The following is a 243,793-nucleotide window of genomic DNA, read 5'->3' as shown; positions in this document are numbered from 1 at the left end:
GCCATTGAATACTTGTGCGAAGCAGGCAGTAAGAGGAGCAGATCGCTGATGAGGTCAGGATGAGCATGAATGTGACTCACCAGGCAGAAGAAATGTGCGTCATCATCTGAAATACCGTGGATATCCAGTAGGTGATTCTCTAACGCGAACCAAGTGTTTGGGTTATTTTTTTGCGAAGCAGGCAGCTTAGGAAACCTGCCGGGTAACACATGTTGATGGAGCACTGGCAGATGTAGATCCGTGTGTGCTGCGCAGGAAGCCCCTGACACCAAAAGTGCAGTAGCAGTGGACGGTGCATTGCCCAAGATCTACGTCGATGGGTGGCTGCATGTAACAAACGATGTGGAGGGCACAGGTACAAAAGTTGGCACGGTGTGTCCCAACTGCGCGCTCTACGTCAGAGGCGCCACAAGTTTACCACTGTTATTTCCTCAGTTCCGATACTATAGTCTGAATTTTTGTATCCGGCAAGTTAACTCATAACTTCATTTTCACCTTTCGGTAGTGGGCAGTGATCTCTAAGCTATAGAGGTCACTGATACTGGGTTAAATGAATCGTTGTGACGTGGCGTTGCGCTACTGTCGTTTGAAGTGACGACCACTGTTAGCTGGGCTTAAAGTCTTCTCCACTGATGACAGTACGGTAACTTACGTGCTAGTGTACTTAGGTTTCCTCTAAAGTTTTCGGCTACATCTGAGATTATCAGTGGTCGTTAGAGTTGACATTCTATTCCGTTAAAGGTCTGTTTGAATGTCGCTATTTTCAGTGTAACGCAGTGTAACGTTGAATGTTTTGAAGTACCGTTCACGTCGAGTGTGAATCGACCTAAATACTCCACCTCCTAGAATAGTCCTTCACTGTATAGTCTTCACTAATGCTGAAGATCTTTGTATTGAGGCAAAGTGCCCTCATATGGTTCAAAATGTAAATATGGGTGTTGACGTGCGAAAATAGTTGCAAATAATAACTTATAAAATGTAACAAAAACAAATTAATAACTTCTTCCGTCGCGTGCTGCTTGGCGTGTTAAAAAATAACAGTGCAGAATCATATGGAAACTGACTAATTCTCATTCTAAAAACTGAATTATAGTGCTGTAAATATGACTTCAGTTTTTCGGAAACTCGCTGCTGTTAAGATAAAAAATGGGACATTTAATAAAGTTGGCGTCCAGAAAGTCAGCACGTGGTCACCGCTTGCTACAGCTTTCAACAGTAGACCAGCAAGAAAATTAAACTTCAGCATTTCACAAGATGATGTGGTGAGTGCTATGCTTTCTGTTTACCTCTCTGTTTATAGCTATGCCCTTTGTTGAAGATGGCATGTCACACCGAAATATGGATCTCGAGAACAAGATTAGACTAATTACAGCGCTCACAGAGACGTATAAACAATCATTTTTCCCGCTCATCGTACGTGAATGGAAGCTTTTAATAGCTGATGCAATGGGAGCACCGTCTGCCATGCAGTTCGCAGTGTTTTACACAGTATGGATGTAGAAGTAACTGTATATTGTGCAACCATGTGTTGACTAATACACAGCACACTTTTGGTTAAATCGGCTTGTTCATACATCGAATATCTCCTTTTTACCAAAGTGCCAATACACGGCTTCCAAGTCTCGTTTTTCGAACCAGCTGTTTTCACTTGGTGGTCGCATAGTAATGCCACATTAACGAATCGTTGTAAAAACTGCTATGATGTCGGTAAGTTTGTAAACAACGTCAGATTTAGTAGCACAGAACTATTTTATTTGCTACCACACACACATTCGTTAGCTTCGATAACTCGCAGCCAAATTGTTAGCTTTCAACGTAAACTAGACCCAATCAAGATTTCAGAACGCAGGGTGGGGATGTTATTCCAGTTCCATACTCCAACCTCGTCCTGTGTGTATTTGACGCCAGTATTAAACGCTTCTTCGAATATACCTCTTGCCATTCGTAAACATATGATTAAAAATTCACCCAACTCATTTCTTAATTTTTGATAACATAAATGAATTGGGTTGTTTTGTCAGTATAATAGGATGTCGAGTCGTAAACTTTTCATTTCCAAGGTATGTCTTTTTTGTAAGACTTGTAACTATGGAGTTCTTCAGAATCGGTTATTTTATTTTTAAGTTATTATTTATGAAGCAGATTCTACCAGACACCTTCCTTACTCCAAGATTCTGTAGAATAGAAGACCCATTCCGACCGAAATGTTGGTAGGTCCTCTATTTACTGTAACTTCTCAAGTCCAGTGACGAATAGTTTGATGTTATCTAGTTCCGTTTTCTCTGTGTTTTCCTGCTTGTGCCGACTTGATGTAGCCTGACACAGAAGGATCGGGCATGTCATCATGCTCCATAATATTTTACTCTTATAGAATTTAATACAGGTGTTGAAGTAGCTAGGAAAGCTTTTCGTTTCAGACATACTGATCAAGTTTAGCTGCCAGAATGCTTTCAGTAAGGCTGATATATTGACAGCCCACTACCTCTCACATCACAGTCGGGCACCTGACTAACTAAAAGTTTGGTATACTAACCTACCAATGAATGTATAGCTAGTACTAAATCTTGGCAAGCAGTGCTCAGTGCTCAAACATGTCACAGGGCCTTCTCTGACTGTTTCAGTGTGACAGAGCTCAGTGCCTACACAGACAATTGACTTGCGGAATATATACCAGAATGATATCGTGTGATTATGATTAGTGACTATCAGTTTTCACGTGTAGAGCATCTGCACAGTTAATTGACATGTTGAATAGCTACCAGAATGAGATTGTGCGATTATATATAGTGAATATGCCAATGTTCAATTCTATAAGGTAACACGCTCTTCCCAGAAGATTTCAGATGTTTGACTTTGTACTATCTCCAATTCTTTAAAGAGAGTGCCTCTTTCATATTGAAAGGATAATGGATTGACCTGGTAATGACATGGTTGCATAGGTAATCTGTAATTTGATACCAGAGATGACAAAGAATGCAATCAAATGGAGCTAATCACAAATCCAGTTTTATTGAATAAGGTAATTTTAGCATAAAGTAAAACTAATAAACAAAAATATGAAAGATGACATTATAAGTTCATTACATGGCAAGTGATGAAGAGAAAGATAGATATAATGGTACTCAATAACAGAAGAATTATTAAATAGGCTGTTGGTGAAAAGAAGAACAACAACCACAACTTAAAAAGTAAAAATCGAAATTTTATGCTGTATAATGATTTCAGTTGATCAGCTAAGATCTTGGATTGAACCATCAAGACCAGCTATTTGTCATAAAAACTGCCTAAAATATTTCTTGTAAGTTCTTAATAGATACAGAAAGAAAATGGAAAGGCAACTGAGGGCAAGAATAGACGCAGCCATGAAATACATACATCCATTTAACATGTACAGAAAGGAAATACACCTGTAATTGATGTGTTACCAATAAATAATTGAGGTGATAAAAAGTGACCGCTAACCATATAATTGAGGTGCTGAATAATCGAGAGGCAGGCAAATGAGACTGAGAATGTTGGTAATGTTTTGTATGGATACTTTCTCACAGCTAATAGAAAACCTCCACCTTCTCGGAACAGTATACTCATGTGTATGCTGGCATGGATTTAATTGGGCAAGTGTGCTTGTTCGAATTACCTCTGAAGAAGGGTAGGTCTGAAAGCTTAGGATCATTCCGTATTACAAAATTGTTGAGGCTTTTGTGACTGACTGTTGACTTATTGCCAGTTGGCTTTTGTCTTGTGATCTTCAACTGTCATTTATTTAATGATATTTCTGGTGTTTTGTTACTGTGACAGCTAGAGATTACATGTACCTGTTGTGCTAGTGTCTTGAGAGCTTTCCCCTGGTCGTTACCATTGTGGTTCTCCTCTTTGTCATCTGCAACATGTGGAAAAGTGTATGTTGGAATGACCGGACACTCCATCGGTATAACTGAACATAAATGTTAGTAGACAGCTGGGGAAATTAGCCATTGTGGAACACGCACTGTGTTCGGGTGGCTATTTTATAAAATTCACTGACATGCAGCTTCTCACCATGGAGAAGAGCTATCTTGGCTGTTTGTTCAGGGAGGCTATTGAAATTCGTAAACAATACCACAGTTTTAAAAAGAAAGAAGAAAGACTCAACCCAAACGGGTCCTGGATTCTCGTGCGGCAATGAGTGAGTGTTACAGGTAACAAGGGGAGAGCCAAAATGTCCAGGGGAAGGCACCCAGATGTGGTGTGGCACATCCATAACCTCCAACTGTATGCTCACCCCTAGTCTGTTACCAGCGATGTGGTGCCAAACATCAGTCAAAGATCATGAGATGAAAGCCAACAGCCAATATGAGAGGGTGCCCAAAAGAAACCAAACTTTTTTTTATATTATATTATTTATTAAGATTTTAAACACAAACCTTCAGTCCCTGTCAAGTACTCTCCACTTGCAATTTTTTACTATTTTTTTAAACATTGTTTAAATTCATCTTTTGTGATGCTTAACAGTGCCTCCACAATTTTTTTCTTCACCTCAGTAATATCAGCAAAATGCTTTTCCATTATGTGTCTCTATCATTCTTGGAAACAAAAAAAAGTTGGACAGGGCAAGATCGGGTGAGTATGGGGGGTGAGGAACAGAGGTCATACCATTTTTGGTGAATAATTGTATAGACAGAGCTATGGGAGTGGGGACATTGCCATGTTAGAAAAATCAGTCACCTGACTGCTACAAATCAGGCCACTTCCGCCGCACATTGTTGCACAATCTTTACAAACCTTCAAAGTAGAAGACCTGGTTATCTGTCAGACCCTTTAGTAGAAACTCTTGATAGCCTTTGCACATTGAAAAAACGAATAAGCACTTTTAATGTTTGATTTCGCCTTTTGAGCATTCTTGGGGCGAGGGGAACTTGATGTCTTCCACTGGCTTGACTGTTGCCTTGATTGAGGATTGTAAGAATAGCATCAGTTTTATCATCTGTGATAATTTTTGGATCATTTCAGAGCACAGAGAGCTTCCATGTTTTTTATTGCCAGTCGTGGCACAGATTTGCATCCAGCCTTTTCATTCCCAAAGGGTGTGTCACAATTTGCTTCACTGAACTGCATGTCACTACTGACAGCTCCATAATTACAGTGGTCCATCTTCAATCTTTGTTGGTGAATGCATGAATGTTTCCAACATTTCCGAACACTTGACCTGTCCCCACATCATTGTCCTTATATGCCGTTTTTAAAATTCCAAGAGTTTCTGTTCCACTTTTTCCAAGCAAAAAGCAAAAGTTCACTGCCACACACTGTTAACGAAAATCAGCCGTTACAAAAACAGTTGTCACTATAAACTCTGTCGAAACTAATCCTGACCTCTTTCAGTGATGGCACTTGGCTTACTGACTCTGAAATGTTTGCTGTATGTGCTCCTAGTGGCCAATCAAGGTACTACAAAAACTCTGCCCACCAAAATTTAGTTCAGTTCCTTTTGGATACCCCCCACATATGTTCTCAATCTTGTTGATATTCCAATCACTGATTGCATCTTGTGTACTGGGACTTGGTATCTTCACTCGACTTCCATTATTTATAATCCACCAAGAATTTTAGTTAACGGTAATAACAGTGGAGATGAATGATGAAATTGAAACTTTCAGAATTATTCACAGGTTTCCTACATATGAAATCATAGCTGAATAATTCCTGCAAGGTAATAATAATTTTGATTTAAAAGTTAGAGGACAAAGAAAATTTAAGGAACTGTAAAAGCCCATTCCCCATGAATGTTAATGCGATGGGGTGGTTTGCATGCCTCAACTATACAAATAGCCATTCTGTAGGTGCAGGCACATTGGAAAGGTACCTGTGAGAGGTCAGACTAAGAGGAGGCAACAACCTAATGAGTAGGTACAGTGGTAATTGACTGATGTGGTCTTGGAACTTAAGTCTGTTGGTCTTGTTGTGCTGGTACTGTGAATAACTGAGAAGAATGGGAAACTACAGCTGTTATTTTCCCAAGGGCATGCAGCTATACTGCATGGCTTGATGATGGTGGTGATGGCGTCCTCTTGGATATAATACTGCAAGGGTTTTGTGGAGGGGGCAGGGGAAAAAGAATTGGCATTCTATGAGTTAGAATGTGCAATGCTAGGCCTCTTAATTGGGTCAGGCAGTTACAGAATTTAAAAAGAAATGTATGTAAGTTGAAGAAGTTATAGTGGGGATTAATGAAGTGCAGTGGCAGAATGTGAAGCAGACAAATGTAAACAGAAGTCTAAAAAAAGTGAGGCTGACAAAAAGAGATGGGAAAGCAGAAATAGTTATAGGAGAAATACAAAGCTGTAGAAGCAGACATGGCCATGGGAAAGGGGAAAGATAAAATAGATACCACCTATACAAAAATTAAAGAACCCTTTGGAGAAAAGAAGTATCTATATGAATGTTAAGACTTCAGGTGGCAAGCCAATGCCAAGCGAAGGAGGAAAGGTCAAAAGACAGAAGGAACATATATAAAGGCACTACAAGGAAAAATAAATTGGAGACAGTATTATAGACTAGCAAGATGGAGTAATTAAGATGACATGGACAATGTACTGTGCAAAGAATTTGACAGATGACTGCAAGACTTAATCCAACATAAGGCCTGTGGACTGGATAGCATTCTCTTAGAACTATTGTGGTTCTTGGGAGAGCTAGTCTTGACAAAACTATTCCACCTGATGTAAGAGACAGAAAAAATAATACCGCCTGTCTTCAAGCAGGATTTAATAATTCCAGCCCCCACCCCAAAAGAGGTCCTGACAGTTAGGAGTATTAGTGAACCACAATGTTAATAAGTCATTGCAAAGTACTAACATGAATTATTTATAGATGAATGGGAAGACTAGGAGTTGCTGACCTTGGGGAAGGTCAGTCTGGGTTTTGGAGAAATGTAGGAACACATGATGCAATGTTGACCATGTGGCTTATGTTAGAATCAGGAAGAAGGAAGGCCAACCTATGTTACATCATTTATGGATTTAGAGAGAGCTTTGGGCAATGTTGACTCGAATACACTCTTTGAAATCCTGAAAGTAGCAGGAATAAAATACAGGTAGCAAAATGTTATCTACAGCTTGTAACCAGATGGTAGTTGTAGGAGTCAAAGTACGTGAAAGGGGGGCAGTAGTTGAGAATGGAATGGCACAGAGTTGTACCCTATTTGTTGTGTACATTGAGAAAACTTTGAAAGAAGCAAAGAAGAAATTAGGAAAGGGAATTAACGTTCATGGAGGAGATGTTACAATTTTGAGGCTTGCTAATGACATTGGAATTCTGTCAAAGATGGTAAAAGATGTAGAACAGCAGTTAGATGGAATGAACAGTGTCTTGAAATAGGTTTTAAGATGAATGTTATCATAAGTAAAACAAGGGTAACAGAATAAAGTCAAATCAGATAGGTCAATTCCAAGAGTCATGCGAAAACTGCCAAGCAAAACAGATGGTACTGTTTTCAGGAGAATGACTCAGAATATGACATTTGTGGACAACATACACTGTGTGATCAAAAGTATCCGAACACCCCCAAAAACATAAGTTTTTCATATTAGGTGCATTGTGCATCACCTACTGCCAGGTACTCCATATCAGTGACCTCGGTACGCATTACACTTTGTGAGAGAGCAGAATGGGGCACTCCGCGGAACTCACAGACTTCGAACGTGGTCAGGTGATTGGGTGTCACTTGTGTCATACGCCTATATGTGAGATTTCTGCACTCCTAAAAATTCCTAGGTTCACTGTTTTCGATGTGATAGTGAAGTGGAAACGTGAAGGGACACATACAGCACAAATATGTACAGACTGATCACATCTGTTGATTGACAGAGACCGCCGACAGTTGAAGAGGGCCGTTATGTGTAATAGGCAGACATTTATTCACACCATCACACAGGAATTCCAAACTGCATCAGGATCCACTGCAACTACTGTGACAGTTAGGCGGGAGGTGAGAAAACTTGAATTTCATGGTCGAGCAGCTGCTCATAAGCCATACATCACGCTGGTAAATGCCAAATGACACCTCGCTGGGTGTAAGGAACGTAAACATTGGATGATTGAACAGTAGAAAAATGTTGTGTGGAGTGACGAATCGTGGTACACAATGTGGTGACCTGATGCCAGGGTGTGGGTATGGCGAATGCCCGGTGAATGTTATCTGCCAGTGTGTGTACTGACAATAGTAAAATTCAGAGGTGGTGGTGTTCTGGCATGATCGTGTTTTTCATGGAGGGGGCTTGCACCCCTTGTTGTTTTGCATGGATCTATCACAGCACAGGCCTAAATTGATGTTTTAAGCACCTTCTTACTTCCCACTGCTGAAGAGCAATTCGGGGATGGCGACTGCATCTTTCAACACTATTGGACACCTGTTCATAATCACGGCCTGTGGCGGAGTGGTTACATGACAATAACATCCCTGTAATGGACTGGCTTGTGCAGAGTCCTGATCTGAATCTTATAGAACACCTTTGGGATATTTTGGAATGCCGACTTCATGCCAGGTCTCACCGACCAACATCGTTACCTCTCCTCAGTGCAGCAGTCCTTGACGAATGGGATGACATTCCCCAAGAAACCTTCCAGTGCCTGATTGAATGTATGCCTGCGAGAGTGGAAGCTGTCATCAAGGCTAACGGTGGGCCAACACTGTAATGAATTCCAGCATTACTGATGGAGGTCTTCATGAACTTGTAAGTCATTTTCAGCCAGGTGTCAGATTGCTTTTTATCACGTAGTGTAACATGCTTGGATGAAGTAGAGAGTATTTGCTGGAAAACTATGTAGTTTTTGAATGTGAAGTAGCAGTACTTGGCCTGGTCATACCTAAGGAAAAAAATGCAAAATATGTTATCAATACCAGAAAAAAACAAGGTGGAGAGGTGCTGACCAGTTTGAAGAGTCTTAAAGAGTCGACCACTTCAAGCATTTGAGAGGAATAGTTATTGAAGATAATATGGTACCATCAGAGATAAAGGCAAGAAGCTGCAGGTAACAGGTGCTGTTACAGCTTCTTTAAGTCATTGAACTTATTGGAGTCCTCTAAAATTTCAAGACAGTTGAAGATGCCAGTTTACAAAACAATTATTAAACCAGTTGTAATGTATGTGTCCTAAATGTGGACAATAACACAGCAGGTCAGAAATGCCTTGGATGGGTGGGGACAGAAAGTACTGTGCAATGAGACAGTATTTGAAACTGGTGTCTGGAGAATTATTACCTATGCAGAACTGTACGAAATCTAAAAAAATCCACTGTCACCATAGATGTAAAGGCACGAAAATTACTGTGACTTGGGCACATGCAAAGAATGGAAGAACAGCAAGTGCCAAAGAAGGTGCTAATGGCAAAGCCAGAGGGTAGCCACTCAATGGGGAGACCTAGATTGTGATGGCTGGATGATATAGAAACGAATGTGAGAAAGTTGGGAATACATAACAGGAGAAGCCTGCTGAAGTATAGAGAAGACTGGAGGAGACTGGTGGTTGACAAAGCATCGGCCCTTCATGGACAGTAGTGCCTGGAAAAGGAGGAGGATGTTCTGAAGGTATGACATTAGGAAAAGAAGAATTAAAACTAGTAATTGAACTGGGCAGCAAAATAATTGATGATGGTTGAAGTATAGACTATGTAAAATGTGGACTGGCAAGAAAAGAAATTATGAAAAACAGGAATTTGTTAACATTGTACATCAGTGGTTCCCAACCTTTCTTAGACCATTAGCCCTGAGTGCAATCTGACATTAGCTAGTACCCCAGGCCCCCTCCCCCGCATTATCACCTAACTAAACTGTAGATTGAAAGACTTTTCTGGGAACACTTTTATTTTTAAAATAATTAAAGATGAATGATATTTAATTTGTGTGTGTGTTTTTTTAGAATGAATGATGGAGGAATTCATGGTGCATCGAAACTGCTGCCCACAACTCCTCCTCAGAAAAGAAAGCTAACAGTGCATAGTAAGGGTAAACAAGTTCAAATGTGTGCACTGCACTTACCGTTTGTAGATCACTTCTTTGCCATACTCCTTACTTCTGGACTGGCAGAAACTGGACGACTTCATGCTGTTAACGCTTTGTGCCTAACCACTCATATAATAATAATAAAACTGTGTACAGCACTATAGTAGCCCTTATGTAGATAGTGCTGTGTTGTACTGCTAATTAATTCATTTATCTGAATCAATTTCTGGACTATTGTAGGTACTATCTACAGCTTCGAAAAGACATTTTCTGGAAATATTTAGCATTTGTTATGTATATGTCTCACTTTTATTATCAGCAATGAATGGGACAAAGCTCAACATATGTGTGTACTGGGTGAACTATGTGAGGAATCTATAACCTCCGCCTCATTAATGTTACTAATTGAGAAAAAGTAGTTATTTATAATTTATATAATCAATATTAGAGTCTTACAGAATTGTTGTCAGATAGATTATATAATGGTAAGACAGAGATTTAGGAACCAGGTTTTAAATTGTAAGACATTTCCAGGGGCGGATGTGGACTCTGACCACAATCTATTGGTTATGACCTGTAGATTAAAACTGAAGAAACTGCAAAAAGGTGGGAATTTAAGGAGATGGGACCTGGATAAACTAAAAGAACCAGAGGTTGTACAGAGATTCAGGGAGAGCATAAGGGAGCAATTGACAGGGATGGGGGAAATAAATACAGTAGAAGAAGAATGGGTAGCTTTGAGGGATGAAGTAGTGAAGGCAGCAGAGGATCAAGTAGGTAAAAAGATGAGGGCTAGTAGAAATCCTTGGGTAACAGAAGAAATATTGAATTTACTTGATGAAAGGAGAAAATATAAAAATGCAGTAAGTGAAACAGGCAAAAAGGAATACAGTATTGAATAGGATTGGGGAGAAGAGAAGTTTGTGGCACAACTTGACCAGAAGAAGGGATCGGTTGGTAGGACATGTTCTGAGGCATCAAGGGATCACCAATTTAGTATTGGAGGGCAGCGTGGAGGGTAAAAATCGTAGAGGGAGACCAAGAGATGAATACACTAAGCAGATTCAGAAGGACGTAGGTTGCAGTAGGTACTGGGAGATGAAAAAGCTTGCACAGGATAGAGTAGCATGGAGAGCTGCATCAAACCAGTCTCAGGACTGAAGACCACAACAACAACAACAGAATTGTGAAAATCAGGGGGTAATTACCCCCAGGTTGGGAACCACCATTGTACATGAATATAAGTAATGGAATATTTTGGATAGAATGACAACATAATGGAAAGAATAGGACACCTAAAGTAGTATATGAATTATAATAACTGATGATGGTAGAATTAGAGATGATATGAAATGCACACTAGCTATAGCAAGAAAAGCATTTCTGAAAAAGAGGATTTTTTAACAACAGTACTATGAAAAGTGTAGATTGCTAATCACCAAGTAGAGGAGATGTTGAGTCGTGGACAGGCACAACAAAAAGATTGCTGTACATGTGAGCTTTTGGCCAAACGACCTACTTCTAACATAGAGAACACACATGCACATTCACGTCAGCACAACTCACCCACACATGACCAATGTTTCTGCCCACAGAGGCCTAAATTAAGAATCAGATGAAGATTAAGATTAAAGTATAATATTACAGCTCTGCTGATGGCAATAATCAAAATGTTGTAATAAATGAAAATATATTAGGCTAAGTGATGGCTTTGTTCTCAAAAGTCCACAAATGTTGTAGACTCTTTTAAGGAATTTATTTGTTTTATTAATAATTGCTGCATATTGACATTAAAAATATGCACTTCCTGAATGAGGGGCTTGGTGGCCTTTGAATAGTACAGCAAGGCTGCATAAGATATGATAAGGGGCAGGAGGGTATAGTCCAATATAGCAAAGACAAGCTTGATCCTTACAAAAAATTTATACAAATAGGGAAACACAAGGATTGCAGAGATCAGCTTTCAGTTCCAATAAGCCACAGCTTGTGTTTCAACTTTTTAATTTTGTGATAGTTTGTTTCCAAGTTATACAAACAGTATTTACTGCTGATCTTATTTATAGCTAGTACACTTTGCTTAAAACAACACTGTGATTGGCATTTCAGTGAGTCAGGTGAAAGAGGTCTGGTGCCAGTCAACTCCAGCTCTATTGCAGGCTGTATGATGCACTAGCTATTTTTTTTTAAAAGCAATGAGCCTTGCCAAGTTAGGCAGTTACATGGGGTGGATGGGAAGACCCAATTATACTGTAATTTGTATCAGTTGTAGAGCACATGGTTTGCTGCTACTGCTGGCAAACACTGCCACCTACTACTGACATCTACCAGTTACAAAGTTATTTTATTTAAGCTATACTGCTGCTTCTTTAACAGCATGCAGCTGCACAGGATGTGACACTCCTTTAGAGCTTTATGATTGAGATAGTTCCATATGAAACAAATGTGTAGCAAACAGAACATATTCTATGTAATTTTATCTGTATTGCCATGTTGCTTTTCTATGACATTGTGCCACTGCTTTCAACTAAATGTTTTTATCTGAATGCTTGCTTTCCTTTTCTGAAAGGGTCTGTTTGGACTGCCAGAACTACGAACCTATGACGGGTTTTATTCCATGAAAGAGAATGCTGTTTTGGAAACAGACAAACTAATAGCTGAGTCATGTGATCCAAACAGGTAAATATATTTTGAAGTACAGTATGTAGGTGCGGAGAATAATTTTTATGAATGTATACAGGGTGTCAGGAAGAGAGGTACTTGCTTTGAGGGATGATAATCTTGGTGGTTCTGAACAAAAAACATAATATAGACATGTGCCCTCTTCTGAATGGTTTCTGAGATAGAACACCTTTAATGTCAGTTTTGTATGTTTATCTAACTTAAAAACTGCAACCTGCAGTGAGAACCTGTCACAGCACAAATTTAAAGTACCATAAATTTTGTATAAAAAAGGCCCCTTCATTTTTTCTCTAGGGTTAATAGTTTGAGGTAGTTTCCTGACTTGATAGACCACAAGTGTCCTATATCAAATTGTTCATTTTGAATTTGTTCACACTGCTGTGGTACATTGTAAACAGTGATAATGTACTGAATAATGTAAAAAGTAAATAACAATGTCCATTAAACTAGTTCTATCTTGGAAACAATTCAGAACAGGGCATATGTCCATATGAATTTTTTGTGTTCAGAATCACCGATACTGTCATCCCTGAAAGTATGTAGCCTTCCTTCTGACTCATTGTGTATGAAACTGCTCAGCATTTTTTATCGGAAATTTAAAATTTAAGTTATAATTCCATACTGAAATTAGTAATTCAGAAGAATTGTATGAACCAAGGACACCTGTAAATGACCATTTGGGGAGGGGTCGGGGAGGCAAGACCTAGGGTTACGGGGCATTTTTAATATTTTGGGAGACAAATGGTGACTTGTAAGTACACATAAGAAGGTCCCCTTTCTGACTCTATTAAAAACCTGCATAATATCAACTTTTAAATCATTTTCTTGACTTAATAACACTTGACTGTACCATATTTCTTTCCTTTCCGTGAGATGTATGGCGGGGGTGGGGTGTATGGACTCCCTTGCCCCTCTGGTATGGGCACCTATGATATCTACATTTTTTTGTATGAAATGTAGTTTATGAATTGGTTAGTTCTGTAAGTAAAACAAAAGTTTTTTGTTTTAGAGTTTCTGTGTCTAATTAAAGGGATGTTATGTCATTAACTGCAGTAGTAACTGTACATTCGTTTAAATTATGGGCATTCTTTAAAATAGTAAGAGGGTTGTTTATTCAAACATCAATGCCACATAAAATGAGCGCGAAATGCACAACCATAAAACTGTGGGTACATAGTAAGGATGTATAGACTCAATCAGTTTAAGTTTTTAGTAATTTCCCTGAATTACATCCTGTAAATGCTGAATTGGTTTCTCCACTGAGGTAACATCTTAAGTTATTGGTGCACCTTAAGTGACGTGACTATTGACAGGATGTTGGTAACACTGCAGTAGAATCTTATTTTGTGTAGAAATTTTTTAAGCCAAATTTTTGCCTATATCACAAAATGATAATTCTTATGGGCTTACTATTTAAACATACAACAAACATCTTTGGTGTGAAATGTGGCTTGACTATGCATGGGGAAAATGCTAGCGAATTTATATAGACTCACTTTCCTTGTATAAACTACTACATTATTGATTTGTAGAGCATGGCTATCTGGGAGTCAAAGACAAGGAGCATATTATGAATCAAGCTGCCATAGTCACTTGTCACATTTCAAGCCGGAGCAAATGATATTTATAGCAAATGACTTGTTGGGAGCTTGAGGGTATTGAACATTAATTTTCAATGGACATCTCAGAAATGTCTGTAACCTTAAATTATTGTTTGGAGAGCGCTATTATTTCTTATGTTTATAACTTAATATCACAGTATTAAAACATAAAAGAAACTGTTGTCCCAGAATGAAGCAAGAAAAGTGGTTCATCATTTTGTAACAGTAAGTGACAATAGTATTCTCCTGACGTAATAAGTCTTGAATACAGTAAAATCTACCTTAATCAGATTATGTAATTTTCTCAAATCCAAAACATGAATATGGTTTCTAACATTGAGCAGTAAGTAATAAAAGTACTAAAACACCTGGGTGAGATGGAAATGCAGTAAATGGACAAAAATATGGAAATGCCAAGAATACAACACATTACCTAATATGGTATAGGAAAACTATTGGCATTCAAAACAGGTTTCAGTTCTCTTGAAATGGGTAACTACAAGTCCTGTATGCTTTTCAATGGAATCTTATACATTCTTCCTGAAAAATAGTGGCAAGTTCTGGTAATAATGATGATGGAGGTGGATAACAATCACACACTCTTCTCTCCAAAGTAGACTGCAGAGACTCAATAATATTGAGATCTTGTGACTGTAGTGACAAGGGAAGGTGGCACAATTCATCTTTGTCCTCGCAAAACCAGTTTTGGACGATGCATGCTATGTGAAGAGGGGCCTGTTGCCTTGGAACACAGTATCACTATTGGGGAACAAACATGTCACCATGGGGTGGATTTGATCAGTCAAAATAGTCACATAATTTTTGGTTGTAATGTGACCTTTCAGAGTAGCCATGGGGCCCATGGAATACCATGATATGACTGCCTGAATCATAAGTAAATCACCAAATCTCCACAGTAGTTCACTCTGGGGGTGTATACTCAGCTAGATGTTGATTACAGTGACTTTCTTCAATTGTACCATAGGTTTTGTGGTTTCAGCACCACATTTTCCTGTTCAGGCATTTGCATCACTGATGAGTAGTTTTGGAATCTAGCTTGCCTGTAGTTCCCAGTTTGCAGAGCCCCCTTTGTTTTGTTTTGGTGCTGATAACACCCACAAGTGTGACACTCAGTTCTGCAGTGACTTTCACAGCTTTTGTCCTGTTATTTCTTGTCACAATCCTTTTCAGTGACCACCTGTCATAATCACTCAACACACACTTTTGTCCATGATGTGACTTAGAAGCTAATGTATTTCTGCTTTCTCTGTATGTGGTGAAAAGCTTTGATATGCTGGTTCTTGAAACACCAAACACTTCTGCTACCTTGGTAGAAAGACCGAGAGTGCCAAGCACCGGCTAGTGAGGTACGACTCAGGAGACTTGGTATGAATTTTTACACCTGTGCAGAACGTGGTAGTACTGGTTGGAAAAGTTACCAAAGTGCTACTGTGGGCTGTATTGTATCCTTTTTCACTTGTTGATCAGCATATGCAAAGTCAAGGCATATGACAATTCACAAAGAAGAAAAATGAACATTCCACATATGAAGCCCTACTACAATCCTGAGATGCCAATTGACTATGTGGGCTTATTGTTCCACGAAACTGAAACCTGCTCAATGCGAGAGGCTACCTTCGATAGTCGTCATAATGAAGAGGATGTGACTAACACAGCCAGAATGTCAGGACCCACCTGTACTGCCATGAAGTCTGCCATTGACAAGATTTGGATCAGAGATGACTAAGAATTTTGCATGTGTGCGGAGTTCTGTCTCCTGGCTGTACACTTCCCCTGATTTCATGCCGTGCTGTCTGTGTGGGCACAGGGCTAAACTGTGAATGTGGCTCATTTAGATGGCAGTGCAACTGCACAAGAAATACTGAATGTCTCGCAAGGTGCTTGATTTCGTATTTCATAATAATGTGTATCACAAACACTAAATTTTCAGTATTATGTAATTATTTTTAGCGTACTGAATACATAAAATTTATATCTCGTACAAACTGTCTTCATACTGGCAGTTTATCACTAAGGTTGCCATGTAATTGTGACTCAATTAGTTTCATAATTAAAAATAGCCTTCTGCATACATTCGTTGATCAAAACATTGTATCATGTTTGCAACCTCATTATGGAAATGATGGAAATGTGGACGCTCCTTCTGAGGAAAACAATGTAGAACTCCTAGACAGTTTTATTGAAAAAGAATAAATGTTTTAAACAGCAATTGCATTGCAGATCGATCGGTTCCATCTGTGCTTGTATAGGTCCACTTTCAACTAAAACACTACCTAAAACAGCTGGGAAGTAGATATGAGGCAGCAGCCAGCTGAGACAGATGCAGCAACAGGGAGGTAACCGATTTTGTGAATTTTACGAGTTCCTAACAAGGAGCAAATTTTATAATATCATCAATGTGCTTTAATAGTTTAGTTTCTCTAGTTTCTGCATGTTAATTTAATGTCTAATAGCCACAGTTTTCACATTTTCTTTTGAATCAGAAAAGTAAACTGATTTTGTGACATATTGCAAGTTCGTAATCTTTTGAATCTCTCCGTATTAATCTTGTTGTGACTTGGCAAGACAGCCAAGTCACTATGAGGTGAAGCCAAAAGGCACGCGCTTAAGCTCACGCAGGCTGGCGCAAGGTCTGGAACAGTTAAGGGAATTAATAGTAGCAAATAAAGTACGTAGTTGATGTAATACTTAACTTTAATCCATAATTGGTGTACATCGCTCTTGTTGATACATCAATAATAATCTCAATACAAACTGGTAATGGCGCCTTGCTAGGTCGTAGCAAATGACGTAGCTGAAGGCTATGCTAACTATCGTCTCGGCAAATGAGAGTGTATTTGTCAGTTAACCTTTTCTAGCAAAGTCGGCTGTACAACTGGGGCGAGTGCTAGTAAGTCTCTCTAGACCTGCCATGTGGCGGCGCTCGGTCTGCAATCACTGACAGTGGTGACACGCGGGTCCGACGTATACTAACGGACCACGGCCGATTTAAAGGCTACCACCTAGCAAGTGTGGTGTCTGGCGGTGACACAACAAATCTAATTTATTAGACACAGCTCCTGGGTTTGCGTCAGTGTCTAGAGTTCCGCAGCAGGTGCAGATAGTCCGCTTATCTGGATAGTTTAGTTTTCCAAGTCATTTAGTATGGGCAGGGACTGTGATTGTTGTGTGCAGATGCGAGCCGAGTTGGTGAAACTTTGCTCTCAACTCCAGGCTGCGATGGCATTGGTTACACAGCTTGAGGCTGCAGTGGGTTGGCACCACTGTTGTGGGCCGGCCGTGGGCATCCAATGGATGTCCAACACGTCCGAGTCCGCCGATCGGTCCTCACTGGTGGCCAGCCCAGTTACTACTCCCATTGAGATTGACCCCTCACCTGTGTTCGAGTGGGAGGTTGCCCTGGGGCACAGCAGGCAGCGAAAGACATCCAGGCGGCCATACGTAAGGTCTCCCCGGTTTGTCTTAGAAACAGGTTCCAGGTGCTGTCTGTGGCCGACATTGTCGCTGAGCCAGATGCTGTCCCCTATCCTGGTTCAGAGGAAACCTCTCAGCCTGCAAGATCCGGACAGTCACAGAGGGTGGGATTATTGGTAGTTGGGAGCCCCAACTTTAGGCGCCTAATGGGGCACCTTAGGGACATGGCTGCCAAAAGGGGAAATGAAACCAATGTACACTCTGTGTGCATACCGATGGAATCATTCCATGAAGAACACAGGATACAGCATAGTCGACAGGACTGATTGCGGACCTCTGGTACAGAGCAGAGTGGAGAGTCTGAATCAGAGGCTCAGACGGTTCTATGACCGTGTAGGCTGCAGATTCCTCGACATGCGCCAAAGGGTGGCTGGGTTTTGGGTTCTGCTGAGTAGGTCAGGTGTCCACTATATGCAAGAGGCAGCTACACAGGTAGCAGAGGCTGTGTGGCATGGACTGGGCGGTTTATTAGGTTATCGGGTCTCGGGGAAAACACAAGAAGGGCTTCAGTCACAAAGGGTGCAGGCCGAATACAGAAAGAACGTAGATACAGGAACCATTGGTATAACAGTTGTAAATTGTCGTAGCTGTGTTGGGAATGTACCAGAGCTTCAAGTGCTAATAGAAAGCACTGATGCTCATATTGTTATAGGCACTGAAAGCTGGCTAAAGCCAGAGATAAGCTCAGCTGAAATTTTTGTGAAGAACCTAACGGTGTTTCGAAAGGATGGCCTAAATGGACATACCAACATGGCGGCGAGTGAGTGCCATGCGTTAGCCTGGCTCGCAAGTTTACGTGAAATCTGGAGGTGTTTTAAGCAGTTAGGCTAGTCTACATATACTAAAGCCGTATATCTACTGCCGAGTGTCGTATTTTACATCACATACTGAGCACCAATTACACGGAATCGCACTAAAAATGGAAAACCGCCGAACAACGCGGAGTGCAGCCAACGGCCAGGCCGGCGACAGCGCAGGCGTGGAGTCTACACCGGGAGCTGCGACCGCTCCGCCCGGGATCGCTGACATCGCCGCACTCGTGAAGGCTGAGGTGAGTGCCGCGCTGCAGGCTAAGGAGACGCTCGGGCTTGGGCTCGTTGTTCAAACCATCACTGGTGCTGTCACTGCAGCAGTGACGGACAAAATACAGAAAACTCTGGAGGCGAATGCGAGCAAGATCCGTGCACTGGACGCATTGTTAAAAGTAAGTGAGGAGAAATCACGACTGCTCGAACAGAAATTGATCGAGAAGACGGACGAGCTCGAACAATATCAGAGACGCAATAATCTCAGACTGTTCGGCATTCCAGAGAGCAGCAGAGAGAACACAGATGAACTTGTGATAAACCTTGTCCAAGAAAAGCTAGGCGTGCAGGTGACTCTGGGTGACATTGACAGAAGTCATAGAGTGGGTCGTAAGTCGCCAGGTTCTACAAAACCAAGACCTATAATAGTGAAATTTATGTCGTATAGGAAGAGATCTGAAATCTTCAGAGCAAAGAAGAATCTCGCGAAGTCGGGTCTGACAGTACGCGAGGATCTGACCTCTGAAAGACTAAACATTTTGAAGAGCGCGATTTCGATATTTGGGCTACATAACGTATGGACAAATGACGGCAGGATAATGGTTAAGACCGAAAACGGAAAGAAAACAATTTGCAGTGTTAATGAACTCGAAAGCCTGTGCTTTAGAAGCTAAATCATGTCTAATCTTGCTGCCACTAACCTGTATGTTTATATTGTTTACACTGTCAACCATATCATAACTAATGTATTATCAAATTGTTCGTTTCTCTAAATAACTATTTTTTATATCTCTAATTATTTTTTCTCGTGTAATATTTGTTATTATTTGTATTATCAACTTTCCGTTTCTCCACATAACTATTTTCATTTTTAATTGTTTTTCTCATGTAATTTTGCTAATTATTGCATAAGGTAGTCTCACTTCCATCCTTAATTAGCAACCCACCATCATACTTTAGCTGTTATCCTCATAAGTGCAATTAATATCACACTCTGTCATAACGTGCAGATTACTCCCGTTGTATTTAGCGAAATTCCTTCCCCTACCAGCCCACGGCTACTTCCATAACCGTTGCAGACCTCGCTGACCTTGGCCGCAGATCCCGTTGTCTCCCCGGGGACCTACCCCCTCCCCCTCCCGGCCGCTTTCACTGCACAGAACTGGGAGGACACTCCCTCACCCGCCTCTCCTTCACACGCCTTCCGCATTCCTCATGCCAGACCCTCTTGTCACCGCCAACCACGACCCGCAAACATCGGTCGGCAGCCTCCTCGGGCAATCAACACCCGAACACACCAAGCTGCATATTGCACATGCAAATGTCCAGTCTCTGCCAGCTCACTTCGACGAGTTCAAATATATATTTCAAACTGCTGATATACACGTAATACTTTTGTCAGAGACTTGGCTCAAACCAAGTATTCCTACAACTTCCGTAAACCTAGATGGCTATATCTTTCTCAGGCACGACAGATGCAACAGACGAGGGGGCGGAGTGGGGGCGTACATACGCTCTGATTTGTCACCTACAGTACTACACACATCCGACAACAATGTAGATAAACAAGTGGAATATATGTTCATAGAGATCAAATCACTTAACAGAAAGTGCTTAATATGTGTCCTTTACAAACCTCCTAAAGTAGGTGGGTTCGCCTGCTTCGAAACTGCCCTCTCTAGTCTCGAATCGTCATATGAACATGTAATTATAGCTGGTGACACTAACATTAATTTTCTGTGCAATAGTCCTTCCACTGGGAAATTTAAGAGGATGCTTTCTTCCTCAAATATGACACTACTTCAGCTGGCACCTACTCATCACACGACTACCAGTCACACTTTCATAGATATATTCGCAACGAAATCTCCGAACAGAATAATCCGCACCTCTCAAATATCTGCGCCTGGCATGTCTGCCCATGACATCATTTCCATGACGTATTCCCTAGAATGCCCTAGATAGAAACAAAAACTGTCTACATACCGAGACCTCAAACGCATAAATTTACCTGAACTCGAAACTGAGGCACAAGAAATAGTTTGGGGGATGACCTCTACTCCCCTCATGGACATAAACGACAAACTCCACGATTTCACTAACAAAATTACTCAACTATATGACAAATATGCTCCAATAAAGACCAGAAAAGTAAAAAGGCAACCTGCACCTTGGCTGACTGATGAACTAAAACAACTCATGAATCTCAGAGATGCTGCACATCGAGCATACAAGATACACCCTACACCTGAAAATCACACTGTATACGAGCAGAAACGAAACAAAGTCAGTCAAGCGGTGAGAAACGCTGAGCTCAGACATGCCCGTACATTAGCTGACAATAGATGTAGACCAGCTATCCTTTGGAAAAATCTCCGTAGTCTTGGTTTAGGCAAAATAAAAGTTGCAGAAAATCCCATGGTCCCAGCTGAAGAACTAAACCGATTCTTCACATTACCTGCAACCAAAATTGATCCGCAAAAAAAAAACAGAGAATCATTGATTACTTCATTGGGATGAACGACTGTAGAAAAGAAAAATTCTATCTACAGCACGTCACTTGCAGTACTGTCAAGAAAGCCATAATGCGGATTAGATCAGCATCTACTGGACATGATGGTATCACTATCCAGATGGTAAAACTTATTATTGACCAACTACTGCCCTCTATAACAGACATTTTCAACGATTCATTAATCACAAGTGTTTTCCCTGAGGCCTGGAAACTGGGACAAATTAAGCCACTGCCTAAAAAGGCCATCGCCACAGCAGCCTCTGACTACCGCCCCATCTGCCTTCTTCCTGCACTATCAAAGGCCTTAGAATATATAGTTCATGACCAGCTCACCAACTACCTAACTACTAACAACCTACTAGACGAATACCAATTAGGTTTCCGTAAACATCGAAGCACAACATCCGCTCTGATAAAGGTGACAGATGACCTGAAACTTGCCATGGACAGACAAGAAGCGACTATCATTTGCTTCTTAGATTTCAGCAAAGCATTTGATACTGTCGACTTCGACATCTTACTAGCCAAACTTAGCGGTCTAAATTTCTCACCAAGCGCAGTGCAATGGTTTCGCTCATACATGACGTCTCGTCAGCAGCGCGTCCTGTCTGGGGATATAAAATCACAATGGCGGCAGGTAGTGTCAGGCGTTCCCCAAGGCTCAGTATTAGGTCCTATACTCTTATCTCTTTATGTCAATGATGTGTCATCGGTCCTGACCTATTGCAAATACCATATGTATGCTGATGACCTTCAGTTGTATCTAAGTGCGAAACCAAGCAATCTCAAGAAAGCTATTGAAAATTTCAATACTGACCTCGATGCACTGTCAAAATGGGCACAGGACATAGGTCTAAAACTAAACCCATCTAAAAACCAAGCGGTACTAGTTGGTCACTCTAAGCTCATTAGCCCAAAACATCGGGAATCCGTACCACCTCTTATCCTAAATGGAACAAATATTAACTTCTCGCCCTCAGCAAAGAGTTTGGGAGTAATAATAGATGAAAATCTAAATTGGACAGAGCACGTAACTGCAGTGTGCAAAAAAGCATCAGCATCCCTTCATGTCCTACAAAAATATAAAAAACTCTTCCCTTTCGATCTGAAAAAGAAATTAGTACAAACGCTTATACTCCCAATCATTGACTACAGCGATATTATCCTACAAGGCCTCTCTCAGGAAAATTCCCGACGTCTAGAACTGGTCACGAATGCCTGCGTCTGATATATCTGTGACGTTCAACTTTTTGATCACATTTCACCAGCATATGCAAAATTGTCCTGGCTGCGTGCAGACAAACGCAGAGATTTCCATACACTCTGTCTCATCTACTGCCTTATAAATGTACACTGTCCCTCATATCTCTCCTCGTCCCTAACACTCATGTCGGAACAACATGACAGAAACACATGTTCCCATCATAATAAAATCCTCTCCGTTCCACTGCATCGCTCAGTCACCTTCTCCAAGTCCTTTACAGTAGCGGGAACCCGACTCTGGAATAACCTCCCTCGTTATGTTAGAGAACTTAAAAACATGACCGGCTTCAAAAAACAGTTAATGACGTATCTACTTAAGCAACAGTAATGCTTTCCTCTGTACATGAGTGCACTTCACCTCATTACTTCCCTCTCTCCCCCTCCTTAAACCTCCCTTATCCAAAACTCGCTATACTAGTAAACATCTACTTTACACACCAAAATATTAATGTACATCTGCACAATCCTTCATTACTATTGCCAATCTTTCTCATGTTTGTCATTATTATTTGATTTTTTTTTACTGTTATTATTATTGCTTTCACCATAATCTGTATGTATAGCATCTGATGTAAAAACACTGCCAGCATTTACTTTATTAGGTCTTGGTCATGTTTATCATTATTATCTGATTTTTTGTTTTACTGTTATTATTATTGCTTTTATCATAATCTGTATGTATAGCAACTGTTGTAAAAATACTTCCGCATTTACTTTATTAGGTCTTAGTCACTACTCTTTATTCATATTATCACTAGAGTAAGCTAATTTTCTCATTTAAACTATGTTCATGATGTAACTCTGATGTGTGAAATGCTGCATGTGTGGAACACTGGTCCGATGTAAGAGAGGGCCTGATGGCCCTAATCTGATCAGGTTAAATAAATAAATAAATAAATAAATAAATAAACACAGTTGGTAGTGATGTGTTTCTTGCTGTTAGGAGTAGTTTATCTTGTCGCAAAATTGAAGCAGATAGTTCCTGTGAGTTAGTATGGGCAGAGGTCATTGTTGGCAACCAGAATAAAATAATAATTGGATCCTTTTACAGGCCTCCCAATTCAGATGATACAATTGCTGAAAGGTTCAAAGAACAATGAGTTTGATTTCAAACACATACCCGACTCATACGCTTATAGTTGGTGGTGACTTTAATTTACCCTCGATACGTTGGTGAAAATACATGTTTAATTCTGGAGGTATTCATAAAACGTCATCCAAAATTGTGCTAAGCGTATTCTCTGAAAATTATTTCGAGCAGTTAGTTCATGAGCCCATGTGAATAGTAAATGGTTGTGAAAACGTGCTTGATCTCTTAGTAATAAATCATCCTGAGTTAATAACTAGCATCAATATGAATACAGGGATTAGTGAACACGGAGTTGTTGTAGCGAGATTGAATATTATAACCCCCAAATCCTCCAAAAATAAACGAAAAATATACCTATTCGAAATAGCAGATAAAAATCCACTTCGTGCCTTCCTGAGAGACAATCTCCACCCCTTCCAAATTAATAATTTAAGTGTGGACCAGCTGTGGTTTGAATTTAAAGAAATAGTGTCGGCAGCAATTGAGAGATTTGTATCAAATAAATTAACAAACGACAGAGCTGATCCTCCTCGGTACACAAAATGGGTGAGAATACTGTTGCAGTGACAACGAAACAAATGTGCCAAATTTAAACAGACGCAAAATCCCTGAGATTGGCCACCTTTTGCAGAAGCTCAAAATTTAGTGCGGACTTCAATGTGAGATGCTTATAATAGTTTCCACAGCGAAACTTTGTCTCAAAACTGGCAGAAAATCCAGAGAGATTATGGTCGTATGTGAAGTATGTCAGTAGCAAGAAACAATCAATGCCTTCTCTGCGTGATAGCAATGGAGATACTATTGAAGACAGTGCTGCCAAAGCAGTGTTTCTAAACACAGCCTTCCGAAATGCCTTCACAAAAGAAGACAAAGAATTTGATTCAACATGAGGAACATAGAAGTAAATATCCTCGGAGTAGTGAAGCAACTTAAATCACTTGATAAAGGCAATCTCCTGGTCCAGACTGTATACGAATTAGGTTCCTTTCAGAGTATGCTGATGCATTAACTCCATAATTAACAATCATATATAACTGTTTGCTTGATGAAAGATCCATACCCAAAGACTGGAAAGTTGCACAGGTCACACCAATATTCAAGAAAGATAGTAGGAGTAATCCACTAAATTACAGGCCCGTATCATTATCGTCGATATGCATTGATATTGTGTTTGAACATTATGAATTACCTCAAGGAAAATGGTCTATTGACACACAGTCAACATGGATTTAGAAAACATTGTTCTTGCAAGACACAGCTAGCTCTTTATTTGTATGAAGTGTTGAGTGCTATTGACAAGGGATTTCAGATTGATTCCGTATTTCTGGATTTCCGGAAGGCTTTTGACACTGTACCACACAAGTTGCTTGTAGTGAAATTGCATGCTTATGGAATATTGTCTCAGTTATGTGACTGGATTTGGATTTCCTGATAGAAAGGTCACAGTTTGTAATAATGGATGGAAAGTCATTGAGTAAAACAGAAGAGATTTCTGATGTTCCCCAAGGTAGTGTTATTGGCCCTTTGCTGTTCCTTATTTATATAAACGATTTCGTTGACAATCTGAGCAGCTGTCTTAGGTTGTTTGCAGATGATGCTGTTGTTTATCGACTAATAAAGTCATCAGAAGATCAAAACAAATTGCAGAACGATTTAGAAAAGATGTCTGAATGGTGCGAAAATTGGCAGTTGACCCTAAAAACAGTAAGTGTCAGGTCATTCACATGAGTGCTAAAAGGAATATGTTAAACTTCAGTTACACAATAAATCAGTCAACTCTAAAGGCCGTAATTTCAACTAAATACCTAGGAACTACAATTATGAACAAATTAAATTGGAAGGAACACACAAAAAATGTTGTGGGGAAGGCTAACCAAAGGCTGCGTTTTATTGGCAGGACACTAAGAAAATGTAACAGATCTACTAAGGAGACTGCCTAGACTACGCTTGTCCATCCTCTTCTTAGAATATTGCTGCACGATGTGGGATCCGTACCAGATAGGATTGACGGAGAACGCCGAAAAAGTTCAAAGACTGGCAGCATGTTTTGTATTATTGCGAAATTTGGAAGAGGGTGTCACTGAAATGATACAGGATTTGGGCTGGGCATCATTAAAGCAAAGGCGTTTTTCGTTGCAACAGAATCTTCTTACGAAATTCCAATCACCAACTTCCTCCTCTGAATGTGAAAATATTTTGTTGACACCAGCCTACATAGGGAGAAACGATCACCACGATAAAATAAGGGAAATCAGAGCTCGTACGGAAAGATATAGGTGTTCGTTCTTTCCAAGCGCTATAAGAGATTGTATAATTGTGAAGGTAGTTCGAGGAACCCTCTGCCAGGCACTTAAATGTGATTTGCATAGTATCCATGTATATGTAGATGAGATTGTCAGTGTCCTCAAAACATTTAGAAAATTATTCCTCTAATTTTTTCAACATGACAACGAATTCAATATTTGTGTTTCATTCAATGCCAGTGAGCACAGAGAAATGAATGGTTTGTTTGTCAGTAGTTGCCCCTTCCACAATGTGATTGTGTTAATGCATCCCCACCAAATAAGAAATGAGATCTTTCTCAGCTTGCATGGTCTTACTGTGGATCATGTGCACTCAAGTACACTTGAAGTGAGATGTCTGCAATCCATTCTGGATGTTCTAATTTCCATTCCTGCCTTCCTCTTTCCTTTAGAAACTCATCAGTAGAGGATCTTAAATCGAAAAATCATTCCAGGCATTCCCCTTGATTTAACCAGCATTCTTTACAGTAGTATAAAATATCACCATACTCTTCACTCATTTCCATCAAAAACTGTTGCAACTGACTATGTAATAGTGCTAGTGACTTCAGAAAATTTACTATTTGCACCACCAGTTTCATCACTCTCTCTGTATCTGCTAATTTAGTATGAAATGCTTATTGATGTACAGACGAATGAATCTCATACAAATCATCTGTTGATTGTTGTAATGTTTTGCTCTTTTATTGTCTACTAAATCTTTAAATTCTTTCTGCATAGTGTTGTAATGCGCTGCATAGTGAATTTGTGGCATCCGTCGATTGTGTGACTGCGTAATAGATATTGAGAATTCTCATTCTTCCCTTCTGTGATTTCCGTTCATATTAAAAATTGGGATGATGATTTACTAGAATGCCTATTTTGTGCAAAAAACCACTGGACCTGTGAATGTCCTTTACATCACAAATAAATAGCCAAGGATAAACAGTGCTGACACCATGATTCTGCAGAAGTGAAGAAAGTCATGCCAACTGCAAAATGCCACACCAAATGCTGGAAGAAACAAGTGCTGCATTGCCCTGCTAAATGAAATATTGTGCTGTACTGAGTAGTTCAGAGAAGGACTGAGCTAGATGTGATGTGTGGATGTGTGGTGTAGCAGTTAACGTCGCTAGCTGGCATGCTTAGAGTTACCAGTTCAAATCCAACCAACAGCAATTATTTGTTATTTCGTATTTATTGTCTCTGGAATATTTTGAAACATATTATATTGGTAATGTTTGATTGTTCTCAAACATTCGATGTTTTGTGTAAATAGCAGCACTCTCCATTCAGGAGGTCTGTTCTGTTCTGGCCGTTAGCTGGTGATCGTAATAAACATGCTTTCAGTGTTAAGTGTTGTAATTAATTGTAAACCATGCCATTTGATTTTCACTACTATATGACACTGTCATAAGCCTTTTGGAAATTTGCACTGAATTCCCACACTTTCTCAGTAATGTATCTGAAGGGGGACAAATGATCTAATGTGTCACTGTGTCTGTGGAAATTGCATTGGTAGTCCTCATGTAGTTCTTGAGGTATGGAGATCAGCCTGTTTAATAGGCACATTGATACCATTCCTCAGATGTCTTCATCCAGAATTTGATCTTCATATAACTTTTGGATAAAGCACAATAATTCAAGCAAAGATTTGCTTTTCTTCATGAGTCTCCATGTGCTTTCTACACCTATTTGTTCTTTTGAACTAGTCAGGTTTTGTCAGGTTACTTTCCATTTATTTGTAATTTTTTCTTTTACTTCTTCCAACAGATTTCCTAAGTTGTATCTAGTAATTTCAGCCTCTTTTCTGTTTAATTTCCATTTGAATTTTCTTTTTATTTTTGGTATTGTTAAGAAATGAAATAAGTACTTATGGCTGTAATCAATAACTGTTTATTTATGCTTGTGATGGTCTATGGATGCTCTCTGTATTTTACTTTAACATTTATTTCCTTTATTTATATGGAGTTGACATATAGTTTATAATTAATTTATGTTTCTTTTTTTTGTGAAATGCATGTGGTCATTCAACTGAACCACCTGTTCTTACCATATTCAGACACACAGGAATGATTCATGTGAAGTACTGCATCTATCATGTGTAGAAGCATTCATGAGGCAGTATGTCCTAATTGTTGTGAGAAACAAATTTAGGTAGTTGTAATTGGCACAGACAGTAAATGCACTGTTCTGATAAGATGTTATGAAATATGACATGTACTATAATAATAACACAAAAGATTAACAGGCATATATTTAGAAAGGGGGAATGGACTCCTAGCAGCAAATAGTATTTTGTTTTTCCTTTCAGAAGGCTGGTGAAAGTTCAGTGCCAAAATGCTCAGTAACTCTTATTATTTTAATCTAACTAGCTGTGTGTGGTGTTATTAGATGCTTATTGAGGATGTATTTAAGGACTGTGATCTTCATGTAATTTGTGAAAAAGCACAATAATACATACAAAGAAAGAGAAAATTTCCATTCCGGGAAGCTTTCAGTCCAAAAATTTTACTATCAGTTTGGCTGCCAATAGAAACCATTGAATTCTTCACTTGGAATTGAAGGTGAAACTTAACTTGGTGAAACAGTTTTTCAAAACACAAAGTGCAAATCATGAAAATATGCCTTTGCATTCCTAAATTGCAAAAGACTAGATATTTTCTTTAAGTTCATAATGTACTGCCTTATGTTTTTTTGTGTGTTTCAGAGGACTGTTGACTATAATTATTACTCAGATTTATCCAGCATTGTTGTCTCATATGTTTTTCTTTTTTGTATGAAGGTCACGAAAGATGGTTGAAGTTTTTGACGAACTGTCAGATACGTTATGCAAAGTCGCAGATCTGGCTGAGTTCATTAGAATTGCTCATCCAAAAGCAGCATACTCACAAGCAGCAGAAGATGCATGTGTTAGCATCAGTGGAATAGTTGAAAAGTAAGTTTGGATGGCTGTTATCTTTGTTAGGAACTGCACGATCATAATGTTGTTGTCATGTGTAGAGAATTTGAATACTATTTAGACCTAGAATTTGTTTCTGGCACTTGAAGTAACTTTTCTCTCCGTGCTGTGTTCTGTGTTTGTAGATAATGCCAGTGTTTCACTGTAATTTGGATTCCACATTAAACGCAACTACTTCTTGATTAATGACTGAATGTGCAGGTTCACAAGCATCGTGCAATGTTGTTGCAGGTTTTGGTATATCACTGTAGGTATACCATTGAGGTCCCCTCCCACCATAAACTTCTTTTACTCACTACATATCTATTCAGTGCTTGCACAACTATTTTTCTAAACTTGACCCACAGTACCTTTATGTGCTCTTACATGTTTCGAATTCCTCATTTCTCTTTGTCTAGTTTACTGAACATATGAATATTTCTACTTTTTTAGTTGCTGTTTGTACTTTGGTAATCATTGTATGACTACACAAACCAGAGTGGGAGATGCAAGTCAGAGATACTGAATGACTACTGCTCTGTAAGTTCCGACTCTACCATAAGCCAGCACAACTGAAGAGGGTGCGAATGAATTAATCTGCATTGTCCAGGGTTATATGCACACCATTATAATTACCTGTCTCTAAAATAGCAGCAATGAGGTGAAAGGTTAAGCGAATATATGGACCAGATTATGTAATTGAATGAAATTGGATAGATAAAATATCCATTCACCAAGTGGCGCCAGAACATGCACATAAAAAGAGGTTATAATTAAGCAAGCTTTTGGAGCTAGTGTCTCCTTCTTCGGGCACAAAGATTGAAGGGGAAGGAAGAGGGGCAAAGGAAAAGTCACCCAGAAGGTCTGGGAAGACTGTGTGGTAAGTCTCCCTGGCACATAGTTCTGGATGACTTTTCCAGAATCCATCCCGTCACCTAGCTCTCTCCAGTAATTTTCCTTCACCCCTCTTCATTCCTCTGCAATCCTTGTGCCGGAAGGAGAAGGCACTGGCTCCGAAAGCTTGCATAATTATAACCACCTTTTTTATACGTGTTCTGCTGCCACTTGATGAATAGATTTTTTTATCTATCCAATTACATTATATTGTCAAAAATGATTGTTTTCATTGTTAGACTATATAATTTAGGTGATAGATGCATTGGTGTAAATTTTAATTAGAGTTTATTCTTTTAAACCTGAATCAGTGTGACCTTTCAAAGCCAGGGAACATAGACTTCTTGTTCATGCAACCAGGAGCGTGATAAAATGCAATGGTCAATTCTGCTGAATATTAAAGTTCACTTAATACAGTTGCACCATTACTCTATGGAAATTCTAATAAAGTTTCATTATTGTTCATAGTAGTAATTCAGTATTCAGCATAACTTGCAATTTTTATGAAGTCCCACATGAAACTAAACCGAAAAATTTATAAGTATAAAAAAATTTAGAATATAAATGATTGATTGGTTGCCTGATTTATGCAGGGAGACAAAACAACAATGGTCTTAGCCCACTGTTACCCATACTGAAGCTGAGTTTACTGTATGGTTTCTTTCCCTGTAAGTCCAGTAGCAGGAGGCCTTTTACACAGGGACAGTTCCTTCAGGAATTAATGAGCAAATATTCTGTTTCATTTGGCCTCCAATTCTTCACATTGGAAGGTAAAATGTGGCACAGTTTTAAACCCCTCATAACACAGTTTGCACTTAGGGACTTCTTTCTCTATGCCCATCATTTGTAAGTGTTTCTCAAAGTTTCCATGGCTGGTCATCAGTCCTACCATGAGTTTAATCTGTCTCTTGTTCAAACTCAGGATTTCAGAACTTCTCTAGAAACATTACTTTGGCATCATTAGTTTGCTGTGTTTCTGTTTTTGGGATCTTAGTCCAGTTTTTTGTGTGCTGCCTCCTAATCCAGCTACATAGTTTTCATCTTACCACCACCTTACTGATGGTTAGAACAGGTTCTGCTCCAACAAATGGAGTCAATGTACCTGTCTTAGGTAGCTTATCAGCTTGTTCATTGTCACTGATTCCTAAGTGACCAGGGGCCCACAGCATATTTACCCTGTTGCTTTATCCTTGGTTCACTTGGGTTTCATGGCATTTGGCAACAATATTTGGTCTTGTTGCAGTGGCTCATAGAGATTTTGGAGCTGCTTGTTAATAAATGTAGATGGCATGATTCTTGTCACACCTATGCAGATTATCTTCCATGCATACTCTGGTAGTAGATATTTCCACCTGGAATATTGTGGTCAGCTACCCTAAAGAGATTACTCTCTCTAGTGTAGGCTGCATCCCATAAACCCCAGACCCAGCACTTTAATATGTTTTTGATCCTTCAGTAAACTAGGCTACAGCAGTATTGAGGTTTGTTCTTCCACCGCTCACTACTTCAAGTTGTTATCTTGAAAGGTTTATTGAAGCAGCTGGAAGTTATTCTACAGCTGACAGACATATCCCTGACCACTCTTTTACTCACCACACACACTGTTTGTTGTGGGATTCTGGCTTTCCTAAAGCTTTTAGTTATTTCCAGTTGTTAATCTGCCACCTCGGTTGTAACCCAAAGGTGCAATGGGGGATGCCCAGCATGGTTTCCATCCCAACAGTGGCCGTGCTGCTAATTCCATCTGTTACGGTTAAGCAGGTCAATCTTTGTACCTTTCCAGGCTCTTTAGTAGCCACCTTCCATTGTTCTTTGTTCCACCATATGATAGCCCCATAACTTATCGTTCCATGTCAACGAACAACCCTTACTAAGGTGGCGATCTGTCTTGGCGTGTAGGTCAGAATGCATTTTACTTGAACATTGCATGAGAACGTTGAAATGAAAAATTAGAAATAACATAAAGATTTGAAATACCAATTAGACTGACTGAGTAACCTACACAATTTCTCCTCCTTTCATTTGTAGTGGGGCTGACCTGTTTTGAGGGCTTACCTGTGTAGCTGGGGATAACAAAGTCCTGACCTGCTATATTTGCCAGTTGGCTTTATTTACTGGCATACACAATGGTCAGACGGTGCAGTGCTGGTGGCTGAACAGTGGCCGAACATTTAACAGCACAACAACAGATATAGTTAATCATATGCGACAGTTGTGACTAACATTAGAGGTGGCCCTGAGGAAAATGTTGCAGATTAATATGGCTTGTGGATACTGGGGCTGAACATTGTAAGCAATAGTTTCTTTTAATTCTTTCAGTTAACGTTGATCAAAATTCCAAGTATTAAAGGTGACACAAAACAGAATCAAAAAGTGAATATCAACACTTCAAAAAATTAGAAGGTGGCTGAATTTTCAAGAGTAGTTCCCATTGTTTAATCCACAATACTTTTATGTAAGAAAAAGACTTTTTAGTAAAACTTGCCCACCTGTTGCCAAGATTGTTTTGACTATACTGCAGAAGTTTCGCCCAGAAACCCTTAAACCATCCTCAGTGCAGTCTCAATCTCTCCCCATGCAATTTCCGTAGTTTTGGAGCCCTGAAGAAAGACATATGTAACGACTGGGTAGCTTTGAACGAACAGGTGCGTGTGTGGGTACAATCATGAATGCTTTTGCTACAATTTCTGTTGTCGATTCAGCGATTGGGAACAAGATGAGGAAACATGAGAACTGATGAATGATCAATAATATGTACTTATTTTCCTGCTTTGTTTGTGGAAGTGTTTGTTGGATATCCAGATTAATATTTCCAAGGGCATTGAAGCTTCGGGCAGTGTTTGCAGCAGAATTTCAGGCTTAGTCTGTTGTGCACACTATGCACAAGAAATACATGTGTGTGTATAATATTCTATATCTATCATGCCATTGACCTTTCCCCCAATATTTAGCTTCCACATCGGCATTTTTTGCACACTATAGCAAGCTAGAGCGTGTAATGTTTCTACAATTTCCGCGTAAATTATAGAACCATTTGCCCTTCCACTGTCTCAAACACATGATATTTTAGATTGGAGTGGGAGAGAGGAACCCTATCTACTGCGCGCCATGTGCCTGTGTGTGCAGGTGTGAAGTCAGTTGCGAGCAAAAGGTCGACGCAGCAGTTGAACAGCACCGGCAAGTACTTGTCGGGTGATCCATGGAAGTTGTAGTGAAAGCACACGGAAGAAGCACGTAAATTCTGTGTTATTCTGTGCTGTTTGTAATTGTGACTATTGTTAGCGAAAAAAGAACAATTGAGATTCGGAATTGTGAATAAACTCTTATCTTGGGCTTGCTGGAGGCAAGACGTATTTTACGATTTGTTTGTAATAGAGTCATGGTTGTTAAGCCAACTATTTGCTAAATTGACTTAAATCTGTCTCTAATGTGAGATGATATGATTGACTCACAAGAAGTCTGATATTTATGTGTGAAGTGTGAATTTGGTTCTTTATGAAGCTCAAATATACCAATAGTTGTTGAAAAGTATTCTTCGAGTACCTAATTATTTTGCAAGTAGAGAGAGTCTTTAAGGATCCTGAAACTAGCATCATTCTTTGGAGAAGAAATTTATAGAGAAGAAGTTTTTAGAGATTCCAGAAGCCAGCTATCCAGAGAATAAGATCGGCTGTGTATACCAAGTAAGTTGACTCGTATAAGAGAAGTGGGAAGTTTGCACATACACTTCACACACTCTTAGTCGTCAAAATTTTAGAACGTGGCAACTGTGGCAGGATTGAAGAAAACAGGTATTTTGAGACGAAAAAGATAGAAAAAACTGTCAAGTGTTGCCATAGCAATTAAGCATAATACGACAAGAGAACCATTAAGAGTAACTGGATTATGCTGGAGTATCTGTGGAGAAAATTTGTAAAGGCAAATAAGGGAGAAGACGTAAGAAAGTCACAACTTGAAAAACCGGAGAGAAGATCTCAATGTATTAGACTAAGAAGAGATATGCCTAGAAAGATACGACTAAGAAGGTCTGGTGTAGGGAGTATACAGCTCTCACATGCATCATGGGGATGCAGACATGGAAACCAGCCTACATCCAACACCGCCAGCACCAGCTGCTGTTCACCGGTGCTGACCTGCCGTCATATCCGCTCACCTATGCTGCAAGAATTCTACACCGGGTGAGCACAAAACAGAACTTTAGTACCTTAGCAAGAAGTGATACAAACCATTTAATGAACTTTATTAATGTAGTTATTATACTTAAAGTTAATTTTTAATGCTCACAAGGTCTAAAGCTTGTAAAATTATGGATCACGTTCAGCAAATTGGAGGTACGTCAGGACCAGCCATGGCTATGAGAATTACTAAAGAAGGGCCTGACTGGTCTGAGTTAGTAAATCTAATCAAAACTCAAAATGCTGCTCTAAGTAAGGAACTAAGAGTAGTACATTCTCGTTTAAATGCTCAGAATGAAACTTTAGGATTGTTAAATGCCATAGTCAACTTGCAGAGCAAAGAATTTGCTAATCTGTGTGAAAGCGTGAATGCTTTAAAGATTGAATTTGACATCTTGTGTGGCAAAGTAGAGGATTTGAAATTAGACTTAAAGAAAGAATGAACCAATTCCTTGGACATTCACGTAAATCAACTGTTCACTGACTTTAGTCAGAAACAGAATGATCAATTACAAGATTTAGCAAAAAAGTTATAATTTGATATTGAGGAAAAATGTAATACTGTAGAATCAGAAATCAATGAAAAGTTAGGACTATTTGAAAATGTATGCAATGTTAAGTTTGATGCTGTAAAGCAGGGATTGTATACTTTAAAAGAGAGTGTTGAAAAGCAAGATAAGTTAATGCCAATAATCCAATCGCAAATTACTGGTGTAAGTATACGAGTGGATAATGTAGAAAGAAGGTTCCAAGAGAAGATAGCAAACTCTGACATAGTAAATATAAGTAGTTTGGAGAACAATTTGGAGGGCTTATAGATCAAAAAGTCACGGAGAGAATGACATCTGGGAATGTGTCGCCTATTGTTTCTTCTGAACTTTCAGATACCCGAAAGGTTATAGATGACTTGTGGAAAGAATTCAAAATTATCCAGGACAAAGTGGAAAAACAGACAACTTCACCCAATGTTGTGTTAACTAGTGAAGTAGTTACTGATTTACGATGGCGAGCAAATTCGGGGTTATCGAGACAATCCCCTAAGTTTAAGCCAGATGGAGATGTCCATCCAACTCATTTTTTGAAAAGATTCAACCAAGCTATGCCAAAGAACTGGGAGGATTCTAAAAAGATTGAATTTGCTGTGGGTTACCTTCTAGGAGAAGCCTCTGAATGGGGCACAGTAAATATTGATAACATTTCCTCTTGGGAAGATTTTCAAAAGAAATTTAAGGAGAAGTATTGGTCCTCAAGTGCCCAGGAGAACTTAATATCAGATTTGCTATTACAGTAATACTTGGGGTACAATGAGAAATTATTTTGATTGACATCTAACATGTGCAAAGTACTTAGATAAGCCAATGGAGGAAAAAGATTAGTGCGGATTTTAATTAGACGATTACCCATATATGTGAGGAAAGGTATCTTAGGTAACAGGTGGGAAGTGGTAGAAGAGCTGTTGTCCTTTGTAGATGCACTTTATGCCTTAAATAAGGACCACAATAAAAACTTGTACCAAAGTGAAAATCCAAACTACAAAAGGAATAATTTAAAAAAAACTTTAGGCTAACTTAGCTAGAGTATACAGGAAAAATGGCAATGACAGTTACCAGAAAAAGCACCCACCTTCGAGTTTAGGTCCAGTAACTTCGCCGGAATTTGTACCAAGTAATGATAGAATACAAAGTGGTAACGTAGTATCTCACTTTGGTAACCAACCTGTGATGACTGATAATGAGAAAAACGTAGTGCGATCTTGATCCAGGGCCAGGGCGCATGTCATGGAAATACACTAGGAGGCCTTAGTCCAGACAAGTATGATAATTTTACCCATAAAATACCTACAAAGGAATGGTTGCTACCGGAAGAACCAAGCTTGATTACAAACAATCCACAACCTAAAGTAACAGAGACTGTAGAAAATTCCGAGGTTAACATATTTATAGATTCAGAGAGTGGGGTATCACTCATTTACAACACATCCTTTAGTTCATTACAGACTAAACAACACTTACCGTTTTTTCCAGTGACCGTAGTTTACATAGTTTGAGTAACAGGAACAAAAAGTAAGGTTGTAAAGTACGAACCTCAAGAGAACTGCAGCATTGGAAATATATTTTTTGTCAGATGATGTTAATAGTAGAGAATATCAGTAGAGATGTATTGTTTGGTTTAGATTGGCTATTAGAGTCTAAAGTTATCTTGAACTTTGACAAAAATCTTCTATGTTTTGGTAAAGGGGACAGTAGATATTGGGTACCCTTTGTGACAGGTAACTACATTGGAAAACAAACAACTGAGTGTCATTGCTTTTGATTAACAGCTACAGCACAATTGTCACCAAAGATCAATAATGTAGATCCAGGAACACATCAAATTGAAATACAAGAGAAAGTCAATGAATCCCAATATTAACCAAACAAGAAAGATGAGATTTATATAAAATTGTAAGGGAATATGAAATAGTGTTTTCCGATTGTCCAGGTAATACAGCGACTACATATGTAAGTTCAAAATCAAAGATGACACACCATTTTTTTGTAAGCCAAATCCAATACCTGTAAGTTTGAAAGAAGCTGTTAGGGATGAAATCAACAAAATAATTGACAGTAATATTATAGAGCAGAGTTATAGTTTAATGAATAATCCTTTGCTTGTGGTAAAGAAAGCTACAGGCAGAGTACGATTAGTATTAGACGCTCATACATTGAATATACGTATAGAGACAGAAAGAGAAAGACCAATTAACATCGATGAATTTTTGTCAAAATTTGAAAAGGTGAGTTTCTTTAGCATGATGGATTTGACTGTGGGATATTGGGAAATAAAATTACACTTGGTATCCAAAAAATATACAGTATTTTTGTTTGATGGTAAATTATATCATTTTAATGTATTACTGTTTGGACTAAATATCTCAATGTCCGTATTTATACGTGCGCTAGATGAAGCACTAGGGAGAGGTCTGCTAAAAGATTTGATAATATATGCAGATAATATCCTTATAATATCAGCTACTTGGGAAGAACATTGTCGAACCTTGAGTAAGACATTGAAAAGATTTAAAGAAAACGTATTATGATAAAGCTATCTAAATCGTATTTTGTGCGCCAAGAGTGTAAGTTTTTAGGTCATTTTGTAGGGGTGCAGGGAATTAGACCAGAACCTGAATGCATTAAAGCTATTAAAGAATGTCCACACCCTAGAAATGTAAGACAGTTAAACGGATAGGTATGGCCGGGTATTACAGACGGTACGTACGAGGGCAAGAACTAAACGACCCAAGAATTTTACGTTTATTAAGAAAGGGAATACCATGGGTTTGGGATCAAGAGGCAAATGATGTGTTTGAAAACGTCAAAAAAGCGCTTATTGAATCACCCGTATTACACCATCCAGTTACGGGCAAACCATTTAAATTGTCAACAGATGCATCTGACTATGGTATTACTTTGTCAACAGATGCATCTGATTATGGTATTACTGCAGAACTATTCCAAGGAGAGTGGGCTCTAAATAATGTAGAACACTGAGCCATAGCTTTTGCTAGCAGTAGTCTAAATAAGCATGAATTAAATTATACAGCTACCAAAAAAGAACTATTGGCAATTGTATGGAGTATTCAGAAATTTCAAACACTGGTATGGGGATCAGAAGTCCATGTTTAAACTGATCATCAAGCTCTTTCCTTTCTAATGAGTAGACGATTGTTGCACAGTAGGTTAATGCAATGCATGCTATTCCTACAGGAATATGATATTCGAATACAATATCTAAAAGGTTCCGAGAAAATTGTACCGGATGCTTTCTCTAGGCTACCAATAGGAATGGAAGAAGTAAAACGTACGGAAGGACCCAGCATTATTTTTGTAATTAATTTTATGTCAGCAGAATATCCAAACATCAGGGTACAAGAGATGGCTCAAAGAACAACAGAAAATATCCATCATGATCCCTTTTTTACAGAAATGTTTTCTATGTGTAATTGGAATTCCTTACCTGCTAATCAAGTAGGAAAATGGAAAATTATAGGTCATAATTTGCTTTGGAGAGACAGCGTAACATCGCAACGTTGGTGCTTATGCATTCCAAAGGTAATGGAAGACGCACTTGTGTGGTGTGTTCATACAGGATATGGACACTTTGGAATAAAAAAGTGTATTGTTGTTGTTGTGGTCTTCAGTCCTGAGACTGGTTTGATGCAGCTCTCCATGCCACTCTATCCTGTGCAAGCTTTTTCATCTCCCAGTACCTACTGCAACCTACATCCTTCTGAATCTGCTTAGTGTATTCATCTCTTGGTCTCCCTCTACGATTTTTACCCTCCACGCTGCCCTCCAATACTAAATTGGTGATCCCTTGATGCCTCAGAGCATGTCCCACCAACCGATCCCTTCTTCTGGTCAAGTTGTGCCACAAACTTCTCTTCTCCCCAATCCTATTCAATACTTCCTCATTAGTTATGTGATCTACCCATCTAATCTTCAGCATTCTTCTGTAGCACCACATTTCGAAAGCTTCTATTCTCTTCTTGTCCAAACTATTTATCGTCCATGTTTCACTTCCATACATGGCTACATTCCATACGAATACTTTCAGAAATGACTTCCTGACACTTAAATCAATACTGGATGTTAACAAATTTCTCTTCTTCAGAAACGCTTTCCTTGCCATTGCCAGCCTACATTTTATATCCTCTCTACTTCGACCATCATCAGTTATTTTGCTCCCCAAAGAGCAAAACTCCTTTACTACTTTAAGTGCCTCATTTCCTAATCTAATTCCCTCAGCATCACCCGACTTAATTAGACTACATTCCATTATCCTTGTTTTGCTTTTGTTGATGTTCATCTTATACCCTCCTTTCAAGACACTGTCCATTCCATTCAACTGCTCTTCCAAGTCCTTTGCTGTCTCTGACAGAATTACAATGTCATCGGCGAACCTCAAAGTTTTTATTTCTTCTCCATGAATTTTAATACCTACTCCGAATTTTTCTTTTGTTTCCTTTACTGCTTGCTCAATATACAGATTGAACAACATCAGGGAGAGGCAACAACCCTGTCTTACTCCCTTCCCAACCACTGCTTCCCTTTCATGTCCCTCGACTCTTATAACTGCCATCTGGTTTCTGTACAAATTGTAAATAGCCTTTCGCTCCCTGTATTTTACCCCTGCCACCTTTAGAATTTGAAAGAGAGTATTCCAGTCAACATTGTCAAAAGCTTTCTCTAAGTCTACAAATGCTAGAAACGTAGGTTTGCCTTTCCTTAATCTTTCTTCTAAGATAAGTCGTAAGGTCAGTATTGCCTCACGTGTTCCAGTGTTTTTACGGAATCCAAACTGATCTTCCCCGAGGTTGGCTTCTACTAGTTTTTCCATTCGTCTGTAAAGAATTCGTGTTAGTATTTTGCAGCTGTGACTTATTAAGCTGATAGTTCGGTAATTTTCACATCTGTCAACACTTGCTTTCTTTGGGATTGGAATTATTATATTCTTCTTGAAGTCTGAGGGTATTTCGCCTGTCTCATACATCTTGCTCACCAGATGGTAGAGTTTTGTCAGGACTGGCTCTCCCACGGCCGTCAGTAGTTCCAATGGAATATTGTCTACTCCGGGGGCCTTGTTTCGACTCAGGTCTTTCAGTGCTCTGTCAAACTCTTCACGCAGTATCATATCTCCCATTTCATCTTCATCTACATCCTCTTCCATTTCCATAATATTGTCCTCAAGTACATCGCCCTTGTATAGACCCTCTATATACTCCTTCCACCTTTCTGCTTTCCCTTCTTTGCTTAGAACTGGGTTTCCATCTGAGCTCTTGATATTCATACAAGTCGTTCTCTTATCTCCAAAGGTCTCTTTAATTTTCCTGTAGGCGGTATCTATCTTACCCCTCATGAGATAAGCCTCTACATCCTTACATTTGTCCTCTAGCCATCCCTGCTTAGCCATTTTGCACTTCCTGTCCATCTCATTTTTGAGACGTTTGTATTCCTTTTTGCCTGCTTCACTTACTGCATTTTTGTATTTTCTCCTTTCATCAATTAAATTCAGTTTCTCTTCTTTTACCCAAGGATTTCTACTAGCCCTCGTCTTTTTACCTACTTGATCCTCTGCTGCCTTCACTATTTCATCCCTCAAAGCTACCCATTCTTCTTCTACTGTATTTATTTCCCCCATTCCTGTCAATTGCTCCCTTATGCTCTCCCTGAATCTCTGTACAACCTCTGGTTCTTTTAGTTTATCCAGGTCCCATCTCCTTAAATTCCCACCTTTTTGCAGTTTCTTCAGTTTTAATCTACAAAAAAGTGTATAGCCCATATGAATAAGTTTTATTATTTTAAGAAGCTAGGGCATAAAGTAGCATCTTTGATAAGAACTTGTGAAATTTGCCAGAAAGTGAAAGAGAATAATACTCATATGAAGTACAAAATGCATCCGATTATTCCTAAGTTGTTGCACGATCTCACAGCAGCAGATTTTTTTGGACCAGTTCCAAAAGGAAAGGGAGGAGTGTCATACATTTTGGTCATCATAGAGTGTTGGTCAAAATATGTTAAACTATATCCAGTCAAATGAGCCAATACGCAGACAGCTATACACTGTTTACAATACTGTCTGGAAGTGGGTAAACCAAAATGGTTTATTACGGATAATGGCTCACAATTCATGAGTAATGAATTTAAAGAATTTCTAGTGTGGGAAGGTATTTGTCAAGTGCTAATATCCAACTATAACCTGTCCTCGAATCCGTGTGAACGAGTAATGAAGGAATTTGGAAAACTATGCCGTACCTACTGCCATGAGAAACATACTTTATGGGCAATGAAAATTAAAGATTTTGAACTTATTCTTAATGAATACCACATGTATTGATTGGGTTGACACCATTAGAAGTAATAGGCAAACCCTTTGTAGGAAAACCTATGATTAAATTGTTTTAATTGGCCCGAACAACCTGTTGTAGGTTACGAACTGAAACAGGAAATAGTTTCTAAGAACTTAGTTGAAAAGGCACAACAAAGTGTGTGGAACTTCAATACCAAGTTGGTGACCTAGTTCTCATAAAACATCATCTTCAAAGCTCGACACTAGGGAAAGAGATTCATAAGTTTTCCAAAAATATGAAGGACCATACTGAGTACAAACAGTTATCCATCCCAAGGCATTATTTTTAGTGGATCCTACAACTGGATGAGAAAAGGGAAACTATAATGTAAAGGACGTAAAGTTATATATCCCCCAGGGATGTTAACATTCCGAGTTAATGGGCGGAGTGACAACTGTCGGATCCCGAGTTGTTTTCGGTGTTTTTTCCATAATTGTTTTGCTGCACCAAATTCCTATCACACTATTCTGTTATATATCCCCTAGGGACGTTAACGTTCAGAGTTAATGGGCGGAGTGACGACCATCGATCCCAAGTTGTTTTCAGTGTTCCTTCCGTAATAGTTTTGCTGCAGAGAATTCCTATCAAAATATTCTGTTATATATCCTCCAGGGGCGTTAACGTTCTGAGTTAATGGGCAGAGTGACGACATCGGATCCCGAGTTGTTTTTGGTGTCTCTTCTAGAATAGTTTTCATGCACTGAATTCCTTCAAAATCTTAAACTATTCCACTATCCCACATTCAGAGATACTATTTAAAAAAAAATCATACTAAATAACATTTGTGATTACATCATCCCCAATGGTTCCTGGTGGGGGATTTCCTTGTTCCATTCCATCAGACCACTAACAACGTCTGGCTCCCTATATAATATCTCAGGGGACTAAAGAAGCTTCTGCATATGTGCCTCTGGTACCACTATTATGTATCCTGCAAGAGCATGTTTGAGGTAGGGATCTGCACAGTGCATTCGCATTTATCTGTCCCCAGTCTGGACTTACCCGACTTTGCTCGGCTGCAGCATGAGGTTTAAATTTGCACATATATTGTCTCTGATCCCCGTCATTTGGCACAGCTCTGGGACAAGATATATCAAGTCCACATGGTCAGCACTTCTCTCCTTCGGTTTTGATTAGCATATTCTCCATGTATAATTAGGTCATATTTTTGCTTGAAATGGTTTTGGTATGTAATCTCTTCACCAGTTTCATTGCAAAGCTGTGTAGAGGTCTTGATAAAAGCAACGTCATCAATTTTGTATGTTCTATTTATATAAGGTGTCATTACGATGACTCCAACACTGGTTTTCATGAAAGATGCCTGGTAATGCCTTTATTCGTCACATATTTATGGGTAAATACGGAGAATCGTGTCATAGCGCATAACTTTCAAAATAATTTCTGAATTCATGAGGATACTATTCTCATATTGAATGTAATATAATCGGACCGGAATTCCACTTTATACTTCTTGACGCATATTTTTCTTAGTCAACTGAAGGAAATATTAAGTCAGCAGAAAATATAATATTGGATGACTAATTAAACAACTGTGATAACATAGTATATAGATTTTCTACTTTGTATAGAATATTATGAGATGTGATGTAGATGGGAGGGCTTATATCAGTTCTGAAAGGGGTGGGTATTGCGGATAAAAGCATGATTTACGAGAACACACAAATCATGACTAACACAAAGCACACATCACACCTTTCAAACAACCCTCACAAACAAGTGTGCTTGATTCTTCATCACTTGCTGTTTCCATAGGATTGCTAAGATTTCCTTCGGGTACCTCAAGGGTGAAGGTGGGAATGTCCGCTCTGTAGGAGACGATTTAACACCAAATCTCCTGTGGCGCCTCACTCAAGTACCTGTGAGGTAGGGATCACGGGGATGGGAAGGGTTTCCTGTCTTTGGGGCTATCTTCTCTCTCTTCTTCAATCCTAGCAACCATTTCTATTTATTTCCTTTCTTACTTCTCATTTGAGGATCTTCCTATTTTTTCCCTTTTTCCATATTCACATACTTCTGTCACAGAAGTCCTTCCTACTTTCCGTGGTTTCTAATAACCTACATCTTATCTTTCAATAAAAAGGCCGAAGAATCAGACTACTTGCAAACTAATTGACGGAGTTGTCTCATTTTTGGTGAAAGCGTAGCTTAAAGTCCAACTTAAAGATATCACTGTAGGTGTTCGAAATGGTCACCGTTAACATGCACACACAAACGATGCTGCCAAACTGCAGCACGAACTGACTGCAACGTGTTCAGTTGGATATTTGCACATGAATGTACAATGGATTCTCAAAGTTCATCTAATGTGCGTGGCTTTTGTCAATAAATGACGTCCTTTAGTGTTCCCCACAGGTAAAAGTCCAGAGGAGTTAGGTCTGGGGAACATGGTGGATACTCCACAGCACCTCTACGGCCTATCCATCTTCCTGGTAGATTTTCGTCGAGATACGCCCTAACACGATTTTGGTAGTGGGCTGGGGCACCACCTTGTTGAAAGTAAACTCTTTCATCTCCATACAAGTCTCGGATGGCAGGTAAAATGGATGTCTGGAGCTTCTGAAGGTACACCTCACCAGTAACTGTGCCGTCAAAGAAGAATGGCCCAATCAAGCCCCGGTAAGACAACCCACACCACACATTTACTTCTGGCAAATTCACGGCTTTCTCTACATGGACGTTTGGATGCTGTAGTTGCAATTGTGGTGATTTACTGTACCATTTAGTTTGAACTGTGCCTCATCAGACCACACAATCATCGCTGCAAACTCTTCATCGTTGCGCACCATGTTAGTAAACCACTCACAGTACTCCATTCTGTGATCTGGGTCTTCCTTGTTCATTGCGTGTAGCAATTGTGGAATGGAGCACTTCCACTTTGCTGTCTTCAAAATTCACCGAACACTTGAGCGACTCACTCCAGTTTCACGGGCACACTGACTCACAGACTTCTGTGGTGAGTGAGTGAATTGTTGTAACACACGACAGGAGTTAGCTGGACTTTTTACTGTTACAGGTTGTCCAGATCGTTGTTTGTGTACATCTTTAACACAGCCTTCGTCTTGAATGCGACGAATCGTTAAATGTGTTGGTGGCTCTGTTTGATACTCATTTCGCCATTGCTGTTGAACCTCATTAATGTTTTCGTACTTAAAATACCATTTCAAAACTGACTTCCTTTCATCGAATGTAAGCCTTGCGCCAGCCATGTTTACACGTGCAACTAAGAACAAAACACTAATGGTAGTCATCCAAGAAAAGTCAGTGTAATAAATACTCGGATCAAGTGAGGAATTGTAGGATAGTGGGACTCGAATAGCCTAAGTAAGCATATTATCTATTGAATAGTGTATATAGACCCAGTATCTACTGGAAGTATAGAAGTTGATATGTAGAGGAGGACTCTAGGGATTAGATGAAGTATTAAGAAGTATATGCGAAGTGTAGAGTAGATTTGTAACTTTACCAGAAAATAATTATAGTGTGCGTAGGAACGTATACTGGGGTAATGAACCGTGAGGCCTACTCAGACAGGGTAAGGGCAGCGTACCCGGCATTTGCTAAGTATATGGGGGCAGGCGTACCTGCTTGGAGATAGGATGACCTGTGCCCTGAAAAAATAGGAGTGTTTTATAAAGGGGCATACCTACCAAAAAATGGAAAGAGGAAGTGCTCTCATATGGTCAACCCACAGACAAGGTAGAGGCACTGAGCCTAGGGGGAAGGGATAGTATTGTGACAAAAGTCACGACATTTTGTAGGGATTATTCTGGAAAGTTTGAATTCTAGGCACAACGAGCATTATTACGTTTTATGTAAGTTCACGAGTGTCAAAAAGAACACTTTCATTTTGCCTTGAGTTCTTCCAAACTACAACAGATAATCAAGCTATTACATACTAAAGAAAAGGTAGTACAAAGGCAAGAAATAATAGAATACTAGAGTGTCATGAACACCTGCAGTTTACGACTGGAAATAAGGAGAGTGTCCTCACAGTTCTTAAATATTATAAAAGAAGACTAAAAAGACGAAAAAATGTTCAGGTCTTGATGTCAAGGTGAAATAAGAACAGAATAAAGGAAGTATCAGTTAAAGATTGTTCTGGAGAGAAAAAAGATTGTTGTTAAAGTGAAAGATGTATGTAGAAACAAGTATGAGAAAAGTATATTTTTATGATATGAAATGAAATGTTGTTCTGAGTGATGTTATGTGCATAATGATTATGTATAAAATATTGTGTGTCCGATCTGAGGGGGGGAGGGGGGGGGGATATGCACTGTTTTGAGAATTTCCGCATAAATTCTAGAACCACTCGGCCTTCCATCATCTTGAACACACGATATTTTAGATGTGAGCAGGAGAACTCTATCTACTATGCGTAACGTGCCTGTGTGTGCAGGTGTGAAATCAGTTGCGAGCAAAAGGTCGACGCAGCAGTTGAAAGGCACCGGCAAGTATTGGTCGGGTGATACATGGAAGTCGTGGTGAAAGTACATGGAAGAACCAAGTAACTTCTGTGTTATTCTGTGCTGTTTGTAATTGTGGCTATTGTTATTGAAAAAAGAACAATCGGGGATTCGGAATTGTGAATAAACTCTTATCTTGGGCTTGCTGGAGCAAGACGTATTTTACCATATGTTTGTAATAGAGTTATGGTTGTTAAGTCAACCCTTTGCTAAATGATCTTAAATCTGTTTCTAATGTGGGATGATATGAGTGACTTACAAGAAGTGCAAAGTGTGAATTTGGTTCTTTATGTAGCTCAAATATACTGATAGTTGTTGAAAAGTATTCTTCGAGTATCTAATTCTTTTGCAAGTAGAGAAAGAGTCTTTAAGGTTCCTGTAACTAGCATCATTCTTTGGAGAAGAAGTTTATAGAAATTCCAGAAGCCAGCTATCCAGAGAAGAAGATCGGTTGTGTACACCAAGTAAGTCGACTCATATAAGAGAAGTGGGAAGTTCGCACATACACTTCACACACTCTTAGTCATCAAAACGCTTGAAATGCTGTCATGACAATGCACAATTATATATTGCTGTATTACTTTTGGTATCACAAGTCGGATTCCTTGCAAGGCTTTACCATATGAAATGCCTCTTCAGACACAAACTCTGGCAGGGCAGCAAGTTGCTAGCATTGCTCATCTTTACCCTGTGGCTCTTCGAATTCACCTGCTAGCATTTTATCTGCTTGCAACACACTGACTTTCCTGCTTAGCACATTGACATTTTAATGAAGTTTTCCTGGACTTAACGTCGGACTTCATAACCATACTCACTAAGTTTTAGAGCCCCTATGTGATTCAGCTACAGTATAACCCCCCTTTAACATTCCCAGAATTATCGTTTCCCTGCTGTTTACATTTTGTATTGGTCCTGTCAAATTTCCTGTGGCCACAATGTTAATTTGCACCTGATTTTGCATCAATATATTTATAATTTTCCCGCGATTTACGCAATACGAAAAAATGTTTGTGGAGAAAAAATGATGTTGGCTGTGCAGTAGTGTTTACAAATATTACGTGGTTAAGTTTCTTGACACCAGGGCACATTTTTTGTTTAAACACAGTATTGGTTATGTACTTTATTCATGCTGAGCAAAATGTGTTTCGATAATTTATTCTCATTGTCAAGTGCAATAATTGCATATGTATTTTTTGTGATGTTACACAAACAATGTGAGTGATGTTCGCGTGCGTGCGCTTGTGTGTGTGTGTGTGTGTGTGTGTGTGTGTGTGTGTGTGTGTGTGTTCTACATTACTGATGAGGCACAGTACCTGATAACCTCAAAAAGATGACTACAGTGCAAGAGATGCATAATAACACATATTCAAACACCACACAAAGTACTTATTTACATATTTACACTTGACAACAAGAAAAAATTCTCAAAACGCTTTGTGCTAAGCGTGAAAAAGTACGTAACTAGTGAAGTATTTCGTTATTTAAATAATGAATGACAGCTACAGGCTTTCAAAAACATTGATTATGACATATGAAATTGAGTCAAATGTTTCTACTTTCCAGACAGTTGTCAGTTCCAGTTACATCAGCAGTTTTTATTGGATAGTAAATAGGTCCCTGACAAGTCTTTTGATGCCTGTTATGTACATATATCGTACATAAAATGCAAGTGGTTATCCTATATGCAACTTTTACAGCTTAAAACATTATTTCCCACATTTTACATTTTCCCGCATTTTACACTGTTTTTTTGAAGTCCCTTGAAAAGTGTAAAAGTGGGGTTTCACTGTATTTGTAAATTTTGAAGCCATAATAGTGCGGTACGGTCACTGATTACTGTAAAACATCTGTCCTTAAAGATAGCACTTAAAATAATTTACAATGGATACCAGAGTTCAGCTCCTTTTGGTAGTACTGTACTTAACTTATTAACCTGTGAGGTTACATGTCTAATTCATTTCTTGATACCGTCTTGTTCCTGACATAGAACAGAGTAAGCAGCATAATCATCGGTGTCTCATGACAGAATAAATGGTTTTTCAAGGTCTGAATAAGCTTATAGAGGGGTTTTATCAAAACATATTTAATTTGCTACATTACCACATCACATTCTGTGGTTCAGTGGAGAGGTACTACCTTTTTCAGTAATTTAGTAAAAGACTTCATGACCATGGTGTAAACTTGCATGAATCTGCAATAACAGTTTGCATGACCTAGAAATGATTACTGTTCTTTTACATTTTTTAGTGCAGGAAAGTCATGTGTATTAGGTTTAATACGTGCAAAATTTATAATGATGTGGCCAAGGTGTTGCATTTGAGACTTTGCAAAAGAACACTTCTCTAGTTTTAAGATCGGGTTTGCATGCAATAGTATGCTCCTTAGTAGTGCCTCTATTGACAGAGAAAAAGACAGTGATATTGTTGATGTACACCAAACGAAGAGTGGGCTTCAGTCCACATAACAGGAAATTTCCAAACTGCTAAAAAGTAGCTGGCACATTTCTTAAGTCTGAAAAGTATTCTGAGGAATTCATATAGCTCAGTAGGGATGACAAATGCCATCTAGGGTCTATTGTGAGGGTCTGTGACTATCTGATGTAACTTGACTTCATATCTGGTTGGTAAAATGCTTGCAATTTCCCAAGTGGTTGAGTGTTTTGTTGACTGGGAGGACTGGATAAGTGTCAGGTGTCGTAACTCAGTTTACTGCTCATGTATCGACACAGAGGTGTAAGTTTATTCTCCGTTGAAGCTCTTTTTAGGTACTTTGACAATGGGCAATGCTCAAGGACTGGAGGAAGGCTGAGTTATACTCACATCAACTGTGGTTTAATGCTTTTTCTGTGACATAATGCAAATGATAGAGCATTTGGTAAGGCTTCTGAACTATTGATTGTGCATCCTCAGTTGGAACTTTGATCTTTGTTAAATCCATTGCTGGTAAATACTGTCTTTCATCGAACAGCTTTGTGAATTCCTCTAACACGGGGTACTACATGTTTCTGTCTTGCTGTGATAAATGCTTTAATTTACCTCTCAAGTGATTTTTGATGGTTGACATTGTTGCATATACTTCTCTGTTCAGCAATGTTTTCTGATTCTTCATGGATCATTTTTTTACGTAATGGTGGGTCCTCGAAGTTTCCCAAGAACATATTTTTTCTATCTGAAAATGTTCAACATTTACTGCTTCTATTTCTGGTCCATTGGCCAATAATGTTCCATGTGGATTTATATATATTGTTTTACAAATTTGTCTAAGCAGGTAGGAACACATGTTTCTCTGGTAATAATTTTGGTTCTGCAAATGCATGTACTTGGAGATGGTCTAGAACTTTGTGGTGAGCAGATTGACCAGAAAGATAGTTCCTGCGGGGTCTTGCATCTCGGCTGTTATTCAGATAACTCTTACCATTCCACTATTAATGAGTTCAGGGCTGTGCTCCCTCAACATTAGGATACATGGTTTATTGTGACCTTGAGGATTAGACCTTTTCCTGGATTACTCTGACCTTTCCAATGCTTTTGCTGCCAAATCTATGCACCATCACTGAGTTGGACAATTTGCGAAAGTGGTGTTGGAAATTATTCCCAAGAATAACATCAAAGTCCTATCTTCTTTTCCTAAGGTCTTCCTTATCAAATTTATATTTCTCTTCATCAATCTCCACCTCAACTCTCATGTCCCCAACGGACTAATAGTTTCTGTCCCCAGTTCACTGATGGAGCAGCCTAGAAACTTTAATGGTGTTTATCACTAGGGGCTAAAAGTAATATGGTCACCTGATTACCCATGTCTATTAAAGTTCTTAACAGTATGTTACCTTTTATATACATGTTTGTCACCTTGGTTACTCCTCAAAACTAATAGAAATAAAAGATTGTAACGGAAGCTCAGGGTGATAGCTACACTATCTCCTATTCCATTCCCATATCCTCTGTTGCCTCTATACCCTTGGAATCCTCTGCAGTTTCTGTTTCAGTTATTCCATGAATGGTCACAGTTGGCACTTAAGTGATCAATCTCTCCACAGTTAACACAGCATGGGGCACAATACATTTCAGCTGGGTGCAACAACACCTACAGTATGTCTCCATAATGAATACATGACAAGAATCATTACCAACAGAGGAAGATAATGCAAAACATTTAGCTTCTTCTGTAATTGCTGTAAGGTGCACAGCTTCTTGTAAAGACAAAAGTGATCCTACAATAATTTCTCCATTTGCAGATTTATCCCCTTGATATACACATTCATGGCTCTCACCTTTGCCTCTTCAAGGAGCACATCACTTTTCCCTCTGTCCAACCACAGAATAGTACAACTTTAAACTGATCAGATTTAGTCGACAAAATCCTCAAAATCTTCCCTGATGTGCTGGCAGTGGGTGGAGAGCTTGTCATGATAAAAACTTACTCCCTTTTTGCCATTGTATCGGTCAGATATCCTCTTGGTCAAAGCTACACTTACACCTTTTGTGTCAATGAATTGGACAGATAACCTCTTGATCAAAGCTACAGGCATTCCATAATGATTCAACAAAGTCTTCATAGCAGTTTGCGTCTTCGACCCTCTTTAGACACACTATACAAGTATTAACACGAAACTCGTCAGGCCAAGGATGTATTCTGAAAGTATCGTGCAGACTTTGGCAGAATGCAGTGATGTTTTCTGACATTTTCTCCAAGATCAGAGGTATGAAATTAACAGTAGGAAAACTGCCTTGAGGGGGGGGGGGGGGGACTATGATACAAGAGAAGGAATTTCAGAGTGTGTAATGGATTTCTCATGAGTTGCCTGATTGTTTATATCTACTTTTTGATAAAAAGGTGACTCTAGTTTTTCTTGCAGCTTTTCCTGCAATTACAGATTCCTAAGGACAAGGGCCACTATCTGATCTTGCAAAGCTTTAAGCGGATCACTAAAACCCGTCTGTGCAGCATGTTCCATTTGTGAGTGAGTAGTAGATATTTCATCCACTAAAGCTAGTGCCAATTGAGAGGGTATGAGATTTTCACTATATAGTTGGTAAGACAAGGAAACCATGTGTTTAAAAGGAAAATTCTGTACTAGCTTGATATATAGATGAACAAGCGTACATAGTTGTGCATTGTGGTACATTTGAGTAAAAAAAATAATTTTGGGAGTTAGTATCTTTATTATGTATGGAGATTTACTATGGAGGACATTCCCTTGTAGTTGTATTTATTTGCATGGACATTGTGTAGTGATGAGAATTGGAGCACTTTGGTTGACGTCATAGTGATCAATCACTGAAATGTTGCTACCCAAATCTAAAATTAGTCCTACTTTTACATTTCCTACTATATCTTTAAATTTTGGTTTTATATATTCTTTTATTGGTTGTGCATTCTCTTGTAATAATTCTTCTGTTACTGTATTGTCATGGTCATACTTGATCTGCCTTGCGGCAAATTCTTGCGGCTCATTTTGCATTGCGTCAGAGAACTGACCCCTCCCTCCCCCCAGAATTTTATCAGTTTTCCATTTCTGTTTTCCGTGTTCACGCATTTGCCGAATGCACTATTCTCATATTTTCTGTTGTTTTTGCCATTTCTGTATCTACTTCTAGATCAAATATGATCCTGACCACTGTGTCCTCCGTTTCCCACTTCTTTGGTGTCTTGTCTTTTCCCCCATTCCATTCAGTACCTCATCAATAATTATGTGATCTACCCATCTAATCTTTAGCATTTTTCTGTAGCACCACATTTCAAAAGCTTCTATTCTCTTCTTGTCTAAACTATTTATCGTCCATGTTTCACTTCCGTACATGGCTACACTCCATACAAATACTTTCAGAAAAGACTTCCTGGCACTTAAATCTACACCCAGTGTTAACAATTTTTTTTCCTTCAGAAATGCTTTCCTTGCCATCGTGAGTCTACATTTTATATTCTCACTACATCGACCATCGTCAGTTATTTTGCTTCCCAAATAGCAAAACTCATTTACTACTTTAAGTGTCTCATTACAATGTCATCAGCAAACCTCAAAGTTTTTGTTTCTTCTCCATGGATTTTAATAATTCCTACTCCAAATTTTTCTTTTGTTTCCTTTAGTGCTTGCTCAGTATACAGATTGAATAATATTGGGGATAGGCTACAACCCTGTCTCACTTCCTTCCCAAACAACTGCTTCCCTTTCATGCCCCTTGACTCTTACAACTGCCATCTGATTTCTATACAAATTGTAAATAGCCTTTTCCTCCCTGTATTTTACCCCTGCCACCATCAGAATTTGAAAGAGAGTATTCCAGACAACATTGTCAAAATCTTTCTCTAAGTCTACAAATGCTAGAAACGTAGGTTTGCCTTTCCTTAACCTATCTTCTAAGGTAATTCAAAGGGTCAGTATTGCCTCACGTGTTCCACCATTTCTACAGAATCCAAACTGATATTCCCTGAGGTAGACTTCTACCAGTTTTTCCATTTGTCTGTAAAGAACTCATGTTAGTATTTTGCAGCCGTGACTTATTAAACTGACAGTTTGGTAATTTGCACACCTGTCAACACCTGCTTTCTTTGGGATTTGAATTATCATATTCTTCTTGAAGTCTGAGGGTATTTCACCTGTCTCATACATCTTGCTCACCAGATGGTAGAGTTTTGTCAGTGCTGCCTCTCCCAAGGCTATCAGTAGATCTAATGGAATGTTGTCTACTCCCGGGGCCTTGTTTCGACTTAGGCCTCTCAGTGCCCCGTCAAATTCTTCACGCAGTATCATATCTCCCTTTTCATCTTCATCCACTTCCTCTTCCATTTCCATAGTATTGTCCTCAAGTACATCACCCTTGTATAGATCCTGTATATATTCCTTCCACCTTTCTGCTTTCCCTTCTTTGCTTAGAACTGATTTTCCTTCTGAGCTCTTGATATTCATATAAGTGGTTCTTTTTTCTCCAAATGTGTCTTTAATTTTCCTGTAAGCAGCATCTATCTTACCCCTAGTGATATATGCCTCTACATCCTTAAATTTGTCCTCTATTCATCCCTGTTTAGCCATTTTGCACTTGCTATCAATCTCATTTTTGAGTTGTTTGTATTCCTTTTTGCCTGCTTCATTTACTGCATTTTTATATTTTCTCCCTCCATCAATTAAATTCAATATCTCTTCTGTTACCCAAAGATTTGTACTAGCCCTCATCTTTTTATCTACTTGATCTCCCAAAGCTATCCATTCCTCTTCTGCTGTATTTCTTTCCCCTGTTCTTGTGAATCATTCCTTAATGTTCTCTCTGAAACTCTCTACAACCTTTGGTTCTTTCTGTTTATCCAGGTCCCATCTCCTTAAATTCCCACCTTTTTGCAGTTTCTTCAATTTTAATCTACAGTTCACAACCAATAGATTGTGATCAGAGTCCACATCTGCCCCTGGAAAAGTCTTACAATTTAAAACCTAGTTCCTAAATCTATTTCTAACCATTATATAATCTGTCTGAAACTTTCCGGTGTCTCCAGGCATCTTCCATGTATACAACCGTCTTTCATGATTCCTATGTGTTCGCTATGATTAAGTTATGCTCTGTGCGAAATTCTACCAGGCGGCTTCCTCTTTCATTCCTTACTCCCGTTCCATATTCATGTACAACTTTTCCTTCTCTTCATTTCCCTACTACCAAATTCCAGTCCCCCATGACTATTAAATTTTCCTCTCCCTTCAGTATCTTCATAATTTCTTTTACCTCATCATAGATTTCTTCAATCTCTTCATCTGCAGAGGTAGATGGCATATAAACTTGTACTACTGTGATAGGTGTGAGCTTCGTATCTATCTTGGCTACAATAATGTGTTCACTATGCTGTTTGTAGTAGCTTACCCATGCTCCTGCTTTTTTATTCATTATTAAAGCTACTTCTGTGTTACGCTTATTTGATTTTGTATTTGTAACCCTATATTCACCTGACCAGAAGTCTTGTTCCTCCTGCCACTGAACTTCACCAATTACCACTATATCTAGCTTTAACCTATCCATTTCCCCTTTTTAAATTTTCTAACCTACCTTCCCAATTAAGGGATCTGACATTTCACACTCTGATCCGATAGAGTGCCAATTTTCTTTCTCCTGATGAAGACGTCCTCCCGAGTAGGCCCCACCTGGAGATTCGAATGGGGGACCATTTTACCTTTGGAATATTTTACGCAAGAGGATGCCATCATCATTTGGCCATACAGTAGAGCTGCATGCCCTCGGGAAAAATTACGGCTTTAGTTTCCCCTTGTTTTTAGCCGTTCACAATACTAGCACAGCAGGGAAGTTTTGGTTAATGTTACAAGGCCAGATCAGTTAATCATTCAGACTGTTGCCCCTGCAACTACTGAAAAGGCTGCTGCCCCTCTTCAGGAACCACACCTTTGTCTGGCCTCTCAACAGATACCCCTCTGTTGTGGTTTCACCTATGGTACGGCTATCTGTATCGCTGAGACACGCAAGCCTCCCCACAAACGGCAAGGTCCATGGTTCACAGGGTGCATGATACTGTATGTATAATTTTTTTTGAATAAATTGCATGAATGAGATAAAACTTTTAATACTTTTTCTGCGTGGAACACATTATTGTATTTTACATTAATCTATGTGGGCTAAATTGTTTCGCTTAATGAGTGTTTTGCACTACGAGTAAGATTCTGGAACAAATTATGTTCACTAAGCAAGGTTCTGCTGTACAAGTAAGAGACAAGAAATAGATTTATGTAGTTTCTAAAGGTTAAAATGGTAATCATATAGTAGCTAAGAATAGCTACTCTAGTAGTATTGTCTTGTTTTACAGATTAAGGGTGATAGTAATTTTGGTACAGAACCAGTCCAGAGCAAGGCCCAAGGGACTGAGTCTTCTCTGTGGAGGGGGTGGGGTGGGTAGTGTAGTGACGCTACCCAGTCTTTTAGCAAAGATAATAAGAAGTAGTAAGAAAGCCATGAGGAAATATTGAATTAATAGATGCAGTGTAGCAACATGTGGGTCAGAATAATGTGCACGTAAGGGGATTGCGAGACGAGACTAACTGCACTCAGTGCAAAACCACACTGCAAAGTGGTAACAATCATAGCAGGTGGGTCGATGTCAACACATTAGGACAAGTCTTTTGTTATTGGTACGTGTCTAGGTGCCAGGTTTTAGTGAGAAAAATTCTCCTTGAAGTGATATAAATGGGTCTGAATTTTGAGGCAGAAGCATTCTGGTCACCAGAGCCCAGCAGCAACACTGTGATGCCAGGGTCATGCCAGACAGTGAGATGATAGGGCATTGCCAGCAGCATCCTTGTGTTTGGGGTTGGGCTGCACCTGTCACTGCTGGAACTAAATTCCTCAGTGCCACACCACTGTCAGCCTGCCATCAGCACATGCTGCTACCAGCACTGAGTTCCGTCCTGGGACAGAGCTCCAGCCACTGTCCGACTTTTGCCAGAGAGCAGTGGGTCGAATCCTGCATTCAGAAGTCTCCGTGCTGCCACAATGAACACTTGCAGAGAAATGAACCATTTGACATCAAGCAATTATGCAGAGATTTTGTTAAAAGCAAATGGATTGCGTATATTTTGACCCTTACACCTCCTCCTTGAAGTGCTTTGTTCACACTTTATGTACATATAAGGAACACAATACTACATATTAGTGCTTTACTGTGATTGAAATATGAAAAATTGACAAGTTGGTGGTGACATATTCTGTTTACAAGAACGATGTTATAGGCTCCCACATTTTCTTGGGATTATCTTACAATTACTGCCTGTGATTAGGCATCGTCATGAAGAGTAGGAAATTCACTGTGACAATTGAAATGAAGGACACACAGACGAAGAGGATTGTAGTAATCATATACAATACAGTATTCATATCCTGTAGGTTATTTTCTAGGTAACCTCAAGGTGGTAGCTCCATGCAGATGAGGTCCATGTTTCCTTGTGGCAACAGATGCAAATGCAAAACCTACACTGTGATGCTGTAGGCAAACTGATGAGTGAGGTGATATACTAGAGGATGCTATATAAGAACTAGACTTCATTGTTTTATATCTAGAGAATCATCTGAGTACATTCAAGGAACGAGCAGTGTTGCTAGTCACGTAGATGTCACTTTAGGAAAACAGGTACCAGCATCTAAGGTTAATAGCTGACAAAAGCTGCAATACTTGACGTCCGGTGATTTTAAAGCAATTGTCAGGAACTCAGTTAGTAGCTGTACACCATGTCTACAAGAAGCAATTACGTTGGGAATGCTGCAGTTTAGACAGTTAAGCCATCCCAATCTGTTTTCCTGATTTCCAAGACAATCACAGTTTCCTCTATCTGCAATAACAGAGATAGAGGAAACTATTATTGTCTTGGAAATCAGGAAAACAGATTCGGATGGCTTAATTGTCTAAACTGCAACATTTCCAATGCAATTGCTTCTGGCAGACATAGTGCACGGCTACTAACTGAGTTCTTGCAAAGAATAAAGGACATTTATATCCATAATAAAAAGAGAAATTATCAGGCCAGAATATTCCATGTTGAGGCGAAGGTAAAAATCAAGAAGCAGCTTTAGGCTGACCAGAGCATGCTGGAAGGCTCCATGAATACAGGGCAGTTAAGATGTACTATAAAACACTGGTTTAGTAAATCGAAAGAATACACTGAGAGAAGTATCTTCGAAGGCAATTGTAATTTGACATTTGGGGAAGACCATATACACTGAGGTGGCGAAAGTCTAGGATTCCTCCTAATAACATGTTGGACCTTCTTTCGTCTGGCACAGTGTAGCAGCTCAGTGTGGCATGGACTCGACAAGTTGTTGGAAGCTTCCTACACAAGTACAGAGCCATGCTGCCATTATAGCCATCCATAATTGCAAAGGTGTTGCTGGTGCAAGATATTTTTGCGTGAACTGACTCTTAAATATGATGCATAAGTACTTGATGAGTGGCCAAGCCAGATCATTTGCTCGAACTGTCCATAATGTTCTTCAAACCAATTCGCGAACAGCTGTGGCCAGGTGACATGGCGCATTGTCATCCATAAAAATTCCATTATTATTTGGAAACATGAAGTCCATGAATAGCTGCAAACTGTCTCAAAGTAGCTGAATGTAACCATTTCCAGTCACTGATCAGTTCAGTTGGATCAGACAGAGGGCATAGTCCATTCCATTTAAACACAGCCCACACCATTATGGAGCCACCATCAGCGTGCACAATGCGTTGTTGACTACTTGGCTACTTGGGTCCATTACTTCGTGGGGTCTGTGCCACAATGTAACCTATCATCAGCTTTTTCTTTCTCCCCGTCTAGGGTGCACTCCGTATGGTGATAAGTCCAGGAGAGGTGCTGCAGGTGATGTCGTTCTCTTAGGGAGGGTACTCACAGCAGTTGTCTGCTGCCATAGCCTATTAATGCCACATTTTGCCACAGTCGCCTAATCGATACATTTATCATATGTTCCACATTGATTTCTGTGATTATTTTATGCTGTATTGCTTGTCTGTTAGTACTGACAAGCAAATGATGCTGCTCTCGGTCATTAAGTAAAAGCCATCGGCGAGTGCGTTGTCCTTGGTGAGAGATAATACCAAAAATTTGGTATTCTCGACACACTATTGACACTGTGGATCTCAGAATATTGCATCCCTAATGATATCCAAAACAGAGCATCCCATGTGTCTAGCTCCAACTACCATTCCTTGTTCAAAGTCTTAATTTCTGTCGTGTGGCCATTATCAAATCGCGAACCTTTTCACATGAATCACCTTAGTACAAATGACAGCTCTGCCAATGCACTGTCCTTTTATACCTTGCGTATGTGATACCATCACCATTTGTACACAATGTGACCAAAAGTATCCGGACACCTGGCTGAAAATGATTTAAAAGTTTGTGGCACCATCCATCGATAATGCTGGAATTCAGTATGGTGTTGGCTCACTCTTAGCCTCGATGACAGCTTCCACTCTCGCAGGCATACATTCAATCAGGTGCTGGAAGGTTTCTTTGGGAATGGCAGACTACTCCTCACGGAGTGGTGCACTGAGGAGAGTTATCGATGTCAGTAGGTGAGGCCTGGCACGAAGTCGGCATTCCAAATCATCCCAAAGGTGTTCTATACGATTCAGGTCAGGACTCTGTGCAGACCAGTCCATTCCAGGGATGTTATTGTTGTGTAACCACTCCGCCACAGGCCGTGGATTACGAACAGGTGCTCGATTGTGTTGAAAATTGCAATCGCCATCCCCATATTGGTCTTCAATACTGGGAAGCAAAAAGGTGCTTAAAACATCAATGTAGGCGTGTGCAGTGATAGTGCCACACAAAACAACAAGGGGTGCAAGCTGCCTCCATGAAAAATTCGACCACACCATAACACTACTGCCTCCAAATTTTGCTGTTGGCACGACACACACTGGTAGATGATGTTCAGCGGGCATTCGCCATACCCACACCCTGCCATCGGATCGCCACATTGTGTACCGTGATTAATCACTCCACACAACCGTTTTTCGCTGTTCAATCGTCCAATGTTTATGCTCCTTACATCAAGTGAGGCGTTGTTTGGAATTTACCGGCGTGATGTGTGGCTTATGAGCAGCCGTTCGGCCATGAAATCAAAGTTTTCTCACCTCCCGCCTAACTGTCATAGTACTTGCAGTGGATCCTGATGCAGTTTGGAATTCCTGTGTGATGGTGTGGATAGATGTCTACCTATTACACATTACGACCCTCTTCAACTGTCGGCGGTCTCTGACAGTATCAGACGAGATCGGCCTGTACGCTTTTGTGCTGTGTATGTGTCCCTTCACGCTTCCACTTCACTATCACATTGGAAACAATGGACCTAGGAATGTTTAGGAGCATAGAAATCCCGCGTGCGGACGTATGACACAAGTGACACCCAATCATCTGACTACATTTGAACTCCATGAGTTCTGCGGAGTGCTCCATTCTGCTCTCTCACAATGTCTAATGACTACTGAGATCGCTGATACGGAATACCTGGCAGTAGGTGGCAGCACAGTGTACCTAATATGAAGCACGTACGTTTTTGTTGGTGTCCGGATGCTTTTGATCACATAGTGTATGTGTACATACCACTATTCCATGATTTTTTATGAGTCTAGTGTAAATTGTTGACTGGAAAGGTTAGAGGACCTACAGTCAAGTTCGCAGTTTGTGGAGGAGATGGCTGAATGATGGTTAGGTGGAGGGAGTCAACTGAACACCTGCTAACTGCCATAATTCCTGATGATAACACAAACAAAGATTCTGAAATACATGCACATCTTCGAAGAAAACTAGGTAATGAATACAACCACCAGATGTTGGAGTTACCTCATGCTCAGGAAGGAGCTGCTTTTTCAATTTCCAAATTCAAAACTGGAAAGGCACCGGTTCTGGGTGGCGTTACACCTGAGGTAATACAGATGACAGGTCCACCGGCACTGCCTTATTTGACACTATTACTGAACTAGGCATTGCAAGTAAAATTGGTTGGATACTGACAATTTATAAAACATCTCAGGCACTAGTGATTAAAAAGAGAAAGGATAAAAAAAAACCAGCATCACTCTAAAGTTACAAGTCCCTTTACTTATTAAATGTCTGTGCCTAGGATCAGGAACTCTTGCTTCGTGACTCTTTGCAGGTGCACATAAAGCTCTTGGGTTTGAATCAGTGCCAGTATAGATTCCGAAAAGAGACGTAAATAGATTATGCAGTAATAGAGCTATTCTGACTGTAGAAAATGTGAGTCCGAAATATGCAAATGCACTTACGATTGAAATTGTAGAATCATTGAATAATCTGTGGTAGTTTGCAGTGTTCACAAGCCCAAGAGATCTTGGGGTGCCGAAATTTCTGTACAAGAATTGTATCGATTGTTATAGTGGACATAGCATCCAGTGGCTCTCAGGGCAGGGTAGGGTAATCAAAAAGATTACCAAATGCTGCCCTCAAAAAGGTTTCCAAGAGCTGTCCTCAAGGCTCCATAAATGGTCCACTGCTGGGATCCTAGTACTGAACCCCTGTTACTTCTGTTATGTGAGGCAGATATGTTGAAGGTGGTGTTGCGGCGGATGACTTCCTAGTAGTTACGTTGGGAGACTCAAAGATGAGACTTGAGGAAAAGATGAATGTTGTGCTTGTTCAGGTGCAACGGTAATGCATCTGTAAAGAACTGGCTATAGCTGTCCATAAAACCACTTACATACTACGGAAGAGAAGGCTTTCTCTTCCCAGGAATTCTTAAATGAGGCTCGATATAATCCCTGTAAAATGCAGCACCGTTTGCATGTATCTAGAAATTCTGTTTGATGAGAAAAAGAACTTTCTTGAACCTGTAAAATCCACTACTCAGAAGGCGGTCAAAAATTATTCACAAGATTGCCTGTGCTGACACTGTCAGCTATAAATTACCGTTGCATATTGTTTGGTCATTTCATGAAGTTATCTTCAACATCATTATGGGCTTCACTACCACCGTCAGGGCACATTGCCTTTGACTAGAGAGCTACAGAACAATACATCTACATCTACATCCATACTCCGCAAGCCACCTGACGGTGTGTGGTGGAGGGTACCCTGAGTACCTCTATCGGTTCTCCCTTCTATTCCAGTCTCGTATTGTTTGTGGAAAGAAGGATTGTCGGTATGCTTCTGTGTGGGCTCTAATCTCTCTGAATCATGGTCTCTTCGCAAGATATACGTAGGAGGGAGCAATATACTGCTCGCCTCTTCGGTGAAGGTATGTTCTCGAAACTTTTACAAAAGCCCTTACCGAGCTACTGAGCGTCTCTCCTGCAGAGTCTTCCACTGGAGTTTATCTATCATCTCCGTAACGCTTTCGTGATTACTAAATGATCCTGTAACGAAGCACGCTGCTCTCCGTTGGATCTTCTCTATCTCTTCTATCAACCCTATCTGGTACGGATCCCACACTGCTGAGCAGTATTCAAGCAGTGGGCGAACAAGCGTACTGTAACCTACTTCCTTAATTTTCGGATTGCATTTCCTTAGGATTCTTCCAATGAATCTCAGTCTGGCATCTGCTTTACCGACCATCAACTTTATATGATCATTCCATTTTAAATCACTCCTAATGCGTACTCCCAGATAATTTATGGAATTAACTGCTTCCAGTTGCTGACCTGCTATTTTGTAGCTAAATGATAAGGGATCTATCTTTCTATGTATTTGCAGCACATTACATTTGTCTACATTGAGATTCAATTGCCATTCCCTGCACCATGCGTCAATTTGCTGCAGATCCTCCTGCATTTCAGTACAATTTTCCATTGTTACAACCTCTCGATACACCACAGCATCATCTGCAAAAAGCCTCAGTGAACTTCCGATGTCATCCACAAGTTCATTTATGTATATTGTGAATAGCAACGGTCCTATGACACTCCCCTGCGGCACACCTGAAATCACTCTTACTTCGGAAGACTTCTCTCTATTGAGAATTACATGCTGCGTTCTGTTATCTAGGAACTCTTCAATCCAATCACACAATTGGTCTAATAGTCCATATGCTCTTACTTTGTTCATTAAACGACTGTGGGGAACTGTATCGAACTCCTTGTGGAAGTCAAAAAACACGGCATCTACCTGTGAACCCGTGTCTATGGCCCTCTGAGTCTCGTGGACGAATAGCGCGAGCTGTGTTTCACACGATCGTCTTTTTCGAAACCTATGCTGATTCCTACAGAGTAGATTTCTAGTCTCCAGAAAAGTCATTATACTCGAACATAATACGTGTTCCAAAATTCTACAACTGATCGACGTTAGAGATATAGGTCTATAGTTCTGCACATCTGTTCGACGTCCCTTCTTGAAAACGGGGATGACCTGTGCCCTTTTCCAATCCTTTGGAACGCTACGCTCTTCTAGAGACCTACGGTACACCGCTGCAAGAAGGGGGGCAAGTTCCTTCGTGTACTCTGTGTAAAATCCCATCAGGTCCACCGGCCTTTCCTCTTTTGAGCGATTTTAATTGTTTCTCTATCCCTTTGTCGTCTATTTCGATACCTACCATTTTGTCATCTGTGCGACAATCTAGAGAAGGAACTACATTGCAGTCTTCCTCTGTGAAACAGCTTTGGAAAAAGACATTTAGTATTTTGGCCTTTAGTCTGTCATCCTCTGTTTCAGTACCATTTTGGTCACAGAGTGTCTGGACATTTTGTTTTGATTCACCTACCGCTTTGACATAAGACCAAAATATCTTAGGATTTTCTGCCAAGTCAGTACATAGAACTTTACTTTCGAATTCATTGAACGCCTCTCGCATAGCCCTCCTCACACTACATTTCGCTTCGCGTAATTTTTGTTTGTCTGCAAGGCTTTGGCTATGTTTATGTTTGCTGTGAAGTTCCCTTTGCTTCCGCAGCAGTTTTCTAACTCGGTTGTTGTACCATGGTGGCTCTTTTCCATCTCTTACGATCTTGCTTGGCACATACTCATCTAACGCATATTGTACGGTGGTTTTGAACTTTGTCCACTGATCCTCAACACTATCTGTACTTGAGACAAAACTTTTGTGTTGAGCCATCAGATACTCTGTAATCTGCTTTTTGTCACTTTTGCTAAACAGAAAAATCTTCCTACCTTTTTTAATATTTCTATTTACGGCTGAAATCATCGATGCCGTAACCGCTTTATGATCGCTGATTCCCTGTTCTGCGTTAATTGTTTCAAATAGTTTGGGTCTGTTTGTCACCAGAAGGTCTAATATGTTATCGCCAAAAGTCGGTTCTCTGTTTAACTGCTCAAGGTAGTTTTCAGATAAAGCACTTAAAAAAATTTCGCTGGATTCTTTGTACCTACCACCCGTTATGAACGTTTGAGTCTCCCAGTCTATATCCGGCAAATTAAAATCTCCACCCAGAACTATAACATGGTGGGGAAGTCTACTCGAAATATTTTCCAAATTATCCTTCAGGTGCTCAGCCACAACAGCTGCTGAGCCAGGGAGCCTATAGAGACATCCAATTACCATGTCTGAGCCTGCTTTAACTGTACCTTCACCCAAATCATTTCATATTTCGGATCTCCGTCAATTTCCTTCGATACTCTTGCACTTCTTATCACTATAAACACGCCTCCCCCTTCACTGTCCAGCCTGTCTCTGTGGTATACATTCCAATCTGAGTTTAGGATTTCATTACGTTTACGTCTGGTTTGAGCCAACTTTCTGTCCCTAGTACTATATGGGCGTTGTGACCTGTAATGGATACAGCAGTGTGTTCGCCTCAAGCTCACTGGTAGCTATCACAGCGCACCTGTTGAGGGTACTGGTGATTCTCATATTATATCCAATGGAGATCGTAGTATGTTACAGGGAAACATTGTATTGGTTGGGGCATGAACTGTGTCAGAGTGTACAGGACTGCAGGAGCTCATATTTCTAACGAAAGACACTTACAGTTCTGGAAGTTAGATGGATGGCAAGCTGATTGGGACACAAGTATATACTGCACATTCACAAGCATTAAGAATGGGTTCGCCTGAGGTACGATGCACCTATTAACAGATTGTGGTCCACATCCCAAACATCTATATCGAGTGGGATTTACGAACACAACACTCTGTGAATGTAGATAGGATGGTTTCCTCTTGTCATGTCATTTTCACTTGCCCCCATTCTTAGGTAGGGAGTTCATAAAGGCAACTGAATGTTGATTTGCAAACAATTGTAAATGACCAAAATTCAGGTACAAAAGTTAATATTATTGCACATCAAATACCAAAAAAAAATGAACGTCTCAACTTTAAGTCTTCAGGATTAAGTGGGTACTCTAAATATCAAAATAAAGTCAACAGATCAGAGGAACAAAGCAGAAGACTAACAAAAATTGCTGCCTCTATAACAGAGAATGATAGACACGAATAAAATGTAATTAAGAGAAACTAAAAAGTAATAAAATGTGCAGTGGCTACCCACATGGTTGTGCATAGACTCGAGTATTGCGGAGGCATGCAGATTCCCGGAGAGGGGGGCAAGCCAGTGTAGAAGCAGCAATAGTTATAAGGGTAAGTACAGTTGTAATTAGTTGGCAAATGTCAAGTTTTTCCAAAGCTGCCAGAACCTGATGTAATAATATAAGCTGGAAGTTATTCATGTAATTAAATTTCTTTTATTTATTGTTTTTAATTAATTATGTTTTCAGTGGTGTTTTATTTCTACATTAATTAACAGCAACAGCATTAACAGCACAGTAGTTGCTCCCCTTGTAACTCCCCATTGTAACTACACTGCTCAAGACAATTAGAGGGACAAGCATTTGATTGAATGTACCATGTACAAAATCCCTTATTAAGATATATACTGTTGCTTTTAGTCTTCAGATGTGTTGTAATAATGAGAGCAGTCCTCCACAATACATTTGAAAGCCATGACTAAGTGGCAGTATTCAAATTTATCATGCTACGCATAAGAGTGAAATGGATGAGCAATTTTTCACTCTGCCACCTACTGAGTGTAAGTAAAAGTGTGTCTCTATACTCTTTGTGTACATTTCAGCAGTCAACCTGAGGCATCTGACAGAGGCAGGACATGTTCGCAGTGACATTACTGCAGGAAGGTTGGACTATTCGTGCATTATCTGCACGACAGGGGAGAAAACAGAATACATCGGTCAGAGGTGACTGATATTTGGTTAATTGTTCTCTCCACTGATGCACTGCAACTGCTCAGGACCAGTGACCAAACAATATGCAACAGAGTCTGAGATGCTGGTTTAAGACTGACAAGACCTCATCACATCCCCTTGATTAACTGCTCAGCACATGAAAGATCAACTTTGGTTCATTGAGGAACGTAGGCAGTGGTAGCTGTGTCACTGGTACAGTGTATTAGTTACGGAGGAGTCCTACTTTCATGCAACATGGAGCGATGGATGTATACCTGTATGTTGTTGTTGTGGTGAACGCTATGATGTCGGCTGTGGCTTGGACATGGTGAGGAGTGGCATCATAGTTGATGGCTGGTCGGGCTTTCAGATGCTCAGAGGCCAACTTAATGCTCAAAAGTACATCAGTGAGGTAGTAGTGGGTGATGTTATACCCATTACGGTGTAATGGGTCCCCAGTGCATCCTGCAACAAGACAATGAGAGAGTGCCTTGAGCAGCAGCCACCATGGAAATGTTACAGAATCTTGGTATTCAAACATTAGGATGCCCTGATCTGAGTCCTGGCCTCAATCCTATTGAGCACTTATTGGCTATGCTAGACAGACAACTTTGGGTCTATCCTGTAGCACCTCAGACTCTTGACCAACTTGTAGAGGTCCTTATTGAGAAAGGGAAAAAATTTCACAAGCAAATGTTCGCAGACTTGTCAGGAGCGTGCCTTGAAGATGGTGCATGGAGGGCCTACATACTTTGGCTTATGACACTGTATTATATTTCTGGTCAAAGCACCAACATATGTTGTAAGAAGAGAACAGGATATATATGTTTCTGTTAAATAAAGGTTTCATTTTTCAGAACAAAATTCTGACACCAAACAATCATGAAAAAATAAAGCAGATGTTTAAAATCCCTCTGACTTTTTAAACTGCATATATATGTAATACAAAGCACTGTGTATAGTGTTTATTGAGCGTGTACAACCTGCTGGGAGTTTCCAGGTAATGGGTCTAAAGTTTATCACTAAGAATTGAATTGACTTTGACTGCATTGCATTGAATTGAATGTGTACATATAAGTATTTTATGCTCAGTCCATAGTGCGCTGCATTCAGTCATTGTCTCTGGTCCGTTACGCCAGTGTCCCCCTCTAACACGATGTTTTTAAGATGCATCTTGTAAGTTGTTCAGTGCAGTTTCCACTAGTGTTCATTAACAGCCTGTGGTGTGGTACTAAAGAGAATAGTGAATCAAGTTGTAATGACATTCATTTTTCTGTTGTGTGAAGTTACTTAGGCTGACTGAAATGAATCATTCTCTGTGTGTTCAAATGGTACAAAAAATTGAGAAGTGTACTTACCTAGAATTATAACCTTGAGTATATTAGTAAATAATGTAACAGAGTTCACTGTAAATGTGGTCATGTCTACTAGGATTGAGATGAAGTGATTCACATTTTCTGCATTAGTCGCACTACTTGTAAAGGACAGAGTGATAAATGTCCAATTCATTTTGAGAATTGTTTTCTTTCCAATTTGCTGTATGTCAGTAACATGTTGTGAAATGTCATTTTTCATGTTCATTCCATTATTTTTACTTCAAGGATTATAATATATTTTTTTTGTTTACTTGTGTATGTAAAACGTAACTGTAACTTGTTTATTTATTAGGTTAAACACCCACCGAGAATTGTATTCAGCTCTAAGAAATGTTGCAGAAAACAAGGATAAATTTGAAACTACACCAGTGGATGAACATGTAGCACAACTGTTCCTCTTTGACTTTGAGCAGTGTGGTATACACCTTCCAGAAAGTGACCGTTGTCGTGTTGTGGAGCTCAATGACTATATTCTGCAACTTGGCCAGAGATTTATGGCCGGTGCTGTAAGCCCTCGTGCTATTCCGAAAGAAGTTCTGCCAAAGAACATCAGGCATTTGTGAGTAACTTCTTTGTATTTATATTGTGTCAGTGGAAACATGTGTTTTATTTGTGTACAGCAGAGAATAATTATTATGATAGAAATAGGAAGAAATGTTCTTGCCAGATTGATATGTGGCAACAGGCAGTGAATGCAGGTAAATCAGTGCAACACATTTATATTGTGTACTGTCTAATTTTTTTGGTGTCTTGTTCATCTTCAGATTCACTATTGATGGTGACCAGGTGCTAGTGACTGGTCTTTATGCTGACTCTCCAAATGCAGCTGCACGTGAGGCAGCATACCGGATATTTCTTTATCCAGATGGACACCAAGAATATTTACTGGAAGAAATGCTGAAGGCTCGACATGAACTTGCCAAACTTTGTGGATTTCCAACATACAGCCATAGGTATTGTGTAACTGTAGCAAGAGAAAATGTATTACATTGATCATAACATAATTTTTTAAAATTTTTGGGTCTGATGTAGATATTCCGACTGAACTGTGTATGTAGTCAAACTGGTTTCTGCTTTACAAAGAAACCTGTAGTGCAGAGATTTATGGAATTATTTTTCTCTCGATAAAATGAGTAGTGCATCATAATAGTCACTTATGACACTGAAGATTCTTTGTATACAGTTTGATAAGTAGCCCACCTTTACACACTCAAAACATGTACCTTTGTAGAATCTTAATCAGGAGAATGAAGAATTCAAGTGTACTAATTGATGTGGAGCAGTGGTGAAGAAAATGGACTTATCTTAAGGAGGAGTGGATCTAAAATCTTTGATCATCCAGATTAATTTCCCACAGCCACAAGTACAAATGGCAGGATTCTTATTTCTACAAGGCTGCAACCACTTTTCTTCCCTGCCCTCATCAGCAGCGCCAATGCTCCATTGTTAATGATTTTTTTATGTTTGTATTAAATTAAGCTTTCTTCCTTGCTTGTAGTTTAGTATGGAACATGACTGTGATGTCAGGTAGGTATATTGGCATCGATGAGAATTTGGTTGGTTTGACTGAGGTGACATCTACTAAGCAGCCACATAGGGCCGCGACTTGGGTGTTAGCTGGGATTTTGTTGAGTAACTTGGCATTGAGCAGCAGATAGGTGAAATACAGTGCAAAAAATTGCTCATAAATAAATAAATAAATAAATAAAATCATGTGATGAGTTCAATTACACTAGTCAACAATGGACATGATAAATAAATAATTTCAGTTGATTCATATTTATTTTCATCTGCTAAATCTGAAAATGAAGTCAGAAGTGTTCTATCAGCCACCAGCTTTTTGTAATATGTAAAAAAGAACTGTTATCATGTTTATTAGTATAGAGCGCTAAACACAGTTAGTAAAATAATATGATTTTATTTAGCTCAGTCATCAATTGACATATTTGTTTTGGGTGATTATTGTCTGTGACTTCAGCAAAGCCAACAATGTTCACAGATGGATTTCCCACTCAGGTGAAGATTTGCAGCAACAACAGATAAGGAAGAAGACTTGGTAAAGAAAGAAAGTGTCCTTTTTGGTTGCCAGAGCCGTAAAAGCTTTATTTAAAGAAAGAAGCTAATCTTGTGTGTTCTTCAGCTGTGAACTGACAAATGTAGTGTTGCATAATAGTGTGATTTCTTAAGCATTGCGTTTTAGAGTGAGGAACATGTCTCAAAAAGTGTAAATGATAAAAACAATACTTGTTGCGTTTGTGTCGATTTCACGTTAAAAGCACAGAGGCAAAATTTGTCTCCCCAAATTGAAAGAGCTTACACATGTTATTTTGACAATAAAATAGACTAGATTAAGTTTTCTACTCCAGAAACATGTTTCAGCAAATGAGTAACATTATTAACTGGCCAGTTAAAAGGATCTTGACATATGCCTTTTGCAGTTTCTATAATGTGGCAGAACTTTTAACAGACTGCTACTTCTGCTTGTCAAATATATTTGCAATTAATTCAAAGACCAAACATACTATTAATTATACAGCAATTCGACCAATGCCCCATGGATCATTTCATGCAGATGACCAAAAATGTGACTGAAGATTTTGAAAGTTTGGATGACTGAATTACAACAGAATGCTCCAGATTTTGTGGAAGGAATTATTACCAATGCACCTCACTTTCTAACACTGGGGGATTTAAATGATCTGATTTGTTATCTTGGGTTACCTAAAAGTAAAGCAGAATTATTTGCTAGGCTGAAAAGCTGATACCTTCTGCAGGATTGCATGAAAGTAAGTTCTTTTTGTGAATACCAAAAGCAATTTGAACATTTATCTTCTAAACAGGAGAACCTATTTTTCTACAACAATGTTGATTCTTTGATAGAGTCACTGTGTGTTGATCTGAAAGCTGAAGATGGGTGTGTGTTCATTGGCTCCTCGAAAACTAGGCTGAAAGGAATTTTGCTATATAATGGAAACACGTTTCCATCCATGACTTTAGCTCATGCAGTTGGTATGACAGAAAGTTACATAAACATGCATCTTTTGCTATTTATTATCTGATATGATGATTATTCATGGCAGATTATGAAGGGAGAGCTTTTCTACTGGGAATAGTGTGTGTGTGAGAGAGAGATAGCAGAGAGAGAGAGCCATCATTGTATTACAAACGGCTGCCCAGATTATTATTCTGTGCAGGACAGGCAGATATTTCTGACCAGCTACTTGTAAGTGGTACAAAATCTGGTGGCTGGTGGATTGAGGATGCAGGGGGATGTCGTACGATACCATTCAAACAATCAGAAGTTCCTAAATTGCTTTATTATGGCTCCCTGCCATGGTTTGATAGAGGAAGCAGCTTTGTGGCTGAGGCATCCAGCAGCCTCCTGTGTGTTGCCCCCTAGTAATGCTGACAAAGTGCAACGTTGACTGAGCAGCAGCGTGTGACGCAGCTGCCTCTCTCAGGGGCCACTTTGGTCCTGGTGGCCTCAGCTAACTACAGCTGTGAGTGTGGTGATGTGACTCCTGCCCCAGCACTGTCCAGCAGGTGGCAAGCAGGTGACATAACAGCAGTGACCCACTACCCTGCGTAGATGGCCGGCATACTGCTTCCCAGGGCCAGTGCTGGTCCAGTGTGATGGCAGATCCAGCTTTCATGGTTTCAAGGCGAACTGCCCTGTCACAGAACCGAACTGTGGTTTCGCCTTCTGCTTAGGTACTGCTGTGTAAACTGTTTCCACATCTCACTGGGCTGTCTTGCCTCGCAATGTTGTAACAACGATGATATATTTTATAAAGCGCAACATCTGCACTCGCCAGCTGCTGGCATTGCTGCAATCTACTCCCTGCTCGGTGCATTTTTGATCAGATATGGTTGGTGCACTAAATTGCCCTCCACTTTAATAAGACCTGGTCCCAAGGATCAGCTTAAGCTAGATTATCCTTATGCAAAACTAGAGTGACAAATTCAATGGCAGCTGGTAGAGTTGGCTCTGGTCCAGTTCTTGCTCATGATTACTTTTGTCACTATGTTCTCTTATGCACTGCTTGTTCAAGTTCTGTCAGTTCCTTTCTAGTTTAACTTAGTTAAAGTTTCATCCCTTCAGCTCATTGAGTTTGTCTATGGATTGAATTAACAAGGGTGCTAAAGTATGATTCAATGGAGTCAGATTCACAACTGATAACACTTCTGTAGCTCCCTCTGGCTAATACAGTTGAGGCTGTGTGGTACTCAGATGTGTTATTCCCAAAATTGTGGCAGGTAGACAGAAAGTAGGTCCCACTATTTCCACCGTGTCCCATTTATTAGTAATCCAATTCCATCTAGCTCTATCCTTTTTGCTGTTGTGAGCTTTCCCTTTGTGAAACAACTGCCTACTATTATCACTTTATTGAAGTTAGAGGTACAAGCAGTGCCTCTACCAGCCTTAAGTACAACTCGGGCCTGATCACCTCTTTCTTGCAGTCCTTTTCTGTTTTCCAACCCATCAGTAACTTCACTGTGCAGGAGTTCTGACCTCCTTTCTTTACCTTGTTCAGACAAACTGTAACATCACCACATACTCTTTGCCTTCCTAATAACATTTTTAAGCATTTTACAATTCTGTTTGTAATGGGCTACTGCAGCTTGATTGTGACTACTTCCAACATTTTGATATAATTCCTGCTTTGTTCTACGTGATACCCTTATCCCCCTAGTCCACCACCCAGGGTGCCTTGTACTGCTAGTACCCGGTTTAGAACGTTCTAATAAAAAGCAGCTCTCAAAGAACATGAGAGATATGTTAAGGGAAGCATTATATTTGTCATCTATGTTATCAGCACTATAAACATCCTGCCACTTCTGTTCCTTGACGAGCTTTAAAAAATTCTCTATTACCGAAGGTTTAGCTTTCCTACATAATTTGTAATTATATGTGACATTTGTTTGAGTACAAAAGCCTTTTAGTGTTAAAATTTGTGCATCATATTCTGAAAGGCCATTTGCCCTTTTACTAACAGAATGCCCGTCTAGTAATGAACAATGAATAAAAATATTGTCATGGCTGTGATACTGTTCCCCTGCACCGTAGTTGGAAAAAACATAGTCTGCGCCACATCATATGAATTCAGGAAATCTACCAACTTCCTTTTTCTTGCACATGAAGCGACAAAGGTTTCGACATCGTGCCCTCCCCTCCCCGCTGGAGGAGCGCTGCCCTTCTTCAGCAGCCGCTGGTACTGGAACTCCCTCCTGGGACTCCTTCCTCTTCCTGGCACCCCCCCTGAAAGACCATCTGCAGCTCAACATCGACCACATGATCCGTGGCCAGTGGGCGCCAGGATTACCAGGTGTAATTTCGTGCCCGACCTCGCTTCAGTCTGCCAAGAACAAGGGCAAGGCCCCTCCGGTACCCCCTGTGGTGCTGCCTTCCCCTCCTTCAGCCAATGAACCAACAGAGTCTGACCCCATCTATATGGACATTACCCCATCCTTATCAGTGACGTGATTTGGCTGCATGACCAGCTCCGGTCCGTTCGCTTCCCATTTGGACTCCAGCTTGAGAATCCTCCAGTGGAATTGTAATGGTTATTTGCATCTCCTCCCTGAGTTGCAACCCCTTCTTTCCTACTACTCTGCTGCTTGCATTGCTCTCCAGGAGACCCATTTTGTCAATTCTTACTCACCCATCCTTTGTGGGTTCCACACTTTGTTGAAACCGAATTGGCCTCTTCTTGCTTCTGGTGGTGTTTGCACCTTGGTCCACGAGGACATCGTTAGTAAATGGGTTCCCCTCCATACCACTCTGGAAGCAATTGCTGTCAGGGTCCATCTGGCCACTCCAATCACAATCTGTAATCTCTACCTCTCGCCTGACAGGCCGCCTACATCCTTTGCCCTAACCACTCTTCTTCAACAACTCCCTTCTCCCTTCGTGCTTCTAGGGGACTTTAATGCCCACAACCCTCTCTGAGGTAGTCACACAACTACTGCCCTGGACAGGACAGCTGAAGCTGTTCTGGCAGGGTTAGACCTCTGTCTCCTAAACACTGGTGTTCCCACACACTTTAGTGTGGCACACGGCATTTTCTCTGCCATTGACCTCTCCATCTGCAGTTCCGGATTTCTTCCCTCCATTCAGTGGGGTGTCCACGATGACTTATGTGACAGTGGTCATTACCCGATTGTTTTGTCCTTCCTTCGCTATATCTCGTTCCGCCACCCTCACAGGTGCGCCTTCTCTAAAGCTGATTGGGGTGCTTTCTCCTCTGCTACCATCCCTCCTGTACTACCACTCAGTAGTATTGATGAGTCTACACAGACTCTGACTGCCACCATTCTTTCTGCAGCTGTTTCAGCCATTCATCCTTGCCATTCCTCCTTGCCATTCCTCCTTGGTGGACTCCAGAAATTGCTGCAGCCATAAAAGACCACCGCCGTGTTCTTCAATGCTTCAAGTGGCACCCTACTACTGCTCTCCTTCTGGTCTTTAAACGATTCCACACCCGGGCCTGTTACCTAATCATATTTCAGAAATGGATTTGCTGGGAATGATATGTGGCTGCCATAGGACCGCACACCCCCTCTTCACAAGTCTGGGCGAAACTCAGTCGAATTTTTGGCCATCTTTCCCCCTGCACTAGGCTTCACAATGCTGCTGACCTGGTACTCACTCCCCAGCACTTCCTGCAACTGTTGACCCACACCTCTACTGCGTGAATTACGTGACAGCAGAACCTTCTTCTTTCTGTTTGACTTTGCAACTGACTTAGGCCTCCTAACTGCTGAGGTTTCCTACACTGACAGCTACAAGAGGCTCCTCTCCACTCAACACTGACAGTTGGTCAAATCTATTGCGTATACCCAAAGTACGACTGTCTGAATACCTCCTCCTCCTCCTAGCTGCCTTCTTACCGACTGCCAGTTCCCATTACCCAACTTTGTCATAGTTCATATAGTCTACAGAACTCACTTTTCCTCAGTAATATACAGCTTACATATATCAAGGGCATTTAGATAAGTATGAGTTTCATTTATATTTTTTCATTTTCGTCATGTTTTGACATGCATTACCATTTTTACAAAGCTGGTCATTTTATTTCTCGTCAGGTAAATGGAACTGTACTTGAAAAAATAGAAAAAACATCAATAAATATTACAAACATCATTATTTTTGACTGTGTCCCACCTATCATTGTTGGAAATACTGCAACTAGGAAACTCAAAGAAAAGGGAAGGAAAGTTTCCTGGACTAATGAATCATTTTTGATACTAGTGTATAAGGTGGAGAATACTTCAGCCAGTATGATGCTGTTTAGGAAATTGGAATATGGCAATATTAACATGGATTAAATGGGACTATAGTCATGTCTACCATTGCCCCTTACAGATGTAGTGTACAGTGTCTCAGTTGTAGGGTTGTTATATCATGGAAGCATGATATCCACAAATTGTCTGGTAGCCGTGTGGTGAACAAAGCGACAGAACAGACACATTGTAATATATTGCAACACTGGGAGAATTTTTCCAAAATTTGTTCAATGCACTACTCCATCCCTCTTTCCCCTCCTCAACAAACACACACACACACACACACACACACACACACACACACACACACACCTCTTCACAAACTAGTGACTAAATATGATAAAACTCACAATGTAGGTTTGTAGAGTGACCTAAACAAACGAATTTTAAATTTAGGAATACCCGCAGCTATATGTTTTAAGCCTGTAATATTTTCTCTCTTTCAGTAATCTCAAAGAAACCAATATCTTCTGCAGGGAAAATGATGTACAAGAACAATCTTCAAAACAATCAAAATACGCTATCCGATCAAAAATATCTGGACACCTATTAGTGGACATTAATATGGGATGTGTCCACCCTTCACCTGTATAGTGACATGAACTCTGCTGAGGACACTTTCTGAATGTCTCTAGAGGAATGGTTGACAATAGAGAATTAGTGATGTTGGGAACTGGGACACGGAGCGAAGTCAATGTTCTAACACATCCCAAAGGTCTTTCATTTGGTTTAGGTTGTTGGTATTCTGGGCAGGCCAGTCTGTTTCAGGAATGTTATCATCTGCTAACCATTTCTTCAAAGATACTACTTCATTACAGGGTGTCATTTTCATGCTGATATAGTCAGTCATCTCCAAACTGTTTCTGTACTGTACTGTACTGTAAGCAACACACAATGCTGTAGAATGTGAGCATATCCTTCCAAATTCTGCATCATCTTAAGGCAATAAGGGGACAACACCCTAACCAAGAAAAACACCATCTCCTTCATACTTCATTGTTGGCATTAGACATGGCACCAGGTAACATTCTCCAGGCGCTCGCCAATCCCAAACTCTTCCATCGTATTGCTACAGGCTACAGTGTAATTCATCAGTGCAAATGACTCATTTCCAGTTATCCACTCTTCAGTGGCCTCACTTTCCACACCATCTCAAGTGTTACTTAGCATTGACTACAGAAACTTGTGGCTTATGGAGAGCTGCTTGCCTGTTGTACCAGATTCTTGTTAAATCCCAATGCTCAATCGTCGAGCTAGCTGAACTGCCAGTAGCACTTTTGAACTCACGAGTGGTCCCTTCCACTGATTGTATGTGACTTCTTACAACCACCCTCCACACTGATACTCCATGGTCACTGTCTGTCAGTATGTGAAGTCTACCTGATTTTGGTGTAGTTATGGTTATTCTTTGGCATTTACACTTCACAATCACATCACCAGCAGTTGAGTTGGCAACTTTAGAAGGGTTGGAATGTCTCTCATGGTTTTACTACTCAACTGGCATCTAGTGCCTAGCCCATGTTCAAAGTCACCAAACTATCTTGACTGGCTGATTCTGCTTTCACAGCTTCTCTACTGACCACACAATATCCCCCCTTCCTTTTATATTGACAGGTCCACCTGTAGCGACATCTAGTGGTGAATTCTTCATTACTTTAGTATGTCTGGATACTTTTGATCAAATAATATTATATTTACAACCAGCAAAGCAACTTGCAAGTCAAATAACAGTCAAATGAATATGGAAGCTATCGGGTAGGATCATTATCCTATGAATTTTCACCTAGAAAGATGGCACGGTACTTAAAGACACTGGACTGGTTTTGGGAGGTGGCAGGTCAGATTTAGGACGTCTGTTCTTTTCATAATGTGCTTAAGGCTAATGATAGGATGGTTCCTTTGTAAAGGGTGTGGTTGTTTTTCTTCCCATCCTTAACACAGTCTGAATTTGAGTTCTCTCATTTGTCACGTCATTGATAACTCCAGGTTAAACCCTAATCTTCCTTCTTTCCTTTTTATGATCTTCCAGGTATACACTTGTACTAAATGAAATACTGTAGAATAAAATATTGCAAACTCCAGTATTACCTGCCTCCACGGCTGAGGTCAGTAATGGACACTTGTGCAGTGGTGCTTGATCTGGTGGTAAGGCATTCCAAACACTGGTGATGGCAAAAATTTTCACTACTAATATTTGGCCAGCAAGACACACACACACACACACACACACACACACACACACACACACACACACAAAATACATACATTGAGTATTACAAATAGCGTGTAATGGAGCATGTTGTAAATAAACAAGCAAAGTAAGTGCAAAAATTCACAGTTTTTCAATTACAGTTTATTACATGAAGAAAAAATTGAATTTTGTACTAAACAAAAATAACCAATTAACATCTATGAAGTCAGATGGTAATAATGAAAGGTTATATATTTAAAAAGCTATAAAGAAATCATTAGATGTAGTAGTAGGGAAAGTTGCCAATGAATTAAGAAACAAAGTTTTAACATTTGGTCACAAAGAAGTGAAGGTGTAATCTTAGTTTAAAAAATCCTCATATCAAGTGTCTCTTGAATAACATCATTTCAACCAACCATGCAGTTTTTAATGGGAAAAAGAAAAAAAAAAAACTATGGGAAACATAGAAAATAATATTCATGGACATCAAAAGAAAGTCCATGAACATCAAAAGGAAGTTCATTATTCTCTAAAACCCTGAGGAGAACTAAAAAGGACATACACTGAATAGTGGTACAGAGTACAATTGGAAAAGGGATTCAGAATTTTTTGTGCTATTAAAATATTCATGAAAGCAGAAGAATTCAAATGCAGAAAAAAATGAATGCTATTAATATGGAAAAACCGGCAACAGCGTCAAAAGCCTTAAAATGTGATAAGGGCTTTGGAAGCTACAGTGTCAGACATGATGATCCTACATGTCTCTTTCCAAGAATGATAAAAACTTTGATAGAATTAGCAAATGCCAAAGTAGGAAATACCAAAGAGGGCTATCACAAAGAAACAAAGAGTTAATATTACTCAGACTGATGGCTTAACTCTGAAACTATCCTAGACATGCTTTTTCTTCAGTCTCATCATTGCATAAATAGAAAATCAGCAGCTGAGTGGAAATCCTCACTTGCAATTCTCCTGTTGATTACCAACCATTAACACATTGGAGGAATGGCAGCATTGATTAAAGAAGAAGAAGAAGAAGAAGAAGAAGAAGAAAAGCCTTTGAACACTTCCTTCCATTGCACACCATTGTTGTATAACCAGATTCTTCAGAATTGGTTATGCTGGAATGACATATGTGTGGAAGAAACTTCATTCTGAATACAATATTGCCAATTGCCCCAATAACTGTTGTCACTTGATGACAGTTGGAGAAGTCTTTAATTTTTTTTTCCAAAACTGTATTCAGTTGTCAGCTGAAATATTTGATTGTGCATAACAGGTTTCAACAGATTAATCTGTCTTCTTGACAAGTCTTCTAAAACTTAGGAAAATATAAATCATTAGAACATGGCCATACATGTATATAAAACATGAGAAGTGTGTCAAAAGAAAAAAAAATTACTCAACAGACATCAATACCTTTGCAGTGAAAGGGAAACATTCCACGTGGGAAAAACATATATAAAAAGCAAAGATGCTGTAACTTACCGAACGAGAAAGCGCTGGTAGATAGATACAATAAAAAACACAGAAATACACACACAAATTTCAATCTTTCGCAACCCAAGGTTGCTTCATCAGGAAAGAGGGAAGGAGAAGGAAAGACGAAAGGATGTGGGTTTTATGGGAGAGGATAAGGAGTCATTCCAGCCCCGGGAGCAGAAAGACTTACCTTAGGGGGGAAAAAAGGACAGGTATACTCTCTCTCGCGCTTGCGCGTGCACGCACACGCACATTTCCATTCGCACCTGTACAGACACAGGCAGACATATCTGCCTGTGTCTGTATATGTGCGGATGGGTATGTGTGTGTGTGTGTGTGTGCACGAGTGTATACCTGTCCTTTTTTCCCCCTAAGGTAAGTCTTTCTGCTCCCAGGACTGGAATGACTCCTTACCCTCTCCCTTAAAACCCACATCCTTTCGTCTTTCCCTCTCCTTCTCTCTTTCCTGATGAAGCGACCTTGGGTTGCGAAAGCTTGAAATTTGTGTGTGTGTTTGTATGTTTTTTATTGTGTCTATCTGCCAGCCGTTCCTCGTTTGGTAAGTTACTATATGTATATATATAAACTTTTACATGTTTTGTGATGCATTTAGATGAAAAGTAATCATTTTATTTAATTGATTTTTAAAAACCACTGTTGTTTTGTGTTCTAGGGCCCTTAAAGCTAGCATTGTTGAAATGCCCAGTGTTGTAAATGAGTTTTTGGACATTTTAACTGAACAGTTGTGGGATAGAGCAGCAGCTGATTTCCATACTATGATGAGAATGAAATGTGAAGAAGATCCTCTGTCACAAGTAAGTTTAATAACTGCATATAATCTTATGTATTTTGATGAGTGAAGACAGTAAACAAGTTTTGTTTTATGTCTGGAATGTGTACTACCTAAATGTGTTCCCCTGTTTTGTAATATACATTGAGTGCATTAACATTTTCTACTTCCAAAATGAGGTTTTAAATTAGTTTACTCGGTTCATTGCTTGTAAACAATGATTAAGTAGCTTTTCCATAGTATGCCAAACTGTTATTTGGCACTGTGTGCTGATTATTGAAAGGAGGTAGCAACAGGAGGATTTAACAACAAATAACAGTTGTTTGTTGGTGCCCAGTAGAAGAGTATGACACACTAAATGTAAACCATTTAAGCTCTTCTTCTACTTCTTCTTCTTCTTCTTCTTCTTCTACTTCTTCTTTATCGCTCCCCTTCTTTTTTTAAACAAGAACAAGGATGGGGGTGCTCCATAAATTCTTCTGATAATTGTCAGGCATATTGGTCTAGTGGTAAAGACCGTGTCTGAAAACTGAAAGGTCATGGGCTCAGATTCTGGGTGGGGTATGGAATATTTCAGTTTGCCTTTAACTGAGCCTTCACCTTTCAGTGAGGTTTGCTCCTAATGAAAGCTACACATTTTTCAGATTCCACTTTTAAACTGCAAGTTTTCTTTCTTCTACAGGATCAATGGAGTAGGTTAGTTGCCAAAGTGGTGTTCAGTTCAAAGACTTGCACAAGGCCTTTGAGCAACACGGCATTATTATTATTATTATTGTTATTTATTATTATTATTATAGTTGAAAGTTGGTACCAACTATTAAGACTATAAAACTCGTCATCATATTTCATTTATTAATTTTGCGTCTGTTGGATTCGAATATGGGGACTTTACGGAGGGAGTATGCTTCAATACTAAATGAACTTAACTGTCTCTCTTATACTTTGTGAGTATCAAAGTTTCTTAGTTATAAAATGGAAAAATGTCACTTTAAAATAACAACTGTACAGATCATATTACTTTGTTTCGTTGACCTTTAGGCATGTAACACATTCCATAACAGTGGCTAGACTCGTCCACACTTTTCTTAACATTCAGTATTGCCAAAGATAATTTCTGATATTGTTAAGGAGTATGAATTATAACTACTTTGAACATATTTCCAAAACTAAACAATTACTGTGCTTCAATTGTGCCCTATACATAAGCATTGGTCAGGATATCCAAACAGAATCTATACTTTCATGACAATTATGTAGGTGCCTCCGTAAGAGTGAGCAAAAATTTAACATGATGTAGAGAATTTGATGTAGGGAAACTGGGGTCGGCAAAGCCAGTTTAAGGAACTAATAGGAATAAAATCACATTACTGTGTACTTTTAATTTACATTAGTTACATTTAACTGCAGTTACTATCATTGACACAATGAGCATACCGTTTGTACTGTATCGTACAAAATGTGATGAAACTGATAGACATCAACCTCAAAGGAAGCATGACATCAGTGAACAAGATTCTGATGCTCCCTGACAAATATCCCTGGTGTGTTTTGAATCACATCACAGGCAGCTACAATTCTGGCAACTAATTCCATCTCCATATTCACTGGGATCTCATACTCAAGTGTCATTAGATATCCCCATGAAAATAATCAAGAGGATTCGGGTCAGATGACCTCACAGGCTGTGGAATAGAACCTCCCCTCCAATCCAGCAACCAAGAAATACAGCATTGAGATTGTTGCAGACTTCACACTGAAGTGAGGCAGTGCTCCATTGTATTGTATCCACAGCCTCTCACGAACAGCCAAGGGTACGTTCTGCTACAACTCAAGTAGATCTCTTTGCACGAACCTCAAGTACAGGTGGCCATTTAGACAGCCAAGTAGAAAATTTGGCCCAATGAGATTGTCACCTACAATGCTGGCCCAGATATTCACAGCAAAACGTACTTTATGGTGTGATTCTATTACAGTGTAAGGGTTTTCCTCATCCCACACGTGGCTGTTCTTGCTGCTCGAAATACCATCATGATCAAATCAGGCGTCATCATAAAACAGCATGAGTTGCAGGAAAATTGTCAATCAATCCCTTCTTAGAGCAACCACTGACACAGTGTGAACCTTGGTGCAAAGTCAGTCACAAGCGTTGCATTGAGTCGCCTTGGGTGGTATAGGTGTAATTGTTGTTTGTGGAGTACTTGCCACACGCTAGTATGTGCAGCTCCCATTTCATGTGCAAAATGATGAGTACTTGTAGTGGGGTCTGCTGCAACACATTCCAGCACCTCATTTTGAGAATCGGATCTGCAAGTGGTCCTCGTGTTGTGAGGTCCTTCGTTTCTTCTTTCCAATGAACCAGTCTTTTGCATTCGTCGATCAAGAGAAATAAACACTCATCGTGACGGATGATGCCTGTTAGGAAATTGTTCACTGTACAGACTCGTTCCACATCATTACGAAATATCGTATTCATGATCCATGGAACTAGTATTAATCTAATCTAATCTAATCTGAGAGCATTGTAATATACTTCCCCATAGACAAGGTGCATGTTAGTGAGTTCTGCGAAACTGTAGTGGTACTGCTCTATTGTATTGTACTGTATGTCTCTGAGTAGCACTGAGTAATGAATGGGTCTGTCATTGATTCACAGCACATTCTGTCATGGGAGAACATACATATGATACAATGGATCCACCTTATGGACGGCGTTCTACATTGAAGCAAGCAGAGGAAACATACATTTTCATCAAACTTGAAAGCTAATTAGTTAGCAACTGTTTGCTTAAGGTTGTCAAACACCGTAAGCCTATATAAAAAATAGATCATAAATTTTCAGGTGGAAAATGAGATCAGTTTACCATGGTTATACCAATATAGGAAAACTAGAAAAACAAAACAGAAAAATACTTTACTATCTGCCATGCTTCTAACCATGGAGAAGAACGTTTTACTTTGTTTCACTGACCTTTTGCGTACACACACACACACACACACACACACACACACACACTCACACAGTGTGCTCCCTGCCGCCGTTGGATAAGTAGCTGCCAGCAGAAAGTCGTATACTCCTAGCTGACTCATTTGTTACATAGTTTAATTCTTAATTTCTTTGCGTGTTATTGGTACTTGCATTGTTTAATTCATAAATTTCGGGCGTAGTATAGTATTTGAGAGTTGTAGCATCGCGTTTTAGTACCTGAATAGTGTAAATTCGCATAGTCGTCTGTCTTCTGTTTTTGTTTTGAACGGCCAGTGTCGGTTGGTCACAGCCAGTGTGCTCCCTGCCGCCGTTGGATAAGCAGCTGCCAGCAGAAAGTCATATACTCCTAGCTCACTCATTTGTTACATAGTTTAATTCTTAATTTCTTTGCGTGTTTTTGGTACTTGCATTGTTTAATTCATAAATTTCGGGCGTATTATAGTATTTGAGAGTTGTAGCATCGCGTTTTAGTACCTGAATAGTGTAAAATCGCGTAGTCTCCTTCCGCCGCCAAGCAGTGTGTCAGCAGTGCACAAGTAGCAGCATTACTGCATTTACTAGGCAATCTTGTATTTTAATAACCGTTTAAATTTTGTGTCGATTTGTTTGTGCTCTCTGTAGATTAATTCAGACGTTCTTTGCACAACAGTTTTTAGCATGGATAGGGACTGCAACTGCTGTGTTCGGATGCAGGCTGAGTTGGCATCCCTTCGCTCCCAGCTTCAGGCAGTGTCGGCTTCAGTCACGCAGCTTGAGGCTGTTGCCAATGGGCATCACTGTGGGGGTCCGGATGGGGGTTTGTCGGGCACGGCCAGTTCGTCCCACGCATCCCCCGATCATACTATGACTGTGGCTGCCAGGGATACTGCCCACATTGAGGCTGATCCCTCACCTGTGGAAGAGTGGGAGGTCATCTCGAGGTGTGGCAGGGGGCGAAAGACATTACGGAGGGCTGAACGGAAGGCCTCTCCAGTTTGTCTGACGAACCGGTTTCAGGCTCTGTCTCCGGCTGATACTGATCTTCGGCCAGAGATGGCTGCTTGTCCTGTTCCAGAGGTTGCCCTTCAGTCTGCAAGATCCGGGCAGTCGCAGAGGATGGGCTTACTGGTAGTTGGGAGCTCCAACATCAGGCGCGTAGTGGGGCCCCTTAGGAATATGGCAGCAAGAGAGGGGAAGAAAACCAATGTGCACTCCGTGTGCATACCGGGGGGAGTCATTCCAGATGTGGAAAGGGTCCTTCCGGATGCCATGAGGGGTACAGGGTGCACCCACCTGCAGGTGGTCGCTCATGTCGGCACCAGTGATGTGTGTCCTATGGATCGGAGGAAATCCTCTCTGGCTTCTGGTGGCTATCTGATTTGGTGAAGACTGCTAGTCTTGCTAGCGGGATGAAAGCATCGTCGACAGGACTGACTGCGGACCTTTGGTACAGAGCCGAGTGGAGGGTCTGAATCAGAGGCTTTGACGGTTCTGCGACCATGTGGGCTGCAGATTCCTCGACTTGCGCCATAGGGTGGTGGGGTTTTGGGTTCTGCTGGATAGGTCAGGAGTCCACTACACGCAGCAATCGGCTACACGGGTAGCAGGGGTTGTGTGGCATGGACTGGGCGGTTTTTTAGGTTAGATGGCCTCGGGCAAGTACAGAAAGGGCAACAGCCTCAAAGGGTGCGGGGCAAAGTCAGGACATGCGGGGACCAAGCAGTAATCGGTATTGTAATTGTAAACTGTCGAAGCTGCATTGGTAAAGTACCAGAACTTCAAGTGCTGATAGAAAGCACCGAAGCTGAAATCGTTGTAGGTACAGAAAGCTGGCTGAAGCCAGAGATAAATTCAGCCGAAATTTTTACGAAGGCACAGACGGTGTTTAGAAAGGATAGAGTGCGTGCAACCAGCGGTGGCGTGTTTGTCGCTGTTAGTAGTAGTTTATCCTGTAGTGAAATAGAAGTGGATAGTTCCTGTGAATTATTATAGGTGGAGGTTACACTCAACAACTGAGCTAGGTTAATAGTTGGCTCCTTTTACCGACCTCGCGACTCAGCAGCATTAATGGCAGAACAACTGAGAGAAAATTTGGAATACATTTCACATAAATTTTCTCAGCGTATTATAGTCTTAGGTGATGGTTTCAATTTACCAGATATAGACTGGGACACTCAGATGTTTAGGACGGATGGTAGGGACAGAGCATCAAGTGACATTATACTGAGTACACTATCCGAAAATTACCTCGAGCAATTAAACAGAGAACTGACTCGTGGAGATAACATCTTGGACCTACTGATAACAAACAGACCCGAACTTTTCGACTCTGTAAGCACAGAACAGGGAAACAGTGATCATAAGGCCAATGCAGCATCCCTGAATATGGAAATAAATAGGATTATAAAAAAAAAAGGGAGGAAGGTTGATCTGTTTAGGAAGAGTAATAGGAGGCAGATTTCAGACTACCTAACAGATCAAAATGAAAATTTCTGTTCCGACACTGACAATGTTGAGTGTTTATGGAAAAAGTTTAAGGCAATTGTAAAATGCGTTTTAGACAGGTACGTGCCGAGTAAAACTGTGAGGGATGGGAAAAACCCACCGTGGTTCAACAACAAAGTTAGGAAACTATTGCGAAAGCAGAGAGAGCTTCACTCCAAGTTTCAACGCAACCAAAACCTCTCAGACAAACAGAAGCTAAACAATGTCAAAGTTAACGTAAGGAGGGCTATGCGTGAAGCGTTCAGTGAATTCAAAAGTAAAATTCTATGTACCGACTTGACAGAAAATCCTAGTAAGTTCTGGTCTTACTTGAAATCAGTAAGTGGCTCGAAACAGCACATCCAGACACTCCGGGATGATGATGGCATTGAAACAGAGGATGACACGCGCAAAGCTGAAATACTAAACACCTTTTTCCAAAGCTGCTTCACAGAGGAAGACTGCACTGCCGTTCCTTCTCTAAATCCTCGCGCAAATGAAAAAATGGCTGACACCGAAATAAGTGTCCAAAGAATAGAAAAGCAACTGAAATCACTCAACAGAGGAATGTCCACTGGACCTGTTGAGATACCAATTCGATTCTACACAGAGTATGTAAAAGAACTTGCCCCCCTTCTAACAACCGTGTACCTCAAGTCTCTAGAGGAATGCAAGGTTTCAAATGATTGGAAAAGAGCACAGGTAGTCCCAGTCAGTCTTCAAGAAGGGTCGTCGAGCAGATGTGCAAAACTATAGACCTATATCTCTGACGTCGATCTGTTGTAGAACATTAGAACATGTTTTTTGCTCGTGTATCATGTCTTTTTGGAAACCCAGAATCTACTCTGTAGGAATCAACATGGATTCTGGAAACAGCGATCGTGTGAGACCCAACTCGCTTTATCTGTTCATGAGACCCAGAAAATATTAGATACAGGCTCCCAGGTAGATGCTATTTTCCTTGACTTCCAGAAGACGTTCGATACAGGTCTGCACTGTCACCTGGTAAACAAAGTAAGAGCCTATGGAATATCAGACCAGCTGTGTGGCTGGATTGAAGAGTTTTTAGCAAAGAGAACACAGCCTGTTGTTATCAATGGAGAGACGTCTACAGACGTTAAGGTAACCTCTGGCGTGCCACAGGGAAGTGTTATGGGATCATTGCTTTTCACAATATATATAAATGACGTAGTAGATAGTGTTGGAAGTTCCATACAGCTTTTCGCGGATGATGCTGTAGTATACAGAGAAGTTGCAGCATTAGAAAATTGTAGCGAAATGCAGGAAGATTTGCAGCGGATAAGCCCTTGGTGCAGGGAGGGGCAACTGACCCTTAACATAGACAAATGTAATGTATTGCGAATACATAGAAAGCAGGATCCTTTATTGTATGATTATATGATAGCGGAAGAAACACTGGTAGCAGTTACTTCTGTAAAATATCTGGGAGTATGCGTGCGGAACGATTTGAAGTGGAATGATCATGTAAAATTAATTGTTGATAAGGTGGGTACCAGGTTGGGATTCATTGGGCGAGTCCTTAGAAAATGTAGTCCATCAACAAAGGAGGTGGCTTACAAAACACTCGTTCGACCTATACTTGAGTATTGCTCATCAGTGTGGGATCCGTACCATATCGGGTTGACGGAGGAGATAGAGAAGATCCAAAGAAGAGGGGCGCGTTTTGTCACAGGGTTATTTGGTAACCGTGATAGCGTTATGGAGATGTTTAGCAAACTCAAGTGGCAGACTCTGCAAGAGAGGCGCTCTGCATCGCGGTGTAGCTTGCTCGCCAGGTTTTGATAGGGTGTGTTTCTGGATGAGGTATCGAATATATTGCTTCCACCTACTTATACCTCCCGAGGAGATCACGAATGTAAAATTAGAGAGATTCGAGCGTGCACGGAGGCTTTCAGACAGTCGTTCTTCTCGCGAACCATACGCGACTCGAACAGAAAAGGGAGGTAATGACAGTGGCATGTAAAGTGGCCTCCGCCACACACTGTTGGGTGGCTTGCGGAGTATAAATGTAGATGTAGATGTAGACACACACACACACACACACACACACACACACACACACACGCGCGCGCGCGCAAAAGCGAAAAGTGAAAATAATTATACCTCAAGGGTAAACAGTGTCGTAAATGTATACAGTGTGACCTTAGTTCAAATAAATTAGCTAGTGTAAAGTATTTGTAGCAGAAAAAGTTGAAAAACATAAGAACTAAAAAAAAAAAAAAAAAAACCCCTCACAAACACACGCATAATCAACATCTTAACTTTGCCACACATCTTGTAGCTGATTTTTGTTGTTTACTACTGCTGAGAATGCCTGGGATGGTGTGCCTGTTTGCATGTTGAAGCACCGATTATCTCATTGTGGCAGCAAGCTGCTGGCGTGCTCGGTCTGCCAGCTGCTTGGGTGGTCAGTGACCTCCTAACTCCCAGGAGAGAGGGACCGTAAACAGAGCTGGTGCACAGCTCCCCTCCTTTGCAGCCTCCACTTCTTTGGCTGTCCTTGGCAGTGAACGAGGTGAGGGGTAGCACAGGACTGTGGTGCCAGATCTCTGTTCTGTGACATATAAACAATAGTGTGGCTCAGCATCTATACTCGTAACCGTAAATCAAAATGTGCACAGTGTGTAAAACGCCTGCATTTTTGGTTGGTGTTGTACTAGTTCCACTGTTTGCAAAAGTGGCTGTCTACATTGCTGCTCACGTACAGTGTACTACATAAACCGTATGGAACACTAGGGGGATAGTGGCACGCCATTTCGGCTCTGCCTGTTCCGCTTCGTGCAGGTCTGCATGCATACGATTGACCTTAACTGCATACTGCCCTGTCATTCGATTCCTCCTGTGTCACTGTCTGTAATTAAGTGAGCAGTAATCATTTAATCATCTCACTCACTCACTCACTCACTCACATTCGTGGTGGTAATCATGTCTGCTTTTGCTTCCTTCACCAGTGTTTCCTCTCACCTCTCATCTCTTCCAGTTGGTGGAGATACTTGACATATCTGCTCTTCAGTTTCAATTTTTGTGCCAAACAGATGCCTACAAACTTCACATGGCAGCCATTGCACCACCCAGCACACCATGTGACATTCCCCATATGGTGCTTCCAAATACTGATCTCTCTCTGATCCCTTTTCCAAAAATTCAGAGTATGTTCAGTCATACCTCTGGTTGTATGGGTGGTTGCAAATTGAATTTAAAATCTTGTCTTCTTTGCTTTGAGATCCATATTTTGCCAGGAACATTGTCTCGAACACCGCGAACCACAATTTTTTTTTTTTTTTTCTAAGCATGTTCCCGAATTATAAGCCTTGTCTTCATCTCATTTACAATGCAAGCAGTTTTGGCCATCTACTTTTCAATTTCTGACAGTAAACTGCAGAAATTGCATGTATGAGGTCTGTCCAAAAAATTCTGGAACGTTGTGATTTTGCGCCATTGGTGTGTTGGAGCAAAATTTAGTTTGCATACCTGCACAGGTTTGTGTTTAATGTGTAACTGCCAGAAGTTTCATTGTTGTATGTCTGTTAGTTATTGTTGAGTGCTGTATCGAGTAGAACGTTCTATCACACAGTTTATGAATTTTGAGATGGCATTGTTAGAGGAGAAATGTGCCTGCATTAAATTTTGTGTGATACTCAAGAAAATCTTTGCAGAGAAACATCAAATGTTGCAGGAAGACTACAGTGATGAGTGCTTAGTGTTTTGAATGGTTCACATAGTTGAAAAATGGCCAGATGGAAGTTAAAGATGACACTTGTTCAGGAAGCCCTTTGACGACTACCGACAATGCTCATGTAAGGAGTGGAAACCGAATTGTGTGTGCCAATTGAAGACTGAATGTCTGAAAGATTGCAAAAGAATGTATCATTTCAGTTGGATCAAGTCATGAAATCTGTACACAGCATCTTGGAATGCATCATGTTGCCATCAAGTTTGTCCCTTGGCTCAGAAGTCAAGCCCAGAAAGACCTTCGCCTCAAATCTGTGAAGAACTTTTGGATTGCACAAATGAGAACAAGATGTTCCTTAAGAGAATCATAACTGTTGATGATACATGGTCTATGATTGTGATGTTGAGTCCAAGGCTCAGTCATCACAATGGGCCGGGAAAAGTTCTCAAAGACCAAAAAAAGCTTGTCAGGTCAGGTCAGATGTCAAAGCCATGCTGATAGTTTTCTTTGACTTTGAAGGATTAGTTCACTGTGAATGCGTCTCACAGGAACAAACTGTTATGGTATAATTGGGATGTGTTGCGATGCCTGTTAGAAAATGTGAGAAGGAAACAGCCTGAAATGTGGCAGGAAAATTCATGACTCTTGTTTCATGATAATGCACCCACACATTCAACTCTGTTTGTGCATGACTATTGCAGTAGAAACAAAATCACTATGCTTTATCGTCTTCTTATTCTTCAGATCTGATCTCTGTGGACATTTTTTTATTTCCAAAGTTGAAAACCCTGTTGTAAGGACTAAGATTTGCAAAGATAGACGAGATAAAAGAAAATTCACAGACGGTGCTATGCATGATCCAGCGAGAGATGTACCAAGACTACTTCCAGAAGAGGAAACAGTATTGGAAATGGTGTATCAGTTGTGGAGAGGAGTATTTCGAAGGTAAGCATAGAAAAATTTTGTGGACAAAGTTCTGGAATTTTTTGAACAGACCTTGTATGCACAATTGAATGTAGTTTGCCTCTTGGATTAATTTTACTGGATTTGCAGCTAGTTACCAGATTCCACTTGTGGGTCTCCTTTCACCCTGATTTTTGATATGACTTGCAACACACTGCAATTCATTCCTCATCCTCTTGTTAATTGTTTGCTTAGCACGACAGTCAGTATTCTGTTTTATATTTTTTACTACTATGTGTAGGGTATCTACTCTTTTTGTCATCTTTTAACTGTATAACTACTTCTTCCTGCCCTTTCAAATGTACTTCCATTACTTCTCTCTGTACAAACCTTTCGGCATGCTTTTTCCATGTCTTTTTCTACCATACTTAAATCCTTATTACGTGTCTTTTTCACATCAGTGACCTTTCCCCGTTTGGCAGTGTATTGCACTTCTGCTTCCATAAGTTCCACAATTACCTTGTCCTGCTTATCTCAAAAATCTACAATTAACTTCTCTTGACTTTTTTTAAACAGTTAACTTTCTAGCTTGGCTGTTTCCTGTCAGTCATTTACTTCCGTTGCAGTTTCCTCTTGACTTTCCTTTTGTGCTTTCTCGATTTTCCTTAGATTCTTTTGTTCTTTCTTTTATAGCATTGAAACGTGCTGCTGTATCCAACTGACTGACACTTGGAGGTTGCTGATGCTCTGTTTTGCTACTAAGTGAGGTCTTCTGTAGCTCTTCTTGCTTTTGTATTTGTGGCATTGAAGTTTTACTTGCACTAGATTTCACCATTAGTTTCATATAACAGATTCTTTAAATCCTCAACTGTCATTGTCTTCCTCGTTACTGAGCTGAGCTTTCACAACACTATTTACTGGTGTTTATTATTTTACTGACAACATTCTTATACTTGGACATCAAAAGTCTAAAACACAAAACACAAGCCTAACTGATTTCCTTTTCATTTATGTACAAATGTCAGTATGTTCTGTCTATGAAAATTACAACCAAAAACCATGTTGTTTCACCCACAAATTTCATAAATGATTCTACCCACCACTCTGCAAATAAACCGTGTCATAAAATACTTTCTACAAACCATCTTAATTCATTCAACTTGTAATCAAATCTTAGCAAATTCTTCAGACAGTTTATGCATGGTAAGGCAGCATTTGACTGTTCCTTATAAACTACTAGACACACACACACACACACACACACACACACACACACACACACACACACACACACTTGCCTCTGACCACCAGAAGGATTTGGACAGTGGTGACTATAAATAGCAAGACAATGCCCCTGCCAGAGCAAAGACATTTCTGAACTTTAAAAGTTCTAGAAACCTGTGGTTTGTAAGGAGCAAAATATACTCTGTTGTAACATCATAGATACCAGTACTACTTACAAGGCGAATAGTATGTGGGGACTGTTTCATACATTTATGGAAGACAGTGTATAACAGTTAGCATACTATTTTTTGTTTTGATTTAATAACTAAATAGTAAATGCAGTATTTTAGCATCATGGCAATCTATTATTATTTTGCAAATACCCAATATCTTTTTTTATTTATTTTTTAATTACCGCAGAGAAGTGTTACTTTATGACAGTATGATCTTTACAATGTAGCATGCAATGTATGGACTACATCTGGAAGCTTGCTGTGCATCATTGTTTGGGATAATATCATAATTGTTGAGAACGGTATTTTTGATTTTGTTCTGTGGTATAAACTGTGGAAACTTTGAGTCGTGGAACATACTGTGTATATTTAGCAGTGTTCTCCAACTGATACAGGTACCGTTCTTTATCACGTTAATGCACCCGCACATTCAACCCTGTTGGTGCATGATTACTGCACAAAAAACAAAATCACTAGGCTTTATCCTTCAGACCTAATCCCTATGGATTTTTTTTTTACTTCCAAAGTTGAAAACCTTGAGAGTTGCAATGATAGATGAGATAAAAGAAAATTTGGAGATGGCGCTTCGCGTGATCCAGCAAGAAGTGTACCGAGACTGCTTTTAGATGTGGAAATGGCATTGGAAGTGGTGATTTCGATGTGCAGTTTTCACAGAGTGGATTTGTAGTCAGGGGCTTATGTTGTTAGCCAATAAACTGATTGTAATAATAATACTTAGAAAGTGTATTTTTTTAACAATGCAGGAAAAGCTGACACGCTCTTGGGATATGGAGAGTGTACGAAAAATGCAGTTCATTCTTGTACAGTGTGTGTGGCAAGATGTCCCAATAGACATCTATCATCCCAGTAATTATTTATCAACCTCTTCAACTAGTTACATGAACATGGTAGTGTACCGAGCGGGGCGGCGCAGTGGCTAGACACTGGACTCGCATTCGGGAGGACGACGGTTCAATCCCATGTCCGGCCATCCTGATTTAGGTTTTCCGTGATTTCCCTAAATTACTGCAGGCAAATGCCGGGATGTTTCCTCTGAAAGGGCACAGCCGCCTTCCTTCCCCATCCTTCCCTAATCCGATGAGACCGATGACCACGCTGTCTGGTCTCCTTCCCCAAACCAACCAACCAACCATGGTAGTGTCATATGTAGACAGTGTAACAGGAGACTGCGGCAACGCGTTTCCTTCCGTCCCTTGAACGACGAACCTGCACCTACCTGTGAACATTGTCCCAGCAGATCATCAGTAGGGAAGCCGAGCGAAACCTACTGTACTTTGACGTGAACCAGGCTGCAATTAAAGTCACTAATCTACATTTCGGGAGAAAGTTTTCACACGAAATGAAAGGTTGGAAATTTTGTCCTTAATTAAAATATTCTGAAACTTAGGTGAACAAGTATCACTGCCAAGCCCGTGCTAGTCTTAACACGGTCACTCACAATCCCTTTCACTCACATTAGCAAGTTTATAGTGTTGCATTTCCCGAAAACGTAATAGCTACAAAAATATGGATTGTTTTTGATTGAGAATGCTCAACAAATATGAAGTCTGTTGGTACATAATGCAGTCACAGTTTTTAGCCACCGACCTGCTCGATACGCCAAGTGGTATTTATGTCTTTTTCTCATCACAAAATTCACTTAAAAATTACAAAATTTCTACACACCCATCGGAATAATTATGCCGTCACTTTACAACACTTTCGATGTATGAAACACTGCTAGATCCGGCAACTTATCATTTCCATTGGAACTACTGCTACACACGTCCAAACTGTTTCATGGCTAGGCTACGACTCTTTTCTAGAATACTCTCAGTCTTCTCTACCAGCAGAGAAAGGCGCGCGAAGAATATTGCTTTACCATTGGTCAGTTTACTCAACAGCCAATAGCAAAACAATATTCTCCCGCGTCAGTCCGCACTTTTCATCAATAACCAATCGCAAAATAGTAAACCTAAAGACTGCACTTTTTACCGACGTAATTATTTAATATGCTGAAGTTTTGTTTATGCATAAAGTTATTTACTATTGTTATTTATACCTGAATTAACTTTCCCTTTACCATAAACTTACTTTACAAATCTATACCACTAAAATCCCCTTTGTCCACATCCATACCTCTTCGAAATGCTCCCACACAAAATCCCACTACATAACTTGTTAAACAATTATCTTTATATTAACCTTAAACTTCACTCACGCATCATTCATACTGCTAAAACACATTTATAACATTTAACATACCAAAAAGACATTATAACACTTTATGAAAATACTAGAACAGTTTATGAAAAACATTCTATTACTTTAGTGCACTCTAGTGGGCCAATCGAAACTAAATCAGTCCCCTATTCAATATTGTCCTCTATCAACTGATACATAAACTACGTGCGCGTCCAGTCTCGCGTCACCATCTGTCACTATCCAGCTCTGAGACACATCTCCCACTTAACCGCCTCCAAGGCAGGATCGGTATACGGCACTATGCTTCAAGACAATTGATGACAGAAGAGGGGGAAATTAATGTTCTTGCTACCATTGCAGTTGATCCACTTGTTAGCTCCCATGCAATCACATGAGGATGAAACAGGCAAATGTCCTACGCATTTTTCATCAACGTAGGTAACATCCCCATCAAATGTCTCTTCATCAAGAGCTGCATGGGAACAGTTGTGAGGATTGTGTTAACTTCTGTACATGGGCATTAATATAGGATACTCCAGATACATCATGTGTCCTGTTTAGTGATGAAGCCACTTGTGCCAATCATGGTCTGTTATACTGCTGAAACATGTATTATTTGTCTATTGACAATCCCCATTGGCTTTACCAGATGGATCATCAGCATGTATGGAGTGCAAACGCGTGCTGTGGAACACGGTTGGTCTGTTGACAATGCCATCAGCATCCATGGAGTGTAAACGTTTAGTGTGGGATGGTGAAGAATCAGCTCATAGGCCCGTATTTCACAGATGGAGCACTGAACACATGCAAGTATCGCAGCCTCCTAATAGACCATCTTCCATAAATGCTAGAAGACATTCCTCTCCTGACTGAAGGGACGTGTGGTACCAACATGATAGCTGTCCAGCACAAAGTACTACAGCATATCTTCACGAATTGTTTCCAAATTGTTGGACTGGACACTGAGGACCTGTAACTTGGCTGGCCCTTTCCCCAGAATTGATGCCTGTAGACTTTTTTTCTATAGGGAAAGCTGAAAGATGCTTTCTACAAGATGTATCAATCACACTCGATGATATGCAACGAAGTATTGTGCAGCCTGCTCGGACATCTCTGCTGAAATACTAGCAAATATGCATCAGTCATTCCATACCAGACTGGAAGCGTGCATTGCGTTTGCCGATGGTCAGTTTGAACTGATCGGAATACACATTACTAGTGTATGCACTTGTGTTTTCCTTTAGTGTGTGCTGCCACAGGTAGTGTATTAAGTTTTGGTGTGGGAACTTTTCAAAATATGGTATAATTCAAAATACAATGTCTTGTAATTGACTAGCACTAGAATCCTGCAACAAACACCACTAACATTCTAATTTGCCCTACTTTGTTTCTTAATGACAATAGGAATTGTTCCATTAAAAAAATTGTATGTTTGAACAAAAAAATACACTTTCTTAGCATTATTACAATCTGTTTATTGGCTAGCAATATGAGCCTCTGACTACGAGACCATTTTGTGAAAACCGCACATCAGTAGCGCTTTCTGTTTCTGCAATATTTGCAGTGAAAGTTTGAAAAAATAGAAATGCAGTCCCATGTCTCTTGACAGAGTGTAAGGGAATGATGTGGGAGACCCACACCACCATACTAGGCAAGGTCCTAGTGGAGATGGTTTGCCATTACCTCCCTCCAACTGTAATGCGGATAAAAAATGTAAATGTTGTGTGACTAGGGCCTCCTGTCGGGTAGACTGTTCGGCTGGGGCAAGTCTTTCAATTTGACGCCACTTTGGTGACTTGGGCATTGATGGGGATGAAATGATGATGATTAGGACAGCACAACACCCAGTCCCTGAGTGGAGAAATCTCCAACCCAGCCGGGAGTTGAACCAGGGCCCTTAGGATTGACGTTCTGTCGGGCTGACCACTCAGCTACCGGGGGCGGACTTTAATGGGGATGAATGATGATGAAGAAGAAGAAGATGACACAACACTAATCAGTCATCTCGGGGCAGGTGAAAATCCCTGACCCTGCTGGGAATCGAAGTTGGGACCCCATGCTCGAGAAGCGAGAAGGCTACCGCGAGACCACGAGCTGCGGACGAAGTAAAAGTTAGAGGACAAAAATATGTTAGCAAAGTTAAAATCTACAAAAGTGCCACTCCTCTTCAACGTTTTTTTTTATCTCACATACAACATACTAGTATTGAGACAATTAAAAGAAAAATTAACAGTTTCTCATTCAGTCATAAATCAAGAAAATGAACTGCACATTTGGGAATCATAAAATACTGTCAGCTGCTTTCTTCTCAAAGAAGTAGTAAGCTTTGCAGAAATAGTTTGGTGTATTCAGACACTGATAACTCACAAGTCTATGCACTCAGCTGGAAAAGAAATTTAATTATTTAAAAAATCTTTGACAGTAGTGAAATGGCTAGAAGGATGGAACTGCAGTGAACTAAAATTGTGCATTCAATTCATTATGGGACTGCTCCTTATTACAAAGATAGACTGAGGGAATCTGTTACTTCTTGTAATCATTTTGCTATAGGATTTGGTGAATCACTCAATAAAGTTCGTCAGGAAACTCAAATGCATGTAAATATATGATTTTGGATCAATGAAAAAATCGAAGTTTGTGCAAAATTCTTAACATATACTCTCCTTCGCCGTAAGTGGGCTTCTGATCTTCTTCTGTCATTCAAGGAAATCCTTCTTCCTTTTATATGCCTTAATAAAATTTCAAAAATCTCACTAGCTGTACCAAATGTTAATCATAAATTTTTCAGAGATCTGAAATCAAAACTGCAGACTGCTAAAGCAGTCGGTGATCCAATGTATCTTGATATGAGCAGTTGCAGTTTTCGTATCATGCATGGTGCCTTTAAACATGGAATTGAAGCCACTAATTGGAACATTGTTCAGTTTTTAAGGCCAGTTTACTGCCTGTTTAAAGACATACCAACTTATCGCCTTCAATTAACAGAGTATTCAGGATCAAATGTTTATCCTAAAAAAATCTGAGAGTCCATTGGGTAAAAAACGAAAGTGTTACTGCTCGTGCTGTTGGAATTATTTGGAATCCTTAAAAAATGGTGGAGGATTTATAGTGTGACAAAAAAGACTAGCTACAAAATTGTAAGAGGAGCTCTTTCAGATCCTTTTCTGCCAGTGAAATTGGCATTCTTTCAGTCATTAGCAAGAATCATAACCATTCCTACAAGAATATCAAACTAATAATCCTGTGGCACTATTTCCGAATAACTCATTAGTGACTCATATTCAAAATATAATGTGAAGGTATATCAAAGCAGTTGTATTGGAGTTTGCTGATTTCTTATCAAGTATACACTTGATTGATAAAAGCAATTTGCTTCTGTACAGTCAAATACACTTCAGATTTGTTGTTAAAAAGCTATCAAAGAATTAATAAAATAACAAAAAAGTCACCAATCTTATGACCTTAAAATTTAGAAAAGATGCCGAACTGATTTCATAATACCCTTACTTTGTATGATTACTGAAGCAGTCTCTTGTTTTGAGCCAGGTCTTGTACATTTTCCTAAAGTCATAAGTGAGAGACTGAAAAGTCCACTCACTATTTTGAATGTAGATAATTGGGGATCAGTGTTATTGCAGCTGATGAATTTATTCAAGATTTCATTGATTTATGCTCTCAGACTTCAGCTAGATGATTCTTAGAATGAATTAATTGTTGTGCACACAAGTCCACAATCATTAGTGAAACTGTTAAAGATAGTTATTATTTTATCTCTTGGCAATCCTAATATTGGTCTTTCCTTCTCATCCCATTTGGTAAGTCTACTTTGAACTCTGGGTTCCATGCAATGTTTCTGAATGCTACCTCTTTTTCGTAAACCCCGCCAGTCCTTATCCTTCATCGCTCTTCCTTCTGCTTCAACCTTTCTGCCAGAAGAAAGAGCCACTGGGTCCAAAAGCTTGCAGATCTCCCACTGCCAATTGGTGAGTAGATTTTTTATCTATGCAATTGCATTATATTTTCAGAAATTGATTATTTTCATTGATATATTAGCTTGTGTAGCCATCGTTCCTTCTTATGTATCCCTACTGTCAGTCTTTGTTGTCATCTGTCTTGTTCAAACTGTCATCTCTTTTCTACCTTATGTGTCAGTCCACTCATTTATTTATCTGTACCACCTAGATTAACCAACATTTTGCCTCTTCTGACCACCAGCGCCCTGTTCTTGCCCAAACTTGAGTCATTCATTTTTGAAGTAAATTACTGATTTGGGTGGCTGGTCACATTTTCAGTGCTTGCTACACTGAGACACCGATACACTGCAGTGAGAGATAATGCCGATTGAATTTAAATAACTAGTTTTATTAATAATATCCATCTTTTTTGTTACTTTTCTTTGTTGTGAGTTGAAGGCTCATTATCCATTTCCTTTCTTTGGTTTAATTTTTTATGATCGTTTAGAGATGATTGGGTTGCTTCAAATGAAATCATGTAAGCACTGGTGGACTTTCTGGTTAATAACACATATATTTTCAGTCATTTCACTTTACAATACAATTCAGTATAACGCACACAACTTGTACTCCATCCTCACACTTTTAACACGTACAACCTACTACACAAAAAACAAAGATTTACCTCTAACAACATGTAGCAAAGAAATTATCATATATCGATCTATTTATGCAGAATCATATTATGGGACATACATTTCATAATAAAATATAACTAATTGTTTATCTTTTTTGAGAAGTCCATAATGTTGTTGTAATTACATTAAGTGTGTAGAAATGTTGCATTTAAACATTTTCGCTTAGCTAGGTAGTAGTGGGTATTTGATTTTTATGTTTCCAATATGGTATCAGTCGTTTCATATGATACAAGATCTATTAGTACATTTATCTCACCATAACCAGTTTTATTACACTCTGCATCTTTTCTAGTACTGATTTACGTGCACATGGATGAGTCCATTGTTATTTACAAATTTGCATATAACAATTCCATTGTTATTTACAAATTTGCATATAATGATTTATTTATGATTCACTACTCTGCAGGACCTTCTCCCGATTCTCTCTCACCAATTTATTTGCAAATTTGACAGCTGTTTTCTTTCCCACTCTCCATTTACCTTGCTTACATGGAATTCTTTCATGTTTTTGGCCTTAGTTTTTTTTCCAAACCACTCTGATCGACTTTTACTCGTTTCCTACATTACTTTATTTGCCAGACACAATAGATTGTATTTTCTCCAATGAATTCCTCTTTCTTTTTGCCAGATTTTAAAATTTTGTCTGTTTTCACAACTTTCATTAACAATTTTTTTCTTTTCCAATCATTTATTCATATCCTATAGGCCACTTTTCTGATGAGAAATTCTCGCCCACTCGTTACCTCTTGTTAACCGTTGTAAATTCTCATGATTTCTTGTATGAATTTTTCTGACTTTCCTAGTCATTTTCCCTGTTTTTTTTTTCAGTTTTTCTATCTTTTTCCACCTTCTAATTCTCTTTTTTGCCACTCCCATAGTCCCTAACATTCCAAACCCTCCTCCGTTGCCGTGATGAATTCTGTCACATATTACATCGATTCCTTTCAAAAACATGCTTTTGCACTGTCGAAACTAAAGTCCTGCATTCTGTTTCTTGAAACTTGCTTTTCCCTTGGAGTTACTCCCAAAGGCCTAACATTGAAAGGTGCTGTTTCTGGATGTAATCCTGCTCTACACCAGCCGGTTTTACAGTTTCAAATACAACAACCTTTTCCACTTCCCTGCTAATATATGATGTATTTGCCTCATCTGCCAATTTCCACTCCACCAGAACTCTCTCCTTCTACAAAATCCTGCAGTTATCTGTCCCTCTTGTTTCCCTGAATGGTATCATCCAACAAGCCAACTTCAAACTGCAACAGCATGCCAAACTTTACCTCAGGAAGCTATCACACTGTCTTGTAAACTACCCCAACAGTGGTGTTTCCCTTCCAGCCCCTCTGCAGCTCTCTAAACAGCCACACCACCAACCTTCGCTCCCCTACAAACCGAGCTTGGCACACCTCCTTAACGTCCCCCAGCTTTCACCACCGCATCTCAGACCAATAACAACTCAATCACAAGGATCAGTCACAACAGTACAATGTTCTCAACCTCTCTTCTAAAGCACTCCCCTCCTGATTTATATGTGTTATCCAACGGTCTCACTATCAGCCCTAAACCTGCATTTAATCATGGTGCTTTGGTGAAGGACCTACTTTCCTTCACATGTAATGTCAACTGAAAATATCTCTCTGCAACCTAGTCCCAAAAACTTTCCTACATCAAACCTGACACTGAACCCAGGTCTTTCCCTCTCATCCCATCTGGTAATTCTCCTCTGACTGGGGGCTCTGGGCAACTTTTCTGAACTCTGCCTTTTTTTCTAAACCTCGCCAGTACTTTTCTTTCACGCCTTCAGTGCTTCTGCCAGAAGAAGGAGCCACTGGCTCCAGAAGCTTGCAACTGTAATAGCTTTTATGTGTGTTTCTCGTGTCACCACTTGCCGAGTAGATTTTTAATCCATCCAATTACATTGTATTTTCAAAAATTCATTATTTTCCCTAATATTGAAAGAGGTTTTCCAGTCAATTCTGAAAGGTTTGTTGAGAACTTGAAAAATTAAATTTTAATTGTTCACTGATTAATATATGACTATATCCTAAATGAAACAAATGGAGATGTTTCAACTCTTAATGTTTAAAAATCTTTAGTTCAGCGTCATTGGAAATCGCTTTGAAAATTGTCGGAAGAAATTGAACATCAGAAAAAAGAAGCTACAATAACTGATTCCAAAAGAAAATGTATTGCAAATAAAAAGATTTGGTGTCAAGAAAAGCTAAACTTATAGATGAGTCAGTACTATTGATGAGCATGTAAAAATCTTCTATAATTTGATCTATCAAATATTAGAATTTTAATTTGTGTACTAGTTCATACAACAAGTTATTAGCTTATTTTTGTGTTACTCATTTTAAATTTATTCATTTTATAGGACTGTCAAATTACCTATAAAATACCAACTACAGAAATTTACTAAAAAGAATAAAATAAAAACTAACTATTTAAATGAACATAAAACATGTCATCTTAATTTTGGTGAGTTTTGTACCAGATTTAATTACCAACAGAAAACAATCACACATTTAATTGTGTAATGAAAATAAAATTTGAAAATCGTGGAAAATATTACTGGAAAACCTAGAAGTATCAGTGAATTTTTGAATCATTCCTTTGTGTCCATCCTGTCTGATTTCTCCCCTTTTGATCACACTTTCCCTCCATATTGTGCTACCCATCACATACTTCTAGCAATTTATCCCTACTGCTTGCTGTATATACTCTGCCATTCTCCTAATGCATACACACACTTTACACTTTTAAAAATTTACAGACATGGAAGTAATCTATTATTGTATGTGAGACATACAGAAAATAAAATTGAATGAAATTGTACACCATGCGAATAGCAGATTCCTGGAACTAATGAATTTGAAGAATGTTGTATGGTAGGCTTTGTTGTCAATTTGAGAAGTTCATATAGAAATTGAAAGTGTTGAAATGTATGTGCTGCATAAAGTACCAAAATTGGTGTTAGTATTTGAAACTAGGCAATAAATCTGTGAAACAATCAAAAATCTAGGATGGCCTGTAACAATATTATGAAACAAACACAACTCACTCACACATGTCCACAGTCTGAGGCAGCTGAAGCCACACTACGAGTAGTAGCAGCATTGCGTGATAGGAGAGGCAACTGGATGGAGGTAAGGAGGAGGCTGGGGCAGGCAGGGGGACAAATAGCAGGGTAGGTATGGGGGATGGTTAAGAGCTGCTAGGCAGCTTGCATGGACGAGGTGGAGAGAGGGTAGGGCAGCTAGGTGCAGTTGGGAGGTTAAACGGAAGGTGGGGGAAAAGTGGGAGGGTGTGGGGGTGGGGTTAGTTGAAAAGGAGAGAAGTAAAGAGATTCAGTGGATTGATGGAATAGAGGGCTGTGTAGTGCTGGAAAGGGAACAGATGATGGGACTACATGGGTGAGGACAATGACTTATGAAAGTTGAGGCCAGGAGGGTTACAGGACAGCTGACACACACATCCACGCATGCACGCATGCACACACATACGCAAATGCAACTCACGCACACATGACCACAGTCTGTGGCAGCTGAAGCCACACTACGAGTAGTAGCAGCAGTAAATATACAAAACCATTAGTATCCCTTGCTGTATTTCATTTTAAGGTAGAACATGGTACAGAAGAATTAAATGTTCATCAGTTACTCCTGTGCCATCAATAAACACTTTAGACATAATCTGTGGTTCTTATTCTGCGACAGTGAAGAAAAATCTCAGTGTATTATAGTTTAATATTTGTAGTATGTTTCTGAATGGAACAATGCATACAAATGTGGTGAAATCTATATGGACCCAAAATGAACTGAAAGAAAATTTGAAAGAGAACACTATGTTTGGTGAGAGTTGTCTATCACATCTTAGTGCTGTAAATGTAAAAACAAAAATTCAAAAATAATAGCATAATTTTTTATGTAAAAATGATATTGTTGTAATATTTGTCTGTTTTTTTCCTTTATCCACTTCTAGTAAAGACACTCTTGTGAAAGGAAATAGATGTCTTGTGCAATATTTTGAAAGATAGCAAGGAGAAAAATATTATTTTGTAGTATGGAAAACGTGACTTAAAATTTTTAAATGGTTTCACTCCATTTGCATCTGCCAACTTTTTGTTTATTTGTTGCACTATCATACAGTTCTGTCCTTCGACCTTTCCCAACACTGATGTTGGTCATCAAGATGGTAATGTCAACAAATAAGTGTAGAACGGTAAATCCCAATTCTTTAAAGAACTGAACTCCCATTTATAAAACAGCTTTAGAGTTCTGATTACTTTAGGAGAGAGTTAGTGTGTTAGTTATTTGACATTAAGCATATAAGAATAAGAAGTTTAGAAAAGAGTTGGGTACTTGGTGCTCTGTTTTAATCAGAAACTAGTTTTTTACATATCTCAATATTTGACATTGTATCTCTTGGACTTTGCAGGTACTTTGAGTGGTATATGTGGATACTGTCTCCAAATTGTGTTGCAAATAAAGTCAACAGTAAGGAAGTAATTAATTACAATATCATTTCTAATGCTCAAGTTTTACTGCATGAACAGCAAAAATGTAATAAGTGACAAAATTTTTTCCTCTCATCATCTTGTGTGTCCATGTAGGGTGGGCGGGGGGAGGGGGGGGGGGTGGGGGGCTGTCAATGAGGAAAACGGTTCGTAGAGGTCTGAAAGTATGTATAAAGTTTGTTGCAAGTCAGTAAGTCCCTCATTCTCAAATAGTGAATCTATATAGTCTGGGTATCTGCACGTGATGAGTTATGCTGCCTCAAGACATGTACACAGTTTCTAATTGTAATACTCAGCTTATTGTTTTAAAGCTGTAACATAAGATTATACTTCTTAATGAGTATATTATGAAAGTATATTTAAATTTCATCACTCATGTGAAAAACTGAAAGTAAAACTTTTGTTTCCCTTGGAAGCTGTTAGCGAGGCAACCTAGAACTGGAATTGTGAACTAGGAACTGGGATAGCCTTTTATTAATATAGATATTTGAAATTGACCGAAGGCCGAAATTGTGCAGTATTACAGAAAATAAATGAAAAACAGACAGTTGCAGGCAAAATGGAATCATTTAAAATTTTTATTGGAACCATGGACCCACATTCAAAGAAAATCATGACAATTGAAGTTAATGTACTCCAGCACTCTATTTCTCCAATTGGATCCCATTGATGTATATTACTTTGAAATGCATATAGATATAGTGGAACACATAGGTATAGTGGAAGTACTAAGAATGCCATAGTAATAGCAAAGGGCACTGCTGATTGAGTCAACAACAAGTAAATAAATTAATTTGGGAATAGTGCATCAAATTCATGAGAACTGCAGTTCATATCTACCATATAACTGAATTATATCTAAAAACAAAGATGATGTAACTTACCAAACAAAAGTGTTGGTATGTTGATAGAGACACTAATAAACACAAACACACACACAAAATTCAAGCTTTTGCAACCCACGGTTGCTTCATCAGGAAAGGGGGAAGGAGAGGGAAAGACAAAAGGATGTGGGTTTTAAGGGAGAGGGTAAGGAGTCATTCCAATCCCGGGAGCAGAAAGACTTACCTTAGGGGGGGAAAAGGGACAGGTACACACACACACACACACACACACACACACACACACACACACACACACACACACACACACACACACATATATCCATCCACACATATACCGACACAAGCAGACATGTGTAAAGGTCCAACTGAATTAATTTGACAATTCTCTTACAGCAAAATTTAGCTCCATGGGACACTCCATATTTTACCCAGAAAGTGAAACGTGATTGGCTCCAGGTTGGAAGCTCAGAATTTTCACCATATCTTTCCCTTGGAGCATGTATGGAGGGTCTGAATACATTGACGAATAGTCTTTATAACATTAGCTTAGTGAATGATGAAGTACGTCCAGGAGAAGTTTGGTCTCCTGATGTCTACAAGCTTGCAGGTAAAGTAATGCCAATAAATTGTAGTCTTGTGTGTGTTATTAGAACAACTGAGGCAATAAAAATATAATAACAGAAAGCTCTAGTTGAAGTGTAAATAATTGGAGTAAAGGTAACAACTCACTCAGTAGATGAGGCCCTAAATTGTGGATAGACATAAACAAGTCTGAGAACTTTACTAGCTTTTGAACAGACCCTGTGTGTGTGTGACTCAGTACTTCAAACAGTTGGTGAGTTGATACCTGCCCTTAAGCTATTTAGTACCACTGATGTCATTATAGTTCTTAATTGAGATTTCTTTCTGTAAAACATATGTAATTACAAATGCTGAAAAACTCTCGATGGAATACGAACAATGGAAGAAGTTAAGATGATAACTCACCAAATAGTAGAGGTGCTGAACTGTTGATAGCTACATAAACAAGAATTTTACACATTCTTTGGCTTTTCTATATCGATTTGAGTGACACTAGAGTATTATCTTTACCCCTTCTTGCACCTGAAGAACTTTACTTGAATTTGTGAGTATTTTGTTTTATTTTCAGTACAAAGAAGGGATATTGTCTATATTTTCTCAAATTTAATGATAAGTCTTTTACATTACGGCACTTTTATGTACACCAGAAAATGTTTTCGGCAGAGTTACATTGACTGCCCTTACAGGTATAAAACTTACACGTGTTTTTTTTTATTTGTTTCATAGTGGTACACAAAGATGAAGGACTTCTGGGCCATATATATTGTGACTTTTATGAAAGACCAGGAAAACCAAATCAGGACTGCCATTTCACTATTCGAGGTGGAAAGGAGTTACCTGATGGATCTTACCAGGTAAATATAGATACCTGTGGCTAAGAACAGTTTAATGTAGACATTTGGTTACTTCATATTTCATACTGAAGATAACATGAGTGAGTAATTAATTGTTGTTATGTATCTAATGCTGTGCTCACCTCTGCTTACCTTATATATTGAGTCACTCTCATCTTGTAATCAGATGTTGGTAATCATATTTTGATGTGTCCAGCTATGCTGGCAATCTCAATATGGAACTGATAGATGTATTAGTTAAGCAAATGTGCCATTCCATGAATTCCGAGTAATGCTCAGTAGGTTTAGTTTGTTAGCCAATTTGTGAACAGTGCATGCTGCTTCAGCTCTGTGTTGTGGCCCATCATGATCTTGTCCAGCAGAAAAGAAAACATTGCTGACTGCAGGGTATCGGGATAAAATGTGTGTCACTCGCAGTATGTGAATTCACCTAGCTATCATCGTTACAGTGGGAACTTGTTGCACTTGCAAAAACATGGAATTGAAGTATTAAATTTTACAAAATGGGAGCATTAAAGTTGAATTAAATTGTTTGTGTTAGTTATAATCATAATTTGTAAGAATTGAATACTACAAATATTATAAACACAAGTCTCCTTTGATGGCTGATCACAGGTTAGGCAGCTGCACACACACGTGCCGATGATTGGTGCTGCCACTGGCGTAGTTTGCCCAGCTTCAGATACTAATTTTTCGGAGTTGCCGCAAGTTCTGGAAATCGGGGAAATCAAGGAATATCAGGGAATTTCAAACATGTCAGGAAATTTCAGGGAAATTTGAAAAAAAAATGAAAAAACACTGGGAAAATCTCATTTTTGTCTCAGTAGATGAAATGATTTGTTTATGAGATGTCATGCAGTGTCACTTGCTGGGCACTGCTTCCCTACCTCCTCATTCTTACTGTTTCTCCCCTTCCTACCAATCCTCTCAGCTTGCAGTCAGTGCTGCCACCACTTCTTGCCGCTAGCCTAGCAGCTGCCAAAGAGAGGCAGGGAGGCATGAGGAGTGGTTTGTTTGAATCCAGTTCTCAGAGTGTGTTGATGCAGCAGCCAGAGACAGTGGTCAAATATTCAGGAGTTGTGTCTGGGAGATTGTGTGATTGTGTATGTGCTCTCATTTTCTTATAAAGGTTATAGCCAAAAATTTACTTGTGAGATTGTGGTATCTTTTCTACATGCCTGTTTGTGGCTCAACGGTCATCTTTATGGTGAATTGCTACCTATCCTCATTAGTGTTGATTCCCAGAGTATTTGCACAAGTGATCTGTTGCATGGATTGATCACTGCAGTCTCATTTCATCAACATCGTTTTCTGTGACACGTGAATAGCTAGCCACAAGAGTAGACTTCACAATAGGCCAAAACTGCAGTTTGTCTATGGACAAGAACACGCTTTTTGTAGAACATAATCGGAACACAAAAGTACAAATATAAAAATTTGTTATATTCATTGGGGTTGAGAACCAGAACATCTTCAGTATGCACAATGCATAAAAATCAAAGAAATAGTGTATTTGGGTGAATGAATAAAGCAGTACATACTGCATTATGAAAGTGAAGTGAGAAGCTGCAAGGTAAAAAGAAATATAAACTGCACCAATCATGGAGGCATGCTGGTTGCAGCAAGGTAATAGCCTGTTATACTTTTAATGTAGTGTATAAGAACCTTTGTTTCATTATAATATTATGCAGACAATAAATAGTATGCTAAGAATGTTTTTCTATTATGCTACTGTATCCTTCTGCAAACAGCAGTGTGAAAATTATAGTGCTGATAGGCAGGCAGAAGATCACAATTGTGTACATTTTTCAGTGAAGGTTGAAAAAGTGTATATTTGTAGTAATCTACAGGGAGTGTACGACATGTTGCGAGGAGAATTGCAGGCAAGTTTGTCACATTTTGTAAGAGTACCAGTTATTATCACATGTTGAATTACAGGTGGATAGCAATGATTTCCATATATTTAATGACAGATGAAAGAGCCAATCATTGTAACAAACGTATATTTAGCTGCTCCGTGACTCGTGCAGTATGAAAGTTGTGTTGTGTGTGTGTGTGTGTGTGTGTGTGTGTGTGTGTGTGTGTGTGTGTTTTGACTGTTGTTGTGGTCTTCAGTCCTGAGACTGGTTTGATGCAGTTCTCCATGCTACTCTATCCTGTGCAAGCTTCTTCATCTCCCAGTACTTACTGCAACCTACATCCTTCTGAATCTGCTTAGTGTATTGATCTCTTGGTTTCCCTCTACGATTTTTACCCTCCACGCTGCCCTCCAATGCTAAATTTGTGATCCCTTGATGCCTCAAAACATGTCCCACCAACCGATCCCTTCTTCTAGTCAAGTTGTGCCACAAACTTCTCTTCTCCCCAATCCTATTCAATACCTCCTCATTAGTTACGTGATCTACCCACCTTATCTTCAGCATTCTTCTGTAGCACCACATTTCGAAAGCTTCTATTCTCTTCTTGTCCAAACTGGTTATCGTCCATGTTTCACTTCCATACATGGCTACACTCCATACAAATACTTTCAGAAACGACTTCCCGACACTTAAATCTATACTCGATGTTAACAAATTTCTCTTCTTCAGAAACGATTTCCTTGCCATTGCCAGTCTACATTTTATATCCTCTCTACTTTGACCATCATCAGTTATTTTACTCCCTAAATAGCAAAACTCCTTTGCTACTTTAAGTGTCTCATTTCCTAATCTAATCCCCTCAGCATCACCCGATTTAATTTGACTACATTCCATTATCCTCGTTTTGCTTTTGTTGATGTTCATCTTATATCCTCCTTTCAAGACACTGTCCATTCTGTTCAACTGCTCTTCCAAGTCCTTTGCTGTCTCTGACAGAATTACCATGTCATCGGCAAACCTCAAAGTTTTTATTTCTTCTCCATGGATTTTAATACCTACTCCGAATTTTTCTTTTGTTTCCTTCACTGCTTGCTCAATATACAGATTGAATAACATCGGGGAGAGGCTACAACCCTGTCTCACTCCTTTCCCAACCACTGCTTCCCTTTCATGCCCCTCGACTCTTATAACTGCCATCTGGTTTCTGTACAAATTGTAAATAGCCTTTTGCTCCCTGTATTTTACCCCTGCCACCTTCAGAATTTGAAAGAGAGTGTTCCAGTTAACGTTGTCAAAAGCTTTCTCTAAGTCTACAAATGCTAGAAACGTAGGTTTGCCTTTTCTTAATCTTTCTTCTAATATAAGTCGTAAGGTTAGGTGTAAAGCACCACTTACTGTAGAAAATTCATTAAATAATTGAAGTTTGGGGGTGTAATTGTAATATCTCCTTCAGAGATATATATTTATAAGTCATTGTTTGTGTTTTTATTATTTCTCCCAACTAAATTTGTCACCTTAAGGGATACGTTTATGTTATTGTTAGTGGGATGTACTTGACTCTTCACATAATTGGACTGTTTTCTTTAACTATATCCTTTTATTACACCCCAGCGATATTAATTACTATTATTTATCTTCATCATAGCATTTTAATCTACTGTGTGTCCCACATAAAGCAGGTACGCTGCACACCCGAGATTCAAGTAACAATGAATTAACTAAAAAGAGTAGATAATACTAATGTTAAAAAGACATGTAGCTACCATTTTGTAACAGATGTTAAAAGTGGCGGCCATTGTCATCCAGGTTTCAATGACTTCGTATGATGTCATTACCAGCAACACGCTGTAATTCTGTATGTTTGATGTTGATGTTTGTTGATGTTTGATGTTGTTTGCTTCTCTAGTAATGTTCCACTTAAGACAGTCTATTGTAAGTGGATTGCCAGCATACACTCTGCTTTTTAGAGTGCCTCGTAAATAAAAATCACACAATGTTAAATCGGGATTTTGGAGCCCAGAGACGTGTACTGATAAGTCTGCCTTCAGAGAACACATTGGTGATGTGGATCATATATAGGTTGGATGTATGAGGACTTGCTTCATCTCGTTGGAATACTGCATTGGCACTGTTTAAGGTTTAATGGAAAAATATGGGCCAATAATGTGAATGCCAGACAACTGAATGGAGAGGTTCTTCATGCAGAATATGTGGGTTGTCCTACAGTCAGTAGCTGCACTTCTTAGAATTTACATAACAGGCCACATCTGACACAATGTAAAGCAAGGGGTCCAAGTAATCACAAGCAATTGATGTTAACAGCCAGTTAGAATAATGAACTTTTTTTTTCCAGCAAATTTCAACTCTGGAACGCACTCACAAGACAGGCTTTTAATTTCATATCTTTTAGTATACGATGACATGATGTATGAGATACGCCAGCCTGCTGCAGTAACCTTCTCACTGACTTGTGAGGACTTTTCGTAATGTTTGTGCGAATTCTGTCTGTAGTTCCAAGGGTACTCACTGTCAGTCGCCTATGCCTCTGCACTTTCTGGACAGTTCCTATGGCCCTCCATTCCTTGTACAAATCTTGAATAATGCAGGTTGTGGGGAGTTTCCTACAGGATACTTCAGTTGAAATATTTCTTTACATTTTTCAATGGAGCCTGTCTGTATGTAAAACTTCACAATATCTGTCCCATGAGGTACTCTGTATCTGTTCATCAATAAAATGTCCAACAATAATCCTCTAAGTACCATAAGTGTACTAAAACTTAGCACTGTATGTTTCCCCAAATGCTTTGTATGTGCTTTAGCACATTAACCTGCCTTACCCACAGTGCTGTAGATGTGCCGTTGCTCAGATACCTGTGTACTGTGGATGTATTAACACTCGCAGATGTATTTTTGTTCTGACCTTCAAGTAGTTGTTTAAAATTCAGGTTGTGTTGTTGAAGTATTTGGTATGAAACACACTGGAAGATTAAGACTGTTTGCTGGACTGCGACTAAAACTTGGGACCTTTTCCTTTTGTGAGCAAGTGATCTACTGAACGATCTACCCAAGCACGATTCATGACCCACCCTCACAGCTTTACTTTTGCCAGTACCTTGTCTACTACCTTACAAACTTCACAAAGTTCTCCTGTGAAACTTGCAAAACTAGCACTCCTAGAAGAAAGGATATTGCGGAGACATGACTTGGCCACAACTTGCGGATGACCCCAGAATGAATTAAGCTGTCAGGATAGGTTGTGAGTCATGCTTGGGCACCCAGTGAGTAGAGCACTTGCTCATGAAGGTCCCATGTTTGAATCTCAGCCTGGTACACTGTTTTAATCTGCCAAGAAGTTTCTTACCAGTGCACACAGTGCTGCAGAATTAAAATGTCATTCTGAACATTTGCTAGTCTGAACCATGACTGACATTACTTGAATAGTTGTACTGTCTCATAATAACTGAACTTGATGTTACAAGCAATTACAGCTGTCCATGTGCCATCAGTTGTACTTCAGATGTTTGATAAGCTATTAAATAGGGTGAGAGAATGTGTGTCATTGTGACTTGTTTTACATGTTGAATACATTACAGATAATTAATATGCTCACTTTGCTACAGTCTAAGGAACAAATAGTCACTAAACTCTACCAAACAGGTCTTTTTCAGCAAAGTGAAAAATTGTTGTTACTGTTTGCAATAATTGCTGGTGTGATAGAACTCTAATGCTCTTGATTAACTCCTTTATTGTGCAGTATGGAAGACATTACTTAAACACTGACACAATCAAAATAATAGCCCGACTGTGACAAGCAAGGTCATCAAATGATCAACTTTAACAAGTCCACAAGGAAGATTCATCTATGCCCGTAATACAAAACTGAGAATCGTCATTGAAATCTTTGTGCACATATTCAAGAAAGAAACCAAAATCAGTCCAATAATGAAAGCCAGTCTGACATATGATATGACACAAACATAAACAGAGCAGTGTTATAGAGCTATGACATTGACCCATATATGCTAGCTATGGATTAAAGTGTTTGCCAGTGAGACCTATTTCCTGGAGCATGGTATCACCAGCAGTCATTTGTGATTTCTCTAGCTGTAGTAGTGGCTGTGCTGTCATCACTGGCTTTATTGAGCCAATCTTGGCATGTTGCAGCAGGCAGTCTATGGACCATTCTACATGGGATATGAGAAGAGCAGTATTACAGATGGTTAGTGTATCATAAAAGTAGAATGTTAAATGATGCTGTACACAACAAAACATCTTGAAGTAAACTTTGTTACGGATTATTCCCAGTCCCAGCAAACATAACAAATTGTAAAATTTGCACCTTATCAAACACTGGCCTCAGATGATAAATCTAAAATTATCTGCTTAATTATTAATAGATTTATTCATTATTAGAGTTAGTACCATGAGGAATGCCTGTGAAATATCAGGTAATATGTTTGGGTTGCAAAGAAGTGACAGATAACAGATTAATTGAAGTGAAAGTAGTACTTCATTTTTGTTACAAGCTTGAAAAATAATTTCAAAACCTGCCAGTAAGTGCATTATTATGAATCTCGAAAACAATTTTTACACTTCTGTGAGTTATGCAATACAATAACTTGTTTATTATGAACTTCAAAGTCAGAAATTAACTATTTGAGTAATGTTTATGGTCACAGTACTTATTTTGCCTTGAACAACAGGACTTGCTAGCTCTTCAGACATATTCAACACCGACCAAAGCAGGCTGCTCAAGTAGCTTTGCAGCAGGTAGAAGCCCAAATTCAAGTCATTCAGAGCATGTGAGCAGATTAGACCATAGTTGCTTAGCACTTCATACAGTATGCAATAAGTTTGTCTGCAGCAATTAAAGGATTAAGTGTATTTCCTTTCCTGACATAGGTGCTTCACCAACAATTCTAAAGCCTGTCTGCTTTTGACATATTTGACCCTGCATTAACATCTAGTTGCATAAATTGCGATTTCAATTCATTATACAATTTTACTGGGTCAGTTTCTAGTTCTCACAAATCCATTTTTGTTTAATTTTTGCTATATGCTGTGATGACTACTTGTTGATTGTTCTGCCTCATCTTAGCAGTTTCCTTCGATATTGTTTCTTGTAATACCTTTGTGGGCTCTTTTTTCTCGTTTGATTGCAAATAGCAACATGGTTAAGTTAAAAATGTAATCAAATTAATTGAACGTTTAACGTATCTTGATCGTAAGAGCTATCAGTTAATTGCTTTAGTGGCCACACTTTCGGCAAGCTGCAGTGCCACTACAACTTATTTGGCTGGGACAGTAGCTGTGCAGGTGTATGTGTGTTCTGTACTATTTATCACTGAATAAGGACATCATTTGAAAACTTAGCTATGTTTTTAGTCTTTACGTCGCTATCAAACACTTACTTCAACTGTATAGCTCATTGTTACCTTTACTTCTTCCATTGTAGAATTATTGGTGGGTTGGTTTGTGGGATTGAAGGGACCATAGAATTATTGTTCATTAACATATGAAATAACTCAGTATCCATGAAATGTATTTAGGCAACGATCAGTGGTATAATTGAATGATGACAATGAAAATTTGAGCTGGATGGGACTCAAACCAGGATTTTCCACTTATTGCAATTAGTCGCCTTACCATTACGCTATCATTGCACGCTTCATCACCAGACCTAAACTTCCATATGTCATCAACTGTGTGTCTGTATCCTGTACCTGTACATCTATTACGTATATTCATGTACAGGCAAGACATTTTTATTAAAAGTCACTTGCCTGGTGTTGGCAGATAGATATGATATTGCAGGGCCTGTGTTGTTCAGAAGTATGATGCAATGCTACTTTGGAAATGCATGCACGTCGGAAGGAACAGGCACTGCAGTGACTACAGTTGTTTTGACACACATGAAATGTATTCACTGTTGCGAATATGGACAATAACCAGCTGTGTAACGGAACAATGACAATGGAAAAGTTGCCGCCGACTGGGACTCGAACCTTGATTTCCCACTTATTCTTTCATATTTTGTTAACCATGTGTCTATAACCTGTACTTGTACATCCATTATGTTTATTTCTGTACAGGGGGAACATTTTAATTGAAAGTTGCTGACCTGGTGTTACCAAATAAATACGATATTGCAGTGCCTGTGTTGTTTAGGAGTATGATGCGATGTTCCTTTGGATATGCATGCATAACGAGTATTTATGCGGACTTGGCCCTACATTGTTTTGCCACAGCAGTGGTTTCTGTTGAATAAGTCACAACAAAACCATAGTTTGAATGTGAAGTAAACAGGTCATTGATGCTGCAGTGGCCCCACCTTTCTGCTACGTTTCTGGTATTCCAACTCTGGTTCCTCAGGTGTCCATTAATGTGGTTCTTGCCTGGTGATGTAGCAGCAGTTCTTGTCATATCAGCTGGTATTACCTGATGTAACAATGTCCATCAACTCTGGTCTGACCTCGTCCATGGCTTGTCATGTGAGCCATAGCAGCACTCAGTTGTGCCCAGTACATTGTTTTGCCATGCAACAATATTTTGTTTTTAAAAATTAATATGTTCTCAAATTTATCAACTTTACAGAATCCTGTTGTTGTACTGATGCTGAACTTACCTACTCCACGATGGTCAAGCCCCAGCTTGTTGACACCTAGCATGGTTGATAATTTGTTCCATGAGATGGGACATGCCATGCACTCAATGCTTGCTCGTACAAAGTATCAGCATGTTACTGGAACTCGCTGCAGTACTGACTTTGCTGAAGTTCCTTCTGTATTGATGGAATATTTTGCTGCAGATCCTAGGGTTTGTACATTTTCGGTTTATTATGATTTCCACTCTGTGAGTACTATAATTTTTCTCAATGTACTGTTGGTATGTGTGATGTATTCTGCTGCTGAAAACTTGTAATTTTACTTTGTTATGAGCTTATGTATTAGAGTAAACTATGTTTGGGTAGTGGCTGCAACTAACAATGTGTAAACAGGCAGATACTGCAGGGATGATATGTGCTGTTTGCTCATTGTTTGAATTGTAATGAATAAGATCAAACATTAGACAGACATCTACATATAACATCTTTCTGATAATTTCTGAGAATTGTCTCATTGGACAAAATGCACATTGGACATAGAGCAAAAAAAAAACATTGTTCTACAAGTACAGGATGGTGTGCACTGAGTTTGGCAGCCTAAGATTTTTTCATACTACTAATATTGTTTTCAGGCATATGCTGTGATGTGTTTTTATTGAGTATCCATTTAAACACTTTTACACTGGAATATATTTACACATTCTCATAATACAAGTCGTAGTCAAATTATTTACTGCTGATTTGTTATTTTAGATAGCATCGAAGTACAGAAAACCTTTTATTCTTTAGCATTGGTTTACAGTACAGTTCATAAGTGTTCTGTCACAGAAATGTTATTTCATTGTTTAGAACAGAGCTTTGTTTTAAACGCCATATATTGGGTTTATAGGAAATTAAACTATTACCTGAAGTAGTGACTTATGCTTAATGACAAAGTCCTGTTATGTAAGGAGCCTATATGCAGAGAGAGAGAGGGAGAGGGGGGGGGGGGGGCAATGATCCATGGACACAGATAATGTTGTCAAGTGGCCACCATGTTTTTTCCAGAATTCATGTGGAATTACTGTACCTGTTGACTATCACAAGACATGTATCTGACATGTGGTAGGTCAGTGGAACTTGTAGCTTTGTGTTTAGTGTATGGCTACTAAATGTTCAATGTTGGGTAAATTAAAGTGTGGTGCGATGCAGTGTACAAGCCATTTCTTACAAGGTTCTGAAAAAATAGGAATCAACCAACAAAAAATGAGTTTCATTTGTATTATTTCAGAAACTCTGAAGTGATGTCATATTTTCTTGCTTGGATATTCATTTTTGACATTAGTAGCCTTTAAGCTTTATGTATATTTTTCCCCTCTCAGCATATTTGCAGTTTCGATGAGATCATCGTAGATGTTCTATGAGATCATTGTCGATAAAAATTATGATTCAGTATTTGTTAATTGACATTTCCCACTGCTAAAATAACTGTATAAAGGCTATTTGGTAGTAAAAATGTCACTTTTCTTTTTGTTTCTCTGCTAGCAGCATACAAATTTTACGTCCCAAACATCGACAGTGCTTTGAAGAACAATTGATACTACAAAATATTGACATCAGAGCACCAAGTACATACTTCACACAGAAAAGAATAAATCGTCGTTTTCCACAACTTGCCTTTAGGATTCACCTCTTCCTGCTTAACATTCAGTGACCACTGTTTCTGTCTTGTAAATACCAGCGTCATGAAGCCAAGTTCACTTCGGATTTTGCAATCATAGTGGCATGACATGGCATTGCTCTTGATTGTCCGTCATAAAGAGGTAAATAAGTTTAGTTATATTTAGTAAATTCCCCTCAATCAACATTTTATCTACAAAAACTGGCGTGTAAAGCCAACTTGATACTTATTGCTGCAGATATGTCTTACAGTTTGCCTTTTTTTTAAATCAATATTAAATTACATTAACTGAACTGACAAAGCACATGCAGAAGTGTACCAATACTTACCGTATTTCTGTCTGCAAATCTTGGGAACATTATAATTTAGTTCAGAATAGCACCGCACACACTAAGACAACAAAAGTAATCACAAGACAGCAAAAAACCATGATGTTGTGAGCTCTCAGCCAATCTGTGTTGCATTGACCTCTCTCCCTCTTTCTCCACCCTCCCTCTCGTCCCTCCCCTCCCCTCCCTCTTGCCCCTCCCTTCCCTTCTCCCTCTCCCCCCTCCCTCCCCCTCTGTCCTCCCTCCCCCTCTGTCCTCCCTCCCCCTCTGTCCTCCCTCCCCCTCTGTCCTCCCTCCCCCTCTGTCCTCCCTCCCCCTCTGTCCTCCCTCCCCCTCTGTCCTCCCTCCCCCTCTGTCCTCCCTCCCCCTCTGTCCTCCCTCCCCCTCTGTCCTCCCTCCCCCTCTGTCCTCCCTCCCCCTCTGTCCTCCCTCCCCCTCTGTCCTCACCCTCTGTCCTCTCCCTCTGTCCTCTCTCTCTACCCTCTCTCTCCCTTTCCCCCTCTCCCCCTCCCTCTCCCCCTCACCCCCTCCCTCTCCTACTCACCCCCTCCCTCTCCCCCTCCCCCTCTCCCTCCCTCTCCCCCTCTCCCACTCTCCCTCCCTCTCCCTCCCTCTCCCTCTACCCCCTCCCTCTCTCTGTGCAGGTCCGGGGGTTAGAATAGGCCCGAGGTATTCCTGCCTCCTCTGTAGTGTTTGATGGCCATTTCTCAAAATTTTACCAAAGAGCAAGCCAGTTGGGGAAAGGTGCCTTCCATGGCGCATAGTGTCCACCATGTGCTGAGACCTCTTGCCTCCTTTGTTGACATGGATCTGCACTTCCGCTCATTCTCCAGCTGCTGGGTGGGGCCACCCTCCTGCGATGTAAAGCCATAGATCCCTCCCCTGATGCGGTGATTTAAGTGCTGGAAGTTCTGCCATATGTCTTCATGCTGTACTTCCAGCATCACCTGTCGGGATTGGGGACGTCCTTCACATCCCAATACTCCCTGCGTCTCACCTCTCACATCTGTCAAGTTCAGAGAGCACCATTTGTCTTGCCGGACTGCAGGATTCTCCAGAAAGAAAGAAAAATAATGGAATACAAGACCCTGGACCGACTGGCCTACACTGAGGCTAAGAGAAAGTATGAGAGGTTACATCCTGTGCATATGATGTCAACCTACACTGCTGCTACGGCAACAGTTCTGCCATCTTCCATTCCACCACGTACAGTTGTCTCTCAGAGCCACAGACTCCACCTACTTCCGTAGCAACCCCTATCGTCCCCACTTCTCAGCTGGAGAAGCGTAAGTCTTCTTTGGCTTCTCTCGCCAGGAAGGGATCCCTTGGGTCACTCCCTTCCCAGGTTCCTACCAGTGGCAAAGCTGACACTTGCCAGTGTCTAAAGCAATGACAGGTAGCTTGTTGTCAGGCTTCACGGTCATCCTCAGTCCCTGAGACTGAATCAGTGAAGCCCTCCCAGCCAGACAAACCTAAGGAGCAGAGAGAGAAACCTAAAAAGAAAAAGACCCCCGAGAACCAAGGCACTGTGGTGGCACACACCCCACCACTACCTACATGCTCTGTGTCTGAGGATGAGGTGGAGATTCTGGCATCCGCTGAGGACCTAGATCTCACTGGGCCCTGAGGCACAATGGATGTCGATTGCACAGGTACTCATCTGGTGGCAGCAGGTGACCCTGAGGCGCAGACTGCCTCATTGAGTGTTTCATGCCTTCCCAGTCTCATGATCACGTAATCCTCCAGTGGAATTGCGGCAGTTTTTTCCATAACCTGGCTGAGCTACGGCAGCTGTGAAGCTTTACACCTGCTTTTTGCATTGCCCTCCAGGAAACATGGTTCCCGCGGCTATAAGGGATATTACAGGAGCCATAGCGACTATAATAGTGTCAGGTGGAGTTTGCGTCGAAGTCCTGAACTCAGTATGTAGTGAACCTGTGCCCCTTCAAATCCCTCTTGAAGCTGTGGCTGTCAGGATGAGGATGACGCAGGAAATAACTGTCTTCCTCCAGATGGTTTGGTGCAATACCCCTGAATGTATGGGCTGCACTGATTGATCAACTCCCTAAACCGTTCCTACTTTTTGGAGATTTTAACGCTCGTAACCCCTTGTTGGGTGGCACCATGCTTAGTGGCTGAGGTAGGGAGGTTGAAAATTTACTGTCACAATTTGACCTCTACCTCTTAAATACAGGTGCCCCCAAATATTTCAGTGTGACCAATGGCACACATTCGGCCATTGATCTCTCTGTTTGCAGTCGTGGTCTTCTCCCATCTATCCACTGGAGAGCACATGATGACGTGTGGTAGTGACCACTTGCTCATCTTCCTGTCACTCCCCCGGCGTCATGCCCTCTGATGCCTGCCCAGATGGGTTTTAAACAAGGCAGACTGGGAAGCCTTCACCTCTGCCTTCACTGCTGAATCTCCCCAACATGATGCCATCGATATTGTCATTGAGCAGGTCAGTACAACGATCGTTTCTATGGCGGAAAACACAATCCCTTGTTCTTTAGGGTGCCCCTGGCAAAAGACAGTCCCTTGGTGGTCACCGGAAGTCACTGAGGTAATTAAAGAGCGTCAGTGAGCTCTACAGCGACGTAAGTGGCACCCTTCCCTATAGCACCTCGGCTCCACACCCACATTCGCCAGCTTATAAAACGACACAAACAGGAGTGTTGAGAGAGGTACGTGTCGACCATTGGGTGCCATACATCACCTTCCCAAGCCTGGACGAAGATCAGAGATCTTTTTGGGTACCAGACCCCAATAGGTGTCCGTGGCGTTAACATCAATGAAGTGTTATCTACCGGCACAAACGCGATTGCCGAGCACTTTGCTGAGCATTATGCTCGAGCCTCTGAGTTGGAGAATTACCCCCCAGCCTTTCGCACCCTCAAACGGCGGATGGAAAGGAAAGTCCTCTCATTCATTACATGCCACAGCGAACCCTATAACGGCCCATTTACAGGGTGGGAGCTCCTCAGCACCTTTGCAGGTTGCCCTGACATTGCTATTGGGCCGGATCGGATCCACAGTCAGATGATTAAACATCTCTCATCTGACTACAAGTGACATCTCCTTGTCATCTTCTACCAGATCTGGTGCGATGGCATCTTTTCATCGCAGTGGCGGGAGAGCACCATCATTCTGGTGCTCAAACCCGGTCAAAACCCACTTGGTATGGATAGCTACCAGCTCATCAGCCTCACCAACTTCCTTTATAAGCTGCTGGAACGTATCGTGTGTCATTGGTTGGGTTGGGTCCTGGAGTCACGTGGCCTACTGGCTCCATGTCAGGGCGGCTACCACCAGGGTTGCTCTACCACTGATAATCTTGTGTCCCTTGTGTCTGCCATCCAAACAGCCTTTTACAGACGCCAACATCTGGTTGCCATCTTTTTTTCACTAGCATAAAGCATACGACACAACCTGGCGACATCATATCCTTGCCACATTGTATGAGTGGGGTCTCCAGGGCCTGCTCCCAATTTTTAGCCAAAACTTCCTGTCGCCCCGTACTTTCCATGTCCAAGTCGGTGCCTCCCATTGTTGCCCCTGTATTCAGGAGAATGGCGTTCAGCAGGGCTACGTATTGAGTTTCTCTCTATTTTTAGTGGTTATTAACGGTCTAGATGCAGTTGTAGGATCGAGGGTATCACCTTCTCTGTATTTGGATGACATCTGAATTTCGTACTGCTCCTCCAGCACTGGTGTTACTGAGTGGTACCCAGGTGCACAAGGTGCAGTCATGGGCTCTAGTCCACGGCTTCCAGTTTTCAGCCGCAAAGTTGTGTGTCATACATTTCTGTTGGCGTCGCACTGTTCATCCAGAACCAGAACTTAACCGTAATGACGATCCACTCACTGTAGTGGAGACATATCGATCCTTAGGACTGGTTTTTGATGCCCAATTGACTTCGCTACCTCACCTTCATCAGCTTAAGCGGAAGTGCTGGCAGCACCTCGATGCCCTTTGCTGCCTAAGGAACCCCAACTGGGTTGCAGATCTCTCTATGGTGCTGCAGCTCTACAGAGCCCTTGTTCAATCCTGCATTGACTACGGGAGTCTCGTTTATGGTTCGGTGGCACCCTCAGCATTGAATTTACTTGACCCAGTGTACCACTTTGGTGTTCGCCTAGTGACGGGAGCATTTAGAATGAGTCCGGTGTGTCCATTCAGGAGTCCATCTATGCCCTGGAACGGTCCCATATTTCAGTGGTGTTTGTGTGGACCCCAGGACATGTCGGAATCCCAGGCAACAAACTTGCCGACAAGCTGGCCAAACAGGCTACGTGGAAACTGCTTCTGGAGATGGGCATCTCTGAAACTGACCTGCGTTCTGTCTTACACTTAAGGGTTTTTCGGCTTTGGGAGACGGAATGGCATAACAGTATGCACAACAAACTGCATGTCATTAAGGAGACTACGAATGTGTGGAAGTCTTCCATGCAGTACTCTTGCAGGGAATCAGTTGTCCTCAGCCGGCTCTGCATTGGCCTTATGTGGCTAACACATGGTTACCTCCTCTGTCGCGAGGACCCACCTTAGTGGTGCTGTGGCTCACAAATGACAGTCGTCCACCTCTTGCTGGACTGCCCACTTTTAGCTGCTCTGCAGCAGACTTTTAACTTTCTCAGCACCCTACCTTTGGGCAACAAGGCCTCAGCAGCAGCTTTATTTTTATGTTTTATTTGTGAGGGTGTGTTTTATCATTTGATCTAAGTTTTAGCCCATGTCCTTTTTCTGTCTGTGTCCTCCACACTAGTGCTTTTAGGGTGGAGGTTTTAATGTGTTGCAGAATGGTTGTCTTCTCCCTTTTATTCCCATGGTGAGCCAGCCACGGTAATCTGCTCTCTTGTTTTGATCTCTTGTACATGTTTCTTGGGTCTCTCTGTGGTTTTCTTGTCTGATTTGTCCATTTTATTGTTTGTTTGCTCTTCTGTCATTCTTGTGGTTTGCTCCTATCTTCCAGCTGTGTTTTGTATGTCTCAGTTATTTTACACCTACCGTTATGGAATTATTTTAATCAGAACAAGGGACCGATGATCTAGCAGTTTGGTCCCTCCACCCTCTTTTAACCCAACCAACCAATCCTCCCTCTCTCCCCCCTTCCGTCTCTCCCCTCTTCCCTCTCCCTTGCCTTCCCTGTCCCTCCCCTTCCCTATCCCTCCCATCCCCTTCCCCTCCTCTCCCCTCCCTCCCTCTCTCCTCCTCCCTCCATCTCTCCCCCTCTCTCCCGCCCTCCCTCTCTCCTCCTCCCTCCATCTCTCCCCCTCTCTCCCGCCCTCCCTCCCTCCTCCTTCACACTCTCCCCCCTCTTTCACACTCTCCCCCCTCCCTCACTCTCTCCCCCTCCCTCCCTCTCCCCCCTCTCTCTCTTTGTCTGTAATTGGTTCTCTAATGTGCTGTACATGGAAATATTGCATATTGGGTTTAAAGCAAATGACTGCAAGAAGTGCTGCTATTGAATTGATACCAAAATTGACTGCATATAAGTGATAAACAAGCATGAATCTTTGAACTTCTGCAACTGTTGAAAGCTCCATAGGCAGTGTGGACATGAACTACTGTAATAGTCCATCATGTATGGAGCATAGAGATCTTCAAATTCTCTGAAAGAGCTCTGCAATCAAAGTGTTAATTATTACAGTTCAGTTAAGTGGATTACTTCCAGGTAGGAGATTTATTCAGGAATTATCAGTATCTTTTCTTTCACAGTCTCTTTGGCTTGGATGCATATTTGTTTACATAATTTCACATCCTTTTAATATGGATAATTGTTCACAGTAACATTTGCCTTGGGCACGAACTTCTGTAAGAAACTGCAGTGAGGTGTTGAAGTTTCAGTAGTTATCTGGGTACATTGTTAATCAGAGAATACTTTTTAAATAACTTGTCAGTTTGAATGGGAGTTTGATTTTGGTGGAAATTGAAAGTATTTGAATTTAATTGTTATATATTCTCCACTTCAATAGTTCCAGTGCATGCATAAGTTACCAGTAGAAAAACTAAGTAAATAAAAGACGAGGAGGATCATTCACAGGATAACCCTGTCTCTGATGATCTAATAGGAGAGAAGTATATTGCTGATTGTGGTGTAATTTAATTGGATAAATAAAAAATCTACTCACCAAGCAGCTGCAGAACACCCACATAAAAGAAGGTTGTAATTAGGCAAGCTTTCATAGCCAGTGGCTCTGTCTGCAGGCAGTAGGGTTGAAGGGCAAGGAAGAGTGGCGAAGAAAAAGCAGTTGAGAGGTCTAAGAAAAGGGGTAGATTTTGGGAAAGTCACCCAGAACTGTGGGTCAGGGGAGACAGGCTGCACGGGGTGAGAAGGAAAAACTGGTTATTGGAGATTGCATTGGACAAGATTTGAAAACCTGAGAGCTTAGAGGTGGGAGACAGGACAGAGATTACTGTTTAAATGGCATGCATGAGCTAATAAGAGTGAAAAGCTAAGTGCATCGTACATAACAGGGGGGGGGGGGGGGGGCAGTGAAATATAGACAGGTAAGACAATCAAAGCTGTAGAAAACTAAAATAGAGTGAAGAAAAGAGTAGTTACTGTGAAGAAATGCCGAGACGGAAGAAATTAATGTAAATTAAGGCCAGGTGGGTGGCAAGAATCAAGGTGATGGTGTAGCACTGGTATATGACATATGACGTGTCGTTTCACAGGAGGCTCCCCCTCCTCCGTGAAATGACACATGTTATGTAAACACTGTTCGGCCTTTTACATTGGCATGACTACCACCAAATTATCAATTAGGATGAATGGGCAAATGCAGAGGGTGTACAGTGGCAACACGCAATATCCTGTTGCGGAGCACGTTCTACAACATGTCAATCACGGCCTCGGTGCCTGTTTCACCACATGCACCATCTAGATTTTTCCCACAGACACCAGTTTCTCAGAACTCTGAAGTTGGGAACTAGCGCTACAACATTACCTTCCACCCATCTGGCCTTCATTTACATTAATTTCTTCAGTTTCATCATTTCTTCACAGTAACTATTCTTTTCTTCACTCCATTTTAGTTTTCTACAGCTTTCATTGTCTTATCCATCTATTTTTCACTGCCCCCTCCCACCTCTGTTACATACAATGCCCTTGGCTTTTCACTCTTATTAACTCATGCATGTTGTTTAGGCAGTAATCTCTGTCCTGCATATTACCCAGTCTTCCACCTTTAAGCTCTAAGGTTTTCAAATCTCATCTGATGCAGCCTCCAACAATCAGTCTTTCCTTCTCATCCCGTGCGGTAAGTCTCCTCTGACACACGGTTCTTGGTGACTTTCCTGAAATCTAACGTTTTTCCTAAACCTCTCCAGTCCTTTTCCTTCACCCCTCTTCCTTCCCCTTCTACCTTTCTGCCTGAAGAAGGAGCCACTTGCTTCAAGAGCTTGCCTAATTACAACCTTCTTTTATGTGTGTGTTCTGCTGCTGATTAGTGAGTAGATTTTTTATCCATGCAGTTAAATAATTCTGTCAAAAATTGATTGTTTTCATTGTTTAGACACTCATGTGTAAGAAACACATGAGTGTCTAAAATACAGAAGGGTCTTTGTAAGTGGAGAATGTGAAAAAAGTAGTGAACCTTTAATATCTAGATCGAGAGACAGTCCATTTGCAATTTTCACTTTTTCTGAGGATCTTAGGCGGGTCATGCAGGTACATGCAACATTAGTTGAATGTGGGCATGGGAACTGGGTTAGGACCATGAATTAGAGAAAAATAGAGTGCTTTTAATTTTCTGCAATATAATTGTGCAGCAGTCCAGACACAAGCACAGAATGTGAGTAGTCCATTTCAGACTTTCTACAGTGCTGTATGATATTTATGAGTTACTAGATGCAGTTTTCTACCACATTCTCATGATATTAATGACCTGTGCATTGAAAATTCAAATTTTGTGCCAATATTCTTCATCAATTTATCTTTATTATGCTTTATTTCTGATCACAGGTTGTACAGACATTTGCCAGACATTTTCAGACTCAAGAGAAAATGCCAGAAGACATGCTCATTCGTTTATGTGCATCAAAGCATTTGTTTGCTGCATCAGAAATGCAATTACAAGTGTTTTATTCAGCACTTGACCAATGCTATCACAGTCACCACCCATTACAGGGCTCAACAACAGATGTTCTAGCACAGCTTCAAAATAAATACTATGGAATACCATGTGTTGCCAATACAGTAAGTAATTCCTTTGTTCTAAGTACATTTGCTCTTACAACTGTAGTGTGGAATCAAAGGTTGTAATTAATATTGATTAATAAAAAAGAAACAGTAATTGGATATAAATTTTGATACTGTAATTGTGTGGTAATGGGGAAAACCAACATTTTATATAAGTGTAAATGGTGGTAATTAAAAATTGGAAGTAAAATTTTATGTCTAATACAACTATATTTCTGGAAGAGAACCATTCTTTCATGAATACAATTTGAAATGCAATGAGAACTTCTGTACTATGGTAGAGATTGATGGTGGCATGAGTTAGAGCTATGAACAAGCTTAAAAAATTCTAGCAGTTTATGAATAGGTGTTATCTTGTTGGAATGTAGTAGTAGCACTTAACTGAAATAAAGCCATGTTTTTCTGTATAAAACTCTTCTGAGATGACTGCAGGCTCGCAGCAGCAGCGACAGCAACACTACTTCTTAACAGTGGAACCCAGGCTTACGCATTTCGTATTTTGTGACACTTCAGAATATATGCTAGAACATATTATCTTCATCGAGACACAGTTAGTAAGTGAGTGGGTAGAGGACTATGTAGAATAGAAGCAAGTTGTGACGTCAGATGCAGCCCACTGTAACTTGGGTTAATACAGTGGTCGTCTTGCTGGTGACAGACGTGTCTGACGAGATGAGCTGCCAGCTTATGCCATTGTCAGCCTTAGCTGGTATCAGTTACTGGTACTCTCAACAGTACCCCAACCACAAGCAAACTGTGGGTGGTGAATTCATATGCGCACTCAAAAAGAAACAAAATAGAGAACCCTGTATCATATCTACTTTCTGTAGTCTCATTCTGGAAAATCTAAGAATGTTTTACTAAAACCTTAAACATGTGTTGCCGAGAATCTTGAGGAATCATTCACAATATCTTGACACACACACTGTTTCTTCCTTTTGCCTCCTGAGTTGTAAGGTTATGTCCATGGTTGAGCATATGTAATAGTTGTCACTTGGTGTGATCCATCATTCTTTATCAGAGGACTGCTAACCTGCCTCTACAGCCGGATCACCAGTCTTCACCAATACCCTGCACTACGTTCCAAACACTTCTGCAGTGCGTAGTGAAGTGAGGGGATGTGTCAGTATTGTTGCTGATATGTCCGTCTGAAGGGGACGTTAAGTATGTGAGCAGCCCCCTCCTCTCTCTAGCCCCCCCACACACAAATTCCAGGCATTTACACATATGCACGCAGGCAAGTCTCTTACTTTGCAAAGGAAAGATGCCTGCAGGCACAAAGGACAGTGAAAACCTTTCCAGTTAGGTGGCTAAACCTTCCTTTCAGGATCTCCCAGCCATTCATGCCATACACTTGAGTACTTGACCATTGTGTCCTGTAAAAGTAACACTTGTCCGTTGCTAGACTCATCAATCATTTTGAGTCCATAAAACGATGAGTAGAAGATTAAATATCAGTGCCTGAAGGCATTAAAAGAAAACAGATTTTGTTCTGGCATTTGCCAGTAATAGACTGAAACTTTAATTTATTTACCTGTATCACCATTTTTGGTATAAAGATTTTGCCTTTGCTAACTGAAGGGTGATCTGTGCATCAAAGCTGAAATTAAATTGATGAGTATTTGATTTACAATATTTCATTTCCCTTTTCTAGACTTTCAGTACCACAACCATGTTATATATTTTAGTGACTATGGTGTTAATAATGTAAATGTGAAATGTAGGAACGGGAGGAAAAGGAAAGGAATGTGGTGGAAATGTGATGGCTAGTCACACAGGGCATTACAATAAGGCAATAGTGAAAGTTGAAAATTAGTGCTGGATTGGTATTCAAACCTGGATTTACCACTTCTTACGAGTCATGGCCTAACTGCTTTGGCCAGCCGGGCATGGTCCATGACCGACTCAAATTTCCAACTTACTGCACAATGCATTGTAGTGTCTCTCATCCATTAAACTCAGTACTCACAAATCCTGATTCCTGCAGATATTTGGACAATATTTGTGCATTCGCACTGAAACAAATGTCAAGGAGCTGTCCCCTTCTTTTTTCAGAAATGTATGTATCTGAGTGGTACCTGTTCTGTCAGACATGTCCGACAGTACAGACGTCCTTGATGACACAACTGCTACATACATATAAACATGAAATGTAGGACTAGCTGCATCGTCACGAGTGAGGCCTGTTCTGTCGGACACAGATATATACATTTATGTTAAAAATGTTTAAAGTTCAAATCACGAAGCACTAGGCAACTTCTAGATGCATCAATTAAGTGTTGGTCCGACTTCCAATCAGTGCTGATTCCCTATCATTGTAAACCTAACACGCGACTCACAGACCACTGAATCACAGCACTCCCATGTCTCATTTAAAAAATCCATCAACTCACTTTACAAATTATATTTTCCTGGAGACATATTGAGTCTCAACTTTATCTTCAATAATGTGAGAAGCTGAAGTAATAAATTAAAATTTGTGCCAAAGCTGGACTAGGACGCAGGTGACCTGCTTACTAGGCAGATGTGTAATCCACTTCAATCACTCTGGCATTGTGGCTGACACAGCTTCATGGGCTACCCTTGTCCAGTGCCCTCCCTAACACAAACGTCAGTTCACACCTCAGCCCATCTTGATTTTCTCCTTCTTAAACCGTCAGTATTGCCTATGTGAAGTAGTGAAAACACATCTGCCTAGTAAGCAGGGACCCGAGTTCAAATCCAGGTCTTGGCATAAATTTTAATTCCTTACTTCAGCTTCTGTCCTTACTGAAGATAAAGTTGAGACTCAATGTCTGCAGGAAAATTAATTACATCTGATCAGTAGCTCACCTATATCTGAGGTACAGGCAGGGTTTCCCCATTACATACAAAGCTGTGGTGTTATTCCTATATCGGAGGGCCTCGGCAGTACTTACTATTTAAGGAAAATTAAGATAAGCTGAGGTGTGAATTCAAGTTTGTGTTAGCGAGGGCGCTGGACTAGGGTAGTCTGAGCAGTTGTATCAGCTACAATGCCAGGGTGGTGTCATGGATTACACATCTGCTTAGTAAGCAGGAGATCCAGTTCCAAGTCCCAGTCTTGGTTCCAATTTTAATTTGTTACTTCAGATTCTATCCTTATCACTTTAGAAAGTAAGCTGTTGGTCCAATCTTCAGCTTTATAATGAAATTCAAAATGATCCCGAGAGCCTTCAGTTCTTTTTATGTTATGAAGTTGCTTAGCCTTAAACATTGTACCATAATGTTTCCATGTGTAATGATGTAGTTTGAATTAGGAAACTTCTCACCGATTCAGTCTTCTTCACTTAGTCGCCGTGTGAAATGTGATTCTGAACATTAGAGTCAGAATTAAAATGATGAGTATTTGCTTTTCAGTATTTCTCTTCATCTTTCCTAATTTTCAATACCAGCACTCATGTAATATCCATCTGTCTCCCCCTCCCCTCATCCCCAATTGCTACAGCTTCACTTTTCAGCCTTGCCAATATAAAATCCGCCATAATAGTGATTTAGTGTTTCTTTATATTTCTGACTTTTATTGAATAAAATAATTCTGTTTTGGAATGTCGATAAACATTTATTACAGATATGTGGCTACAAACATTTCATGTGAACAGTATCTAGGCTCATACTAACTAATGCCTTTACATAAATTCTTATCTTTTTCTTTACTAGCATTATTGTGTCTTATTTCCATGGAAGTGCATAGGAATACTCTTGAGATCCTCCGTGGCACTCGGTACGGCTTTGGTAACTCCATGCAACATCTGCTGTGATGTAGGAATTCCTGCTGTCTAATTTCACCCACCACTGAAGGAGAACCTCAAAGAAATAATAAAAATACAAAACAAATATCTGAACAGATATAATGGTGTGTTTATAAGGGCAATAAAAATTACATATTGCTGACAATATATCGTAGGGATGTTGACGGACTTCATTGACAACCACTTCAGCTAAATGTTCAGCAACATTACCTACCATTTTTCTCCAACAGTGTTTGCAGCAATACATCTGAGGTTTGAAGAGTTTACACAGGCCACACTATGACTGTGAAATGAATGAAAGCTGGCTAGTAGACGTGGGTGTGGCTTTCCTGCTTATGCATTCCACAAAGAAAAAATCGAACAGTGGAAACTCCAGGTAGAAATCTCAACAATGTAGGAAAAGATAGATTGCTAATTACTGTAAAGAAGACATGTCAATTTGCAGACAGGCATGATTAAAAGACATTCACGTATAACTTTTAGCCATAGATTTTGTCAGTAAAACACACACACACACACACACACACACACACACACACACACACACACAAGCAAGCACACTTCATGCTCACAAGACCGCCAACTCCAGCATCTTGGGCCGGAAATCAACATCATGTGGGAAGCAAGCAGCAAACTGGAGGGGATGGGGAAGGGATAGTAGTGTGCATGTGGGGAGTGAGACGGACACTATCTGGTGGAGTGTGCAGGAATTAGACTGCCAACGGGTGCAGCGTCAGGAAGTTGTGGGCAGAGAGGTGAGGAAGAAAGGAACAAAAAAGGAGAGGAGTGGGAAAGATGGACCGATGCGTTGGCAGAGGGCTACAAATAAACAGGGCAGGAGATGAGAATGGAAAACATGTGATAGGACAGAGGGCGTGAAACTGTTGGGTGAACAGTGTGGGGACAAGATATTACCCTAGGTTGATGCCAGGATGATTATGGGAGTGGAGGACATGTTGTAAGGATAACTCCATCTGTGCAGTTCGTAAAAGTTGGTGATGGAGGAAAAGAGCCAGATGGCTCAGGTAGTGAAGCAGCCATTGAAATTAAGCGTGTTATGTTCAGCTGTGTGTTGTGCCACAGGGTGGCCTACTTTGCTCTTGGCTAGCCGGTCGGAGTGGCCGAGCGGTTCTAGGTGCTACAGTCTGGAACTGTGCGACTGCTACGGTCGCAGGTTGGAATCCTGCCTCGGGCATGGATGTGTGTGATGTCCTTAGGTTGGTTAGGTTTAACTAGTTCTAAGTTCTAGGGGACTGATGACCACAGCAGTTAAGTCCCATAGTGCTCAGAGTCATTTGAGCCATTTTTTTGCTCTTGGCTACAGTTTGATGGTGGCTTTTCATCCTGGTGGACAGCTGGTTGGTAGTCATATCAATATAAAAAGTTGTGGAGCGGTTGCAGCAGAGCTGGTAAATGGCTTTCACAGGTAGCTCAGCCTCTGATGGGGTAGGACAAATCTGTGAAAGGACTGGAATAGGAAATGTTGCTGGGTGGATTGGGCAAGTTTTGCACCTGGGTCTTCCACAGGGATATGATCCTTGTGGCAATGGGTTGGGATTGGGAGTGGCATAGGGATGGACTAAGATCTTGTGGAGGTTGGGTGAGTGACAGAACACCACTTTAGGAGGGGTGGGTAGTGTCTCGGGCAGGATGTCCCTCATTTCAGAGCGCGTTGATAAGTAATCATTACCTGTCATTACGCATCATTGATTACCTATCATCTTGCAGCATTGTGTGAAAAAGTGCAGAAATAAATGTGGGACATACAACAAACGTATCTCTTGGGACAGTGTGGCAAAATTTGGTGTTAATGGGCTGTGGCGGCATATGACTGATGCACGTGCCTTTGCTAACAACATGACATCATGTGCAGTGCTTATCCTGTGCTTGTGACCATATTGGTTGTACCCTAGATGACTGGAAAAATGTGCCTCATCAGACGAGTCCCAATTTCATTTGGTAAGAGCTGATGGTAGAGTTCAACTGTGGCACAGACCCCACACAGGCAGCGGCCTGTGTTTTCAACAAAGCCCAACGTGAATACCATCGAACATTTATGGGACACAATCAAGAGGTCAGTTCGTGCATAGAATTCTTCACCGGCAACACTTTCACAATTTTGGATGGCCATAGAGGCAGCATGGCTCAATATTTTTGCAGAGGACTTCCAGTGATATGATGAGTCCATGCCACATCAAATTGCTGCAGTAGACTGGGCACAAGGAGGTCTGACATATCATTAGGAGTTATCCCATGGCTTGTGTTGCCTCAGTGTAGAATGCTGTACAATAATTGCAGCACAGCACTGCTGTTGTAATAGAAGTATTGTTAGTGTGTTTGATATGAATAGGGAATACTGTCATCTGGATAATCATGACATTTCCACATAATTGTTTGTGGATTTAACCTTTAGCAATGAAATGTCAGAATGTAATTGATCATAAGGAGTAGGGAGTAGGTAGTAGGTCTGGTATCTAGAGGATACTGGACAAATATGATCTGAGCATTGGGGATGTTGATGTACAGCAATGTGGATTCCACAGTGGCAAATAAGGAGTCTGAGGGTAATGGAGAGAACTGTGGATGTGTGGTGGTGGAAGCAGTTAGTGTGTTGGATGTGTGAATGGAAATTCCAGATAGTTGGTTGGAGGTGCTGGTTTATGAAGATAGAGAATCTTTTTATGGGAGCATTTTAACAAGTTACAATGGCACCATTCAGTGCTAACTTTTTTATCTACATCTATACTCTGCAAATCACCGTGAGTGTGTATGGCAGAAGGCATGTCCCATCTTGCTAGATATTAGGGTTTCTTCCTGTTCCATTCACGTATGGAGTGCCGGAAGAATGATTAATCAAATGCCTGTGTGTGTGTGTGTGTGTGTGTGTGTGTGTGTGTGTGTGTGCAGTAATTATCCTAATCTTATCCTCACAGTCTCTATGTGATCAATATGTAGGAGGTTGTAGAATATCCCTAGACTAATCATTTAAAGCCGATTCTCGAAACTTTGTTAGATTTTCTTGGGATAATTTACGTCTGTCTTTAAGAGTCTTCCAGTTCAGTTCCTTCAGTATCTCTACAACACTCTCCCATGTATTAAACAAACCTGTGACCATTTGTGTTGTACTACTCTGTATACGCTCAATATCCCGTATTAGTCCTATCTGGCATGGGTCCCACACACCCTTAGCAATATTTTAGAACCATTTGCATGAGTGATTTTTAAGCAGTCTCGTTTGTAGAAAGATTGCAGTTCTCCAGTATTCCACCAATAAACCGAAGCCTACCACCTGCTGCTTTACCCACACTGAACCTATGTGATCATTCTATTTCATATCCCTGAAAAGTATTACTCCCAGGTATTTGCATGAGTCGGCCAATTCCACCAGTGCCTCATTGACTTTTTTTGTTTTGTGAACATTTAGAGTGAGTTGCCAATCTCTGCACCACATTGAAATCTTAACAAGATCTGATTGAATATTTATGCAGCCTCTCTGAGATAGTACTTCATTAAAGCCTGATTTTACTATTAATATGTCTGCAACGTGAAAAGGAAAGGTCCCAACACACTTCCCTGGGGCACGCCCGAAATTACAAGGGTTGTTGATAAATTAATGTCTACATCGCTTTTTCACATAGTAAACATCATTTTATTGCAAATCCAATTACAGTTATATAGCTATTTTTTATTATAGTCCCTGTCGTGATTGATGTGTTTTTGAAGATGCTCTGGAAACTTTTTCATACCTATCTTGTTCCACTCTCCCGCCGACTTGTGAAGGAAGGAATGGACAGCTGCCTTCAGCTCTTCATCACTTGACAATTTTGTTCCCCCCAAACGTTGTTTCAAGTTGGGGAACAAATAGTAAATAGTAGTCACTGGGCGACAAGTCAGGGCTGTATGGAGGATGGTCAACTGATTTCCCACTCGAACTTGATGATGAGATCCGTCGTGGTTTTGGTGACGTTAGGGCAGTCGTTGTCATGGTGCAAACGAACTCCCTCTGTCAGCCAAACCCTCCTTTTGTTCTGTATAGTCCAGTGTAGCTTTGTCAGTGCCTCACAATACCTTGCCACATTGATTTTTGTGCCTCTTTCCAGGTAGTTGACCAGGAGAACACCGTTCCTATCCCAGAATACCAAAGTCATCACCTTCCCAACTGATGGCATTTGCTTGAACTTCTTGACATTTGAAGAACTGGAATGATGCCATTGTTTTGATTGTTCCGTAGTCTCTGGCATGAAGTAGTGGACCCAGGTCTCGTCCCCAGTTGCAATTGAATCCAGAAATTCCTCATCTTTCTCCCAGTGATGGCACAGAAACATCCAGGCACTTTTGATGCACTTCCTTTTGTGTTCATCAGTGAGCATCCGGTGCACTTAACTGGCATACTTCAAAATGTCCATAAAAATCTTTTCCATGGTAGTCTTAGCGTTCAACAATCTCTCACACGATCACTTGCTGGTCTATAAGCAAAACTTCTTTGACTTTCGTCACTGTCTTGTCCGAAACTGATGGACGCCCACTGCCAGCTTCGTCTTGCTCTTTTGTACGGTCGTCCGCAAACTCCCTACACCAGTTATGCACATTTTTTTACATCCACACACTTTCCTCCGTACACATTGGTGAACTGGTGATGGATTTCAATTGGGTTTGACCCCTTATGTCATTAACAGCTGATACCCTAAGAATGTGCAGAGAGGTGGGGAATGGCAAGAATAGTGGTGCGTGAAGCAAGGAACCCGCGCTGTTGTCTGATTTAGACTACCTCATTCCGTCTTGATGAGAGCTTGTTGGAGACCTTACTTTAAGGACGAACCTCATACTTGTACATCTGATGATTATTCTCCATCCAAGAAAACATGCCATGTCCTCCCTACAAAAAGTTCTCATTCCAGTCACAAATTTCACTTGATAGCCCATATGATCATACTTTTGACAATAAGTGTACTTGCAGTATTGAATCGTATGCATTTTGGAAATCAAGAAACATTGCTTCTACGTGGTTGCCTTGATACTAAGCTTTCAATAAGTAATGTGAGAAAAGTGCGAGTTGTGTTTCACGTGATTGATGTTTTCGAAATCCATGTTGGTTGGCTTAGTGGAGGTTGTTTTGTTCTTAAGATACCTCATTATGTTTGAGCTCAGAATATGTTCTGAGATTTTACAAGAAGTCGACATCACTTAGTGGAATTCATCCTACATGCTCAATATCTAAAACCCATTTTTTGGTTTGAATTCATTGACATCATAATATGATCTGACCCATTATAAGGAAAATGCTCTTCCTTCCATAACTCAACATCTGTTCTCAAATTCATTTGACCTTGTCCCTCTAAACTCAAGGGGTATCTGCCATCTGTGGGTGCCACATCTCTTTTACAAAGCAGGAGTTAATCAAATAAACTGTTACCCTTGTCAGATCGTTCCCAGACAAATGATATTGTGCACAGCTAGCATAGAAACAAATTTCACATGTCACCTCTTCCAATGGCATTAACACAAATATTCACTGTAAATCAATGACTGGGCAGTATTCCCATCACCATGTCACAAAGGAATTAAAAAGTAAACACATCAATTGCCAGGGGTTCAGCTATTGTTGTGCTCTGATATGAAGGATGTCCTACCCAAACTCCTACGCTCATCAGTTAGTTTAGTGTTGTATTAAAATTATTGTGAGGTAGAGTAGTTGGCCAGTACTTACCTTCGGGCAACAAAATTTCTAGTAATGCTGATAAAAAACACCTAAATAGAAAAATAATAATCAAAGCTTTTGGAACTATATGGTAATTCTTCATGGAGGAAAAATAACTTGGTTGGTAAGTGATGATAAGTTATATGTGTGCGCAGGCACATTATATTCCATCTGTGCTCTATGAGGTGTTTCGTGTGAGAATGATAAATCAAATGTACACATGACTGAATGGCCACTGCCAAAATGTGGCTAACTGCAGCCTTGACCAGCCAACTGCTGAAAATTCAGCTCTCATCATCATCATCATTGATGTCAATAAATGCTTCCGTACCTTTTCCATTTACATGTTCACTCCCATTCAGAGAAAGAAGAGCACCAGCTCCTCTGAACTTTTTGGAATTTTCACTCTATTCTTGACCAGTCCTGCACGAGTCCCCTTCCCATTATTTTACTCAAAATTTCCCTTCACATCAACCCCTTCTCTCAGTCTCTCTCTCTCTCTCTCTCTCTCAACAGTATGTGAATGTTGCCATTTCAGTCAGATTAGATTAATACTAGTTCCATGGATCATGAATACGATATTTCGTAATGATGTGGAACGATTCATCAGTCAACTACTTCTATTGCGAGAAATAGGTCTTCCCCTCTATGAAGTCTCCCTTTACCTCCCTGCTACCTCTCCCCCTAAATTATACCCATCACAGCTGCCAAATCTTTCTTCCTCTCTGACTTCTGTTAGCCTAACCAACCACTGATCAACAGTAACTGTTGTCATAATCACCAGTAGGGGTATTTGGGTGTCTGGTTGTGTGTGAGAAAAAATGTGTGCTCCACCAGGAAAAGAGCAGCCTCTTTGAAAACATCTGTAATGAGAGGTATGTATATCATGACAAATCAGTCAGCTAAAGATGAGTGGTAGCCTTTTTTCATTTTTGTTTATTGTTTCAATTCTGATGTGTCTGCTAATTTACTTGATTTTCTCTTTTCTTAGGCATGGCAGTTACGATTTTCTCACCTGGTTGGCTACGGTGCTAAGTATTACTCGTATCTACTTTCAAGAGCATTGGCCTCCTGGATATGGCAGGAATACTTTGAGGCAAATCCTTTAAGTTCATCTGCAGGTGAAAAATATAGGCGTGAATGCTTGGCACACGGAGGAGGAAAGCCAGCAAAAGAGCTTGTATCCCAGTTTCTGCAAAGAGATGTGACACCAGTGAACCTTGCACACAGTCTTATTACTGAAATAGACAATAAGAGAGAGCATATAAATAATGTAAAAAGAACATCTTCCTGTCAAGCTTAAAGTGTTAGATTGTACAGAACTGTAAATTTATAAATATTGCGATTGTTTATTTATTTAAATATAATTTTCTTGTTAATTTGGTTTCTTTTTAATCAATTTCCTGTATTATTTGAGGAAAATGAAGCCGTCATTACATTTGGTTGCACTATGTCAAGACAACTTGGCAGCTAAATCCTATTTCATAAATTTGGGAATTTACATTAATAGAATGTCACAAAATTTCAGTGTCAGTTATGTAAGAGTATCATTGAAAGTACAAATTAACGTTTTATTGACGGTTGAAGAAGTAGTGTAAAGGAATTGTGTAATAGTCATCTATATTACAAAGATTTAACAGACAGATCCTTTTTAACCAGGAAATTTTGGTTTATGATAGTTTCGGAGGAATGCTCAGAATGCTTTGATAGAGGTAATTTTCTAAACCATCACTTCTACAGCAATATGTTCTAGGTCTTATTTACTGTTGGATTCTAAACTTAATGTTTTGTTACTCAGACTTACATAAAATATAGTAAGATGTGGAGTATTCTTCTAGCAATTGGAAGATATTGTATATCACCAAATGAAGTTGCCTCTTTTCCCAAAAGCTTTAATGTCCAGTTTTCATATATTCTCTGTCTGATAGTTTGTGTTGAGTGAAGTGGACTTCCAATTCATATTAAATTCTTCACTGCAGGTAGGTGCCATTTTGTTGTTGGATTATAGAAACATAGACTCACTTTCACCATGAGGGCCATTATGGCTTTGATGAATCGCATGATATTTCCTAGTTGGATTGTTAACATCAGGGTATTACAACTAAGTGATAGTGTTAATGATAGGTGTTAGTAGAGACAGTTTAATAATAGTGTAAAAACAGAAAGACATTGTAGTGCAGCATGTAAAGAATACAGGCTCTTATCCTAACAGAGATTTCTAGGTATATGACTACAACTACGTGAAAAGAAAATAATTACAGTTTCATAACTCGAACATTACAAAAAAAACTTAAATAAAAAGTCTGCAGTTTGCATCTCTGGAGATTTATCCTCACGATGTTTTTTGTGTGCATCTTTTCACATATAATTTGATACTTCAAACAGAATGTGAAATATATGTTTCCGTGCATGCATCTTGTGTCAAAGACAGAGATGTGTGTCAAGGCACGTAGGCTCCCATCATGGGTGAAATTCCAGAGTGCTACCTGACCATCTATTTCTTCATTTGTATTTTGTATGTTATTCCCTAGGACCAAATGAGGAGCATGTCTCCATGGTCATGAACGAGTCATTATATGACATTATAACAGAAGAGAAATACAGGATGTATACGCTCTCGGAAAAAACCCAGGAATTTTTTCATCCGGGAGAAAACTGGGGGAAAACCCAGGATTTTTTTTAGAAGTCTGTGAATTTTTCATTGTTTCAGTCTTCAGTTAAATTTTTGTAATGTTGACTGGTAAGAACTGATAGTCTAACAAAGAATTTTACTGTATCTCACTACTGCAGAATAATACTGCAGCAGTAAAACGTAAATGAGAGAATAAAACCAAAATAAATTTTAAGTTGCAAAGAAAATGCACCATTTACAACAACAAAGCACAGTGCACGTCAAGCACTTGCCAAATGCAAGATGTGTCAAAAGCTTTAGGACAAAGGCTTTGGAATACTTCATAATAGCAAACCACTTGCGATGGGCATGATGTCACAACTGTTTACATTAAGTTCATTTTGAACAGTTGCCAGTGGGCTCAGGCACTTGCGCAGTTGAGTTGCTTATGAGCAGTACCTTCTCCCGCTTCTGGCTACCTGAAGTGTGGGTGCAGCAGTAGCAAGAAGCAGTCATGCTACCCACAAAAATTTTCTGGCGTGCCCAAGCTGCCAGATTCGCGCGTGTGCAGAGCAGTCTGGGTTGTAGTGGTAAGGGGGATAGTGGCCCAAGTTTACGTTTAGTGATTTTGCTGTTTCCTCTTAGTTCACACATCAAACGAAAACAAAATGGATTTCTGTGGCTAGGAGCTATCAAGTGAATTAAAATACATTCACATAATTACGGAAGGCTAAAATATGTTATTAGTTTCAGTTTTCTGATTTTATTTTATTTCCACATTTTTGGCAGTCAAGCAGTAATTGCCTTGCACAATAATGAAGTTATTTTTGTGATTTGCTAAATAAATGTTTCTTTTATCAACCTTTTCTGTAGATGCAGTCAGTTTATAAGAAATGAAGTGTTTCATTCCACACTATTGGCTAGTATTGATTGTACACTGAATTTCTAGTGCACATTTTCATCTTCTAGCACATATAGCGTCATGCCATAATAAAGAACCAAACATGAGACAATACAGTACTGGTACTCCAAGAAGGATCAAACCTGAACCAAAGGCTGAGCAGTCTTGTGCATTACCATCTGTGCTATGAGAATAACTGCCACTAATTTTACCTGGCTGGCTGCTTGAATCTGCATGTGTAATGGCCTTCAGTGTTAATAAACTTGGAACTGGCGCAATTTATTGAACTTTTCTCTTAACAATGACACTTCTCAACACAACATACCCTGTAACACCCTTACAAGCTTTTCAGATTGTTTCTGACCACCCCGTGCTTTCATCCAGCTATTCTTGTTTTCTGATGTAATATGTTATGTTGAGACTATCATAATTTTATTTAACTGTGATGACGTATATTTTAGCGTGCATGGTGAAATGCACAGTGTCATTCATACTTTTACGATATTGCAGTGTGTGTGTTGTTATCATTTCCTTTGGAAAAGCAGTCATATACAAAGTAGCAGGCACTGCAGTGCCTACAGCCATTATGAAATACATTAAACGTATTCGCAATTGCGATGTGAACAACCGTCAACTGTATAATGGAATGATGATAGTGAAAATTTGTGCTGCATTGGGACTTGGGACTCATCATGTATCACTTAATATAAAATGGTTTTTGCTTCTTCTTCTTCTTCTTCTTCTGCTGCTGCTGCTGCTGCTGCTGCTGCTGTTGCTGTGTTTGTCATCTCGATTCATCATCTGCAAGGCGGCTGCAAATTATAATTCTCTCGGTGAGGCATCTTGTTTACAGCAGTCGTCTGTGATGGTTGGCTGCTCCTGCACTCAATGGCTGCTTCCGTAGAACCCGGTCACTGATTGGCTGCTGTCATACTGTAGCCATGAAACACAAGTGCTGATTTGTTCTTGAGTTCACTATTCAAAGTTTGCAAGTTCTAGTTTATTGTGCCCACATGCAATATTTCTCACCCGGGGCACCATATGTGACGTTTGCCTCTTTTATTTCTTCATTGATTGTCCTTGGTATCGACATCTTGCATTGCTGTATTGGCTGAAAAATAGAGGGTGGGTGTGTGTGGGGGGAGGGGGAGGGGGGGGGTTGGAAGTTCAACACTGACTACTGTAAATGATATAGCCGATAGGTGCACAGTTGTGTTTCATAGTTCTTTACTTTCACTGTTCACGATCCCCCAATATTACACAATTATATGGCCAGTGCAGTTGTTTAACTTCTGATAAGTCTCATTAATAGGTTGCAAGCAAACATCAACATATTTGTATTTATATTTTTTTATTGGTCCTGTAAATCGTGTTCAGGTACATATTTTGCACAAACGTTGTAGGACAAGTCAGGTTGGTACAGTATATACAACATCACACACATCGTTATTTTGGAAAGATGAATAATTTTTAATTATTTAATACATGTTGAATATTAATGACAAAATTAATATAATGAAACAAAATGATAGATTGGTTAAGAATATTTGAGCAGTCACACTATACTTTTCTGGTACTCTAAAAACTCGGAAACAGAATAGAAGCAGTGCTCAAGCAAGTACTCTTTCAGTTTCACTTTAAACTTTTGTAAATTTTGCATCTGTTTCAAATAGGATGGCATGTGATTGTACAGCATTGTGCCAGTATGATACACTCCTCTCTTACAAATGTTTGTACTTACTGTATTGACATGAAAATAATGCTTCTGCCTAGTATCCTGAGGGTGGAAATCACAGTTATACTTGAGGATATTTCCATCTTTTAAAATACTTTCTTTTGTGAAATTTAGTATTTCTTACATATATAAGCAAGGAAGAGGCAGTATATTGATATTTTTAAATATTGGTCTACAGGAGTCTCTGTACTTAGCATGGTTTATTATTCTAACAATCTTTTTCTGTAGCCTAAATGTTTTGTTTGTACCTACGGAGTTCTCCCAAAAGATAATTGTGTACATCAGCAGTGACTGAATACAACCATGGTACATTGTGATCACTGACTGCACGCGTTGTATTTTGTGAGAGGATTCTTACTGCATATGTAAGTGTGTTTAACTTTTTATTTACATGATTAAGATGTGTCTCCCATTTTAGGTTTTGCTGAATATGTATACCAAAAAATTTTGTGTGGCTCACAAATGAGACAGTTTTTCCATCAATTTTGAAAATCGGTCTTGCAGGATGTAGTTTCTGTGATTTGTGGAAATTGACTGTCACTGTGTTTTCATTATTTATTATTAGCTTGCTTGTTCTGAACCATTGTGTTAAATTTTGTATTATACCTGTAGCTGTTTTTTTTAGGCTTTCCTCATCACATGATTTGATTAGGATATTTGTGTCACCTGCAAAAAGTACTGTTGTCCCTTTAGTTATTTTTTCTGAAAAATCATTAACATAAAGAATGAAAAGAATTGGCCCAAGGACTGACCCTTGAGGAATTCCAAATGTAATGTTTTGTGCATTACTGTAAAAATTACAAATTTTTTGTGTTTTTGTCTTTGTATTTTATTTGAGTGATCTGCTGATGGTCATGAAGGCAGGAATGTATCCACTTGTTTGGCAGGCCTCGTATTCCATAATTACGTAGCTTCTGCAACAGAGTGTTATGATCAGTTACATCAAAGGCTTTACTAAAGTCAAGAAATATGCCAGACACATGTTGCTTATTATCTACTGCAGTTAGAATTTCATTTAAGAAGGTGTAAATAGCTGAATATGTTGATCTGCCTGCTCTGAATCTGTGTTGCGCATCACTAATTATGTTTTCTTTAGTTAGAAAGGCTGTCAGCCTTGTAAGAAATAGTTTTTCAAGAATTTTGCCAAAGCCTGACAATACTGATACAGGTCTATAGTTTGCAGCTTCATGTTTGTCCCCTTTCTTCTACAGTGGTGTCACTTTTGCCATTTTCAGATTTTTCGGGAATATACCACTCATGAATGATGAATTGTGCTTTGATGATAGTATCTGGTATTTCATCAGTACCTGCTGAATACATATTGGGTAAGCTTTTTATAATGACAAATAATTCCTCAGGTGTTGTAGGAGACGTAAATGGGCTCTTGTAAGAATTTTTGTATCAGACTGGAGTGTATTGCTGTCTGGTTGTGAGTTGTAATGTTTGGTAATCAGCTGGTGTGCTATGTTAGAAAAGTAATTGGTAAATTTATTAGCCACTACTGTGCAGTTGATTATTTTATTGTTGTTTTCATGGAGTTCTGTATTTTTGTGGGCTAATGATGTAGTACCTGTTTCTCTTTTTATGATACTCCAGGTTGCTTTAGTCTTATTCCTGGAATTTTTTATTTGTTTGTCATTTTCCACATTTTTTGCTTTTTTATAACTTGTCTAAGTATTTATTTATATTTGGTGTCTGTGTATGTGTGGTTGGATATGGGTCATTTTCCACATTCTTTGCTTTTTTATAACTTGTCTAAGTATTTATTTATATTTGGTGTCTGTGTATGTGCGGTTGGATATGGGTGTGTGTGCGAGTGTATACCTGTCCTTTTTTCCCCCAAGGTAAGTCTTTCCGCTCCCGGGATTGGAATGACTCCTTGCCCTCTCCCTTAAAACCCACATCCTTTCATCTTTCCCTCTCCTTCCCCCTTTCCTGACGAAGCAACCGTGGGTTGCGAAAGCTTGAATTTTGTGTGTATGTTTGTGTTTGTTTGTGTGTCTATTGACCTGCCAGCGCTTTCGTTTGGTAAGTCACATCATCTTTGTTTTTAGATATATTTTTCCCATGTGGAATGTTTCCCTCTATTATATCCATATTTATTTATATTGTTTAAAGTAGTTGATAAATCCAGGATTTGTGGTTTGTTTTGAGTATTATTCATATAAGTTTCTTTAATTCTGGCATGATATTTTTATTCCTGTTGTGATCCATTTATTTGGTTTGTGTACAGAATTTATAAGTGACATTTGTTTAGGAAAGGCTATTTAAAAAAAAAAGTTTGTATTTGGCCATAAATTTATAAAACCTGTCATCTGTGTTGTTTTAACTGTAAACATCAGTCCAAATTTCTCTTCTCAAGAGAGAACAAAAGTAATCTATGTTTTCATTATTAAACTTCCTGACAATAGCTCTAGTTTTCTGGGCTTTTGTGTTTCCTGGAATAGTGATTGTTAGTATTTGGGCATTGTGATCACCAAAACCAGTGTTGGCAGTCTGTGTGATGCAGGTATATTTATCTGCATTTACAAACACCTGATCTATGGTTGTTGCAGAAGTAGTGATTATACGAGTTGGGTTAGTTATAGTTGGTTGTAGGTTAAAGGACTTCAGTAAATCTTTGATTTCACCTTTAAATTTACTGCGTTTGGAGAAATCAACATTGAAATTTCCACATATTATCATTTTTTTTTTTTTTTTTTGAGGTTGTTGAAATCCTCTAACAGCTCTTTCATATGATTATAAAAAAACTTTATCTCCACCTGGTGACGTATATACACAGATGATTACAGAATTCCTAGTTGGCAGTTCTACTATTGAGAGTTCTATGTCTCTTTCTTTAGATAAGCTGCTACGATAGTTTACTATTGAACATCTACGAGCAGTAAAAACCTAAGCACACAGTTCTTGTTGCATAATATGGTACATATTGAACAGATACTGTCATTGTTTCAGCATACAGCCTATTACACTTATTTCACAGTTAATGCATTGTTGTTGTTCTAACCAATACAGGTTCCTCACCTGAAACTTGGACATAGACTGACTATCTTGGGACCAAAAATCGGGCCCTTATATATCATCACAATAACAGGCACTGAAACTACATATTGTGTGATGTTTAATTTACAGAAATTACAATTAAAACTTAACTCATTAAATTAACTGTGAATACATTGAAAAATTCCATCTTTTTAACAGTTTCTTCTACTACAAGAGTTGGACCGAATTATTTGTTTAAATGATGAAATTAACAGATATAATGACACAAACAATACTTTGGACAAATATGGTAATTGCTTTGGAATTAATTAAGGGCTGTCTTTGCTAACGTGTTTTTGGTTAGAGCCAAATAAATACTTTAAGAATCCTATTAGTTGTTCTTCCAAATGTTTATAATTAGTACAGAACTTATAAACAGATATAAGTCAACAATAGAATTTAAGTTGCCAGACAATTACTGATTTCAACCTGTAACAAAAGTATTTACCAGGAATAGTAGAAATAAATTACAAAATCAATTACATTCATAATACTAAGCACAAAATTAGATCTGATGTTATATTTTTTAAAACTGAGGGCCAGCCTTTCTCTTTTATGGAAATGCAGATTATACTCACGTATGTTAATGGTAATAAGTTAAAAGTGAAAAAATGAATCTAAGGTGGCAAATGGCAAAACAAGAGGGGAAGTAAAAATATGTGGCGTCGATAGGTCACATCGACCATGTAAGGCATGGTCCTTGAACTCTTAACTGCTCTGCCGAGCCGCTGTGTTAATGTTCCAGTCAGCATTTGTACCTTGTACAGTGTACACATGTATCTTTCGTAGTGCTGAAATATAAGTATGTATAGACATTTATGGGAACAGTTTGGTGGATATACAGTTATCCATATTCCAGTTTCCCATATTGGTGACCCCGAAGTTTCTACGTCTTCTGTGACTTCCGTGCCAGCTGTGTGGAATCAACAGGTTGTACATTCGACACCATGGCTGCCTCACCCAATGTTCTATATGAGGATCTGGAGGCTCAGCTACCATTACCTGGCCGCTCCAATCCCCTGCCAACAGTTGTTTCTCCGCTAACGGACAGTGATTCGTGATCTCCAACGAAGTTAACCTCAAACTTTGCAGCTATACAATGTCGTTACCTCAAACAATGGACTCAGGTTTTGTGTCACCGGACTGTGCATGCCAACATGTGAAAAATGAAGTGGACAATTTCCAGAATCGTGTAATGATGGATCGCTCGTGTAGTGTTAAAAGGGACCCATATTTGCACACGTGCTTTGATCCTCTACGCGCAGCAATGTTGGTAACAGTAGTGCCATGTGCAATGCCACCATTCGTGCAAAACGCACACATGGTCAACTGATATCAAGCTATGCCAGTTTTGCCTTCCTCACAATTTAATAACGGACATTTTTATACATCAAGTTCTCCAGACTCAACCACCAGATCTGTCGCCCAGTTTCTCGACCATATGGGTTCGAGCACACCTGTTGGTGCTTCGCCATCCAGGAACATTGTACCACGTACCACGACAATGTGACCATCAGCAGGTTTCACCAGTGATTTATGGTCCTACCACATGGGATGCATTTCCGATGTGCACAGAAAACTCTCGCTGTTGCCACACCAAGTACCAAACAACCCCATCTACCCCCCTCCTTCCGTAGTACCGTCTGTACCTGCCGCACTGGCCTCCTGTGTCATTTCCGAGGTGGACTATTTAAGTGTCGTGCCTTTAACCTCTGGTCCAGTTTACGGGCCTACCTCACACGCCGCTCATCTGTTTGTTCCCATGGTACCGACCATGCCTGCTGCATCATGCTTCCGTGACTCATCAGGGACATTGCAATTGGCTGTTGTTCGGGATGTGTTTGCTAGTAATATGCCCACACCAGTAGTGCCAGTTTACAGAACAGCCTATGCTACCACGAGACAGCAGGCCTTCCAAGATATGCTGAAGCAACCACTCCCCCCCCCCCTCCCCCCCCAGCCGTCTGCCGAAGCTACCTCCTTTACACGAGGACAACCCCGTTACATGGTTTGCACATGTGGAGCACCTTTTCGAGTTACATCAGGTGACCGACGACTGCTCTAAATTTCTATGTCTCGTCACGCACCTCCATGACCACTCAAATTTAATTTGTGACCTCCTCCTTTCACCACCATCGCCGCTGCTAAAATAAGAGTTCGCAAAGAAGCCAATATTGGACCAACTCGCCTGCTCGCCACAGGGATTAATAATCAAAATCCTGTATGAGGAACTCCTGGGGGACAGCACTCCGTCACAAGTCTGGCGCCGCCTTCGGCTACTTGTAAGTGAACACACGATTCTGGACGTTACCCTGTGGACGGTACTGTCTGCCAAGTTACCTATCGACCTGCAGATACACCTGCTATCGCACTCCGAATCTATCGGCTCTCGCCTTCGCATCACAGATCAGCTGTATGCACTATTGCGACAAAAACAACCGGCACACCTCTCACTGCTGGTTGGCACTACACTGCCTGTTTACTGGCTGTCTGCAGGCAGAGGCAGGGCTCGTTCCGCCTCCACGCCATCTAAACCACTGGGCAGTACTCGTTCGCTCTCTCCTCTTTCTGAGCACTCAAGAATTGCACACACACCATATGTCCTGGTTTACATTCCGGAACAGATCAATGAGGACCAACCTCCTCCACTGTCACAATCACCACCACCGCCACATCTGGCTGATCCGTACTGTTGGTACCACAAGATTTTTGAGGATGAGGCCAAGAAGTGCAGATTACCTTGCCAGCACCCAAACACTGACCGCAGGATCTAAAAGATGCCGAGTCCTGTAGGGAACTTCACAGGTGTCCTCAAACATTGCACTCCATCCGCTCGTCCTCTTGGCCGAGCGGTTGTTTATATGTGACCGACATTTCGTCGTGGTTTGTTTTCCTATTCGACACAGGCGCTGATGTGCCCATCATACCTACATCGTTGGCTCCTCCCGTTTTTTCACCAACGAAGTCGCTTGTACTCAGTGTCAACGAATCAACATTACAAACTGTCAGCTCTGTTATAGTTATGGTGCATCTATCTCCTTCTCCACATTTTCCGTGGACTTTTTACATCGTCGACATTGACGAACAAATTCTCGGTATGGATTTCTTGTCCCATTACAAACACTCGCCGCACATAATCCCAGGTTCAGTGCTACACCATCCTTCTGATACTCGGATATTGTGCTCAGGCACTTATGCTCGTCGTTCCGTTTTTGTTGCGACATGTGATTTGGTTCGCGAGTTCTCCAGGCTCGTGGACAAAATTGTGACCTGCGTCAGTAATCTACTGTCAGAGTACGATGCAGCAGCGCAACTCCATTCGCAAAACGACGAGTTGAAACAATGCATTGCTCACACATTCGACAAGTTCATCGCAGCTCATACCTCGCTGCTGCAACTGCAATCCACAGTTCCTTTACCTGATCGACCTTCATCAGCAGACACCAGCATGGACACTCATCAGGTTAGTTCAAAAACATTCATTGCGTGTGATAATTCGCGTTCAGTGATCTCTGCACTCACCACATGCCTGCTGTGTGCTGTGCCACGTGTTTCAAAAAGTGCTTCTAATGACAGTCATGCGCGCGATGCAAACATGCCCACTGTTTAGGCAGCCCGCCCCGCATGTTGGTAAACATTCTCCCTCTCTCACACGCCAACCATGTGTTCAGTGGCCATCACCATTCCTCGTGCGATGCCAACGCCTCTCTCGCCTGCGCTGGTTACTCAAGGCAAAGCTGACAACAGACAGTCGCTGCACACACTGTTCCGCTCTGTGCTGTGCGCGCAGCTGACCTCTCCAAACAAGTACATGCCGCGCTCACATAATAGGCACGTGACTTTCGTGCTGCCTTTTCCCACTCGTGCTAACAGCTATGCCTCATCGTGCCTCACTCGTCCCAGAACTTCACGTCAGGATTTTACTCAGCCTGGTGTGCAGTTCGCAGTCTCTTCCGTCACTGATGGAACAACACACAAGATAATTACCACTGCCGGCTCCCCTATTACGACAGTTCAATTTCTAATTTCTGCTTTGCATACCTGGGTGATATCCTCATTTTCAGCAAGTTGACTGAGGACCACGATGATCATTTATTCCAAGTCCTCCAGACCTTGAACTCCAACAGTGTCGAGGTCAGCAAAGATAAAATCCAATTGCACCAGTCTTCTGTGACATTTTTGGGTTATGCCATCTCCGCAGACAGAATACAGCCCCCCAAATCCCGTGTGCAAGCTATCACGTCATTGCTACCCCTGGATACGTACAAAGAATTCCGACGTTTCCTGGGTACTAAAAATTACTAATGCCGACATCTACCTTCTGCCGCCACCGTGCAGGCCCCTGTGACGGACTCGCTGTCCGGCAAACAGACTTCAGGCCTTAAGCCAGTCCATTGGACTGAACATATGCTAGAGGCTTCAGGGCTCTAAAGACAGCGTTAGAGAGAACTTCTGGCAGTCTATGAAGCTGTCAGCCATTTCCACCCTGACATCCTCACTGACCACACACCACTGGCAGACACTTTCTGCAACCCTCCCGAGGACCCACCCCCTCGGCATTTCCACCACTTAGACCTGGTCTCTCAATTTACTCTGGACGTACACTACATCGAAGGCATGGAAAACATTCCTGCCGATTTCTTTTCGCAGATCAATACCGTCTCACGCATCGTTGATTTATCTGACCTCGCCGCTCTCCAAGCCTCTGATGAGGATTCTCAAGCTCTCCTCACAGATCCTCAGACATCACTTGTGTTTACCAAAGCCAAGTTCACCGGCGGTTCGGACGAAGTGTGATGCGACTCTTCTACTGGCACTCTGTGGCTGTTGCTCCCACCCACGTTGCGCCGACAAACCTTTGAGGCCTTGCATAACCTCGCCCACCCTGGCGTCCGCACCACCACACGCCTTGTCATCGAGTGTTTAGTTTGGAAAAATGTTAAGCAGGGCTGTCAAACCTGGGCACGCAACTGCATTTCCTGCCAATGCAACAAAATCGGACGCCACACCTTTCCCCCCCTTGGCAAGTTTGACATTCCGCAAGGACGTTTTCGCCATGTACATATCGACCTTATGGGCCCTCTGCCACTGTCACAGGGCCACAGATATATCCTCTACACAATTGACCATATCTCTCGTTGGGTGGAAGCTGTTCCTTTACTCAACATCACAGCAGAAACTGTAGCCAAGGGATTCGTCTCATCATGCATCGCTAGGTTCCGCTGCCCGTCCACCATCACCACTGACCAGGGTCGACAATTCGAGTCTGCACTTTTCTCAATTCCATGTAACCTTCGCGGTATTAAAAAAATTCATACAACAGCCTACCACCTGCAAAGCAACGGTTTAGTGAAACAATGGCACCGCACCCTTAAAACAGCACTCAGGTGCCATGACTGCCTCTGGTCTGAGGCGCTTCCTTGGGTGTTACTCGGTCTCCATTCGACCTTTAAACCTTACTTAGAGGGAACCATCTCCGTATTCGTGTTCGGCGAGAACCCGGTTCTACTTGGGGAACTTATCCTGCCTCAAGCACTCCAGGATTTCCCCGCCTCCCCAGACTTTATTAGGGAATGTACACCCACTTTAGACATGCACGGCTACACCCACCTGTCAGTCATTCATTGCCTGACACTTAGGTGCTCCCACGTTGTGCTCAGGGACGATTCCGTTAGACAACCCCTGCAACCCCCATACCTCGGCCCCTTGGAAGTACTCTGGAGTGGCGAGACGACGTTCGACATTATGGTTAAAGATCGACCACAGACTATTTTGCTACACAGGCTCATACCTGCTTTCGTAGACTCCGACGCCCCTCTGCCGTCCCAGTCAGACCATCCGGTCGAATTTTCCATTGCCGAGTCTGATAACGAGTTAGCTCATCCCCTGGTAGGGTCTTCTCCTTCTGATGATTCATCACCGCAGTTAGCGGGTTTCCCAAGCATGTCATCATCAACCCTATGCGCAGGTTTTGATGACGTTTTATCTACTGGAGAGACTTGCTCCCCGACTTTCAACTTGCGCTGCAATGTACCATATAACCAAGTCGATGACATGTTGATTGTCGCTTTTGACGACAATGTGCTCGTGCTCCTTACAGACACTGCAGACTCGACACTCAACGAGGAACTAGATGTCAAGATAGTGCATATCCTGTCTCTTCCCCAAGAGTGTGATCCATCAAGAGTTCGTGTGTTCATCTCCTCGGATGGCTCCATCTGCATTAGGGGCACCCCTCCCCACACCTCTACTCCCGGGCCGACCGAAGCATCGTCCGCTCGCGCTGTCTGTCTGTCTGATTACGATGTGGACCTGCAACCCGTCACCGCGCCTTCACACGCCGCCCTGACTGAGATGGAGCTTCCAGTCGTGCGCCGACGCCCACACGACCTCCCCTCAGGCTGTACTCCGTACCGCTGACGGGGGGGGGGGGGGGGGGGGGGGGGGGGGGGGGCTGTGTGGCGTCGTTACGTTACATCGACCACATAAAGCTCTCTCTTCGAACTCTAAATGCTCTGTTAATGTTCCAGTCAGCCTTCGTACCTTGTACAGTGTACAAATGTATCTTTCTTTGTGCTGAAATACATGTATGCATAGACATTTATAGGAACAGTTTGTTGTGTATACAGTTATCCGTATTCCCGTTTCTTATAAATATCCCAGCTTGCTTCGTCACAAACTGTCGCTGGTACTTGCTGTAGGACTTATGACAGTTTGTGGATAAATACTGCCAGGTTGTGGTTTGTTCATTGTAGCTTGTGTATTATTTACATGCATATTTCGAGATCCGGTAATATTTTCTTCTAAAAGACTGCGGATCCTACCTTCCGCGGCTTGTAGGTTAATGTTTACCTTGTTTACTATTTCATTTTCTTTTTTATGAATAGCTTTTTCTGCTGCATCTGTGTATAACATACAATCGGTTACTAACTTCTCTCCAATGGTACATACCTGCTTCGGCTTGGCTAATGATATCACTTAGGTTTCCATTGATCTTCTCTCTCTCCTTCTTAGCACACACTGAGTCAACATCTAATGTTGATACCCTTAAAGTAAGCTCTTCTACAGCAAGAGGTACACCTTCATAGTCTTTGTTTAGTTTATTAACGACAGTGCTTACCTTTTTTATTTTCGAACACAACTGGTTCTGCGAAGCTTCAGTGTTTGTGTTTGGGACTGAGATTTTCTTTACCTGTTGCTCTACTAGATCATGATGGTCGTTAAAAGAATCTACCTTCTGTTTTAACTCCATAATGTTAAACTTCAGAAAGTACTTCATGCTTTACTTGTTTTTTCATATCATTCAATTTTTCGTCAATTTCAGTGCACAAATTTTTGGCTAAGTCACTGAATTTCTGTGAGACCATGTCTTGCAAATCCTTGAATACTTGTTTTTGTTCTTCTTTTGTCGTATTTAGATATTGTCTGACGGTGTTCTGTTCCTATTTTACGGTGTTCATATCTTGTGTGACGGTGTTCAGATTCTGTGTCAAATTATCAATTTTGGTATTAATATCTTGTTTCATATCACTGAAATTGGTGTTCATATTATCTACTTTCGTGTTTATGTTAGATAAACTGTCACAGCAGTGCATCAGTTGTATTACTGTGGTTGCTCTCAGCTTTACTTTCCAAGTTAATGTTTGTTTTGTGAACAAGTGGTGTTAGTAAAGTGTTGTCAAGATTCATATTTGTACCGCTCTCCAATGTTTCACTCATGAGTCGTATATCGCTCTGGGCGATGCGTGACATTGTGTCATCAATTGTAAACTTCGTGTTTTCAAAATTATTCTGCTGTGGAGCGTCGTTGTCATTTGTCTCAACTGCGACATTCATCTCTGACCTACTTAAACTTTCTGCTGTAGGCATACATGGCGCCTGAAGTTAATATTGTTCGAGCGCGCAACTCTACGCCTTCTTGGCCGATTGCGTTTTTGCTATTTCTATCAACAATGGACATATATTTTTCTGCCATGTTGTATGTATTTGAGAAAATAAAAATTTAACAAATAATGGAAAAATTTCGTATGCTAATTAATACACTTGATTACCGTTATTTATGCGATGTCAAAGCCCGTTTTATGTCTACTATGCAAACTATTGTGTTGAAATTATTTATGTTTTACTGACAATGCGTATCACACTGAAATATTCCTGTAGATTTTGCACAATAAAATTCAAGGAAGGAATAATGAGGAAAATGTACATTCAAAGAGGCACTACCAAATGTAACTAAGCAAGCAACTTGCATAGCCGTCCTATCTTTGCTGTGCCAAACAAAACTGTTACTATGGAAAATTTTTCGTAACCTGGACCAATTCTTACATCCTTCCAAAAATTTCTCCTCAGTTTTTGGCTTTTTGCTTTACTTGCCCCCCGTTGATTCATGCAAACAGAAAATACAGACAATTAGTTTTTATGACTCATAACATCATAGAAATTTCTTATTATAACAATAATTAACAAACCCTACTTGCAACAGGTGTCCTGAAGTCGTGGCAATTAGGTCGCCAGTTGTATAATAATAATAATAATAATAATAATAACAAAATCGATGGATATATAGATAATTAGAATGGAAAAATTAAAGGATAGTACAACTGCATTATTATTAAATGTTCTGCATGTACGAAATTGTGCTATTGTTCATTCACTTTACCTTGTGTAGTTTCTCTTTTTTCTGTGTTCCTCATATATTTTTTAATTCTATTTTTCGATTTTTAGTCTTCTGAAAGCTTCTTCTTGTTAATCTTGCTAAAATATGACCGTGGGCTTCCTTTGCTACATTTCAATTGCAGCCGACTCGGGGGAACACCAGTGCCTCTCAAGATGATATAAAACATGAAGGAATTCCTCTCAACTTGGCTCCACTCCACTTCAATAAAAACTTAATATTATTATTAAGCCTTCTCTTATTCAGAATCACATATAATACAAAACACTCATAGTACATCATATTCCGAGCAATACATCTTAACAATCCTTCAACATATGAGAGAGGGTGAAACAAAATCATGTACAAAAAAGTGAATGATGTTTTTTGTTCATTTGTGTGCGCCTTACTGTGCATTCATATTTAATATCTTTGCCAACACTTATGGTCGGTCTTTGATTCTGTCACTATCGCTGTTTCATTTTTTAATAAATTTTAACCCTACCATATACCTGGGTCTTTCACCATGTACCTACAGAATGTGCATACAGGGGTCTTTCACCATGTACCTACAAAATGTGCAGTGGAAAACAGGATTTGTCAAAATATATCGATAACCTTACCATAGCCTTTACTGACAGACAGTATCCTACCCATCTCGTCCATAAACAAATCTCTCATGCGGTCTGCTCCTCGGATACCAGTGAGTCTGTTAATCAGCCACTGACTAGCACTCCTCTGATCACCAGTATCACCCTGGCCTTGGAAGCTCAACCATGTCCTATGCTATTCCAATCCTACACACAATTCTGCGCCTGATTGGTCATTCCCTTGTGGTCCTCCCTGGTGCAAGAATTGTTCCATACACCCACCAATTATCTCCTACCACAATCCATTCACAGGCATTTCATATCTAGTAGAAGATAGGGCCATGTTTGAAAGCAGCCATTTTATATATCAGCAATGCTGCAATTACTCTATAGCATTCAATGGAGACATAACATGTAAACATGTCACCAACTGTCTACTTGTATGAAGGGACACTGCAAAACCAGAGCAAACTGCAGATCTAACCATCCATACAATGAATTTTCTGCACACCACAACACAAATGATTTCAACAGCTGCGTCGCCAGTGGTCGATTTGGTTGCTCGTTTCCGGCAGAAGTTTCTCTGAACTATGCAGATGGGAGTTATGCCCCCAACACGTCCTACACTCTCACAATCGGACTGGCCTAAAGCTCCGCTAACCTGTTCCTGCTTACATTTTCGCTTCTCGCATCTGTTCACACCACTACTTCACCATCTAGATTGTGCACTGCCTTCTCTCATCAGTATTTTTCCCTCTCCTCATCTTCAGTCTCTCTCTCTTGTGCACTCCCTCCCTCTCTCCTCTCCTTTTCTCTCCCTCTCCCCCTTCCCTCCCTCTTCTGCAGCTCCTCTTCCTTCTCTTTCCTCTCCATTTTCCCCTCTTCAAATGGTTCAAATGGCTCTGAGCACTATGGGACTTAATATCTGTGGTCATCAGTCCCCTAGAACTTAGAACTACTTAAACCTAACTAACCTAAGTACATCACACACATCCATGCCCGAGGCAGGATTTGAACCTGCGACCTTAGCAGTCATGCGGTTCCAGACTGAAGCGCCTAGAACCGCACGGCCACACGGGCTGGCCCTTGATAGTAGTAGCAAGTTGTTTTGAACAGGGAGCATTTGCAGAAGCGAAACGTATAGAGCTCGAGGGGAACGGAATTTTTATCAGTGGAATTAAGTGTAATATAATAGGACCAACCTTCCATCTGCCAGTGTCATTTTCAGCAGTCACACAATCGAATGTTACACAGCCACAGCTGTAGTGGCCAGAAGCAACTTTAGAGCTTTTGCTAAGGCAGAATCTGACCTTGTTAAATTAAACTCTCGAATCAGGTCTGTTGAGATCCGTAAACCAGTCCATTTTAGAGCAAGAGGGGCATATATCAGCCGAACAGCTTGTGCAACATGTCGCTCAGTATAGGAAACGGCAGCGGCAAATAACAATCATTTTGAGCACCTCTGTGCCAAGTGTCTTCGCAGCCTTAACTTTGTTATGTGTTGTTTTCATACTGATCAGGCAGAGAGCCAATTCCAGGAGGGAACCAAGGGTAGTCAAAGTCTCAGAGGATTCAATACTGTGGGCGTGAGATGAGTAGGTAAGGGGTTGATCGAGCAGTGGTCGTCCAGTAAGGAATTTTTGCGTTTTGTTTCGTGTCGTGTTTTAAGGGGCACAAGACCACATTTCAGTTTTCTAGAAATAAGGAAATATGTCATAGGTGCCGACCCAAACAAGTTAAGAGTTAGTTAAAGATCTACCTGGGGACCAGGTCTTTCCAAAGGGGGGAATGATGTAGCAGCATCACCGTTTAAGATAGGAAAATGTTAGTTTCAGTGCAATATTCTGGAGTGCGCAAGTTGTAGCCGGGTGTGGACCTGTTTACAGTGAGTTATGCCCACAGCAGTTGCAAAGTAAAATAGAGGCCACAGGCACGTAGAACTGCTGGAAAAAGTACACGCAGCAGTTTGCATGGTGCAAGTCACAGGTGGAAGGGCCCACTGGCCAACCTAAGTGTTATGAGTACATGACACAGAGCGGTGCGTTTAGCAAAACAGAGGTGCACAGCCGCCTATAAATAGTTGCTGGTTCACTAACAAAGCATTCAAGTGTGGCAACTCTCGTGGACGGTGGGTCGTGTCACACCAGTGGCTACACACAGCAGCAGATGGGGTGCCAGCGTTCCAGTCCACGGTAGGTAGCTGCTTCTACCCTCTGAGGCTAACACAGGATCTGCAGCCCGCCAGCTGTGGGCCACGCCACAACTCGCAACCGTGGGCAGACTTGTTGGCTCCTAACACACGCTGGAGGCATCCTGAGGCGAGGGCCACAGATTCGGACATCAGATCGCAGGTGCTTGTTGTTGCCCATGATCTGAACCACGATGGTGAAGAAGCATGCAACGGGCCGTCTGCAGCTCCCAGTGAGTGGCACTGAGGTGGCAGGGGTGAAGACTGCTGAGTCAGCTGCGGGCTCATCCTGAGACCGATGCAACTCTGCGACTGTACAAGGCCAACACACAGTGGGGTGTTGCGTGGGTCACTGAGGCAGCCATTATGCGCCAAGCCATTTCGCAGTGAAGTGGTGACCTCAGCATTGTGGGATGCGGTGATGCAGACCAAGTGAAATGGGGGCACTGTAGCTGGAAATAATAAATCACTTGGGAAACTCAGACGAGTCTTAATATGGTGCCTTCTACCTCTTCCCTCTACATTTGGTGTTGGAGTTACATTTGGTGACTGAAGTTGCCACTACAGATGCTTTTTTGGCCTCTGGACAGTTTAAAACTGATTTTTCCCATCCGACCTGTTATGACCTTGCCATGGTGGATTGGCTTACTTAACTAACAGTATCACACCTGTACACCCATGCTCACAGAGTAGTACAGTATATTTGAAATCAAATGTACACATTAGGCATTGTTGTATGATTCATTTGTCATTGGTAGTCAACCACTATTAAATCATGATGCTTATAACGCCATCAATTGCTACAATTGATAACTATTTGGTTTTCTTTTGCTACACATATCCCCCCCTCCCCCTTCTCAGATGATATTATGTTGCAATTTCACGTCATTCCTGACCAGTGGTGTTATTTCTACAGTGGTTTGAAAGTTTAATTATACTCACCCTGTATATCAAACACAAATGTGACAGTAAAATTTTAAGTAATACCATAAATGGTTGGTCTCTCTGGCCCAAAATTTTTCATAATGGCTGATTCTTAGCGTTAAGTTTTGAATGAGAGTCTAACGTTTCAATATTTAAGAAATTCATAGCACAGTGTCACGTGTAACATAATTAATCCTGCATAAAAGGAAATTAACTTCGAAAGTAATGCTTCTCAAACCACCACTCCCAGTATATTCCCCTGACCTGTTAGAAATGTAAAAAGTTGTGACGTCACGCTCATCAAAACGAGACCTACGAGAGAGACATACTGAAAGCAGTTTGTTGTTACGAAGTACTGCATGGTCTTTGACACATTTTGCTGTCGTCAGACGATTATGTGTGCACTGTGTTTTGTCTTGTAAATGGCGCATTTTGTTTGCAACTGGTTTTATTTTGGTGGTATTAACAAGAAATTCTAGTTCAGTCCCTTACAATTTACTCCTGCGTAAGCTAAATTATTGACAGTAGCCTCCCTGGATAGTGCAGAGGATGATTGCCGAGGACGAGTGGTTCAGACTAGTGGAGCTGTAGGAGTATTGTCATATCACTGGTTTTAGTTGCAGAGTATCTTCGAGGGCGGCAGAAACTGCAGAGTTGAGTGCAGGAGACGGGGCTATTATGTTGTGCTGTATGTAGCACTACAAGTGAAAGGCAAGTTCAAGTGTTGCTACAAGTGCTATTTTTTGTATCCCGCCTGGGAGGCGGCGCTTGGGTAGGAACGGGAAAAGGAAAATTACGTCGGTACTGCCAATACAGTTAAAGCACCTTTACTAGTGGATAAACATATGCAAACATATTACATAACTTGCAAGGTGGCGCGAAGTTGAAGCGAAGTGTTCTGGCTGTCTGCACCTGATGAAATGGGCTGAAGCAGTCGCAGAGCTCGTACACCTCGACAGCACCGGCTAGAGGGCGCTGTCGTCTGTGTCACTCCTAGTCCCAACTTGAGAAACTATTGCATGGCATCGTTGCTTTCGATCCACACTATTACAGTGAAGTAATGAGATATGCAAGTGGATTCAGAGAAACGTGCGTAAAGAAGTAATTAAATATGAGCAATGCCGCCGATAACGTGTTTCAGTATCCACCCGTTGAATGTTGTACCATACAACATCAATTATCTGTGTTGAGTTCGGCCTCCCAGAACGATCTAATGTGAATCAGTAAAAATAGTTACCACAAAAGAGAGCATTCAAGTGCCAATGTCTTGTAGTGAGCGTGAGAACGTGTGTTCGGCCATAGTGTTCCGCATCATCAACAATCAGCCGCTCTGCGACGGTTGCGCGCACACTCGTACAAGTGAGAACTGAGAACTATAAATTAACTTTAGGAACAGTGTTATATTATTACAAGTGTCAAGGAGGACTGGTACGAGATATCTGTGTATGCATGCCGAGCACAGGAACTTTCATTCGATCATTCAGCTTCCACATCATCAACAATCACCCGCGTCATGTCGGTTACGTGTACGCTCTTCCAAGTGATATTGTGGACAGATAATCATCGTGAATGTTAACTGGCATTAACAGTAATGAGAGTGTAAATAGTGTAACCTGCGATTTTCTTATCGCCTCATTCGGGAGGACGACGGTTCAATCCCGTCTCCAGCCATCCTGATTTAGGTTTTCCGTGATTTCCCTAAATAGTTTCAGGCAAATGCCGGGATGGTTCCTTTGAAAGGGCACGGCCGATTTCCTTCCCTAACCCGAGCTTGCGCTCCGTCTCTAATGACCTCGTTGTCGACGGGACGTTAAACACTAACCTAACCTAACCTAACCTTATCGCCTCAGAATATAGTTGTTCATACCAGATGTAGGACAGTGTTGTGTTAAATATTGAGTGGCTCGTCTAAACCCGCTGGCATATTTAGATACATAATTTCAGGCAAGCCAGCAGCAAAACAATATGACCGCTGTGCGAGTATCAGGTACGTGGTGTGGACAGGGCACACGGTCGAAGCAAAACCAGTTTAAGGGATCCCCACCATTTGTCCCCCTGGGCGTGTTACATGGCGAACATGACAGGACCTGCAGTTTTGGGTAAGAAGTGCTGTATAATTAACTAGTAGAGTGAACTATTTGTGTATAAACAGTGGCTGATAATTTGGTTTGTTGAGTGAGCTGTGGGAGTGTACGCCAAAGAATTTGTGACACAGTAAATGCAGTCCTCCGATTCGTGTCAGTCCAAAGAACTTGTGGTATGTAGTAAATGTACTCCACAGTGGTACACTTATGACGACGCTAGTAGCACCTATGTGCAAAAGTGTACACTTATTTGGCAGCCAGTATGGTAGATGACACTAGCGGCACCTATGGGCAAAAGTGAAACATTTTTGGCAGCTATCACCGTATGCGACTTGAGCGGCGGCTAGGAACAATGCTGCAAACATTACCACGCTTTACAGAGAGGGTGCAGTGCTGATACTGGTACGGCGTCAACTGAGTCGGCGCTACGGAATAGCCAGGACTAAAAGGGCGAGAAGACAACGTAAAGTAAGTTACCTCACACAGCTGAAGCAACGAGAGTAATTAACTGGTAGTGCAGATTGCGTTCTATAATTACATAATTACAAACAGTGATAGATAAAATTCTTTTGCATCACTAAATTAGGAGACTTTACTTATTTTTTAGCCCATCATACAGTAAAGTAAATATCACTGCCAGACTCTGCTTACTTGGTCGTCTACATTTTTTAACAACAGTTGATACAATTGCAGAACTGTATTTACCTTAGCTTATATTTCATCCTTTTCCCTTCTATTAAGTGATCTTGTATGTTATGTATGCTTCTGAGCACGAATTACAGCATTTGAATACATACAGCGTTGTAGTTTGGTTATGGGTATTGCCTTCCATTCTGTGCTACAAATGTTATTGTGATTTGTCTGTTTCTTGCCGGGGTGACTTATTTGTGGTTCAGTAAACCAAATCATGAGGTTGGTGCAACTGCAGTAGACAGGGAGATGAAAGCAGACTCTTTACATGAAAGAAATCAGGTGGAGACGAAAACAGAAGCACGTAGTAGTGAAATGTCGAAGCATTCCGGCATACGGGACAGTAGTTTATCAATAGAAACGGGAAGTTCGAATGTGGTGTCGTCACCAATCATGGAGACGCTCAAACGAGACGAATGTATTCTTAGGTCTGAACCGTCCATCGTTGACATGTAGTAAACATTACTGCATGATAACAAACAATTAAAGGAAGATATTATGCACCAGAAGTAAGATATTAAGCAATTGGTAGAGCGTGAGAACAAACAATTAAGGGAAGATATTATTTGCCAGAAGGAAGATGTTAAGAGATCGGTAGTGGAGATAAACGAACGACTCAGTAAAAAGATCGACGAGACTAATGAATTTCTAAAGAAGCTGGCTGGGTCAAGTCATCAAAGGATAGATGAACTTACCGTTCGGTTTGAGGAGGGCGTTGCAGTCAATACTAAACGTTTTGAAAAGGTAGAATTGGATGTCAAAGAAGTGAAGGAAGAACTTACTAAAAAGGTTGAGGTTTACGGTGAACATTTCGAACAATTGGATGAGGAAGTGAAACACTGTAAACACAGGCTATCAGCTGTTGCGCTAAAACAGGATGCTTATGCATGGCAAGTAGAAGAGGTGTACAGTGAGGCAGGCAAGACTAAGGAACAGATTGTTCAGCAGCTGAAGAGCAAAGTGAAATCACTGTTATGTGATGGAAGCATTGCGAGAGTTAGCTTAATTGGTATACAACATGATGAGGTCTTTCTTGGTATAGGGAATTTTAAGAACTTCGAACCAAATGGAAGATGGCATTCCAGAGATTTCCTAGATCAATTTAAGGGCGTGTTACCTGAATTATGGGGCGAGCAGAGAAAGGTACACTTTGATGCAGCAAGATTGGAAGTTGAGGCTGGTACCTGGTGTATGAGAATAGGACGTTAGTGTAAAATCTTTGCTGATTCTGAAAAGGAATTTTTGAAGCAATATTGGTCGCAACGGAAGCAAAATGAAGTACATAACAGTCTATACCAAGGTAAAAGGTCTGAGAGAGGGCGTGAGCAGAACTTAAAAGATATTTTTTCAAGATTTTTATGAGAGGAACTTGTATTTAGATGAACCAATGACGACAGAAGCAATAGTGTCCCAGATCATAAGTAAACCACCAACTGGAGATTAGCATAAATTGCTAGCAATTCCTAGAGATGACGTAGAGGCAATGAAGTCAGGTTCAGGTCAATTAGACACGTTGTCTGAGTCACGAGGAACAGGAGGAGGAGAAGATGAGAGAAGAATATCAGGGAACAACGAATCCAATACAGATACCCATTGAAACCATAACAATAGACCAAATGATGACACTGGAATAATAATAATGGCAGGTGACATGACTGTGGTTTCCATGGCCATGTGGTCACGGAGGACAACATGGAAGCTAAGGATATCAGGGTACATGAACAAGGCGTTTGCTAGATAACTGCGAACTTTGGTTACTAGCCCCATAGATTTCAGTATAAATTATTGTCCTGTAGTTGAGATGGTGAAAGAGGCCACCTCACAGATCATAACTGGGAGGGCAGCCTTCGTTCTGCCCCACTCTCCTTTGTTGCCAGATGCATCCAAGACGTCGGTGATGATGTCATTCAAGATGGCGCAACAGCACATCACATCAACCAAGATGGCGGTCGTGACGTCATTCATGATGGCGGATTTTGGCGGGAAGATAGGTCAATTGGGCTACCTCCATTAACCTAACTCTCCCTCCCCTCCCTTCCCCAGAAAATAGCGGGAAGTACATTTCCATTAGGACAATGCAACACACCTCTACTAACCTATGAAAATGGCAGGAAAAAAATCATTTGGGCTACCTCCACTAGCCTAAGAAATCCGACCGCCACCTCTTCCTAGGAACTGGTGGGAAGTTTGAATTTTGGAGGGAAGATCCGTCAATTGGGCTATCTCTACTAACCTAAGAAAATGGCAGGAAAGAAAGGGCAGTTGGGCTACCTCCACTAACCTAAGTCATCTGGCCGCCACTTCTTCCTAGGGATTGGTGGGAAGAGGACTCGACATGTGCTGGAACAAGTCTTTATTTTGCATGCACTATTTATTTAAACAATTAGAGGTAGTACAACCATCAAGTGTAGTCGCCATGGGGTCCAGAGTGCAATGGACCTAGTACACAGTACTGCCACCAGAGCGCGCTGTCATCCATTCCATGACATAATCCAAGATGCCAGGGAAAATGGTGGGAAACAGTGTGGTCGCCATGGGGACTGGAGTCCAAATGACCTAGTACACAGTATTGCCACTAGAGGGCGCTGTCGCCCATTCTGTGACGTAATCCAAGATATCGGGGGAAATAGAGGGAAACAGTGTGGTCACCATGGGGTCTGGAGTCCAACTGACCTAGTACACAGTACCGCCACCAGAGGGCGCTGTCATCCATTCCGTGACATAACCTAAGACGGATGTCTGGAGGGGAAAATGACTGAGCCTGGGCTGGGCTGCTGGAGATAGGAAGGAGTGTACTTTATTTATTTTGGAACAATTTATTTAGGGATGGATTTTAGATAGTATATTTATCACAATGACACAAAACACGCGCTCTGACATGCTTGGGGTCACGCCACACAGCCTACGGACTTGTAAACTACTCCTAAATAATGCTCTGCAGACATGCAAACAACAACTAAATTACTGAAATAATTTCAGTACACAGACATGCAAACTACTCCTAAATAATGCAGTACACTGATGTGCAGACACGAAATCAACTCGTAAACTGTCAAAATAACGCATAGCACAGCCTGCAGACCTGCTCACAAATTAATTCAACAGACATGTAAACAACTTGTGCATGCATTGCCCACCACTCCCACTCCACTGGACCACACAGGAGACTACCACACATGCTCCCAGAAGTCGTGATGCAACGACAGCTCCCATGAAGTGATGTGGCTGTCAGCTGCCAAGACACACACAGGTGTCCATTCAGGCCCTTCAGGCATGAGGCGGCGGCATCCCTTTCATACTTGACACCTGAGACATTCATCTCGAAACATGTGATCACCTAGGCACCTTCGCTGACGCAACCGGACAGGACCGAAGACCGATTTGCAGAACACAGATGCTCCAAAGTCACGCATGTGTCGGTGCCACCGTGACCTGCCGTCGGACGCAACCCAGAGTGAGCCATTGCTCTCATGCAGCTGCTGCCTACAGCGAGAAGGTGAAAGTTGGCTCTATTTTCAGGTATACAGTTAGAGTTCTTGGAGTGTTGTACTGATGTCACAGAACTTGAAGCGCACTCATGCTGCTCCCATATGAGAGATGCCTCTGGGCAGCACATGGGTTTACCGTTATTGACGCGATACCTATGGATACCGATGTCACAGAATAGCACAGGGTGCATTGTTCCTAACGATCCTGACAGAACATGCGAGCTGCATCTATCTGTGCACGCATACCCAGCATCGCTGACACATTGCATGAAATGTTCATCCTGCTATCAATATACATCTGAAGAACGTTAAACGATCTCACTGCTAAAAGCCTGTGCACGCTCTCGAAAACACTGTTAATCATAAAAGCATTCTCTTTGTTTGGAAAGAGAGCACTCTCTAAGCACAGATGGGGGGGAAATCAGAACAATTATGCTAACAGAATTCGAAGCACTGTCTTACAGAAGAGAAAAAAAAAGCTATCCAACACATACTAAGTATTAGTTTGCTATTCGGTTGTCTAGAGGACAATACGGTTAAGTCATCTACATTCCTACACTCCAACAGGCCTCTCCTTTCTGACAGCTCCTACAGTTAATGGGAAACGTGAATAATCCCCACACAGGTCACTGCTGAGCATGCACAGGTAGAATCATCATCCTAAGAAATCGGTCACATGTATATTTTCGCATTCAGGAGGACGACGGTTCAATCCCGCGTCCGGCCATCCTGATTTAGGTTTTCCGTGATTTCCCTAATCACTCAAGGCAAATGCCGGGATGGTTCCTCTGAAAGGGCACGGCCGACTTCCTTCCCCATCCTTCCCTAATCCGATGAGACCGATGACCACGCTGTCTGGTCTCCTTCCCCAAGCCAACCAACATGTATATTTTATCCCTCTACTTACAACTAAATGCTATGATTGCGGTCTCAGTTGAAAGACATTCGACAATGAGCGAAGTATCCCATGCATGGCATATTGTGGATCCACATCCCAACATAACTCCGGATGTAAAGCACTGCGGATGCACACTCGAACGCTAACTCGGGTCTACTGCAGTTCCTGGGAGCCTTCTGCGACACATGGATATACACAGACATACAGAAAACAGTGCAAACTCTCTCCAAATGTGGATGTGACTGGATAAAATCGAGTACAGTTATATACTACACCTCCAAATAAGTGCATTTGGGATAGGTGGTGGCAGATGTACTACATTTACAAGCAATTCTAGAACACGGAACAAGAGGCTATTTCATGATCGCATGGATGGAACTGAAATAAAAAAAAATGATAGAATTGCGAAAAATGATGGGGGGGATAGGTATAAATTGACTGAATATTCACCGAAATGCAGGGAAATTGAAGAAGTACTTGCGTATCCTCTGATTTGCACAGAACAATTTGTACATAGGAATAAGTATGCGGCAGCAAGAGGAATCCGAAAAAACGTCGACATGGATGTGGAGGGAATCAGGGAAGCAGTCAGTTTTTTTTCCCTCGAGGCAACATTATACTGTATGTCTACTGAGGTACCAGTGATACATGTGAGTTGATTACTGTATTTGACACTTTTCAGGAAGGCAGAGAACCATCCGCTTCTAAACTTACATGCATCTGCGTTAACGGATGACAGAGAGTGTACTGGGTGATCGATTGAGATAGAGCTGTAGCTAGGTACGATTTAATGGTAGACTGTTGTTGCATTCTAGAGAGGGCGGGGGGGGGGGGGGAGGGAGAGTAGTTGCTGTAGGTCAATTTTTCCGCTGCTCTGTCTGGATGCATCAGTCGCGTGACATAGCCTGCGTTCGACTCGTATACAGCCACGTGTTCTGTATGTGATTTAAAGCACTGTCTACTTGCGATCGTTAACGGTAAACCTGTCGGTCATCAGAGGACTTCCATCTCATGTGTGATGAAACGTTGACACATTCCTCTAAACGAACTATGATTTTTGCTATGTACTCCATCCCCCTGTCGCATGTTAAGTGCAAAATCGGTACTTCAGTTTCATAACTAAGTTAGCCATAGGTGTTTGTGAGACACTGCAATCCCCTGTGTATACATCTGCTTGACAGATGCGCTGTTTACAGAGTTAGTGGCGGAATGACTTGTAATTTTCACCTGTCGGACGCTGCTGCTATGCGTTTATCTGTTTCCTTGTAAGATGTATTCCCCGTTACTAACCATAATTTTATATAGGGCTGATGCAGGCATAATATAATTTCTGAAGCGTGTTCGGATGTGAACAGTGGACGCTATATATCTCTGGAAAGGTATATTGTGCTTAATGTCTTAAGGAAGTAGTTTTTTGCCGGCTGGTTTGGCCGAGCGGTTCTACGCGCTTCAGTCTGGAAGTCCCATAGTGCTCAGAGCCATTTGAACCATTCTGAACTACTCGCACAAGCCAAATAGAAATATTTTTCTACGTTCTTTAACATTTCTTTTAATACCAGTAGTCACTAACAGAGTAACAGTCCTATAGATGCTAATTTACGTCAACTGAATCCAAAAGTTCATGTTTGCCTGACATCGGTAGAACATTCCATTAGAACTACTGACGGCCTTGGGAGAGCCAGTCCTGACAAAACTCTACCAACTGGTGAGGAAGATGTATGAGACAGGCGAAGTACCCTCAGACTTCAAGAAGAATATAATTCCAATCCCAAAGAAAGCAGGTGTTGACAGATGTGAAAATTACCGAACTATCAGTTTAATAAGTCACAGCTGCAAAATACTAACGCGAATTCTGTACAGACGAATGGGAAAACTGGTAGAAGCCGACCTCGGGGAAGATCAGTTTGGATTCCGTAGAAATATTGGAACAGTGAGACATTACTGACCTTACGACTTATCTTAGAAGAAAGATTAAGGAAAGGCAAACGTACGTTTCTAGCATTTGTAGACTTAGAGAAAGCTTTTGACAATGTTGTCTGGAATACTCTCTTCCAAATTCTAAAGGTGGCAGGTGTAAAATACAGGGAGCGAAAGGCTATTTACAATTTGTACAGAAACCAGATGGCAGTTATAAGAGTCGAGGGACATGAAAGGGAAGCAGTGATTGGGAAAGGAGTGAGACAGGGTTGTAGCCTCTCCCCAATGTTATTCAATCTGTATATTGAGCAAGCAGTAAAGGAAACAAAAGAAAAATTCGGAGTAGGTATTAAAATCCATGGAGAAGAAACAAAAACTTTGAGGTTCGCCGATGACATTGTAATTCTGTCAGAGACAGCAAAGGACTTGGAAGAGTAGTTGAACGGAATGGACATTGTCTTGAAAGGAGGATATAAGATGAACATCAACGAAAGCAAAACGAGGATAATGGAATGTAGTCGAATTAAGTCGCGTGATGCTGAGGGAATCAGATTAGGAAATAAGGCACTAAAAGTAGTAAAGGAGTTTTGCTATCTGGGGAGCAAAATAACTGATGATGGTCGAAGTAGAAAGGATATAAAATGTAGACTGACAATGGCAAGGAAAGCGTTTCTGAAGAAGAGAAATTTGTTAACATCGAGTATAGATTGAAGTGTCAGGAAGTCGTTTCTGAAAGTATTTGTATGGAGTGTAGCCATCTTTGGAAGTGAAACATGGACGATAAATAGTTTGGACAGGAAGAGAATAGAAGCTTTCGAAATGTGGTGCTACAGAAGAATGCTGAAGATTAGATGGGCAGATCACATAACAAATGAGGAGGTATTGAATAGAATTGGGGAGGAGTTTGTGGCACAACTTGACGAGAAGAAGGGACCGGTTGGTAGGACATGTTCTGAGGCATCAAGGGATCACAAATTTAGCATTGGAGGGCAGCGTGGAGGGTAAAAATCGTAGAGGGAGACCAAGAGATGAATACAATAAGCAGATTCAGAAGGATGTAGGTTGCAGTAGGTACTGGGAGATGAAGAAACTTGCACAGGATAGGGTAGCATGGAGAGCTGCATCAAACCAGTCTCAGGACTGAAGACCACAACAACAACAACAACAACAACAACAACAAGCAGTGTGTAGGCTTAGCCGGCCGAAGTGGCCATACGGTTCTAGGCGCTGCAATCTGGAACCGCGAAACAGCTACAATCGCAGGTTCGAATCCTGCCTCGGGCGTGTATGTGTGTGATGTCCTTAGGTTAGTTAGGTTTAACTAGTTCTAAGTTCTAGGGGACTAATAACCTCAGAAGTTGAGTCCCATAGTGCTCAGAGCCGTTTGTGTAGGCTTAGGGACCGATGACCTAAGTAGTTTGGTCCCATAAGACCTTCCCACGAATTTCCATTTTTCACAGCTCCACTTCCGCAAGCACCTCCTACCATCTAACTTCACAGAAGTCGTTCTCATATCTATGCAGGACTAGAACTCACGGGAGAGAGGATAATTCGGAATAATGGCTTAGGCCGGATTGCACTAAAAATTTTTGTTTGAGAAAATTGTTTTGTCAAATATATTTGACGTTTGTCAGTGTTGCCTTTCGTAAAATTTATTTGATCAAATCCAATGCCTCGCCATAAATTTGATCGAAGAAAGCGATCGTCTTCTGTTTAATGAAAGCGGTTGGCTTGTGTAAAACACTGCGAAACTATTGTGTGTATGGAACCGATAAGCACATTAAAAATGCAAAGGAGGTCGTATTTTGGGGCTTATTGTGTCGCTATAAATACAGAAATATGTTTTTTAATTTGGGATGAAATAAAACGTTTTTCCTTTTTATGTAGGCATGGAGATGGAAATTCAGTTTCTTTCTTCAATGCAAAATTTAAATAGTCTGCACTGACATTTGTATAAGAAGGCTAAATTAGGAAAGATGTAAGGCAAGTTTATTGTCATCAATGATGTTTATTTGTTCACTGAAAACGGAATTAAAGATCTGTTGTTGTTTGTTAAACACAGAAAATTAGCACAGCACGACACACTGATGATGTAGCAGTGGTAGCTGAAAGTGAATAGGAAATGAGTTTTGTGGTAAATGTAATGGAACATGTGCTAGCTGTAGGTTAAAATATGTGCATAAAGAAGAAATCTTCATAGGTGGACATGCTGGAGGACTACATGTTACAGTTAGGAAAGAGAAACATGAGAGGTGCATAGAAGGCGTAGAAACAAGGACAAGATCAAAAGGTGTTTTATAAGGGTAAACGGCAGTTAATGTGCAAGAACGTAAATATCGTGCCTAGATTTGAATGTACTAAAATGAGTCCGAAATCAGTTAAGAATTTCGCGACACGTTCTATAATGGGCGTAAAGCACCAGAAAATACTTGGAAAGCAGTTGGGTATATTCATAATCAGTTGTTCCTTTTGAACTTGAACACAAAAGGTCACAATTCATTTCTTATGTTAAAGGATTTTCGATGATACGCTTACGATTCGGCTACTGTGAACTGCACACGTTACACTGCAATAAGATTTTTATACGTTATCATTAGCAGGAGGTGTGATATCAGTTTAATTACATTTCGTATTCGTGTTGCAAAAAATCACTGCCCTGCTTCGTGACTGGGAATTATGAAACTAAAAGTATTAAAAACAGCAATTTCTCAGTTCTTCTGTTATTACATGCCTACCATTATGAACTGTGACGAAATATTTGATGACAGTCTAATACCCCTTTTTGAGCCACGTCAAAGATGTTTTCAAAGACGTATGACGAATATTTAATCAAATTTTTCGTTGAAGAAATTTGATAGTGTGCACTGAGATGGCGTAAGTCATCGCATAGTGATGGCACAAATACAAATTGCGTTAGTATCGCGTACATGAGGCAGAAAAGGACAATGCATTGGCGGAGCGCTCATCTGTACTCAGGTGATTCATGTGGACAGGCCGTAACACATATATCAATTAGAAGTAGGTTTATACAATGTCACTGTGTATCTGTGATTGTGAAGTGTTCGTTCTTTGTTACTTAAGGTCATTGATTTGTGACAGGAAATTTAAAGCTTTAATGGAAACAACAAAATAATGTTTAACATAATGAAATTTTATAATATATGTATGTTTATAAAGAAAGATTGCTTATTGGAAGCTGGTTCATGCTTAGGACACTTGTATTGTATAACGTAAAAGATGTAGGGAAGTCCCTCCGTAACGGAAGTGGCTTGGAGCGATGTAAAAGGTGGTTTTGGCGGTCGACCTGCCGCGCGGGATTAGCCGAACGGTCTAGGGCGCTGCAGTCATGGACTGCGCGGCTGGTCCCGGCGGAGGTTCGAGTCCTCCCTCGGGCATGGGTGTGTGTGTTCGTCCTTAGGACAATTTAGGTTAAGTAGTGTGTAAGCTTAGGGACTGATGACCTTAGCAGTTAAGTCCCATAAGATTTCACACACATTTGAAAATTTTTTGCGGTCGAACTAGGCGGCTCCTTGGTGGGAACGGTAGGCAGTCAGTGGCTAGCCGTTGCACAGTACACATCGAGGATGCCAAGGGAGGCAATTGGAAGCCGTTTTGCAAGGAATTTTGCCTCGGGTGTGGATTTGGCTGTTGCATAGTACTCTAGGAATTGCTCTAACACGTTAAAAATACGCCGCCAAGAAGAAATTGTAAAGAGCATTCAAATATCAAGAGCCGTGAGTACAGTTAGCCGCCACGTCGCTTTGCCACCGCTACGTCGCCACTGCTCCACCAACTTCATGCATACAGATATGAATCAGAGCATGGACCAGTTAATTTGTGTGAGTGATTTAATAATAATCCAAGTGCTTTAAACCTGTGTTGGGAACAGTATCTTTTATCCTAATCATGAATCTATGGAGGATCCCCTCCTAAGTGTTCAGAAAACCGAGTATCCTGTTTCAAATAAACTAGTAATGTATTTCAGTGTATTAAATGTGTAAAAATTCAGTGACAGACAGTGTAAATGTTGCTGTCTAAAATACCTGCTTCAAAGGTGATGAAAAAGGCACGTAAGTTAAACTTATTTGAAACATAATTTAGCCTCGATTGCTATCATGAACGATTATTTGAGTCACTAGAACTCAGAGTTGGGTAATTTTTTCTTGACAAGAGTAAGACCATAAATTATTCCAAGTGAAGTTAAGAATTAAATTTAGATGAATTGAATTTTGCTGCTGAAATAATCATAGAGTTTAGCTAGTGACAATATCAGTTTATGGGTCTCCACAGTATTCTTCTCATATTAGAAAGATAATTGGAATGTTATTGCTACTAAGGAAATCTGATATATTTCTATAAAGGGGAGTATAAACAGTGTGATTGTGGTATTATTTATTTCAACTGTGGTATTTATATGTCAGTGAGGTCAGAACTCTCTCCTGGCCAATTTTACTTCTGCACTACTTGCGGAAATAATTCAGTAATGATCCAAGTAACAATCTTGAGTGTAGTCCTTTTTCGTGTGAGTTTGGTACAGTTTTGATTTCTCTGATTATTAGTATGTGCATAACTGGTAACTACTGCTACACACAGCTCATAGTGCCCTGTTTCCGTTTGTATCCTGTGTACTATTCAAAGGGGAATATTAATGAAAGTAACTTCATTACCTAATATTTTATTTTCTTAAACATATATTTCCAAATTCATGTGCCTAATTGGGCTGCCGACCGTTCATTTTTTTATACGTATACGAAATTTGCTACTTTCATTAAACCCCAAAGTTTAGAGCCTGTTTAGTTTCTTTCTATTAAATTGAAATATATTCAAAATTACAATCCGATACGCTTATCCATTAGACAAACACGCGGTCAAAATTCCAAAATCCTTTCAGAAGGTAACATTAGCTTATGTCATGGTAGGCTAGTGTTATACGTGGCTTTTCTCGTGACAGGACTTGAGATTAGGTTGTTATAGAAGAGTGACATATAACGAAGCTAGTGTTATAAGGCTTCCGACATTATGATTATGGCCGCACGACAGGGGTTAGCAGACTTTGAACGCGGAACTGTAGTTGAAGCTAGACACATGGGACATATGTGTTTAGGAAATCGTTAGTGAATTCAGTATTCCAAGATCTATAGCGTCAAGAATGACACAGAATACGAAATTTCAGACATGGACAACGCAGTGGCCGACGGCCTTCACTTAATGACCGAGAGCAGCGGCATTTGCGTAGAGGTGTCAGTGCTAACAGACAAGCAGCACTGCGTGCGGCGAAATCTGGCGTTAATGGACTACGGTAGCTGACGACCAACGCAAGTGCCTTTCCTAACAGCACGACATCGTCTGCAGCGCCTTTCCTGGGCTCGAAACCATATCGGTTGGATCCTAGATGAATGGAAAACCGTGACCTGTTCAGGTGAGTCCCGATTTCAGCTGGTAAGAGCTGATGGTAGGTTTCGAGTGTGGCACAGACCTCACGAAGCCATGGACAACAAGAAACTGTGCAGGCTGGTGGTGGCTCAGTAATGGTGTGGGCTGCGTTTACATGGAATCTACTGGGGTCTCTGGTCCAACTGAACCGATCGTTGAATGGAAATCGTTAAGTTCGGCTACTTGGAGACCATTTGCAGCTATTCATGGATTTCATGTTCCAGAACAACGATGGAATTTTTATGGATGACTATAAGCTATGACACCAGGCCTCAGTTCTTCGCGACTGATTTGAAGAACGTTCTGGACAATTCGAGCAAATGATTTTGGCCCCCAGATCGCCTGACAAGAATGCCATCGAACATTTATGGGACGTAATCGAGAGGTCAGTTCGTGCACAAAATCCTGCATGGCAACATTTTCACATTTATTGACGGCTATAGAGGCAGAATGGCTCAATATTTCTGCAGGGGACTTCCAGCGACTTGTTGGATCTATTTCACGTCGAGATGCTGCACGCTTTGTCACCTCAGTGTAATACTGGCTTAGCCACAGGATAGGGGATTGTTTCCAGAACTCTGCAGCGAGTTTGCGCCGTTTTGGAAAGTCCTGGCGGAATAAAACTCCGTCGGAACCGATAAGAACATTTCCGGTGAAGACGAGGTCTGGGTTTGAGTCCCCTTGGGCGCACAGTTTTAATCCACCAGGAAGTTTCAAAACAGTACACACTCCGATGTAGAGTGAGAGATATATTCGGGAAATCTGCACATGTTCTTGAAAATATATGGCTAATTTCATTTTTTTATTAACTAAAAAAAGATTAGACAGGCTGATACTTAACGGATTAGCTCTCATCTCGTTTGTGGCTAACATTGCCTTAAACAACAGAGGTGAACGCTCTGAAGGGGGCACGTTCGTCAGACATTCCGTACATGCTACGTGTGTTCGGTTCACTTAATTGTTTCCTTGTTAAGATAGTTCCGTTAAATGTCAATTGGACTCTCGGAAGTGCTGGTCCAGGAACCGGTTCCGCAGAGCGCTGGGCTACCCCGGAAACCGGCGTCGCGACCGTTCACGGACTTATCTTTGTTTTGTTCACATCCACACCGTCTACGTGTGGTACAGAACGACACATCACATCGCGAGCCTGCCTCAGACTCTGTTACACCGTCTTAAGGCTCTTAGCCACCTCGAATTTTTCGTACAGTTCCTGTGTTTAATATAATGCTCTCCTTGTCCCTTATTTTCGTCTTTTCCGTTAACTAATCATCTGTCTCGTCAGCGATCTGACTTCCAAACTGATGGAACAGTTTCCCCGAAGTTGCTAAAAAGGTTTCTTGAATTTGAGTAATATTGAAATTATGCTTAGTTGTATAGAAAAACTTAATCATTTCGTTTAAAATACTATAAATAGTCAGGCCTGCCGGTGTGGCCGAGCGGTTCTAGGCGCTTCAGTCTGGAACCGCGCGATCGCCACGGTCGCAGGTTCGAATCCTGCCTCGGGCATGGATGTGTGTGATGTTCTTAGGTTAGTTAGGTTTAAGTAGTTCTAAGTTCTAGGGGACTGATAGCCTCGGATGTTAAGTCCCATAGTGCTCAGAGCCATTTGAACTATAAATAGTCACTCAAAATCTGTGCCTTTCCTTGAATACGACTGGGGATTAAAAAGTAACAAAAAAAAATGGCTCTAAGCACTATGGGACTTAACATCTGAGGTCATCCGTCCCCTACACTTACAACTTCTTTAACCTAACTAGCCTAAGGACATCACACACATCCATGACCGAGGCAGGATTCGAACCTGCGACCGTAGCAGCAGAGCGGTTCCGGACTGAAGCGCCTAGAACCGCTCGGCCACATCGACCGGCCAAAAAGTAACAATTTAATGATATTTCAGTAGAAACAGCCATGTTAGCTATTTGACACACTAAATTGATTTTACGTTTCAAGTACAGAGATGCCACTTTTTCTGTCCTTTTTTCACGTCCACGCAGTTACACGGAAAAAAATTAAGTCGGTTCTTGTTTGCTGGATGTTTTTCGCAATCGAAACTACACTGAAGGAAAAAAATCGCATCACCAACAAGGAATTGTGTGAAATAAGTGAAACTTGGTAGGCTTGTTTCCACAACTCACAGACGACGTCTATTCCAATCTCGCACAGTCGCATTAGAGTGGCGGTAGTAGCGCCACTACGAGGTACAAATCAGGTTTGCTTTGAATACACGCTGTAAGAGTCATGAGCGTTAGTTGGCTTTGAGATTGAACGTATTGAGTTGATACCTTTAAAGCGGCAAACTCACTGAGTTTGAACGATTTCGTGTAAAAAGACTACAGGAAGGTCGGAGTTCCGCCTGCGATACTGCAGAAAGACCAATCAGGAATGTAGCCAATGTAGATGATTACTCGCAGCGATGGTCACGAGACCACTGTTGCACGAAGACTTGGCTCCGGATAGCCACGTGGCAGTGCCGAGAGGGGAGATCATCCTGTTCGGCGTATGGTGGTGCATGGTACTGCGTCTGCAGCAGCTTAGCAGCAATTGCACCACGGTGACACAACTGTTACAAACTGGTTACTATGAGGACAACTCCGGGCTAGATGTGCTATAGCGTGCATTCCACTGATCCCAAACTACCACCTTCATTTGCGACTTCAGTGCTTGCAAGCAAGAGCTCATTGGAGGGCAGGGCAGAAGCCCATTGTGTTTTCTGATGAAAGCTGGTTTTGCCTCGGTGCCATTGATGGCCGTATGTTGGCTAAGAGGAGGGTCTGCAACCAACCTGTCTATGTGGTAGACGCACTGGACCTGCACCTAGAGCTCTGATCTGTTGTCCGATTTCGCATACCACTCTGACTGTAAATTTGTACATCAGTTTGATGATTCGGCCTATTGTGCTGCCATTCATGAACAGCAATCCCAGGTGTTTTCCAACAGGATAACGTCGTCCAATAACCTCTGTTGTAATCCAACATTCATTGCAGTATATCGAAATGTTGCCTTGGCCTGCTCGATCACCAGATCTACATGTACATGTATTCTCTGATAACTACTGTGAGGCGTATGGGAGAGGGTCCGTCCCATTATTCTAGTTATTATGGTTTCTTCCCATTCCATTCACGTATGGCGCGCGGGAAGAATGATTGTTTGGATTGCTCTGTGCATGCAGTAATTATCCTCACGATCCCTATTTCGGTGATATGTAGGGGACTGTAGCATATTGCTGGAGTCATCATTTAAAGCCTGTTCTTGAAACTTTGTTAATAGACTTTCTCAGGGTAGTTTATGTCTATCTTTAAGAGTCTTCCAGTTCCTTCAGTATCTCAGTGACACTCTCATACAAATCAAACAAACCTGTGACCACCCGTGCTGCACTTCTCCGTGTACATTGAGTATCGCCTGTTACTCTTATTTGTTATGGGTCCCACAGATTTGAGCAGTATTCCTGAACTGGTCGCACAGGTGATTTGCAAGCAATCTCTTTTGTAGCCTGATTGGACTTTCCCAGTATTCTACCAATAAACCAAAGTCTACCATCTGCTTTTCCCATGACTGAGCCTATGTGATCATTCCATTTCACATCCCTACAAAGTGTTGCATCCACATATTTGTATGAGTCGTCGATTTCAACAGTGACTCATTGATATTATAGTCATGGGATACTACGTTTTTACTTTTTGTGAAGTGCACAACTTTAAATTTCTGAACATTTAAAGCAAGTTGCCAATCTCTGCACTACTTTGAAATTTTATCAAGAGCTGACGGAATATTTATGTAGCTTCTTTTAGATAGTACTTCATCATAGATAACTGCATCTGCAAAAAACCTTATGTTACCATTAATATTCTCTGCAAGGTCATTAATATACAACATGAACAACAAGGGTCCCAACACAGTTCCCTGGGGAACACTTTTGCATCTGATGGTGGCTCCTCATTCAAGATAGCACGCTGCGTCCTCCCTACCAACAAGTCCTCAGTCCAGTTACAAATTTCACTTGATACCCCAAATGATCATAGTTTTCACAAAAGCATAGGTGTGGTACTGAGTCAAACGCTTTTCGAAAATAAAAAAATACATGACTGCTTTGATCCAAAGCTCCCAGTATCTCATGTGGGAAAAGCCCAAGTTGGGTTTCATATGATCAACGCTTTCGGAATCCGTGCTGGTTGCCATTGATGGCATTCAAGATATCTCATTATGTTTGAGATTAGAATGTGTTCTAAGATTCTATAACAAATCGATGTCGAGAGTATTGGACGATAGTTTTGTGAATCACTTCTATTAGCCTTCTTGTAGATGGGTGTGACCTGTGCTTTTTTCCAAAAACTGGGAATGTTCCTTTGTTCGAGGGATCGAAGACAGATTATAGTTATAAGAGAGTCCAACTCAGCCGCAAATTCAGTACAGAATCTGACACGGATTCCATCTGGCCCTGGAAGTTTGTTCAGTCTTAAGATTTCAGCTGTTTCTTACCACCACTGACAATAACTTATTTCTTTCATCTTTTCAGTGGTACTAGGATTAAATTGGGGCAATGCTTCTGGGTTTTCCTATGTAAAGGAACATTTGAAAACGGAGTTAAGCATTTCAGCTTTTGCTGTGCTGCCCTCAATTTCAGTTCCTGTCTCATTCACTAGGGACTGGACACTAGCTTTGGTGCCACTAACAGCCCTTACGTACAACCAGAATTTCTTTGGGTTCTGTGAAAGATGAGTTGATAATATTGTGCTATGGTAGTCATTGAAGGCATCAGGCATTGCTCTCTTGACAACCAAACGCGTTTCATTCACCATCTATCTATAGTCCTACGCTTTTTTTACACCATTTATGCAGTAGTGTCCGTTTCTTTATAAGTTTCTTTACAGTGACTGTAAAGCATGGAGGTCCCCTCCCAATATGAACTGTTCTACTGGGTACTGGGTACATATCTATCCAGTGCATGGTCATTTTTCTTTTTTCTTTTTTTTTTTTACTTGAGACATAATTCGCCAACATGCTCTTGCCCTGCGCTGAAAGTTTCAGAGCCGCGAGCGATTAGCCGAGCGGTCTCGGGCGCTGCAGTCATGGACTGCGCGGCTGGTCCCGGCGGAGGTTCGAGTCCTCCCTCGGGCATGGGTGTGTGTGTTTGTCCTTAGGATAATTGAGGTTAAGTCGTGTGAAAGCTTAGGGACTGATGACCTTAGCAGTTAAGTCCCATAAGATTTCACACACATTGGAACAAAGTTTCAGAGTCCTCACTGAGATAAGACACTATTGATTTTTTATCTAGGTTACTGAACATAGATGTCTTTTTGCTTTGCTACGGTCGCAGGTTCGAATCCTGCCTCGGGCATGGATGTGTGTGATGTCGTTAGGTTAGTTAGGTTTGAGTAGTTCTAAGTTCTAGGGGACTGATGACCACAGCTGTTGAGTCCCATAGTGCTCAGAGCCATTTGAACCATTTTTTTTTCTTTTTGCTTGTTTTAGTTGTCCTCTGTATTTTGGTAATTATTGTTACCACAAACATGTCATGGCTACTGACACCAGTATCGATGTGGACATCCTCAAAGGGGTCAGGTCTATTTATTATCATTAGATCCAATACATTTCCATCATGAGTGGGGTTCTGAACGATCTGTTCTAAATAGGCTTCAGAGAAGGGATTTAGCAATGTTTCACAGGATGTCTTATCACGTCCACCACTAACAAAACTTTAATTTTCTCAATTAAGTGTTGGATGATTAAAGTGTCTGCTGATGATTACAGTATGATGGGGAACTTACATACAAGTGAATTGAGATTTCCTCCAAGGTTTTCAGTTACATCAGGAGATGAATCTGCTGGGCGATAGAAGGATCCAGTTACCATTTTATGCCCATCCCTGATACTGAGTCTTGCACAGGGAGTTTCACATGCAGCTTCAATTCCTATCTCGATGGATTTGAGTTGCTTGCCTGTTGCGACAAATACACCACATTAAATTTCCATTTGCCTGTCCTTTCGATGAACACTTAAATCTTTCTTAATGTCGTATTATGTGAGATTCACTGCTTTTCATGAGTGCTTCCAACTCTGGCACTTTGTTACGAATGTTTTGGCACTTTACCATTAAGATTTTAATATTCTCACCTATGGGTGACACTTCTTTCGATGTTACACTGACACTTCCGGGTTTCCTACAGTTATCGTTATCTGAATTGGACGTCGCCTAATCTAAAAAAACAAAAAAAACCTTATGTGCATTTCACACCCTGCACCCTGTCAGCTACCTCACTAGCAGCGTGTGATGTGTAGTGCACTCCTAACCCATTTAGGAGGACCCTACAGTTCGCTACCCTATCCCGCAAGTCCAGGAAATAGCATCCTAGCTTGTCACAGAAGCTTCGAAGTCCCTGGTTCATTCCTTCCACTCGACTCAGAACCAAGGGGGACAATGCTGCAAACTGTCAGGATCAGTTCTGGGGACAATGCTGCAAATTGTGAGCTTCGTTGAAACTCCATGCACAAGATTAGTCTTGTCAACTTTCTCTGACGGTCGCTGGAATGATCAAGTATGACCTCGGAGCCCAGACGACAGGCACCATTTACTCCAACGTGCGCCACAATGTGCAGTTGGTTCCAACCTGTTGTCTCAATGGCTACTGGAATGACGTCTTCAACATGATGACTGGGGCCTCCAGGCATACACACTGAGCGCACTTGGTACCCTTTCCTATCCCTTGCTGCCATTTTCCTGAGGGGTACCATCACGCCATATGTTTGAACTGCCGAAGATTAATAGACGCCTACCCTTTTGCGTTTGCCGCCTCCTGATACCGGACAAAACAGGTTTCGCCATTTTAGGTGACTGACTCAGTTTCAGTTTTAGAGAAAAACAGCACCTCATATTTGTTGGTTAGGGGGATCGGTACAAAAACCTGAACCCTCCCTGCTCCCCATCCACCCCATACAGGACTGACACACCACTCGCAGTCAAGTGGACGAGTAATGACAGATCCCGTGCTTTCTGCAGAGGAGGCAGGACCCACAGGAGAGGTACACAACTCTAGGGAGCTCTTCCAACACACGAATTCGCAGCAGCTGCCAATCGTTTGACAGTATTGGCCGGATCAAGTGAAGCAGGCGGGGGACTCCATACCACAAAACGACATGTGACACCTCTAACAGACAGTACATGCAACTTTGCATGTTTGCATGCAACAAAATGGCTCTGAGCACTATGGGACTCAACTGCTGTGGTCATCAGTCCCCTATAACTTAGAACTACTTAAACCTAACTAACCTAAGGACATCACACACATCCATGCCGAGGCAGGATTCGAACCTGCGACCGCATGCATGCAACATGCTGGTGGTTACACTAGTTATTAATGTACCAGCATTTCACATTTGCAATGGCTTATCTTGCAATTACATTAACCAGGAATATTGCAGTGTTATTCACGTAAATATGATAATTGTATTCAAAAAAATTTATCACTCTAGATTAATAATTTTTTAGTGACGCGATTTTTTTCCGTCAGTGTATTTTATGATCTCTGACAGGAATCAGCTGCACGGGTAAAACGTAATAGAGTTACATAATCGGTTAAAACAGCAACACAGCAAAAAAGTGCAGACCTCACTGATGAGAAGATAAGCTGATTGCTTTATGACCCCCATTGGGTTTCCCGAATTCGATGTATGGTACCAATTTCTTCTTTTCGTCAGCAGTTCTGTGTATTCAGTGTTCGTCGGAGTTCAGCAGCTTGTATTGATAATATTATTGCTTGTTGACGGCATAGTATGTGGCACGTAACATGGCACCAAACACTGAGGATGCGATATTGCAGTGCCTGTGTTATTCTGTATACAATGCAGAGATACTTTGGACACGTGCAGGGACAGCGGCGACTAGATCCGTTATAAAAACATTAAATGAATTCGCAACAGCGAATATGCACAATCTTCAGCTACAGAATGAAAATTGAGGCCGAATTGGGACTAGAACCCGGATTTCCCGGTTATCGCGAGCGGTAGCCTTACCTTTTGGGTATCCGTGCACGACTCATGTCCACACCCAAACATCCACGTGTTGTCAACCAGGCGTCTACAAACTGTACTCATACATCCATTATGTATACTCCTGTAAAGGTAAAAATTTTACTTGAAAATCGCTTGTCCGCTGTCGGCAGATAAATACGATATTGCATGCATGACCTAAGGAACAGGCACTGCGGTCACTACAGCCATACTGAAACTCATTAAACGCATTCGCAGTTGTCAATATGCACAACCATCAGCTGCAGTATGGAATGGCGACAGGAAAAATTTGTGCCCGACGGGGCTCGCATCTGGATTTCCCGCTTATCGCTAGCGGTCGCTTTCCCATTTGATTTCCGTGCACAAATTTTCATTGATGTAATTCCATTTCACAATTGATGGTTGCGCATATTCGCAGCTGAGAATACATTTAATGTATCGTCATTTTCATGTTTTCCGTCTTTCCCCTAGCTGCTTTAAATTCCTGGAGGTATATTCTGTTTACGCAACTAACGGAAGGCAGTTTGTTTATTGCCATACGCGTTTCGCTTCTTTTAATTGGGAAGCATCATCAGTGGCGATTTCCAGCGCTGTTAACTCATGTGTGTGGTCCTGGAGATGTATTAGTTAGTTTTCATACTCCAGCTGGCCGATTTCCGGCGTTCTTTCACCCACATTTGTCACATCGCGAATGTGGGTGAAAGAACGCCAGAAATCGGCCAGCTGGAGTATGGAAACTAACTAATACATCTCCAGGACCACACCGCCACTGATGATGCTTCCCAGATGAAAGAAGTGAAACGCGTATGGCAATAAACAAACTGTCTTCAATTAGTTGCATAGACGGTACATACCTCCACGACATTTAATGTATTTCACAACGGCTAAAGTCGCCGCCGTGCCTGTTCTTTTCGGCATGCATGCACGTCCAAAGGATCTGTGCATCGTATTCAGAATAATACAGCCACTGCAATATCGTGTTTATCTGGCGACACGGCGCAAGCGATTTTCAATAAAATGTCTCACCCGTATAGGAATATATATAATGGATTTTGATTTTTCTCGCCGTTGCATCTCCTGTCTGGTTTTTGAATATCAGACAACAGATAAATGATAATAATTATTAATAACAGTATGTGATCACTTTATACAAACTTTACGCGCTTGACAATGGCTTTCTGCGTAAGGTCTGTTCATTGTAAGTTTGACCAAGTGTGATTCTTTATCGGACTTCATACATTGACTAATTCCCAAACTTCGGTTCGTACTGGACCTTTGATATAATTTGTAACACGGAACCTTTAGCCTTGCCAAGACGCCGTTTAAATGGAACAATAGCTTGCAACATAAATGAAACATAAGATTAAATAATATCACTGTATTCACAAAATATAGTAAACTGAATAACACAGACACTTACATTAATTCTGTTGCTGTGTGCCTAGCGAGATTGCTTCTCAATATCTATAATAACGATGGTGTGTCAAATAATTATCTGCAGCAATGGCAGATTTGCGTCTGATCAGGACGGCTTCCAGAACAAAAAAAAGGTGCCGTCTTCTCGGCAAGACAACTGAACTGCGTAATAATTTTAATGTTTCAGCGGTTGCACGCCACAATCGATACGACCGCTTATAATAATTGATCCTATATACTAATACTTATATACTAATGCTAATTACATACCTTATGTAATTATTTATTTATACTCTTAACTTATATCTACGTTTTTTCTATATATCCACGCTCATCCTTCAGATGTGCCTTTAAAGGATGTACGAGTACAGGTTGTAGGCCAGTTTTTCCCAACCTTTCTTCGACCGTTACACCTGAGTGCAATTAGACATTAACTAGTACCCCAACCCTCTCCCCTACCCTGTCGTTTATTCCCCCCTCCCCACCCCCCACATTATCACCAATTTTAGCACCTAAATAATCTGTAGGACGAAAGACTTCCCTTGGAACACTTTTATTTTTAAAATGATGTAATCGAAGTGATATTTAGTTAGTTAGTTTGTGTGTGTGTGTGTGTGTGTGTGTGTGTGTGTGTGTGTGTGTGATAGAGAGAGAGAGAGAGAGAGAGAGAGAGAGAGAGAGAGAGAGAGAATTTGAATGAGGAAGGAATTGGCGGTGCATCACAAGTGCTAGCACAATTCCTTCTCAGATAGGAGAGCTAACTATCCACAATGCAGGTAAACACTCCAGAATGAGATTTTCATTCTGCAGCGGAGTGTGCGCTGATACGAAACTTCCTGGAAGATTAAAACTGTGTGCAGGGCCAAGCTTGGATAGCTCAGATGGTAGAGCACTTGCCCGCAAAAGGCAAAGTTCCCGAGTTCGAGTCTCGGTGCGGCACACAGTTTTAATCTGCCAGGAAGTTTCAGGGTAAACACTTGTTACAAAACATACTTCCCCAGCATTAATCCTCTCCTCTGCTACACATACTTGACCTCCACACCGCAACCTCATTTAAAAGCAACCAAGTTAAAATGTGTACACTATACATACTGTTCGTAAATTACTTGATTGCTGCATTCTTTACTTCAGAACAGACAGGAACTGGAAGACTTCAGGCCAATATGCTTTGTGTCTGGCCACAGTAATAATAATAATAATAATAATAATAATAATAATAATAATAATAATGTGTACAGCATTATAGCAGCCCTCATGTAGTTATTGCTGCGCTGTGCTCTCAATTAATTCATTTATCTATTTCGAAGCGAGTAATGAAGTGATTTCTGGACTACTGCAATTTCTGTCTACGATTTGGAGAAGACATTTTCTTGAGATAGTTAGCATGTGTTACGTATATGTCTCACTTTTATCATCAGTGACGTACAAGGCAAAGCACAACGTATGTGTGTAGTGGGTGGACTATATGAGGGATCTGTAAGCTCCACTGCATTAGTGCTACTAATAGAGTAAAGGTAATTATTGATAACTTATATAACCAATTAGCCTCACAACTTCTGAATTGCTCACAAATAAATAAGAGATTTCCCAGGTCACAACCAGAACACAGAAATGAAACTTTACTACCGCCAGCTCAAGAAGAAATTTAGTCACAGTAGAAAGCTCAAAAATAACAAGTCATCCGTAGAGGATGGAATTGTAGTTGAGTAACTAAAGAACCGTGATCCAAATTCCTTAAGAGAGATCACTCAAATCATCCAAGAAATTTGGCTGACAGAAAATATTCCAGTGGACTGAAAATGTGCACTAATTCATCGGTTGCACAAAAAGGGAGACAGATCAGATGCAAACAACCACAGAGGTATTTCACTTTTTCCGGTTATTTACAAAATTTTATCCGCGTGTCTCCTAGAGGGCTCAAGAATAACTAGAACATATAATATCAGATTACCAATCAGCCTTTCGACCTAATAGATCGGCCGGAACAGAACTTTAATCTTAAAACTAGTCTGCGCATTCGTTGATTTTTAAAAAGCATACGATTCTATAGATAGACAATCTCTATGTAGTATTCTAGAAGAACGCGGACTAAACACCAAAACCCGAAAACTGATAGAACCGGAAAGGACAGACATCAAAAATTAAATTCGTGGATGAAATTTCGGAATCAATCTTAGTTAAAACGGGAGTAAGAGAAGGAGATGGAATCTCGCCACTATTATTCAACATAACAAAAGAAAAATTCGGAGTAGGTATTAAAATCCATGGAGAAGAAATATAAACTTTGAGGTTCGTCGATGACATTGTAATTCTGTCAGAGATAGCAAAGGACTTAGAAGAGCAGCTGAACGGAATGGATAGTGTCTTGAAAGGAGGATATAAGATGAACATCAACTAAAGCGAAACGAGGATAATGGAATGTAGTCGAATTAAGTCGGGTGATGCTGAGGGAATCAGATTAGGAAATGAGGCACTTAAAGTAGTAAAGGAGTTTTGCTATTTGGGAAGCAAAATAACTGATGATGGTCGAAGTAGAGAGGATATCAAATGTAGACTGGCAATGGCAAGGAAAGCGTTACTGAAGAAGAGAAATTTGTTAACATCGAGTATAGATTTAAGGGTCAGGAAGTCGTTCCTGAAAGTATTTCTATGGAGTGTAGCCATGTATGGAAGTGAAATATGGACGATAACTAGTTTGGACAAGAAGAGAATAGAAGCTTTCGATATGTGGTGCTACAGAAGAATGCTGAAGATTAGATGGGTAGATCATATAACTAATGAGGAGGTATTGAATAGGATTGGGGAGAAGACAAGTTTGTGGCACAATTTGACTGGGAGAAGGGATCGGTTGATAGGACATGTTCTGAGGCATCAAGGGATCACCAATTTAGTATTGGAGGGCAGCGTGGAGGGTAAAAATCGTAGAGGGGGACCAAGAGATGAATACACTAAGCAGATTCAGAAGGATGTAGGTTGCAGTAGGTACTGGGAGATGAAGAAACTTGCACAGGATAGAGTAGCACGGAGATCTGCATCAAACCAGTCCCAGGACTGAAGACCACAACAACAACAATGTTAGACAAAGTCATGAAAGAATGGAAAATGGAACTAAGAATACAAAACTTCTGAAACCAGTCGACTAGGAAGAGGTCAAGGAAAATTGAACGTTCCATATTTAGCGTTCGCAGATGACTTAGTAACCTATCCAACAGTGAAGAAACTGCAGTAAAACAAAATCGAGACCCTCAAAGAATGTGCAGAGAAGTTTGGCCTGCAGGTCTCCTTTGGGAAGATTGTATTCATCTGTTCCAAATGAGATATTCCGAAACTTAAAATAAATTATGGTGAAATCAACATAGTCAAACACTTTAAGTATCTCGATGAAATCACTGAATCAACAGTACTTGAAAAAGTAGCAAAAAAAAAAAAAATAGATTGTAGAGAATCAAGAAGGTATCCGGACTTGTTCAAAATTTGTATTACAAAAAATGCCTGTCAAAAGGCACTAAAGTCGGATACTACAACACAGCAAACAAACCGACAGTCACATACGCAAGTAAAACACTCTCATTGAATCGAAAACTAGATTCACAAGAAATTAAAAAAGTGAAGAGAAAATTTATTAGAAAAATTCTGGGACCGCGATACACACAAGATGGATACAAACTGCAAACCACCGAGGCAACAGAAAAAGTATCAAACATCGAAACTGACATCAGAAAGAGATGAATGAATTTCTATGGACACCTAGACAGATCACCTGGAAACTGACTAAATAAACGTCTATAGGACTATGTGATGTCACTCAAAGTACCCATAGCCAGCGTAACTGAAGTTAAAAAGGATTTGGCAAAAGCAAAAAATTGACGTAACAAACACACCAGACAGGGATACATTCAGAAGCAAAATTGATAGGCGGAAGTTTAGTGCAGAGAGGGAACCAGAACCATACCGACAAAAGTGGGCCGAAGAAACAAAGAAGGTCTTCGTGGAGAAAATGAAGAAATGTTGGGAAAATAAGGAGAACCTTAATACAGATTGAAAATCACTTGGTTATCTTTCTCCAGTAGGGACATTCGCTGATAATAACAATAATAATAATAATATGTAATCATTATTAGAGTCTTACAAAATTGTGATAATAGTAATAATCTTTTGAAAATAATTTAGTTTAGTGATGAAACAGAATCGGATCGTTTAGTTTTTACCCCTCAGAAAATTTCATTTTGCCCCTCAGGATGTAATTACCCTCCAGGTTTGGGAGCCACTGTTGTAGACACATGGTTGATGACATGTGGAAATTTGGATCTGGCCATGAGTCGTACACGGATAGCCAAGCCGACCGCTCACGGTATATAAGAAATCCGTTTTCGAGTCCGGTCCGGCACAAATTTTCACTGTCGTCATTCCATTCTACAGCTGAAGGCCGTGCATACTCTCAATTGCGAATACAGTTAATGTATTTCATAACGGCTGCAGTCGCCGCAGTGCCTGTTCCTCTAGACATGCATCGGCGTGTGACGAGAGCCTCCCATCGGGTAGACCGCTCGCCTGGTGCAAGTCTTTCGATTTGACGCCACTTCGGCGACTTGCGCGTCGATGGGGATGAAATGATGATGATTAGGACAACACAACAGCCAGTCCCTGAGCAGAGAAAATCTCCGACTCTGCCGGGAATCGAACCCGGGCCCTTAGGATTGACAGTCTGTCGCGCTGACCACGCAGCTACCGGGGGCGGAGTACATTCTGTCAAAAAAGCAGATAGTTGACCCTACTGAAAATAATGGAAATCGACAAACACATGTCACAGAATGCCAGCGCGCTATTAGATGATCACACTCAGTTTCCATTTGCTCCCTTGTTAAATTAAATTTTCATTACAAATACTAGATTCAAACTGTAAATTCATTTTATCTCTCATCATTTGTTCTATGAATTTCCACATACAAATTTTGTTTAACATTTTCTAGTTAATGTAATTATTGTAATATTTTTCTTATGTGTCCTATATAAACACTTTCTCACCTTTGCATTTTCTGTAGAGTTATTATCTGTGTAAGTCGCACGTCACGTTTATCTGTGTTTGCGACATTCATTTGTCATCTGGAATGGTCTGAGAATCCGAAAAGCGGTTAGTGACGAAAAAATATAATTTTGCAGAACATTAGGAAGCGTTTTCCCTTTTTAATATTATTATCATTATTTTCTGCCAAACACCTAGAGAAAACTCGATAAATGTTATTCTTATTTTGTATGTTTCTCTCAGAATTATCGTTTTATTTTGTCGCATCCTTTCCACCACAGTTTCAAACAGCTTTTCGTAATTCAGCATATTATACACGTTCATATTACACTTTACTTCAAACTGTCGCCTTCCTTTTAATAGATACCTTGTTCAGTTTGAGTTTCTTTGCTTTTTCTCTGAATTTCGACTTTCCTAGTAGGTACTGCTTACGAAATCTTCTCGGGCTTGAATTCGAATGACTGCGTTGGAATACCGCGACGTTTCGAAGAACGTCACTCTCGTCATCTCCTGGCGAAGATGGTGGCCAGAAGATGATGAGAGTGACGTTGTTTGCTTTTGCTTAACTGTAATATCTTTCACCATTAGCATTAGTAGTTTTTTTTAAATAATCGCCCCTTTTGTCTATGTAGAATCTCCATCTTGTAAGCTGCAAAGTAGTTGCTTATTTTAGTTTTCGATACGTCGATACGTTGCTATTCCCCCCATGAACCATGGACCTTTCCGTTGGTGGGGAGGCTTGCGTGCCTCAGCGATACAGATAGCCGTACCGTAGGTGCAACCACAACGGAGGGGTATCTGTTGAGAGGCCAGACAAACGTGTGGTTCCTGAAGAGGGGCAGCAGCCTTTTCAGTAGTTGCAAGGGCAACAGTCTGGATGATTGACTGATCTGGCCTTGTAACAATAACCAAAACGGCCTTGCTGTGCTGGTACTGCGAACGGCTGAAAGCAAGGGGAAACTACAGCCGTAATTTTTCCCGAGGGCATGCAGCTTTACTGTATGATTACATGATGATGACGTCCTCTTGGGTAAAATATTCCGGAGGTAAAATAGTCCCCCATTCGGATCTCCGGGCGGGGACTACTCAAGAGGATGTCGTTATCAGGAGAAAGAAAACTGGCGTTCTACGGATCGGAGCATGGAATGTCAGATCCCTTAATCGGGCAGGTAGGTTAGAAAATTTAAAAAGGGAAATGGATAGGTTGAAGTTAGATATAGTGGGAATTAGTGAAGTTCGGTGGCAGGAGGAACAAGACTTCTGGTCAGGTGACTACAGGGTTATAAACACAAAATCATATAGGGGTAATGCAGGAGTAGGTTTAATAATGAATAGGAAAATAGGAATGCGGGTAAGCTACTACAAACAGCATAGTGAACGCATTATTGTGGCCAAGATAGATACGAAGCCCGCACCTACTACAGTAGTACAAGTTTATATGCCAACTAGCTCTGCAGATGACGAAGAAATTGAAGAAATGTATGATGAAATAAAAGAAATTATTCAGATTGTGAAGGGAGACGAAAATTTAATAGTCATGGGTGACTGGAATTCGAGTGTAGGAAAAGGGAGAGAAGGAAACATAGTAGGTGAATATGGATTGGGGGACAGAAATGAAAGAGGAAGCCGCCTGGTAGAATTTTGCACAGAGCACAACATAATCATAACTAACACTTGGTTTAAGAATCATGAAAGAAGGTTGTATACATGGAAGAACCCTGGAGATACTAAAAGGCATCAGATAGATTATATAATGGTAAGACAGAGATTTAGGAACCAGGTTTTAAATTGTAAGACATTTCCAGGGGCAGATGTGGACTCTGACCACAATCTATTGGTTATGACCTGTAGATTAAAACTGAAGAAATTGCAAAAAGGTGGGAATTTAAGGAGATGGGACCTGGATAAACTAAAAGAACCAGAGGTTGTACAGAGATTCAGGGAGAGCATAAGGGAGCAATTGACAGGAATGGGGGAAATAAATACAGTAGAAGAAGAATGGGTAGCTTTGAGGGATCAAGTAGTGAAGGCAGCAGAGGATCAAGTAGGTAAAAAGACGAGGGCTAGTAGAAATCCTTGGGTAACAGAAGAAATATTGAATTTAATTGATGAAAGGAGAAAATATAAAAATGCAGTAAGTGAAACAGGCAAAAAGGAATACCAACGTCTCAAAAATGAGATCGACAGGAAGTGCAAAATGGCTAAGCAGGGATGGCTAGAGGACAAATGTAAGGATGTAGAGGCCTATCTCACTAGGGGTAAGATAGATACCGCCTACAGGAAAATTAAAGAGACCTTTGGAGATAAGAGAACGACTTGTATGAATATCAAGAGCTCAGATGGAAACCCAGTTCTAAGCAAAGAAGGGAAAGCAGAAAGGTGGAAGGAGTATATAGAGGGTCTATACAAGGGCGATGTACTTGAGGACAATATTATGGAAATGGAAGAGGATGTAGATGAAGATGAAATGGGAGATACGATACTGCGTGAAGAGTTTGACAGAGCACTGAAAGACCTGAGTCGAAACAAGGCCCCCGGAGTAGACAATATTCCATTGGAACTACTGACGGCCGTGGGAGAGCCAGTCCTGACAAAACTCTACCATCTGGTGAGCAAGATGTATGAAACAGGCGAAATACCCTCAGACTTCAAGAAGAATATAATAATTCCAATCCCAAAGAAAGCAGGTGTTGACAGATGTGAAAATTACCGAACTATCAGCTTAATAAGTCACAGCTGCAAAATACTAACACGAATTCTTTACAGACGAATGGAAAAACTAGTAGAAGCCAACCTCGGGGAAGATCAGTTTGGATTCCGTAGAAACACTGGAACACGTGAGGCAATACTGACCTTACGACTTATCTTAGAAGAAAGATTAAGGAAAGGCAAACCTACGTTTCTAGCATTTGTAGACTTAGAGAAAGCTTTTGACAATGTTGACTGGAATACTCTCTTTCAAATTCTAAAGGTGGCAGGGGTAAAATACAGGGAGCGAAAGGCTATTTACAATTTGTACAGAAACCAGATGGCAGTTATAAGAGTCGAGGGACATGAAAGGGAAGCAGTGGTTGGGAAGGGAGTAAGACAGGGTTGTAGCCTCTCCCCGATGTTGTTCAATCTGTATATTGAGCAAGCAGTAAAGGAAACAAAAGAAAAATTCGGAGTAGGTATTAAAATTCATGGAGAAGTAATAAAAACATTGAGGTTCGCCGATGACATTGTAATTCTGTCAGAGACAGCAAAGGACTTGGAAGAGCAGTTGAATGGAATGGACAGTGTCTTGAAAGGAGGATATAAGATGAACATCAACAAAAGCAAAACAAGGATAATGGAATGTAGTCTAATTAAGTCAGGTGATGCTGAGGGAATTAGATTAGGAAATGAGACACTTAAAGTAGTAAAGGAGTTTTGCTATTTGGGGAGCAAAATAACTGATGATGGTCGAAGTAGAGAGGATATAAAATGTAGGCTGGCAATGGCAAGGAAAGCGTTTCTGAAGAAGAAAAATTTGTTAACATCCAGTATTGATTTAAGTGTCAGGAAGTCATTTCTGAAAGTATTTGTATGGAGTGTAGCCATGTATGGAAGTGAAACATGGACGATAAATAGTTTGGACAAGAAGAGAATAGAAGCTTTCGAAATGTGGTGCTACAGAAGAATGCTGAAGATTAGATGGGTAGATCACATAACTAATGAGGAAGTATTGAATAGGATTGGGGAGAAGAGAAGTTTGTGGCACAACTTGACCAGAAGAAGGGATCGGTTGGTAGGACATGTTCTGAGGCATCAAGGGATCACCAATTTAGTATTGGAGGGCAGCGTGGAGGGTAAAAATCGTAGGGGGAGACCAAGAGATGAATACACTAAGCAGATTCAGAAGGATGTAGGTTGCAGTAGGTACTGGGAGATGAAAAAGCTTGCACAGGATAGAGTAGCATGGAGAGCTGCATCAAACCAGTCTCAGGACTTAAGACCACAACAACAACAAACGTTGCTATTCTTATATAAATACTCATTATCTACATTTCTAACTTCTTGCTCTCTGAGTGTTTCTTTTCAGCCTTGTATCTAGTTTTACTCTGTATATTGTGAATCAATGTGTTCTAAAATAGTTTAGGACTATCACGTCCCATACATATTAATGTGACCACCACCTACGTTCGACGTCAAGGTGCAATAACCACTCACAGACGGCATAGGTGGCAGTACTAGCTGCAGAGGGTATAAAAAATGGATCGGCGAACGAGAAAAACGCTGCATTCGTTGTCATAATGTGGAAACGGACCGATTTATCTGACATCCAAAAGGGCACGAACATCGGCTTTCGGGTCAAGGGTGGAAGCATTTCCGAAACGACCAAATCTGTAAACTGTTCACTTGCCACAGTGGTCAAAGTATACCGTACATGGCAAAATGGAGTTATCCAAATCGGTGCCGACGCCGCTGTGGTGCACCACGGGCCATAGAAGGTAGGGGTGAGCGACGGCTGTGGAGATGTGTACGGACGAGTACATGGGCACCTGTTGAGCAGCTGACCGCCCACATGAACCCAGAGGCTACCAACAGCGTCCCCTCAAGGACCGCTTAGAGAGCATTGTTGTGTATGTGCCTTCACCGCAGGCGCCTGGTTCGTGCACCCATGCTGACTGTTGTTCATCGGCGACGAAGGCTGGAATGTACAGTCCAGTACCGAAACTGGACGTCCAAAGCGTGGTGACAGGTGGCGTTTTCAGATGTACCACGTTTTATGCTCCATCGGACAGATGGAGTGAACGGCTCTGAAAGAACCGCTGGAAGGGTCCAGGTCCGGAGTAGAGAACGTTATGGCCTTGGGAATGTTTTTGTGGTATCCCTTGGATCAACTCGTCCTACTGGAAGACACAATGGATCAACATAAGTATGCATCTATCTTGGGACTATGTCCACTCATACCTACAGTTTGTCTTTCCTCGGCACAATGGCATCTACCAGCTGGACAATCCAATGTGTATCTCACAGCTCGCAGCGTACGCGCGTGCGTAGGAGTTTACCGTACTTCCCTGGCCATCTAACTCCCCGGATTTAAACCCAATCGAGAATCTGTGGGGCCATCTCGATCGGGCTGTACGTGTAGTGGATCCTCAACCGAGAAACCTAGGGCAACCGGCCACGGCCTTGGAGTCGGCATGGCTACACATTCCTGTCGGTAGTTCCAGAATCTAACTGACTCTCTTCCTGCATGGCGCACAAAGGTCTGCGCTGCAATAGGTTATTATTAAGGCTTTTGACAAGTGGTCATATTAACGTGACTGGACAGTGTACTAATGTAAGATCTGTGCAAGGTTTTCCACTCAAGATTAATATATCATTGTCCTACCTCTGCAATAATATAGCACATTGTCATCATCTTGCAGTGGGACGTGCTGTCATTAGTGTCGTAGACATTGTCTGACTCATCATAAAATGAGCACATTGGTGCCAAGGCTGGAATTATTTCCATAGAGTCCATGTATAACATACATATTATATAGCATTGTGTACTGTATACAATAGAGTGGAGATGATGACTGTTTCTATCGGCTTAACAATGGACCACGTAATAAAGCAGCATCTGTTAGGCAATGGTTTGTGGAACATAACAGCTCCGAAATGGATTGGCCTGCCCAGAGCCCCTAGTGAAACCCAATGGAACGTATTTTGGATAAATTAGGACGTAGACTTTGCTCCGGACCCGAGCGTACAACATCACTACCTCCTCTGATTTCGGCGCTTGGAGAAGACATTCAGACACCTCACTGAGAGTGACCCCAGCAGAGCTCAAGTCATCAAAAAGGCGAAGGATAGGCAGTGTGCATATGTAGGATGGACGGTTAGGGAGGATGTAATTAGGCGAATGTAACTGAATGGAAGCAAACTTCAGTAGAATTTAAATAAGATACGAGAGTGCCATATACAGTACAGCGGTTACTCAGTGTCAAGTGATAGAAAAACAGAATCTCGATGCTTGCTAAGTTATTTCCATATAAATTGGAATCAGTGTATAAATTAATAGTTTGACTAAAATTTGGGACAGAAGCCACCCTGACGGCAAGTACCACAACCCGATTTCCCAGTAACTTGGCTCAGTGAAAGAAGGGTCGTAATGAGCGAGTTCTTGTGTGGGCTTGTCCGTAGATATTCGACCGTTTCTGAGAAAACGACGGTCAAAGTTTTCGAGGTGCTTTATGTGCCTCTTAGCGAGTAAACAATTCAGCAGAAGCTGTGGCACAGTGACTACATCGCGGTTTCACACTTCTGCTCCCCGTGTTCGAAACCTGATTATTGTTATCATTTTTGCTTTTGTTTACCAATCTATGCCGTGGAGGATTAGTGCACGAATGTTTACCAACGTATATTTAAATAACGTTGGGAAACTTTTTGAAATTTTTTTTGAGGAATTTCTGTTGTGTATCTTGGTTTATAATGAATCGCAAGCGCCAGTTTTCTACGTATAAAGTGGTCCATAATACGTGGTTTGCCGCCAAATTATTACAGCGCGTGAAATCTTCATCAGTGATAACGATATTTATTTTCCGAATGAGATTCATACGAAGAAATTTCTCTGTGGCAAACGTGCCTTCTCGTGATGCTCGTGGTGTCGGTAATTTCAAATTTCGAATGTTTCTACAATCGGTATCCTCCAAGGAAATGTACCAAGAAGAATAAATATTAGAATTAATATAAGAATTGATGAAAGAATAAAATATGATAATTTAAAAATATTGTAACCTCCTAAAATATCACATACACATTCTTGTATTTTATATAATAAATATGACACTTCCAGAAAGAGATTTTCACTCTGCAGTGGAGTGTGCGCTGATATGAAACTTCCTGGAAGATTAAAACTGTGTGCCGGACCAAGACTCGAACTTGGGACCTTTGCCTTTCGCGGACAAGTGCTCTACCAACTTCTTCTTCTTATTTTTTTTTAATCTCATTTTGTTCGTTTTTGTTCGATGTATCTCCTCTGGGCGGACGTCGCAAGACACCCGATTCAGTTCGTCGTTGATCCATTAACTCAGTTCTTTTATTACAGAGGGCAGCGAACCCCCTGAGCGAACACGCTGAGTTACCGTGCCGGCACCAACTGAGCTACCCAAGCACGACTCACACCCCGTCCTCACAGCTTTACTTCCGCCAAAACCTCGGGGTGTGAGTCGTGCTTGGGTAGCTCAGTTGGTGCCGGCACGGTAACTCAGTTGATAGAGCACTTGCCCACGAAAGGCAAAGGTCCCGAGTTCCAGTCTCGGTCTGGCACACAGTTTTAATCTGCCAGGAAGTTTCATATCGGCGCACACTCCGCTGCAGAGAGAAAATCTCATTCTGGAAACATCCCCCAGGCTGTGGCTAAGCCATGTCTCCGCAATATCCAGCCGACACCATTATAGAACCACCACCAACTTGCACAGCACCTTGATAACAACTTGCGTCCATGGCTTCGTAGGGTCTGCGACACACTCGAACCCTACCATACATCTTAACAACTGAAAGCGGGACTCATCTGGCCAGGCCACACTTTTCCAATCGTGTAGGGCCCAACTGTAATGGTCACGAACCCAGGAGAGGTGCTGCAGGCGATGTCGTCTATTAAGGAAGGCACTGGCGTCGGTCGTCTGCTGCCATAGCCCATTAAAGCCACATTTCGCCGCACTGTCGTAACGGATACGTTCGTCTTATGTCCCACATTGATTTGTCCGGATATTTCACGCAGTGTTGATTGTCTGTTAGCACTGACAACCCTACGCAAACGCCGACGCTCTCGGTCGTTAAGTGAAGGCCGTCGGCTACTACTTTATTTTTGGTGAGAGGTACTGCCTGAAATTTTATATTGTCGGCTCCCTCTTGACGAAATGGCTCTCAGAATATTGAATTCCCTAACGATTTCGTAAATGGAGTGTCCCCTGCGTCTAGCTCCGCCATTCCGCGTTCAAAGTATATTAATTCCCGTCGTGCGACCATAATCACGTTGAAAACCTTTTCACATAAATCACTTGAGTACGAATAACTGATCCGCCAACGCACTGTCCTTCTATGCTTTGTGTACACGATCTTACTGCAATTTGTACACTACTGGCCATTAAAATTGCTACACCAAGAAGAAATGCAGATGATAGACGGGTATTCATTGGACAAATATATTATACTAGAACTGACATGTGATTACATTTTCACGCAATTTGGATGCATAGATCCTGAGAAATCAGTACCCAAAACAACCACCTTTGGCCGTAGTAACGGCATTGACACGCCTGCGAATTGAGCCAAACAGAGCTTGGATGGCGTGTACAGGTACAGCTGCCCATGCACCTTCAACACGATACCACAGTTCATCAAGAGTAGTGACTGCCGTATTGTGACGAGCCAGTTGCTCGGCCACCATTGACCAGACGTTTTCAATTGGTGAGAGATTTGGAGAATGTGCTGGCCAGGAAAGCAGTCGAACATTTTCTATATCCAGAAAGGCCCGTACAGGAACTGCAACATGCAGTCGTGCATTATCCCGCTGAAATGTTGGGTTTCGCAGGGATCGAATGAAGGGTAGAGCCACGGGTCGTAACACGATGGCGATGACGAATACACGCTTCCAATATGCGCTCACCGCGATGTCGCCAAACACGGATGCGACCATCATGATGCTGTAAACAGAACCTGGATTCATCCGAAAAAATGACGTTTTGCCATTCGTGCACCTAGGTTCATCGTTGAGTACACCATCGCAGGCGCTCCTGTCTGTGATGCAGCGTCAAGGGTAACCGCAGCCATGGTCTCCGAGCTGATAGTCCATGCTGCTGCAAACGTCGTCGAACTGTTCGTGCAGATGGTTGTTGTCTTGCAAACGTCCCCATCTATTGACTCAGAGATCGAGACGTGGCTGCACGATCCGTTACAGCCTGTCATTCGACTGCTAGTGATACGAGGCCGTTGAGATCCAGCACGGCATTCCGTATTACCCTCCTGAAACCACCGATTCCATATTCTGCTAACAGTCATTGGATCTCAACCAACGCGATAGATAAACCGCAATCGCGATAGGCTACAATCCGACCTTTATCAAAGTCGGAAACGTGATGGTACGCATTTCTCCTCCTTACACGAGGCATCACAACAACGTTTCACCAGGCAACGACGGTCAACTGCTGATTGTGTACGAGAAATCGGTTGGAAACTTTCCTCATGTGAGTACGTTATAGGTGTCGCCACCGGCGCCAGCCTTGTGTGAATGCTCTGAAAAGCAGATCATTTGCATATCGCAGCATCTTCTTCCTGTTGGTTAAATTTAGAGTCTGTAGCATATCATCTTCGTGGTATGGCAATTTTAATGGCCAGTAGTGTATGTGCGCATATCGCTATCTCTTGACTTTTGTCGCCTCAGTATGTATTCTCTGTATGATAACTGCATCAGCTATCGCGATGAACAGAACGGGTGGACCGGGGAATAGGTGTGGCTGAGGCACAGGAGGGTCGCAGTGTCGGCGGTAGGTCTTTGTCGCGTCCCGGCAGCGGCTGCAGGGCCACAAACAGGTTTCGCCGCGGCTCCTGCTGCTGTTTAATTACTGGCCTGCTCGGCCGCCCGCCCTGTCTGTACGGCCGTTGCACCTCTAAACGGCGCTCATTCCCACGAGCTGCATTTCCTCGCACCGTCAATTGCTCGGAAGATTAATTGCTGTACACTGCAGTTTTCACTCGAGCGACGTCTATTTTGATAGACACGGCTTTTATTCTCCCACATTTGACTGGGTGTTTGCGGTACCTATTCGTCCATTACACATCGTCGGTCGCCTGTAGCGCATAGGTACCATTCTGTGTAATCCTTTAGGCCTATTCGCTTTTTAAATACCGTCCTTGGTGCTTTCTGTTCTTTTGAAAGGGGAGCAATGTACTGGGTGAGTACGGAACCTTTCGTACGGCACTATTGTGCAGGGTGTCTCTCATTAAACCGGAACGCCTCACACCCGACGTTCAAGTAACAATGATCTAGCTAAAAAAGAATAGATAACAGTAACGTTAAAAAAAGTATAGTTACCAGTTTATAAGGCATGCTAGAAGTGTTGGCCGTGAGCTTCCAGACATCGTTGACTTCGTGTGATGACTTTACCAGCAACACGCTGTAATATTGTTGTTAATTTCGCTAGTAATGATCTATTTAAAATTGTCTTTTGTGCGAGGATTGTCAGCGTACACTTTGCTTTTTAGTGTGACCCATAAATAAAAATCACACGACGTTAAGGCATGGCGGCCCTGGGGGGCCAGAGGCCTCTAATGACAAGTATAGTGGTGGAAATATTTATTGCATCACCTCTTACAATTAACAATTTTTGTTACAATGATTGAATAACTGAGCTAAATTTGCCTGATTTCTCTTGATTTCTATCAGAAATGAATATACACAATAATTTTTGTCAAATTGTTTTTATTCTTAATTTTTGTTTATATAAAAATGTTTGTTTTTTATAATTTAACACTTTCTTGAAAAATGAGTGTAAGTGGATATGTCAGCTATCCTGAAATATGAATACTAATGTTGAAAGAGACACTGCATATCAATGTTGTAACATAACACTGACGGATTTTAGTTTTTGTAATGCCTTATATGAACACACTGTTGCATTTACTATTTTGTTGCTCCACCACGCGCCTTAATCACCGCTTGGCGTCGTGAAGGCATTGAAAGAATTAACTTTTTAATGTACTCCTCACTCAGTTCATGAAACCACCCACGCACAAGGGTCTCCAACAGTTCCCGTTTATTCCGTGCCTTCTTTTTGGTAATAGCATTTCCCATAACCTTCCAACAGTTCTCAATAGGACTGAGATCAGGGCTGTTGCTGGGCCACTCTAATACTCAAACCCTATTTTGTCGAAGAAAAGAATTTACCTGAAATGTAGAAGTACGTGATAATTAACCAAGAAAGTAATTTGCTTCGTGTTTGGTACAAATATTCGTCATAGGACTCACCTTCAAAGCTCTATGGCAAGGAGTGGAGGTATCTTGAAAAATGCAATTGGAAACATCTCCAAACTGTTCTCTAATGGTTGGCATAAGCTTCCTTTCAAGGATGCTTATGTAGGCATGTGCGTTGACAGTGCCATTGATGAAGTCCAGACGACATACTCCGTGGCTGGAAATGCACCCCCAGACCATCTGTCCTTGTGGGTGTTTGACTGTATGTGTTATGCATGATGGCAAAAATTCTTCATTTTTTCTTCGACGCACGAACACTTTTCCATCTGAGCCATGCAGATTAAATTTGGACTCGTCTGAAAAGATTACTTTGTTCCACATCTCTCGTGAACATGTCGCATGTGACTTTTCCCACTGTAGTCGCTGTTGACGCGTTATCTTGGTCAATAAAGGCTTCCTTCTAGGACGACGGACTGAGAGTCCAGCCTCCAGTAGTCTATTTCTTACCGTTCTACTGGTTACTGAGATGTCGCACATTTCTTCTCAGTCTCGCTTTAGTTCAGTTGATGACAGGCGACGATCGTTGAGCGAAAGCCTTTTCAATGCCCTGTCCTGTTTGGCAGTAGACGCCCTTTTCCGACCTCTTCCTTTCTCACGATCAACATTTGCTTTTTCCCTGTGTTTTGTCAGTAACGTCGAAATCGTAGGCTGGTTAAATCCTGCCTTAGAGGCTATCTCTCTGGTGATGAGACCAACAGACGAATAAGCAAGTGTAGCAGCTTTCTTTTCTGGCGTTAATTCAACTGCCCTGCCTATCTTCTCACTGCAAAGTCTCAACTCAAAATGGCAGTATAAACACTAGTTTCATTGTAAAACCAAACGACAAAAACAAAGAGTTCTGTATTGTTGGAAAATATGTGTGAAGAAGTCAGATTATTAAGGCAAGAATATGTCAACAGAGTTTAGCAACAATGGGACTGGTATAACCTGAAGCAAACTGCTGCAAACGACAAAAAGACGAAGTAATTCATGGTGATGCAATAAATATTTCCACCACTGTATGTGTTCAGATAACACATTGGTGGTGTGGGCCATACTTTGATTGGACGTGTGAGCGGTCGCTCCATCCTGCTGGAATACTGCATACAGCTTCTCTGCATCTGTTAATCTAGCATAGAAAGGGTCAGTGATCTCTAAGCATCTGGCACTGTTTAAGACGTAATTGAAAAATGTGAGGCCAATAATGCGCATGTCGGACAACGCTCACCAAACACCTAACTTCTCTGAGTGGAGAGATTCTTAGGGCAGAATAAGTGGGTTGTCCTGCGACCAGTATCTGCTGTTCTGGGAGTTAATATGAAGAGCTTATTTCAGTAGTGGTAAAAGTCCGTTACCTCCACTTTTCTGCCTATAATGCTTCTGAAATTAATGATCCAAACAAACAAAAAGAAAGGTTCATTTCTAGCAAGAAGCCATATGCTTGAATATCTCTTGCATCTCAGCTGCAGATATTTCACCGCTCATTTAACTTTAGGACTCTGTGTCTCACAATGAACAAAAATGGACTTGTACCACTATTGAAATAAGCCCTTCATATAACCTGATAAATGAAAGCAGGCCCCATCTGACTTGAATTAATGCAAGGCGTCCGCGTAACTGTTAGCAATTGATGTTAACAACCAGTTACAATAATGAATTCTTTTTTCCACAACCTCAAATTTAAATCCACACGATAAGCTTTTAATTTCATATTTTTTTAGTACACAATGTACGAGATACGCCATCCTGCTGTGATAGCCTCCTTACCGACATGCGGGGACTTCTGTCTATAGTTTCAGGTGTCCTCACTGTCGGTCACCTATTTCTCCGCACATTCTGAATGGATCCTTCAGCTCTCCATTTCTTGTACAGATCTCGCTGGTCGTGGGGAGTTTCCTACGAAGATACTTCGCCTGAAATATTTCTCTACATTTCTTGACGGAGGCTCTCTTTATGTAACACTCCACAATAGCAGTTCGCTGTTCTAATGCAAACGGTCGTATTTCTGTAACAACTCACAATAAGAGCTTCTCACAACTGACGCACGAGCACACAGCGACAGTGAACTTTCGGATAAAATGCAGTGCAGCCAACTTTCGAGGTAGTGTTGCCACTTCGCACGCATTTCGACTACAGATAATTGACCGGTTCGTGAGTCATACTGGTTTTATGTGGGAGACCCTATATAAAACAACTTGCACCTTTCCGCGTTATTTCAGGGTAGAACCTCGAGCTTTCGACGCTTACCTCCATCGTCTTCTGGAGTCTAGAAACGGTCCCACTATTTACAAGAGTTCCAGCGGAGGACAAATTGAAACTGTTGGCAGAGCATTAGCCTGAACAAATTCTTTTGTTTCGGCATGTTATGGTGGAAAATTTTATTAAATAATGGACGGAATGGCTAAGCGTTCTCCGTTGTCTCCAGCAGTGGCCAACTTTTTTATGGAACATTTTGAGGAACGTTCGTTAATGTTGCCTGCCCCCCCCCCCCCTTTCCTGCTTCGTCCATCTTCATTCTATCACTATACTGACGACACGCTAATTGTCTGGCCACACGGTGTATAAGCTTTTGAGCAGTTCCTTGAACACACGAAGAGCGTGCACCCAAACATCCAATTCACTGCCGAGACAGACAATGAAGGAAGGCTGCCATTTTTAGAGGTTTTGTACAACGTGAGTCGGATGGGTGTGTACGGCAAGCCGAGCACACTGATTTATACCTTAACTCCCAGAGTTTTCATCATCCAGTTCAGAAGAGAGCAGTTTTAAGTACATTGGTACATGGAGCAACAAATGTCTCTGGCGAGGACCACTTGGATTTCGAAATCAATCATCTGAAGTACGAGTCCCGAAAAACGGCTTCAGTTCGCGTGATATGAAGTCAGCGTCCTCCAAGAAAAAGGAAACGTGAAAATGTTTAACATTCACGTTATGCGCCACAGACAGTATTCCTTCATTTCCAGAGAATAGATAGAGTTCTGGGAAGAGGAGGTGTAAGACCTATTTTCCAACCTTCTAAGAAGATAAAGGAGATGCTACGCCCTGTTAAGGACAGTCTGGGGCTCAGGATGCCTGGGGTTTATAACCTCCCTCATGAGTGCGGAAGCAGTTACATACGTTAGTCCATACGTACCGTTCCCGACCGCTGTGCGGAAGATCAACATAATATTAAAAATCAAGAACTGAAGAAATCTGATATTGTTGAGTTCAGTCTTACACACAAACACAAAATATTGTTTGACGAAACTAAAGTTTGGTCCCAGGCTCCTGTAGGCTGAGATTCTGTAATTAAAGATGCTGCAGAAATAAGACAGCGTGAGAGAAACGTCAATCGTGACACCGGATATAATCTTAGCGGAACATGGAAGCGAGCTCTCGATGCAGAGTTGAGCCAGAGATATTCGTCCAAACGTTTACGATACGGCGGGAGCGGTGTTGCCACCGTGCAGACGTTGCACCATCTGTGACAGCATGACGTGATTGCCGATCAATCACAAGCCATGTATCGCCTTAATAACGCCGCCACGGCAGCAGTTTTGAGAGTCAATTGCTCCTGACGAATACGATGGAGATAATCGTCGACAGCTCCACGTTTGCCATGAATTGATGCGACAAGAAGCCCGACAATATTTTATACAATGAATAGGGTATCCCATATAAGGAGAAGTCTTCGTACACAACGTAAAATATTCAATACACCGAAGCAAATTTTTCGAGAAGTGGTGTACACGAAAGGAGTAGCAGTTTGAGGTGTGGTTCGAGGTGGCGCACTGGTTAACACACTGGACTCGTATTCAGGAAGACGACGGTTCAAACCCGTGTCCGGACATCCAGACGTAGGTTTTCGGTGATTTCCTAAATCGCTCCAGGCAAATGCCGAGATGGTTCCTTTGAAAGGGCACGATCGTTTTCCTTCCCCGTCCTTGACACTCTCTGATGACCTCGACGTCGACGGGACTTTAAACCTAATTTACCTTCCTTAATACCAAGCCGAATAACTGTTGCATAAGGGCCAGAGGTGGAGAAATGCGTTATTGACTTGCTCAGTTTGTGAAGATCTTTCTGTTGAGCAAATCATCCATTTTTTCTGAAATTACACTCATTTGTTTGCCTGTATATGTACATCACACCTGGTCATTTCTGTCCCGTTTGGATAACTCCTTCTCGGTACCTTCCTTTTTCTTCTTTTGAATTTATGCTGATAATACCCAACCTTCCTATGAACTTACCTATCCTACAACCAACGAATGTCTCCATGCGTTAACACATTAATATTTAGAAAACTAATCAAGAATGTCTAGCTCCTTCCCATTGGACAGAATCTGCGATACAGGAGAAAACAATTTTACCTTCAAAGTTCTATAATTATTCAAAACTATACACCAATAATGGACATGAACGGAAACTACACCAGTTTTAAGTTCACACATTGGTTAAGTGCCTCTTTATCTCAGGAGAAAACCAGAAGTATTAGCGTCACCGCCTCAGTACAATCAGAACACTACATTATATGAGTAGGCTATCGATATATGACACGTCTTCTCAGCAGTTTGGCATTTACCGCGGAGTTAGCCGTAGCAAGTTCTTCCTGCACTTAGCGATGGCAGCGGATGCAGGTAGTCTTAATTTAAGAACCTTAAAACTGACGCCCAGTCGAAAGGTTCGATTAGCACTATGAGTAATGTCGTGCAATAATTCTGAAGACTTGTACCACCAGGTGCGGATCGAGGATTCGGTTTCGGTGAAGGGTGACATTTTGTTGAATATTTTGGATGATTTTCAAAATATGTTTAACTTTCGGCGTTTCCTTTGGGGGAAAGAGACTCAGAGAGACGCCAAAACGCCTTCCAGGGATTTCTGTTGTCCAATATGAAGGCTACTTTTGTTGTAACCACAACCAACAGCGGGAACGCCTTGGGCCGCGGTTCGGAGCCGCCAGGCGGGGAAGCCGCCGGCGGTGGAGCACGCACCACGGGGTAAACACAGGACGAGTCGGACGACAGACCAACGACAACTGACAACAACCGACCACGACCGACTATGAGCGACACAACAAGGAAGAGATAAACAACGGAGGCTTGTGGAAACCACAACACCAAACACCTAACGTAAATCCACTCGGAACCAGAGCCAGGCAAATGTCAGCAACGAGCAACGACCAGAACGCAGTACTGCCGAGATAGAAACGAACTCCAGAACACAGTACCGCAGAGATAGAAACGAACTCCAGAGCGAGTAACAGACTGGCTTGACTAGGGCAGAGCGGATCCCTATATACGAAACCGGAGGGAGCGGCTATTGGCCGCTGTCTGCACGTGGCTTAGCGGTGGCGCCCTCGCTGCGCGAGAGCCGCTGCGCGGAATAGCCGCCTTCCCCCCCCGAAAGTGGTGCATAGGGGCGGAAATGCCCCGGACGATGCCGAGGCGGGCGGAACAAGGGCACGGGTTGTGAGACGTCCGGAGGGACCATTGGGGGAGGGGAGGGCAGACTGTCTGTGGCATCCATCAAGGTGTCACCAGAGGGGAGGGGGTCAGTGGGCGTCGCTATACCCCGGCGAGGCGGAAGGGGTGCCTGCAGAGCCGGCGAGGAGATGGAGGTTGAAGGGAAGGGCTCCACCTCGAGGGATGTGTCCGCACCAGGAAGCAGGGAAGGCAGTGAGGGAGGAATAAAGGCAGGGGCCCGAGGGCAGAGTTGGTTATGGTGGCGACGCTTGAGCCCCCTGTGTGTCTGTACGGTCGTCACTCGCCGCCCATGTGCCACTGTCACCGTAGTGGGCGTCCATGCAGGTGTGCTGCCATAGGAGCGGGCCCACATGGCCATGCCTGGGGCATAGCGCCGGGTGGGGCGAGAGCGGGGCCCAGAAGGGGATGGTGTCAGCAGGTGGAGGAGGGTCCGAGGTTGTCGCCCGTGAAGGAGTTATGCAGGACTATGACCGGCCACCAGCATAGTGCGGTAGGTGCTTAGAAACAAGGTCAGGGCGGAGGTGGTGGCCGACGGCTCTGCCGCGCCATTGAATTGTGGATGGAAGGGGGGAGAGTGAATGTGTTTGATACCGTTAGTGGAGCAGAAGGCCTGGAGCGAGGACACCGTGAATTGGGGCCCATTATCTGTGACCAACGTCCGAGGAAGGCCTTCAATGGCCAACACCTGGGTCAAGGCGGTGAGGGTGGCGTCAGTGGTGGTGGACACCATGCAAACCACATATGGATATTTGGAATAGGCATCAATGATGAGGAGCCACATGGAGCCTAAGAAGGGGCCTGCAAAATCGAGATGGATCCTGTCCCAGGGTTGGCTGGGTGTTGGCCAGGGCATGAAAGATTTTGGAGGACTAGCCTGACGACGCGCACACACTGTGCAACCACGGACCAGGTGCTCAACGTCTCCATTGATTCCTGGCCAATAGACATGTCGTCGAGCCAATGCCTTCATGCAAGACGTCCCCCAGTGTCCACGGTGGAATAAGTGCAGGACGCGGTGGCGTGTTTCGTAAGTCCGGAGGGATGATCACCCGATGGGCGTCCGAGCCCGTGGACAACAGGAGGACGTCCTCCATCACCGAAAGTCTGTGTGAGACGTGACGCCACGGGGTTTCAAATGTCGGGTAAGGTAGGGAGGCCAACCATGGGTCACATAGCGGAGGACTTGCCTCAGAATGGGGTCCCTGCACGTGGAAGCGGCGATTTGCGTGGCTGTCAGAGGAAATCCATCGAGAGTCTCCTGGCGGGCAGAGTCGATGTGGAAGCGCAGGACTTCCTGCTGGTCGAACGCCGGATCAGGTCCTGCTGCGAGACGTGACAAGGCATCTGCATTAATGTGTTGACTGGTGGGCTTATAGCGGATGGTGTAAGTGTAATTACGCAAGAACAATGCCCAGCACTGAAGACGCTGAGCCGTCCGTTCTGGGAGGTGCGAATGGGGCCCAAAAAGCGACACTAAGGGCTTGTGATCCGTGAGGAGGTTGAACCGCGCCCCAAACAGGTAAATGTGAAATTTCTGAACTGCAAAAATAATGGCAAGAGCCTCCTTTTCGATCTGAGAGTAATTCCTTTGCGCAGGGGTTAATGTCTTGGATGCATATGCCACAGGTTGTTCCGACGCATCCTCATTCCTGTGCGCCAGGACTGCCCCAATCCCGTACGCTGAGGCATCAGCCGCCACCACCAAGGGACGATCCGGAGAGAAAGGCGTCAGGCAAGGGGCAGATTCAGCGTCTTCAGGCGGGTGAATGCCTGACCACAGGCACAAGTCCACATGTAAGATACCCCTTTGCGATGCAGGCGATTCAGGGGATGCGCGACGTGGGCGGCTTGGGGTAAGAACTTTAAGTAATAATTGACTTTCCCCCAAAAAGTACCTGGAGTTCGATAACTTTTGTGGACGGGGAAGGGCATCGATGGCTGCGACATTGCGGTCTGAAGGGCGAATGCCATCTTTACTGAGCCAATGTCCTAAGTATTCCACTTCCGGTTGAAAAAAACTGCACTTCTCCAGTCGACAACGTAAACACGCAGCCTGCAGGGCGTGAAATAAAGTACTGAGGTTGCCCAGACGTTCCTGGCGCATGGGCCCCATGACTAAGATATCATCGAGGTAATTGACACAAGCCAGTATTGGTTGTGTAAGTTGCTCGAAATACCGCTGGAAAATCGCAGGGGCAGAGGAAATGCCAAACGGAAGACGCTTGTATTTATAGAGACCGAAAGGTGTGTTGATGACGACGATGACCTGCGATTCCTCATCCAACGGCAATTGGTGATAGGCTTCTGCCAGATCAATCTTAGAAAAGTATTCGCCACCTGCTAGTTTAGCGATAAGGTCTTCCTGTCGTGGAATGGGATAAGTTTCGACCAAAGACTAAGCGTTGACCATAGCCCCAAACTCCCCACAAAGACGAAGCGATCCATTGGGTTTCTTGATGACCACTAAGGGCGTTGCCCAGGCACTCGATTGTACTGGCTCGATAGCCCCCGCAGCCTGGTGCCAATCGAGTTCCTGCTTGACGGCCGCACGCAAAGCTACCGGAATAGGCCGAGCCCGACAAAAGTGAGGCCGAGCGTTCGGCAGTAAAGTGATGTGTGTGCCTGGAAATCGGAAGCGCAGCCCAGGTCTGCCGAAAACAGGGAGGAGAAGGACGCGCACAGATCGTCTAGGTCCTGAAATGGAACCGTAGTGGAAACGAACTGCACTTTGTCTTGAATGGAAAAGCCAAACCGTGTAAACGCATCTAGTCCAAAAATATCCGAAGCCGACGGGTGGTCCACCACAAATAGGGTAAGGGGCCGGGGAACGTATTTGTATATGGCCATAACAGAAAACTGCCCACGGAGAGGGATGGAACCGTCGCCGTAGGCGACCAACCTCCGGGAGGGTGGGGACAATTCAGGAAACCAGAGACGTGCATACGTCGTCAGATTGACCAAAGGAACTGTGGCCCCCGTATCGACCTGGAAACGGACGTCCTCGTTAAAGATGCGTAGGGTGAGGAATAACTTTTGATCCAATGTGTCGGTCCGAGGGGCGACTGCGTGTAAAGCATGGACGGCTTCCTGTTGGCCCGCAGGGGCGGAACGGGGGCGGGACGAGCGGCTACGACAGACAGATCGAAGGTGGCCCTCTTTCTCACAGAGCGAACAGGTCTTCCAACGATGGGGACAGTCAGCTCGAGTGTGGGCCGAGAAGCACTGGGGGCACGACGGGAGGGGGCCACGCGACCGCCGTCGAGGGGCGACCGGCGGTTCGGACGCCATAGAGACGTCAGACAGCGAGAAATCTCGACGGCGGTGCCCTCTGGAGACTGCGCCCCGTCGACGGCGATAAGGAGTGGAGCGGGAAGTGGACTCGACTGCTGCCACCTGGGCCGCGTCATGAGACGTTCGTTCGCCGCTTGAGCAATTTCGAAGGAATGGGCAATACGCAGAATGTCTTCCAACGAGGGGTTGTCCAACTTTAACGCCGCAGTGCGGACCTCTGGATCGGGCGCCAGTTGAACGACCACATCCCGAATTAACGAATCTGCATATGACACCTTGCACTGCTGATTGGTGCACGTGAAGTTGCATTTGCGGCTGAGGCCTTGCAAATCCGTCACCGAGGAACGGTAGGATTGACCCGGCTGCTTGTGGTATTGATGGAATTCCAAGCGAGACGCAACCACGTGGTATCGCTGGGAATAATAGTTAGTTAGCAACACACAGATCTCGTGAAAGGAGAGAGCCACGGGGTCGACCAATGGTGCCAACTTGCGGAGCAAGAAAAACGTGTCTGGTGAGGCCCAAGACAAGAACAACGACCGCTGCAGAGAATCATCCGACACCTGAAAGGCCGTGAAATGTTGCTTCAGACGATGCAGGTACGTTTCCCAATCCTCTTTTGCGCCGTTGAACGGTGGGAACGACGGCGGACGTGGGAACGTGTCTGAAAGCGGGGCACCTGGGGAAAGAGGTGGGAGGGAATCCCGCTTATTGATCCTGTCCGAGAGCAACTGCAGTGAGGTCTGTAAGACCTCCAACTGCTGCTGCTGCTGTGACATGAGCTGCCACTGTTGCCCTAAGAGAGTGAGTAATTTCTCTTCCATACTCCTATGTTCCGTTTACCTTGTCGCCAAATGTAGTAACCACAACCAACAGCGGGAACGCCTTGGGCCGCGGATCGGAGCCGCCAGGCGGGGAAGCTGCCGGCGGTGGAGCACGCACCACCGGGTAAACACAGGACGAGTCGGACGACAGACCAACGACAACTGACAACAACCGACCACGACCGACTGTGAGCGACACAACAAGGAAGAGATAAACAACGGAGGCTTGTGGAAACCACAACACCAAACACCAAACGTAAATCCACTCAGAACCAGAGCCAGGCAAATGTCAGCAACGAGCAACGACGAGAACGCAGTACCGCTGAGATAGAAACGAACTCCAGAGCGAGTACCAGACTGGCTTGACTAGGTTTTTTTTTTTTCTTTATTGTATTTCAATTCCCCATTGGGGCGGGCTGGCAGCAGCATATGCGCTGCTCTTCAGCCGAAAGACGTAGAACAAACAATAGAAGACATTTTTAAAAATAACAAAGGAGAGAATATGGTGAACATAGATATAAAAAAGGGGGGAACATCATGGAAGGCAATAGACAAAAGACGAGGTGACCGTAAAATGGAGATAAAAAACTGTGAAAACTGTTTAAAAGTAGCACACACAAAAAGCCACACACTGCGACAATTAAAAGAACACAAGGCACAGTATGACTGGAGCATAAAAGGTATTGACAGATGGCGTAGCACATAACAAACACTGACAGCGAACCTCAAGGCAGTACACAATTAAAATCACACCTCTTGACGCACAGGAGAAACAGCACTAAACACATCACTGATGTGGCAAACTGACAATGATCAAAACAGAGGATCTGCCAGGCGCAAAGGAGATGAGGGAGACTGGAAGAAGGGAGGGAGGGGAAGAGATGGGGGAGATGAGCAGGGGGCGCGCTGAAGAGGGCCAGGTAGGGAGGGATGTGGGAAGGAAAGAGGCAAGTATGGGGTGCAGTGTCTCAGGGGCGGGGGAGGGGGGGAAGGAGGAAAATCCGTTCTTGGAGAAGGAGGGAAGAGGAAAAAAGGTGGCCCTGGGGAGGGGGGGAGAACAATGCCAGGTTATAGTTGGAAGGAAGGGTAGATGTCATGGCGAAGTTCGTCATCCAGGAGGGGGAGGCGTTGGAAATTGCCCTGATGAAGGAGATGGAGGGTGTGGAGGTGGAGAGAGGGAGGGATCCAGCGATAGAGGCGCGGCAACAGGCGGGGGGTGGAGAGGAAGGAGGAAACCAGAGGGTTGGGGGGGATCAAGCCTGCGGACAATGTAAATGATGAGGAGATGTTGGAGGAAGAGGAGGAGGTGGGGGAAGGGGATCAGGTCATACAGGAGTCATGTGAGGGAAGGAAGGCCGATACGGAAGGCAAGGAGGAGCGCATGGCGTTCAAGGATTTGGAGGGCCTTGTAAAAGCGGGTGGGGGCGGAGATCCAGGCAACGCTGGCATAACAGAGGATAGGATGGATGAGGGGTTTGTAGGTGTGGAGGATGGTAGAAGGATCCCCATGTCCGGCCAGACAGGAGTTTCAGAAGGCGGAGGCGGGAATGGGCTTTCTGCTGGACGGTCTGAAGATGAGGGGTCCAGGTGAGATGTCGGTCGAGGGTGAGGCCAAGGTATTTCAGGGTGGGGATGAGCTGGATGGGACGACCATAAAGGGTGAGGTAGAAATCATGCTTGACTAGGGCAGAGCGGGTCCCTATATACGAAACCGGAGGGAGCGGCTATTGGCCGCTGTCTGCACGTGGCTTAGCGGTGGCGCCCTCGCTGCGCGGAATAGCCGCCGCGGAGGGGGAGCCCTCTATGGGCTGACCACGTCCATTTGTTCTGCCGCGTGTTCGACTTCCGCGGCGGAAGGTACTAGAACTTTCACTGTAGATTATCCATGTGCACATACCCCTTGTTTTTAATTTCAGCATGCCATATACGATATAAAATCGAAACTTACGCTCACAGTTATCAGTACAGTATCTCCTTTACCATTACGTTTCTGAAGACAGGTCTTACAGCTGTAGCTATGCAAGCGTGTAAATGGGAAGAATGCTGCTTGTTTCAGTTGCTTCCGTCTGCGTTTGGGCACGCCAGTCAATCTGTTACATGATTTCGTAGTTGAAGATCTTCCCGTTCCTTCTTGCCGTACTCAACTTCCTCGGACTCACGAACATGTCGTATTTGTTATTGACAGCAGTTCATTTAATTATCTGGGCTGTTTTCTGCATCCAGGATGGTCGAAAGCCCATCCACGTGAGCTAGCCGTCAGGCAAGTAACTAAAAATGGGAATTCTTCCCTGTTATCGAGGCTCTTAGGTTTTATTCTATACTTCTTTCATCATAAGAACAAAACCCGATGTAAACAAACACAAACGCGATGATTGGCCAGCAGCTGTAGCGCAAGTACACTTGTGTTATCACGCACTTAGAAGTAGGTCCAACTTATAAATTAGATATCTTGCTATTACGTAACTGTAAAAGAAAATTTAAGATATTCCAATGAATCAACAGCCATCAACGTTTTTCTTAATCATGTTTTAACTATGTAATTTTTATTTGAAATATCGTGTACAGTCGCAGTCTCTGTAAACGCTACTTGTGCTCTGATTGTGTAAATGGATGACACTGCTCCTTGCTTCGGAGTGAAGCATGTGCGCGGAATGCCGATAAAAATGACGAGAAACACATTGCCTTAACGATTTTCACTAGATTACGAAGAAGATCGGCTTTGAAGTTGTTCGAGAAACACTATTTATTAAATATAAGGACACCCTGCGAAGGCAATGCGTGGCGCAAACGTAGCATTGCTGTCTGTAATCGAGCAATCTGCAGGATGGCGGTTCGTAACTAGCACTGGTCATTAACTTTTTTCGTTCAGTTTGAATACCGAAAATTTAATAGTCATGGGTGACTGGAATTCGTCAGTAGGAAAAGGGACAGAAGGAAACATAGTAGGTGAATATGGATTGGGAGGAAGAAATGAAAGAGGAAGCCGCCTTGTAGAATTTTGCACAGAGCATAACTTAATCATAGCTAACACTTGGTTCAAGAATCATGAAAGAAGGTTGTATACCTGGAAGAATCCTGGAGATACTAAAAGGTATCAGATAGATTACATAATGGTAAGACAGAGATTTAGGAACCAGGTTTTAAATTGTAAGACATTTCCAGGGGCACATGTGGATTCTGACCACAATCTATTGGTTATGAACTGCAGATTGAAACTGAAGAAACTGCAAAAAGGCGGGAATTTAAGGAGATGGGACTTGGATAAACTGAAAGAACCAGAGGTTGTAGAGAGTTTCAGGGAGAGCATAAGGGAACAATTGACAGGAATGGGGGAAAGAAATACAGTAGAAGAAGAATGGGTAGCTCTGAGGGATGAAGTAGTGAAGGCAGCAGAGGATCAAGTAGGTAAAAAGACGAGGGCTAATAGAAATCCTTGGGTAACAGAAGAAATATTGAATTTAATTGATGAAAGGAGAAAATATAAAAATGCAGTAAATGAAGCAGGCAAAAAGGAATACAAACGTCCCAAAAATGAGATTGACAGGAAGTGCAAAATGGCTAAGCAGGGATGGCTAGAGTACAAATGTAAGGATGTAGAGGCTTGTCTCACTAGGGGTAAGATAGATACTGCCTACAGGAAAATTAAAGAAGCCTTTGGAGAGAAGAGAACCACTTGTATGAATATCAAGAGCTCAGATGGCAACCCAGTTCTAAGCAAAGAAAGGAAGGCAGAAAGGTGGAAGGAGTATATAGAGGGTTTATACAAGGGCGATGTACTTGAGGACAATATTATGGAAATGGAAGAGGATGTAGATGAAGATGAAATGGGAGATAAGATACTGCGTGAAGAGTTTGATAGAGCACTGAAAGACCTGAGTCGAAACAAGGCCCCGGGAGTAGACAACATTCCATTAGAACTACTGATGGCCTTGGGAGAGCCAGTCATGACAAAACTCTACCATCTGGTGAGCAAGATGTATGACACAGGCGAAATACCCACAGACTTCAAGAAGAATATAATAATTCCAATCCCAAAGAAAGCAGGTGTTGACAGATGTGAAAATTACAGAACTATCAGTTTAATAAGTCACAGGTGCAAAATACTAACGCGAATTCTTTACAGACGAATGGAAAAACTGGTAGAAGCGGACCTCGGGGAGGATCAGTTTGGATTCCGTAGAAATGTTGGAACACGTGAGGCAATACTAACCTTACGACTTATCTTAGAAGAAAGATTAAGAAAAGGCAAACCTACGTTTCTAGCATTTGTAGACTTAGAGAAAGCTTTTGACAACGTTAACTGGAATACTCTCTTTCAAATTCTGAAGGTGGCAGGGGTAAAATACAGGGAGCGAAAGGCTATTTACAATTTGTACAGAAACCAGATGACAGTTATAAGAGTCGAGGGGCATGAAAGGGAAGCAGTGGTTGGGAAAGGAGTGAGACAGGGTTGTAGCCTCTCCCCGATGTTATTCAATCTGTATATTGAGCAAGCAGTAAAGGAAACAAAAGAAAAATTCGGAGTAGGTATTAAAATTGATGGAGAAGAAGTAAAAAGTTTGATGTTTGCCGATGACATTGTAATTCTGTCAGAGACAGCAAAGGACTTGGAAGAGCAGTTGAACGGAATGGACAGTGTCTTGAAAGGAGGATATAAGATGAACATCAACAAAAGCAAATCGAGGATAATGGAATGTAGTCAAATTAAATCGGGTGATGCTGAGGGGATTAGATTAGGAAATGAGACACTTAAAGTAGTAAAGGAGTTTTGCTATTTAGGGAGTAAAATAACTGATGATGGTCGAAGTAGAGAGGATATAAAATGTAGACTGGCAATGGCAAGAAAATCGTTTCTTAAGAAGAGAAATTTGTTAACATCGAGTATAGATTTAAGTGTCAGGAAGTCGTTTCTGAAAGTATTTGTATGGAGTGTAGCCATGTATGGAAGTGAAACATGGACGATAACCAGTTTGGACAAGAAGAGAATAGAAGCTTTCGAAATGTGGTGCTATAGAAGAATGCTGAAGATAAGGTGGGTAGATCACGTAACTAATGAGGAGCTATTGAATAGGATTGGGGAGAAGAGAAGTTTGTGGCACAACTTGACTAGAAGAAGGGATCGGTTGGTAGGACATGTTTTGAGGCATCAAGGGATCCCAAATTTAGTATTGGAGGGCAGCGTGGAGGGTAAAAATCGTAGAGGGAGACCAAGAGATCAATACACTAAGCAGATTCAGATGGATGTAGGTTGCAGTAGGTACTGGGAGATGAAGAAGCTTGCACAGGATAGAGTAGCATGGAGAGCAGTCTCAGGACTGAAGACCACAACAACAACAACATTGAATACCTAAATCATTTAAATATGAAATTCATCAGATATATGCTGATAAACACATAATTAACCACCATCTTTCATGAAAAATGTACATCTTCTTGTTTCTAATTATACACACATTAAAAAAAGTTTTGCATCACCTCGGTTCCCAGAACTCCTGAAGATAGACGTTGACTGTGGATGCTGTATCACAGACACACTCCCTTTGACTGTTCAAAGATGTCACTAAACCCGCCCAAAGATGTAAACAAACATGCATGAGTTGCGCCTATTAGACGGAGATGGTCCGACAGCCGATCAGTTCCAGTCATTCCACCAGGAAGGAGGTACACGGCTCGTGTTGTCTGTAGTTCAACCATGCCTAGACGGTCAATACCGCGGTTCGATAGCGTACGCATTGTTACTTTGTGCCAGGAAGGGCTCTCAACAAGGGAAGTGTCCAGGCGTCTCGGAGTGAACCAAAGTAATTTCGGACATGGAGGAGATACTGAGAGGCAGGAACTATCGATGGCATGCCTCGCTCAGGCTGCTCAAGGGCTGCTACTGCAGTGGATGACCGCTACCTACGGATTATGGCTTGGAGGAACCCTCACAGCAACGCCACCATGTTGAATAATGTTTTTCGTGCAGCCACAGGACGTCGTGTTACAACTCAAACTGTGTGCAATAGGCTGCATGATGCGCAACTTCACTCCCGACGTCCACGGCGAGGTCCATCTCTGCAACCACGACACCATGCAGCACGGTACAGATGAGCCCAACAACATGACCGAGCGAGGTGGCGCAGTGGTTAAACACTGGACTCGTATTCGGCAGGACGGCGGCTCAATCCCGCGTCCGGCCATCCTGATTTAGGTTTTCCGTGATTTCCCTAAATCGCTCCAGCAAATGCCGGGATGGTTCCTTTGAAAGGGCACGGCCGATTTCCTTCCCCATCCTTCCCTCACCGGAGCTTGCGCTCCGTCTCTAATGAACTCGTTGTCGACGGGACGTTAAACACTAATCTCCTCCCTCCTCCTCCTCTCCAGTTATCATTGAAAATGTAATTCTTAATTATTGATGTTTTATGAAAGGTTGTTAAAGATTAAGTTAAGAAAACATTATCAATAGCCAAGTTAAGGTATTTGTTGCGAGAAATAACTTCAAATTTAAGCTGCCAGACGTACTGGATCTAATGCAGGAAGCCTTATCACGCGTCACTGCCGAACGCTGGCGAAATGTAGAACAGCATATCATAAAAGAGGAATGGGTGGCTTCGGAGATTCTGTTGATCGCTTCATTTTGAACGAAGCGGACGACAGATCCAGTACTGAAATATATTACCCGGAGTTGGATAGGGAAAGAGCTCAGACATTACCAGACGACTGACTGTAATACCTTCAGTGGCTTCAATATATAACCATATGGTGAAACCTAAAGACCGCGCTTTTACATCGCGCACAGTTCACGCAGAAAAATTATCCTTTTTTAAGTCGGGAATTTCCATCACTCTTGTTTTTAATTGCAAAGCCGTGCTCTATTAGCCAAGATCGAGAGCACGTTATGTTTTCCGTCTGATTACCTAAGAGGTGTATTGCCTGAGATTTGCTATTTATAATTTCATCCTATTTAAAAATTAAAAAAACATTCTTTGTCTGTCTCTTTTTACATCCCGACTGCAACTGTTCATATCACTGCAAGTTAGGTGGATCATTTGCCTGACCAATGCTGTCCAAATTAAGTGCGGCGGTGAAGCACTTCCCCGTATCATCGCTCAGTCGATGTACGGGTAACGCACTGCACAAAATGAGTCCTCGTTGTTGTACTTGACTGTCCTCGTGTAACGAAATCCATTGTGGTCCCAGCAGACACGAAATAATATATAATGAAATGTTTGCATAAGTTTTATTCTTACGATGAACGTAATATAGTTTTTTCTCTATAACTTAACTACAAAGACTGGAAATTTATGTATGCAAAATAGGAATTATTTTAATAAATAGTTCTTTGGAAGTGGTTATGACCCTCCCCTTGGAGCAGCGTCTGTGTACCGCAACGTATTACAGCACTGCTACGCCAGTTAGGGTGCATTTTCTCAACGAGTACGTTAACTTAGAGAGCGTATTCTTACCCTGTGTAGCCCAGAAGTGGCTGGAAGTGAGACAATCTCAGAGCTGCAACCAACAGATCAATCATGTACGCGAGAGTGTGTGCGGCGCGCGAAAGCGCGTGCGCGCGCCCATGTGTGTGTGTAGCAAGGAGGAGGTTCCCTCCTATTTTGGGGTGGCATTATGTGGGGCCGATGTATGCGCTGGTGGTCACGGAAGGCGCCGTAACGACTGTGCGATACGTGAATGCCATCCTCCAACCGATAGTGCAACCATATCGGCAGCATGTATATTGTGTGTGTGTGTGTGTGTGTGTGTGTGTGTGTGTGTGTGTGTGTGTGTGTGTGTATACAAGAGTGAGATGAAGAGCGGGAGAGGAGGGAGGGGGTATTGATGACCGGAGAGAGTGTGGAGGGTAGAGGCACAAGGGCAGAGAAAGGAAGCTGGGACCAGCGAAGCAAATAAATGTGAAGAGGGGAAGAGTGGTGGCTGAGAGATAGGAGGGAAACGGAGAAAAAGTAACGTATCGACATGGTTAAGGTTAAAAATACTCACACATAGTCCATCCAGCCCAGTCAAAAAACTCGTTTTCGTAACAAAATTGCGGAAGTTTTTTTTGGTCAACTGTTCTATATGTTTTTGGCGTGCTGAATTCGAATTTCATGTTTGGTTCCTTGTAGGAGGTCTGTTACACAACGAAAAACGCTAAAAACCTCAACATTTTCGCACTTTTTGTCAGTTTTCCTCTTATATCTCGAAGATGACCACTTCATACAAAACGAAAGTAGATAACATTTCCTAGAAAACGCGCTAGTTAGGTTGATTTTATGAAGAGAGATACCGACACTAGAGTGCGCTGAAAGGCAGTGCTCGTTTGCTTATTCTGCGAAAACGTCAAAAATGTCGACACCAACCCCCCACAACTCGAAAAGTATACATTTTATTAGCAAAAAACCTCTACACCACGTGAAAGTACATTAAATTTTCTCCAAGAGACGTCTGTGACATTTGAATTTTCTCATAATGGGGAGGGAGAAAAACGAAAATTACGAAAAATTTCTTTTGCGACGTTCAGCCAAACGACCCCTCCCACCTCCCTCTCTCTCATTGGCGCTATACCTTCGATGTATTACGCTTAAAAGAGGCTGTTTTGAATGAATTGGTGGAAAAGCACGTCTGATGAAAACATTAAAAAATTATATTTACAACATATTAGGTACATAACACTGAATAGAACGATGAATATGAGACCTATATGTATTATTGTACATCTATCATGAAATGGCGATTGTCGAGCCCAGGGATGTGTTATCACTTCGAGCAGATTCTCGATTTGGAAAAGAAACGAGGCATTTAATGACAAAATATGATTTCAAAAGAAGGTAAGTTGCATAATAAACTGTCGATGTATGAAGAAATACTTGTACTGCCGCCATGTGCACGTTTTTATTTATTTATTTTGATTTATTTGGCTTCGTTTGGCTGTTGATCGTCCAGGCAATGTTTCTTGGGCACTAGACGGTCCAGGTGAAGGATCTTGGACAACGGAAGCTCCAGGAAACGCGTCAGCAGCTGTGGAGTGTCCAGGCTGAACGGCGAGTTGTTACTGTTCTTCGACTGAAAAAAACAAACTGTAAATGAATTATTAATGCTGTGACAAAGAAGAGCTGATTAGTAAAGATGTTTAATTCTGGAAAATATTACTTCGAGAAATGAGATTGAATCCGAACTGAAGAAGAAATTATAGGCGGGAAATGCGTGCTACTTCTCACTGAATAGATTACTTTCATCACGGATATTGTCTAGGAATTTAAAGATTAGAATATACAAAACTATTGTTCTACCAGTTATGCTGTATGGGTGTGAGACTTGGTCTCTCACTATGCAAAATGAAAAGCCGTTTCGAGTATTTGAAGACAAAATTTTGAGGAAAATTTTCGGAGCAAAAAGGGATGACATTGGCGGAGAGTGGCGAAAACTGCATAACGAAGAGGTTCACGAACTCTATTCAAGTCCTGACATAATCAGTATTATTAAATCACGTACGCTGCGATGGACGGGTTATGTAGCTCGAATGGATGAAGGCAGGGCAGCGCGCAGAGTACTGGTAGGGCACCTAGAAGGAAAATGTCCTGTGGGGAGACCGAGACATACACTCCTGGAAATTGAAATAAGAACACCGTGAATTCATTGTCCCAGGAAGGGGAAACTTTATTGACACATTCCTGGGGTCAGATACATCACATGATCACACTGACAGAACCACAGGCACATAGACACAGGCAACAGAGCATGCACAATGTCGGCACTAGTACAGTGTATATCCACTTTTCGCAGCAATGCAGGCTGCTATTCTCCCATGGAGACGATCGTAGAGATGCTGGATGTAGTCCTGTGGGACGGCTTGCCATGCCATTTCCACCTGGCGCCTCAGTTGGACCAGCGTTCGTGCTGGACGTGCAGACCGCGTGAGACGACGCTTCATCCAGTCCCAAACATGCTCAATGGGGGACAGATCCGGAGATCTTGCTGGCCAGGGTAGTTGACTTACACCTTCTAGAGCACGTTGGGTGGCACGGGATACATGCGGACGTGCATTGTCCTGTTGGAACAGCAAGTTCCCTTGCCGGTCTAGGAATGGTAGAACGATGGGTTCGATGACGGTTTGGATGTACCGTGCTCTATTCAGTGTCCCCTCGACGATCACCAGTGGTGTACGGCCAGTGTAGGAGATCGCTCCCCACACCATGATGCCGGGTGTTGGACCTGTGTGCCTCGGTCGTATGCAGTCCTGATTGTGGCGCTCACCCGCACGGCGCCAAACACGCATACGACCATCATTGGCACCAAGGCAGAAGCGACTCTCATCTCTGAAGACGACACGTCTCCATTCGTCCCTCCATTCACGCCTGTTGCGACACTACTGGAGGCGGGCTGCACGATGTTGGGGCGTGAGCGGAAGACGGCCTAACGGTGTGCGGGACCGTAGCCCAGCTTCATGGAGACGGTTGCGAATGGTCCTCGCCGATACCCCAGGAGCAACAGTGTCCCTAATTTGCTGGGAAGTGGCGGTGCGGTCCCCTACGGCACTGCGTAGGATCCTACGGTCTTGGCGTGCATCCGTGCGTCGCTGCGGTCCGGTCCCAGGTTGACGGGCACGTGCACCTTCCGCCGACCACTGGCGACAACATCGATGTACTGTGGAGACCTCACGCCCCACGTGTTGAGCAATTCGGCGGTACGTCCACCCGGCCTCCCGCATGCCCACTATACGCCCTCGCTCAAAGTCCGTCAACTGCACATACGGTTCACGTCCACGCTGTCGCGGCATGCTACCAGTGTTAAAGACTGCGATGGAGCTCCGTATGCCACGGCAAACTGGCTGACACTGACGGCGGCGGTGCACAAATGCTGCGCAGCTAGCGCCATTCGACGGCCAACACCGCGGTTCCTGGTGTGTCCGCTGTGCCGTGCGTGTGATCATTGCTTGTACAGCCCTCTCGCAGTGTCCGGAGCAAGTATGGTGGGTCTGACACACCGGTGTCAATGTGTTCTTTTTTCCATTTCCAGGAGTGTAGATGGGAGGACAATGTGAAGGCTGATTTGATGAGCCTAGGTGTTGAAGGTGAATGGAAGGAAATAGCCCAAGACAGGTACAGATGGCGAAAATACGTTGCTGCGGTAATGGACTTTCGAGTCAGGTATGACCTGTGAGTAAGGAAGTCAAAAAATGGTTCAAATGGCTCCGAGCACTATGGGACTCAACTGCTGTGGTCATAAGTCCCCTAGAACTTAGAACTACTTAAACCTAACTAACCTAAGGACATCACACACATCCATGCCCGAGGCAGGATTCGAACCTGCGACCGTAGCGGTCGTGCGGTTCCAGACTGTAACGCCTTTAACCGCTCTGCCACTTCGGCCGGCCAGGTAAGTAAGTAATTAAGTAAGTATTACGTACTTAATACCTTCTGCAGTCTCAGCAGCTCCAGACAATGGTACTGCAAAGGGCTCGTCCAAGTCGTGTTTATCTTCTGTATTGAAACTGTCCATGTTAGAGCTCATCCTTTTACATTGATAACAGAGTTTCGTACAGAGCAGTCGTTTCGCCTACACTCAAACAGACCTTGGCATTCTGTCTTGCATTTCCAAGATAGAAACTGAAGAAGACTGTGTGGTATTGGGAGCTAACTAATATTTTTCACCTTCCGCCATCACTGCTTTGGATCCAAGTAAAACAGTATTGTTGCAGAGATTTGTATGGTCAAGTGAGCATAGTTCTGAACAAATTTGCGACTCATATATCCATTATATACGAAGTATTTCCGGTCAAAGTGCGACAGTTGTGCTCGAGCGATATTCACACGGAGAGATTCAGTGGAAGTTGATTAAAAATGAGTTTGCTCCCATTGCTACACGGAAACTCTCGGCTGTAGTGACGCTTCTTCAGCTTATATGTTGACAATGTTGGTGTGGGTGTAGTCTGGCAGTACCGTTCTGTACGCAACAGTGCCAGCAATGTTAAGAGTCGTGTTCCAGCATTGACAATTCGGATATAAAAGACTAAAACCGTGCACATTACATCAGCACAAGTATTTCTTCATGCATCGACAGTTTGCAATACAGCTTATCAGTCTTCTCAAGCAATATTCTGTCACTAAATGCCTTCTTTCTTTTCGAGATGGAGAACCTAATCGAAGTGATGACCCGGTCCTGGGCTCGACATTCACTCATTTCATAACACATTTACGTTACTATATATAGATCTCATATTCATCTTTCTGTTCGGTGTCATGTGCCTAATACACTTATGGAAGAAAATTGCAGCATCAAGAAGTTCTGCAACATAAACTAAAGTTGGCAGGCATCTTTCTACATCTGAAAGATGATGTATATTCAAATTTCATGCCAGTCGCATAAGAGTGACGCCAGTACTGCCACTATGAGGATACAAATCAGTTTGGCTGTAAAAACACGCTGTAACGGTCGTGACAGCTAGTTACCTTTGAGACTGGATGTGATGAGTTGGTGTTAATCAAGAATCTTTTTAAGGTGGCAAAGACGCCATCATCAGCGCCATCCTGAGTTTCGACGAGCTCGTGTAACAGGTCTATGAAAAGCTAGATGTACCTACTGCTACACTGCAGAAAGACTTGGTAGGAATGTAGCCACTTCACGTGATTGCTGGCAGCTGTGGTTATGAGAATGTACGGTCGCAAGAAGACTCGGGCCCGGGCGGCAACGTGGCACTGCCGAGAAGGAAGATCGTGGTGTTCGGCGTCTGGCTCAGCAATCTGTGCAGCAGTGTGCTTCCACACTGACACACCTTACTGTCATAAGTCGGTTACTTCAGACACCCTAACAAGATGCCCTCCAACGTGCATCCACCGACCGCTGACCAGCGCCATTTGCGATTTCCGTGGTGTCAAGCAAGAGCTCAGTCAAGGGCAGGGTGAAGGTCTGTTGTGTTTTCTGGTGACGGCTGATTCTGCTTCGCGGCCACTGATAGCCGTGTGCTGGACAGAAGTACACCTGGAGTTACTGTCTGGAGTGCAGGAGCATTCTCGTGGTTATCCCGTGCACCTTGACTGCACATTTGTACGTCAGACTGGTGATTCGACCCGTTTTGTTGACATTCATGAACAGAATTCCGTGGGATGTATTCCAACAGGATAACGCTTGCCCACATACCGCTGTTGTAACTGAACATGCTCTACAGAGTGTCTACATGTTGCCTTGGCCAGCTCGATCACCAAATCTGTTTCCAATCGAGAATATACGGGACATCATGAGACGACAACTCCAGCGCATCCGCAGGCAGCATTAACCGACCAAGTGCAACAGGCATAGCTCCATTCACCTGACGTTCGGCACCTGTATAACACAACGCATTCACTTTTGCTGTTGCAATTTTTTTGTGCCAGTGTATGTTGTAAATATAATTCATTAACGTTTTCATCAAACATGCTTTTTCATGAATTCATTCAAAACAGCCTCTTTTAAGCGTAATACACCGAAGGTATGGCGCCGTTGAGGGATAGACGCAGAAGGTATTTTTCGTAATTTTCGCTTTGCTCCCTTCCCCCTTATGAGAAAATTAAATGTTACAGACCTATATTGCGCGAAATTAAAGGTACTTTCATGTGGTGTAGGGGGTTTGTTGGTAACATGTATATTTTCGAATTTTAGGGGGCAGGAGTGCTCGTTTTTGACGTTTTCGCAGAAGGGCCAAAAAGTCACTGCTTTTCAACGTGCTGCAGCCGATACCGATCGTCATTAAATCAAACACAACTAGCGCATTTTGTAGGATATTTTATCTGGTTTAATTTTGTGTAATGTGGTCATCTTCGAAAAGCGCATAGTTTTCGACGTAGAAGCAAAAAACTGAAAAAAGTGCGAAAATGTTGGAGTTTTTAGCCTTTTTCGTTAAAAAGCGATCTCTTACAACCCAGAAAACCTGATATTCGGGTTCAACATCCCAAAAAAGACATATAGAACTGTTGAGAAAAAAACTTTCACCATTTCGTCACGGGGAAACAACCATTGGAGCAGGCTGATAGTTTCTCATCGGTACTCGTAACTATTTAAAAAGTATTTGCAGTTTCGCTTTTCTTTATAAGTGATGATTATAAGTGAATAAATCATCCAGTTTCTCTGAAATTATAATAATTTGTTTGTCTATGCATATACATCACGTCTACCGATTTCCATCCAATTCGGATAATTCCTTCGCGGTACTTCTTTTTTTTTTTTGTCTTTGATTGTATATAATGAAGGAAATAGGAATTCGTGTATAGCTGTGTGTGGTGTGTAGGATATAGGGATAGAACGGAATAATTAGGTAAGGGGATAGAGAACAAGAGATCTATTGTGGTTTATAGTGATACCCAGATAAGAACGAACGATGGAGGGGGCATGTGATAAGATGGATGCAGATTTTTCAGAAAATAGCACTTTAAGGATGAAAACGAGCTGTAGTTTGTCAAATGGTTTAAAGTGTTTTACACGGAAAGGTGGTAAGTACGCCAGATTTTCCCTCTTTTACTTGATATCGAGTAATCTTGATACGGCCCTGGAATTATATTGGTATCCAAAATTAAAGCAACAAACGGAAATTTCGCAACACTGTATTTATTTTTACACAAATCAAAATGAACAAGTGATAGTAAGGTAGGAACAATTTGTAGAATACAGAACGTAACCCACTGCAACAAGCATAACGCTAGACAAAAATGTTTTTCGTTTTTTCCAACTTGTACATACATTCCGACAACTGGTTAATGTGCTCAGTATGGGGTCTGACCACCTCTGAGAGCCGGCCGGAGTGGCCGAGCGGTTCTAGGCGCTACAGTCTGGAACCGCGCGACCGCTACAGTCGCAGGTTCGAATCCTGCCTCGGGCCTGGATGTGTGTGATGTCCTTAGTTAGGTTTAAGTAGTTCTAAGTTCTAGGGGACTGATGACCTCAGATGTTAAGTCCCATAGTGGAGCCATTTGAACCACCTCTGAGAGCAATAATGGCCAGATAACGACGGGGCATGCTGTGATCGATGTCATCAGACTAATGTTGGAGGCAGTAACGTCCATTCTTCCTGTAGAGCTGCTTGCAGTCTTGGAGAGAGGTTGGTGTATGCTGATGTGATGGAAGCCGTCTCTCTAGTGCATTCCAGACGTGCTCTATGGGGTTCAAACCAGGAGGGTGAACAGGCGACGCCCGCCGTGGAATATCTTCCGTTTCCAAGGAAACATCAACCAGCCACGCTTTATGAGGTGGAGCGTTATCGTATTTGAATACGAAGTCTGAGCCTACAGCACCTCGCAACAACCGTGCATGAGGCCTCAAGGTCTCGTCACGACATCTGACAGCAGTTAAGCTTTGCTGATTTCCCTGTACAATTTCATAAAGAGGTGTTAGAGTAGTCAACGTAATCCATGTCCACACCATTAGAGATCCTCCTCAATATCGGTCTCTTTTCATAATGTCTGGGTCCCGAAATCGTGTTTCACGTGCCATCCAGATGTAAATCACTCTCCAGACCAAATCGGTACTCATCTGTAAAAGGAACATTGCCTCTCTGTTCGATCGTCCAGATGGCATGTTGACGACTCCACTCTAGACGTTCCCTTCTGTGAAGACGTGTCAGAGGCAAACAGACAGCAGGTCTCCGCCAATAAACGCCACTCTGCCGAAGCCTTCTGTATACCGTTTGCCTCAGTACAACACGTCCAGTGCGTGTTGCGACGTCAAATGCCAGTTGCAGTCCAATACTGAGACGGCATGTCGTGCCCTTACAGCCAAACAACAGTGCTCTCTTTCTATGTCATACGTGCCCTGCCCCGGTCTTCGGGAAACAGTTTCTGTCTCTATAAACTGTCGCAGGATCCGGGACACAGCAGAACGATTCACTTTCAGCCATCGGGCCACATCAGTTTGCGACTGTCCTGCTTCCAATCTTCCTGCGTCCGTCCACTGCAAAGTGACTGGCAGGCGTCTTCTCTGTGCCATACTGTACCGTCTGTGACAGAGCACAGAGCGATTGTGGTTGTGGGACTACCAGGCAAACACTACCCCGTTTGATAGGTGCCCTGACGTCATTGTTGGTGTGGTTGTCCGTTGACCGGATTGGCATCTTCCTTGCAGAACACGATCCTACGGACGTCTGTTGACAGTTAGTATGGCTATATGGTGAATTAGAAACAGGACGGGGAAACAGCGGTTTGTTGCTTCAATTCTGGACAAGTGTATATAGGCGGAAAAAGTGAGGTAAGCCACAATGGATATCAGGAATTAAAGGATGCGTCTGCAAATGTGGAGGGCTTTAGCTGAAAAAAGATGCGTAACTGATGAATAGTTAGGAAGGTGATTCACGATTTAGGAATGGAGGGACCGATTTTTTTTCACTACGTTGGGTAATTGCACAGCACAAAAACGCATGAGCTTTGTGCAGATTTTTAAAAATATTTTGTAAAATTATAAACGAGAATGCTTGTGGTCAGCTTAAGCTTTAGCTTACCTTCAAGTTTTGGCTATGATTATGTTAACGATTGTACAAGGGTATAATTTTGTTTGTAGAGTGCTGCGTAAAATCTGGAAGCTGGTTTCAAAGACGTAGTTTCATACGTATTGGATCCCGTATAGTTGATAAAATCGAAAAGAACAAACCAAGTGTGGTGGTGCACTGGTTAGCTCACTGAATTCGGGAGGACGGCGGTTCAAATCCATCCGACCATCCAGATTAAGGTTTTCCATGACTTTCCCAAATCGCTCCGGGCAAACGCCGGGATGGCACTTTGAAGAGGGTGCGGTCGATTTCATTCCTCACATTTTCGTAGCCCGAGCTTGAGGTCCGTCTCTAACGACCTCGCTGTTGACGGAATGTTAATTCTAATGTTCTATTCTTCCTTCGAAAAGAACTATGGAAATTTTTCCGCGTAAAGTACAAAGTGATTAGCTTTTCAGGAGCTACGTGTGAGGTTAAAAGAAGGTTTACTTCTATATAAGTTTTTTGGTTCCTTCACTTTAATGAGTTTAGATGTTGCCGAATGGATATAAAAACCGAGCAGCGCATTTATGTACTTCGAACACAGTTCTTCGTAAACGTTGTGCGTTTCAGTCCGTGAGAACAAGCATAACTCTTGCGGCTTAGACCACTGGAAAATGTTTCTTGAAACATGTTACAATTAATAAGTGCTGTAAACTGCTGTAAACAACGTTCTCCCAAGGACTGGAGAGTTAATTTGATGCATAGTGTGGTGCATTTCAGGGAAAGGAATTAACACAAGTAAATGTTAAGTAAGGCAAATAATGCACTAGAGTACCTTTGCTTGTTCTACACACACGGACGTCGAATGTGACATTTATACATGAGCTTGCTTAAACGAATCCCAAGAACTTAGCGTAGGTAGCTAGGTACTGCAAAAAAGGTCAGTTCCTCATTGCAGCCGGAATTACAAGGGACGGAACATTGAGCAGGGTGAACCCGAGGTTCACAGGCAAAATTACGGAGGTTGTTAGAGATGGTTTCGGAATATTTTGTCGTAAGTGACCCGTAGTCTTCGGTGGATCATTACAAAGTAATAACGTAATTATCATTTGTTCAGTTTGTTACACAAGTTACCACTGTTTCTGTGAAAACTATATTCACGTCAGGGAAAAGGCTCGTAACTTGCAATCACCAGAACGAACAACATAAAATTTAGAGTACTGCAACAATAAATTCTCGAATTCAAAAGTACTATGAAGTGGTTACCGTCGCTGCGGGATCAGCCCAGCGTAGTGACGCCGTGTCGCTCTTCCATTGCATCCAGTGAGCCCATACACGAAGTGCATATCGGCCAATTCCTTAGCGATAAGCCTATTCATCCTTCTGTGTACGTACGCACAAGGAACACTGCAATAAAATAAAAACAAAAAAACTGGGACAGAACAAAGCAGTATCGAATGCAAGCTAAGGGCAAAGATCGAAATGAACGTTAGTATTTTCAACAGCATACACCGTTAGTGAATAGAACAAATTTATTTCTAGACATTCGCACTGTTGTGAAGAAATTTTCAGTGCAATCTCTTTCTTAGCCTCTTTTATACCTTCCCCTCTCTTTTCTTCTTGTCGTCAATCTTCTGACTGGTTTGATGCGGCCGCCACGAATTTCTCTCCTGTGCTAACCTCTTCATCTCAGAGTAGCACTTGCAACCTACGTCCTCAATTATTTGCTGGAAGTATTCAAAGCCCTGAATTCCCCTGCAGTCTTTACCCTCTGCAGTTCCCGCTAGCACTATGGAGGTTATTCGCTGATGCCTTAATACATGTACTATCATGCTGTGTCCCTTCTCCTTGTCTATATTTTTTACTTATTCCTTTCCTATTCGATTCTACGTGAACCTCCTCATTCCCTACCTTATCAGTTCACTAATTTTCGACATTCGTCTGCAGCACAACATCTTAAACGCTTCCATTCTCTTCAGTTCCGGTTTTCCCACTGTCCATGATTCGCTACCATACAAAGCTGTGCTCCAAACGTACATTCCCAGGATTTGCTTCCTCAAAATAAGGCCTATGTTAGATGACAGTAAACTTCTCCTGGCCTGGAATGTTCTCTTTGCGTTTGGTAGGCTGTTTCTTATGTCCTCCACACTTCATTCATCATAGGTTATTTTGTTTCCGAGATAGCAGAATTCCTTAATTTCGTGTACTTCGTGACCATCAATTCTGATGTTAAGTTTCTGACCATTCTCATCTATGCTGCTCCTCATTAATTTTGTCTTTTTCCGGTTTACTTTAAACCCATTTTGTGTACTCGTTAGACTATTCATTCCATTCCAGAGATCTTGTAGTTCTTCTTCACTTTCACTGAGGATAGCAATGTCGACAGCGAATCTTATCTTGACATCCTTTCATATTGAATTTTAATCCTATTCTTGAATCTTTCTTTCATTGCTGTCATTGCTTCTTCGTGGTATCGATTGAACAGGTGGACTGTGCGGCTGGTCCCAGCGGAGGTTCGAGTCCTCCCTCGGGCATGGTTGTGTGTGTTTGTCCTTAGGATAATTTAGGTTAAGTAGTGTGTAAGCTTAGGGACTGATGACCTTAGCAATTAAGTCCCATAAGATTTCACACACATTTGAACATTTTTTTTGAACAGGTAGGGCGAAATACTGCGTCCCAGCCTTACTTCCTGTTTAATCCGAACACTTCATTCTTGGTCTTCCAGTCTTACTGTTCCCTCTTGCTTCTTACACACATTGTATATCACACATCTTTCCCTGTAGCTTACTCCTACCTTTTGAGTGCAAATAACAAGTAATTACTTTTTAACGAGCCACTGGGGACCAGGGGTCCCTTATTCCAGAATACTCAGGCAATATATATATATATATAAACTTCCGAGACTTTGTCCATGGAGGTCGGGTTCTACCATGTCGTGAGGTCATGCATACTGGTTCGTGTTCCCTGCGTAATGGGATATGTGCCGAAGAATATTATTGCATCTTTGGAAATGAACAAATTATTAGTGATAGAATAAACGAAGACGCTGTAGTGTACTTAAGAAGTGACTTTCAACGTAGGTACTAACAAAAGAGATGTTATAGATAAAAATAAAATACGCCACTGCCACAAAACTACAAATAAACGAGTCAAGATGGTTTTGAACTGTATGTATTGAAATGTACCGCGCAAGCGACGAGTCATTCTAATAACCACCTTCCCGATCCTTTGATGTTTTTCCGTCAGCCGCGCAATGCGTTGTGGTAACTACAGGTCAGAACTCCGCTCTGAAAGGGAAACTGAGTGCGTGGGACAAGCCGCTGGGCTGTCGATGGGATATGGCGTCCTTCGCTACCCACTGTCAGGTGGAAAGCGTCTCGGAAGAGTTACGGCCTCATCGAGTACGTCGGCTGCATGCAGGTTCTAAGGACGGACACCGATGCAGCATGTAGTAAAGACCAGTTAACGCCGATCGTTTTACGTGTACAGCGGATTATAGCAGTTTAATCGGTCTTAAAATTGCTTACAATTAAGCTTCAGCAAGGCTGATAACTCTTCGGCGCCTCATCGTAAAAGGCCAGCATGGGAAGATGAAATGCGAAATTCCAGGAAGTGGTCGAGGCATAACAGCTAAGCATAAATGAGATCATGAGGCGGTAGCGGTCAAAGCTGTTATAAACTTTAACATCGTATGCTAAGTGCAATGCCCTAGCTTCTTTTGAATCGCTTTAACCAAATAATTGTCCCCAGCTTCTTTTGAATTGCTTTAAATAAATAATGCTAAGTGTTGTGAAACGTTTCTATTTGCATTGTAGCACGAACGTTGTACCTAATAAATTGGACAAGTCCCTTCTAGTGCTGTCACAGTATACAGGGCTAGAGAGCTACGAATTAAATGGGGTGTCTGTAATACTAATATTTTAAATTGTTTTGAATCGCATGGAATACAAACGATCACTACGTCGCGAGGACACACACTGTTTTTAACCAATTGTTTACCTCCAAATCATGGAGCGTGATCTGAACTACGAATTTGAATTTTCCATTGTTCACCACGATATCATACTATAGAATAACAATGGAAAATCCTCTGCTTCTCTCCTTTCCCATTTCCTCCTTCCTCGCCCGAAACTTCCCGACTGCCTAGCAGCCCTACCCTGTCACCAGCGCATCGTTGCATGCTCCCACAAGCATAACTACACCCTCCTCAAGCCCTACCCTGCTGCCCGTTTCCCTACCCACTGCAGCCCTCTCCTTACTCCATCACCTATGGGTTGCTTCTCCCATGAGGTGCAATACTGCGAGCAGTCTGACCTCAGTGGCCAGAGACAGTGGTCATGCGTACTAGTATGTGTGATGCTTGCGTGAATGTGTGTGCGTTTTTTACTTTAGAAGAAGACCTTTTAGCCAAACGCTTAAAAGTATAGCATTCTTTTCGTTGTGCCTGTTTGCGACACAACGTCTCCTTCATATCAGTTTGAACTTTATGAAAATTAGCTTGTTATTGCAAAGAAATATTTTATTGGAAGTTTTGTTAGGTTGGCTTGGATCGTGTTACCACACTTTAATGTATACATCATTATATACAAGGTGTTTCCGTAAGAACATGAAAAAATGTAACAGGACATACAGAATGCTCTACTGAACAATTTGAGATAGGGAACCTGGGGTCGGAGAAGCCAGCTTACGGAGATATGCAAGTAGACTTGTCTAGCGATTTGTCTAGCATTACTGTTTTCCAGCTTATTTACAACTAACATGCATACAAGTTTACAAGTACTGTGCTGTTTATTTTCATGCACATTCTTTTGTTTCCTGCAAGGAAACAAGGAGGACGAGCCTGATTATCGGGAAGTCATGATGAAGATATTTGTTTACATTACTTGTCCATAAGGTGGGTTGTTGTATCGTTTTTACATTGTCCCACGACAGAACTTGCTATGAATCAACGACAGATCCATTCGTTACTCAGTGCTATTCAGAGATGTGCAGTAAAATACGAGGGAGCAGTACTGTAACAGTATTTCCTGGTCCCTGGATTGGAAGGGGAGGTCTTATTCCATGGCCTGCGAGGTCACCTGACCTGAACCCCTTGATTATTTCCTATCGGGATATATAAAGTCACTTTGTTTGAAACCCCAGTGGATACGGAGATGGACTTAGTTGCCAGTACTGTAGCTGCCTGTTACGTGATTCGAAACACACCAGGTTATTTGTCAGGATACGTCAGAATCTTGCTCGCCGATGTCATGCTTGCATTGAGGTGATGGCCGTCAGTTTCAGCACATTTTGTAAGATATAGTACAAATGGCACGTTCATTTGTCAATGATGGTATTTGCAGTTAGCTGTAACTAATGTAAATAAAAAAGTACGCAGTATTGTAATTTTATTCCCATTATCTCCTTAAGCTGGCTTCTCTGAACCCAGGTTCCCTACTCAAATTGTTCAGTGGAGCATCCTATGTCCTGTTAAATTTTTGCACGCTCTTACGGAATCCCCTGTATATCACTTACTGTTACTTAGAACGATGCATGCGTTTATCATTAACTAGAGTTACCAAGATTGCAGTGGTATTTTCTCTCACATAAGAACGGACAAAGCAATGCCATACAGGGCTCAAGTGCACTTACGGCATCAGCAGTTTTTCGTTGCCTGCTGCTGTTGGCAATTCGTAATCGTTGATCGTAGCCAATCAGGTGATAATATATAGCAGCGAATGAGATTTGCTCATTATCATTGGTCATAGCAAATCAGGTGATAGCATACGGTAGCCAATTAGAGTCGCTCAGTAGTGTGGGTGAGCCATTTCTAACCCAGATAACGATCTAATCTCAAAATCTCAATGGAACCTCACAAATGCGTGTCGTAAATTCATGGCCACTATATAGCCTGATACCAATCACGTGCCAAGATAAGCCACCCCTTTCGCCACCCACGCCTCTAGGGCTAAAAAATCGGCGGAAAAATGGCCACCCATCCACTGTGCCATTTGTGGCTGCTAGATCAAGATCACCATCCCACAACTGATTTAGGAGAATGGGAAGACTTAAAAGCAATGAGAAAACGTTCCCTGTCCCCCTTCCTCTTCTCTCACTGGGCCCAATTCTGTGAGCGTCGTCAGTCAAGGTCTGTGCATTGTTGTGAAATAATCGTCATCATTAAGTGCAGGCAGCAGAACTATCCCGCTAGAAAATGGCGATAGCTATTAACTTACGAAGTAAGATCCACGTAAATACACGACTTTTAATTTTTAACAATTACCACACTGAATTATTTAAACAAACTATTACTAAAGACTAAGTCTAAGTTATACTGTAGGGATCCTGTCCCCGTGGTATTGGAATGTAACGTCATAGTAGCTTAAAGACAATGACATTTTCTGAAAGCACGCTAGCATATTCTCACCTTCCGCTGGTGTTTAAAATTTTGGGGTAATTTGTTGCAATGTCGCGAGTTTTCTCCAACTTTCCAAGATCACTATGTCAAGATACACATAAGTACAGGGCGTTAAAAGTTAAACAATTTCCACAGTGCTTTATTTAAACAAATAAACTCTTACTATGTACCAACTTTACATTTCGCTGCAAGGAACGTGTCCCTGCATTATGAACATGTGACCTAGTGTGTTAAAAACATCTGCATCTATGAGAACACTCTGGAAGGCACATGGTACCACTAACTGATCCCCCATCCATGTTCAATTTGTGAGTGGTATGTGGGAAGAATGATTGTTGGTAAATCTCCGTATTAGCTCTAACGCTCCGAATTTTGTCGTTGTGGTCATTTCGCAAGACTATGTGGCAGAAAGTAATATATTGTCTGACTCTTCCTGAAATGTAATCTTTCAGAATTTCTATAGAAAACCTCTCTGTGGTTCTGAACCTCTCTTTTGTAGTATCTGTAACTGGAGTTTGTTGAGGATCTCTGTAATGCTCTTGTACCAACTAAATGATCAACGATGAAACGCACCACTTTTCATTGGATCTTCTCTGTCTACTCTATTAGTTTTACTTGATAAAGGTCCCAGAGTGCTGGGCAATATTCGCTAAAAATAATGGCTTTTTTCTGTATGCTATCCAATGTACCACCTTCCATTGCTGTTTAGAAATTTTGGGTAATTTGTTGTAGTGTCACCAGTTTTCTTCCACTCTGTAGTCCTAAGACTTACCAAAATACGAGACTTTAAATATTAAATAATTTCCACAGCGTGGCATTTCAAATAAATACACTGATATCCCATGTTAAAAAATTTTCACAATGCAACAAGTATGCTGTTGCTAATACTAGGTCTAAGAGAAATTTGTCCCTATGTGAAATCACTGGAGGACTACCATAGAAGCGTCTAATACTACGGTATTATGTTCTACTAATTATAATATCTGAAAAAATCGCTAAATTTACACTGTAAACAATTTCACCTCAACCCAGTACCACTACCTACATAGAATGGGGAACAGGAGAGATATGCACTTTATTTAAAACAAACTAAAAAAAGTGAGGAGTAGGTCCACATGTAGTCCTTTCTGTGGTCACACAATACTCTCCAGATAGCTGGCGAAACGGTCGACTGCCGTCACCACTGCCTCACATACATGAGGCGACACCAGTGATGGGCTAGCGATTGCACATATACGGATGGCGGCAGCGTTGCGTACACGAAGTATGAAAGGTCAGCGCATTTGCGGAGCTGTCATTTGTACTCTAGTGGTTCATGTGAAAATGTTTCCGACGTAATTATGGTCTCGACGGAAATTACCGGACTTTGAATGCAGAATAATGGAGCTAGACGCATGGGACATTTCATTTACGAAATCGTTAGGGAATTCAGTATTCCGCGGTCCACAGTGTCAAGAGTGCGATGAGGGTACGAAGTTTTAAGCATTACTTCTCCCCACAGACAACGCAGTGGCAGACGACCTTCACTTAACGATCGAAAACAGTGGCATTTGCTTACAGTTGTCAGTGCTGGTAGATGAGCAAGACTGTGTGAATTAACAGTAGAAATCAACGTGGGACATACGACGAACGTATCCATTAGGATAGTGCAGCGAAATTTGGTGTCAATGGGCTACGGCAGCAGACTACCAACACAACTACCCTTCGTGGCAGCACGTCATCATCTGCTGCTCCTCTTCTGGATTCGCGACCATATTAGTTAGGTTCTAGACATCTGGAAAACTGTGGTCTCGCGAGATGAGTCCAGACTTCAGTTGGTAAGAGCTGACACCAGTGGTCTTGGGGTAGCGACTTTAATTTATAATCGTGATCGGTCCCGCGTTCGAATCCCGCCGCTGCTTAAATTTTGATTGGTTATCAGCATTGACGGCCGAAGACTTCCGGCATAAGAAGTCACCCTCATTCTGCCAACGGCCTTGTCAAAGAGGGCGGAGGAGCGGACAGAGGTTCAGGGCACTCTCTCGTCCTAGGGGTGGGAAACTGCCCCTGAAGGCGGAAGAATCAACAAAGATCAACGGCATGAGGATGCAGAAGGCAATGGAAATCACTGCACTGAAGACACGTATAGTGTATCCACAGGACATGTGGCCTTAAATTGAAGAAGTATCATGAATATCTCTCATTTAGCAAAAGATTCCGGAGTACTGCCCCATTCAGATCTCCGGGAGGGGACTGCCAAGGGGGAGGATACCAGGAGAAAAATATTGAATAATCAACGAAATAATAACATTCTACGAGTCGGGGCGTGGAATGTCAGAGCCTTGAGCGTGGTAGGGAAACTAGAAAATATGAAAAGGGAAATGCAAAGGCCCAGCCTAGGTATAGTAGGGGTCAGTGATGTGAGAAGAAGACAGGGTTTCTGAATACAGGGTAATATCAACAGCAGAAGAAAATGGTATAAACGGAGTAGGATTCTTTATGAACACGAAGATACAGCAGAGATTATCTTACTGTGAACAGTTCAGTGATAGCGTTATTCTTATCAGAATCGATGTTGTTGTTGTTGTTGTTGTTGTTGTTGTTGTTGTGGTGGTCTTCAGTCCAGAGACTGGTTTGATGCAGCTCGCCATGCTACTCTATCCTGTGCAAGCTTCTTCATCTCCCAGTACTTACTGCGGCCTACATCCTTCTGAATCTGCTTAGTGTATTCATCTATTGGTCTCCCTCTACGATTTTTACCCTCCACGCTGCCCTCCATTACTAAAATGGTGATCCCTTGATGCCTCAGAACATGTCCTACCAACCGATCCCTTCTTCTAGTCAAGTTGTGCCACAAACTCCTCTTCTCTCCAATTCTATTCAGTACCTCCTCATTAGCTATGTGATCTACCCATCTAATCTTCAGCATTCTTCTGTAGCATCAGAATCGATAGCAAACCAAAACTGACAACTATAGTTCAAGTATACATGACGACATCGCAAGCTGAAGCTGAAGATGAAGAAAGCGAGAAAGTGTATGAGGATATTGAAAAGGTAATACAGGATGTAAAGGGAGATGAAAATCTAATAGTCATGGGGGACTGGAATGCAGTTGTAGGGGAAGGAGTAGAAGAAAAGATTACAGGAGAATATGGGCTTGGAAAAAAGAATGAGAGAGGAGAAAGATTAATTGAGTTCTGTAATAAACGTCAGCTAGTATTAGCGAATACTCTGTGCAAGAACCACAAGAGGAGGAGGTATACTTGGAAAAGGCCGGGTGATACGGAAGGATTTCAGTTAGATTACATCATGGTCAGAGATTCCGAAATCAGGTACTGAATTGTAAGGCGTACCCAGGAGCAGATATAGAATCAGATCACAATGTAGTAGTGTTGAAGACTAGGCTGAAGTATAAGACATTAATCAGAAAGAATCAAGACGGAAAGAATTGGGATACGGAAGTACTAAGGAACAAAGAGATACGGTTGAAGTTCTCTAAGGCTATAGATACAGAAATAAGGAATAGCTCAGCAGGCAGTATAGTTGAAGAGGAATGGGAATCTCAAAAAAGGGCCATCACAGAAGTTGAGAAGGAAAACATGGGTACAAAGAAGGTAACTGCGAAGAAACCATGGGTACAAAGAAGGTAACTGCGAAGAAACCATGGGTAACAGAAGAAATACTTCACTGATCGATGAAAGGAGGAAGTACAAAAATATTCCGGGAGACACAGGAATACAGAAATACAAGTAACGGGTGAATGAAATAAATAGGAAGTGCTGGGAAGCTAAGACGAAATGGCTGCATAAAAAATGTGAAGAAATCGAAAAAGAAATGATTGTCGGTAGGACTGACTCAGCATACAGGAAAGTCAAAACAACCTTCGGTTACATTAAAAGCAATCGTGGTAATATTAAGAGTTCAAACGGAATTTCACTGTCAAATGCAAATGAGAGAGCGGATAGGTGGAAAGAATACACTGAAAACCTCTATGAGGGGGAAGATTTGTCTGATATGATAGAAGAAGAAACAGGAGTCGATTTAGAAGAGATAGGGGACCTAATATTAGAATCAGAATTTAAAAGAACTTTGGGGGGCTTATGATCAAATAAGGCAGAAGGGATAGATAACATTCCATCAGAATTTCTGAAATCGCTGGGAGAAGTGGCAACAAAACGACTTTTCACGTAGGTGTGTAGAATCTATGAGTTTGGCGACATACCGTCTGACTTACTGAAAAACATCACCCGCACAATTCCGAAGACGGCAAGAGCTGATAAGTTCGAGAATTATCGCACAATCAGATTAACAGCTCATGCATCCAAGTTGTTGACAAGAATAATATACCGAAGAATGGAAAAGAAAATTGAGGATGCGCTAGATGACGATCAGTTTGGGTTTAGGAAAGGTAAAGGCACGAGAGAGGCAATTCTGACGTTGCCGTTAATAATGGAAGCAAGACTAAAGAAAAATCCAGACACGTTCATAGGATTCGTCGACCTGGAAAAAGCCTTCGACAATGTAAAATGGTGCAACATGTTCGAAATTCTGAGAAAAATAGGGCCAAGTTATAGGGAGAGATGGGTCATATACAATATGTACAACAGCCAAGAGGGAATAATAAGAGTGGACGATCAAGTACGAAGTGCTCGTATTTGAAAAAGGTGTAAGACAAGGATGTAGCCTTTCGCCCCTACTGTTCAATCTGTACATCGAGAAAGCAATGATGGAAATAAAAGAAAAGTTCAGGAGTGGAATTAAAGTTCAAGGTGAAATGATATCAGTGATACGATTCGTTGATGACATTGCTACCTTGAGGGAAAGTGTAGAAGAATTACATGATCTGCTGAATGGAATGGACAGTCTAATGAGTACGGAGCATGGATTGAGAATAAATCGAAGAAAGACGAAGGTAATGAGAAGAAGTAGATATGAGAATAGTGAGAAACTTAATATCACGATCGATGGTCACGAAGAAGACGAAGTTAAGGAATTCTGCTACCTAGGCACTAAAATAATGAGTGACGGACGGTGCAAGGATGGATTGAGAATAAATCGAAGAAAAACGAAGGTAATGAGAAGAAGTAGATATGAGAATAGTGAGAAACTTAATATCACGATCGATAGTCACGAAGAAGACGAAGTTAAGGAATTCTGCTACCTAGGCAGTAAAATAACGAGTGACGAACGGTGCAAGGATGGATTGAGAATAAATCGAAGAAAAACGAAGGTAATGAGAAGAAGTAGATATGAGAATAGTGAGAAACTTAATATCAGGATCGATGGTCACGAAGAAGACGAAGTTAAGGAATTCTGCTACCTAGGCAGTAAAATAACGAGTGACGAACGGTGCAAGGATGGATTGAGAATAAATCGAAGAAAAACGAAGGTAATGAGAAGAAGTAGATATGAGAATAGTGAGAAACTTAATATCTGGATCGATGGTCACGAAGAAGACGAAGTTAAGGAATTCTGCTAGCTAGGCAGTAAAATAACGAGTGACGGACGGTGCAAGGAGGCATCAGAAGAAGACTAGCAATGGCAGAAAGGGCATTCCTGGCCAAGAGAAGTCACCTAATATCATATATCGACCTTAATTTGTGGAAGAAATTTCTGAGAATGTGCGTCTGGAGTACAGCATTGAATGGCAGTGAAACATGGACTGTGGGAAAACCGGAACATAATAGAATCGAAGCATTTGAGATGTGATGCAACAGACGAATGTTGAGTATTAGGTAAGAAATGAGGAGGTTCTGTGCAGAATCGGAGAGGAAAGGGATATGTGGAAAACTGATAAGCAGAAGGGAAAGGATGATAGGACATTTGTTAAGACATGAGGGAATGGCTTCCATCGTACTAGAGGGAGCTGTAGAAGGCAAAAACTGTAGAGGAAGACAGAGATTGCAGTACATTCAGCAAATAATAGAGGACGTAGGTTGCAAGTGTTACTCTGAGATGAAGAGGTTAGCACAGGAGAGGAATTCGTGGCGGGCGGCATCAAACCAGTCAGCAGCCTAATGAACAAAAAAAAAAAAAAGAGCTGATAATAGGGATCGAGGATCGAGAGTGGTGCAAACCGTACTCATGGACCCCAGTTGGCAACAAGGCACTGTGCAAGCTGATGGTAGCTCCTTAATAGTGTGGGCTGTGTTAGTACAAGAGTAAGGGGGCTCCAGGTGCAATTTTGATACCAAAATGAAATCCAAATAAATTAAATTGATCAATTAATTACCGTACCTCCCTCACCCCCATCCCTACCCACCACCAACTTCACAGCTAACCGCAGATGACGTTTTGTGTATTTCTCCGCTGGCGCATGAGTCCTCCCCTCTCTCACTCCCCACTCTTCCCTCTCCCGTAACGTTGGGAATTTCCGATTTTGGTGGAATTTCGAATTTTGTTTGGAATTTCTAAATTTGGCGGGAATTTCGAATTTTTGGCAGGACTTTCTTTGTCCAAGCGCTATGATGAGGTCAACCCCCCCCCACACACACACACCACGGAATTGGCAGGAAATTCAAAATGGCGGTGCCCTTTCTGGGACTCAAGCCCCGTCTGGTTCTTCTGGACAGAAAGCCGAAGTCCACCCGGAAACTGACCAGGTGCAGGAGAGGAAGGTTAGGTTAGTGTACTTTCTGTGTTTTGGTTGGGAAATCGAGGTAAAGATCGGTCCTAATTATGTAGTCAATCTTAAACATCGGTCCTAATTACACAACTATATGCACAGCGCTATATAGGGAGTGCCCAAAATCGCAATACAGCTAAAAAATTGATGGTGACATACAGCTGGTGTTAACCTGCTGTGCAAAAATTTCACAATACCACTCGAAACTAGTGGCAGACATACTCGAACTCTACCCTCCACCTACAACCTGATGGAGAAAATGAAGGAATTGAAGGTACTCCAGCAGCCAACCGATCTGTGATGGAGAACACTTTTATTTAACATCATTGCATCTCTTATAAGCGTGTATCTACTAAAAAACAAACACATTCGTGACGATAATAAACGTGCTCTTCCCTCGAAAATAGGCACAGTCTATTTTTCTTAGTTTTATGAGCAAAATCGGTATAGCTTTTACGTTCGACTGCTGGATACATCTCGCGTCTCCCCCCCCCCCCCCCCCCCCCTTCTTGCATCCCTTTATTTTGTGACATCAAATGAAATGGAAAAAAAATACAGCATCGCCGCCACTTACAGATGACCAAACCGCAGAGGTCGGGCTACACACCCCTTCTACATGTCCACCCTGTGTAAAATTGGGGTAAAAAGCATCCACTATTTAGCGCCGAAAACTACCAATCACTGCAGAATGTCCTCGTTACTTCGAAACTGTCATCACAATAAAGAAAAAGCGAGAATTAAACTCTGAGGAAAAAAACATCTGTGTTAAGCAATTTCTTTCAGCTTGATGGACATATCACGCTATCTGAAATCATCCTTCACATTCAAATCAAATAGTTCAAATGGATCTGAGCACTATGGGATTTAACTTCTAAGGTCATCAGTCCCCCAGAACTTAGAACTACTCAAACCTAACTAACCTAAAGACATCACACACATCCATGCCCGAGGCAGGATTCGAACCTGCGACCGTAGCGGTCGCGCGGTACCAGACTGTAGCGCCTAGAACCGCTCGACCACCACGGCCGGCCATCCAAATCAGTGTCCATAAATAAACTGTAATGCACATGTCTATTACAGACATTTCAGATAAGTGAAATTACATTACAGAATACAGTCTTCCATGCCATTTGCTTACATGTCAGGAAAAACACAATCATTTTATGTTCAAAAGCAACAAGCTCTAATTCAAGAGGATGTTGCTGTTTTGTATACTATGGCAGCTCCCGTTTTATCCATGCATTGCTATATCTTACTGGCATTTACGAAACAAATCCTGAGGGCCTGTCTTGTAATAGAACCTCCTACAAGATTTTACCACATCTCTCCTTTCTGGTATATCGAAAAACAAATACTATCTCCGTGCTGACGTCAAGCGTATTACATATCCATGTATCGCTCCATCGGAGTAAATGGCCAGTGGTCGAAATCACTTACATAGACCTGTGTAAACGCGTCCGGCCGTCCTGATTTAGGTTTTCCGTGATTTCCATAAATCGCTCCAGGCAAATGCCGGGATGATTCCTTAGAAAGGGCACGGCCGACTTCCTTCCCCGTCCTTCCCTAACCCGATGAGACCGATGACCTCGCTGTCTGGTCTCCTTCCCCAAAGAACCAAACCAAACCTGTTAAAGGTCTGTCGACTGTACTGCAGGAAGACCAAGTCCAGAAAATTATCAGTCACAAGAGAGGGATCCTGTGTTGTTCTTTCAGAAGCAGTTCAATATGTTGGTTTTCTCACCTGCAACACATTCACACATCAAAGCAGTGTATGACTATATCTTTGTACATGAAATACACTTTGTTTTTCTACCATGACTCCAAGTTTTGTGTGAGGAGCTACACTGACATAACACGTTTCTTTCCATTGGCTCTCACAAAAATCTGAACATCACATTGTGTAAACTATGCTGCTCCCACAAGATATAGGACGGTGGAAATAAAACACAGAGATGATGATTCTCATTGATGTGTGGAAGACATCGTAACATATGGAAACTGGATGAGTTTGTGGCATTGTATAGCGTTTCCAAACAGCTTTCCAAAGGCGATGACCTATACAGTTGATCTCATCTTCCTCAGTGATGGGGTAGCAGATGTCTTGGTGTTTCATTTCGAACCACATTGCTAGATTAAGTCTTCTTTTTTTTATATCTTCAGACTATGAAACTATAACTGTGCTTATTCATCCCAGTGCCATATTATAAATTAGAAGCGGTAAGAATTTTCATATTTAAAAAACGGCGATAAAAATTTGCTAAACCAAGAAAACCTACGATTTGACGTTTTGGGGAAGGAAGATGATTGCCCTATTTGTTTAAGTTTCTGTGGATCTGGTTCAATGCCTCCTGATGAAATTGTACGACCAAGAAGTTTTAGTCTTGTTTTTCCAAACTCTGATTTTTCTAAGCTGGCACTGATTCCCGAATCCTCAAAAATGTGTAGTGTTCCTGTCTGTTGCGGTCTTCAGTCCAGAGACTGGTTTGATGCAGTGCTTTATGCTACTTTATCCTGTGCAAGCTTCTTCATCTCCAAGTACCTATTGCAACCTACATCCTTCAGAATCTACTTAGTCTATTCATCTCTTGGTCTCCCTCTACGATTTTTATCCTCCACGCTGCCCTCCAGTACTAAATTGGTGATCCCTTGATGCCCTAGGACATATTCTACCAACCAATACCTTCTTCTAGTCAAGTTGTGCCACAAATTACTCCTCTCCCCAATTCTATTCAGTACCTATTACAAGACAGGTCCTCATTAGTTACGCGATCTACCCATCTAATCTTGATCATCCTTCTGTAGCATCACATTTCGAAAGCATCTATTCTGTTCTTCTCTAAACTATTTATCGTCCATGTTTCACTTCCATACATGGCTACACTCCCCACAAATACTTACAGAAAGCCTTCCTGACACTTAAATCTATACTCAATGTTAACAAATTTCTCTTCTTCAAAAACGCTTTCCTTGCCATAGCCAGTCTACGTTTTGTATCCTCTCTACTTCGGCCATCATCAGTTACTTTGCTATATTTCCAGGAGCAGATGTGAACTACGATCACAATTTTTTGGTTATGTAATGTAGACTAAAACTGAAACTGCTGCAAAAAGACAGGAATTTAAGGAGATGAGACTTGGATCTATTGAAAGAACCAGAGGTTGTAGAGAGTTTGAGAGAGAGCATTAGTGAACGATTGAAAAGAACAGGGGAAAGAAATACAATAGAAGAAGAATGGGTAGCTTTGAGAGATGAAATAGTGAAGGCAGCAGAGGATCAAGTAGGTAAAAAGACGAGGACTAGTAGAAATCGTTGGGTAACAAAAGAGATATTGAATTTAATTGATGAAAGGAGAAAATACAAAAATGCAGTAAATGAAGCAGGCAAAAAGGAATACAAACGTCTCAAAAACGAGATCCTCAGGAAGTGCAAAATAGCTAAGGAGGGATGGCTAGAGGATAAATGTAAGGATTTAGAGGCATATATCACTAGGGTAAGATAAATACTGCCTGCAGGAAAATTAGACCTTTGGAGAAAAGAGAACCACTTGTATGAATATCAAGAGCTCAGATGGAAAATCAGTTCCAAGCAAAGAAGTGAAGGTAGATAGGTGGAAGGAGTATATAGAGGGTATATACAAGGTGATACACTTGTGGGCAATACTATGGAAATGGAAGAGCATATAGATGAAGATGAAATGGGAGATATGATACTGCGTGAAGAGTTTGACAGAGCACTGAAAGACCTAAGTCGAAAAAAGGCCCCGGGAGTAGACAACATTCCATTAGAACTACTGATACCCGTGGGAGAGCAAGCGATAACAAAACTCTTTCATCTGCTGAGCAACATATATGAGACAGGTGAAATACCCTCAGATTTCAAGAAGAATATAATAATTCCAATAGCAAAGAAAGCAGGTGTTGACGTTGTGATCATTACTGAACTGTCAGTTTAATAATTATTCATGGCGCAAAATACTAACCCGCATTCTTTACATACGAATGGAAATCTGGTACATGCCAACCTTGGGGAAGATCAGTTTGGATTCCGTAGAAATGTTGGAACACGTGAGGCAATACTGACACTACGACTTATCTTAGGAGAGAGATTAAGGAAAGGCAAACCTACGTTTCCACCATTTGTGGACATAGAGAAATCTTTTGACAAAGTTGACTGGAATACTCTCTTTCAAAAATTCTGAAGTTGGCAGGAGTCGAATACAGGGTGCGAAAGGCTATTTACAGTTTGTACAGAAACCAGATCGCAGTTATAAGAGTCGAGGGACATGAAAGGGAAGCAGTGGTTGAGAAAGGAGTGAGACAGGTTTGTAGCCTATCCCCGATGTTTTTCAATCTCTATATTGAGCAAACAGTAAAGGGAACAAAAGATATATTGGGAGTGGGAATAAAAATCATGGAGAAGAAATAAAAACTTTGAGGTTCGCCGATGACAGTGTAATTCTGTCAGAGACAGCAAAGGACTTGGAAGAGCAGTTGAACGGAATGTATAGTGTCTTGAAAGGAGAATATAAGATGAACATCAACAAAAGCAAAACGATAATGGAATGTGGACGAATTAAATCAGGTGATGCTGAGGCAATTACATTACGAAATGACACACTTAAAGTAGTAGATGAGTTTTGCTGTTTGGGGAGCAAAGTAACTTATGATGGTAGAAGTAGAGAGGATATAAAACGTAGACTGGCAATGGCAAGGAAAGCGTTTTTGAAGAAGAGAAATTTGTTAACATCGAGTATAGATTTAAGTGTCAGGAAGGCTTTCTGAAAGTATTTGTGGGGAGTGTAGCCACGTGTGGAAGTGAAACATGGACGATAAATAGTTTGGACAAGAAGAGAGTGGAAACTTTCGAAATGTTGTGCTACAGAAGAATGCTGAAGATTAGATAGGTATCGTGTAGCTAATGAAGAGGTACTGAATAGAATTGGGGAGAAGGGTATTTTGTGGCACAACTTGACTAGAAGAAGGGATTGGCTCGTAGGACATGTTCTAGGGCATCAAGGGATCAGCGTGGAGGATAAAAATCGTAGAGGGAGACCAGGAGATGAATAGACTAAGTAGATTCTGAAGGATGTAGGTTGCAGTCGGTACATGGAGATGAAGAAGCTTGTACAGGATAGAGTAGCATGGAGAACTGCATCAAACCAGTCTCTGGACTGAAGACCGCAACAAACAAGAACACTACACATTTTTGAGGATTCGGGAATCAGTGCCAGGTTAGAAAAATCAGAGTTTGAAAAAACAAGACTAAAACTTCTTGGTCGTACAATGTCATCAGGAGGCATTGAACCAGATCCACAGAAACTTGAAGCAAAAAGGGCAATCATCTTCCTTCCACAAAACGTCAAATTGTAGGTTTTCTTGGTTTAGCAAATTTTTATCGCCGTTTTCTAACTATGAAAATTCCTACCACCCCTAAATTATGTTCACTTACTGGAAGAACAAATATGGCACTGGGATGAATAAACACAGTTATACTTTCATAGTCTGAAAGATGCGCTACTTAATGCTCCATTACTTGCTCGTCCTGATTTATCACCAGTCTTTTACTTGTCAACAGACTCATCAAAAATTAGGCTTGGCGCTCATATATTCCCAGAATTTGAAGAGACTGGTGCAACTGTGCACAGAAGTATATACAGCCTTTGCCAGTCGTGTCTTGTCTAAATCTTGAAGAAATTATTCTGTAACCAACTCGGAAACTTTGGTAATTAATTGGGCGTTATCTAAATTTCAGTGCCTCTTATCTGGGAAACATACTAAGGTGGACACAGCCCTCACATCCCATCTTGCGACACTCAACGTCGGCACCATGACTGGTCAGTACAACGGACTATCTGAAATGCCTGGGCTAGCAGGCCAGAGCGGGTAGGTTGTGGAAAGGGGCCAAAATGAGTTTGCTGTCAGTTGCACTCAACATACAAACTTTGTTTGTCCACATACAATATCACACAAGAATGCAAAACACTCTAAGTTGTAATGGATCTCGTTTGATTAACCTTAGATCGGCTGAAGCCACACTCAAAATCCAAGATGTAAGGCTTAAGTAAGAAATTGACATAGAAGGTTCTTCTGGAGGTGTCACCCAAAAATATTTTCTAAATCTTCAATCTAGAAAGGCTGAATGCCTTAGCACTTTAATTTTAATGGAACTCGGCTGGAGGCCGTATATTAAGAAATAAGAAGTGTTTCAATCTAAAACAATTGAAGCAAATTCGGCTGAAGGCCCCATAGAAAACATCACAACCGTATGTCTTAAAGGCAAGATAAGAGCATTAATTTAAGAGATATTAAAACTCGGCTGAAGGCCACACATCAACAAATAACTAAAACTCAAAGAGGGAAGTTACTATGTAACAGACACGGAATGGCGCTCATAAGTTCCAAGGGTCGGCCTGGAATTGTAACCCTAACGCCCGTTTAGGCGAGAAAGGCAACCTGACCAACAATCTCTTAATCGGAAGGCAACCCAGCCAACAGACAGCCGACCGAGCAATCAACCAGATGAGTTCCGCTCGACGCAACCAGCAAAACGACCACAAGATTTCAATACAACGACACACACAATATTTGACGGGCAACGAACTTCGCAGCACCTCACACTCCACCCGCTTGCTCGCCGCCAGCGGCTCCAGCCCGACTCCGCGCGACTCGGGCTTGCTTGCTGCTCCACACCAACCGACCGACTGAACCGCTGGTCCGTCCGCAACTGCTGCTCCATCACGACTGCACTGCTGATGCGTCTCCAACTGACTTTCTTCCTTCGGACGGACGACGTTTCTGAGACACTGGCTCCGACCCAACCATACAGAGGTAACACAACCGAAGTCTCTGCACAGGAAGGAACTGACCCAAATACACGTCGTCGATGAGACGACCGACCGAACGATCAACCAAAGGTCGTCCTCGCTGGAACTGGCTGTGTTGGCCTCACTAGGGCTCCGTGCTCGACTGCACTGGTGCTGCGTGCCGACCGCCCTGCTGGTCCTTCTGCAACTCACTGCCAGACACACGACGACCCGAAAATATTATCGGTCACCCAGAGATAGCACGACAGTGCACTTATCGACACGCGCTGCTGCTGCCGCTCACAGGCAGACAAGACAGCAATTCAGTGACACCAGTAATTGAAATTAAAATGACTAGGCAGCCGTATGGTAAAAACAAGATGTTAAATAAAGATGGCATGAACATGATTTCTATCTAAAGCCCTTGAAACCCGACGCATAGACATCTGTGTAGTGCAAGAAACACGGTGGAGTGGAAACAAATCATACGACATTGGACGCGGTTACAAGCTGATTTATAAGGCCACACACGGAACAACTAGTCGTGTTGGTATTATAGTGTCATCCAAGTTTGATGGTAATATCTCTGAAGTGCGAAGATATGATGATCGCCTGATGAAGATTATGTACATCACAGATGGCAGAAAAATCCACTTTTTCAGTGCCTACGCTCCACAAATTGGCCAAGCAACTTCCATCAAGGACGTCTTTTGGAGGATGCTTGATGCAAAGACCGCTGAAGTGCCCCCAGAAGATTACATCATCATCGCTGGTGATCTGAATGGGCACGTAGGGCGCAGAAAGGAAGAACATACTGTTCACAGTAGGCATGGATTCGGAGAAAAGAATGACGATGGTCAGCGTATCCTCGATTTCTCAGAAGCTCATAACCTGGCAATTGCGAACACATGGTTCAAAAAGCGTGACGCATATTCTAATCGCGTATTACAGCGGCACTAACGCCATGCAGATCGACTACATCCTCGTGAGACGCCATGATCTCAAAGATGTGCTTGATGCAGAGGTCATCCCCTATGAAACAGATGCGACACAACACCGTCCGTTGATCTGTAAGCTACGAATCACGTTGCCACCAAACAAGCACGTAGATCACACAGGACCTGCGAGGATCAAATGGTGGAAATTCAAGGATAAGGAAGCCGACATCATAGCCCGAATTACTTTGTCACCAATTACCACCGCTGAAGAAATCTAGGAGAAAGTGAAAGAGTCTGCTCACGAAGCTACACATACAGTTCTTGGGACAACAGAACCAGGACGACAGAGGATGGATAGAGATGCGTGGCTTTGGAATGACACCGTCAAAGACGCGGTACACACAAAGAAACGATTGTATCATGAGTTTCTTGCCGATAAAACAACGGAGCGATGGAATGCATACAGAACAGCCCGAAGAGATGCAAAACAGGCTATAGCAGCAACCAAATCCTCACGCTATGCTGATCTATACGCAAAACTCGACACACGTGAAGGAGAGCGGGACTTACATCGACTCGCTAAAGCAAGACATCACAATTCAGAAGATGTTCATCGGTTCTACGAAGTCAGTGATGAGACGGGTAATCTGCTGGAAGAACGCCAGAGAACGATGGCGCAGCTACTTCAAGAAGATCTCAACAGAAGGAGAAATTGCAGTCGAAGAGGTCAAGACTGCTTTGAGGAAAATGAAGCCTGCGAAAGCCACCAGCCGGGATGACCTTCCAGCAGAGTTATGGTATTCGCATCATTGGAAGGCAGCCGAATGGTTAACGGAACTCTTCAACAAGATCATTGACGAGGGACAAATACCAACTGATTAGCATCAGAGCATCACCGTGCCTATCTTTAAGAAGAAGGGAAATTCCGTTGAGTACACCAACTACCGTCCAATTCGACTTCTCTGCCATGATATGAAAATCTTTGAGCGTGTTCTGGACCAAAGGATCCGTGAGATCACACAGATTTCCAGAAACCAAGCTGAGTTTGTGAAGAACTGCGGCATAACTGATGCGATTCATGCTGCAAGACTCTTAGTTGAGAAACATCATGAGAAAGCCAAGCCGCTGCATCTAGCATTTCTGGATCTCGAAAAGGCCTTTGATCGGGTGCCACACAGTCTCATCTGGCTAGCACTTCGACGGTATGATGTGCTGAGCAGCTTATCAACTGGGTGCAGTTACTTTATGCGCAGCCGAGAAGTTTTGTACATACAACATCAGGACTATCCAAGGACTTCCTCATCACAGTCGGCGTCCATCAAGGTTCTGCATTATCACCACTTCTGTTCATTCTTGTAATGGACAGTGTGACAGCTGACCTGCACCGGCCGTTACCAAGGACCCTACTTTATGCTGACAACGTGATGCTGGCAACAGAAAACAAGCTTCATCTGCAGAGCCTAACTCAAGAATTGAGTGACCAGTTGGAGCAACACGGTTTGAGCCTTAATTTGAAGAAAACCGAGTACATAACATCAGACAGACATGAAATGGGAACCATCACGATTAATGGTGAAGATCTGACTCGTGTAAGTTTAAGTACCTTGGTTCCATGATCACCGTTGACAGCTGACTCACCGAAGAGGTCGACACCAGAACTCAGGCAGCCTGGATGAAGTGGCGAACAACAACTGGAGTAACTTGCGGCCGCAGGATGAAAGTTAATTTAAAATCAAAAATCTATCGCACTGTCATCCGACCAGTCGCCTTGTATGGTTGTGAGTGCTGGCCGACTACAGTTGAGACAGAACGCCGCCTAAGTATAATGGAAACGAAGATGCTAATTGTGGACAGCGGGCCTCACTAAGTTAGATCACGTTTCTAATGAAAGCATTAGGAAACAGTCTGGTGTTGCACTAATCTAAGACAAGATGCGTAAGAGTTTGGTTTGGGCAAGTTTTACGGGCCGGTGATGACTACATTGCCAAGGCGGGTTACACACTTGAAGTCGTCAGCAGTAGACCCAAAGGACGACCTAAGCAACGTTGGGCTGATGCAATTCATAGAGACCTTAAATGCTTGAACATCCACCCAGATGCAGCCCATGATAGAGCGAAATGGGGACAACGGACCCATGTAGTGGACCCCGCAGGCGCGCGAGACAAATGCTGAAGGAAAAGAAGAAGATACTAAGGTGTACACTGATCGTCCAGCACCCCAATTTTTAATTTCATTTAAAGTAAATCATTATCGTTTGAAAAGAGGGGCTTTGCATTTACAGGAGTTTAACTCCCCTGTTGTTCACATTTCTGGTACTCAAAATGTTGCAGCGGATACTTTGTCAGTGGTCCTATTGGTTGGTCAAGAACATTTCCTGAAAATGATTTGGAGAAAAACTTCAGTTTGTAGTACATACGGAAGGTAGCCTTTGAAAACTTTATCTCCTCTTCTTTATGAGACGTAGTGTATGAGCAGGATAAGAACCCTATCTGGAAAGATAGAAAGAAAGTAAATGGCATGACAAAACGAACATTGCACTTAGGTATTTTTATTTGGTACGTACCAATATTCTTGTCAAAAGATGTTGTTGGGTTGTGTGTATACCCGATGATTTTGTAAATAAGCTTATTTGGTATACACATCTCAGCTATGTTAACTTTGGTCCGCGAAAATGCTTTCGCAAACTTCGTACAACTTTTTATTTTCATGATATGAAATAAAGAATACAGAGAGTTTTAACAAAATGCGAACTGTGTCAGAAAGCCAAACCATTAACCATCACAGATCAAGCACCATTGTTTCGTATAATTCCTTCTAAACTAAAGGAGTTGTCTGCAGTAGACCTGAAAGGACCTCTTGTCAGATCACTCAAAGGATACTCAAACATTTTTGTTGCTGTTGAACTGACTTCAAAATGCGTTTCATTCATTCCTTTACGAAAAGTTACTGCCAAAACAGTGTCCAAAGCCTTTCTCAATAATTCTCTACGAGAAGTTGGTAACATTGAAAAGTCATTTCAGACAAAGGTCAAAAATTTCGCTCAAATATTGGTTTCGCACTTTACGACGTCATAAAATTAGACCTGTTTTTGTTTCATTCTATTGGCCTCAGCCCACTTCTTGAGAAGGCATTGTGAGAGAAATTAACACGCTGTGCAGAATATATTGTCATCGGCAACGCCGGACCTGGGATAAACACATTCACTTCAAACCATATATAGAATAATTCTATTTACTAAAGTTATACCCAGATGATGGAACTACGGGTCATAGATTCAAAAATATTTCTTGCGTTACAGCGCATAGCAACAGTTGGCGATAAACAACGCTATTTCACCGCGTGCCAGAGCGTCTCCCGTCGGGCGGCGGGCGAGTTTTGAAAAGTATTGGGCGACAATAATAGCGCAACAAACTTCATTTACAGCGCAACAACTCGAGCGATTTGCTGCCACGATGCGTACAATAAACAAACTGCTTCGAACTTCAACATTTCATCTATAATCCGAGTAAGGGTAAATAATTTCTAATAAAATGAACATTGATAGTATTTTTTTAAACCAGCTCTGAGAGGATACACAGGTTATCAGTAACATTTTGTTCACTTGAGAAATATTTTTAGCTGTACATAGCGATGATAATACAGATACATATAAAATTTTCTACCACTTTTGATGAGATATACAGGCTGTTAGGATGGTAATAGTGTTGTCAGGAAAGAAGAGTAATAGATATTTTGACAAGAAGTTTTTCAAGATCTGTTGTGAGGTATTGATGTTGTGTTTGCTGAACTGTAATATTTACAATTATAGCTACGAAGTGTTGTTTATGTGCAAATGGACGAAAACAGAGCAGGGAATTGTTATTTGAAGAATATATTGAGACGAAGAAAGCGAATATGATTAATGTTGTTGTAGGATCATGAGATTTATGTTGGTGAGGTACATGAGATGCCAATTATTATAAGGTTTATGACGCATACTGTAATAGTACGAGGCATTATGATGATTAGTGAAGAAAAAGAGTGAGTGAGTAATGGTTAGGGCATGAGGACCCTGTTTCTTGTTATAGTCCATTTTTATCCCATGCGGACGCATTTCGGTTTATAAGTGTAAAAGGTAAGTTTTTGAAAATTTGTGGCTGGATGACAATAGTGGCCGGCCGGTGTGACCGAGCGGTTCTAGGCGCTTCAGTCTAGAACCACGCGGCCGCTACGTTCGCAGGTTCGAATCCTGCCTCGGGCATGGATGTGTGTGATGTCCTTAGGTTAGTTAGGTTTAAGTAGTTCTAAGTTCTAGGGGACTGATGACCTCAGATGTTAAGTCCCATAGTGCTCAGAGCCATTTGACCCATTTGACAATAGTGAATGAAAGTAATGTGACTAGACAACACAGGTATTTCTTTGGTGTGGAGTTTTTAATTATCTGATGCAAATTATTCAGCCCCTTCCTAAAAATAAGGTGTCATTTTTTCTCCATCGGAGCAACACAACATGCCTATATAGGGGCCGCAGCTTGCGCTAGGAAGTCAGTTCCGGCGAGTTCGTGCACCAGCACTCTCACCTGAAGATGGCGGCCAGATGGACCGCGGAAATATTGTGTCATGAAGACGTTATGATCCGGCTGCATACCCGAGAAGAATATTAACAACATGTAACAGTTGCATTTTACAATAATTTTAGAGCTGTGTACTTTTGTCTCCATTTATGAACGAAAAATGTTTTCCAAATATTTGTCTCAGCATTGACTGCTGCTCTCCACCGTCCGTTTCCTGCGGTGCTCTTGGCAGGATAGTTTCTCTGTCGAAGTTAGGCGCTTCGCGGCGTCCTGGTTGGCTGGCGCCCTCTGCGACGGCCGCGGATTGCGAGTTGAGACACGGCCAGGGCAGTGACGGGAGAGCGGACGGAGCATCACGAGTAGTGAGTCGGCATTTGGTGTACTGCGTGTACATCACGGCGCCTGGGTCTGTCGGCGAGCAGAACTGGAGTGCGGAAGCAGTCACCGGTCAACGCAGGCTCTGTCTGAGAGGCGTGTCTATCTCGAATCCCGACGAGAGCGAGGGAGCTTGCCTTAGCGTGCATGTTAACAGCGAGCTCCTGGAATAATTTTAAATGGTGAGCCATTTTGTGGTGGAACTTTCGGATATCATTGCTCCCTGTAGCCACTTTGCATTTCACCAGTCATTCCTTAAACCATCTGGACGTGGGTCCGGAATACTTGGTATTGCGCTGTGCTCTGGTTCCGTTGTATTTATCTTGAATTAGGAGTGTGGCCGATATTCGGCGATTCCTTTTCTGATTATTATTGTTAATGTAGTGTTGGCAGAAGAGCCAACACTGTTTTTCTAGAGGAGGCCGAAATGCACGCGTTTAATTACACGCTGACTGGCGTGAGGTCTGGAACAGGACAATATCTTGAGAATTGCAAATAAAGTACGTAGTTGATATAATACTTAACTTTAATGCACAATTGTAGAACATCTCTCTTGATGATACATGCTTCACATAATAAATATCAATTGAATACGGCGCCTTGCTAGGTCGTAGCAAATGTAGCTGAAGGCTAAGCTAACTATCGTCTCGGCAAATGAGAGCGTATCGGTCAGTGTAGCTTCGCTAGCAAAGTCGGCTGTACAACTGGGCGAGTGCTAGTACGTCTCTCTAGACCTGCCGTGTGGTGGCGCTCGGTCTGCTATCACTGACAGTGGCGACAGGCGGGTCCGACGTATACTAATGGGCCGCGGCCGATTTAAAGGCTACCACCTAGCAAGTGTGGCGTCTGGCGGTGACACCACAGTTAATATGTTAAGTGGTTAATTTTATGAATCAAAGTTTATTCTCTTTATAAAACTTCAGCCGCAAATTTGATTTGGAATTGCAAATTTCCTTGTTGACAACTACACTACTGGCCATTAAAATTGCTACACCACGAAGATGACGTGCTACAGTAACGAAATTTAACCGACACGAAGAATATGCTGTGATATGCAAATGATTAGCTTTTCAGAGCATTCACACAAGGTTGGCGCCGGTGGTGACACCTACAATGTGCTGACATGAGGAAAGTTTCCGACCGATTTCTCATACACAAACAGCAGTTGACCGGCGTTGCCTGGTGAAACGTTGCTGTGATGCCTTGTGTAAGGAGGAGAAATGCGTACCACC

The 243,793-nt window shown here is 41.6% G+C and overlaps 1 protein-coding gene across 4 annotated transcripts; it reads left to right on the top strand.

The window, feature by feature from the left end:
- The first annotated feature begins 892 nt into the window (after positions 1–892).
- Positions 893–131,727, top strand: LOC126477410 (mitochondrial intermediate peptidase). Of its 4 annotated transcripts, none has more exons than XM_050103613.1 (11): positions 893–1,262; positions 12,543–12,652; positions 28,712–28,864; positions 65,605–65,871; positions 66,077–66,265; positions 76,946–77,087; positions 101,179–101,392; positions 102,094–102,221; positions 110,675–110,896; positions 120,644–120,877; positions 131,340–131,727. In XM_050103613.1, exons 1-11 carry the CDS (start codon positions 1,104–1,106, stop codon positions 131,649–131,651), a joined length of 2,130 nt encoding a protein of 709 aa, XP_049959570.1. In that variant the 5' UTR covers positions 893–1,103; the 3' UTR covers positions 131,652–131,727. The 4 variants fall into 4 exon arrangements, with proteins under 4 accessions (XP_049959570.1, XP_049959571.1, XP_049959572.1 ...); XM_050103614.1 differs by lacking the exon at positions 893–1,262 and adding an exon at positions 2,887–3,019; XM_050103615.1 differs by lacking the exon at positions 893–1,262 and adding an exon at positions 16,498–16,613.
- Positions 131,728–243,793: the final 112,066 nt, after the last annotated feature.

Source organism: Schistocerca serialis, chromosome 1 (genome assembly GCF_023864345.2).
Source record: "Schistocerca serialis cubense isolate TAMUIC-IGC-003099 chromosome 1, iqSchSeri2.2, whole genome shotgun sequence".
Lineage (NCBI taxonomy): Eukaryota > Metazoa > Arthropoda > Insecta > Orthoptera > Acrididae > Schistocerca > Schistocerca serialis.
The sequence above is the reverse complement of the archived record's forward strand: the minus strand, read 5'-3'. Positions and strand labels throughout refer to the sequence as shown.

Coding starts and splice junctions, on each gene's coding strand:
- LOC126477410 (XM_050103613.1), top strand. CDS start 1,104: ATGACTTCAGTTTTTCGGAAACTCGCTGCTGTTAAGATAAAAAATGGG. Junction 102,222..110,674: donor TACCTGATGGATCTTACCAG/GTAAATATAGAT, acceptor TCAACTTTACAG/AATCCTGTTGTTGTACTGAT. Junction 110,897..120,643: donor ATTTTGCTGCAGATCCTAGG/GTTTGTACATTT, acceptor TTCTGATCACAG/GTTGTACAGACATTTGCCAG.